Raw genomic sequence first — 288,358 nt, 5'->3', positions numbered from 1 at the left:
CTTCTTAAAGCCTCAAGGGCCTTAATAGTTCTCTGGAATGTTGTCTACTCTAATGACCCTCTTTCGACTTAGGTCTTTTAGTGCTCTGTCAAATTCTTCTTACAGCATCACATCCCTCAACACATCTTCATCTACTTCCTCTTTCCCTTTCAATATTGTCTTCAAACTCACTTCCTTTGCACCGTCCATCTACATTTTCCTTCCCTCTTCCAGTCTTCACTTCTTTGCTTAGTACTGTTTCGCTGTCTGACGTCTTGACATGCATGCAGGTACTTCTTTTTTATATGAAGCTATCTTTCATTTTCCTATATCATCCCACTGAGGTGACGCAAGTCATGGGATACCTCCAAAATCGTATCGTTCCTTCTCGTGCCCAGCATAGTGCAGCAACTCGATGTCACATGACTCAAAAAGTCGTTGGAAGCCCCTGCAGAAACACTGAGCTATGCAGCCTCCATAACCGTCCATAATTGCGAACGTGTTGCCATTGCAGGATTTTCTGCACAAACTGATTTCTCGATTATGTTCCATAAATGATCGATGCGATTCATGTCAGGTGATGTGGGTGGCCAGCTCATTTGCTCGAACTGTCCAGAATGTTCTTCAAACTAATCGCGGATAATTGTGGCCCAGGAACAATTCTATCGTTGTTTTGGAACGTGAAATTCATGAATGGCAGCAAACGGTCTACAAGTAGCCGAACATAAACATTTGCAGTCACTGATCGGTTCAATTTGACCAGAGGACCCAGTCCATTCATGTAAACATAGATTACACCATTATGGAGCCACCACCAGCTTGCCCAGTACCTTGTTGACAACTTGGGTCTAAGGCTTTGCGGGGTTTGCACCACACTCGAACCCTACCATCAGCTCTTACCAACTGAAATCGAGACTAATCTGACCTGGCCACGGTTTTCCAGTCGTCTAGGGTCCAACCGATACGGTCACGAGCCCAGGATCGGTGCTTCAGGCATGTCGGATTGTTAGCAAAAGAACTTGCGTCGGTCATTTGCTGCTATTGCCCATTAACGCCAAATTTCGGCGCACTGTCCTAATGGATACGTTCGTCGTACGTCCCACTTTGATTTCTGCGGCTATTTCCCTCCCAGTTTCTTGTCTGTTAGCATTCACAGCTCTTCTCAAACGCGACTGCTCTCGGTTGTTAAGTGAAGGCCGTTGCCCACTGTGTTGTCTGTTGTGAGAGGTAACGACCGAAATATGGAATTCTCGGCACACTCTTGAGACTGTGGATCTCGGAATATTGAATACCATAACGATTTCAGAAATAGAATGTTCCAGGCATCTAGCTCCAACTAAAACTCTGCGTTCAGAGTCTGTTAATTTCCGTTGTGCCGCCATAATCACGTCGGAAACAGTTTCACATCAATCATGTGAGTACAAATGACAGTTCCGCCTATGCACTGTCCTTATACAACTTGTCTACGCGATACTACCGCCATCTGTAGATGCGCATATCGCTATCTCATGACTTTCGTCACTTGAGTATATCTTTTCCCTAGCAATGCATGCTTCTACAGCCTTGTATTTGTCCCCTACCCATACCTGCTCAGCCGTTTGGCACTTTCTTCCAGTCTCAGTTTTTAGGCATTTGTATTCCCCTTTGATTTCTTTATTTCCTTCAGTTTTATGTCTTCTTTTCTCATTGTTTTATTTCAGTTTCTGGTGTGTCATCTAAGATCTTGTCTTTTTGCCTGTTAGATCCTCTGCTGCCTTCACTGTTTCATGTCTCAAAGCTCCCCATTCATTTTCTCTAATATTCCTTTTCCCTGTATCAGTCAATCATTGCCTAATGATTCCTTTGAAAATCTCAAAAAAGTTTGGTTCTTTCATTTTATCTGTAGCCAATTTCCTTATTTTCCTACCTTTCTTAAATTTATTCTGTTTTAAACTGCTATTCATTACAAATATACTGCCTGATAAAAAAAGTGGAGCACCCAAAAGACATGGCAGACGTCATTGTAACTTCATACACATGCATACCATTGACGCATGTGTAAACGATCAGAGGTGCAATATACGGTCTGACAACCAGGAGTAATGGACAGGGGTGCTCTTTCTTTCCATACCAGGACCCCCAGGCGCCCTTATAGCACAGCGGTACGTCAGCGATATTCTACGCCCCGTTTTGTTGCCTTTCATGGCAAACCATCCTGGGATGACATTTCAGCAAGAAAATGCCCGCCCACATATGTCGAGAGTTTCTACTGCTTGTCTTCGTGTTGCCAAACCCTGTCTTGATCAGCAAGGTCGCCGAAACTCTCCCCAAATGAGAACGTTTGGAGCATTATGGGCAAGACTTTCCAAATATCACGGAATTTTGTCGCTCTGACACACCATTTGGACAGAATTTGGCATGATGTCCTCCAGAAGGACATTCAACAACTAAGTCTATCAAAGCGTAGCCGAATAACTACTTGCATAACGACAATAGGTTGACCTCCGCCTTATTGGCTTTGCTGAATTTGTGAAGCTCTTTCCTTTGGATAAATCTTCGAATTTTTCTGAAATTGTAATAATTCTTTTCTCTGTAGATGTAAACCGCATCTACCGATTTCCACCGCAATCAGATAATTCCTTCGTGGTGCGTCTTAGAGTGTATATAAATGCATAAAAAGCGAACAACAGAATTAAAATGCAAATAAAGTCATGGGATTATACTGCGTCAAAATCATAACGAATTTTGTAGTAAGTGTAATCGAATAAAAGTCCATTTATAAAAGTTTTACGCGACAATTTTCATTAATACATGTCAAAAATGATAATGACACAGCGTGAATAAAACCTTAAAAAATGAGAGTGAGAGAGTACCATTTGAGAATAGTAATTTGGTAGATAGGAATAATAAAAAACACATCCCTTTACCATATTACTGAACATTTAGCGCCAAAGCTGCAGCGGGTTCCAAGAAATATAAAATTAACATTTCTTTTCCGTTAACAAACAATCAATGGCTGATTTTGGTCAATCGTGTCGACAAGAAAAATATGTTTATGAGTCAGGAGTGTATAAAATCCAGTGCCACAACTGCGATGCATGTTACGTGCCACAGTCAGCCGTAGAACAGAAATTCACTTTGGCGAACACATAGCTCTCGAGTGGAGGTATACAGTGGAGAAATTTAATTTTGCCATCCGCCCATCTGTCTGTTCGCATGTGGAACTGCTGAATTGAGCTGGAAATGGAGGATTTATTGACCTTTCGGAGGAGGTCGAAATATTTTGCCATCACAGACCTCTGGCGTCCATCTGTTTAATGAGCAGCTGTTAGTGAAAAAATACCCACTTTTGGGAGCTGTTTGAGGACCACCTTATAAAAAAGAAAACGCATCTCGACCCATAATGGATGTGTTCAATAACTTTTTTTCTTTGTTGTTCTTTCATCCCCCCTCGACCCATATTGGCGTGGGGGTAATTGTCAGCCTTTTCAACTCACCCTTCAGCCAACTGACAAGAAATCTAAATGACATAAAAAGCACTTAAGAGAAAGGTGAGATATTTACAACCAAGTTAAAAACGTTTAAATGTGAAAATAGAATGGAAATTTTTAAATATAAGAGACATGTCTTCCTTCGCTTCTAGGTAAAAACAACAGTAAAAAAAGGTAAAAACAGAGCACAGTCAGAGTACTTTTAAAATGATTAAAAGGATGGTACAGGACATTGATGTTAAAAAGAAGCACTTGACTGGCACCATAACTGCAAGGATCTTCCCTGGGATAGGTAGTCTGTTGTTGAAGGGGAAAAGATTGGTTGCTGAAGAGGTTGGAAGGGAGGTGGTATAAGGATGGAGGATTTGTGTGTAGTATCAATAGGGTATGAGTGGCTGTTGGGATAAAAGAGGGGGAAGAATAGAGGCGGTATCGGTGAAGCTCAAATTTATTGGGGAAAAGGGATTAGGGGAAGAAGGTTTGCAGGGGAAAAAGGGGGCAGGAAATTATGGGGAAGGGAGGGAACCTTGATGAGATGGAACAGGTGGGGTGGGTTTAAAGTTGGTACTATGGGTAAATGTTGGCGCGAAGTTCATGATCTGACAGGGCGAGATGGTTCAAATTTATTTGGGAAAGTATGTTCAGGGTGTGCAGGTGTAGGGTCGATGGGATGTGTTGGTAGAGTTCTGGCAATGTGCGAGGGCTAGAAAGTGGAAGGGAAACTGCAGGGTTGTTGGAGTAAAGTTTGCATATTGTTCGAAAATGTTCAGTGTGAGTGAGGTGAGGTTTGAATTTGAGGAGTTGGTGAAGGATCCATGTGGGGTAAGTTAATTGGACGCAGAAGGTGGGATGGAGGATGTGGTGATCAAGGATTTGGAGTGTCTTATAAAAGTTATGGGAGGGCAGATACTCATGGAGCACTTACATAGCAAAGGATGGTTGTGATCAGGTTTTTGTAGAGGACAGTGGTAGGTTGCAATACCAAAGTTCAGCCCAGTAGTAGTTTTAGTCTATTGTGGACTTTCTATTGGGCGATTGATTGGTGAGATTTCCATGTTAGTTGCCAGTTGATGGTTAGTTCAAGATATTTTAGTACGTTAGTTAACCAGATAGAACAGTCATAAATGATGAGGTAGACCTCATGGGGACTTATGGCGCAGGTGGTGCATCCTGTAATTATTACCTGAGTTTTGGAATGATTGATCTTCATGAGGAATTGATTACACCAGGAGGTAAACTGACTGAGGTGGATTTGGAAGGACTCTTGGGATTTCTGGAGTGTAGGATAAAGGTTGAGAAAAGTGGTGTTTTCAGTGTAGTTAAGGAGATGGACTGGTGGAGGTGGTTTTGTTCATATCAGCAGTGTAGTGGGAATGAAGGAGAGAAGAGAGGATGGAGCCTTGGGGCATACCTGCAGGGGAATGGAAGGCACATGCATTAATGTTGTTAATGTTGACAAAGGATTGGCGATTAGAGATGAAAAAGGGAATAAGGTGGACATAGTTAAATGGAAGTGCATGTATCTGGAGTTTGAAGAGGATACTGGAATGTCCTAAATGGTCATAGGCTTTCAGTAGGGCGAGGAAGGCAAATATAGAGGATTCACAGGTGTTGAGCTGATGCAGTAGGAGATGGGTGAGGTGTATAAACTAGTCATCAGAGGAGAAGGTGAGACAGGAGGCACACTGGTTATTGAGAAGACGGTAGAATGTGGTGTTGGTTCAGGTGTTCATGGATGGGGGTGAACAGGTTGGATTCAAAGACCTTGCTAAATTGTGACATGAGGCAGATGGGGCAGGAAAGAGGGATAAAGGGGAGGTGGGGTGGAAGTTGTGCAGTTTGAGGAAAAGTAGGATTTTGGAGGTTTTCTACTGCTCAGGATAGTAATGTGTGGAGAGCATAGTGGTATAAAGGGTTACAAGAGTGAGTAGAAATTAGAGGGGGCAGTCTTTATGATGTTGATTAGTGATGCAATCATGACCAGTGGATGTGTTGCATTTTCTTTAAAGTGCTTGTTTTATGTCATATGCTGCGACTGGGTGTTTGATTCTGTTGGTGATATGTTGTCCAAGTACTGGAAGCTGGGAGCCAGGGGTGGGACAGTGGTTTTTGTGCATTCATAGGTGGTTGTGAAGTGCGAGTAATCAAAGCGAGGATCATTAGGGACTGAGAGATAGAATGTAAAATGGTCAGCTTTGTTCAGGTTGTCAGCTAAGGGATAGTTGTGGAGCATCAGGTAGTGAGGGATGGAATGACTGCCAGTGAGTCGATGAAATGCTTTACAGTACTTGGAAGAGTGAGTGGGGAGCATAGTGTTGAGTCTGGTGCATGTCTGACGCCATTCCTGGCATTTTTTGGGATTGAGTAAACGTTTTTCGTGTCTGTGTATTTATGGGTGGTGTGTGAGTGTTTCCTGGTCATGAGTCCTGAGGAAGGCACAGTTTAAGCGATGGGTTTCTTGGAGAGGAAGTAGGACTTGGAGGGGGGGGGGGGGAGGAGATTGTGATGATGAGGATATATGGTCTTGGTAGGGATGTGAGCAGATATAGCATCCAACAAGGTCTGCTACAGGAAAGATGTGGCCTAGTGGATATCATCAGGTTGCTGGAAGTTTAGGGGATGGCTTCCAATATGGGTATAAGTGGATTCCCAGTAGGCATTCCAGTTAGCACAGGAGTAGTTATGGGTAACTTTTGGATGGAAATTGGGATGGTGTGTATGGGTATGAGGTAGCATCCGGGACATGATGAGTATAACAGGTAGGTGGTCCCTTCCAATTGGATCTAGGACTTCTGCAGTGAGATGTCCAAGGAGTTAGGGAGATGCTAGGATGAAATCTGTGATGGTCTTGCTTTCAGGGTGTGTGTGCTGTTGGATGGGGACAGTGTCACCATGGAGTGACTTTGTACACTGACACCACCAGCAGAAGTTTTGCAGTGGGTCTACTATGGATGTTGAGGTCAGCAGCAATAATATAGATGGAGCGATACAGTCGATATGGGTGAGGAAATCGTAGAGGAGGAGAGAGATGGGCTGGGCACTTTCTGGTGCTGATAATTTTTTTCAAAATGGCGGCTGGTTTCCACCTCCTCCATTCCCTATGATATCACACCCACCCTCCATCCCCCAGAAATGGCGGGAAATTTTGGCAAGAAATAGGGAAATGGGACTACCCCCCCACTAACCTAACGCCCCAGCCCTCCCACCCACTCCGATGACATCACCCATCCCCCACTCCTTCTATAATGTCACTCACAGAAGTGATGGGATACAGGCAGTCTCTGTCCAGCTGCTGGAGAGCAGTGTGGTTAATTGTTACTATTTTTGGCGACAAACTGACTGCTTGACTGCCCTCCACAATTCACCCCCAACCCCCACCCAACATATTCCTCTCCCCCTGCCCCCACTTCCTGCCACTCCCATGCCACTTTTCTGATCACGTGTGTGTATGTTCACCTCAAAGTTTGAAGACTGACTGTTCTAGTCCACACTACAGACCCCAGTGGGTGCTCCAGACTGTCCAACACTCCACCACCTCCTGCTCCCACTTTCTGCCATCTTCCGCCCCCACTATTTTCCGATCATGTGTATATATGAAACTTGCTGGCAGATTAAAACTGTGTGCCCGACCGAGACTCGGACTCGGGACCTTTGCCTTTCGCGGGCAAGTGCTGTACCAACTGAGCTACCGAAGCACGACTCACGCCCGGTACTCACAGCTTTACTTCTGCCAGTACCTCGTCTCCTACCTTCTAAACTTTACAGAAGCTCTCCCGAGTTCGAGTCTCGGTCGGGCACACAGTTTTAATCTGCCAGCAAGTTTCATATCAGCGCACACTCCGCTGCAGAGTGAAAATCTCATTATGTGTATATATGTTCACTTTAAGTTTGAAGACTGACTGCCCTACTTCACAACACAGCCACCAGAGTGAGTTCAAACCGTTCTACAACCCCCCCCCCCCCCCCCCCCCCCCCTCCCTCTATCTCACCCTCACACCCCCCCGCCAGCCCCCCCCCCCCCCCCTCATTCTATATCGCCCTCACCCTCACTTTTTTACATGTGTGACTTAGGCTTCAATACCACACGAAATTGCTCTACAAGTGCCCCACTGAGGAAAAAAGCCCAGCTGTGGATGAAAGTTTTACTACACGTCCTAATTACGTAATTACAGTGCTATAGATTGGTGGGAAACGCTCTGAGTGTGCTCGCCTGAGATTCATCTCCAAAAAACTCATACATCATTCAAGGCACTTTGTATGAAAGGATGGGACAGCAAACTATCACAGAAGTACACGAAGAGTTGCCTTCTGCCAATCTACATATGTATAGTTGCTGGGGGTAGAACATATTCATAATTTCACACATACAAACACACACATTCATAGTTCAGAAGGAAGGGATAGCAGTTCACTGGCAGCTGGCCTACTGCCACCCTCACTTGGAAGGAAACCCAGACAGATAAAAGTTAGCAGTCATAGTTTGAGCAGCAGAAGCACCAGAAATTTGCCCTGATTTGTCTACATGCAGCTGAGAAAAGAAACCCTAGCAGACCAACTAGAAGAACAGTGATTGAAAGAATCGTCAATGTTAAAAAAAATCATATAATCCAACAACTAAACACTGCTCGAAACCAAACAGCCTTGATGCTTCAAATACACACACACATACACAGGCGCACACACAGTTCATGGTAAATGCTTCACTGCTTTCTGAAAAAAAAAAAATCATATAATCCAAGAACTAACCACCACTCGAAACCAAACAGCGTTGATGCTTCAAATGCATACAGGGTGTTACAAAAAGGTGCGGCCAAACTTTCAGGAAACATTCCTCGCACACAAATAAAGAAAAGATGTTATGTGGACATGTGTCCGGAAACGCTTAATTTCCATGTTAGAGCTCATTTTAGTTTCGTCAGTATGTACTGTACTTCTTCGATTCACCGCCAGTTGGCCCAATTGAAGGAAGGTAATGTTGACTTCGGTGCTTGTGTTGACATGCGACTCATTGCTCATCAGTACGTAGCATTAACAGGTTAGTGTTCATCACGCACGTTGTTTTGCTGTCAGTGCAATGTTTGCAAATGCGGAGTTGGCAGATGCCCATTTGATGTATGGATTAGCACGGGGCAATAGCCGTGGCGCGGTACGTTTCTATCGAGACAGATTTCCAGAACGAAGGTGTCCCGACAGGAAGACGTTCGAAGCAATTGATCGGCGTCTTAGGGAGCACGGAACATTCCAGCCTATGACTCACGACTGGGGAAGACCTAGAACGACGAGGACACCTGCATTGAACGAGGCAATTCTTCGTGCAGTTGACGATAACCCTAATGTCAGCGTCAGAGAAGTTGCTGCTGTACAACGTAACGTTGACCACGTCACTGTATGGAGAGTGCTACGGGAGAACCAGTTGTTTCCGTACCATGTACAGCGTGTGCAGGCACTATCAGCAGCTGATTGGCCTCCACGAGTACACTTCGGCGAATGGTTCATCCAAAAATGTGTCAATCCTCATTTCAGTGCCAATGTTCTCTTTACGGATGAGGCTTCATTCCAACGTGATCAAATTGTAAATTTTCACAATCAGCATGTGTGGGCTGACGAGAATCCGCACGCAATTGTGCAATCACGTCATCAACACAGATCTTCTGTGAACGTTTGGGCAGGCATTGTTGGTAATGTCTTGATTGGGCCCCATGTTCTTCCACCTACGTTCAATGGAGCACGTTATCATGATTTCATACGGGATACTCTACCTGTGCTGCTAGAACATGTGCCTTTACAAGTACGACACAACATGTGGTTCATGCACGATGGAGCTCCTGCACATTTCAGTCGAAGTGGTCGTACGCTTCTCAGTAACAGATTCGGTGACCGATGGATTGGTAGATGTGGACCAATTCCATGGCCTCCACGCTCTCCTGGCCTCAACCCTCTTGACTTTCATTTATGGGGGCATTTGAAAGCTCTTGTCTACGCAACCCCGGTACCAAATGTAGAGAATCTTCGTGCTCTTATTGTGGACGGCTGTGATACAATACGCCATTCTCCAGGGCTGCATCAGCGCATCAGGGATTCCATGCGACGGAGGGTGGATGCATGTATCCTCGCTAACGGAGGACATTTTGAACATTTCCTGTAACAAAGTGTTTGAAGTCACGCTGGTACGTTCTGTTGCTGAGTGTTTCCATTCCATGATTAATGTGATTTGAAGAGAAGTAATAAAATGAGCTCTAACGTGGAAAGTAAGCGTTTCCAGGCACATGTCCACATAACATATTTTCTTTCTATGTGTGTGAGGAATGTTTCCTGAAAGTTTGGCCGTACCTTTTTGTAACACCCTGTATACAGGCACACACATGAAGATCATGGTAAATGCTGCACTGCTCTCGAACAAAAAACATCAAAATTAACATGGCAAACCAACACCCGTCCTCCCCCATTGTAAAAAACGAACCATAATGCAACATGTATTGGTAATTAACGAAAAAGCGTTTCAATAACGTCACACAACAATCGAAAAAAAAATCCTTTGCCACCATAACGATGTGTTCTCCTCGGCGTGTGTTAGCAGACTAAGCACGCCAGAAGCACCCCTACCTTCCCTGTCCTGTCCTATCCCCTCTCCTGCATCCCTCCCAACCCCTAGCCCTCGCAGAGGTAGAAGTGATTTTTCTGGTCTGTTCCCGGATCTGTTGCCGATGGTAAACAAAGACTTTGGATTGCTTTGGTCAGTGAATGTATTTTTCAGTCCCTGGAGCAAGAAAAAAATTCTGTAGAACTCTTCAGAACGCTTTTTATAACGTCTGCTGGTTGGGAAAAGAGACCACAGTCCCCAGCCACTGTAGCTGCGACCACTGCGCTCAGGCACCGTGGCCGTGGTCGGAGACAGTGTCTCTGGCAGAGCACGTGGCATGGGCAACCAGTGCTGTCGATGCAGAGAAAAGCTACAGACACACAACAGGCCGTGGCTCCAGCGGGCTAAAGAATGAAGTGAGATAATTGACGGCTCTCCCTGACGAAGATGACCATGTGTTGTTTGTCTAAAAGTGCAGCGGTGGCTGCACTTCCCTTGCCCCGACTGACTGCATCCATTGGCGCCGACTGTTCTGCGAGAAAAATTTCAGTGCTACAGCTGTGTTTAACATCCACTTACCTCTTATAAGCGACCATCTATTAAGGAACACAATTGCCACGATAATAAAACAGTCATGGTCGCACGATAATAGGTGCAGTCCATTTTTTTAGTTTTATGAGCAAAACCGGTATAGTGTTACAGCGTTCCACGTATTAAAATTATAAATTGTCGTGCATGAGCTCTCTACACTCATCTTAGACGATTGAATTATCAATGTAGAACGGCATCTATACAGTCATTTTCACGTTCGACTGCAGGATACAATTCACTTCTGTCTCTCTCACCCCGGCTCCTGATGTTTTGTGACGTCCAATGATGTGGAGGAAAAAAAAAAAAAAAAAACTACAGCACTGCTGCCGATTACAAATGAGAAAACTGCAGGGGTCGGAGCTCTATAGCGATGCATCTCACAGATGTATTAACTTAGCTCCTATACATGTCCACCCTGCATAAAACCGAAAGAATTTCCGATGTTTTTCTGTGAAAACAACCGATCATTGGATCACTGCAGAATTTCCTCGTTATTTCGAAGCTTTCATCAGAGTAAAGAAAAAATGAGAACTTTATACTCTGAAGACTATCTTTCAGTTTGATGGACAAAATTACATGGGTTGAGAGCATCCCTGGCATTCAAACCAGTCCCTGTAAATAAGCTGTGATGAATGTGGTTATAACAAACATATCAGACACGTGAAATAACATTACAAAATACAGCTTTTCGCGCTATCTGTTCGCGCGTCGGAAAAAATCATTTTACGTTCGGCAACAAGAAACTATAATTCAAGAGGATGTTGTTTGTACACTGTGGCAGGTCCCGTTTTACCAATGAATTGGTACATCGTACTTGCGTTTACGAAACGTAAAAAACACGTCATCAGAGCATGCCTTGTACCAGAATCTTCTGACGTCACCTAGTATATAGCCCTATAATATTTTACCAATACATTGAATACAAATGCTGTGTGTACTGTCATCGGATATAGTTGCTCCATAACTCTCCTCTACAGACTTGGGTGTAAAGTTTTTGTCACCCGTAGTTGAAGAAGAAGACCGTATCCAGCAGACCATCATTCACAATAGCAGCATATTCTTGTGTTACAGTTTCGTAAGCAATTTGGTTATCGCAGAACAGCCTGTTTCACGCAATCTACTCACATGTCTGAAAAAACACTATCATTATTAGGTTCCACAACAAGCTATAATTCAAGAGGACGTTGTTTGTACACTACGTCAGGTCCCATTTTACCAGTACAATGGCATATCGTGCTGGCCTTCGCGAAACGTAAGAACGTGGTTGGAAGAACCGCCAGCTACCGTAGCTGATGCAAGAAGACATCACACCCACCCAGCAGACGGAAGCCCTGATCCCTAGTCAGCAGCACGTGGCAGGCCGGTGGACCACTTTCTTTTTTCACTAGCTGCTTATTTTTTTATGATCCACCGTCTAATTTCTTATGGTGGGTCGTATGTTGCCACTTAGCCGCTGTGACTGGGTCCGGGGTCCGGTGTGACTGAAAGTAACACCACACCGGCACCCGTCCCCACTCACACCGTTGCCCGTGTACCGCCACGTGGAGGCGGGCTCTATTTGTTTACATCCATTTGATATCTTTTTTTTGTGCAGCATTAGAAAAACTTATAACTAATACAAAATCAAGTGAGATATTAATAAACAAAACGAAATTAAATATTTAGAAAGAAGGAAGGAAGAGAATTGAATAGAGAAGAGATGGGTATAATATTGCCAGTCACCTGGTTGTGGGCGGCGGCCCGGGTCGTGGAATGACCCTCAAGACGCTGGCCGTCGCTCACCATGCCTTTAACATCTACCATCCTAAAAACTAACTTAACTAGAAGAGATTATGGTACGTTAAAGCTAGACCTCCATGTCCAGCGTGCTAAACTATTTACGATATACAATAGAGAGGTAACTGATTTTGTGCTTGGCTCAAAGTTGCTAATGAAAGGGTTCTTGTGGCAATAGTAATAAAGGTAATGACGCTAACGGTTTGTGTTGAGCCCACAAGGCTCCTAATAGAGTACATCAGGCGCAAGCACCTCCCGGCCCCGCCGACAACACGACCTGAACGGTGGTTTTCCCCGATCTTTCATAGGTATCCGTCGGATTGGGCTCAAAAGAGAGGACCCACAATTAAGATCCATCCAGGTCGTGCGCCGCCTCTTACAAGGAGGCGTAGGTCCCTTGAAGAGGTGCCTAACTTTAAGCTTCAGATCAGAAGTAGTTAGTGTAGTGGAGGTTGAGGTATAGGCTGTGTAGGTTGGTTGTACAAACAATTCATGCTGAGCCAGTGAGACTTATAATGATACGTAGTGTGGCAGTTAGCACCTTCCGGCCCCGCCAGCAACACAGCCTGAACGGTGGTTTTCCCCGATCTACCATAGGTATCCGTCGTGTTGGGCTCAGAAGAGAGGGACCACAATTAAGATCCTTCCATCCAGACTGTGCGCTGCCTCTTAACGGAAGGCGTAGGTCCCTTGAAGAGGTACCTAGCTTTAAGCTCTTATTAGACATGGAGGTGCTGTTAACTATTTACATATAAGGTGCAATCTGTTTTTAGGATTGTGTGTGACTTGTGCACCTCTTGTCGGTTGTTCCAGACTGTTCTTTGAAGTGGACTTGGTTGACACTATGGATCATCCGCGCTGGACGCTTCAATATCTGTGCTGGTGCCCTGGTCTGTATCTGTTTCTTCTTCATCATTCGTAGTGCTAATCATATCTGTGTCCCCCTGGGCATCATGATGTCTGTTTGGACCGACTTGCCTTCGGTAGGGTCTGTTGCGCAGGTATTCTATTTGTTGGATCTTCGAGATTTCGTCAGTTAGCTTGTTGAGTTCAGTCCACCTTTCCGGGTCGCGTATTGTGGCATGTAGTCCGTTCTGTGTGTTCAGGCGATTTATGTGTACTGTGTGTCTTGTGTTCGTGCGTTGTCCGCAGATGAAGACAGTATTTTCAGGGGAACCGGTGGACCACAGAACAAAGCGAGACAACTGATCACTCTACAGAATAAAGAAGAGACACACGGGTTGTTTTTCCTAAAATGTGCACCGGCGGGAGCTGCGTACCCTGCCGACCAAAGACGCCATCACTTTCGTTCGCTGTTCGCCGATAGAAAATTAATTGGTCCAGTTGTATTTAACGTCAACTTACCTCTTATAAGTGACTCTATCAGAAATTGCAATCGCGTCCCTTACAACTGGATATAGTCCCACCCACATCATTCTCCTTGCACACGTCAGGTTGCTAACCACAGTAACTTTACGTTCCAGCAGCATTATATTCCCGATTATCATTTAGAGGTGTATAGCGTCCGAAAAATTATGGTATGACCATACTCATAATGGCTGAGTATCGATTCACACTGCCCAGTAGCAAAACCCTTCCGCCACATCGTCGTTATAGCTTATTTGTCGTGGAATAAAGTTTGTAACTGCAATTAAAACCCCTAGCGTTTTTTATTTATGTTACGTACATTCTTGCATGATAGTCGGCGTATGACAGAGCAGGAAGAACTGACACGCGCGTTGTAGAAAGAGTAGCTTCGGAGGATCTAGCTAACTTCTACGAAAACATCATCTTACTCCTAGATGTAACAGCCCCACGAGGTTTCTCGACTTCACCACTTCCACGAAATGATTTAACAGGCAGGTTTTCCAGCCTATCAGAATCGAGGACAGACTGCTATCTAACAAAACTGCCACACTGAACGATTAGGAGGGGCCATCCTTTTTTCGTACTTCGTACTTCCATAGTGTTTTTTAAGCCCGGCCAGCACAGTGACGTCTTATTGTCCGATGGCCAAGTTGGAGCACGTCAGTTGGGTTTGTGTTAGTACATTCGAGCTCTATGCTACACGTTTCTGATGTATGTTTACACGCGTAACTATCATAGACTTAACACCCAAATCATACGAATTTCTCGACAAAGACATCATTGCTGTATACTAGAGTATTATTCGTGGTAGATACATGAGTGTGCAGCACGTCCATTGGGATTAATTCTCGGACATATACACCAAAGCATACCAGACAGCCTCCTACATCTGTGCAGTTAAGCTTTCTACATATTCCAGCACATCGATTATAGTATGGAATTTCTGTGATCGCAAGCAGTGTGCCAGCCTGTTTTCACAAGGCCTATCCTGCATTCTGACATGTCAAATACTTTATTATGAATTGTTGTTAAATACTTGGCCGATAAAACTAAGCTCTCCATCAATTTTTTTGACGATGGACACACAATATCCTAATTTCTCCCTCTCAATTCGGACATGACATGGATGCAGTAAACTCCAGTCATCGCTCCTAAAACCTTTCGTAAGACATTCATCATGCTGGAAGAACTAAAAAAAAAAAAGGTTAATCAGAGCCTACACAACCGCCTACAGGAGGTGGACACTTAACACACAGTTGTGATAGGAACAGGAATGGGTCTGTCTATAAACTACCTTCCATTATACATGATCACTGGCGGTCACGAAAGGGATATATCGTAGAAAAGCTGTAACCAACATTTTCTTCCTCTGACGTGGCGCTTCTTATGCAATCGGTGGAGCACCCATTACTCATCAGAAAATTCTCTAGGTGTTGCATATCACATATCCATCTCTAGTGTATTGATCATCCCTCTTTTTGATGATTTGAAGGCTTATGCTTTTATAGCTATATGTGTGTGTGTTGGTCGCTGTATGTACTAGGTTCCTCCCCATTTCATGTACCCAGCACGTGTAGAAAGGGTATCTCCATCGTGAGTTTTATGTTGGTGTGGAGATTATTCTGGCGTCCAAGGAAGTGACCGAACTGTTCCTCATTATCAAGGTATCGTCTATGTACATCCTCTGCTCGAACCGCTTATAAACCAACTAGAACGGAGTCGGGGAGCTGAGATTCTGTCTATTAGGAAATTAACGAATTTTATAAGTATTTTAAATCGGATATGTACGTACCCTCAATCACATTTTTTGAGTCAGCCGTGTTTATTAGTAGTAGTAGTAGTAGTAGTAGCGATTTTGACGGATGAGGCCATGCCTCACTAGGAAACAGAGCGAGGAAAAACGACATGAATATTTTCGTTAGTTGATGCACTGAGTCACTACCTATGTCTTGCTGCATGAAAATGCATATGAAAGAATAGCGACATCTTACAAGGAAGTAAACACCCCGATCAGTAGCCAAAAGAGATTAACAGTCTTATTGCGGTTTACAGTAGCATCACCACTGCCTGGTAGCCTTCCTCACACGGTCCAGTGTTAGTTAGTTTTGCTTATGTGCAGGATAATATAGCAATTTCGCCCTGACACAACGTCTCTAGAGTGCCCCCTCCTCACACTATTAAGACAAATATATGTAGCATCAGTCCACTCTCTTACAGAACACTGTAGGGAATGGCTTAAGTCTGATAGACGCATTGATTCTTCTCCTTAATTCTTAAGGAATAACATTATTTGTGAGAATCAATTGTAATAGGGTAATATCTATATTCGACTGTATGTGTGAGAACACAATTATGGACTGGGATACATATGTTTCGCCTGCTTTAATATAGCGCCTCTGTGTAATACTTCAATCGCCTCTGTTGAAGTATGTGTTACGAAAACCCACGTAGTTTACAAGGGGAGGGTTAAAACTGAATGCAGCTGAGCATAAGTTTTAAGCTTTTATCGGTCTTGAGTGTCTGCGTACCCCCAATCCACCTCAATTCCTTGCATTTCATAGTACTTTTTCTCTAATTTTATGTATTCTCAATCAATTTACGTAAATTTGCAAGTCTTTTTCACGATTTTACATATTTCGTCGTATTTCCCTCAATTTTACGTATTTACCATCAATTTGTCGTAATTACACCAGGTTTTCCTCGACTTTTAGGATTATATGTCATTTTTCATATTTTTGTTTGATTTTATACGAGAATATTTGTATGTTTTATACACCAGCCTACTAAAAAAATCTTAAGAATTCCTCTCTTCCTGATGATCTACATGCATGCATTTTGGATAGGCTGACCTTGAAAAGTATAATAACCTAGATGAGGCTCAACAAGTGGTGCAGATGATGAATATATTGGAAACGTGATGTCTGGAAACAATGCTGCGAACTGCTCCAACCCGTCAGAGAGCTTGTCTGCAGACTTGATGGAAACTCAAAGTCTGGAAACACTTCTACATGGTCATTTGACTTCCACTCCATCATGAAGGGATCTGCAACAGGGAGTTGACATGTGTACAGAGTTTATTTCTATTGCTGCTCAGATACTTTTTCCATAGGTATATGCTCTTATTGCTTACCAGATGTGCCTCGTTATTTCTGTTTATACCTCCCAACTCTGGTACGTACCCGCAACCCTGCCAGGACATCTACAGACTGTCGATTTCGGGTATTTTTTTGTATTACCCCAGTAGTAAGTTATTCGTTAGTTGCCAGTGCGTCAACCGCAGGTAGCATCCTGGGCCATAAGATTTTCCCTTCTCCCCACCTACAGAGTGCGTCTCCTCGGCAGCGTCATTTATAGATGAAGAGTTAACAAGTTATGGGTTAGAACTGTAACCGTCTACCGCTGACAGTTCTACACACACATGTAGAGACCCAGTGTGCATATTACCAATCGTGAAGTTTCGATTTCAACCACTTATATGTTATTTTGGACAGTGCTACAGCCCTGAAAATAGCGAAATACTCTTTGCAAAACAGTTCTGTTGTGGGTGTAAGCACATTTAAATTCCTCCTCCTAAGAGCATAACATCTTCGATATTACCAATATTCGTAACAAGATTGTCTAGATTCGCCAGTAATAATAACAAACCAAGGCGCCCCGCTGCGCCTATCTTAAAGATCCATGATGACGGCACATGATCATCCGAGTTCCACTATTTTGTGTGCTAAATATTCGGTGGAAGGAGGGAGACAGTTCTTCGTGAGTATTATTCTTATGTACAAGATAGAACAGCACATTAGTCAGACAGTATAATATAGCACTGTAGTCAAATGCATCCAGTAACTTCGTACCACGTATCCGCAGTTGCGGTGCATTTACTCTATTTTCTGTATGCCTGTGTCTATGTGTGTGTCGTAGATGGCTTCCATAAACCTGACCCAGTCCTCTCGCTGGTGGGTTCACCTCCAGTCCAGCACTCAGTTTCCAGTCAAAAGTAATAATAAATAAAGTACACTAACCTAACCTTCCACTCCAGCAGCTGAACAGAGACTGACAGTTCCCCGCCATTTGCAGGAGAGATGGTGGTGGTGGGGGTAGGTGAGTCATAAGGGTGAAGGGAGGTGTGGGGGAGGCCAACAGCGCCATCTGGTGGATGTAGTGTGAACTAGCTCAGTTGGTCCCTGCACATCGAGGCAAACACACACATCTCCAACTTAGGTTACAGGATGTGTCCCGACTGAGCTATAAATAAGTAAATAAATTAAATACCCCTCTTTTCTCTGCAGCTCAGAATTACCGTTTCCCACCAAAAATAACCGAATTACGCTAACCTAAGTCTCCTGTCCAGCAGCTGGACAGAGTCTGACCATTTCCCACGATTTATGTAGGTGATGCCATAGGAGGGTTAGGGGTGTGTGATGTCATGGGAGTGGGGGGCAAGGTGGGGGAGTTAGGTTAGTGGAGGTAGCCCAGTTTCCCTATTTCCCTACAAAGTTTCCTCCCATTCCCAGGGGCAGATGAAGGAGTGACATCACAGGGAATGGGGAAGGGAGGAAACAGAGCCGCCATTTTGAATAAATTATCTGCACCAGAAATTGCCTAGCCCCACTAATGAGCGAATGATTAGGTTGGATATAGATAGTAATCCAGGTGGCAGTTAGGGTTTTGAATAAAGGGTTTGGTGGTGCTATTGAATAAGAGCTGTGGCTGAATGGTGATGTTTTTTGGTGGCTAATTGCAGCTCCATCTCTGGCCAGGAGAAGGAGATTGTCTGTGTGATGGAGGATATAGGGAGGGGTTTGGATTGTGTGATAGGGTTGGAGGAACATTTAATTATGGATGAAGGTATCGACTTTGTATTGGGACAGGGTATGCATTAAAAGGGGCTTGTTCGTGGGTAGGGAGTGAATGTTAAGGTATAGGATGCTGTATTGCTGTCATGTGATGATGATAGCCTGAGGAGTGGGCTTTGTGGGTGAGGGGGTGGAAAGGTGTAAACGAGGGGTGTCGAGGTGGGTGAAGATGAAGTGCACCTGGTTTCAGGAGTAGGTAGCTTGAGTACTGAGATGGAAGGGAGCAGGCAGCAAGGGAAATTAGTTGTAGGTTCAAATGGTTCAAATGGCTCTGAGCACTATGGGACTCAACTGCTGTGGTCATCAGTCCCCTAGAACTTAGAACTACTTAAACCTACCTAACCTAAGGACATCACACACATCCATGCCCGAGGCAGGATTTGAACCTGCGACCGTAGCAGCAGCACAGCTCCGGACTGGAGCGCTTAGAACCGCATGGTCACCGCGGCCGGCAGTTAGTTGTAGGGTATGCAGGCATTGGAAGGGCTGGATTTTTGGAGGACTATGGTGAGGAATCTGTCGATGTCTTTGGGAGTGTGAGTTGAGTGGAGTGAGTTATTGGGATGGGCAGATGGGCACAGTTAATTCTGAACTGACGGGTGAGGGTATGGCCTTGCACCTGGACGAGTAGATAGGGTGCACATCATTATGGGTATTGCAGATGGAAGGGGAGGTGAAGTTTTGGCAGTGTTTGAGGAAATGGGCGTCTTTACAGTGAGGACAGGTGGGAAAATTTTTAGAACCAGGTGAGGAGCACTTTTGGTAATGGTAGGGCTGGGGGAGGAATTTGGAGGATTCAATTTTATGCTGGCAGTTGTATATCAGGGGTCCAACAACAGTGTTGGCCTTCTCTTACATTACAGGCTCTCAATTTACTGTATGAGTGCAGCATTTGCATTTTTTTCAGTTTTGGTTATTTGTGAGGTGCTTTTAATAACGGTAGGACTGGGGGAGGAATCTGGTGGATTCAACTTTATGCTGACGGTTGTATATCACAGGTCCAACAACAGTATTGACCTTCTCTTATATTACAGACAGTCAATTTACTATATGAGTGCGTCATTTACATTTATCTCAGTTTTGGTTATGTCTTCCAAATAATAGTTCCCTTGTATTCATCACTGGTTTTAACGTGATTTGGCATGATAAATAATGTAATCCCTTTTTTATGTTTCACTTAATGGTTCCAATTTGGAAATTTGTGGTAAGTTCCTATTGGACCAATCTTCTGAGGTCATTGGTCCCTAGGCTTACACACTACTTAATCTAACTTAAAGTAACATACTCTAAGGACAACTCACACACACCCATGCCCGAGGAAGGACTCGAACCTCGGACAGGGGTAGCCACATGTACTGTGGCAAGGCACCTTAGACTGCATGGCTACCCCATGCGGCAATTCCAATTTAACATCTTAGTAGATGACTTAATATTATATGATCAGTGAGGTGCACCACTATCGAATATGAAAAAAAAATCCATAGTTGTTATTGTGATTGGTTTGTGCATTATCTTGTCACGACTAGTTCTTAAAAAAATTAAATTTTTTAAAGTTTCTAGTCGTTCTTTTTGTAAATTTCTCGTATGTGACATGTAAACTTAATTCTTAAAAAAAATTAACTGCAGGTTTGTGGATTTCTTACATTATGAGAAAATGTTTTGATATAAATGGTGACCCAAAAGTCTGTTAACATTTGAAATGGCACTAATTCATGGTATAATGTAGGTAGAGAGGTAAAAATCAACACACGTGACTGAAATAACATGGGGTCTTATTGAAACCAAAAACGAGTGCAAAAACTGGCCAATAGATGACGCTGGACAGCAACATGCTAATGACACTACATGAGAATTGTGCATAAAATGAGCTGTAGTGAGAGTAGGAGCCATCCCCCAATGAACATCCCCATGTCAGTATACATTTTAACTCCCATTGTCTCCACTTACTATATTTTTATGTATCCCTTTATTCCATCTTTTTTATGTGTAGTTTCATATTCTTATTTCATTGTAATGCCACTCAGCTCAAGAGCGGTGTGCTGTTGCCAGCCCTCCCCGGCCCATATGGGGCAGGGGGATGAAGTCACAATAAAGAAAAAAAAAAAAAAAAAAGAGAAGGAGCCGGATGTGCCAGCAATCGCAGCATGTTGGCTTTGCCAGAAAAGGCACTGTTTGTGAAGCTTTAGTATCAGAATGGAGAATCTGGTACTGCAGCTTTATGATTCTATCATCATAAGAAGGGTATTGGATTGGTAAAGATCCTGTGACAAGTGTCACTGTGAAGAAAACGATCACAAAGTTCGAAGCCAGAGTTTGTTTAGACTGTTCGCCCCATAGCGTGCGACCAGACAGAAGTGCTGTTGTTGCTTGGACAGTTCAGGAAGAAATGGAGACTTCAGAAGGTTCATCTCCACAAATATTGGGGCAAAGGCGGTTCTGGCCCAAAGTACCATTATCTAAGACGGCGAAGATGACGTCATCCAAGATGGCGGCCGTGACATCATCCAAAATTGCAGATTTTGGAAGGAAGTTTGAATTTTGGCGGAAAGATAGGTCAATTGGACTACCTCCACTAAACTAACTCCTCCTCCCCTCCCATCCCCTCCCCCAGAAAAATGGCGGGAAGTTCAAATTCCAAAAGGATAATGCATCACACCACGGTTATCTATACTAACCTAAGAAAATGGCTGGAAAGAAAGGGCAGTTGGGCCACCTTCTCTAATCTAAGTTACCCGACCACCACCTCCTCCTATGAACTGGCGTCAAGTTTGAATTTTGGCGGGAAAATAGATTAATTGGGCTAACTCTACTAAACTAAGGAAATGACGGGAAAGAAAGGGCACTGGGGTTACCTACACTAAGTAAGTCACCCAACCACCACCTCTTCCTAGGGATAGGTGAGGAGAGAACTTGATCTATGCTTGACATAAATCTTTATTTTGCATGCACTATTTTATTTAAACAATTACAGGCACTACCACCATCTAGTGTGGTCGCCAAGGGGTCCAGACTTCATCTGATCTAGTACACAGTACCACCACCAGAGGCTGCTGTCATCTCTCCTGTGACGTAATCCAAGATGGTGGTATGTAGGGGGAAAATGATGCAAAAATGACTTAGCCTGCGCTGGGCTGCTGGAGAGAGTAAGGAAGGAGTGTACTTTTTTTTGGAACGAGTTACTTATGGATGGAGTATATTTATCACACTGATGCAAAACACACACTCTGTCGTGCTTGGGGTCATGCCATACAGCCCACAGACCTGTAAACTACTCCTAAGTAACACACACAAACAACTCCTAAATTACCCAAATAATTTCAGTACAGGCATGCAAACTACTACTAAATAATGCAGATGTGCAGACATGAAATCAACTCATAAACTGTCCAAATAGTGCATAGCACAGCCTACAGACCAGCTCACAAAATAATGCAACAGACACACAGTCAATGTGCACAATTACCGTTTGCTACCCCCTGTCTACTGGACTGCACGGGAGGCTAGCAGCAGCCCCTGCAAAGTGACGTGGTCGTCAACTGTCAAACCATGCACAGGTGCCCGTTCGGGTGCTGCAACCATGAGGTGGCAACATCCCTTTCATTCTTAGTACCTGAAAAATTCCTGTCGAAATACGTGTTCACCTAGGCATCGTTGCTGACACGACTGGACAAAAGCGAAGACCTATTTACTGAGTGCCCCAACGCCGACTTGAGCCACCGCCGGACCCAGGTCAGTGCGACCCAGCGCTCTCACGCTGCTGTAGGTGAAAGTTGGGTTTATTTTCGAGTATAAAGTCAATGTTATACTAACGTCACAGAAATCCAGGGTGTGCTCACACCAGTCTAGTCTCATACGCGAGATGCCTCTGGGCAGTATGTCCATTTACCATTGATGACAGAGTAGCACAGGGTGCACTGTTCCTAGCACGGCATGCGTGATGTGTCCAACCATGTTTAACTGTTCAGCTGACTGACGCAACGCCACAAAGTGCGCGCGTGAGCTACAAACCATCTGAAGTGCATCTAATAAGGTCCTCAATCTTATACTGATGTCACATGGCTATGTGAAATCAGAACCAAGTCAACCTCTAGGAAATTGTATAGTGTCCCAGAAATAGTTAACACTCGCTTTCTTGATGTCTCAGCTTGTATGCACGGAAATTCTTGCCCTAACAGAACCTGTTTACGAAAATAGCGCAGAATAACTTCGAATGCAGTCTTCCTAGCGGTCCTAACATGCTACCCCATCCGTCACATGTTCCCCTTCCAGCTTTCAAGACACACAAACGTTCCCTCCACTATGTAGAGACTCCTATATCCCACCACAAAAGAATGTCTTGTGAATGAATCGAGCATTATGATTGGCTCTTATCGAATTTACCCTCCAAATTACTGAGGCGACTGGTGTGGAAGCACCATCCGCTTTTTCTTTCTTTCTGTAGATGAGACTTTCAGCAGGAAAAAAATATTTTACATGGATAGGCATATTGCATCGACAATTAAACCCTGCAAAGTACCCCTACATATCAGCAATATGGAAAGAATATTACTCTATTACACTGCTCTTCCACTGAGAATAGGAGCTTGAATATTAGAGTGTGAAACCGAACTCCAACCCAGCAATATATCACTGTGTACTGTGTCAATGTACTAAACATACAAAATCGCCTCTTTTACATCATTCGTACATATACCACAAAGACAGACAGTACCATATGTACTCCTCGCAGCACTAGATATCCCCCTGCAGCCGGCCGCAGTGGTCTAGCGGTTCTAGGCGCGTAGTCCGGAACCGCGTGACTGCTACGGTCGCAGGTTCGAATCCTGAGTCGGGCATGGATGTGTGTGATGTCCTTAGGTTAGTTAGGTTTAAGTAGTTCTAAGTTCTAGGGGACTGATGACCACAGTAGTTAAGTCCCATAGTGCTCAGAGCCATTTGAACCATTTGAACCCCCTGCGAGGTCGGCGGTCATCTACTCCCGCTGGGTGACCAGAACACCCTCAGTGGATCGAAGTCCCTCTCAGAACTGTTCTACTAATGCGGGCTCGTTCCCCTCAGCACAAACGCATTATTGTTTCTGGTCCGGACCTGCTTGCTTTTTTCTACACATATCTCCAGAGTCTGGGATTACAAGAACACATGTATTTTTGCATGGTTTGCACACAGCAGTAGCCTACCGATTGCTCACGCAACACAATTCCGAAGATATAGACTGGAAATCATTTCTCTACAAACCCAAAACATAAGCGCTTATCCCATCTACAAAGACCTTTATGTGAGAACTCGAAACAAATAGAGGAAAATGATATTTCCCCTCATGAATACCGATGCCGGTGATGTAACAGGTTCCAATTCATCCCTATAATTTACAAAGTCAACTAAGGTGTTTCTCATGTCTAGAAAACAAGCAAACGTCTCTTTCATCTGCTAGGTGCACACACCACAATCGATGTTCCCTCAACTAAATAAAGGCGCGAAATGTGCAGAAGCAGTCAACCAAACAATTTACGAGGGAGGGAATAACGGTCCAGCGCAAATACACCTCCATATTCAATCTTCTCAAATTTCCACGCGATCACGAAAGCTGCCCAACGCATATTGAGTATTAGTTCACTATTCTGCCCTCTAGGGGATGGCAAGTTAACGCAGCTACATTCCTGTATTCCAACAGGTCTTTGCATTCGGACGACTGCTGCCGTTAATGGGAAACGTGCGTCATTCCCGCATAGGTCGCAGCGCTGCAGGCCAAGTATGCATAGACAGAATGATCGTACAAAATCGTTCACATACATATTTCATCCCTGTACCTACAACTAAATGTTCCCATTGTGGTCTCAGTTGAATGACACTCGACAATGAGCGAAGTATGGCTGTGGCTCTGGAAATAGAAATATCAGTACCCATTCTTATGACTTGACATACTCTTCCCATGCTATCACAGTACTCCACGTCAAATCCATACCTTCCTTACAACTGGACATAGTCATTTCCTTTGCACATGTCAGAACACAAACACATACTTTATAAGCCTGATGCTCAAATGCGAACATACTAAGTATAATACTTCATCAATAACTGATCACTGGCGATATGAAATAATACTGAGAGAAAATCAACTATGGGTGGATATGTCTCATAAGTTTTTCTTGTAAGTGCTACCACCGCGTCCTAGAATGAGAGGTTTAACCGTCTTACAAACCACCAAATGTTAAAAAAACCGAATCCCAACAACTACTGTATGTTACTGTCACAAGCTGTCTTGGTTCAACAGGCGCATGCAAATATCCATGTTAAAAGCTATACCCGCTTTGCAATTCGAGGTACGACGCTACCTCTGTAGGAGATGGTTTCTTGTCCAGACAAAATACCGTGATGACGATCGCATGAGTATATAGTATCAGACCAACAGTGAGCTTTCATGTCGCCGACGGTGCAACCTCGTAATAATATTTCCCAATTTAGAAAGTGATTCGGCTGAGGAACGTGGTATGAAACCGGTATTTGTGAATCCCTTATACCACCGCAGCTAGATATTTCTACAGTATTTTTAGCGCATTCTGTCTCGATCCCATGTCAGAGGTTTGGTGATATATCCACTGGGCTATAGGCGATGGTTGATTGAGAAGGATCACAAACAGTACTAGATAGTGTGCTGATTCAGGTAGTAAGAAAATGTACACTAGCTTTTCAGATCTCTAGTGTTACGCTACCAGCTAGAAATGATGTCTACGATTTGGAATCAGGTCTTTCCATTCAAGCACACACCTGCGTTGGATCCTATTGACAATTCCTTTAATGATTACAACCACTACTCAAACATATTTCTGGCACTCTCGTATCTCGAAACGAGCCACTTTTCTTGAACCTGTCTGCTACAGTAAAATTCCAACCTTATTTTTGTCAGCCCCTACACATATTGCAATTGCTCCCATTTCTACAGCTTTGCGTATGTGATCACTCCAATTGAAGTCAGAACTGAGCAGAAAGACATATCTGAGTTAGTGCAACAGGTCAGTGTTTTGACCATGCGCGCAATGTGGCATGTCTCCAAACTAGATACAGTCACTACAGTCTGAAGCAGATCCGCGTCCATTCGCATCTATCAGTCCAGCATGCTATCATCGTTATTCTGTACCATACAACAGAGAAAAATTACGAACTATAAAAGCTCCACTAACTTCATCCAATATAGAACTCACCTAGCTGCCATTGCAGGTGCGATGACGCACAGCTGCGATGTGGATCCAGCACAGAGAGAGAGTTGTTGCGATGCTCCCCAGAATAGCGTTCCTAATGGGACACCCTGTCCGTCATCGAATTTACTTGTCAAATTGCTGCTGCTGCCAATGTGGGACGATTCTATTAAATATACAGCTTTTGATCCATTGCAGAGGGCAGTTTAAGGTTTCACCACTCATACTGTAGGATGATGACTGCATCCCACAAACTATACTGTAAGTCGCAAGAGTCGCTCCCTGTGATCCTGTGTCACTGTTTGAAACATTGTTTTCTAACATGATTTGTACACTGCTATACATTTTGTTTTTCTGCCACGACTTCGAGGTCTGCATTAGGTCCTAAACTGACATTAAGATGCTCTGATCCACGGCCACTAGCAGAAAACTAGACATCGCACGATGTAAATCATTTTGTTACTGCGGCTACCATAACACGCAACACACGGTGGATGATTTTAAATAAAAGACAGTTACAATAAAAGGAAACTAGAAGAGTTTGGCTGCGTTGTGGGGAGTTTCCAAACTGATGTCTGAAAGTGATTCACGACCTCTACATATAAACTCATCTGTCACAGTGACGGATCATCCGTCACAATGACGGAGTAGATGATGGCTCTGCATTCCCTCTCGACTGATTCCTCATATTGCACTAATGTCTACGATCTCTGTTTCGGTGCTAGCAACCCCCAGAAGGTGTCACCCACCCACAAAACTCATTCCTCAACTCAAACAAGCATTGTCAGTCAATCATTATGTGGTAACCAACAGCTCACCAACGCACGGATAGGATGGAAAAGACACAGCCGATGTACTGTAATAATAAGCATCACAGTTGATAGCGTGAACAATTTTAGCAATTTTACAGTAATTTCAGCACCGGCCAATGAAGTGACAGCATGTTTCCCCAATTTCAGTATCATAGTTAAACCGCCCCTTCTCTACTTTGCGAGTATCATTGCAAATGTAGATAGATGAGTGCACAGTACGTCCATTCAGTGTTAATTCACGAACACGTAAATCATCAAAGTATACCAGACAGCGCTCTACATATTTCTGACACCTCGAGCACAGTGCCTAATTTACGATCTCTCTCTCTCTCTCTCTCTCTCTGCGTATAGGAGTCATAGAGCCCTCTCGCTGTCTTAGGGTAAAATTAGAGAGTGAAAGACCCTCATCACAGTGTCATTGACCAACCCGCCCTGCAGCACTGTTTACCGAATTGATCTGCAACCGATCAGAAGTAGACTGCTACACTCCACGTCTCGTGAATGAATGGAGCTTTCCAAGTCCTCACCCATCCAAGTGCACAAGATTTCTCGAGATGCGCCCATGCCGACTCCTTATCGATGTGTAGTAACAGATTTCAAAGTGTCGTGATGTAAAAACAGACGGTTAAGAAGGACAATAAAGGAATGATTTTTATGCGCGATGGAGCTCCAGACGGATGGAATTCGATGCATTTTTACGTAAATCAACCACGCCATCAACTCTAAAGTATTGCTCTGGAGTCTAGGATCGATACCTGGAAGGTATTGGTAAGAGAGAACATAAACACACGCACTCCTAAGGCTTCAACATTCCGCAGTTAAAACGGGCTATAATGCTAGATCGCTTTCGTTTCCGACCTATTAGTCGTATGGAATGTAGCGCTGTTAATATTCCAATGTAAGAAATATATTTCAAGCGGATAACATACATCCTTCTTCCCAGTTTCTCTGCGCTAAATTATGTTATCGAACCGTAAAACGAAAAAACTCTTTCCTTAAAACATTGGCTCTGTGTAATACGAGTACAATATAGCTTTCCGGAGATGCATAGCGCCCACTGTTCACATCCAATCACAGTTCGAAAATTATACTATGCCTGCATCAGCCCTATATAAAATTATCGTTCGGCGAATACCTCTTACAAGGAAACTGATAAACGCATAGCAGCAACCTCTGACATGTGAAAATTACAAGTCATTCCATCACTAACTCTGTAAGCAGGCAAATGTATACACGAGGATTGCAGCGCCTCACAAGCACCTATCGCTAACTTAGTTATGGAGCTGAAGTCTTGATTTTACACTCAAGATGCGAGAGGGGGATGGAGTACATCATATAAATCATAGTTCGTTTAGAGGAATGTGACATATTTCATGACACATGAGATGGAAGTCCTCCGATGACCGACAGGTTTACCGTTAACGATAGCCAGTAGACAGTGCTATAAATCACATACAGAAGACCCGGCTGTATACAAGTCGAACGCATGCTATATCACGCGAGTGATGCATCCTGACAGAACAGTGGAAAAATTGACCTCTAGTAACTTCACAACTCTAGAATGCATCATCAGTCTACCATTAAATCGTACTTCGTTACAGCTCCATCTCAACCGATCACTCCATTCACTCTCCGTTATCCTTTAACACAGATGCATGTAAGTTTAGAGGCGGATGGTTCTCGGTCTTCCTGAAAATCGTCAAATACATTAGTCAACTCACGTGTATCACTGCTACCTCAATAGACACAACAGTATAATGCTGCCTCGACGGAGAAAAAATCGACTGCATCCCCGATTCCCTTCGCATCCGTGTCGACGTTTTCGCAGATTCATCTTAATGCCGCATACTCGTCCCCACATACAAATTGTTCTGCGCGAACCAGAAGATACGCGAGTACTTCCTGAAGTTCCCCACATTTCGGTGTATATTCGGTCAATTTCGTCTCCATGAACGACAATTCGCGCCCCCATCGTGCTGTGACTGACTTGCTTCAGGATAACGACATCGCTCGACTAGAGTGACCAGCATGTTCTCCAGACATGAACTCTATCGAACATACCTGGGATAGATTGAAAAGGGCTGTTTATGGACGACGTGACCCACAAACCACTCTGAGGGATCTACCCCGAATCGCCGTTGAGAAATGCAACAATCTGGACCAACAGTGCCTTGATGAACTTGTGGATAGTATGTCCCGACGAATACAGGCATGCATCAATGCAAGAGGACGTGCTACTGGGTATGAGACGTACCGGGGTGTATAGCAATCTGAGCCACCGCCTCTAAAGGTCTCGCTTTATGGTGGTACAACACGAAATGTGTGGTTTTCATGAGCAATAAAAAGGGCGGAATTGATGTTTATGTTGATTTCTATTCCAATTTTCTGTACCGGTTCCAGAACTCTCGGAACCGAGGTGATGCAAAACTTGTTTTGATGTGTGTATCTTACCTTAATTACTACTTCAGTTTTGTTCTACAGTTTTAAGCATATATGGGGATACATGAAAAAAGAGGGTAGTACATCTTTAAAAGAAAAAAAATTAATAAAATTGCTCAGTCGGATAGAGCATCTTCCATGTAAGCAGGAGATCCCTGGTTCGAGTCCCCGTTGGGTCACACATTTTCAACTCCCCCCACTGATATTTATCAACGCCTGTAAGCAGCCAATGGTCTGGATTTCATTGTAATTTCATATTCTCACTGTCTGCTTTGTTGTAGGCAACAGCTTCAGTTTTGTTTCTGGAATGTAAATGCTAACGTCATCTTTTACATGTTTATGTTCTGGCATGGTTATTATGCTTATATGACTCTTCTAGTAATAGTATGTTATTGCTATATTCCCACTTATATGTATTCGTATGATTGCATTATATGCATATTTTGTACCCGTTCTGTTTTTGTATTTTAGCGCCGCCGCAGACGACACGACGATGTTGATGATGATGATGATGGTGTTGAAGTCGAAATGTACATCTCCAATGCACTGCAGATTCTACTACTGCCTGCTGTCGTTCTTTACATTTGAAAACGGAACAGTGTTTGCACAGTTTACAGGTATGTGGGGCACATGGCCCCTTGCTCATAGGTTACCTTCGTAACTGTGGTGTCAGAGAGGGCATCCGACAATAAAGTTACACAATAAAATAAATCTGTCAAATCCTGCCAAATCCTGAACCACGTGTTAGTCAGGATAAACAATAGCGAAAAGAAACAAGAAGAAGACTGTTATTTTTGTCAAACTGAGCAAATACACATCAAGATGAATCATTGTAAATGGCATTTTGTTAACGGTATTAACTGGGTATATTGTAAATTTTGAATAAATAAATAAAAAACACAGATCATCTAGTTTTGCGCTTTACAACTTTCACCATCTTCGTGACAAATGTTGTGCATCAACCAGAAATAGTAATCATAGCATACTAATGAGAACTTCAAGTAGCATATTTGCTAAAATGGTAGATCAGCAATTTTATCATAGAAGTAATTGCCAATTCTGGGACAAAGAAATCATTCAGTTCATCACATTTTCATAGACTGATTTAATACAGGATAATACATTACTTTGGAGTAATTCTTCACTTGGGAAAAACGTATTCATTACGGACAGGAAAGTAATTACAAATATATTCGAGGATTATATGCTACATGAATCTTCTAGGCACCTGTTTAAGTTATTGGGAATATCGACTCCAGCTTAACAGTGCATTTATTGTCTGATTAAATTTGTTTTCAACATTCCATGTATGTGTGAGAATAATAGAGAAATTCACAAATACTTTAACAGAAGAAAAAATGATATGCACTACACTCTTGTGAATGTAACGTTAGCGCAGGAAGGAATGAGAACACTGATGTATAAAACACTCTTTACACTATCTCTTCACGGAAATCAAATATTTGACAAATTGTATTAGTTTTTCAAATGCAGATTTAAGTTAGTTTTCTTGGCCTAATCCTTCTGCTCTGTGGACAAATTCTTGAACAGGAACAGGTAGTCAGATACAAATTTTAAAGTGCATACTATGTTATCACATAAACCATTTTCTAAGGAAATGGTTGCACCTTTTGTTCATATGGCACGTTCCACATAAAAATGATTATCGTGTTGTCGTGTATGGAGAATGCAAGTAACTGAAGTAAAACAAATAATAAGTTCTATATGAAGTGAACGCCATTCTTGGCAAATTGCTCACAGTGCTTCAAGTGTCTGGGAAGAACAATCGCAATTAGGGTCCACAGGATTAAGGGCATCGAACTTGTCACTCCTTGAGCCCCACTGTTTGCTTTTAAAGATATACGTTTATGACAGCCTTGGGAGAGCCAGTCCTGACAAAACTCTACCATCTGGTGAGCAAAATGTATGAGACAGGCGAAATACCCTCAGACTTCAAGAAGAATATAATGATTCCAATACCAAAGAAAGCAGGTGTTGACAGATGTGAAAATTACCGAACTATCAGTTTAATAAGTCACAGCTGCAAAATACTAACGCGAATTCTTTACAGACGAATGGAAAAACTGGTAGAAGCCGACATCGGGGAAGATCAGTTTGGATTCCGTAGAAATATTGGAACACGTGAGGCAATACTGACCTTACGACTTATCTTAGAAGGAAGATTAAGGAAAGGCAAACATACGTTTCTAGCATTTGTGGACTTAGAGAAAGCTTTTGACAATGTTGACTGGAATACTCTCTTCCAAATTCTAAAGGTGGCAGGGGTAAAATACAGGGAGCGAAAGGCTATTTACAATTTGTACAGAAACCAGATGGCAGTTATAAGAGTCGAGGGGTATGAAAGGGAAGCAGTGGTTGGGAAGGGAGTGAGACAGGGTTGTAGCCTCTCCCCTATGTTATTCAATCTGTATACTGAGCAAGCAGTAAAGGAAACAAAAGAAAAATTCGGAGTAGGTATTAAAATCCATGGAAAAGAAATAAAAACTTTGAGGTTCGCCGATGACATTGTAATTCTGTCAGAGACAGCAAAGGACTTGGAAGAGCAGTTGAACGGAATGGACAGTGTCTTGAAAGGATGATATATGATGAACATCAACAAAAGCAAAACGAGGATAATGGAATGTAGTCGAATTAAGTCGGGTAATGCTGAGGGAATTAGATTAGGAAATGAGACACTTAAAGTAGTAAAGGAGTTTTGCTATTTGGGGAGCAAAATAACTGATGACGGTCGAAGTAGAGAGGATATAAAATGTTGACTGGCAATGGCAAGGAAAGCGTTTCTGATGAAGAGAAATTTGTTAACATCGAGTATAGATTTAAGTGTCAGGAAGTCGTTTCTGAAAGTATTTGTATGGAGTGTAGCCATGTATGGAAGTGAAACATGGACGATAAATAGTTCGGACAGGAGGAGAGTAGAAGTTTTCGAAATTTGGTGCTACAGAAGAATGCTGAAGATTAGATGGGTAGATCACATAACTAATGAGGAGGTATTGAATAGAATTGGAAAGAAGAAGAGTTTGTGGCACAACTTGACTAGAAGAAGGGACCGGTTGGTAGGACATGTTCTGAGGCATCAATGGATCAAAAATTTAGCATTGGAGGGCAGCGTGGAGGGTAAAAATCGTAGAGTGAAACCAAGAGATGAATACACTAAGCAGATTCAGAAGGATGTAGGTTGCAGTAGGTACTGGGAGATGAAGAAAATTGCACAGGATAGGGGTGCATGGAGAGCTGCATCAAACCAGTCTCAGGACTGAAGACCACAACAACAACAACAACAACAACAACAACAACAACGTTTATGAAACGGATCCTCTATGGTCGAGCAGCGTTTTCTTTTGCTGAACCAGCAAAATCCGTGCATAAGCATAGTTGACGTTATCTCTGTAGACAAGCACGGTCACACTTCCACGCGGAGAGACAGAGAAAACTATCTACACTTAGGTACAGATTCTGCATCTGCATCCACATATACATCTACAAACCACAAGTGACTTTAAGGTTTGTCTCTTAGGGTTCTTCTGTACCCCTATCACTTCCCAACGTTCCTATTCCAGTCACAAATGGCACAAGGAAACAACGAATGTCGGCACGCCTTCTATAAGTTTGAAGCTATCACAAGTTCCAATACCCAGCGTCTCCACCAGAACAATATCTCGTCGGAGAAGGTGAAATTAGATGAATGATGAACACTAACTTCACTTAACGAAGGTTTATTCAACATTTGCACATAAAAGAGCGCGGAGCGAACTGCCTCCGGCCAGAACACACACAGCTACAGAACATTCCAGTACAATGATTCCTGACATTTGTGGATACTTCTAGAATGTACTCGAACCGAATTTAGAAATTAAAATTGTACAGTCCAGGTGAGTTTTGAAGTCACGATCCTCTATGCAACAGTGTAGTATCATAACCACTACACCACAGTGCTACTCAGCTTCTGCAGCGACAGTATTAATTTGCCGATGAAGTCGATTGGGAATCTGTCACGAGATGCATGTCTCTTGTGTGACTTGAATAACGTGTCAGAATCATTGAACAATTTACGAGCATCTTGCGAACGCTGTAAATCAATTTTTTACTGTGTAATTTAGATCTGTTTGTATTGATTCCACTGGGGGAAGCGTTCGTTGCAGATCCTGGGTGGTTTCGGAAAGTGTTTGTTTTCCGAATTTCAATAGATCTGTTTCCGCAAAACGATGGCGGTGGAATGCAGCGCCATACAGAATTGCGGTACGGTACTCGGCTTCGAAACTGTGTAGCGCCGTTGGAGACTTCGTTGTGATGAAAAGGTTCTGTGAAAGTTAGCGCAGTGGCGATGATATTTCTGCGGCATTTCAAAAGACAGTCGATTTTGATGAATCTATAGTTTTATTTGACATTTAATTAACATGCCGCAATTCCTAATTTATGTTAGATATAAGTTTCTTCAGATTTAAAGCATGCTGCATCAACACAACTACAAATACACTCCTGGAAATTGAAATAAGAACACCGTGAATTCATTGTCCCAGGAAGGGGAAACTTTATTGACACATTCCTGGGGTCAGATACATCACATGATCACACTGACAGAACCACAGGCACATAGACACAGGCAACAGAGCATGCACAATGTCGGCACTAGTACAGTGTATATCCACCTTTCGCAGCAATGCAGGCTGCTATTCTCCCATGGAGACGATCGTAGAGATGCTGGATGTAGTCCTGTGGAACGGCTTGCCATGCCATTTCCACCTGGCGCCTCAGTTGGACCAGCGTTCGTGCTGGACGTGCAGACCGCGTGAGACGACGCTTCATCCAGTCCCAAACATGCTCAATGGGGGACAGATCCGGAGATCTTGCTGGCCAGGGTAGTTGACTTACACCTTCTAGAGCACGTTGGGTGGCACGGGATACATGCGGACGTACATTGTCCTGTTGGAACAGCAAGTTCCCTTGCCGGTCTAGGAATGGTAGAACGATGGGTTCGATGACGGTTTGGATGTACCGTGCACTATTCAGTGTCCCCTCGACGACCACCAGTGGTGTACGGCCAGTGTAGGAGATCGCTCCCCACACCATGATGCCGGGTGTTGGCCCTGTGTGCCTCGGTCGTATGCAGTCCTGATTGTGGCGCTCACCTGCACGGCGCCAAACACGCATACGACCATCATTGGCACCAAGGCAGAAGCGACTCTCATCGCTGAAGACGACACGTCTCCATTCGTCCCTCCATTCACGCCTGTCGCGACACCACTGGAGGCGGGCTGCACGATGTTGGGGCGTGAGCGGAAGACGGCCTAACGGTGTGCGGGACCGTAGCCCAGCTTCATGGAGACGGTTGCGAATGGTCCTCGCCGATACCCCAGGAGCAACAGTGTCCCTAATTTGCTGGGAAGTGGCGGTGCGGACCCCTACGGCACTGCGTAGGATCCTACGGTCTTGGCGTGCATCCGTGCGTCGCTGCGGTCCGGTCCCAGGTCGACGGGCACGTGCACCTTCCGCCGACCACTGGCGACAACATCGATGTACTGTGGAGACCTCACGCCCCACGTGTTGAGCAATTCGGCGGTACGTCCACCCGGCCTCCCGCATGCCCACTATACGCACTCGCTCAAAGTCCGTCAACTGCACATACGGTTCACGTCCACGCTGTCGCGGCATGCTACCAGTGTTAAAGACTGCGATGGAGCTCCGTATGCCACGGCAAACTGGCTGACACTGACGGCGGCGGTGCACAAATGCTGCGCAGCTAGCGCCATTCGACGGCCAACACCGCGGTTCCTGGTGTGTCCGCTGTGCCGTGCGTGTGATCATTGCTTGTACAGCCCTCTCGCAGTGTCCGGAGCAAGTATGGTGGGTCTGACACACCGGTGTCAATGTGTTCTTTTTTCCATTTCCAGGAGTGTAATTACACTATTGATCTGGCGCTTGCGGTTATCATGTTATTGTATTATGAATTTGTGTCTTGTAAATTCGGGTGCTACTTCATAACATATATGGCATGCCAACAGGTTATGAAGTGGAGGTGTGCGAGTTAACGAACATTGCGCTCTCATATAAATATATGGCCGAAAGAGTCAGCCTACAGGAATTGTGAAACGAACCCTGTCGTCCAGGACCGCGTGCCACAAAGGGCGCAGATATACCACGAGATGGAGAAACTCACATGTGTCTATTGTCTATTGAGGCCTAAGCGCTGTTGTGTGCGAGTGAGACAGACGAGAACCTACGTCATAGGGAAGCCCGGTAGAAGCCGTTTGTGGCCGAGGAGAGGTAACAGTGTTAAATATGGCGGACCTAAGATCGGCCATAAAGGGAAATATTTATGAAAACTATTTAATTCTCTAGTAATGCAGGGAATCAAATCACAGTAATTTTGATCTGATATCCTCCATAAATTTTTTAATAGTGATCCGAATAAAACTTGAATATTGATCATATTTACAATAGTTTAGGATTTACTCTTAAAGTGAAATTAACAAGTTTTGTAACAAAGACCTGAATGCTAAAATCTGAACGCTTTGGTCGATCTTAACGATCGACATTTCATATAGAAGCGCATAATTAAAATGACAAACGCTGTAAATATCAACTTTATAACTTTATTTGTTTAAAACATATAGTAAATATTAATTATTAGTATTTAGAAATGGTTCAAATGGCTCTGAGCACTATGCGACTTAACTTCTGAGGTCATCAGTCGCCTAGAACTTACAACTAATTAAACCTAACTAACCTAAGGATATCACACACATCCATGCCCGAGGCAGGATTCGAACCTGCGACCGTAGCGGTCGCTCGGCTCCAGACTGTAGCGCCTAGAACCGCACGGCCACTCTGGCCGGCTAGTATTTACAGTTAAGCATAAGATCATAATCTCCTCCACACAAAACACACTGAACGATGACAGCACGACACCTTATTGAATCATTAGGTAATAGAATATTTGTTCTAAAGTTTAGTGCATAATAGTTACATTTGCTCTTTATTTATTTATCAGAAAGCACATTGGTGCAAGGCCATTGGCCGTGGCATTGAAAGCTAAGTAGGAAATTGTATCGATTTTATGTAAAAGAATTTAACGTTTATTATGTAATGGATATTATTGCTACTTTATTTAGAACGTGAAAGTGGTCAAGCTTTAATTATTTAAATATGTTGCGGCTGGTCCAGGCGGAGGTTCGAGTCCACCCTCGGGCGTGGGTGTGTGTGTTTGTCCTTAGGATAATTTAGGTTAAGTAGTGTGTAAGCTTAGGGACTGATGACCTTAGCAGTTAAGCCCCGTAAGATTTCACACACATTTGAACATTTTTTAAAACGTGGCCAGGGATGGGCAGAGGACAGTGCTGGTGCAGACGCGAAAGTGGACAGTTCGGCTGGAGACACCAAAGGGACAGTTCGGATTGAATGGCGAAAGCGGACAGTCGGTCTTTAGGAAGCTAGGAAGTGAACTTAGAAAAGTTCACGTTGTGTGGTATCGCGGGACATGCAAGGGGTGACCACGACGTTTGGAACGCGGATTTACTGCAAACTTCGTACACTCTTAGTACTCCATTAGGACAACAAAATGTGTAAGCAGTAGCGCGTACTTCTCAAGCGTTATTGAGAAAATCGCAAGATAATTTCGGTCGCCAGATATATAATACCTGTGCGTGGCCAATTTTACCATGAAGCGCCGGCAGCCGAGTGGTGAGGGTAATCGCTGGGTCGCTGGATGGAGTCCCGCTAGTCAGTGTTTTTTTTATTTCTAACACAGTCATTTTCTTTACTATTTATATTACAGTTGATGTAATGGGAAAAATATGTGTAATCGGATGGACTTTTATTAAATTTACAATGTTGTTTGGCAGTCTACAAATTTTTATTGCCACAAATGCTATAATATTCATAACTACCGACTAATAAATGACCAAACGCATAAAGTAATACCGAAAATGTATGCCTGTAGGTGATTTGAGAAATCCCTTATGCCTGGAAGGAGCCCGAAACGACTTGTTACCTCCAAGTTTTGACCGGCACAGACGGCTTTCGAAAGATGTACAATTAATCGTCGCTTTCGACATTACGAGTACAAGTTGCGGGATGGTATTTTCCATAAAAATATGAAAAACAAAGTTAAACGGCACCAACTGCATTGAATAAACGCTGTTTCCGCACACGCAAGGTCTTTTGTGGTTTTCCATGGAAAAACAAACCACGTTAACATTTTCAAAAACCTCTCTTTCAGCCGGTAATTTGGAAGCAAACCATGCATAACGCAGCATTTCCTTAAAAATCGGCGCTGATCATTGGTTATGCAGTATCGAGTGTATTTTAATAGCGTCTTCACGAGAAACTTTTTTTTTTGATCGTTGTGTTTGGTCGTTGCGGACGTAACATGACATCCATTGAAGTTCCTTGATGATCCTTTCTCTCAGTTTTTATTACAGAGGCCAAGCAGCTCTCTGACCGAACGCGCTGAGCTACTGTGCCGGCTTGCATTTTTTGACTCTGTTCCAATATACACAGACAACAGTGGTTTGAATGCAGCATGGATATAATCAATTGGGTCTAGACAGGTGATGCGTCGCATACTCCACTATTATGTGCGAAACAAACAGCGCCTCTAATCCGTCCCGTTCATCAGCTAAAGAAAAAAGTACTGAAGAAACACTTCATTCGCAGCAAGGACGCCTTTGCCACTACTGAAAAGCAAGGATAACGTACTCTTATACAAACTGAGGCACTAAACGCTATGATAGCCGTGTATTACGTTTAAAATTTTGAAATGAAAGCGACTAGCAGCGAACAGAACAGAGTCGTTCGATTTATGCAAGGAGACTAGTACTAAAAATCACAGGTTTGTTTGATCATGGGAAAGCAACGATGAGACGGTGACAAATCTAAACTGCCACTGCTGGAAGAGAGATACGAAATGTCCCGTTAAAGCCTACTTACAAAGTGTCAAGAAACTGTATTCAGTGAGGAATCAGGAATATATTATAGCGTCCTACGAGCCACCTCAGTACGGATCGTGAACACAAGATTAGACAAATTACAGTGTGAACAGAGCATTTAAGTAATCTAATGATTCTCCCCACGCTCCCTAAACCGTAATACACCGAACTGTGGGTAGTACCCTCCACCATCCACTTCAATGGTTTGCAGAGTATAGAGGTTAACAGGCGAAAAATATTCACCGACGGTAACTTGAGTGACACAGAAGTTCGATAATTTCTGTTTGTAATGAATATGCTACACGAAGATAATACATAACTGGCCATTAAAATTGCTACACGAAGAAGAAATGCAGATGATAAACGTGTATTCATTGAACAAATATATTATACTAGAACTGACATGTGATTACATTTTCACGCAATTTGGGTGCATAGATCCTGAGAAATCAGTACCCAGAACAACCACCTCTGACCGTAATAACGGCCTTGATACGCCTGGGCATTGAGTCAAACAGAGCTTGGATGACGTGTACAGGTACAGCTGCCCATGCAGCTTCAACACGATACCACAGTTCATCAAGAGTAGTGACTGGCGTATTGTGGCGGGCCAGTTGCTCGACCACCATTGACCAGACGTTTCCAGTTGGTGAGAGATCTGGAGATTGTGCTGGCCAGGGCAGCAGTCGAACATTTTGTGTATCCAGAAATGTCCTTACAGGACCTGCAACATGCGGTCGTGCATTATCCAACTGAAATGTAGGGTTTCGCAGGGGTCGAATGAAGGGTAGAGCCACGGGTGGTAACACATCTGAAATGTAACATCCACTGTTCAAAGTGCCGTCAATGCGAACAAGAGGTGACCGAGACGAGTAACCAATGGCACCCCATACCATCACGCCGGGTGTTAGACCAGTATGGCGATGACGAATACACGCTTCCAATGTGCGTTCTCCGCGATGTCACCAAACACGGATGCGACCATCATGATGCTGTAAACAGAACCTGGATTCATCCGAAAAAATGACGTTTCGCCATTCGTGCACCCAGGTTCGTCGTTGAGTACACCATCGCAGGCGCTCCTGTCTGTGATGCAGCGTCAAGGGTAACCGCAGCCATGGTCTCCGAGCTGATACTCCATGCTGCTGCAAACTACTTCGAACTGTTCGTGCAGATGGTTGTTGTCTTGCAAACGCCCCCATCTGTTGACTCAGGGATCGAGACGTGGCTGCACGATCCGTTAGAGCCATGCGGATAAGATGCCTGTCATCTCGACTGCTAGTGATACGAGGCCGTTGGGATCCAGCACGGCGTTCCGTTTTACCCTCCTGAACCCACCGATTCAAAAAAATGGTTCGAATGGCTCTGAGCACTATGGGACTTAACATCTATGGTCATCAGTCCCCTAGAACTTAGAACTACTTAAACCTAACTAACCTAAGGACATCACACAACACCCAACCATCACGAGGCAGAGAAAATCCCTGACCCCGCCGGGAATCGAACCCGGGAACCCGGGCATGGGAAGCGAGAACGCTACCGCACGACCACGAGATGCGGGCGAACCCACCGTTTCCATATTTTGCTAACAGTCATGTGATCTCGACCAACGCGAGCAGCAATGTCGCGATAGGCTACAATCTGACCTTTATCAAAGGCGGAAACGTGATGGTACGCATTTCTCCTCGTTACACGAGGCATCACAACAACGTTTCTCCAGGCAACGCCGGTCAACTGCTGTTTGAGCATGAGAAATCGGTTGGAAACTTTCCTCATGCCAGCACGTTGTAGGTGTCGCCACCGGCGCCAACCTTGTTTGAATGCTCTGAAAAGCTAATCATTTGCATAACACAGCATCTTCTTCCTGTCGGTTAAATTTCGCGTCTGTAACACGTCATCTTCGTGGTGTTGCAATTTTAATGGCCAGTAGTGTAGCTCTAGAACATAAGTAAATAACCAAGCGTACGAGGAAACCTTAGGTACCAGCTCGTCAGAGACACACTCTCCGAAACTAAATTACGGGGCAGCATGTACCGGAAGTGTCGTCCCGCGAGTTTCCGTTGTCTGCGGTGGGTGGCTGTGGGGAAACACCTTCAGTCTGGCGGGTGCGTTTTGTGGCCGGCAGGCCGACCCTCGCTTGAAGGGTCCCTCAAGGAATTTGCGGGCCCCACTGGCCCTTCCGGCCTACTGGACGCAGGGGCGCAACTTTCTCCCACCACTCGGCTGCCGGCGCTTCATGGTAAAAATGGCCACGCACAGGTGACCGAAATTGTCTTTCGATTTTCTCAATAACGCTTGAGAAGTACGCGCTACTGCTTACACATTTTGTTGTCCTAATGGAGTACTACGAGTGTACGAAGTTTTCAGTAAACTCCGCGTTCCAAACGTCGTGGCCTCCCCTTGTTAGTCTCTGAACGGTGAGCAGCCGAGCGCCTGTTGTGAACTCTTAACTTTTCGCGTAGATAACTTGTATTTCACGATGAGATTGTGAAATGATCGAACTGTGACAAATGGATATGCGCTCGAGTGTAACAGTAGCTCTAAATACGACCACTTTCGCTATTAGTTTGCTTTCTGAATAAACATTATTCTAACCAAATCGCAACTTTGTGGCCTACATCATTTATGGGTCGTTAATTTAGTTCCCGATATTGTTATTACTGTTATTATACGTTATGTTAACTTTGTATTTCGCAGACTTGCCATCAGCCAGACAATTTAACCTAAGGGTCACAAGTGTCTGATTTAGGGCGTGTAATGCGACACATGCAGTTCAACCCCTAGACGAGTTTGAGCCAAGACATTTCTACTAAGAGGAACCGCAAGTGAGCCCGAACATCTTTAGGATGTGTTGTGTACATAGTTCCGTGTAGTCAACGCGCACACAACTTTCCCACTAGAGCGCGCCCTGCTAAGCACAACAGCGCAGGCGCAGCACTCGTACGTCTCCGTACTACGAGATGGCGCTGTCATAGAGACGGACCAAATTCTGCTTCCGCCGATCCGCGTATTAATATGTAACGCAGCCAATGAGATTGCTGCTAACATAGAACCTTTTCTCCTCGCAGATCACACTCGCACAGTGATACATGAACGCGCGAGTTATTATAACGAGTGTACAGACCTCCGATCAGTTAGTCTGCATTAGTCTGCACCAGTCTGAAAGAGTTCTACATTTGCCTGTACCAGTCTATAGTCAGGTTTCAGTCTGCGCCCAATAAGATTACCATATTCCTGTACATAGCCATGAAGATAAATGTATAGACACTTTTGTCAAGTATCAGAGATGTATGTGAGAATAAGATTAACGTACCAATACCATAGGAACTTCAGATTGTCAGTTGTAAATAGCATCCAGAACCAAGTTAAGTAATTTTTATGCTTGTGATTATTTTAATAAATGTGTGTGAAAATTAATCAAGTTCTGTTTAAAGTTGGTCACCGTCAATCTGCTACTCTAAGCGTGCAATTGCCATTTCTATCGTCTGACCTAACGGCAGAAGATAAACACGCCACGATAAGACCACGAGACATATTGCTGACACTCGCCTACTTCGTTAGAGCGACAAGTCAAATAATCTGATGGTGTGTGTACTGAAGGTCTTACAGTATGCACACCACAGGATGTTAGCTCGCATCGTGCATAGTTGTTTGTATCTTTGGGCTGGTTCAGTGACATCTCTGAACAGTCAAAGGGACTGTGTCTGTGATACAGTATCAACAATCAACGTCTATCTTCAGGAGTTCTGGGGACCATGGTGATGCCAAACTTTTTTGATGTGTGTATATGCCGCGTGCAGCAATGGTCTCTTACGATTACTGCCAGGAGCCCGCCGCCGCCGTGGCCTGGCCTGGCGTGAGTGGCACATCCATGACTGTGCATGTGACAGTCAACGTGTTGACATTTCTTCTTGGGGCTCGCCTGAAACTACTTCTATATCTGAAGGTATCTCTCCATTAAGAATGAAATGCTGCGCCTTTTTTATTTTTTCTAAGCACCTGCCGGAAGTCAAGGAATACAGCATCAACGCCGACGCCGGTATCTACTGCTTTCTGTGTCTCGTGGACGAAACAGAGGGAACTTTCACAAGTTTGCCTTTAGCTGAATCTGTATCGGTTCTTACAGAGGATATTGTTGGTCTCCGGAAAGCTCAGAATACGGGAGCAGAAAATGTGTTCAAAAAATTTAAAACATTTTAGTGCCAGCGACATAGGTCTGTAATAAAATGACCTGCGCATTTTTCCGAATACTTGCACCTTCGTTGCTTCAGCGCCCTACTTTATACGGCTGCTAGAACGCAAACAAGTTCTTTCGTATCTCTTACGTGGAAAATAACTATTCAAAGACTTTGCTTTCACCATATTTGATGGCTGATAACGGTTCCGGCTTCTCCTCAGAATTTTGGAACACGTATTATGTTCGAATATAATGACTTTTCTGGAGGCTAGAAATCTACTCTGTAGGAATCAGCATGGGTTTCGAAAAAGACGATCGTGTGAAATCCAGCTCGCGCTATTCAACCACGAGACTCAGAGGGCCATAGACACTGGTTCACCGGTAGATGCCGTGTTTCTTCACATCCGCAAGGCGTTCGATACAGTTCCCCACAGTCGTTTAATGAACAAAGTAAGAGCATATGGACTATCAGACCATTTGTGTGATTGGATTGAAGAGTTCCTAGATAACAGAACGCAGCATGTCATTCTCAATGGAGAGAAGTCTTCCGAAGTAAGAGTGATTTTAGGTGTGCCACATGGGAGTGTCGTAGGACCGTTGCTATTCACAATATACATAAATGACCTTGTGGATAACATCGGAAGTTCACTGAGGCTTTTTGCGGATGATGCTGTAGTACATCGAGAGGTTGTAACAACGGAAAATTGTACTGAAATGCAGGAGGATCTGCAACGAATTGACGCATGGTGCAGGGAATGACAACTGAATCTCAATGTAGACAAGTGTAATGTGCTGCGAATACATAGAAAGAAAGATCCCTTATCATTTAGCTACAATATAGCAGATCAGCAACTGGAAGCAGTTAAATCCATAAATTATCTGGGAGTAGGCATTAGGAGTGATTTAAAATGGAATGATCATATAAAGTTGATCGTCAGTAAAGCAGATGCTAGACTGAGATTCATTGGAAGAATCCTGAGGAAATGCAATCCGAAAACAAAGGAAGTAGGTTACAGTACACTTGTTGGCCCACTACTTGAATATTGCTCAGCAGTGTAGGATCCGTACCAGATAGGACTGATAGAAGAGATAGAGAAGATCCAACGGAGAGCAGCGCGCTTCGTTACAGGATCATGTAGTAATCGCGAAAGCGTTACGGAGATGATAGATAAACTCCAGTGGAAGACTCTGCAGGAAAGACGCTCAGTAGCTCGGTACGGGCTTTTGTTGAAGTTTCGAGAACATACCTTCACCGAGGAGTCAAGCAGTATATTGCTCCCTCCCACGTATATCTCGCGAAGAGACCATGAGGATAAAATCAGAGAGATTAGAGCCCACCCAGAGGCATACCGACAATTTTTCTTTCCACGAACAATACGAGACTGGAATAGAAGGGAGAACCGATAGAGGTACTCAAGGTACGCTCCGCCACACACCGTCAGGTAGCTTGCGGAGTATGGATGTAGATGTAGATGTAGATGTAGATCAGAACACATCTACTATCATGTTGTAAGATAAATTTATACTGTCACAAACAAAGTGCTCCTCCATTGATTGGCAGAGCCGTGTCCACTGCAAACGCTCCTTCTGGTTTCAAATGAAGAACTTGGCTAGTCGTTCTGCATACATACCTTCTTCGTGAGGGCTTCCGTGCTCTGTAGCTGGCGGTATCAATCTTTTGGTGGCTGCGGGAAGTTGCGATGGTGCGGCGGTCCTGTTCCTGTGGCTGCGTAAGAACGTAACTCGGTCATCGACGCACTTTGTAGGACTTAACAGTCGTTGCAGAACCTATGGTTCAATGTCGTTTCCACACTCTATGGGTAAGAGTTGTGCGAAAAGTGCCTCAGTTTGATATGCATTTAGTCTGCCAACAATCTTACGTTGTAGTTTGTCTGGCAAATGAGGCACCGATGCGATTCGATGAAGCTGTTTGTTCCTTCTACCTTCTATCACAAAAAAAGGATCAATGTAAAGAAGACGTCAGGGACTTACAGCACTGCTGGTTGACATTTGTCCGCGTTCTACAACTCTTATACGATACCGTAGAACTGTGCAACTTTGTCACTGAATGCTCCAGCTTTATATTTTTAAGTGCTGCTACTCGGCCCAACATTCAACATATAGCTCTGTGCAGTGTGTTCTTTCATAATGCTGCCATTAGGGATGGAAGCGACAAGTATGTGCGATACACTTGAGCTGGTCACGAGGCCATTTTGTTTGCAGCTGGAAAAACGTGTTTATAGATTTCTTGGAAACTGTCTGCTACTCCTGGTAACTTTGAAGAGCTGAATATCTGACGGTAATTTGATATAAATAAGTTATATGGGCAGATCATTCTGAATGAGAGTTAGATTTTACAAAAATGTTCTTCAACTATTGGAATGCGAAAAATGTTATTTCTGTAGATAGTAGGGGTAACTTTGTAGACAGCATATATACCTGCAGAAAATGGTACACGACACTAGAAGCAAAGCTGTCTTAGTAAACATGGGCGCTAAAACGCATACCTCAAGAGCCAGGAGCATTTCTTTACTATCCTTGCTGTGAAATACATCTCTTCTACTGAACAAGTGCTCATAGATCTTAAGCTATGCACTTTAGAGCCTATGTTTACTGCATATTTTTTCTTGTTTTCGCCCATACTAACTAATCCCAAAATATGGAAGGCAGAGACCCTCCAATATGAGACATTTGTTTCACAGCATTGAAGATGATGAAGTACTCATAGCTCTTAAAGTATGCTTTTAGCGCCCATGTCTACTGAGACATTTTTTACTTCTATTATCGTTGTACTTTCAACTGTATGCGTTCATGCCTATGATTGTGTTTGGAAACCACATATCCCAATATACAGGTTGGTCCATCGATCGTGACCGGGCTAAACATCTCACGAAATAAGCGTCAAACGAAAAAACTACAAAGAACGAAACTTGTCTAGCTTGAAGGGAGAAACCAGATGGCGCTATGGTTGGCCCGCTAGATGGCGCTGCCATAAGTCAAACGGATATCAACTGCGTTTTTTTAAATAGGAACCCCCATTTTTTATTACATATTCGTGTAGTACGTAAAGAAATATGAATGTTTTAGTTGGACCACTTTTTTCGCTTTGTGATAGATGGCGTTGTAATAGTCACAAGCATATGGCTCACAATTTTAGACGAACAGTTGGTAACAGGTAGGTTTTTTTAAATTAAAATACAGAACTTAGGTACATTTGAACATTTTATTTCTTTTGTGCCAATGTGATACATGTACCTTTGTGAACTTATCATTTCTGAGAACGCATGCTGTTACAGCGTATTACCTGCAAATACTATATTAAAGCAATAAAAGCTCATAATTATATCCGCCAACCTCAATGCATTTGGCAATACGTGTAATGACATTCCTCTCAACAGCGAGTAGTCCGCCTTCCGTAATATTCAGATATGTATTGACAATGCGCTGACGCATGTTGTCAGGCGTTGTCGGTGGATCACGATAGCAAATATCCTTCAACTTTCCCCTACAGAAAAAAATCCGGGGACGTCAGATCCGGTGAACGTGCGGGCCATGGTATGGTGCTTCGACGACCAATCCACCTGTCATGAAATATGCTATTCAATACCGCTTCAACCGCACGCGAGCTATGTGCCGGACATTCATCATGTTGGAAGTACATCGCCATTCTGTCATGCAGTGAAACATCTTGTAGTAACATCGGTAGAACATTACGTAGGAAATCAGCATACATTGCACCATTTAGATTGCCATCGATAAAATGGGGGCCAGTTATCCTTCCTCCCATAATGCCGCACCATACATTAACCCGTCAAGGTCGCTGATGTTCCACTTGTCGCAGCCACTGTGGATTTTCCGTTGCGCAATAGTGCATATTATGCCGGTTTAAGTCACCGCTGTTAGTGAATGACGCTTCGTCGCTAAATAGAACGCGTGCAAAAAATCTGTCATCGTCCCGTAATTTCTCTTGTGCCCAGTGGCGCACGTTCAAAGTCGTCACCATGCAATTCCTGGTGCATAGAAATATGGTACGGGTGCAATCGATGTTGATGTAGCATTCTCAATACCGACGTTTTTGAAATTCCCGATTCTCGTGCAATTTGTCTGCTACTGATGTGCGGATTAGCCGCGACAGCAGCTAAAACATCTACTTGGGCATCATCATTTGTTGCAGGTCGTGGTGGACGTTTCACAAATGGCTGAACACTAACTGTTTCCTTAAATAACGTAACTATCCGGCGATCGGTCCGGACACTTGGATGACGTCGTCCAAGATACTGAGCAGCATACACAGCACACGCCCGTTGGGCATTTTGGATTAGATTAGATTAGATTTACTTTTATTCCAATTGATCCGTAGTGAGGAGGTCCTCCAGGATGTGGAACATGTCAGAAAAACAACAATACATGACAAATATTTACAACTAAAACAAATAAGCTAATGTACCATTCCACAGGTCCCAAGTGGAATGATCGTCATTTTTTAATGAACACTAAGAGTCATTTTACAAATACTAATGCACTGAATTTAAAATTAAAAAGTTTTTTATTTATTTATAAGGTAATAAACATGTAATACAACTACTGTAATACTTATTTACAATGAACACATTACTGCACTGAAATGGTGCAGAAGTTAGATTATACTTACACACACACACACACACACACACACACACAGACACACAAATTTTCAATGAACACATTACTGCACTGAAATTGTGCAGAAGTTATGTCGCACTTATATACAAATCAGTTGGTTTTACTAAGAAATTCATCAATGGAGTAGAAGGAGTTGGCCACCAATAAATCCTTTAGGCTTCTCTTAAACTGAATTTCATTGGTTGTTAAGCTTTTTATGGCTGCTGGCAAGTTATTGAAAATGTGTGTTCCTGAATAATGCACACCTTTTTGTACAAGACTAAGTGTCTTTAAATCCTTGTGAAGATTATTCTTATTTCTAGTATTGATTCCATGAATTGAGCTGTTGGTTTGAGAAAGTGATATATTTTTAATGACAAATTTCATTAAGGAATAAATATATTGGGAAGCAGTAGTTAGTATCCCTAGTTCCCTAAACAGGCTTCTGCAGGATGTTCTTGAGTTCACACCATATATAATTCTTACTGCACGTTTTTGTGCCCGGAAAACTTTAGCTTGGCTTGATGAATTACCCCAAAAAATAATCCCATATGACATTATGGAATGAAAGTAAGCGTAGTATGCCAGCTTTTTCATTTTTATATCCCCTATGTCTGACAAAATTCGCATTGCAAACAGAGATTTGTTAAGACGCTTCAGCAGTTCTGTGGTGTGCTCCTCCCAGTTGAATTTATTATCAAGCTGTAATCCCAAGAATTTAACACTGTCCACTTCTTCTATCTTCTTGTCACCGTATGTTAGACATATACTCTTGGGACACCCCTTACAAGTTCTGAACTGCATGTAGTGTGTTTTTTCAAAGTTTAGTGACAAAGAATTGGCTAGGAACCAGTGATTAATCTCCACAAATATTTTATTGGCTGATCTTTCTAAGACTACACTTGATTTGCTATTTATTGCAATGTTTGTATCATCGGCAAACAAAACAAACTTGGCATCTGGTAATGTTACTGATGAAAGGTCATTGATATACACAAGAAAAAGTAAGGGCCCCAAAATGGAACCTTGTGGGACCCCACATGTAATTAGTTCCCAGTTGGATGATGCCTGATAGCTTGATACATGTCTTTTTCCTAATAACACCCTTTGTTTCCTGCCAGAGATATAAGATTTGAACCATTTTGCAGCATTTCCTGTTACACTATAATATTCTAGTTTACTTAAAAGGATATTGTTATTTACACAGTCAAATGCCTTTGACAGATCACAAAATATACCAGTTGCCTGCAATTTTTTGTCTAATGAATTAAGCACATTTTCACTGTAAGTGTAGATAGCCTTCTCAATATCAGAACCTTTTAGAAATCCAAACTGTGACTTTGACAGTATGTTATTTGAGATAAGATGGTTATAAAGACGACTGTACATTACTTTTTCGAAAATTTTTGAGAATGCTGGCAACAGTGAAATTGGACGGAAATTTGATGCTATTTCTTTATCTCCCTTCTTAAACAGTGGCTTAACTTCAGCACATTTCAGCCATTCAGGAAATATTCCACTGATAAACGACTGGTTACACAGATAGCTTAATATGTTACTTAGCTCAGAATCACATTCTTTAATTAACTTTGCTGATATTTCATCATACCCACTAGATGTATTTGATTTTAAAGATTTTATGATGGACATTATTTCTGTTGGAGTAGTGAGGGACAAATTCATATTATGGAAGTTACTTGAAATGTCTGGTCTAAGGTAATTCATAGCAGCATCTACCGGACCTGACAACCCCATCTTTTCAGTAACAGTTATAAAATGTTTGTTAAAAAGTTCTGCAACACTATACACATCTGTCACCAATGTATCATTCACTCTTAATGCTATTTGTTCCTCTTCATGTCTGGTTCTACCGGTCTCCTCCTTCACTATATCCCATATTGTCTTTATTTTTTTATCTGATATGACTATCTTTTCCTTGTAATATATTTGCTTTGACATCCATATTACAGTCTTTAATATTTTGCAGTATTTCTTATAATGTGCTATAGCATGAACATTGGAAATGTTTCGGATTGACAGATACAGTTTTCTTTTTGTTTTACAAGATACCCCTATTCCTCTAGTAATCCATGGCTTCTTTGTAGACTTTTCTCTAACCTTGGTAAGTGTTGATCACAACAGCCATACATCAACACGATATCGACCTTTTCCGCAAGTGGTAAACGGTCCATTTTGACACGGGTAATGTATCACGAAACAAATACCGTCGGCACTGGCGGAATGTTACGTGATACCACGTACTTTTACTTTTGTGACTATTACAGCGCCATCTATCACAAAGCGAAAAAAGTGGTCCAATTAAAACATTCATATTTCTTTACGCAAAATGCAGTTGATATCCGTTTGACCTATGGCAACGCCATCTAGCGGACCAACGATAGCGCCATCTGGTTTCCCCCTTCAAGCTAGTGAGTTTCGTTCTTTGCAGTTTTTTCGTTTGATGCTTATTTCGTGAGATATTTGGCCCGGTCACTATCAATGGACCACCCTGTATATTTGTATACGGTTATGTTACGAAAAGTGCTAAAAGTGTCACAAAGTTGCCCAGTTTTACGGTAACAACAGTTGAACTTTTGTGTAAATTACTTTGTGCAATCACAAGTTTTTGGTGTTTTATGATTTTTCACTAATATGGAAATCATTGTATACATTGAATAGATGCGTTTAAACACTGCTTTAATTTTTTAATTGCTTCTTATCTTAATATGTTTCCCGAAAGTCTGGCTATTATCAGCTATTTTTCATCATCGAAAAGGTCAAATGATAACGTGCTGAGTGGGTACGTTAGTATTTGCAAGCATTTATTAACTACGTTTACGATGTTTTATACCCTTAAATGTTAGTGGATTTCATGATTTCAAATATTACTTTTGGTAATGACATTCTTCTGTCATCTGTAACAAATACCAAGAAACATTCTTTTGCCTATATAAAATTCTTACCTTTGCAATAAAACACACAGCCAGTTAAACCAGGCTCTCACCATTGCTTTCTGTACAGTCTCATTCAGATTAATGAGTTAAGAGAGATATCGAACTAGAATATCTGCTACTCTAGAAGAAACCCGGCGATATGCAAATCGCGGGCCGTTGTGGCTGAGCGGTTCTAGGCGCTTCAGTACGCAACCGCGCTGCTGCTACGGTCGCAGGTTCGAATCCTGCCTCGGGCATGGATGTGTGTGATGTCCTTAGGTTAGTTAGGTTTAAGTACTTCTAAGTCTAGGTTACTGATGACCTCAAATGTTAAGTCCCATAGTGCTTAGAGCCATTTGAATAATTTGACATGCAAATCTCTCATCTTCAGGGCGTATTTTTGCATAACTTGTTAAGGAATACATTTAATATTAGTTCAGCTGTTTCTAATGTGCATTAGAATTATAACCGTGAATATTCCTCATTCGTGTGTGTCAATGATCCGACAAAAAGAGCCGTCACACTATTCGGGTTAACAGCTGGCTTCAGGAATAAAACACGAGACTTCATGTAACTTTTTATTATGGTAAAAAGCATCGCAAGTACCCTATTAGAATCCAATAGTGAAATTTACAGAAAAATTGTGAGACATTAAGTTGATCTATGCGAAACTTCGAAGTCAGTACTGATACTTACACTCCTGGAAATTGAAATAAGAACACCGTGAATTCATTGTCCCAGGAAGGGGAAACTTTATTGACACATTCCTGGGGTCAGATACATCACATGATCACACTGACAGAACCACAGGCACATAGACACAGGCAACAGAGCATGCACAATGTCGGCACTAGTACAGTCTATATCCACCTTTCGCAGCAATGCAGGCTGCTATTCTCCCATGGAGACGATCGTAGAGATGCTGGATGTAGTCCTGTGGAACGGCTTGCCATGCCATTTCCACCTGGCGCCTCAGTTGGACCAGCGTTCGTGCTGGACGTGCAGACCGCGTGAGACGCCGCTTCATCCAGTCCCAAACATACTCAATGGGGGACGGATCCGGAGATCTTGCTGGCCAGGGTAGTTGACTTACACCTTCTAGAGCACGTTGGGTGGCACGGGATACATGCGGACGTGCATTGTCCTGTTGGAACAGCAAGTTCCCTTGCCGGTCTAGGAATGGTAGAACGATGGGTTCGATGACGGTTTGGATGTACCGTGCACTATTCAGTGTCCCCTCGACGATCACCAGTGGTGTACGGCCAGTGCAGGAGATCGCTCCCCACACCATGATGCCGGGTGTTGGCCCTGTGTGCCTCGGTCGTATGCAGTCCTGATTGTGGCGCTCACCTGCACGGCGCCAAACACGCATACGACCATCATTGGCACCAAGGCAGAAGCGACTCTCATCGCTGAAGACGACACGTCTCCATTCGTCCCTCCATTCACGCCTGTCGCGACACCACTGGAGGCGGGCTGCACGATGTTGGGGCGTGAGCGGAAGACGGCCTAACGGTGTGCGGGACCGTAGCCCAGCTTCATGGAGACGGTTGCGAATGGTCCTCGCCGATACCCCAGGAGCAACAGTGTCCCTAATTTGCTGGGAAGTGACGGTGCGGTCCCCTACGGCACTGCGTAGGATCCTACGGCCTTTGCGTGCATCCGTGCGTCGCTGCGGTCCGGTCCCAGGTCGACGGGCACGTGCACCTTCCGCCGACCACTGGCGACAACATCGATGTACTGTGGAGACCCCACGCCCCACGTGTTGAGCAATTCGGCGGTACGTCCACCCGGCCTCCCGCAAGCCCACTATACGCCCTCGTTCATCAAAGTCCGTCAACTGCACATACGGTTCACGTCCACGCTGTCGCGGCATGCTACCAGTGTTAAAGACTGCGATGGAGCTCCGTATGCCACGGCAAACTGGCTGACACTGACGGCGGCGGTGCACAAATGCTGCGCAGCTAGTGCCATTCGACGGCCAACACCGCGGTTCCTGGTGTGTCCGCTGTGCCGTGCGTGTGATCATTGCTTGTACAGCCCTCTCGCAGTGTCCGGAGCAAGTATGGTGGGTCTGACACACCGGTGTCAATGTGTTCTTTTTTCCATTTCCAGGAGTGTATATCAATTTAACTTGACATCAAGGAATTACATACGGCAGATGGCGAAAAAAATACGTGTGGAATAATATAATTTTGCAGTATTCCGACTTCTGGACAAAAGAATATTTCCAAAAACGTTTTGATAACTGAAACTTCCTGGCAGATTAAAACTGTGTGCCGGACCGAGACTCAAACTCGGGACCTTTGCCTTTCGTGGGCACGTGCTCTACCAACTGAGCTACCCAAGCATGACTCACGCCCCGTCTTCACAGCTTTACTTCTGCCAGTACCTCGTCTCCTACCTTCCAAACTTTACAGAAGCTCTCGGTACGGCACACAGTTTTAATCTGCCAGGAAGTTTCATATCAGCGCACACTCCGCTGTAGAGTTAAAATTTCATTCTAGAAACATCCCCCAGGCTGTGGCTAAGCCATGTCTCCGCAATATATTTTCTTTCACGAGTGTTAGTGCTGCTAGTTTCGCAGAAGAGTTTCTGTAAAGTTTGGAAGGTAGGAGACGAGGTACTGGCAGAAGTGGAGCTGTGAGGACGGGGCGTGAGTCGTGCTTGAGTAGCTCGGTTGATAGAGCACTTTCCCGCGAAAGGCAAAGGCCCCGAATTCGAGGCTCCGTCTGGCACACAGTTTTAATCTGCCAGGAAGTTTCATATCAGCGCACACTCCGCTGTAGAGTGAAAATTTCATTCTAGTTTTGATAACTATTTCACCGGTAGAGATTTTCTGTGGGGTAGTTCTTTCCTGCGCCAAAGAAATTATTTTCGTATTTAGAACGACCTCAGCAAGTCAACCTCATGCTCACCGTGGGCTAAAGCAGATGACGAGTCAGCTACAGGGCGACGAGATAGGAGAACTCACTGTCCATCTGCTGCCAGCGTGAAATACAGCCAGTTGCCAGTATTTGGCGAGGGCAGTCATCCTCTACAATTAATCGTAGAAATCATTACTAGTACCATGTCCCAATGTCAATAAATGACTTTATTGCCGTCAGTTATTCCAAATCATAATCAGATAGTCCGTCACGCATGGGAAACAACTAAGTAAAGTTCATAGGTAAGGCCAATGTCCAATAGGTACGCCTGCCCTATTCACTGACGGCAGGCTGTCAGACGCCCTAGTTGAGCTGGGTATGGGAAACATGTTATCCCTACTTTTGACTTTTCTTATTTACTGCAAGTCCGCCAGACGACAACATCGACCATTGAGACCCATCTCGCACATTTCTCACAGGACATACTGAAAGCTTTGTATCAAGGCAACCCAGTAGATGCAGCATTTCTTGAATTCTGAAAAGCGTTTGACTCTGTATCGCACCTACGCTTATTGTCAAAAGTACGATCATATGCGGTATCATGTGAAATTTGTGGCTGGATTGAATACTTTTTGGTAGGGAGGACACATCATGTTATCTTGGATGGACAGTCATCGTCAGATGCAGAGGTAATTTCGAGTGTGCCCCAGGGAAGTGTGTTGGGACCCTTGTTGTTCATTCTATATATTAATGACCTTGCAGACAATATTAATAGTAACATCTGGCTTTTTGCAGATGATGCAGTTATCTATAATGAAGTACCATCTGAAAGAAGCTGCATAAATATTCAGTCAGATCTTGATAAGATCTCAACATGGTGCAGAGATCGGCAACTTGCTCTAAATGTCCATAACTGTAAAATTTTGCACCTTACAAAACGAAAAAACGTAGTATCTTATGCCTATAATGTCAATGAGTCGCTGTTGGAATCGGCCAACTCATACAAATGTCTGGGTTTAACACTTTGTAGGGATGTGAAATGGAATAATCACATAGGTTCAGACGTGGGTGAAGCAGGTGATAGACTTCGGTTTAGCGGCAGAATACTGGGTAAGCGCAAATCACTCGTGCGACCAGTTCTAGAATATTGCTCAAGTGTGTGGGACCCGTACCAAATAGGACTAGCAGGGGATATTGAACGTATACAGAGAAGGGAAGCACGAATGGTCCCAGGTTTGTTTAATCCATGGGAGAGTGTCATAGAGATACGGAAGAAACTGAACTGGAAATCTCTTGGAGATAAACGTAAAGTATGTCGAGAAAGTCTATTAACAAAGTTTCAAGAACCGGCTTTAAATGATTACTCTAGGAATATACTACGACCCCCTACGTATTGCTCACATAGGGATTGTGAGGATAAGATAAGAATAATTACTGCAGAGATATTCGAACAATCATTCTTCCCGCGCTTCATACGTGAATGGAACAGAAAGAAACTCTAATAACTGATACAATGGGATATACCCTCTGCCATGCACCTCATGGTGGTTTTCAGAGTATAGATGTAGATGTAGAATCATGTATACTTCATGTTACTCCTGGGCTATACAGGGTAGAGAAAATAAGCTGTCAATAAGGTCAGAGTAGTCTAGGGGACTTCGAATCGAGCTGGCCGGAGTGGCCGTGCGGTTCTAGGCGCTACAGTCTGGAACCGCGTGACCGCTACGGTCGCAGGTTCGAATCCTGCCTCGGGCGTGGATGTGTGTGATGTCCTTAGGTTAGTTAGGTTTAAGTAGTTCTAAGTTCTAGGGGACTGATGACCACAGCAGTTAAGTCCCATAGTGCTCAGAGCCATTTCACTTCGAATCGAGCAAAATTTTTCAAATAGCCATAGGTCGGAAACGCACGTTTGCAGAGCTACGGCCGTAAAACGATAGCCAATCAGCGACGAACGTACGGTATTTTGTACGGTGATTGGGTGTAGCTGGTTGCGCGGTTTTTTCCGACAAAGCTTGTACTGTGTTATTCTGTGGTTGTTGTACTGCACAGCCAATCCTTGCTTCGAGGATGTCAGGTGTTGGAATCAGGACTTTACAGCATTTGCTGTAAAAATATAGTGTCAGGAAAAAGACTGTTTAAAATATACTTTCTATTTTCTTTTTCAAAAATGGTTCAAATGGCTCTGAGCACTATGGGACTTAACTTCTGAGGTCATCAGTCCCCTAGAACGTAGAACTACTTAAACCTAACTAACCTAAGGACATCACACACATCCATGCCCGAGGCAGGATTCGAACCTGCGACCGTAGAGGTCGCGCGGTTCCAGACTGTAGCGCCTAGAACCGCTCGTCCATCCCGGCCGGCTTTCTTTTTCACTATTATCTTAGACCACACTTACTGATCCGCTGTACTTGTTCGAATAAAAGTTCATTCATGCTCTCCGTACGTTAGGTAACATTACAATGCGTGGGCTTTAGATTTAATCATTAATAACATTGCACTCAACAGTACCGCATGTCGAATATCTTACTGCGGTGCTGTAGGGGCTTCACTACGTTTTGATTAAACGAAGGTGAAATTTTATTTTTATTTTTAATGAATATGGTAAATTGGGGTTGCCGCATTTTGGGCGAATGGATCTGACACGCAATCGTCACTCTTGTTCATTCCAAAGATGTTCGGTGGTGTTTAGAGTCGGACCTGTGAAGAGTCCAAAACAGCAAACGCACCTAATTTTCTCCGAACCTTCTTGCAGTGGTCCTTACTTTGTAGACAAGAAGGCTATCGTATTCAAACAGAAAATGCTCGATTCCAAACTGTTACCAGAGTGTGGGAATATCAGTTCATTAAGAATTGCATTCCTTTTGCCGTGGATCAAAAGTAATATTCTTGAGCCCAAACCAGGGCACACCACATCCACAGAATTTCATTTTCATCTGAACATACTTAGGGAAATATCTTTCGCCTACCATTCGCCAGACCAACATAACGCTTCGAACTCGCCATTCTTCCTCATCCTCTTCTATTCTTCATGTCTCCATCGCTTCTTGGATACCCCTAAAATTATCCTTTACGCGGTCTTCCTCTTCTTCTCCTTCCAGGGGATTACCACGAAATTAGTCTTTTGGACCATCTGTCTTCTTCCATTCTTTTGATGTGCCCTAATCATCCTAGCTGTCTTTCTTCTATTTTATTGGTGACTATAATGAATCAACGTCCTTTCTCTTGCTTCCTTACTTCTTACGTGGTCAAGTCGGGAGATTCTACATGCTGTTCTCCAGTGATCTGTTCTAAAGCTCTGACTCTCTTTTTATTTCTTTTTGTGAGTTCCCAGCACCCACTCCCATAGCATGTTATTGGTTCCACTATGGACTTGTATAAACGCATTTTAACATTTAAAATCATTTTTGAGGCCCAAAGTACAGGATTTAATTTTTGGGTAGCTGCCCATGCCTGCCTGGTCCGTTGTTACATATCTCCGTCGCATCACCCATAGCACGATAGGATACTAACCAGGTACTTGAACGCTTTACACACTTTAATATGAAGTCCATCTATGTCCAAGTTACTTTCCCTCACTCCGCAGCATAGATATTCCATCTTCCAAAAATTTATTTTCAGACCAAATGTTTTATACTCTTCCAACAAATTCTTAAGTATGTAACATACATCCCTTCTTAAACCTTTGCTGTGAAGATATGATCATCAACACAGAATAGTGTGTATATATACGCTGGTTCCCTACTTCAGTCCCCATTTTTTACACTATAAATCCAGTGACTTCTGCATATACGTCATGAAGAGTGTGGGAGGCAGCAGCATCCTTGTTTCAGTCTTTTAGTTATTCTTAAGACCTCTCTAGAAATTTCTTTCCCCACTTTAATGGCACATTCTGCCGACTTATAGAGATTTATGATACTTCTTATATTAATTTTTGGCTTTTCCCCTGACCACACCACTTCCACCAGAAGCTTTAGTGGCGCTTTGTTATATGCTTTTTCAAGATCTATGAAGACCAAATGACTGCTTAGATTCGTTTCCAATCTCTTCTCCAAGATTTGCCCTAGAGTCAATACATTATATGCATCTACAACCATACTCCGCAAGCCACCTGACGTGTAGCGGAGGGTACCTTGAGTACCTCTATCGGTTCTCCCTTCTATTCCAGTCTCGTATTGTTCGTGGAAAGAAAGATTGTCGGTATGCCTATGTGTGGGCTCTAATTTCTCTGATTTTATCCTCGTGGTCTCTTCGCGAGATATACGTAGGAGGGAGCAATATACTGCTTGACTCCTCGGTGAAGGTATGTTCTCGAAACTTCAACAAAGGCCGTACCGAGTTACTGAGCGTCTCTCTTGCAGAGCCTTCCACTGGAGTTTATCTATCATCTCCGTAACGCTTTCGCGATTACTAAATGATCCTGTAACGAAGCGCGCTGCTCCCCGTCGGATCTTCTCTGTCTCTTTTATCAACCCTATCTGATACGGATCCCACACCGGTGAGCAGTATTCAAGCTGTGGGCGAACAAGTGTACTGTAACCTACATCCATAGTTTTCGGACTGCATTTCCTTAGGATTCTTCCAATGAATCTCAGTCTGGCATCTGATTTACCGACGATCAACTTTATATGATCATTCCATTTTAAATCACTCCCAATGCGTACTCCCAGATAATTTATGGAATGAAATGCTTCCAGTTGCTGACCTGCTATTTTGTAGCTAAATGATAAGGGATCTTTCTTTCTATGTATTTGCAGCACATTACACTTGTCTACATTGAGATTCAATTGCCATTCCCTGGACCATGCGTCAATTCGTTGCAGATCCTCCTGCATTTCATTACAACTTTCCATTGTTATAGCCTCTCTATATACTACAGCATCATCCGCAAAAAGCCTCAGTGAACTTCCGATGTTATCCACAAGGTCATTTATTGTGAATAGCAACGGTCCTACGACACTCCCCTGCGGCACACCTGAAATCACTCTTACTTCGGAAGACTTCTCTCCATTGAGAATGACATGCTGCATTCTGTTATCTAGGAACTCTTCAATCCAATCACACAAATGGTCTGATAGTCCATATGCTCTTACTTTGTTCATTAAACGACTGTGGGAAACTGTACCAAACGCCTTGCAGAAGTCAAGAAACACGGCATCTACCTGGGAACCCGTATCTATGACCCTCTGAGTCTCGTGGACGAATAGCGCGAGCTGGGTTTCACACGATCGTATTTTTCGAAACCCATGCTGATTCCTACAGAGTAGATTTCTAGTCTCCAGAAAAGTCATTATATTCGAACATAATACGTGTTCCAGAATTCTACAACTGATCGACGTTGGAGATATAGGTCTATAGTTCTGCACATCTGTTCGACGTCCCTTCTTGAAAACGGGGATAACCTGTGCCCTTTTCCAATCTTCTGTAACGCCACGCTCTTCTAGAGACCTACGGTACACCGTTGTAAGAAGGGGGTGCGGGGTGGGGGGCAAGTTCCTTCTCGTGCTCTGTGTAAAATCGAACTGGTATCCCATCAGGTCCAGTGCTCTTTTCTCTTTTGAGCGATTTTAATTGTTTTTCTATCCCTCTGTCATCTATTTCGAAATCTACCGTTTTGTTATCTGTGCGACAATCTAGAGGAGGGACTACAGCTTTGGAAAAAGACATTTAGTATTTCGGCCTATAGTCTGTCATCCTCTGCTTCAGTACCATTTTGATCACAGAGTGTCTGGAAATTTTGTTTTGATCCACCTACCGCTTTGACATAAGAACAAAATTTCTTAGGATTTTCTGCCAAGTCAGTACACAGTACTTTACTTTCGAATTCGTTGAACACATCTCGCATAGTCCTCCTCACACTACATTTCGCTTCGTGTAATTTTTTCGTGTAACGTTTGAGTCTCCCAGTCTATATCTCGTAAATTAAAATCTCCACCCAAAACTATAACATGGTCGGGAAATCTACTCGAAATATTTTCCAAATTTTCCTTCAGGTGTTCTGCCACAACAGCTGCTGAGCCATGGGGCCTATAGAGATATCCAATTACCATGTCTGAGCCTGATTTAACCGTGACATCACCCAAATTACTTCACATTTGGGATCTCCGTCAATTTCCTTCGATACTATTGCACTTTTTATCGCAATAAACACGCCAACCCCCTTCACTGTCCAGCCTGTCTCTGCGGTATACATTCTAATCTGAGTTTCATTACTGTTTGCATCTGGTTTCAGCCAACTTTCCGTCCCTAGTACTATGTGGGCATTGAGACCGTTTATTAATGAGAGCAGTTCTGGGACCTTTCTATAGACGCTCCAGCAGTTTATTATTACCACATTAATATTGTCATTCCCTGTTGCGTTTTGCCTACTGCTGCCTTGTCGCGTCTCAAGAGGTGTCTTGTCGGGCCTAGGGAGGGAATTCTCTAACCAAAAAAACCCACATATGCACTCCACACGTACACCGCTACCCTTGTAGCCGCTTCCTGCGTGTAGTGCACGCCTGACCTGTTCAGGGGGCCCTACATTTCTCCACTTGATAACAGATCTCGAGAAATTTGCACCCCAGATCTCCGCAGAATCGTCTGAGCCTCTGGTTTAAGCCTTCCACTCGGTTCCAGACCAGAGGACCGCGATCGGTTCTGGGAACGACACTACAAATAGTTAGCTCAGATTCCATCCCGCGAGCGAGGCTTTCCGCCTTCACCAACTCCGCCAACCGCCTATATGAACTGAGGATGACCTCTGAACCCAGATGGTAGGAGTCACTGGTGTCGACATGAGCAACAATTTGCAGTCGGGTGCACCCAGTGCTGTCTATCACCACCGGCAGGGCCTCCTTCACGTCTCGGATGAGACCCACCGGCAAACAGACAGAGTGAATACTGGCCATCTTCCCCGACCTTTCCACTATTTCCCTAAGGGGCTCCATCATCCGCCAACATTGGAGCTCCCAATCACTAATAAACCCCTCCCCCCCCCCCCTCACCCCGTGTGCCTGCTCGGACCTTACTGAAGGAGCAGCCACATGTCCACTCACAGGCAGAGCGGGCGATGCCATACGGCCAGCCTCCACATTGACCCTCCGCCTCGTGCGACGCGAACGCCGCTGAACCAGCCACTCCCCTTGGGGAGAGGGTGGCCCAACCGCGCCCGGTACCCGCGAAGATGTCTCGACAGCAGGGACCGTAGGTGAAGCATGTAACACCTGGGGTGTAAAATGCGTCGCACCAGACTCCCCACTGCCGCTACACTCCGAGGCAGCAGCCTGAAGACAGCTGACCGTGGCCATCAGTAGGTTCAGCTGTTGGCGAACAGTGGCCAGCTCCTACTGTGTCCGTACACAGCAGTGACATATCCTATTCATCCTAAGAAATCAACAATTTACTGTAGAGAGTTAAGTAATCAACTTTTAACTAGACGCTAATTCACTAAAGGCCGCTGATATCTGACTAAATTGTGGTTACTAGACAATTCTTGTTGGAAACAATGAAAATAAACACTAACCGTCTCTGGACAGCTGACTAAAGGGACTCTCTGTGACTGTATTCAAAACAAACACGAAATCTATGGAACACTATTAGTAGTATTCGAAAATTAAAGCTTCCTAAAAGCAAAAACACAGGAGATGTGAAGCACACGGCAGTTATACAGATGACCTGCCTCTTCCAAAGCCACTTTTTTCTCCCACTTCATTTGCAGTCTTTTCCATTCTTGATTTCTCGATCCTCCTGTGCAGCCTGCTAATTTAACTTGTGACGCTTATGCACGATGATTGCTAAACACTTTTTATTTCCTTTTTTATGTATGGGGCTTAGATACGCTAATTTCCACTCTTCTGGAATTTTCTCCCCATACCACAAACATTTATTACATAACTTGCTTAGATATTTGTACAGAATGCTTGGGCCATAGCTCACTAATTCTGTCGGTACGTTTCCAGGCCCTGGTGATTTCCCATCTCTTTCGCAGTTTATTTTATGTACCTCTTCACCGTCCTGCTTCTCCCGTATTTCCAACTTTATTTCCTTGTACTCTGTCCTTTCTTGTGTTAGCAGGCCTTTAAAATGTTTGTCCCAATCTACCAGACCGCAATAGCGGGTTCGTTCGTTCCTTTACTTCTTTCCTCAGCCCTGCAGCCATTTTCTACGCTGCCGCCACTGTTGTGCATCCATCGACTTCACAGCATTTATCCTCCTAGACTTCATTTTTCCTTTTTTACTTCTCTTTTCATTCTGACATACAAGTCTCTATAGGGTTTGTCCCCTGTTCCCAGCCAGTTATTATAGAACATCTTCTTCATGCTTACTCTTTCTTCAATGGTTTGAGACCATCGTTGTGGAGTGCGCGTTCTTTCTTCTTCTTACTACTCCAGTGCTTCAAATGTTGCTTTACGTATGCATTTTTTAATTCCTTGGTACATATGCTCCGCCTTTCTTGTAAGTGCCTCTGTTTGTTTGACAACCGCAATTTATAAAGAAATTGTATGGACTCTTGCTTCAAGCTATCTAAATTGTGTTTCATAGTATTCATTGTCATCGTGGGAATATTTGCTTCTTTAATTTATCTTTGGCCGTTAGATGTTACCGTTATCTTTACGCGTAACAGGAAGTGGTCTGAGCCGCATTATGCACCCCTGTAGACTCTAATATCAATTGTTCTTATGTTGGAATTTTTATGTTGAATAACATGGTCTATTATTGACCTGATGTTTCTGGAAGGACTCTCCCGTGTATGCTTATGGATCTGCTTGTGAGGAAAGAAACTATTTAAAATCCTTAAATCAATGTCTCACACATATCAACTAACATGTTGAATAACATGGTCTATTATTGGCCTGCTGTTTGTTGAAGGACTCTCCCTTGTATGCTTATGGATCTGCTTGTGAGGAAAGAAACTATTTAAAATCCTTGAAGACAATGTCTCACATATATCAACTAACTTTCCTCCATTGTCATTTACAGCGTCATCTCCATATTTTTCCACTACTCCACCGTCTGTGGCCACTCCTACTTTTCCATTAAACTCTCCCATTAATTTTTTTCTTTGCAAGTGCGTATACTTTACAGCACACTTGTTAATTATTTGTAAAAATCATCTTTGACTTTGCTGTCAGCTTCATTTGTAGATGCATAAGCCCCGACAACGATAATTTGGTGGCCATATTTTGGGATTTATACAGTCATTTTCCTCTCACCAATTTCCTACCAGCATTTTATATCTCTCCTGTGTTTCTTATGAACGCCTAATCAAATTCCTCTCTTGGTCTTTTCTTCCTTTTTAACACCACAGTAAAATGAATGTAATCTACTATATTTTCATTTCCTTCCCCTTAACTTTTGTTTCGCTGAGGATACACACATCTACCTTTAACATCCCCAGTTCCTGTAATACTTCTCTTTTCTCTGTATCCAAACCTGCACATTCCTCGTTGTTATAAACATAGTCCTTTTCCATAGCCATTTTCGTCTCCATGATGATCCAGTTCCGTTATTTTTCCGAGGCTTTTGCTTGAGGTCTCGATCCGAGAAAATATATTTTTTACAAATGCGGGGGAACCAGAAGAAGAGTGTCTCACAACGTCCCGTCTTTCCTACATCCAGTCCTAATGTTTCTTTCCTTGTTTTATCGGGTGGGCAGAGTTCGAAGCCCTAAGAAGGCAGTCTGCCTAGGGAATGGCAACCCGAAATATGTCCCGGTCCTCCAGGGTGGGGTTGAACCGATGGGCCAGTTCCCTGGCATTTGTAAAAAGCCTCGGAAAAATAACGGCATTGAATCATCACCACGACTGATACTACTTTTACTGCTTGACAGACACACTATGGCTTTCTCTGCATAACTCTACGTGACAGCGCACGTTTCTACTTGTGATATTACTTCTTGTGATCAGTGTTTGCTACGCAGGAGTTCGGCCACGAAATATGAATCCCATTTTTTCTCGAAGGATTATCCTATTATTTAACTCTTTGTGTCAACTGCGACGATACACTTCTACTGTTTGTTTAGCACAGCAGACGTAAGAAAGAAGCAAGAAAGTCTGTGTTTAAACGTCCAGTCGATTACAACGTCATTAGAGACGGAAAACACGCAAGTACAGGAAGAGGCTGGCAAAGGAAATTGGCTATGTCCTCTTCAAAAGAGACATTCCACATTCACCTTGAGTGATTATGAAATTACGAACGGGAATCTGAATCCTCACCATCCGAATGCGAGTGTAGTGGCTTCATTCTAAGCCATCTGATTCCGTTATGCATGTTTTGGAATTAACAGACCTGCAGGTTTCTTCTGACGCCTGTCATAGCAGTGGTTGTCTTCGGATGCTGTCACGTCAAAATAACATCGCAAAGACTCGGCCTGAGCACATGTAACTGCTGCGAAATTTCTGATGCAATGTACGAAACTGTGGGCTGCTACAGTCATGTTCCGTCTGAATTCTGTTCTATCCTTTGACTCATTCTGACCGGAGACATGTTCATACTCTATGTTGATACATTATGACGACACTGATATGTCTTGCGATGTTCAGTATGACGTCAGACAGAGCGTGTACAGTATAGTATCATCAGACAAATAATCACATAGTGAGTGTCACTTACGATGTGTGAAGGATCCGGTCCCACAACTTTTCAGTGGCTATGTCTGTGAATGTAGGCGGACGACATTCACTTTGAGTTCATACCGACCGACAGGAGTTTTTCATACCAATTTCTCTAAACAAAAAAGCAGGTGTATGCCACTTTAAGAAACCACGTTGTTTCTGTTACCATCATTCAGCATTCCAGTGTTTTCTGGGTCATGTGATGACTCACGACCTAGAGGTAAAAGGCGCGAATCCTGGCTGCAGAAAAGTTTACGTTGCCATAATAGGGAAGATTAAATTCAAAGCTCTCCCCAATGTTTCATGGAGTAAGAGCATGTGGCACTGACGATGGGAATCCATCTAGCGACTAGGGATTTTAAGGTTGTCTTTTCGCTTTGTGTTGTGGAGAGGAATAGGCTGTCGTTGTTCCACCTTCTTTCTTCCCTTAGTTTCATACTCATTAATAATAACGCAAACACTACAAAGCACGACTTCTCATCAAAGGCTCACGATAAACATACACACACTGCACCGAGTAAAAGAGAGGGACAATACCTCAGTATTTCACTATATTACCTCTGAAATTGGTGGACTGTCACAAGATAACTGATTTTTCCGCTGAACTATTGGCCTGGATACACAGACTGCTGATTAGATTGGCAATGGTTTTAAGACATTCCTCTAGCTCGGTCTGCCAGCTTGTCTCTTTTTCACAAGCATTCACAACACAGTATCACACTTGTGCACACCTTTCATCAGTTCTTGGCGAGATTGCTTTTTATTTCTAACTAAGATTACACGGATTGTGAGAAACACGCAGACAGCTGCAGAAATTTGTGGTGAAAGGCTTTCATAACAAATACACTCCTGGAAATTGAAATAAGAACACCGTGAATTCATTGTCCCAGGAAGGGGAAACTTTATTGATACATTCCTGGGGTCAGATACTTCACATGATCACACTGACAGAACCACAGGCACATAGACACAGGCAACAGAGCATGCACAATGTCGGCACTAGTACAGTGTATATCCACCTTTCGCAGCAATGCAGGCTGCTATTCTCCCATGGAGACGATCGTAGAGATGCTGGATGTAGTCCTGTGGAACGGCTTGCCACGCCATTTCCACCTGGCGCCTCAGTTGGACCAGCGTTCGTGCTGGACGTGCAGACCGCGTGAGACGACGCTTCATCCAGTCCCAAACATGCTCAATGGGGGACAGATCCGGAGATCTTGCTGGCCAGGGTAGTTGACTTACACCTTCTAGAGCACGTTGGGTGGCACGGGATACATGCGGACGTGCATTGTCCTGTTGGAACAGCAAGTTCCCTTGCCGGTCTAGGAATGGTAGAACGATGGGTTCGATGACGGTTTGGATGTACCGTGCACTATTCAGTGTCCCCTCGACGATCACCAGTGGTGTACGGCCAGTGTAGGAGATCGCTCCCCACACCATGATGCCGGGTGTTGGCCCTGTGTGCCTCGGTCGTATGCAGTCCTGATTGTGGCGCTCACCTGCACGGCGCCAAACACGCATACGACCATCATTGGCACCAAGGCAGAAGCGACTCTCATCGCTGAAGACGACACGTCTCCATTCGTCCCTCCATTCACGCCTGTCGCGACACCACTGGAGGCGGGCTGCACGATGTTGGGGCGTGAGCGGAAGACGGCCTAACGGTGTGCGGGACCGTAGCCCAGCTTCATGGAGACGGTTGCGAATGGTCCTCGCCGATACCCCAGGAGCAACAGTGTCCCTAATTTGCTGGGAAATGGCGGTGCGGTCCCCTACGGCACTGCGTAGGATCCTACGGCCTTTGCGTGCATCCGTGCGTCGCTGCGGTCCGGTCCCAGGTCGACGGGCACGTGCACCTTCCGCCGACCACTGGCGACAACATCGATGTACTGTGGAGACCTCACGCCCCACGTGTTGAGCAATTCGGCGGTACGTCCACCCGGCCTCCCGCAAGCCCACTATACGCCCTCGCTCATCAAACGGTTCACGTCCACGCTGTCGCGGCATGCTACCAGTGTTAAAGACTGCGATGGAGCTCCGTATGCCACGGCAAACTGGCTGACACTGACGGCGGCGGTGCACAAATGCTGCGCAGCTAGCGCCATTCGACGGCCAACACCGCGGTTCCTGGTGTGTCCGCTGTGCCGTGCGTGTGATCATTGCTTGTACAGCCCTCTCGCAGTGTCCGGAGCAAGTATGGTGGGTCTGACACACCGGTGTCAATGTGTTCTTTTTTCCATTTCCAGGAGTGTATTAACAGTCCACTATGCCTTGCAGTTGAATGGCAGTTATAATTCTCACACAGAATGTTGCTATGTTTCGTTGTCGATGAAGGAAAATATTGTAACGCTGGAGAAAGCCTTCACTAGGACGTCGATGAGCAGACAGTAACAACTCCCTCATACGAGGACCAAATACGGGAAGTTCAATATTAGCACAGCACCTATAGCTACGCTGAAGATTTTCGGTAGGAGCTCCTTGTAAAAGTTAGTGAATACTGTTTAGTGATCATTAACAACTTTTTAACATGGACGACTGGAAATGTATTACATCGCCAGCCGGCCAGAGTGGCCGAGCGGTTCTAGGCGCTTCAGTGCGGTCGCAGGTTGGACTCCTGCCCCGGGCATGGATGTGTGTGATGTCCTTAGGTTAGTTAGGTTTAAGTAGTTCTAAGTTCTAGGGGACTGATGACCTCAGAAGTTAAGTCCCATAGTGCTCAGAGCCATTTGAACGATTTTATTAGATCGCCAGACGAATCATATCTTTACTTGTATGAGAAGCGGTATGTTCGCTGTGGGTCCCAGGAAGCCTACCAAGAAGTACTCCGTGTAACGGATGGTGCAAGCTAGAGGATGATGTATTATATTTCACGAATGTTTTATCTACGTGGAAACAGTGTCTTCCGCTTAATGTGATATGTATCTTGAATCAGAATGGCTAAATTGATGTGCTGAACAACCAGGTTTTGCCATTTATCCATTGTCTTGACGAAGACTGTTACATTACCAGTTCTGTTTACGAAAGTTAAAATGTTTCTGTCCACAGAACTAAAATTGTCACTGCATACACTATGTGATCAAAAGTATCCTGACACCTGGCTGAAAATGATTTACAAGTTCGTGGCGCCCTCCATCGGAAATGCTGGAATTCAGTATGTTGTTGGCCTACCCTTAGCTTTGATGACAGCTTCCACTCTAACAGGCATACGTTCAATCAGGTGCTGGAAGGTTTCTTGGGGAATTGGTTGGTTGGTTGGTTTGGGGAAGGAGACCAGACAGCGTGGGCATCGGTCTCATCGGATTAGGGAAGGATGGGGAAGGAAGTCGGCCGTGCCCTTTCAGAGGAACCATCCCGGCATTTGCCTGGAGTGATTTAGGGAAATCACGGAAAACCTAAATCAGGATGGCCGGACGCGGGATTGAACCGTCGTCCTCCCGAATGCGAGTCCAGTGTCTAACCACTGCGCCACCTCGCTCGGTTTCTTGGGGAATGGCAGCCCATTCTTCACGGAGTGCTGCTCTGAGGAGAGGTATCGATGTCGCTCGGTGAGGCTTGGCACGAAGTCGGCGTTCCAAAACATCCCAAAGGTGTTCTATAGGCTTCATGTCAGAACTTTGTGCAGGCCAGTCCATTACAGGGATTTTACTGTCGTGTAACCACTCCGCCAGAGGCTTGCATTATGAACAGGTGTTCGATCGTGTTGGAAGATGCAATCGCCATCCCCGAATTGCTCTTCAACAGTGAGAAGCAAGAAGGTGCTTAAAACATCAAAGTAGGCCTTGTGCTGTGATAGTGCCACGCAAAACAACAAGGGGTGCAAGCCCCCTCCATGAAAAACACAACCACACCATAACACCTCCGCCTCCGAATTTTACTGTTGGCACTACACACGCTAGCAGATGACGTTCACCGGGCATACCCACACCGTACCATCGGATCGCCAATTGTGCACCGTGATCCGTCACTCAACACAACGTTTTTCCATTGTTCAATCGTCCAATGTTTACGCTCCTTACACCTAGCGAGGCGTCGTTTGGCATTTACTGGCGTGATGTATGGCTTATGAGCAGCCGGTCGACCATGAAATCCAAGTTCTCTCACCTCCAACCTAATTGTCATAGTACTTGCAGTGGATTCTGATGCAGTCTGGAATTCCTGTGTGATGGTCTGGATAGATGTCTGCATATTACACATTACGACCCTCTTCAAATGTCGGCGGTCTCTGTCAGTCAACAGACGAGGTCGGCCCGTACGATTTTGTGCTGTACGTGTCCCTTCACGTTCCCACTTCACTATCACATCGGAAACAGTGGACCTAGGGGTGTTTAGGAGTGTGTAGATCTCACGTACAGACGAATGACACAAGTGACACCCAATCACTTGACCACGTTAGAAGTCCGCGAGTTCCGCGGAGACCCCATTGTGCTCTCTCACGATGTCTAATGACTACTGAGGTTGCTGATATGGAGTACCTGGCAGTAGGTGACAGCACAATACACCTAATCTGAATAACGTATGTTTTTGGGGGTGTCCGGATACTATTGATCACATAGTCTACGTAAGGAACATACTGCCGCAATCACTCATCTTGACTGGCCTGTGAAGTCTTCTGTTTTGAAGTGCATGGAAAATCTTTGGTACCACCTGCAATAATGTGTTAAACGTCGGGGATGTTTTCCGTGGAACCTGACCAGTCGGCGCGAGCTGTTACGGCGGGGGTAGTTGGATACTTACACTTCTTACATCCAGAACATTGAGCACGACACTCCAAAGCGATTCGTGGATGGGTTACATTTTATTAAGATAAACGCATCAAATTTTATTTAACAAATAAAAAGAAAGTGTCGTGAGACTCCTTGTCTAACAGAGCCTTTCAATCTTCGATGCTACTTTTTGTGTGAAGTAGTTCCTCATTAGGCCGGAACAAGCCTGTGTCCTCCGCTCCAATAGCGCGAACCACTCAACCAAGAAGGCAGTCCGTTCAATAAATAAAATTTTATAAATCCTTCCATTGTTTCATATTTAGTCCTTTCCTACCCTACTTTTTGGCATTTGCTAATCATAAACCAAGACTTGTAACAAGCTCTCAGAATAATAAGAGAAAGGCTCTTTTACTACCTGAGTACCTGTCAGAATATTAACACAGAAGAGCTGCCAGAATAAGATTTTCACTCTGCAGCGGAGTGTGCGCTGATATGAAACTTCCTGGCAGATCAAAACTGTGTGCCGGACCGAGACTCGAACTCGGGAGAGCTTCTGTAAAGTTTAGAAGGTAGGAGACGAGGTACTGGCAGAAGTAAAGCTGTGAGGACGGGGCGTGAGTCGTGCTTGGGTAGCTCAGGTGGTAGAGCACTTGCCCGCGAAAGGCAAAGGTCCCGAGTTCGAGTCTCGGTCCGGCACACAGTTTTAATCTGCCAGGAAGTTTCATATCAGCGCACACTCCGCTGCAGAGTGAAAATATCATTCTGGAAACATCCCCCAGGCTGTCTTCGCAATATCCTTTCTTTCAGGAGTGCTAGTTCTGCAAGGTTCGCAGGAGAGCTTCTGTAAAGTTTGGAAGGTAGGAGACGAGGTACTGGCAGAAGTAAAGCTGTGAGGACGGGGCGTGAGTCGTGCTTGGATAGCTCAGTTGGCAGAGCACACGCCCGCGAAAGGCAAAGGTCCCGAGTTCGAGTCTCGGTCCGGCACACAGTTTTAATCTGCCAGGAAGTTTCACAGAAGAGCTGTTTCAGAGAACTAGATAGTTGTTAAACAATAGAATATACCGATTACGATAAAAATTAACCTACAGTCTATGATAAAAATCAATCAAAACAATCTCGACCGACTTTCAAGAGTTTCTTATTTATTAGCAACAGGTTTCGGCCCTTTCCTCAGACCACGCTCAGGCTTGTCACCGCCAGTACGGCTGCTGGTGGCGGTAGGCGGAGCGAGATCCATAGAAGTACGGTTGTGTCGCTCCGCCTGCCGCCATCAGCGGCTATAAAGACGGTTATAAGCCTGAGGATCGTCTGAGGAAGGGGCCGAAACCGGTTGCTAACAAACAAGAAAATCTGTAAACGCAATGGAGACTGTTTTTAATTGACTTTCAGCATTTCATACAGATCGCTGAGCTCCAATCAAGAATGCTTTCTAAAATTTTACATTCTATGAACTGAACGGATCGAGTGAAATGTGTAGTCATCACTCTGCCACGTAGGTCTTGTGCTGTATGTCTGTTGCAGACAAGATGAAGCACAAATAAGGTAGCTTTTCCTGAGATCAAATACACTGACACATGTATCGGCCTCAGAAAGAGAAGGTCTCTGTGTTAGAATACAAAAATTTTATTTGAGTGAACATATAAAGTAATTTGTTTAGGCTAGTTGTTGCACATAATTTAAATATTACAGTAGTAATACAAGTATTTTAGCGCAAAATAGTAGACAAATTTGAAATGTATTTTGTACACATTCCCCAGTCTTTATTTTAGAAATCGATAAAAAAGTACAAAGTGTTTCACATTATTAGGAATTTAATTTAGAATCCAAATATTAAGAAACAATTTTGTTTAAGATCGTCTGATTTCAACAATTTATGACGTTAATAGAGGTGCGTTACTTCATAATTAATAAATCTAAGATAAAAAGTCCTTGTCACACCTGCAGCCCATATTCCTTCACCATTTAGGAAAAATAGCTTAGTTTACTTTAAGTTAAAAAATGTAGTGATATTCTTAATTGTTAACGCACTTGAAGTTCTATAAATATCGTATCTTCAAGCTATCTCAAAAATGTAATAAGAAAAGCAGCTAATTCTCCAGTTCCACTCATTTTGTTGTACATAATGTTAACTTCTGATTTAAAATGAGTGGAAAATGAAAAGCTAGCGTAGAAGTTTAAATATTACATTGTATCATCATGAACCATTCCAACATTTCTGTGGATCGTCAGTACTTTATGAAAGTCATTCAGGTCCTCGAACACAAACATAATCAACAGGGATTTTCATAGTATTCTAGTTTAATTGCAAAAACGTACCAGCTCTTCATTAGCGCTGTTTCTTCCCAGTTAAAATAATAATAATTCCTTACTTTTATATGAAAATGAGTTAAATTGACAGATTGTTCTGAAATAAACTGAAGCCACTCTCAGAGTTCTAGTAGGTTGAAATGTCAATTAAAGTCATTTTATTTTAAATGCTGTATATGATTTCATATTTGACATTCGCAATGAAAGAGCAGTGTTTCACTTACATGCTGCAGTTATTCTATTGTTGGAACTGCAGCAAAACGTCTTTAACAAAAGAACAAGTAATTCACTAAGGCTCACGTTTTGGCAAGTGAAGGAACAGCGCTGTTTGAAAAACGTTTCTTACAACAAAAATGTCAGTTATAATACGGTTTGCAATGTTTTTTTGGTAGGACAATCAGATCCACTGAAATAGGAACTTCCAAGCAAGGTTTGCTCGAATTATTCAGAATCCTTTCATCCATTTGGCACATTCTTTTGTCTGTCATCATCGCGCGAGATCGCTTTACACGAGATTTCAACCTTTCATTACTGCAGGTTCCATCTGCTAATTCTAATTTATAGTATGCGGCCGATGTGAGAGGCGAATCCTATATTATAATATTTAGGAAAATTAATTGCATTTGCAAGCTATTTTTAACTAGCGAAGGTTAAACTGCTCAAACATTTTTAGTACATTCACCACAAACGTAAAGTTGACTAAACTACACTGAAATGCGAATATGAGAGAAGTATATTTTTGGAATGGAATGTTGCACAACAATTCCATGTAAACTACGGAATGTCTGAGAATATCTATCGGCTTTTCGTTGTAGTGGTTCATAGTAGCACCCAGCGCACTGTAAGATTGGATAAAAGGAAGTTGTGTTGTGCTGTTTCTTGTGAATGCCGCAGACCACTTTGCTAAGTCCACACGAAGTTTCGATGCCGCCTACAATGTTTGTTGCGTGTGTTGATGACAACACAGTAGTTCACTGTGTACTCGCAGTCACGAGATGCAGGCGGATATAGATAAATATTTCCAGCTATCAACGCGGTAACCAATGATTATAGCATGTAGCACTTCAGACGGTTGTTTCAAAATGGTGAATTATTGATTAGTTTTGTCTCAAATCTTACTGCGTACTGTGAAGCCTTCTTTTATCGATGTGTGTCGTTACTCGGTTAGATTAGTGTCATGTTTCATTTGAAGCTCGCTTCGCTGTCAGCATCTCCGTACCACTCTTTCGTGTAAGTTTCTCTGACGGTGGTTCGTGAGAAGAGCATCTCCCTGGCAGTGATGGGTTCGCGCAGGGTGGCGCTACGCGAGGAGCGCGGCGAGTGCTCGGGACTGCTGACGTCACCAGACCAGCCCCTTCGGCCCACGGGCGCCACCCACTGTTCGGTGAACTCGGACGCGGACCGGGCGAGGGACGGCTGGCTTGTAGAGCGAACCAGACTGCCGTGCGGCCCGTAATCTTCGTCGTCGGACACTCCTGCAGTGCCCGAGTGCCGCGACCCGGGCCTGTAATAGGAGCTGGCGTCGCTCAGCGTATCCGCTATGTCCGGCCTCGCGAAGTCCACCATCACTTCGGTCATGGAGCGGACGTCCATGTCAGATCTGACGCTGGACCTGGAAGGCCTCCTGAAGCGCGCCGGCCCTGCCGGGTGCCCAGTCGTGTCGGCGACGAGCGTTCGCACCGAAGACCCACCGTCAGAGTCGTATTCGTACAGCGTCGGGAGCGAGCTACGCCGGCTGCGCGTATCCCAGTCAGTTTTGCGCTTGTAGCGCTGGTTCGAGGAGCTGGAGGTGCGTTGGTCGTAAGAGGGCTTCTCTGGTGGAGTCAGAACTCTTATAATCACGTCCCACTTCTTAGGCTCGAATAGCTTCTCGTACCGTTGGTCTTTTCTGATACGCTCGTAATCCTCACGGACAGTGGCTTCTGTGAGAAGTGTACGTAGTGTCGACTCCGTAGTAATTATCTGCCTCCACTTCTCTCTGTCTTCGATAGTGAGTACAGCTTCGCTCGTTTCGACTGGGCCTTCCGAGACGAGTGGCTGTGTAGTTTCGGTCACGGGAGGCGGGTTGAGCACGCGAATGAGCACGTCCCAGTTGGGCACTGTCGGATCCTTCGGAGGCACCTCCAACGTGGTCGTGTACTGGCGTTCGATATGCATCTGTGCCTGATGCCGTTCGGCTACAGGCGTGAGTGGAGCACCGGATACGGACGAAGCCTCCGAGAAACTTTCCCATTCCGGAGCGGACTCGTCTCCGGGAGTGCCCGTGTGCGTACCGGGTGCCGGGTAGTTGCGGATGACGACGTCCCATTTGGGATTCACCGGTGGTTGCGGTTTGGTGTGGTATTCTGTCACTTGGCGACGATGGCGCTCCACGTCTTCGATAGTACGCTTCTCGGTGATAGTACGCAAGAAGACGTCGTCGACGACGTGCGAAGTGATCTGTGGCCGCGGCTCTGCTACCACTGGAGGTTCTATCAGTTCCAGTGTGGTAGCAGGCGTGATGTCCAACTCGCTCGTATAGTGTCTCGACGGGACGATCGGAGGAGGTGGTGGGGGAGGAGGAGCGACGTTGGTCTCGCTGGTGAAGCGTTTGTGAGAATTATCGACAATTTCGGACATCGATCTCGTGTCAGTCATCTCAGTATTGAGGGTGTTGAGGCTCGCCAGCGACCTACCAGAGGAGACGGACATGCGGCGCTGCGGGGAATCGACAAAATCTTCTCCCTGAGACCAGTTGTCATTATCGGGAATCGACCTCTGGGATAGGGTCTCGTTGGTCATTTCGCGAGTCTGGTGCATATCTTGTTGGCGACGGAGGATTCGGGAATAGACCGGTGGGGTTTGGGCGTACTTGGCAGGTGGTGGCGGAGGGTGGAGCTCGGGAACGTAGGAGAAGGTAGTCGCGCTGGAGACAGGAGGAGGGATGTCGGTGAAGGAGCCCTCGCGCTGTTCTAGGATAGTGGTGAGGTTGCGGGCCTGGATGCTCATGGTGCTCTCGACGTCGGAAGGAGGCGGCGTGGGCGCGGGCGGAGACGGGGCGGCCCGCTTCACTCGCACCGACACGTCGAATTTGGGCTCTGGGAGAGGCGGGGGCGGCACCACGTTCACCTGCGCCTCCGAGTAGAAGCTGGAGCCGCCCTCGGCGTGCTGCACGAACGCCTTGTTCTCGTAGCCGGAGCCGGCGGAGCTGACGGTGCTGGGGCGGCGCAGCGAGCGCGTGTCCACGTCCTCCGCCTCCGAGTGCGCCGAGCTGGGCGACTCGGACGGGTAGTCGCTGGGCAGCGTGTCCGAGTGCTCCAGGATGAGCGCCGCGTCGGACCCGGAGGTGCTGCCTGCCGTGGCGTGCGCGCGCGGGATCTTCAGCCCCTCGAACATGGAGATGTTGCCCAGGCTGGAGCCGGACAGCTTGGTGATCTCGGAGCCGGTGCCCGACGCGCTGAGCGGGTGCCTGCGCACCACGGCCAGGTTGCGCCGCTTCAGGCAGACGTAGGAGCAGCCCAGGCCGAGCAGCAACAGCGACAGGAAGAGGATGGCGCAGATGATGAGCAATATCTGGAAGCCGCTAAGCGGCGGCTCCACCGCCGCCGGCGTCGTCGGTGACAAGCTGTGCGATCGTAAAAGGTAAATACTAAAATACCTTCCACAATGAGGTAAAATGGTAAAGCATTTGGTCCAAAAACAGAGTAAAAGCAGTACACTGAAATCTCTACGCTACAAATACAGGGTGATTCAAAAAGAATACCACAGCTTTAGGAATTTAAAACTCTGCAACGACAAAAGGCAGAGCTAAGCACTATCTGTCGGTGAATTAAGGGAGCTATAAAGTTTCATTTAGTTGTACATTTGTTCGCTTGAGGCGCTGTTGACTAGGCGTCAGCGTCAGTTGATGCTAAGATGGCGACCGCTCAACAGAAAGCTTTTTGTGTTATTGAGTACGGCAGAAGTGAATCGACGACAGTTGTTCAGCGTGCATTTCGAACGAAGTATGGTGTTAAACCTCCTGATAGGTGGTGTATTAAACGTTGGTATAAACAGTTTACAGAGAATGGGTGTTTGTGCAAAAGGAAAAGTTCTGGACGGCCGATCTTACGGCTGATCTTACCCCCTGCGATTTTTTCTTATGGGGGTATGTTAAGGATATGGTGTTTCGGCCACCTCTCCCAGCCACCATTGATGATTTGAAACGAGAAATAACAGCAGCTATCCAAACTGTTACGCCTGATATGCTATAGAGAGTGTGGAACGAGTTGGAGTATCGGGTTGATATTGCTCGTGTGTCTGGAGGGGGCCATATTGAACATCTCTGAACTTGTTTTTGAGTGAAAAAAACCTTTTTAAATACTCTTTGTAATGATGTATAACAGAAGGTTATATTATGTTTCTTTCATTAAATACACATTTTTAAAGTTGTGGTATTCTTTTTGAATCACCCTGTATAAAGAAATCGAAAAATGGCGTTAGTTACAAAAATAAATTTTTGATTTCGACAATGTAGGTGGAAAGGTTAGGGTAATGTCAATGCAGAACTTGTGGGAATTGCCTTCAGAACTTCGGAAGATCAACCTCTGAATTTCGTGGTGGTTCACCTTCCAACAAGATCTTAAAATGAATCTTACTATTTCTAATACATATTTAAAAGGACACTGAAGAGTAATGTAGCTCTGACAATGTCAAACAGGTGCTATAGCGGATGATCACGAGATACAGATTACAATGTTTATAATTATTTAAATGTGTGGTGGAGAAGAAGATCGGCATTAGCAAGTTGAGGCAGGGACGCTTCTTAAGCGAGGGCCGTCAAATGACGGCAACTGTAAGTCGTTAGAGACTCTTACATAGGAAGTAGATAGCCGATTAGTTCTCGTTTTTGAGAGTAATATAGGGAGGATCGTACAGGTCGGTAGTTGTTCAATTAAAAGCATCGACCGAGCGAGGTGGCGCAGTGGTTCGACACTGGACTCGCATTCGGGAGGACGACGGTTCAATCCCGCGTCCGGCCATCCTGATTTAGGTTTTCCGTGATTTCCCTAAATCACTCCAGGCAAATGCCGGGATGGTTCCTCTGAAAGGGCACGGCCGACTTCCTTCCCCATCCTTCCCTAATCCGATGAGACCGATGACCACGCTGTCTGGTCTCCTTCCCCAAAAACCAACCAACCAAAAGCATCGAAAGAAGTAAGTCGGCGAAATTTGACATCATCTTAAGTCATGTGATTATGCAGTTGATGGGGCTGTTTTGGAGTTGAAATTTAGAAAACGGAAGAAAGGAAGTAGATAAGAAGCAGTAGCTGGTCTGACAAACTACGGGTACACGATGTACGGGTGAGTAATCTTTTAGGGATTCCACGGTGTTAGTAAGCAACTATGGACGGAATAGTAATGAGATTCTACAGTACAAAAAAACTACTCCTCGCGACTTAAATGCGGCCAACAAGAGTGAGTACTCACACAATGTTTGCTGTTATGACTTGTATCAATGGTGAAGTATACCCCGAATCACTATGCAGTGAGTTTATACTTTTTATGCGATGCGCTCAGGACAATTTGAGCTGCTGCATACTGTCAGTGGACTGCCCCGTGGTATGATCTATTAGAATACTGCACAGTACTAAGTAGTTCTGTAAAAGAAATCGCCGTCAGGAGGATTGACTTAGAATTAAATGGAACGCTTTTGGTTTCGATCAGAATGCTGACTTCATTCAGCATATTTAAAGAACTGGCTTGGATGCTGTTTCTCACGAAAAAAGGCTACTGTTCATTCAAATAGACTTCAGTACCTTGAACTGCCATAAAAGCCAACGGTGGATCTAACCCTCATTAATACGATTAATACACTGAGTGTAATCGAAATGTTTCGAATAGTGTGTAGGTATATTGCGAAGAGGGCTATGTCGTATTGAGTAGATGTTGTGTAAGAACAGAGAGCCAATAATGCACGGTACAAAAAAGGCAACGACAGGAAACCGAAATGGTATGCCACCATAAACGCTGGGGATGTAAAACTCTTCCCCTCCATGAATGACTTTAAATTGTCACTAAATGAAAAATTTTGATAGAATTGAAGGAAAAACTAGAGCGCAAGTATGATGCAGAGACTTACATGGGAGCCGGCAAAGCGGCAGGCGGTGGTGCCACGGGCGGCGGGTAGCGGCACACGATTGTGATGATCTCGTCGCCATCCATCTCCAGCCCCGGGTGGAAGCGCACCACGATGTTGTTCGTGAACACTCGCTGCGGTTCCTGTTCAACACATGTCATCGCTATAGTTATTCAGCTGCGTAAGAAACTTCACTCGAAATACAAACATGCAAAGGAAAAAATGACCACCAAAGGGTGTTGCCACCATCCTTCGCCTTAAGGGGGGTAGGACGTCAAACGGGCCGACTTGGAGCAGGAGAGGCACTACAGGACATTTTATTTTCTACTGTCTATACTTTTACAAATAAATTTATAAAACTTTGTCAGCATGACCAGGAAGGATTCACGATTCACACTCATAGCAGTGGAAGTGCAAAAACATAGCAAAATAATTTTTATTTAGATATGAAATTTCATCATTTTTTCACTTACTGTTGGCTGCATTTGTTGCTATAGGTACATTTTTCTTCACAAGTAAAAGAGATTATTTGATGAATTTTGCACAGCATACAAACCATACTTACAGGTGTATGAAGCTGTAGAATTTTCCAAATCTATTAAAAACTGTGGTAAAAATTGAGATAATTAACTACAAAATTTGATTTTTTTCTAAACATAAAGTTTAAAACGTAACAGCACATTCATTTTCTTATCAATTAAATAGATTCTAGAGTTTCGGACACCTGTAAGTGTGGTTTTTATGCTGTGCAAAATTCATCGAACAGTCTCTCTTACTTATGAAGAAAAGTGTACCTATAGCAACAAATGCAGCCAATAGTAAGCGAAAAAATGATGAAATTTCTCATGTACAAAAATTATTTTGTTATGTTTTTGAACTTCCGCTGCTACGAGTGTAAATCCTGAGTCCTTCCTGGTCATGCTGACAAAGTTTTATGAATTTACTTGTAAAAGTATAGACAGTAGAAAATAAAATGTCCTGTGGTGCCTCTCCTGCTCCAAGTCGGCCCGTTTGACGTCCTTCCCCCCTTAAGGGCGGGTTGAACTCTGCTGGGGACACTTTCAATGAGGTGTCTGAATTACTGTGCAGGAGTGGCAGCCTATACCTCCTCAAGAGCTGAAACCAAAGAAGACAGTTATGTTGGAAGCTGGGGGTCTGGAGCGAAGCCGCATTTCTAACTTATCCCAGAAGTGTTCCACCTGCTCACGTCGGTAGTCTGATCGGGGCAGCCCATTTAAGGAATGTTACTGTACACAAACCATTGCCTAGCAGATGCTGCTTTATGATGGGGTGTATTGTCATACTGATTCAATCATCGCTTCCGAACTGTTCCTCTACTGTACGCAGTGCACAATACCGTAAAATGTGTACATATCCTTCCACATTGTACGCTTTCTTAAGTGCAATAAGGGGACGACACCGAAATCTCGAAAAACATCTCCATATCGTAACACCATCTCATCCGTACTTCACTGTAGGTACTATACATAATGACCAGTAACGTAGTAACGTTCTACCGGCATTCGCCAATCCCAAACCCTTGCATCGGATTGCCACAGGGCATAGCGTGATTCATCACTCCAAGTCACTCTTTTCCAGTCACCCACTGTAAAGTCGCATCGCTCTTTAGACCACTTAAAGTGTCGCTTAACACTGACTACGGAAATGCGTGGCTTATAAGGTGGTACTCGACTGTGGTACCATTCGAATTGGACAGCTTTAGAAGGATTTAAATGTTCCTGGTGGTTTCGTTACTCAGGTAACAGCCAATGACTAATCTACGTTCGAAGTCACTGAGCTCTGCTGACCGACCCCATTCTGCTCTTTTACTTTCCTGCTAAGAGTGCAATACTCGCCGCCTCCTTTCACACTGGCGGTTCCGCCTCTCATGACATCTAGTGGTCAGTCCTGCATTAAATAGGGCTGTCCGAAAATTTTTGGTCTGATATTGTATATCTCGGAAAAAGTGAACGTTTATTTACACACAAGTTTGTAGATGGTAGGTGTAAGACAACCTATATCTCCGTTGAGGTGCTACAGGATGTGTGTCAAGCCTGTGCAAACTCCGGATGTGCCCTCTTGTAACCACAAAGCGATCTTGCACTCGCGCATAGAAAAATTAGTTCAACTGCTGGATAACAACCTCTGGAATGGAGATCACGCTCACCTACCTCAGCCCCACCATTGACCGTCACCTCACCTGGATCCCTCATCTCTGCTCCATCCAATCCAAAGCCCACAACCGCCTCCGGCTCCTCAAACTCCTCTCTGGCTGGACATGGGGGTTGCACCCCTCTACCATCCTCCACACCTACAAATCCTTAATCCGTCCCATCCTCTGTTATGCCAGTCCTGCCTGGATATCTACCCCCCCCCCCCCCAAATTCTATAAGTCCCTCCAGATCCTTGAGCATCATGCACTCCGCCTCGCCTTCCGTATACGCCTCCTGTCCCCCACGCGGATCCTCTATGACCTCATTCCTTTCCCCCATCTGCTCCTATTCCTCGAACATATCTGCATACTCTACACCTCCCGCCGCCTTGATCCCCCTCACCCCCTGGTTGCTCCTCTCCTCTCCCATCCCCGCCCCCTGCCACGTCTTCACTGTTGTGTCCCTCCTACCCTCCATCTCTACACCCTTCATCTCCTTTCGCAAGGTGGCTTCCACCCACTCCCCCTCCCGGATGATGCCCTCTCTCCCTCCATTTATCCCTCCTATCAACTCTGATCCTCACTCCCCCTCCTTTCCTCTGTCCTTTTTCCGGGCTCCCTCTCCCCCCTTCCATCCTCTTTTTTCCCCACCTCCCCTCTCTCTGCCCCTTTCTCTTCCCCGAGTCCTTTTGCATTTCCCTCCTCTGCCTTTTCCCATTTCCTCTCGCGTCTACTCTGCCCCTCTCCCCCCTTATGAGTCCTCTCCCTCCTTTGGTCCCCCCCCCATTTTTCGTTTTTTCCTCTCCTCCCTCCTTGTTTTCCCCCTCCTCCAGGTTCCCCCCCCCCCCTGCCCTTGGCTAGGGAGTGTCATCTCTGTGCCGACATTTTCGTGCGGTGTTTTACAGTGAGTGTTTTACAGTGAGATTTCCGTGTTGTGTGTCTTGGGAAGTATTGCGAACGGCCATCATACTGTCGCTGGGTGTGATTTTCTTTTATCTCTTGCGAACAGAAACCAGACTGTCGGCATGTTTTTTTTTTAATTGTGTGTCTACTATGTTACTTGTCTGATCCCTGTGTATTTTATTAACATTGCCAACCCCTTTGCTTTCTGTTTTAACTTTCCACAATTTTCTGCAATTTTACACTTTAAGTCACCGTTTTATCGCCTGTTTTTCTTGTTTCTTTTCTTCTTCCGTTTTTAAAAACGTCTGTAGGCTGTAGAGCAGCCTACTAAGCTGCTGCCAGCCCGCCCCCTTCGGAGTGCATTGAAATTCAATAAAGTAAAAAAAAAAAAAAAAACGGAGATCACAATCCACGGCGCCTTGGAAGTTCAAGCTTTGCAATGGAGGCCCAACCAGGCTCTGTTCACTTGTGTCTCATACTTTCTCAATGTGGGACAATTCTGGCCACCGACTTGCCGCAGCTTCGACACACTCCTTAGAGAATACGTTTGGTAATACCAGTTTACAGAGTGCATCCCCACGTCGCAACCGAAACGGCAGTACAACAAGTTGGAGGGTGTTTTGGACGTACGCTGCGGTGATTAGTGTACTCAGAATGAACTCTTATTGCCGCACTACATCCAGATAGAGCAAACTACACTCCTGGAAATGGAAAAAAGAACACATTGACACCGGTGTGTCAGACCCACCATACTTGCTCCGGACACTGCGAGAGGGCTGTACAAGCAATGATCACACGCACGGCACAGCGGACACACCAGGAACCGCGGTGTTGGCAGTCGAATGGCGCTAGCTGCGCAGCATTTGTGCACCGCCGCCGTCAGTGTCAGCCTGTTTGCCGTGGCATACGGAGCTCCATCGCAGTCTTTAACACTGGTAGCATGCCGCAACAGCGTGGACGTGAACCGTATGTGCAGTTGACGGACTTTGAGCGAGGGCGTATAGTGGGCATGCGGGAGGCCGGGTGGACGTACCGCCGAATTGCTCAACACGTGGGGCGTGAGGTCTCCACAGTACATCGATGTTGTCGCCAGTGGTCGGCGGAAGGTGCACGTGCCCGTCGACCTGGGACCGGACCGCAGCGACGCACGGATGCACGCCAAGACCGTAGGATCCTACGCAGTGCCGTAGGGGACCGCACCGCCACTTCCCAGCAAATTAGGGACACTGTTGCTCCTGGGGTATCGGCGAGGACCGTTCGCAACCGTCTCCATGAAGCTGGGCTACGGTCCCGCACACCGTTAGGCCGTCTTCCGCTCACGCCCCAACATCGTGCAGCCCGCCTCCAGTGGTGTCGCGACAGGCGTGAATGGAGGGACGAATGGAGACGTGTCGTCTTCAGCGATGAGAGTCGCTTCTGCCTTGGTGCCAATGATGGTCGTATGCGTGTTTGGCGCCGTGCAGGTGAGCGCCACAATCAGGACTGCATACGACCGAGGCACACATGGCCAACACCCGGCATCATGGTGTGGGGAGCGATCTCCTACACTGGCCGTACACCACTGGTGGTCGTCGAGGGGACACTGAATAGTGCACGGTACATCCAAACCGTCATCGAACCCATCGTTCTACCATTCCTAGACCGGCAAGGGAACTTGCTGTTCCAACAGGACAATGCACGTCCGCATGTATCCCATGCCACCCAACGTGCTCTAGAAGGTGTAAGTCAACTACCCTGGCCAGCAAGATCTCCGGATCTGTCCCCCATTGAGCATGTTTGGGACTGGATGAAGCGTCGTCTCACGCGGTCTGCACGTCCAGCACGAACGCTGGTCCAACTGAGGCGCCAGGTGGAAATGGCATGGCAAACCGTTCCACAGGACTACATCCAGCATCTCTACGATCGTCTCCATGGGAGAATAGCAGCCTGCATTGCTGCGAAAGGTGGATATACACTGTACTAGTGCCGACATTGTGCATGCTCTGTTGCCTGTGTCTATGTGCCTGTGGTTCTGTCAGTGTGATCATGTGATGTATCTGACCCCAGGAATGTGTCAATAAAGTTTCCCCTTCCTGGGACAATGAATTCACGGTGTTCTTATTTCAATTTCCAGGAGTGTATTTTTTATTCCGGGAAATTACAGCTATTGAAAGGCACGATGTTAGGAAGAACTGCGCCAAAAGCTCGTAAAATTGTTGTTTATTAAAACACAACCGGTTTCGCTGCTTAAATCCGCATCATCAAGTGCAACCTACACGGTAAAAAGCAAAGTACAGTGTCACCACATTTTATGGATATTAAAATTAATAGAGGAATGTCTGAAATGTACTCACAACGTTAAAATGGTTCAAATGGCTCTGAGCACTATGCGACTTAACTACTGAGGACATCAGTCGCCTAGAACTTAGAACTAATTAAACCTAACTAACCTAAGGACATCACACACATCCATGCCCGAGGCAGGATTCGAAATTGCGACACAACGATAAAAGATCATAGGCACACACATCGCTCCTAGTACTGACGATATTCTCTAAATTGTAAATTTTGACTAGGAGCGACGGATATGCCTACGATCTCTGAATTTGTGAGTATATTTCAGACATTCCTCTATCAGTTTTAATATCTATAAAATGTGGTGACGCTGTACTTTGCTTTTTACCGTGTAGGCTGAACATGATGATACGGCTTTAAGCCGCGAAACCGGTTGTGCTTTAATAAACAACAATTTTACCAGTTGTCAGCAGAGTCCTTTCTAACAACTTGGCGGATAGAGCAGTAATGAGTATTCAGGCAAAACCTTCTCTTGTCAGAAATCTACATCATTCTTCCCCCCAACTGCCTTCAAGGCACCGTTGCAGGAAGACTACACGGTGGTATTACATCGAAAGAAGTTCAGCTAGTGCGACGGGTAGTCATAGCCAGTTCGCCAGCAACAGTTTGCTGCCGGACCTCGGGGGCACTCCGTGCTCTGCACGATGCCTGGGAGTGTGATGTGACGGTCCAGACGGGAACGCTCTCTTTTTCTCCATTCCTGCAGCATTTGGGCTGCTTTCATGGTGTACAGATTTATCTTCACGGCTCGAAACCGAGACATGAGTGACTGAATCATTTGAATTTCATTTCTGTTGCGCGTCCAGTGGAAAGAACGTAATGTTGACTGTAACCATTCTTGATGGAGTTTCCAGTGATTTATTCGCCTCCCATAAAGAAAACGGAGAATATGGCGGTATTCTATGAACACTGATTGTCGAAAGACTCTGTACAAGGTCCAGTACGTTCGTCAAGTTCGATAAACCTGATGCGACCGTGTAACGGTCTATTTGTAACTACATTTAAAAAAATTCCATTTATCGAATATTTGGTTTCACTGCGTGTCTTTCGCTATTTGAGACGTCCCCTGTAGCCTTCTATATTACTAAACTGCTAACTCGGTGCGCAGTGCACATCCCAGTAACGGGTTGCCTATCTAACGGCTTCCAGGGGCAGCAAAAATTTCGTTTTCAATATTTCATGTAATTATTAACTGAACTCAATGCTGTCTCATAATCTATTCATTAAACTTACGTTTAAGGTTTAATACAAAAATCAAGTATGAAAGTTAGAAACTGCATATATAGCTTGAGGCAGCATAACTCACGGCGCGCCAATTATCCAGACTATATTCATCTAGTATTTGAGAATGAGAGCACTTTGCGCCTTCTAACAAACTTCAGACATAATTTCGAACGATTTTCGTACTTTTTACTGCTGATACTTCACACGAAATAATGAAAGTTTATGGCTTACTATATTTTCGCAGTTCATTAACACTTCATCACTAGGCACGATGTTTTAATTTATTAGTCCTTTACTGCTAACTCTGTTCACAACATATTTTGCCGACAGTATCCACATCTACCACTGAATGTACCTCCAAGGTTATATCATTGTAACACAGATAGTTCAGGAGATGTAGCGCCAAAAACATTGAGATGAGTGAAAAACTACCTTTTTTTTGCGTGAATTACTAAGCCCGTGTTTATTAATGTGAGCATTTAGCGACTCCCAACAAACGTTACAAATAATTTCAGAAATTTTCTAAACTCTTCCATTAGTTTATAAGTCAATAATTCGAAACTAATGAAATCAACATAAACCGACGGAAAAAATTGCAACACAAAAAATAATTAATGTGGAGTAATGAAATTTTGGGAATATATTTGTCTAGGTAACACATTTAAGAGCCCGCATCTCGTGGTCGTGCGGTAGCGTTCTCGCTTCCCACGCACGGGTTCCCGGGTTCGATTCCCGGCGGAGTCAGGGATTTTCTCTGCCTCGTGATGGCTGGGTGTTGTGTGCTGTCCTTAGGTTAGTTAGGTTTAAGTAGTTCTAAGTTCTAGGGGACTGATGACCATAGATGTTAAGTCCCATAGAGAAAAAAAATAAAAAAAAACACATTTAAGAGATTAACACTGCAAGATCACTGGTTAATGTAAGCGCGAGATAAGCCGGTGAAAATGTGAAACGCTGATACATTACTGACCGGTGTAACGGCCAGAATGTAGAAAGCAAGCATGCAAACGTGCATGCATCGTGTTGTACAGGTGCCGGATGTCAGTTTGTCGGATGGAATTCCACGCTTGTGGCACTTGGTCGGTCAGTACAGGGCCGGTTAATGCTGTTTCTGGATGACGATTGAGTTGTCGTCCGATGATGTCCCATATCTAATCAGACGTTTGAAGCTGTGCTACACACGGGAGTTCGATTCTTTAGAGAATCGGTGTTGGGGTTACTCATTATGATCAGACAAAGTGACGTACATTTGTTCATTCATTAACACATATATCGTATTTTGTAAATTCAGTGATGAAGAAGAGACGTAAAGGACGTGTAGCGAGTGACGTTATACATTATCTGGACGAAGCAGCCACGCCACCAGAGGCTACTTCTGTAAGGTATAGTAACAACAAATGTTAGAACTGGTGCTAATCTACTCAAATTGCCAGTGATGGGAATCACTTTTAGATCACTTTTTTATATTATGAGAAAAGCATCTACTTTGAAAAACGTCGCTGCTCTTCCTCTACATCTACATCTACATACATACTCCGCAATCCACCATACGGTGCGTGGCGGAGGGTACCTCGTACCACAACTAGCATCTTCTCTCCCTGTTCCACTCCCAAACAGAACGAGGGAAAAATAACTGCTTATATGCCTCTGTACGAGCCCTAATCTCTCTTATCTTATCTTTGTGGTCTTTCTGCGAAATATAAGTTGGCGGCAGTAAAATTGTACTGCAGTCAACCTCAAATGCTGGTTTTCTAAATTTCTTCAGTAGCGATTCACGAAAAGAACGCCTCCTTTCCTCCAGAGACTCCCACCCGAGTTCCTGAAGCATTTCCGTAACACTCGCGTGATGGTCAAACCTACCAGTAACAAATCTAGCAGCCCGCCTCTGAATTGCTTCTATGTCCTCCCTCAATCCAACCTGACAGGGATCCCAAACACTCGAGCAGTACTCAAGAATAGGTCGTATTAGTGTTTTATGAGCGGTCTCCTTTACAGATGAACCACATCTTCCCAAAATTCTACCAATGAACCGAAGACGACTATTCGCCTTCCCCACAACTGCCATTACATGCTTGTCCCACTTCATGTCGCTCTGCAATGCTACGCCCAAATATTTAATCGACGTGACTGTGTCAAGCGCTACACTACTAATGGAGTTATCAAACATTACGGGATTCTTTTTCCTATTCATCTGCATTAATTTACATTTATCTATATTTAGAGTTAGCTGCTATTCTTTACACCAATCACATATACTGTCCAAGTCATCTTGTATCCTCCTACAGTCACTCAACGACTCTTACACCACTCAGCTATTGTTTTTATCTGCTACTTCACACTAAGCATTCATGTAACTTTACTGGTTTAGGATAACGATATCAGCTGTCTATATACTGGAAAATCTAACATCTGTTTAATATGAGCATCAATGTTAATCGGAATTTACATTAATGACACCAGATATCCTGTTCTATTATAAAAGGAATGACTAATTTGGCATTACATTACTTTATTTTTCGTTATCGAACGTGTTCCAGTTTCCTATATGATGTCTGTCGGCAGCCTGTTAAAGAATTCTGAATCAAGATATATGAGGGGACTTCAAAAGTTAAGTTACACGTTTTGTACGACACCAGAAACATTGAGTAACAAGAGTGGCGCTTTGTCGGAAGAGAGTACATGGTCTCGGTTTCCTGCAGACGCAGTTCTGCCGTACTACGGATAACAAGCCAACTGTAGTGCGCGAGTGAAATGGTGCGGTAACTGGAAACATACTCCAAAGTTGAAGTACGCGAGACAGTACGATTCTTGTGGGAAAATGTCTAAATTGCACATAGATTCACCGTGAAGCTCTTGCGTTTTCTGGATTAAATGTAATGTCGCGTCCAGCCGTAGGAAAATGGTGCCAACAATTTGAACAAGGTCGCACAGGCATGGGATGCTTCTGATCGAGAAGGAAGGCCATGGAAACCGACCACAAACGACGATGTCCAGGTAGTCGAGGAACTGATTCGCAGCAATTACAAATTTTCCAATGACGAGGACGTTCACACAACTGTTCTCGAATTGCTCCTTGACCAATGAGGGCACGTCTATTGTCGAGCAATTGAACGACTGGTAGAACGCTCCGGCCGTTGTTTACAGAAACTTGGAGACTATATTGTAAAATGGATTCATGCATCTGTGTCACTTTAAAGTGTAGTGCAAGACTAAATAAAACTTACTTGGCCTGCCGTAATAACGTGTAGCTTACGTTTTGAAGCCACTCGCAGATCCCCATTTTGGAGCCCAGACAGCAACGAAAAGAATACACAGCATGTTTCGAAGTCTTGGTGACAAACGTCTAGGGGTGATAGATCACGTCACGAGGAACTACTTTTGTCAGAGGCAAAAAGGTTCACTGATGATTCGAAGCGACGCTAGGCGTCCTTTAGTGTTCGCTGGCTCTGGGACGACGAGTTTTCACCGAACTAGCAGGGTGCAGCATACTACCCACCCCAGGAAACTGATACAGTGATTTTCAACACGAAAAGCGTAAGAATGACTGTATTTAAGCGTAGGAAGAAGTTTTAGAGGCGAGTCAGGAACCTCGGTTATGTCCAGCTTACCGCCTATCACGCGGAGAGGTGTGACTGGATGTTAGGCAACACGCACTGCATACGAAACTTGCAGAGTACCTACGCCGTGCCGCGCCCTGTCGCGTTGTCATCGATAAAAATTCCATCGTTATTTGGGAACATTAAATCCATGAATGGTTGCAAATGGTCTCCAAGTAGCCGAACATAACCATTGGCAGTCCGTTATCGGTTCAGTTGAACCAGAGGATCCATTCAATTTCATGTAAACATAGCCCCGTGGTCGTGCGGTAGCGTTCTCGCTTCCCCCGCCCGGGTTCCCGGGTTCGATTCCCGGTGGGGTCAGAGCCACTGTCAACTGTCAAACACAGCACACACGTTAATGGAGCTACAACCAGGTTGCAAAAAAATGGTTCAAATGGCTCTGAGCACCATGGGACTTAACTTCTGAGGTCATCAGTGCCCTAGAACTTAGAATTACTTAAACCTAACTAACCTAAGGACATCACACACATCCATGCCCGAGGCAGGATTCGAACCTGCGACCGTAGCGGTCGCGCGGTTCCAGACTGTAGCGCCTAGAACCGCTCGGCCACTCCGGCCGGCAACCAGGTTGCACATTGTCTCAATGAAAACTTGGTTCCATGGCTTCGTGGGTCTATGCCACTCTCTAACCCTACCATCAGCGCTTACCAACTGAAATCGGTACTCATCTGACTAGGCCACGGTTTTCCGGTCGTCTAGGGTCCAACTAATATGGTCACGAGCGCAGGAGAGGCGCTGCAGGGGATGTCACGCTGTTAGGAAACGCACATGCGTCGGTCGTCTGCTGCCATTGCCCATTAACGCCAAATTTCAGCGCACTGTTCTAACAGATACGTTCGTCGTCTGTCCCACATTGATTTCTGTGGTTATTTCACGCAGGGTTGCTTTATGTCAGTACTGACAACTCTGCGCAAACGCCGCTGCTCTCGGTCGTTAAGTGAAGGCTGTCGGCCACTGTGTTGTCAGTTGTGAGAGATAATGTCTGCTGAAATTTGATATTCTCGGCACACTCTGGACACTGTGGATCTCAGAAAATTAATTCCCAAACAATTTACGAAGTGAAATGTTCGATCTGTCTAGCTCCAACTTCACTACTGGCCATTAAAATTGCTACACCACGAAGATGACGTTCTACAGACGCGAAATTTAACCGACAGGAAGAAGATGCTGTGATATGCAAATGATTAGCTTTTCAGAGCATTCACACAAGATTGGCGCCGGTGGAGACACCTACAAAGTGCTGACATGAGGTAAGTTTCCAACCGATTTCTCATACACAAACAGCTTTTGACCGGCGTTGCCTGGTGGAACGTTGTTCTGATGCCTCGTGTAACGAGGAGAAATGCGTACCATCACGTTTCCGACTTTGACAAAGGTCAGATTGTAGCCTATCACGATTGCGCTTTATCGTATCGCGACATTGCTTCTCGCGTTGGTCGAGATCCAATGACTGTTAGCAAAATATGGAATCGGTGGGTTCAGGAGGGTAATACGGAACTCCGTGATGCATCCCAACGGCCTCGTATCACTAGCAGTCGAGATGACAGGCATCTTATCCGCATGGCTGTAACGGATCGTGCAGCCACGTCTCGATCCCTGAGTCAACAGATGGGGACGTTTGCAAGACAACAACCATCTGCACGAACAGTTCGACGACGTTTTCAGCAGCAAGGACTATCGGCTCTGAGACCATGGCTGCGGTTACCCTTGACGCTGCATCACAGAGAGGAGCGCCTGCGATGGTGTACTCAACAACGAACCTGGGTGCACGAATGGCAAAACGTCAGTTTTTCAGATGAATCCAGGTTCTGTTTACAGCATCATGATGGTCGCATCCGTGTTTGGCGACATCGCGGTGAACGCACATTGGAAGCGTGTATTCGTCATCGCTATACTGGCGTATCATCCGACGTGATGGTATGGGGTGCCATTGGTTACACGTCTCCGTCACCTCTTGTTCGCATTGACGGCACTTTGAACAGTGGACGTTACATTTCAGTTGCGTTACGACCCGTGTCTCTACCCTTCATTCGATCCCTGCGAAACCCTACATTTCAGCAGGATAATGCACGACCGCATGTTGCAGGTCCTGTACGGGCCTTTCTGGATACAGAAAATGTTCGATTGCTGCCCTGACCAGCACATTCTCCAGATCTCTCACCAATTGTAAACGTCTGGTCAATGGTGGCCGAGCAGCTGGCTCGTCACAATACGCCAGTCACTACTGTTGATGAACTGTGGTATTGTGTTGAAAATGCATGGGCAGCTGTACCTGTACACGCCATCCAAGCTCTGTTTGACTCAATACCCAGGCTTATCAAGGCCATTATTACGGCCAGAGGTGGTTGTTTTGGGTACTGATTTCTCAGGATCTATGCACCCAAATTGCGTGAAAATGTAATCACATGTCAGTTCTAGTATAATATATTTGTCCAATGAATACCCGTTTATCATCTCCATTTCTTCTTGGTGTAGCAATTTTAATGGCCAGTAGTGTATTATTCCGCGTTCCAAGTCTGTTAATTCCCGTCGTGCGGCCGTAATCACATGGGAAACTTTTTCACATGGTTCACCTGAGTACAAATGACAGTTCCGCCAATGTACTGCCCTTTTATATCTTGTGCGCGCGATACTACTGCCATCTGTATATGTGCATATTGCTATCCCAAGACTTCTCTCATTAGTGTATTTTGATAGTGGCACTAATAGCACGGCTGCTGATCACTCACTGTGAAAAGAGGGAGTAAATGTCTACTTCAAAGAGTCAAAGAACAAAGATACTTCAAGCTGTACACTGGCCGGTGAACGTTTGAGAGCACACGTACCTGTATAGTTCCGCAGCCCTTGAGCGGCAGCTCGAGACGGTACGTGGTGGCGCCCTTGCCGGCCACTTGACATGCGCTATTCCTGTCGAAGTCAGCGTACGCAATGCCGAAGAAGGGCTCCTTGAACTTGAGGGTGATATCCATGGAGCCCGACCCGCAGTACAGCGTACCCTTAGTCCGATTCAGCGTTATCTCTGGAGAAAGATCGTCCAGCTTCGTCACCTGAAAATTAAGAAATGCCTTTAATCGGTCAGGTCATATGAACACATTGTGAAGACTGACTCAAACTCTCAATGACACCGCTGTCAACTTGCTAATGCTTCTGAACATTACAACTGAATTACATTAAATACATTAATACATGCATGACCAAAAGGAACTATGCATCGTAATCAGAATACACAGGCATTGTGATATCTTGCTACAACTGAAAATCTGTATCGCTCAAGCAGACGTACTATGGTGGTCACAATGGTCGAGGCGACTGGTTGGATAAGCAGAAAATCCAGGTTCAAACCCCCGTCTTGAATGAAATCTAAATTTTCAGTATTGATAAATAATACTGTATTTGGTTAGCTGTGTGAGTGAAAAGACGGGATACATTTATTTGATTTCATCTTGCCATTTATTTTATTTTATCAAGTATTTCCCATTACAGCCTACAAAAGGTTTCATAAAAAAACTCCAAGACTCTTCTGCCAGCTAGCCACATATATTAACCCACGTCTGCTTGATAATCATTAAAAAAAAAATACATATAAAATTCAGATCTGTCTATCAAGTCTTTACTTATATTAACAGCGGAAAATAACTTGAGCAAGGTAATCAATAAATGTGAAAGCTACTGCTACGATAGTTACATTTTGGCTTCCGAATTTGAACAAACTATTTTAAGCATATATGACATCAGACAAGAGACAACACATACTCCACACGTATCAGCACGCCCCTTACGAGGAAGGGACCGGCCAATATTCTCTACATGACAGCCAAGGATTTTTCGACTGGGTCTAGCGCACCCTCGTCTTCAAACCCGTACATCATGGTTTTCCACTGGGTTAGAATATTTAGGTAATAAAGTCACGATTCCAGAATGAAATTTTCACACTGAAGCGGAGTGTGCGCTGATATGAAACTTCCTTGCAGATTTAAACTACGTGGTGGACCGAGACTCGAACTCGGGACTTTTACTTTTCGCGGGCAAGTTCTCTACCGACTGAGCTACCAAGCACGACTGACGACCCCTCCTCACGGCTTTACTTCCGCCAGTACCTCGTCTCCCACCTTCCAAACTTCCAAGTTTCGCAGGAGAGCTTCTGTCAAGCTAGGAAGGTAGGGGTTGGGTTGTTTGGGGAAGGAGACCAGACAGCGAGGTCATCGGTCTCATCGGATTGGGGAAGGAAGTCGGCCGTGCCCTTTCAAAGGAACCATCCCGGCATTTGCCTGGAGCGATTTAGGGAAATCACGGAAAACCTAAATCAGAATGGCGGGACGCGGGATTGAACCGTCGTCCTCCCGAATGCGAGTCCAGTGTCTAACCACTGCGCCACCTCGCTCGGTAGGAAGGTAGGAGACGAGGTACTGGCGGATGTAAAGCTGTGAGGGGGGGGTACTCAGTCGGTACAGCATTTGCCCGCGAAGGGCGAAGATCGCGAGTTCGAGTCTCGGTCCGGCACACTGTTTTAATTTGCAAGGAAGTTTCAAAGTCACGACTGTTCACTGGAAACAACACTATCCACTACTTTCAAATTTTTTTGAATATTCTTGTTTTATCGTGAGACATGTCATACCGTTTCTTCCTCCGCCAAAAGATACTGTGTACATAAAGAGCAATGGTTCCTTACTTTAATACTACACAGCATTAGCAGACAGAGCTAATAACTGGTGTGATGGTGTTATACACCAGTGCTCTCTACTAGTTTCCTTTCTGCAGTAAAATTCTTAGTTAGTGATGAAGATTAGTGACTTGAGAAGAAGACTTCATCGAGAACCGGGCTTCCACTCTGAAATTGTCAGAATCATCTGAACATTCTAGAGCAATTAGGACAGACTTCTGTAAACAACAGAGGCACTGACTAATCCATTGTCAGCCCTCGACGAACACTATACATTAAAACAGTTCGCCACTTTTCTCTGTCGAAAATGCCTCTAAGCACTATGGGACTCAACTGCTGTGGTCATAAGTCCCTAGAACTTAGAACTACTTAAACCTAACTAACCTAAGGACATCACACACATCCATGCCCGAGGCAGGATTCGAACCTGCGACCGTAGCGGTCGTGCGGTTCCAGACTGTAGCGCCTTTAACCGCTCGGCCACTCCGGCCGGCATCTCTGTCGAACTCGAGCTCTAGGCTACGGTGCGTTTGTGGATAAGTCTAAACACGCACAGAAACATGTGGCACCTCGGTCACACAGAGCTCCATAATACCACATTTTTGCAAGCCTCTCTGAATTGCCAGTCTCTAAGAATCTCACATTTTATCGTTACCTTAACGTTGATGGGAAGCCAGTCAAAGGGAAAGGGCGAATAAAGAAATAGAACCAGCAGTAAGACAAGGAGATGGCTTGTCGCCTCTACTATTTAACGGTGCATTGTAGAAAGTGGTAAGAGGACGGAGGAAGGCCATAAGTACTAAGGATATACAACTAGGTAGGAAGCCAAACAAGATGACTGTAGATTTTCTAGCATTTGCACATGACAAGACACTTACTAATACTCACATGAAAGTGCACAAGAGCAAACACAGAAATGGAACGTCAATCAGCAGAAGAAGGATTACAAATTTTATTTGAAAAAAAAACCAGTTGATAAGAACAATTTATATAGAGTTGACTTTTTTAAATATCTAAAAGAATGGACATCAAACAGCATCAAGAGAAAGAGAGCAATAGGGACTAGAAAATATAATATGGAGAGGGCCTTTCAAAAACCAAGAAACATCTGTACTACAAAATCTTTATCCTGGAACAAAAAACTGAAACATTATGAAACAGTGGTCATATCTTAAATGCTCCATGCAGCTCGAAAAATTAAAAAAAAATGAAAGAAGACTCCTAAGAAAAATGCTGTGACCAAAAAGCAGCATTGAATCAGAACACAGATTAAGATCTAATACAGAACAATATCTTGAAGTTGAAAAGGTAACGGATGTAACGAAGAAAAGGAGATTACATTCTATGAACTCATATGAAGGATGAATAACGACAAAATAACCAAGCGAATCTTTGACTTAGTAAAAAATTACAAACTCAGAATCAATCGCTGAAAGAAGTAGGAACAGACATCGAAAATGCAAGTGTCGAGTAGGACACAATAAGAAACAGAACATAATTTAAAGAAGCTACAGAAAAGGCAGGCTTTCAGGACGAAAAAATGAATAACTGGAAGGAAGTGGACGCAAGAAGAGAAGGAACAACACGCCAAAGAATGAACGTAGTGTGAGCCCAAAGGAAACTGTAATTAAAAGGCGCTTCAGTCTGGAACCGCGTGACCGCTACGGTCGCAGGTTCGAATCCTGCCTCGGGCATGGATGTGTGTGATGTCCTTAGGTTAGTTCGGTTTAATTAGTTCTAAGTTCTAGGCGACTGATGACCTCAGAAGTTGAGTCGCATAGTGCTCAGAGCCATTTTGTAATTAAAATCAAAGAAGCAGAAACAGTGTTGATTTATCGTACCCTCCAAAAGAACTATACAGAATAAAAAACATTAGGATGGTTGAAGCTAACATGTCTATAGACTTTTATGGAATGTTGCACCGATATCTCTACAAACGGTATGATAAACCGAAAGTGGTTTGGAATCACGAATTAGAGTGATAAACAGGTGGTCTAGAAAAAAGTTCGGGAAATGGAGTCGTCATTATAACTGAGGAGCAGAATATCTGAAATCTTTGGGCTCGTAGCTTAAATGTTTGCTTAATTACAAGGCAAGTTCTTGGTGTAAATAACCTATGTGGGAGTGAAGTCCAGTATCGTCTCCAAATAAATTACGTTCGTTGAAAGATAACTAATCGCGGATTGAAGATTCCGACGAAGAATACGCGAATAACCTCGTTCCCTACGACGCGGGAGCCACATAATAATTCGGAATGACGTGCATCACACATGCTTCCGGTTTCTGGGATAGGCAAAACAGGAAAATAATCTGCAATCTATGTCCACAGCAAGAACCCTATTTGGAGGGACTACGAGGAGGATGACAGTAATGCAGAAATGGCGCTGGCCGCTGCCAGAAGGAACGGCTTTCTGACCGTCTGGTTCGCCGACCGTGAAGGAGCAGCGAGCAGGACCGATGGAGGGGGCGGTGCTGTATAAGGACACGGCGGGTCCGTCTTCCAGAAGCAGCCACGGCGGCAGCATCGCTGCACCATTACTTCCTCACTTCAGGTAGCTATCACGCAGTCTGCACTTTTTGTCAGTGGTAAGATTGCTCCGTTAAATTTTATAAATAAAACAACGAAGGACGACTTCGGTGTAAGAGTCGTGACAAAATGTCATTCATCTCAAAATATGACGAAAGTAACTTCCGCATGATGTGTCATGGACAAGTAACACAACTCTACGAAATTTTAGTCATGCATTGAAAAAGCTGCTATAGTACAACGAAGGTAACTGACAGAGATAAGCCGGCCGCTGTGGCCGAACGGTTCTAGGCACTTCAGTCCGGAACTGCGCTGCTGCTACGGTCGCAGGTTCGAATCCTGTCTCGGGCGTGGATGTGTGTGATGTCCTTAGGTTAGTTAGGTTTAAGTAGTTCTAAGTCTAGAGGACTGATGACCTCAGATGTTAAGTCCCATAGTGCTTAGAGCCATTTGAATTTGACAGAAATAAGCAATGAGACAAACAGAAGTGACACTTTTATTCAAAGACAAGAATTACACTGATGTAACTGAGATACCAGTTCGATTTTGCACAGAGTACGCGAAGGAACTTGCCCCCCCCCCCCCCCCCGCTCCTTGCAGCGGTGTACAATAGGTCTCTAGAAGAGCGTAGCGTTCCAAAAGATTGGAAAAGTGCACAGGTCATTCCCGTTTTCAAGAAGGGACGTCGAACAGATGTGCAGAACTATAGACCTATATCTCTAACGTCGATCAGTTGTAGAATTCTGGAACACGTATTATGTCCGAGTGTAATGACTTTTCTGGAGACTAGAAATCTACTCTGTGGGAATCAACATGGGTTTCGAAAAAGACGGTCGTGTGAAACCCAGTTCGCGCTATTCGTCCACGAGACTCAAGGGGCCATAGACACGGGTTCCCAGGTAGATGCCGTCTTTCTTGACTTCCGTTGAGCCGGCCGCGGTGGCCGTGCGGTTCTAGACGCTGCAGTCCGGAACCGCAGGACTGCTACGGTAGCAGGTTCGAATCCTGCCTCGGGCATGGATGTGTGTGATGTCCTTAGGTTAGTTAGGTTTAAGTAGTTCTAGGGGACTGATGACCTCAGAAGTTAAGTCCCATAGTGCTCAGAGCCATTTGAACCATTTTTTTGACTTCCGCAAGGCGTTTGATATAGTTCCCCACAGTCGTTTAATGAACAAAGTAAGAGCATATAGACTATCAGACCAATTGTGTGATTGGATTGAAGAGTTCCTAGATAACAGAACGCAGCATGTCATTCTCAATGGAGAGAAGTCTTCCGAAGTAAGAGTGATTTCAGGTGTGCCGCAGGGGAGTGTCGTAGGACTGTTGCTATTCACAATAAATGACCTTGTGGATAACATCGGAAGTTCACTGAGGCTTTTTGCGGATGGTGCTGTAGTATATCGAGCGGTTGTAACAATGGAAAATTGTACTGAAATTGTACTGAATTTTCAAGCACGAAAGTTTCTCCCTGTGGAGGATCTATGTGCAAACATGTGCATGTGTTCACAGCGTCTGAGAAATAGGCGGGGTCCAAGCTGACAGCCTGTATGCCTTTTTTCCCCCTAGATATCTAAAAATAAATAATCAGATATCAACTGGATGTTTCATCATCGCAGGCAAAGTAGGAATCACAGCTGGATATCTGGAACTTCTCTGCATCATATCAAGCTCGTTGGTCTCCTGGTTAAGACTCTAGACTAGAATTTGGAAGTAGTGGGATTCGAATCCCGGTCCATACATTCTTAATTGATTGAGCTTACCCATTACGGATATTTTAGAACCTGTGACTGTTAACTGAATGTAAACACATGAAACTGCGACCAGTTACTTTTTTGAATAGTTATTTATTATTCCATAAACCGGTTTTCGAATCTTTTCAGGTTCATCTTCATCTCAAGAGTAAGATGAACCTGAAAAGGTTTGAAAACCGGTTCATGGGATAATAAATAGTTATTCAATAAAGTGGCTGTTTGCAGTTTTATGTATTTACATTCTTAACTGAGTATTAGCGAACGCAAGAAAGAAGTTATAAAGCAGAATGAGATTTTCACTCTGCAGCGAAGTGTGCGCTGATATGAAACTTCCTAGCAGATTATAACTGTGTGCCGGGCCGAGGCTCGAACTCGGGACCTTTGTCTTTCGCGGGCAAGTCCTCTACCAACCGAGCTACCCAAGCACGACTCACGACCCCTCCTCACAGCTTCAATTCTACCAGTACCTCGTCTCCTACCTTTCAAACTTCACAAATCTCTTCTGCGAGCCTTGCAGAACTAGCACCCCTGAACGAAAGGACATTGCATGATTGCATGCCTTAGCATGAATTTGTTCGTTTGAGAACTTATTAACAGCTTCTTCATCATGAAGAAGAGCCAGGTAGAAAATATGAGGGAGCAAAAAAGTAAACCAAAGACGTGCTTTGGGTGCAAAGTACTTTAGCACTTCTCAGGGGGCATACTGGGAACGGGGAAATAAGTACAATCCTTGTGCATGGTGTTCGGAAATTACCGTTACAAACTTCTAGGACTTGCAGAGGAGAGTGAGCACATAACATTTTGAATAGGAACCTATGTCCGGAAACGTTCTACGACGATTTCAGTTCAGATGCTTAACTCACCCACTTCTGCTTGACGGAAATGCATTAAGCGTGACGTAGTATAATTATTAGGTACACTAACAATTCGAAAAGAAAATAACGAAACATCCATTTATGGCTTGGGCACATTTGTTTCTATTAACACTTAAACATTATGTGTTCACATTATTCCAGAGCAAAAAAGAACCCAACATACTGTACGTACAGAACAGTACTGATGTATTACAACAACGGCGACCACCAACGTTGTTTACAGAACAGACATCGTATCTACAAGCATGTTCTGGTACATACTCTCCATCCCACCTGATGTCTCTTCAGTTTCTAGTGCAGTGTCCAGAACTCGTGTCAGCAGATCTTCCCCTATCTCTATAGGAGTCTCGTAAATTAAACTTTGCTTACGACGCCACAAGAAGTAGTCCATAGGAGTTAAATCCGGCGATCTCCGCGGCCACGCCGTTGGATCACCTCGGCCTATCCATCTTTCACGATATCGTCTGTTGAGATGTCTCCGGGCCGAACGTGAGAAGTGAGGGGATGCACAATCATGCTGGAACCACATTTCATTACGGATATTCAGTGGCACAGCTTCAAAGAACGGGTCCAGCACGTTTTGTAGGAAGATCAACTATGCACGACTAGTTAGCTTGAGTAGATGAAACAAAACCGTCGTAGAACGGAAACGGTGCGTTACCGGACATGGATTCCTATTCAAAATATTACGTACTCCTCCCCTCTACAAGTCCTAAAGGTTTGTAACGCGATTTTTCGACCATCCTGTATTTTCCTCAAGAATCCGCCGCGAGTGGGACAAACTTACATTTCAAGTACAGAACGCATGCTGGAGGCGATGAAAAGTCGCTCTGAACCTTGATGTAAGATAAAAACGGTCAAGCATATTGTGAAATGATTTGTTCAAAAGTAAGAAACAAAATAGAACAGAGAAACACTTGACGCGCCTTTGACGTTCCAGGGAATCGTGTACAGCTGCTGAGATGCTCGCAGATTAGTGACGTAAGGAGATCACTCAGTGAAACTCCACCACGTAAATGTCCTCTAGTACTATTTAAAATTCTAAGACTGTAAGTCAAACATTGAACTTTAAATTCTCAAATGGTTCAAATGGCTCTGAGCACTATGGGACTCAACTGCTGAGGTCACTAGTCCCCTAGAACTTAGAACTAGTTAAACCTAACTAACCTAAGGACATCACAAACATCCATGCCCGAGGCAGGATTCGAACCTGCGACCGTAGCGGTCTTGCGGTTCCAGACTGCAGCGCCTTTAACCGCACGGCCACTTCGGCCGGCTTAAATTTTCAATCGGCACCTCAATTGCCGTACATGATCGAAAGGCGCGCCAAATATTTCTCTAACTTGTTTTCTTTCTTACCTTTAAACAAATCATTTCACATTATATTTGATCACTTTTTTTCAATTTTCCTCTTTTTTTCAATAACATATTTAAATTTGGGTCGGTATTCTACTATTATTAAGAGAATACTGATCAATAAAAAGTTAAACAGTTTCAGTTTATGCTGCGAATTGACATCTTTTGACGCTGCTACTGTTCATTAAATATTTCAATTTTCCCTCAGATCACGAAGTTTTCCCTAACTACACTGATTATTTTGAAGCAATTAAATACTTTTTTCAAAACTATACTTCACACTGGTCAGTTTGATACCCCTTTGCCGGCCTGAGTGGCCGAGCGGTTCTAGGCGCTTCAGTCTGGAACCGCGCGACTGCTACGATCGCAGGTTCGAATCCTGCCTCAGGCATGGATGTGTGTGATGTCCTTAGGTTAGTTAGGTTTAAGTAGTTCTCAGTTCTAGGGGACTGATGGCCTCAGAAGTTAAGTCCCATAGTGCTCAGAGCCATTTTGATACTCCGTTTGTCCATTCCGCACTCTTCGTTTCGCTATGAAAATTTGGCCAAATACCTTTGTGTAATATCTAGGAAGTCATGTTTTGGTTCCGCTCAAACATTTCACCAATATACAGGGTGAAAAGCATTTAAACCGACAAACTCTGGGAGGTTGTACGGGACATCAAAACAAATAGTTTTCCCTAATGTCACTTTTTCCTGTGAGGATTATTTAAACCGGTAGAGGCCGTATTACGCTCTTCAGTTGTTAGAGGCCGTATTACGAACTTCAGTTGTTAGAGGGCGTATTACGCTCCTCAGTTGTAGGCAACTGCTGTCCACCAGAGTAGTAGTGGATTGTCTGTGTTTACTAATGGAGCGATACACCTGGAGTGTGTACACTGATATGGTTGGTGCGTACTACGTAGCGCACCGCAACAGACGAGCTGCACAGCGGTTTATCAACAACAATATCCTAATCGCCGTATCCCGCATCATACGACCTTTGCTGCTGTCTACCAACGTCTGCGTGAGACCGGGTTATTTTGCAGATTACCTGGACAGGGACGCCGTCGCACGGTAAGAACGCTGCAGTTTGAGGAAGCTGTCTTGCAGCATGTGGAGCGGTATCCTTCAATCAGCACTCGTGCAACTGCACGTAACATGGGGACGAATCAGACGAATGTAAGAACAGTCCTTCGAGAGCAATTGTTACGTCCATTTCACATACAGCGTGTCCACAACCTGGAACCAATTGATTATCCACCCAGTGCACAGTTTTCCCAGTGGTACCTGGAACAGTGTGAAATGCATCCTACATTTCCATCCTCTGTGTTGTTTACCGATGAAGCAACGTTCGGGCGTGATGGAGTCTTCAACATGCACAATTCGCATGTTTGGAGTGAGGATAACCCACATGCCACAGTTACTAGCGCTCATCAAGTGCGGTTCTTCGTTAATGTGTGGGTCGGTGTTGTTGGAGACTGTTTAATTGGGCCGTATCTGCTACCTAGGCCATTAAATGGCAGGCACTATTACAATTTTCTCGCCAGAGTATTGCCAGAATTGCTGGAAGACGTCCCGCTCCCTACAAGACAACGCATGTGGTTCCAACATGACCGGGCGCCGACACATTTCAGTCGTCGTGTGCGTCCATTCCTTGGCCGATGTTTCCCAGAAACGTGGATTGGCAGAGGTGGTCCTGTACCATGGCCTGCTCGATCCCCAGACATGTCCCCTCTGGACTTTTTGTGTGGGGAGAGATGTGCAACCTTGTTTACGCAACTCCTGTTGCATCAGAAGAGGATCTGGTTGCCTGGATAGTAGCAGCAGTAGCAGCAGGAACAATTCAGGGTACTCCTGTGGTTTTTGCCCGTGTCAGACAGAGCATGATCCGACGGTGTAACCTTTGTTTACGTGTCAATGGAGCCATTTTTGAAAATCTACTGTAATTGAAATTGGCTTGTGTTAAGGACTTGGAAGAGCAGTTTAACGGAATTGATAGTGTCTTGAAAGATGTTCATCTTATATCCTTATAAGATGAACATCAACAAAAGCAAAACGAGTATAATGGAATGTAGTCGAATTAAGTCGGGTGATGCTGACGGAATTAGATTAGGAAATGAGACACTTAAAATAGTAAAGGAGTTTTGCTATTTGGGGAGCAAAATAACTGATGATGGTAGAAGTAGAGAGGATATAAGATTTAGACTGGCAATGGCAAGGAAAGCGTTTCTGAAGAAGAAAAATTTGTTAACATCGAGTATAGATTTAAATGTCAGGAAGTCGTTTCTGAAAGTATTTGTATGGAGTGAAGCCACGTATGGAAGTGAAAGGTGGACGATAAATAGTTTAGACAATAAGATAATAGAAGCTTTCGAAACGTGGTGCTACAGAAGAATGCTGAAAATTAGATGGGTAGATCACATAACTAATGAGGAGGTATTGAATAGAATTGGGGAGAAGAGAAGTTTGTGGCACAACTTGACTAGAAGAAGGGATCGGTTGGTAGGACATGTTCTGAGGCATCAAGGGATCACCAACTTAGTATTGGAGGGCAGCGTGGAGGGCAAAAATCGTAGAGGGAGACCAAGAGATGAATACACTAAGCAGATTCAAAAGGATGTAGGTTACATTAGGTACTGGGAGATGAAGAAGCTTGCACAGGATAGAGTAGCATGGAGAGATGCATCAAACCAGTCTCAGGACTGAAGACCACAACAACAACAACAACAATGTGTTGTCTCTTGGTCATAAAAAATGGAAAAGTGTTTGTTGGTTTAATTAATTTGCCGCCAAAGAAATCTTCCTCTACCAGTTTAAATACTCCTCATAGGGAAAATGACATTAGGGAAAAATATTTGTTTTGATGTCCCCTAAAACATCCCGGAGTTTGTCAGTTTAAATACTTTTCACCCTGTAGTGCCTGCAAGGCGTCGGAAGGAGCAGTGGAATATAAAAGCCTCCATTCAGATTCCACAGTACGGGAAACGACATGTAGGCAAGCGATAGGCCACAGCAAGGGCAGTTAGTTTACTTATTCACGTTATGTTTGATTACAGCTCCTTGATTCTAACCCTGAGAGAATCATCACGCTTCTCGTGTTGAAGACGTCGGATCTCCTTTTGGACGAATGTTAAGGTAGTTCCAATCTCTGTCAGCGGGATGGCGTCCCCTCGTTGCGTTGTGTTTCTGGGATACTGACCTTTCCGTCTAGCGTGGCGGAGGGCGGCAGCCCGTTGCCGATGTACTCCACATTGTTGGCCTGGCTGTCGTAGTTGGACTGCGCGTCAGCCAGCTGCACCGCCAGCACCAGCGCCACAGCACACACCACTCGAGACATCTGCAACACACGCACAAGCACACCTGTAGTAACAGCCTTTAGTCCTATCGCAGACACTGCAATATCGAGAAACGGTACTAAAAAACTAGATTAGAATGAGGACTATGACACAAAAAGAGATTTCACAGTATTGTGAAAACAGTGACATCCACGAACTGAGTAATTAAGCATCCATCACACTCCAGTGTGTGAATGTACTCTCTGTAATTCACTGGAAATTTGGCAACTTTCTGCTTAGTATTACGCCTCAAAACTTCAATTCTCACACCTACACGCCTTTAATAACTTAAATGATTCCACTGTTACTTAAATCACTATTATGTGAATATTTAACGTCTGCCATCGGAATTCTAAGACTAATGATTATTTAACAGATGTCTTACATTCTACGAAGTTCACTGTATACTAGATACCTCGCTGATTTACGAGGGGCGTTCAATAAATAATGCTACACTTTTTTTTCTGCAAGCAGGTTGTTTTTAATCCGGATTCCAGTACACCACACTATTCCCCACTCTTTCGGCTCCAAAATCCTATTTTTCAATATAATCTTCGTTCAGTGTGACTCCCTTACGCCATTTTGTATTGTATTGTATTGTATGTTAACCGGGGACCTAGAAACGACGGAGAGGCTCCGTCTCCGCCGCAGCCGCAGTGGTCCACTTCACCCCTCTGCCGCCCCACGCCGAACCACTCTTTCAGGGTTATTGTGCGGTTAGGCCCCCAGTTGATCCCCCCCCCCCTTCCCCCCCAAGGGAACGTCTCACACAAGACGAGTGTAACCCCTATGTTGGCGTGGTAGAGCAATGGTGGTGTACGCGTACGTGGAGAACTTGTTGGCGCAGCAATCGCCGACATAGTGTAGCTGAGGCGGGATAAGGGGAACCAGCCCGCATTCGTCGAGGCAAATGGAAAACCGCCTAAAAACCATCCATAAACTGGCCGGCTCACCGGACCTCGACAGAAGTCCGCCGGGCGGATACATGCCGGGAACCAGGCGCTCTTTCCCAATCCGGAAAGCCGTGAGTTAGACCGCACGGCTAACCGGGCAGGCTACGCCACCTTACTGGGATGGCATGTACGGTTGCGTGGTACTACTCTACTGGTTGACGTCGGAGCCAACCTTCGACCGTAGATACTGGTAGACTGGCCTTGCTGTGCAGAAGCTATAGGGCTGGTGTGGCTCCAACATAAACCACGTGACTGTTGGCAAAACGTGGCGGAATTTCAAATCAGCGGTCTGCCATCCTATGTTTGTATCGTATTGGCTGCCAAACGCTTCCAACAAAAATTACGTTTTTATTTTCGAAAAATTATGTCATAACTACATTTGACCTGGATTTGTTCACAGTACCATTTATAAAATCTAACAAATACATCGAACGCCCCTCTGGTGGGCAGCGGGACGAAATTACTATAAACTACCAATTAAAGTAAAATGTCGTTAAAATTCTTTTAAACAGTAAGAGTGGGCTCGTGTCAAAACTTTAAACATTGGATTCGCCGCGTTTTGAGCTCTAGTCACTTATAAAAGAAAATGGGATATGGGAATTATGTCAACTATAGGTACCAAAATTGTCGACTTTAGGAGCAGGTCCATTTTTGAGTATCATTTTTAGGTGCACTTCAAACGTTCAGTTCCTACTATTTTTACAAAAGTTTAAACTATCAGTTTAAAAAAAAATATTTTAGATGAAAGGTGAGACTTTGAAGTTTCAGAAAATGATTTTGGAGCCTACATTTATTTAATAGTACAGGGTGTCCGAAAAGTCTTTCCATGATTACATAAATTGATAACTCAGGCTAGAAGTAAGATACAAATATGAAACTGGTGTCTAATTGTTTACAAACTCTCATAGTTTTTTTCACACATCAGTAAACTTGCACTTCCATTCTTGCCCAATGACGGTACACGTCGATATGACTTTGCAGTCGAAATGCTATCACGTATTGAGGACGATGATGGTTATCTCAGACGAATTGCCTTTTGCGACGAAGCGACCTTTTTTGTCAGTGGAATAGTGAATCGCCATAATGTACGCATTTGGGGTTCACAACCCCCTGGCGAGGTCGTGGAGTGCACCAGAGGCAGTCCAAAGGTGAATATTTGGTGCGCGCTATTGCACGATCGAATTATCGGGCCATTCTTCTTCGCTGAGGCTACCATCACATCTACAATTAGACATCAATTTCATATTTGTATCTTACTTCTAGCCTGAGTTATCAATTTATGTAATCAGCGAAAGACTTTTCGGACACCCTGTATTAGAAGATAGAAAAAAATTCTCTCCATGTATCGACTATAGGTGCTCTTACCTTATTATAATTTCATTTGTATATACAAAAAGGCGCGTATGTGCAGATGGCTTAAAGTTTTTCCGTTTCGGGGCCTGTATCCAAAGCTGCCCTCGATTTTCATCCTTAGGGAACCTACGAGTAGGAACGAGAAACAGCTATACTTACTTCTGTAACCGAATTATCACAGATACTTTCCAAAATGTAATATGAGTCTGACTTTACAGGCATCACTTTAATTTACGCGATACTCTATTTCAAGTGTAAAAAACATATAAAAGTCACGTCAGCATATTTCAATAAACGTATCTGCACTATCATAGAAACACTTACACGTGAAATGTAATGCCATTTCCCCCGACAAAACGCTGAGTACAGCCATAAGCGCAACACGAAACAACCATGTTTTGCCAACATTCACGTGACTTTAGCCCAGAGATGTTGGAGCGACGAAAATGACGTCAGGGCCAGTCTATTATATTTATGGTCGAAGGAGCCAACGTCTCGCTGCATCAATAACCTCACGATCAGTCTCGTAACGCACAGGCGATTCCGTATAGATGATCCTTCGTTGCTCTTTACGGTCTTCTGTTAGGCGGCGAGGAACCCAGCGGGCACACACCGTTGAGTACCCCAACTGGTAGACTCGTGTGTCAGCACTACCAACAGAGACGGCCAGCTGAGCAGCGAGGTGATTGATTGCGATCCATTGATCACCTCGACTGTGTGTGTCCGCACGTTCCAGCATTGCAGGAGTCACAATTGTGTGCGTCCGACCGGCACGCAGGAGATCGGACAGGTTTGTGCGTCCTTGTTGCGATGACGACAGACGCGTCGCCCAACGACTCGCAGTGCTCTTGTTCACTGCCAGGCCGCCGTTGACATTCTGCAAGCGCCTACGAATATCTGCGATGCTTTGATTTTTCGCCAAAAGAAATTCAATGACAGCTCTGTGCTTTGGACGCACCTCCGTTACAGATGCCATTTTGAGGACTATGTGCAGTCATACAATGAAGGCTTTCACGACCGGATGGTACAGTTGTTGATAATTCTTCCGGGTTATATGGCCGTGGTCCATGGAATTCTTCTATTTCTAACGTTTCGTCCAATACTACATTGGACATCCTCAGAGGTATGGCTGGTCCTTCTGAGTCCTGCCGACTGACGAGTCGGGCGTCGGAGAGCGGCCTAAATACCGAGGAAAGTGGGCGTGGTCTAGCTTGCACATAGTAGCAGAGAGAAAACTAGTCAAAGATAAAATGTAACTATCGATAATAGTCCGTCATAGATAAAAATCACTTATCGATTCTGTAACGCCACTGTCCATATCTCGCTTAATTTCAAGGCCTCTTCTTTTCTATTAAAATTATCTTCATGTTTATAAATTCCAATAGCCTCCCTGTACAGTCGTGGATAATAGTTCGTGGTAGCACTTAAAACTGTAGTTTCAGAAAACTTAACTACATGGTCACCTGAGTGAAGTGCATGTTCCGCAACGGCCGATTTATCTATTTTTCCCCAGTCGGCAAAGACTTTTATGCTCCTTTACCCTCGTATTCACACTTCATTTCGTAGTACCAATATAGACCTTGCCACAAGTACATGGAATTTTATACACACCGCTAGATGATAATGGCGGCCTTCTATCTTTAACAGAACGAAGTACTTGTCCTATTTTTCTGGTAGGTTTGAATACCGGTTTCACTTTGTGCTTCAGTAAAATTTTGCCGATTCGATCTGTAACCTTACTAATGAAAGGTAAAGACACCGTGTTCTTCCATTGCTGTGTACCATCTTTGTCCTTTGGCCTGCTGTAATTAGGTCTTAAAACTCTATTAATTTCTTTGTTTGAGTACCCATTCTTTTCGAAGGCCTGTTTCAGATGATTCAGTTCCGTATCCAGATGTTCCGGCGTACAAATCCGTTTTGCCCTGTCCACTAAACTTTTGATTACACCTCTTTTTTGTTGTGGGTGATGATTGGAGTTCTTATGTAAGTGTCTATCAGTATGTGTGCTCTTCCGAAACACTTTATGTTTTAGACTGCCATCGGTCTGCCTCATGACTAACACATCGAGAAACGAAATAACCTGGTCTTTTTCCACTTCAATGGCAAACTTTGACTAGTTTTCTCTCTGCTACTATGTGCAAGCTAGACCACGCCCACTTTCCTCGGTATTTAGGCCGCTCTCCGACGCCCGACTCGTCAGTCGGCAGGACTCAGAAGGACCAGCCATACCTCTGAGGATGTCCAACGTAGTATTGGACGAAACGTTAGGAATAGAAGAATTCCATGGACCACGGCCATATAACCCGGAAGAATTATCAACAGTTATGTGTAGTGCCGCCACCCATCGGAACTTCATGAACCTATAGGGGCTGAAGTGGGAATATTCCACGGTGTCCACAACAAATTCTGCATTTTTCCGACCGGAATTGGCCGAGGAAAAAAAGTGTTGCCTTACTTATTGAACGCCCCACATATATCGTACATCAACTAATAAAACTCAACGATCTCCCTAAATTTTGGTCCGTCTTCCGATCTGTGCTGTGTCTTGAAAAATCTTCCAGAATATCCTTGCTTCTTGCTCCATTCTGCTGTTACAGCTGCACCACTACCGTTAGTTAGGATTTATTTATTTATTTATTTTTATTTATTTAGTTATTGTTCCGTGGGACCAAATTAAGGAGAAGTCTCCATGGTCATGGAACGAGTCAATACATGAAATTATAACACGATAGTAGAAACACATAAAATGAAATATAAGAAACATATTCAGGCGACAAGTCGTCAGTTTAAATAAAGAAAATCAACAACGTAACATTGGAATTTGCTTAATTTTTCAGCTCTTCCAGGAGCACCTCGGCAGAATAGAAGGAGTGAGCCATCACAAGCCACAAACTTATTTCATGAACTACATTATTTCATACTGTTTCAATATTACACACAAGATCCTTCACTACCAAGCTGGTGTCATCTGCAAACAGAAGTATTTTTGAATCACCTGTAATAATAGGAGGCATATCATTTATATAAATAAGGATGCTAAACTCGTTCTGAGAGGAACGGGATCAAAATCCGCTCCAGGCCAATCATTGTTGACTTTTTTTCTAAAGCACTCCAGCCAATAATAGCGATGATATCTTCACAGAGAAATAGCTGATTCCTTCCTACACCATTATCCAACTGAACTAGTGTTCTTCCCGTGTCTACTTCCTAGTTAAACTTCATCTGTCCTTTGACTGCAATAGCATCTTCCTTTACTAAGCATTTTGATATATACGCACACTTTACATTCTACCAGAATGACGGTATCTGTGTCTTCTGTTGATATGTTAGAAATCAATCAGCATAAAAAAAATATTTTCAGTCCACCGCTATGTCTTTTCGCATCTCTTTCCTTGCGTTGCCTGCCATCACGAATCTGCGTTGTTGTTATCCGGTCCGTTCGCCCCGATTACTGTAATCCGGATTCCTGGAGATTATATGTTCCAGCTAGCATTCCTACGTCATCGATTCAATCGCTAAACCTTAACTGAATTGAAAGGTGTTCCAAAACATGCCCAGCGTACCTTGCAATTTACTGCGAGTGATAATAATACGCTTTTTTCGGTGTTTATAATTTTATTATATGAGTCCTGGAAAGTTTTCTGTATAAGGCCACACTAAGGTGTCGAAGGCTCTGTATTTAATGAATTTACTGTCCTCGAATGTTAATTGCTAGAACTGTTTATTACAACGCTATAATGGACATGAGTGATTGTACTGCTTTGTGATCCTGGCTAGAACGCCTGATGCTGCAGGAAGTTTCAAAATATCTACGACAAACTTCAGGAATGATAAGTCCTATAGACGAAAGGTTCCTGTAAACACACGTCAAAGGAAGCGTTGTTACTAAATTGCACGTTAAATGGTTAGAGGGTATATAGTAGCCACATGACATGGAATGCTCGAAGTACCCCCATAAGCAGCAATGTAGCGTCAAAGCCGTCTGATGTTACCTGACTTTGTCGAACAGCTGAACGAGCGTTTTGGGTACACTGTTCCACGCCGTTTGTGTCATTAAAAAGAGTATCATAAGTCAAATGTTTGATGTGCCCGTGCAACTGAAAGTGCAATGTATTAAGGTCAGGAAACCAGACACGCCAGAGTACTGGACATCGACGCCGAGCTTCTGTCTTGAGTAAATGTCCAAAAAGCAATGTCTATAGAAAGTAAAGTGCTCTGAGGCATGTAACATATGGTGGGTCGAACTACGAGGGTCATATTTCGCACTACTGCTCATAGTTTCTCCACCAAGAATGTCAGATATGCCAGTTCTTTCTGTCGTCCTAGAAGCATGCATTGGTTGATCAGGTGAGTGTGGATAATAGTTTGACGTTTCGTGACAACCACACCATGGGGATTAACACCTTCCCTTGTGTGAATGACATGTAAGATTATAAAGCAGTTTCATTCAGATACGGCATAGTCGGTGAATAAAACGGGCTACAAAAACGGTAGAAACGAAGTGGCCATGTGAAAGAACCCGTGCATGGAAAGCAGCCATGCTTCCTGTGCTCTTTGATATATATGAGTGTAGGACATGGTTTTATATTGTTCACCCCAGACATACGTGATCTACGAGCATTTCAATCTCTAATATATCCGGTTTTATTTCGTTTCTCTCGGTTGTTTTTTTTCTTCTTCCTTTTTTCTCTTTTTCTGAACTGTGTGATGACTAATCTCAATTTCTCTTAAGCAGATGGCGTTACGACACTGTCATTTTATTGCAGATGCTTCGTATAGTTTCTTAATGTTATACGTTTCAATGCCATTGCAGTAATCAGGGGGAATATTTTCATTAGCGACCCCTATCTGCCCAGTGTCATGGAGCCGTCGCCTTTTCTCGAAGTTGTAACGACCTTGGCGACTTAAGTTTCTCCGTCAGTATTTAGCGTGGTGTACCCTAAATGTAAGATCCCAAGTTGTTCTTTGCAAAATATTTTACAGTGGCTTCATTTTCCAGACGCCTAACTTGTGCATCCTCTCTCAACGCGCTCTGATAGAATTTTCTGACTTGCCGTATTCTTCTTTGCAAGGCATGTAATGAGCTACTTCAAGGTGTTTTCGTTCTCACAATTTTTTTTGCAGGTATTGCTTTTTTTGAGCATGCTATATTACTCTCGCTAGTTCAACAGCTTTAAGTGCACATCAAATCCTGTTCCTTGCACGGCTGGTAACCCCTGCTCGTAATACTTCCCAGTTAGGTTTCTTATACATGCGTTTTCCCTTGGATTCGCGTTCTCATACAGCGATTGTATCTCATACTTCCGGGACTATAAGGTTATGACCGCTCCTTGTGATGCAATCTGTTACTACCCATAATTTGATTTTTCCATCCTCGTATCTCTTCGGCAGCCTTAGATTTGTATCGCTCTCCAACTCAGTCATGTTTTGAGAGTTGGCTACGTTCCTCGCCTTGTTTATTTTTTGCAGATCAAATACATCTTCTGCAGTCAAGTGTCTTGCACGAAAAGGATGTCGCTTTGTTCTCGACTTGACTAACTCAGCACCATTCACACGCTACCAGCTACCTGTCTTGTTGAACGTACCCTACTCTTGCCCTCTCAGAGCTGTGTCATTGCCGCTGCACTTCGCATGTGGTGAACGTGAATAGACGACAGATGCCATCTGTGTATTACACATAGAGACATATTTGCTCTGTGTGATGTGTACAGTGGTACAATAGCCTTCACACCCAATGCATCATCGTAGTATCTTACGGAATAGATACAAGGTGGCACTTTTTGTGCAGCGCCTATGCTTCACTACCAACTTATTATGTTGAACATACGTTCGTAAGAATAATGGTTCTTCTGTTGATACTTGGAAACAACCACACCGCGACGATTATTGCAAAATGCTAAGAAACACCCTGTGTATTACTGAAATCAAAGAGCAATCAAAACTCTATCAAACCACAACTGCAATTCCTTGAGAGCGCATTAGAATTGTTTTAGAACGGTGAATTATAATAAATATTATGTTCGTAGATAAACATAATCGACCGTAAAGTTTGATACATTGATTGATGGTTTACATTAATCTGTAGCTTCCTTGGAATCTGTTGTGCCGGCCGGTGTGGCCGTGCGGTTCTAGGCGCTTCAGTCTGGAACCGTGTGACCGCTACGGTCGCAGGTTCGAATCCTGCCTCGGGCATGGATGTGTGTGATGTCCTTAGGTTAGTTAGGTTTAATTAGTTCTAAGTTCTAGGCGACTGATGACCTCAGAAGTTAAGTCGCATAGTGCTCAGAGCCATTTGAACCATTTGAATCTGTTGTGACACGGACAAAGGCTTAGAAAAAAACCTTGGTGCTGGAGCACGCCCCCGCGGCAGTTGTCATCTTCAGTAAAGCTTTTCCTGATTTGTGACCACGCCGTCATGTTGTTTTATAGAGCAACGTTACGATCACTGTTAAAAACGGCTTCCATCAGAATGGTACATATTTCTTCTGGTCTATTTTAACTAGTGGTATTCATCCTGTTAACACTATATATTTCCTGAACATGGCACTATTCCATCGGTAAACAAGACGCCCTGACTAACGCCACTTACAACAGGAGGCGAAATGTGAATCAGTAAAACATCACGATGACGCAATCACATCCCAATATACCTAGAAACGTTTTATTAATGATGAAAAAGCTAGTTTAAAACAGACGTTTCCAACAAACTATTTTTATTGCACTGGGAATGTTCAAATGTGTGTGAATTACTAAGGGACCATTCGTGGGCATGAATGCTTATGCTACTGACCTGTGAAAATTAAAATCATTGAATTGCAAAAAATAATCAAACATGATTGGAGGCAGGAAACAAGCTCAGATATGACAAACCGAGCGAAGTTGGACTCGCAGATCGAGTCAGATATGCAAAGAACTTGGCAGTATGAACCCACTTATCAGAATGACGTTGCATCTTCTCCGGCCTTGGTGCACGCACTGATTCGATTGGGAACGGTGTCATAAGGCCGCTGTTTCCTTTCCTGAGGCGCACGACTGTTATAAATAGTTCAAATGTTCAAATGTGTATGAAATCTTATGGGACTTAGCTGCTAAGGTCATCAGTCCCTAAGCTTACACACTACTTAACCTAAATTATCCTAAGGACAAACACACACACCCATGCCCAAGGGAGGACTCGAACCTCCTCCGGGATCAGATGCACAGTCCATGGATGCAGCGCCTTATGACTAGTCCTTGATACTTTGGATACAGCCTCTGGCATTAAATTCACGTCGAGCTGGTCCCGCACATGTTATATGTAGGACAGATCTGCGGATCTTGCCACGGGAGTACCTCAACATCATGTAGATAGCTCATAGAGACACGAGCCATGCGTGAAGGAGCATTATACCTTTGAAAAATTGCACCATGATACTATGGCATTGGAGGTTACACATGAGGATGCACGATGTCCGTGACGTACCGTTGTGCCGTCAGTCACTACTAGACGTGACCTGAAGCCATACCAAATGGGCCCCACACCATAACGCCAGGAGTAACACCGCTGTGCCTTTCTAAAACATTGGGAGAATGGAACCTGCCCCCAGATCGCTGTCATACTCGCCGACAATGGTCATCTGGGGTAGTGCAGAACTGCGATTCATCACTGGACACAATGCGATGTCACTGATCGGCAGTCCATGCTTCCCAGTCACGGCACCACACCAAACACAGGCAGCCTACGCATGGGACGGTAATTCCCCAATCCGCCTGTTACTAGTCTCCGAACAATGGTACAGGATAACACAGAATGATGTAGGAAGCTCATTACTTGTCCTCGGATGGCAGGCGCAGATGTGAAGGAGTTACGATGTGCTTGGTGCACTATACGGCGATCCTCCCATGTGGTGGTGGACTGGAACCTTGACGACGAGTATGGTTCAAATGGCTCTGAGCACTAGAACTTAGAACTAATTAAACCTAACTAACCTAAGGACATCACACACATCCATGCCCGAGGCAGGATTCGAACCTGCGACCGTAGCGGTCGCTCGGTTCCAGACTGTAGCGCCTAGAACCGCATGGCCGACGACGAGTATGCCAGCCCCCACATTCCCGGACAGTTCAACCCCGGACCACTGTCTTATTCGAATGTCGCACAAACATGAATATTGCACGATTCGACCAGCTGGCCAAATGGTGACCAACAAGGAAACCCCTCTCAAACTCACAAAAATGGTTCAAATGGCTCTGATCACTATGGGACGTAACTCAAACTCTGTCAGGTGCTGATAACGCTGTCTCACACATATGCACCATCTCAGTGACCTTCACAGCGATCACACATCTGTCGCTGTTCACGCCCCTTATTTACCGTACCAGAATTGGTAACAACACTAAACACGACCAACACTAATGCACTCTGGTGAGCGTTCTACCTGTCACAGAGAATTGCAACTGTAATAATGTACATCCCACCCGATGATGTATACGTTGTAAGTAGGCTGTTTAGGTTTTTATGTTGGTAACGCCACGTAGCGCTCTGTATGAAAATCACTGACTGTGCTGTGTGCAGTCTGTGGCTGGTTGGACTCATTGTTGGAGTATTCGCTTGTGCAGTGTTGGGCAGTTGGATGGGAACAGCACGTAGCGTTGCGCAGTTGGAGGTGAGCCGCCAGCTGTGGTGGATGTGGAGAGGATCTGGACGTGTGTCCGCCAGAAAAAGGAAATCTGTAAAGACGGTTGTCATTAACTGATAGATATATATGATGAATTTTGAACATTATTAAGGAAAATAAATTGTTTGTTCTCTATCAAAATCTTTCATTTGCTAACTATGCCTATCCGTAGTTAGTGCCTTCAGTAGTTAGAATCTTTTATTTAGCTGGCAGTATTGGCGTTCGCTGTATTGCAGTAGTTGGAGTAACGAAGATTTTTGTGCGGTAAGTGATTCATGAAAGGTATAGGTTATTGTTAGTCAGGGCCATTCTTTTGTAGGGATTATTGAAAGTCAGACTGCGTTGCGCTAAAAATATTGTGTGTCAGTTTAGTGATGATCAGAATAACTGAAGAGAGAAGTGTTTGAATACGTTCAGTTTTACTCAGCTGTCTTTGTATCAAATAACATAGAAGCTTACTAGCACAGTCATTCATAATTTTTCTAAGGGGACGTTTCAACGTGCACGAAGTTACATTGACTTCCTACCATGTCTTGCGGATGCTTCACTTTTTTATTATGCAGCGTACACTGTCACAAGCTGAAACACAAACTGGAAGAAGCACGTCATGGCATTTCGCAGACACTGTCTGTGCTGCACTTAGCGCCCCGCTCCGCATCGAAGTTGCAGAATTTAGTCGCAGGGGTAGTTTTCTCTTCATGTATTACGCCTACCGTTTCAGCACGTTGCGTGTTATGTAGTACCGGAGCCAGAGCTATTCACAGAAAACAGCGTTATGAGGCTGGAAAAGGAGAGACGGAAATCTAGGCCGCTTGAATACTGGCCGAAGGACGCGGTCGGCACGTTGGGAGTAACAGCTGAGCAGCTGTGCTACTGACTAGCGGTTCGTGACTCCCTTACCTCAGCGGCAGCACTTGCCAAGCCTGAGGAGCTACATACAGAACTACCAACGTGACACAACACTCCTACAGCTTGCCTTCGAAACTCGAGGTTAAGCGGTCGTGATTGGCGGCAGCCTCGGTTCTAATTACGTATCTAAAGAAGCGTGAACTACAGCAAGGTGCCGTACTCTCGCCAGAACCCTCACAGTACAGTACGGAGCACCTAATGCACTCGGTGAGAATGGCATAGACCATAGAAACGTGCAACAAGCCAGAAATACTGAAGTATTTCGTTAAACGCTGACGTGTCAGATTACTGAACCGGTCGTCAGAAAACTGGATACGTAACGGTAGCAACCAGATTCAAATACCGATACGCGAATTAGGATTTTGAATTTCGTGTTTTCCATAGATTTTTCCAGGCAGATGTCGGAATGGAATGGATCTTTCAGCTTCTCACTTTTCATTCTTTCTTCCGAGCAGGCAGTCAATAAAGTTAGGATTATATCTCACATTGCTGTGAGGAACACTGCACTGTGAACAAACAAGCTATCTGTGTTCATATTCGTTATGCTCACTTAAAGAAGTCTGCCAAAGAATATTTTTATGTTCTTGCTTTCTCGAGAGAAGAAAAGAAAGAAAATTATTTATTATTACACTTTATCGTAACCGTGAATAGCTATGATTATTCCCAGTGTGTGTCAAATAAAGTAAATACGGAATTCGAGAAGTTCCAACTGAGGACCGTTTAATCAGGTAGAGTATTAAAAGTATTAAAGATTTGTTTAATGAATTATTACGGCATTGGCGTCAGCGATGTAGAAAAATAACCGAAACCCAATGTGAGGATGTCTGGAAGACGTACATAAACACTCTATTTTTGGTCCCCTAAGGTGGCGTAGTGGTGAAGGAAGGAATATTAAGGTTCAATGACGAGGCCATTAGAGACGGAACGCAGGTTCGGATAGGAGGAGAATGGAGAAAGAAATCGGTCGAGTCCTTTTCAAAGTATATACGTGTTAATTCATTTCGGAAAACCTAAATCCAGCTGGCCTATGGAGGATTGTAACGGCCATCCATCCGAACGTGAATCCATTGTGTTACCCATTGCGCCACGTCGCTGGACAGTTGTGAAGATTCGCATTCTGGAAGCGTGGATTCCTGTCCCCAACCGGCCAATCTGTTTTGGATTTTCCACGGTTTCCTTATATCTCTTCATACGGCTTTCGGTATTGCTCTTTTAAAAAGCTCGCGGCCGAGTTAGGTTGCTTCTATGATTCTCTCGTGACCTCGACATCGACGGGGCGTTAAGCACTTATCTCAGTTCTTTCCTTTGATATTGTCCGTCAGAAATGAATGGTTGCAGTTTCATGCCTCGTCGACATAGCTATCATTAGATAGGGATTAATAGCGCAAGCTGTCAAGGATAAGTCAGTAAATCGACTGCGGTGTTGAAGGAAGGAAGAATCCATACAGACATTAATTTGAAGCGATTTAGGGAAACCACGAAAAGCATTAAGCTGAAAAACCGAACTGGTTCTGCTCCTCTTGAGTACGAGTGCAGTATCTTAGCCGCTGGGTCATCACGGTCAGAAGAATTCAATTCTTCTTCACTGGAAAATATCTTCTGCTGTTAAAACGAATCAGAAAGTAGAAACCCGAAAGTGTTCGATGTTGTACAAAAATCAGTTGTACCATCCACAAGACTATTGCAATCTAAGATGGAGGTTTTGAAGACTAACAAGTTACCTTCGCGAAAATGTTCTCTGCCATCGGATACCGCGTGACGCAAATTTTGGCTGTAATAGAGTCCTGCAGCTGCTTCGTGATATATGTTTTTAACTGTAGCTTGAATCTACGCAACCTCGTTAGCTGTCTTAAGGGAGGCTTATTGGTGTGAAAGCGCCTTGTCTTATGCAGCATTTCACAGCCGACTGATGCATTGTTGGAAACTATGTTTGTAATGTAATTGCAATCAAAAAGAACTCAGAAATGAACGACTCTCACAGAAAGGTCTTAAATAAGGCATTTGACAGTGTACGGGTCCAGTTCACCTAATTCAAACACTGCAAACGACAAACGCCCGTATCGGATTCACCCGTCCCGAGCTGCCTGAACCTCCGATAACAGTGCGAAATGGATACTTTACAAGACAGTGGTGGACTTCGTTTTTCGTCCTTGTCAAGCTGAGTTTGAATTTTGTATGTAATAATCTCGATGTATACGGGACGTTAATCTCGGAGCTTCATTCTAAGAGCAGTTCTAAGATCACAGGAGGCTTTATACTGAAAAACAAAGAGCACGACGAAAACGATTAAGTTGAGAAACGCTGTGAATAATGTTGACGTGGAAGGTACATTTAGCGTGGAAGAAAATGAAGTCATTAACGCTCATTACTCGCAGTACGATGCGATGTTTCAACGCTGAGGGGATAACTATTAATTTCACATTTAAGAAAATTGGCCATGACATCCGGAAATCTGTTTTCTAATCCACATCACGCAAACCTCCAATTTAGTGATTACCATAACCCGTAAGGGTAGTTTATGCCCCTGTCATAAAACAAACGATGTTTTGATATGAAACTCTTCAGTTACAAAGTGGTTCAAATGGCTCTGAGCACTATGGGACTTAACATCTGTGGCCATCAGCCCCCTATGACTTAGAACTACTTAAACCTAACTAATCTAAGGACGTCACACACATCCATGCCCGAGGCAAGATTCGAACCTGCGACCGTAGCAGTCGCGCGGTTCCGGACTGAGCGCCTAGAACCGCGAGACCACCGCGGCCGGCTCTTCAGTTAAAGTCATTACCTGAGTTTCCTACTGGAAATCCTGTATGGCGAGGAAAGTTGTAAGATTCGGTGGTATATGACTTCGTGTTGTACTAACATATTTAAATAAAAGACTCTCATAAAGGTATGTAAAGAACATGAACGCCGTACAAATCAATATTCAAAATTGTGCAATGTCACGACGGGAAAGAATGATAACCAAGTAAGGAGAATTACTGTAAGTCACGCGGAGAGAAAACTAGGACAGAATTAAACAAATTTACAGCGTTTGAAGATTTAAAAAAGGTTTCTAACAAACAATGGTCAACAACTTGTTGCACCAAGCGCTGATTATCTGCAAGTCTGACTATCTTCCACCTGCCTTGTCCTTTCCCAAACCGGAAACAACAAATAAAACTGATAGTTGGTAAGTTTCGATTTGTATATTTTAGTGCCGAGCTGTTTGTAAATTTGGGATCTGTTGTGTGAGTTCATGACGATCTCGTTCAATATTAGCTGTACACAGTTGGTCACACTGCCTGAAGTTACGGGGCCCACTTCGCGTCGTGACGAAGCACTGCAAGCTGAGGGCAAGCGAATATTAGCTTAGTCCTGCTGAGCGTTTCCGAGTCGTTGGCCGCCGTTTCTGAACAAACGTGTGGCACGAGTTCACTGCATTGCTCAGACATCATACACGCTACCCAGAGGGAAAAGCGCCGGTATGCCGTGCAGCTGTTCCCGTGTGTGACATTAACGTAGTGCCATGTAACTGAAAATGTCGCGACGGAGATCTAATGGACTACAAACACTTCAGCTATTTTTTGAAGAGTGGACATAAAAAGTAGAAAGTAAGTTTCATGATTCGCACCTCTTCTTGTGATATATTCTCATTGTCGGCTATCGATTATTAAAGCAATGTCGATCACGACCAGTAGCAAGACACTCTTTGACACTAGCAGAATTGATATTACATAATTCCAATTTTTATATACGTAAAACATGTTTATAACATCACTAGATTGCTGATTCCATCGGTACCATACAATCATTCCGAAATTATGTTTTAAGTTTCGTGTAAGAAGTTTATATTTCGAATGTTGAAACCAGTTAAATTCATCACCCCACATTTTGCTACCATGAGCTGAGGATCTTTAAAAACTAAATATCATAATAGGATAATAGGTTTCATGGGGTACCTATTCATCTGGCTAATTCCGCAGATGTGTGGAGTATCAACAAGATAATTTATGATGCAGTATTGAAATTGCATTAAATGGCTGGTTTCAAAAGTAACTTTCATTCAACTGATGCTAGACAACAAAAGAGCATGGCCGGCCGAAGTGGCCGAGCGGTTCTAGGCGCTACAGTCTGGAACCGCGCGACCGCTACGGCCGCAGGTTCGAATTCTGCCTCGGGCATGGATGTGTGTGATGTCCTTAGGTTAGTTAGGTTTAAGTAGTTCTAAGTTCTAGGGGACTGGTGACCTCAGAAGTTAAGTCCCCTAGTGCTCAGAGCCATTTGAACCATTTTTTTGAACAAAAGAGCATGTTTCACACATACAACTGTAGCTCAAATGCACCAGGTGAATTAATATTAGGCCTATGAGAACGAAGTCTTTCGCGACGACACTGTTGTATAAAAAATTCTCGGACTTCTTGCCAAGAAATCCGAGAATATCTTATACAATATTAGGCCTAATAAAAAATTAATGATGGTGTTAAATTCTCCATAACTTCGTAAATGTTACAGACTGGCTAAATTTAAGACCGGTTCTGGAATCAGCAAAAAAAATTTTTTAAGATGAGACATTTTATGTATCATTTAACCGCAGTAAAAATTATTTTCCGTTTTTTTGCTAAAATGGCAGAAAGAAGGGTGGAACGAATAGTTGACTCATATGTTGTGCTACCACATTAATATACATAACGATTAACTTAATACACAGAGGTCAGATTCTTTTATTTAAAAAAATAAATAAATTAAAGTAGTGATAGCCATCAAGCAACTTATTTTTGCAACGAGGAACACATTTAAACTTCATTTTTGTGACCTCACATCCATTAAACTGATGGGGAGAGGTATGATTATGTGCATATTTTAAAGAGACGCCACAAGAACAGCAGTGTGGGTTAATGTTGAGGTAGATCATTGCGAACGACAATACCCATATTTTTGTGATATCCTTCCAAAGCTAGGTTGGCACCGCTGGGAAAACGTGTCGAAGCCTGTTGATATTGTAAACTGTGTATATAAACAGTGTTTACATAATAAAGGCAATTATATGGAGACGTGTTTTGACATAGTGCTTAGTACGTGGAGCACAGTCCTAGCACAAGTGAACCCTGGGAGAAGCTTTTGGTATGGACTGCAGCCGGATAAATTAATTCATCAGTACATCGTATAGATTTGTGGCGTAATAGAAGGGGCATCAGAATTTAATTCTTTATTGATGTCGAGTGTAGAAGATTCCACAGTCAATATCGAGGTCATTACAGACGGCAAATAAGCTCAATGTGGCAAAGATGCCGAAATAAATTGTCCGTGAATTACCTGAAAAAACCACATCGGCAGTCACCTAAGGTGGTGCCCGTATTGGGATCCGTATCCTACTTCTTCCGAACTCGAGCAGCTCACTGGGTTCCAGATACCGTGCCGGCGTGTCAATGATTCATCTCGCTTACTGTGTCAAGCGAGGAACTCCAGCTGTAATACTATGGCCTAGAAGCGCCTAAAACAAGTCTCAGTCTCGTTATCTTTCTGCAGATTTTCAGCTGTTTACACAGACTATTCCAACTGAAATGAGGAATGATCCCTTACGCAAGAGTGAGGCCGGTTTGTGTGTCGTCCTTGAGAAACTGAACATTTTTCCTGTCTTTAATGATGTAGTTTTTGATTTAGTGACAAATTCAGAACTGAAATATGAATGATTTACAGAGGACGGTTGCGGATAGGATGAAGGGTATACTATGACACACGTTGCTATTTACTGACGTCGCTGGAGATATAGACTCATATCACACTAAGTACCTGAAAAATTCATGCTGGCTGTTCATCGTGTTGCACATGTTTATGAAAGCTTGAGTCTGTATTCATCTCCTACTCTGGTTTAGAGAAGCGTGGGAGCTGATGTTCTTCCAACCACACTTAGTGTGATTTTGTCGTGGGCAGTGTGTGACGCAGACATTGATGAGTGCACAGTTGCACATCGATGGTCGAATCCCTGCCACACCACAAAGGTAGAGAGAGTGAAATGGCTTATAGTTTGAAACTGAATTCGTATTTTGAACGTCTTGGAATTACAGGCCGGCCATCCTATATAGGTTTTCCATGATTTTCCCAGATCACTTTAGGCAAATGCTGGGGTGGTTCCTTAAGGGAGTCATTGTCTTTTTCTTCCCCGTGATTGTGCAACTGAACCCGTGCTCGCTCTCTACTTACCTCGGCGTCAGTAGGACGTGAAATCTTAACCTTTCTTCCTTTCCTTGCAAGGTGATCGAAGGGTAAATTTGCGTGAGTGAACGAAATCAATATGTTCTAAAGCTGCCATGAGCGGAAATAAAAAGTTTAAGCGAACTCAAGGGCTGTTTTGAGGTGTTTCTGGGATACTGCTTCGATTCAAGGGCCAGGGATATTGAGGAACCAGTTGACAAGTGACCAGAAACTACGTTTCCATGGCGACAATCTTCCGAACGAGTATGCCAAGGAAAGGGTTATATTGCTGCGCTACGAACAAGTCTTGAACGTTTTAAGCATCACGTAGTCGGCGTTATCTTCTTGGGATGTAGTATCATAAGACTGTTGGATGAATGGTAAGAGTGTTGGTCGCTGTAGAGAGGTAAGCAATCGGCATGGATCGCGATCGCCGAAGATAACCTATGGCACCCCTAATTAACCTATGGCACTACTCACATCAAGTTCATTGTCCGTCGCGCAGACCTATAACGTTCCAAAGGCAATGGTGAAAGATAACACTGAATCTTAGACGTGTCAGGGTACCATAAGCACACGAGTACAACCAATATAATGCACGTTGGCGTTGGTCGCGTTGACTGACAAGATCCGCTTACAATGTTGCAGTGACGGTCATATGCACGTATTTCCCTCATACTCTTTGGATAGCCATACAAGACAGATGGATGGTGTGATGGTGTGGTGTGTCCTGATCATTACCAATGTTAGCTAATACGAACTGTTGACATTCCGAACAACAAATACTAGGAGGGTCAGTCAGAAAGTAATGTCTCCTACTTTTTATTTTACCATCTAAATCCATAGTTTTTTTCCGCCTTGAAATAAGAGGCTGTATGCCCGCGCGGTAAAAATTATGGTTCTGCTTCCTCAGCCAAAGGTGCACAGAATTTTTCTAGGACTCAGCATCTTTAAAGTGATGCCCCGATGAACTTCTCTGAGCGGACTGAACAGTTGGAAGTTTGACGACACAAGGTCAGTGCTGTATGTTGGAAGAGGCAAGCCTCTCTACCCAATGTTTACAATTTGGCCAGAATTGAAGCGACTGGCGTGTGGTTTTGCACTATCGTGCAAAAGAACAACATCCGCTGTAACGTTAGATGGGAGAACTCGCTGAAGGCGTGCTTCCAACTTCTTGAGAGTTTTGACGTGCACCCTATCGCATTGCATTCGCTGTCCGATCGCTCCATGTTGCACCACCTAACTTTCAGCTTCTCCACAGAGTGGAACCCTTTGTGTCACGGTGCTAATGCCCACCGTAGCATCTCCATACACCTTCTTCAGCCTTCCACGAATGCAGTAATTCAATTACAGAACACTGTCTTATATATCTTTTTCAGTTTTTCACGAATGCAATTGGGCTTTTCACTTTCTGCAGTACGTAATTCAGTTACAGAACACTGCCTTATGGATATGTCAATGACAGCTAGTTTTTAAACTTATACAGTTCTGCCGTCTTTTGATGTAGGATGCAGGTAATGGTGACCTATATAATGTTTGCGGAAGTGCGCCAAATTCATGATTCTTAAATTACTAACTCAATGAAGGAGAAGACGACAGGAGGCACTGCTTTCTGACTAACCATTGTAAATTTGTGAAGTTGTAGAGACCGGGATCATTCACTTCTCGAAGTACGCTGACATTTTAAAATTCATCTCATTCATATTTTCGAAGCCTGCATGACAAATATTATTTCTTCATTTCTTCCCTAACTTTCCTGGCACAGTAAGCTCTAACATATTAGAAATCGGTTGTCTGAAGTCATTTAGCAGCTAATATGCAAATGTCTTGTTGATTTCAGTAGCAGAGAACTGCTGATTAGTATTTTTAAGTAATGAAATACGAACGACTGCAGCAGCCTCGGTGCAAAGAAGGCTTCTTTGCAGATCGGAGTGACATCATAAAATACAGCATTTTTTGTAGGAATGTAGTTGTTCTTAACCTGAAACCCCAATAGCTTCCGTCATTACCATTAGTAGCGCATGTTATATCTTTTGTTTTTGTCAAACGAATTTTTCAAAGTTTTAAAAATATTTTGTCCATTAGTGGATCAATGGAAAAGTACCGAGCGAGATGACTCAATGGTAAGGCACGGAACTTGCATTCGGAGGAATGGCGGTTCAATCCCACTTTAAGCCACCCAGATTTGGGTTTTCTGTGGCTTCCCTATATAGCTTAAGGCAAATGCCAGGACAGTTTCTTTGAAAATCACACAGCCGATTTACTTCGCCATCTTCCTGAATACGAGCGTGTCGACAGGGCGTTAGACCCTAATCTTCCTTCCGTCTTCCGTTTTCAAAAATGGCTCTGAGCACTATGGGACTTAACATCTATGGTCATCAGTCCCCTAGAACTTAGAACTACTTAAACCTAACTAACCTAAGGACATCACACAACATCCAGTCCTCACGAGGCAGAGAAAATCCCTGACCCCGCCGGGAATCGAACCCGGGAACCCGGGCGCGGGAAACGAGAACGCTACCGCACGACCACGAGCTGCGGGCCTTCCGTTTTCAAAAGAAAAATATCATCTTTTAACTACATCACTGTCAGATTCTCTACTGAATAATATTACAGCCATTTATATGGGACGAAAGAAAGTTGCGATAAATAAATACGGAACACCATTTCTTAATGGAACGGAAAACAGAGGCGAAATGTTGTATTCCTCACATGAGCTCAGATTATATACACGATCCAAGTATGGTTTTATTTATTCATTTACTTTTAAAGGCGGTCCTCGGCAAGAGTGATTGTTGTTATTGATGAGTGCTATGTTTCAAAAACATTCGAAATGATATAGGAAACAGGGCGTGACATGGAAACGTTCAAAGGGGCACCCACTCGGAACGCTTAGGAGGCTTAGGGTTTTTATCCGTGAACAGAGTGACATTTTTACTATAGTAACCACTCAATCGTGCTATCCGAGTTTTTTCGTTCTTATAATAAATTATGACTCCATAAAATAGTAACCTCAAAGAAATTAAATTCGTACACAAAATTTCAAGTTTCATCGACAAGTCCACAAACGCTATGACAGTGAAGCTTTTGTTTGAAATTTCAATTTTTACTGAATGATTCTTTGTACCTAAGATTGTAGGAACACCATATTAGTTAACTGAGTTGCTTACCAGACAAGGATAGTTGCCTGCGTACTTGCACGTCATTTTCTGCATAAATACAGTATATACATGGTTAACTAGGAGAAAAGTAAAGTTCGTTATTTAATCACGCTGTGACCAATGACTGTAGTGTGCTGCAGATTTAGGAACCATCAATTGGTTATCCTAACGATTGAAAGACATCATTTTTAAAATTCTGCCCTCCGCTTTTCCATTTTTGTATAAAACAAGAATTATCTGGCAATTATAAACCAAAGTGTCAAATGAAACCGATATAGACTAACTCGTGTTCCGAAAAAAAAGACACAAATATTTAATTAAAATTTTCCAAAGATCAACAGAATTTCTATTTGATTCACATATGGAAACTACTGTTTTTCAACAGATGTGAAAGTTATTTTATCTCCGTGTAATAATCTCCTGGAGAATTATCGCCAAAACTTCAATTTGCAAAATTTCAAAACATAGGTATTAATTTTCGTTCCTGCGACACTAAATAAGTCCTGCAAATATCATTAAAATCCGAGAAAAACATCAGAATCATGGAAAAATTAACAACGATTCATTAAGTTCTCCGTCAAAGTTGTACTTCTTCCTTTTCATCGCTTGTACTTCACCGTTAACCAATGCATATAAACGCTGAGAGTACACTGTTTAGTACTTAATGTACCAAATATAATTTACCTATCTATATTTTATCGTCAAAAAAATGAAGTTGCTGAAGTCTTCACAAGTGCAACAAAAGTTCAAAATAACAAAATACAGAGACGATTCAAAGAAGAGCCTTTTCATCCGTGAGTTGTTTGTATAATTAGCGTCATAGAAAGGCTCAGTAATACACGGGTGAAGATGTCAAAGGAATGACTAGTGCGTTATATAAAGGTTTTCTCTTTAGTTACTGGAATGTGCATTTCAAGACGCATAGAGATATATATTACTTCCTCCCGTACACATCTCGCGTAATGGCTGTGACAGTATACTGGAAAAATTCGACTCTATACAAGTAAGCGACAAAAGCTGTTTTTCCCATGCGTCAACTTCGAATGGAACAGGAATTCGTTAAAATGAAGCGGGCAGATAATTCACCCTCTGCTACGCGTTGTATGATGACGTAAGATGGAAATATAAATTCACAATTAAGTGGAACATCTGATTTGTGGAGGATACGCTCAGGGAAAAATTATAACTGAGGCTTAATACCAGACTCAAAGACACATTTATGCATGGTAGCGCTACTTGCTATCAGTAAAATGAATAGGAAGAATGCTTTTCAAAAACGGATAAGTATAACTCAAAGAAATGTGTACATATATTATATAAAAATGTAAAATTGTACTTTGTAAGATACGTCTCACGCACATTCTGCTATTTTAAATCGAATGAAGCTAGTAACACCGGAAAATATTACAAAATGCAAACGTGGAGGACGTCAAAGCACAACGAAACGTATGCTCCAGCACACGCTGCACCAAACTTCCAGTACACAAGATAAACTCCTTTATGCAACGGAAACGCAGTTACGTAGCAAAATGTTGGCGTAAATATATGGCATTTTAATTACTATATACTTTTTATTTGTGTATTTTTGATGGTACTGAGACGAGGATATGAATAACAAAAAGCAAAAAATTGACAGTTTTACTTTTACTTCGTAACATTTATCATAAAAAAGTTATCTATAGTCTGAGAGCCCTCGGTTAATTTATTTTCTTTGTGATGACGCACAGTGAGTATTGATTTAAGGCACCAGCCGCATCGTATTATTAACAAAGTTGCTAGAACATTCCCCAGTTCGGAATCCACAGTAAGCTGTGTGTTATCCTATAACTGACCGGTCGATCAGTTCAAAGGTGGGAGAAAGACAAAGGGATACCACGTCCAATAGTACCATGCCTAGTAAAACACCACGGTATTCAACTAACTTTCGATCTGACGACAGCTTTACCTTGTACAGGACAACCAAATTCCTCCGTATTTCTAGTTTTTCGTTAGACAGTTACAGAGGCATCCAACGCCAAATGGTAGATGCAATGAATGGAAAATATGGGGATAAGTGAGAGAGGGATTTGGGCACCGAGGGTTCTACACAAACTTAATTATGTATATAGATAGTTCATCCGTCCTGGAAATCGAGAATTTCTATGATTATCACCACTTAACAAATGACGATGGCTAAAATGACAGTGCCCAATACGAAACCTCAGGACGAGCAGGCCGAGACGAGGGCGGCCAAGCCATTGGGAGAGGGGTAATTACTTGGATCTTGTTCCCGTGAAGAGGAGAGCAGTGATGATGCCAAAGTGACGCCATCTGCCGACGGACGGCAACGCGGAGATTATCCGAAGGAACGGAAGAGCTATCAGGCCGGGGCAGGTGAAATGCAGCCTTGGCAACAGGGTCAGCAGCCTCATTTCCTGTCAGCCCGACGAGTAACAACGCTAAAAGATGTTTACGGCATGTTATATTCATGGGAAATAACAGAGGAATGTGTCTTCATTTGTTTGTTGGATTCTGTGGGTGATTCGGAATAGCAAAGAGCTTGCGGTAGAAGAGATGTGTTTCACAGTAGCGAAGATGACAAAGTGCACGAATATCTTAAGGCGGGAATTTGAGGAGATGGAACCTGGATAAACTGAAAGAACGAGAGGTTGTAGAGAGTTTCAGGGACAGCATAAGGGAACAATTGACAGGAATGGGGGAAAGAAATACAGTAGAAGAATGGGTAGCTTTGAGGGATGAAATAGTGAAGGCAGCAGAGGATCAATAGGTAAAAAGACGAGGGCTAGTAGAAAACCTTGGGTAACAGAAGAAATATTGAATTTAATTGATGAAAGGAGAAAATATAAAAATGCAGTAAATGAAGCAGGCAAAAAGGAATACAAACGTCTCAAAAATGATATCGACAGGCAGTGCAAAATGGCTAAGCAGGGATGAGTAGAGGACAAATGTAAGGATGTAGAGGCTTATCTCACGAGGGGTAAGATAGATACTGCCTACAGGAAAATTAAAGAGACCTTTGGAGAAAGGAAAACCACTTGCATGAATATCAAGAGCTTTGATGGAAACCCAGTTCTAAGCAAAGAAGGGAAAGCAGAAAGGTGGGAGTATACAGAGGGTTTATACAAGGGCGATGTACTAGAAGACAGTATTATGGAAATGGAAGAGGATGTAGATGAAGATGAAATGGGAGATAGGATACTGCGTGAAGAGTTTGACAGAGCACTGAAAGACCTGAGTCGAAACAAGGCCCCCGGAGTAGACAACATTCCAAATGGTTCAAATGGCTCTGAGCACTATGGGACTTAACATCTGTGGTCATCAGTCCCCTAGAACTGAGAACTACTTAAACCTAACTAACCTAACGACATCACACACATCCATGCCCGAGGCAGGATTCGAACCTGCGACCGTAGCAGTCGCGCGGTTCCGGACTGCGCGCCTAGACAACATTCCATTAGAACTACTGACAGCCTTGGGAGAGCCAGTCCTGACAAAACTCTACCATCTGGTGAGCAAGATGTATGAGACAGGCGAAATACCCTCAGACTTCAAGAAGAATATAATAATTCCAATCCCAAAGAAAGCAAGTGTTGACAGATGTGAAAATTACCGAACTATCAGTTTAATAAGTCACAGCTGCAAAATACTAACGCGAATTCTTTACAGACGAATGGAAAAACTGAGAGAAGCCGACATCGGGGAAGATCAGTTTGGATTCCGTAGAAATATTGGAACACGTGAGGCAATACTGACCCTACGACTTATCTTAGAAGAAAGATTAAGGAAAGGCAAACCTACTTTTCTCGCATTTGTAGACTTAGAGAAAGCTTTTGACAATGTTAATTCGAATGCTCTCTTTCAAACTCTGAAGGTGGCAGGGGTAAATACAGGGAGCGAAAGGCTATTTACAATTTGTACAGAAACCAAATGGCAGTTATAAGAGTCGAAAGGCATGAAAGGGAAGCAGTGACTGGGAAGGGAGGGAGACGGGGTTGTAGCCTGTCCCCGATTTTATTCAATCTGTATATTGAGCAAGCAATTAAGGAAACAAAAGAAAAGTTCGGAGTAGGCATTAAAATCCATCGAGAAGAAATAAAAACTTTGAGGTTCGCCGATGACATTGTAATTCTGTCAGACAGAGCAAAGGACTTGGAAGAGTAGTTGAACGGAATGGACAGTGTCTTGAAAGGAGGGTATAAGATGAACATCAACAAAAGCAAAACGAGCACAATGGAATGTAGTCGAATTAAGTCGGGTGACGCTGAGGGAATTAGATTAGGAAATGAGACACTTAAAGTAGTAAAGGAGTTTTGCTATTTGAGGAGCAAAATAACTGATGGTGGTCGAAGTAGAGAGGATATAAAATGTAGACTGGCAATGGCTAGGAAAGTGTTTCTGAAGAAGAAAAATTTGTTAACATCGAGTATAGATTTAAATGTCAGGAAGTCGTTCCTGAAAGTAGCCATGTATGGAAGTGAAACATGGACGATAAATAGTTTAGACAAGAACAGAATAGAAGCTTTCGAAATGTGGTGCTATAGAAGAATGCTGAAGATTAGATGGGTAGATCACATAACTAATGAGGAGGTATTGAGTAGAACTGGGGAGAAGAGGAGCTTGTGGCACAACTTGACTATAAGAAGGGATCAGTTGGTAGGACATGTTCTGAGACATCGAGGGACCACCAATTTCGTATTGGAGGGTAGCGTGGAGGGTAAAAATCGTAGAGGGGGACCAAGAGATGAATACACTAAGCAGATTCAGAAGGATGTAGGCTGCAGTAGGTACTGGGATATGAAGAAGCTTGCACAGGATAGAGTAGCATGGAGAGCTGCATCAAACCAGTCTTAGGACTGAAAACCACAACAACAACAACATGAATTTTAGAGGCCATGTTTTCTGGAATGGCCAGTAAGGAAACCTTATACAAAGGTTAATAATATTATGGGGCTGATTGTTAATTTATTCAAAGCATAGATGCTAAATCATCGGTTACTGAAAAAGGCAGTTTCCTCGTCTGTTAACGAGACTTAACGGCTACGATGGCAATAGACTGTTAGTTGAGAAGCGAGTAAGGGACTGCGCGTTACCACACTGGAGCCTGTAGCGCTGAATGCCAGTAGGTTACACTCTCGCTGGTGGATGGCAGCCGGCGCCAGTCGGCGACGTCAGGCGCCGCACATCTGCAGCGCCTCGGCACGTGCGAGCCGACCTGGCACGTTGCACTGGCCACACTGCTTGCTTGGTTGCACGTCGCACGCTTTCGATTGCCGGCCTTCGGCCTTGGGAGCGGCACTCTGCAGCGAGGTCGCCGGCGACTTGCCAGCCAGCTCTGCTCGCAGCCCTGGTTTTTTATTCACAGCTGCGCCGACTAATGCATCATGCATCACCTGCATTAACTTCCTACCTAACGACACGCAGTTCCAGTCGTCTTACTTTTTGGAATCGTTACCTGTATGTAATTGGTTGTGTTATTCACAATTCTTCGAAGGTGATGATTCGTTGTCACATCACATAGCAACGGCTGCTCCAAAAACTGACACCGGGTTGTTTCACTAGACTTCCTTTTTACTGGAGGTAGTTATGGAGGTGGTGAACAGTGAAAATCGATATAGATCACTGATAAAATGCGGTATCGTGCCTTAGTCTCTTTGGTATTCGTTTTGATAATCAAAACAGTCTAATATGGTGTAAGACGAACGACAAAGTTAAACGTTCTGTGGACGTAGAGTTTATTAGATACGGAACAATAGCTTCTTTGGACAAAAGTGGGAAGGAATATAGAACGGGGTTCAAAGAATCATCATAGTACTTCTCTCATGTGATTTGTGGTAACTACGAAAAATATACAGGGTGATCAAAAAGTCAGTATAAATTTGAAAACTTAATAAACCACGGAATAACGTAGATACAGAGGTAAAAATTGACACACATGCTTGGAATGACATGTGGTTTTATTAGAACAAAAAAAAAGTTCACAAAATGTCCGACAGATGGCACTGGACAGGTGAGAGGTACGCCAATGTGTTACGGAATCGCATCATTCCCAGCCTGGCTGATAAACACCTGCTGGAACGTACGATGTTTATGCAGGATGGCGCTCCACCCCATATTGCTAGACGCGTGAAAGATCTCTTGCGCGCGTCGTTTGCTGATGATCGTATGCTCAGCCGCCACTTTCGTCATGCTTGGCCTCCCAGGTCCCCAGACCTCAGTCCGTGCGATTTTTGGGTTTGGGGTTACCTGAAGTTGCAAGTGTATCGTGATCGACCGGCATCTCTAGGGATGCTGAAAGACAACACCGACGCCAATGCCTCACCATAACTCCGGACATGCTTTACAGTGCTGTTCACAACATTATTCCTCGACTACAGCTATTGTTGAGGAATGATGGTGCACATATTGAGCATTTCCTGTAAAGAACATCGTCTTTGCTTTGTCTTTCTTTGTTATGCTAATTATTGCTATTCTGATCAGATGAAGCGCCATCTGTCGGACATTTTTTGAACGTTTGTATTTTTTCGATTCTAATAAAACCTCATGTCATTCCAAGCATATGTGTCAATTTGTACCTCTCTATCTACATTATTCCGTGATTTATTCAGTTTTCAAATTTATACTGACTTTTTGATCACCCGGTACATTGCTATGGCCGGAGGTGGATTTCAACCCTGATCCTCCAGACTACGAGTCCAGTGTTTTTAATTACTGCGGCACCTGTATCTGTGTAGTCTGTTGTAACAAGCGTTCAACGCGCCGAAGATATAAAATAAACAAATAAAACTAGAAAATAAAGCGAAAGTTTATGTAAAATTGACTGGCAGTGGGCAAATAAACATTTCCGTAACTCTCTTAAATAGCGTCATATACAGCGTGATTACATTCAAAACGCTGTAGAAATAACACCACTGGTCAGAATGACGTCAAATTGCAACGGAATATTGTCGCAGAAGGGTGGAAACGTATGGCAGAAGAAAAAAAATAGTGTGAAAATTGATCAATAGATGGCGCTGTATGTGTCAGAATACGTAAATGAAAACATGACCTATTGAAGTTGGTATAAACCCGCCGGGTACACGTCTGCGACGTTCACCATGACTGTGTCAATGCAGGATCGCGCTCTGCTTGTAAAGCTGTGCACACGTTGCTCTGCAGAAGTTCCGCGAAATGATTCAACGTCAGTGGAAGCAGTGGCCACAACAATGCAGGAGGAGACGAGTGGTGGTGTGCAAACGTGTAGTGCACGGAGAATTGGACATACCCGTGAGCACGGTGCCTAAAATCCTACGAAACACCCTTCTTTGCTGTCCATTCAAAATTACCCATGTGCACGAGTTGCTTCGTGTTGACCTGCCAGCAACAGAGACTTTGCTTTAGAATTTCTTGCTCGCGTGGAAGTGGACAATGATTGGCCGTGGAAGATTTTGTGGACAGACGAAGCCCACTTAAATCAGACAGGATATGTCAATACACAGAATTGTCGAATATGGGCAAAGGAAAATCCACACGCAAATCAACCAGTAGCACTTCATCCTGAAAAGGTCACTGTGTGGTGTGGATTTACGGCACCATTTATCATAGAGCCATAGTTTTTCGAAGAGACAGGTGCTTCCAGTCCTGTTACCTGTACCATCACTGGTAAGTGCTGTGAGTGTCTTTTGCGCAACCACGTCATTCCAGCTCTCCAACAGCGTGGATGGTATCATTTTTATGCAAGATGGCGCACCTCCGCACATTGCAAATCCAGTTAAGCAGCTGCTGCAGCACCATTCCGGAAATGCTGGAATTATCACCCGCCATTTCCCTACAGCCTGGCCGTCCCAATCACCTGATCTTAATCCGCGAGACTTCTGGTTGTGGGGCTATCTGAAAGATGTTGAGTTCAGTGTTCCGATTGCAAACTTAACTGTATTGACGGCACGCATTGCGCAACACATTCTGAACGTGACCCCGGAAACAGTTCGATCAGTTGTGGAACATGCTGTTTCTCGATTTCAACTTTTTGCAGAAAACTGTGGACAGCATATTGAACATGTTTTGCGCCAGTCACACGGAAATTAATAATCCGATTTGATTTTGACTGATGCTTTTTATGCGGTTTTTGGCCTCAGGATGATTAAAAACCGATGTGATTGATGCTTTGTATGCGTTTTTTGGCCTCAGGACAATTAAAAACCGACTTTTTCCCATCCGATGTGATATGACCTTGCCGTAGAGGATGGGCTTACGTAACTAACAGTATCACACCTGTACAACCATGCACACGAAGTAGTACAGTTTGTTTAACGTCAAACGTACACCTTAGGCATTATTGTATGATTCATTTGTCATTTGTAGTCGACAACTATTAAATTATGATGCTTGCAGCACCATCTATTGCTACATTTTGTAATTATTTATTTTTCTTCTGCCACACGTTTTCCCCCTTCTCTGAAATCATTGCGTTGCAATTTGACGTCTTCTGACGAGTGGTGTTATTTCTACAGCGGTTTGAAAGTTTAACTTTAATTATAATCACCCCGTATTTCTCTTTAAGACTGGTGCGATAGAATCGTTCTTGTCAAATGTTCTACGTGCGATCGATCTAGCAGTTTGAACAATTGAAACGATTGGTGTATTAAAGTGAAGATATATAACTGCTGTATTACAAATATTGTATTGATATTAGTTGGAGCTTTTGGCTAGTGCTATATCGACAGAAACCACGCCCAGAGCACCTGCGTGTGAGGTGTTAAAATTCTGGGAAGAATACCTCGATATGACCAGTCTACACCGCCTATGGTTCCTTAGAAGTGAAGAGTGAAGATTCATATCGAGGTTATCGGAGATGATTGAAGATTTCTCTAAAAAGAGCGTAGCATCTTGCAGTCCCTCGATCAAACCGATTTGATTTTGTTGTGATCGTCTTACAGACACTAAAGGAAATTTAATTACGAACGAAAATATTCACTTCTCAATATAAACTAATTCAGGCTTCAGGGGCCAGAGCCAGTTGACATAATAGTTTTTTGGGTATGGTACCGCGTCATACCGTAAAAAAAAAACAAAAAAAACCTGTTACTGGAGTTCAGGCTACTGTTACATTCTGGGTCTACTGGTGACAGTTTTTTACAATATTACGCAATACAATGCCCTTACTTGTGTCATCGTGATGATGAGAGCTCTAATTCTGTTTTAATACGTCAATGTGTGTGTGTGTGTGTGTGTGTGTGTGTGTATGTGTGTGTGTGCAAGTCATTACCGTCGCTGTGGCAGGAAGGCGCAAAGCAGTTGATTGGGTTGCTTATCTGCAGGCGCGTCGTTCGATGCTACAACATGGAGCGGATAATTTATCTCCATGTTCTGACACGCTTGCCCCTAGTGGTGTGATCTGCAACAGTACCACTGCGCATATCACGAATCGAAACTTGGAGATATGTTCTATCCACTAATGTGTGTCTTTTTCGGTATGTCTTGTCGTTTTCGTGCAGTTGCCTTCTGAAATCCCCACGGTACTTATGGATAAACCTGTACTTCTCCCAACAGCCACATTCTTACGAAATCCGAAAAAGATACCCAGCTTCAGTAATCCCACTGTCAGAGGAACGTTAAGCCACACAAAGAGACTATAAAGACTATTTTAATACGTATTTCCTGGATAGCTAATTGCTAGTGTTGTTTCATCAAAGCAAGAGAGGTGGTGCAGCGTTAAGAAACTGGGCTCATGTCCGGAAAGGTGGTGGTTCAAAGCCCCTTTCGCCTCCCAGACTCAAAATCGTTTAAAGCAAATGCCGGAAGGGTTCCTTTGAAATGAACATGGCCAGTTCCCTTTCCCATCCCTTCGCTATTCGATTTTAAGCTCCGTCCTTAATGACGTCGTCGACAGGACGTTAAATCCTGGTCTTCTTTCCTTTCTTTATTTTGTTGTCTCGAGTTATAGTGTGGTAACTGAATTGTGTTTCCTCACTCTTTTCGGTAAACTTGAATTTGTGTAGGTTTTTCTCAGTGCCGTCAGTTTTCAAGGAAGTTGCTGCTTAGTTTTTCTTTGTTTGCCTGTCATACGGATCTGCATATACTTTATCAGTGCTTATTTCGTGTGCGTTTACTGACAAATAGTTTGAAGGAAGGTTGGAATTTAATGTAGCCTTAATATGAAAGGAGACTGACAAGGTGTGATTTATTTAGGTGAGGGTGAATTGTAGGTGGAGGAAAACATCGGCTCTGACCTGCTGGAGGAACCGTTCTATCATCCCTGAAATGATTTATGTAAATGAAATGCAACTTAAATCAGTTTGGTTAGATCAATACGAGCACAGTGCCATAACTTTTTCTGCGCCTCTGCCTTCTTTAAAATGCGAGGATGGCACTTCCGCTAGTGCCTCTGCTGCCCGGAAGATTTCCGAAGACCAAATGTTACTAGACCGCGTAGCCACCCGCGGCCATTGTCAATCGGATTTCGTTGGCAAGTAGGTATTTCTAGAAATACTTCCTTAAAATTTACTGCTTGCATTTCCTTTCTGTGCAACTGCGAGTAGTCAGTAATCATTGGTGTTGCATAGTTGAATAATTTATCCAGTCGTTGCTGGGAAAGTTTCATACCGAAAGGGTTGCAGCGAACCGTTAAACGGTAATAGCGTTCCCACAGCTTTTGATTATGTGAAAATTCTACTTTGCATACAGTATTAGAATACGTGTTTTTCATTTCATCGTTCTACACATATTACGTTGTGGGTGGAGAGAGCGGACGTTGTGGCTAGTGCCGGAAGTTGAACTGAAGACGACATTTGAGAGGTTTGCAAGATCAAGGGACTATTCACTTTGCAGGTGTCCTGGGCAGTTCCACATGACTTACTTTGTCGGATGTGCTGTCAAGCCTTAATATTGTAGGAGGGAGGCGGCAGGAACTGGACTGGAAATCCGGCCGCACATGTAGTGATGCGCGCCCTCATCTTTATTTTATGCTTATTCTTCCCTCCATTCTACTGCTACTTCTCCTGAATTTACATTCAGTCTTATCTAATTGCGACGGATAGTAGATCTACGAAAGTAAATAACAAGTTTCGAGCAGTCCTCTGATAAATAATAATAATAATAATAAATACCTATGCTATACCAATATTGACCTACTCATTTGGAGTAGTGAAATGGAGTAACACAGACCTAGAAGCACTCAATACACTTACACGATCACAATGCCACAAATATAGACTACATCACATACGTTCAGCAACAGAAAGATTCACATTAAGCAGAAAAGGAAGGGGATTTATCTACATAAAAAACCTACATTATGGACAGGTAGACAATTTAAGAAAATTCTTTCTAGAACGAGCAGGAACTACCAAAATACACAAAGAAGTCACTCATATAAATACATCGGCTACACCATTGCAATTTCATAACCACTTTTGCAACCCTTTAGATCACATAACATCAACAGATCCGAAGAAAGTAAATTGGAAAAAGAAAACACTACATGGCAAGCACCCGTATCGTCTAACACAGCCACACATCGATCAAGACGCATCCAACACATGGCTAAGAAAAGGCAATATATACAGTGAGACAGAAGGATTCATTATTTGCAATACAGGATCAAACAATAAACACCAGATATTACAGCAAGCATATTATTAAAGATCCCAATACCACAACAGATAAATGCAGACTTTGCAAACAACAAATAGAAACAGTAGATCACATCACAAGCGGATGTACAATACTAGCAAATACAGAATACCCCAGAAGACATGACAATGTAGCAAAAATAATATATCAACAAATTTCCATACAACATAAACTAATAAAATAACACGTTCCCACATACAAGTATGCACCACAAAATGTACTGGAGAATGATGAATACAAATTATACTGGAACAGAACCATTATAACAGATAAAACACCACCACATAACAATCCTGACATCATACTCACCAATAAAAAGAAGAAATTAACACAACTAATCGAAATATCCATACCCAATACAACAAATATACAGAAGAAAACAGGAGAAAAAATTGAAAAATACATCCAACTGGCTGAGGAAGTCAAGGACATGTGGCATCAGGATAAAGTTGACATTATACCAATTATACTATCAACTACAGGAGTCATACCACACAATATCCACCAGTACATCAACACAATACAGCTACATCCAAACGAATATATACAACTACAGAAATCTGTAATTATTGATACATGTTCAATTATCCGAAAGTTCCTAAATGCAATGTAACATATACCGTACAGTTAAAAGGAAGTCACGCTTGATCAAGGTCCCCGTCACTTTCCATTTTTAAGCAGACATAGCGTTCGAGAAAGGAAAGAAATAATAATAATAATATTTGCTCAAACGGTGACTTTTATGTAACGCACCTTGTCATTTCCACATAGCCTACATTCTGTTACAGAACCTTTACGGTTCTCAACAAGTTTGCTGCTCGTTTCTCGTACAGCCAATAACATGAGGTTCAAATTTTCGTTTATGAAATATTAGTAATCGTCGTTTATTTACACTATTTTTAATGCAATGATGAAGCATTACCAGGTATGCATAAATAACATGTCTACCGGTAAAATCCCCTAAGTTCTTCATGCGTACCTACTATTTCCCTTCAACTGAAAAGCAACCGGCAGAAACTTTCCTGGTTTTCTTTCCTTACTGTATGTGAGTTAATGCATCATTTGAAAGTTATACGCCAATATCCAGGAAACTTCATTATATGACATTGTCCAATGATACTGCGAGAGACGATTTCGTTAAATACTTCCCAAAGGGACATTGTAGTTTTGCTTCTTTTTAAAATAAACAGAGATCTATTCAGACTTTCAGTGTGAAATAATTAACGTTTCCATGACGGACGTGTTACTAGACTAGATTCAGACGCAAGATAGTGTGAAGTCCCACATCCAGTAGCCCCTGACAACAGAAACTGCAAGTTATTACATCTCGTAATAACCTGATGTTAACTGTTTTGTAGAAGACGATTAATGGTCTTGTGGGGTGACGCAATCAGAACTCTGGAAGCGTTTACGAGTATAATCATAAACAAGAGAAGGTACAGTTAGGTGTTTTTTAATGTCTAACTGAAACGATGCTTATCGAGGACGACATTTTTTAGTATACATTGAAAACTTTTTTTGTCGTAGAATTATTCATATCTTTGTTAATGAAACGATTCAGAGTCGTTCGAAATTGATTAAAAATGCCAAGGACCTGGAATCTCATGCTCTTGCTTCAGAAGCGACTAGTCGATCTATACAAACAGAAATAAATAATCCTGGCATATTAGATTTTGCTAAAACTGAAATATGCTGCAAATTGACTTGCATAAGCATGAAGAGATTCTCCGAATGTTGCAGTTATAGTTGGAGAAATTAGATCCATCGTCAGCCTGTACTTGTATAGAAAAATAGGCTTGGAAAAGTAGATATAATGGAATTCTAGAAGTAATACATGTTGATTCTTGCAGAGAAGGTATCAATCAGCAACTTTTTATAATACTGTTTATTCACATAAATAGCGCCGTCACTGGTTTCGAACCATCATGTTCATCATCGTATGGCTTGTTCACAATAAGATATATTTTTGTTGTAGTTTACATTGATTTTCACTTTTTATTCCCCCATACAGTGAAAATTCCTTGGGGTAGTCACCACTACCTACTACCAAAACACATGTGAGAAACTGTCCATTTAACCGTAATTATGCCTCAGAACGATTTTAAACAATGTAAACAATTACTCTACAAGTAAACTGCAAGGACCATGATTACTGACGTGAACCTTATGTTACTGTTAAAACTCTACAGTCTAATACGACAGTGCTATAAACTCTACATAAGAACAGAATCAACTTGACGTATATATTTCCTCACACATATAAGAGTGAGAGTATACTTCGAACAAAGGTGTTACAAGTTTTAGAAGAGAAAGGAGAAGAAAAGACTTTAAGGACTTTTGCGTATGATTAGTTGCTAAGGATAAGGCCACAGTCGTTTCACAGCTTATCGGACAGACAAGCGACTTCAGAGTTTTGGGAAATACGGTGCTCTACTGTTCTCTGCAATATTTTGTCTCAATGGAAGGAAGCGACCTGAAAAATCTCACTTGAAGATAGTCTAGTTACAGAGTTTTGAGAAATAGAAGGATGTATTCACCAAAAAGCATGGAAAAAAATTTTTGCATTTTATAAATTAATCAAAGTCAAACGATGACAACGATATACAAAAAGCTTTTTTTGGGGGGTGGCGGTAGGGGGGGGGGTGGCGGTGGGGGGGGGGGGAGGGGTTACTAACGTCATCTGACCATCATTATTTCTGAACTGAAATTTTGCAGTTATAACAGAAACTCTTAATTTATCGAATAGTTTCTGGTATCAAATTTTGCAGCTAATGATAATCAGAACAATTTACATTAGTCACACAGTATTTTCCAGTTTTCAAATTTTATTTTTAGGCAGCAACAAAGGAGAGCACAGGAACAAAACCTCCGTCAATATTAATGAAATGAATAAGGTTATATTAATACGCGTAGACAGTATTCTCCAGAAATATTTTTGCTAAGACAGATATGTAATTGGCCTGCCTCTGGTAGGTGGGATGGTTACTAACGGAATGTTAGTAGACTGTCTTAAAAGGAAACGAAATCGATCTCGCACGAATACGTACTGCACTAGGAAATCTCTGCGTTTAACTGTCAAACAGGATACGCATGAACAATGTAACAATACCACATCAGGTACATGTAAATTATGATTGCAGTGCTCCTGATAAACAAAAAGAACTTAAGACAAGACATTAATCTATACGGAACTAGTACCGAGAAGCATACTGTAGAGGCACTTGCACATTAGTTCCCATAAATTGGAAAGAAACCAGAAAATTGATGGAAATTAACACGAACATTGAGTATATTGTTATCACGGTAATGCTGACACATGCAGAACAGCAACACTGTAATGTGCTAACGTCACGTGCATGTAACAGACATCTGCATGATTGAAAATGCGAAGGGAGATGGAGCTGTGCTAGGGAAAGGGGAGAGGCAGGAGGAAAATATACCTGGAAAAGCCAGCTTGTGTGAATGGCGCCGAGGCATAGTCGCCGTTAATATATAGACAGGTGTTTCAAGCTCTTTGCGAGAAACGTCTAGGGTTGATACATCACGTCGGGGGGGAACAGCTTCTGTTAGATGCTTAAGTCCGCTGATGCTTCCCAGCGACGCTAGGTGTCAAGATTGGTTATGCCCTTGAACGGTGGCAGCTCGTGGCGTTCATATGCAGTATGTGTTGTCTATCATCCAATCATTTTCTCCGTGTGAAAGGTGATAGACTGAGAAAAATTGAAGTTCCTTATTCGCTTCTAAAATATCTTTCTATGCTTAGAGGTACTCATTCTTATGATTTTCTTGTTGAAAATCACTCTATCAGTTTACTGGGGTAGGTAGTATGCTGCATACCTGGTTAGTAGACCCTGCTACTTCGGTGAAATCTCGTTACCCCAGGACCGGGGAATACTAACGGATACCTTTGGTCCATCGGAAGCATCAGTGAAGATTTTGTCTCTAACAAAAGTTGTTCCCCATGGCGAGATCTATCACTCTTAGATGTTTCTTGCAAAGACTTTGAAACATCCTGTAAAATCATTTGACCCCATTTTTATGTGATAGGAGTGTAACTGTTGCTCTATCAGCACTCTCCGTATTGTAACAAGCAGTTTGTTTGGTGTGAAACATATGTAAGAAGTTTACAAACATGGACCAAACGTGCACTACTCTTTCAAGACCTCGAACTAACCGAAATATGGGTTTTTGATCACGGATTCCCCATCTAAAAATACTCAGCTTAGGATTCCCTACAATTTATAGTTTTGACAGCCATGGATTGGAAAATAGGGCGATGGTTAGATGTGTACCAAAATGTCGCCTGCACAAATAAAAGATAATATGCAGATAATAATAATTTCGTGTGGCTCAAGTGTGGTGTCGTCCTGAGATCGCGGTGCCATACCAAAGTCGGCAACGCGAATCGATAGCAAAGTCATTAGTGAGGGCACGCTGCAATCCCCAACGACGTTTGGAAGGTGCTCTTGAAGACCACGCTTCCCTCTCGGCACACAATACCCTCGCATCAGAGGTCAATATAGTATTGAGCACGCAAGAGCTCAGCCTAGTTCGAGACCTTGGCAACAGCAGTCAACATCATAGTGTATGTCAGTGACAGTTAAAGTTTCTCATGAAATGTACTTTCGTAAATTTTGCATTTGGTACTGCGAGAAAATAGTTTGTTAATCTGTACAGCAAGTTGTGCTTTCATAGTCAGTGACAGCTGTAGATTACCCACTACTCCTGTGGCAAAGTTACGAAAATCTTCTACTCATTTATGTAAGAAAGTGAGCTAATATTTTATGTGGTCTAGCTTGGTGAGCCTTCTCCCAGAACGATCAAAGAACCCACAGTTATGGCCGGACGAAAGTGGTTTCGTCTGGTCGCAACACAAGTCTTTCAATTGGACGCTAGTTCGGTGACTTGCGTCTGTAACATGTCCCAGTAACCCTGCCGGGAAAAGGGACCTACAGTTTAATGTGGAATCCGAAACAGGTGTCGTTCCTGACAAATCTTCACATCGTTCAGAGGTGAAGGCAGAAAGAAAATTCTAAAGAGTCTATCCCACGACCTTTCGTTTCCCACTCGCCTGCTTTACCATTACACCACCAACGAAAATTTCTGTTCCACTTTTTGTCTAGTCAAGGGCGTAATCAATAAGTAACGTCTAAGTGTTTTGTTTGTAGTAACGATTTTGGAAAATGCCTGTTGACAGAACAAGTAGCCGAGCGCAGATGTCAGAACGTGCAGTTGCGTGGGTGACTTCCCGGTTTGCGTGCGGCGGATAATTGCAAGGAAAATCATGCCACAACTGCTTGACGACATTCGCAAGGAGCGCTGCCAGCAAAGCACGGAGCAAGTACAGTGTTTCCAAAGTTACAACCCTCTTCCGACTGGTTCACTAATGCAACTTTTCGAGTAAGTATTTTAGGACCAACGTGTTCTTTTAGACAAAGCAACCCCATGCAATTTTTATAATTTGATCATTTTACTTTTAAATGGGAATTCTTGCGTCAGCCAATTTGTAGCAAACAGAAGAGTCGCGGTAGCTTCGTAAATACCACTTTGCGTGAATAAATGGACGTAACATTTCTATCCTGTTCAGAGTTATCGCCCACGTAGAAGTCGCAAAATATAAAATTGTAGGGAAATGCAGGAAGACTTGCAGAGGAGCGACGCTTGGAGCAGGGATTATCAATTGAGCCTCGAGCTAAACACATGTAACGCATTACGTGTAAAAAGGCAGGAAGACCCATTGTTGTACTATTAACGACTACAGAACAATCGATGGAAGCCGTCACACCCATTAAATATCTAGTAGTATGCTTGGAGCAACCGCATAAAACTAATTGCAAATAAGGCTGAGATTTATTGGAAGGACACACGGGTAGTGTAGCCCACCCACAAAGGAGGTAGCTTATAAGACTCTCTTTCCACCAATAAGTGAATATTCCTCGTCAGTCTGGGGTCCGTACCAGATAGGACTGGTAGAGAAATTAGAGTATATCCTAAGAGGAGCAGTGCACTTCGTCACATGTGCGTTTAGTAAGCGCGAAAGCGTCACGGAGATGCTCAGCCAACTGCAGTGGCAGACACTGCAAAACAGGCGTTCTGCATCACGCTGCGGTTTACTGTTTAAATTCCGAGAGCGTACATTCCTAGAAGAGTCCACCAATACATTGTTTCCTCGTACGTATCTCACGCGAACAGACGAAGGAAATATTAGAAGGATTCGAACTTACACGGAGGCTAACCGGCACTCATTCTTACCGTTAACCATTCGCGACTGGAACAGGATGCTAACACCGATGAAACATTCTCCAAGACGACAGCGCTATACTGCGACTAACTCATCTCGTGGCCGATCATATTCAACAGGAAGCAACTCAGCGTAAGGAAGAACCAACTCCATCTTCTCACTTTAATCCCATAGTTCCTTGTTTGGAACGCTCCTTGGAGGTGTGTCGCTACTCAAAATTTGTAAGATACGTAACTTAATTCCATAATAGTAACATTGCTGAGGGGAGTACATGAATGTGTATCAACAATGTAAGAAGGACCTTCTGCTGTGTCAACAGTGAAGGAATATACGGATGGTAACTGACGTAGATTTAAGTGTCAGTAAGTCGTTTCTGAAAGTATTTTTATGGAGTGTAGCAATGTATGGAAGTGAAACTTGGACGATAAATAGTTTGGACAAGAAGAGAATAGAAGCTTTCGAAATGTGGTGCTACAGAATAATGCTGAAGATTAGATGGGTAGATCACATAACTAATAATGGAGTATTGAATAGAATTGGGGAGGAGTTTGTGGTACAACTTGACTGGAAGAAGGGATCGGCTGGTAGGACATGTTCTGAGGCATCAAGGTATCACCAGTTTGGTATTGGAGGGCAGCGTGGAGGGAAAAAATCGTAGAGGGAGACCAAGAGATGAATACACTAAGCAGATTCAGAAGGATGTAGGTTGTAGTAGGTACTGGGAGATGAAGCAGCTTGCACAGGATAGAGTAGCATGGAGAGCTGCATCAAACCAGTCTGAGGACTGAAGACCACAACAACAACAACAACAATTGACGCTGCGCGCCAGTGACACTTCTATTCTAGTTGGCTTGTGTGAACCTTCGCTGACAGTTGCCTTGGCCTGGCACGCTTTTCCTAATGTCAGAACAACTCTTTGTAGCGTTCTCCTAGTAAATATTCGTAGAAAAGTTGTTTTGCTCTTAAGCAGTTGTTAAGTGGCACATAATATGGAATTACGTGACGAAAAAGTATTATAAATATAAGTGTAGTTGTATCGCAGCACTTTTGTTGTTAATAACGGATAATTCTTCAAATTTCACGTGACTGGCACAAAAAATCATCTTGCTGTGACACACTCTGAACTTGGTCTACATATTGGAGGGGAGGAGGGGTGTTAAAAGTTCTCTTCTCTGGATTACGTACGTTGAGAGTAGCAATAGAAGAAGAATTTCCTATTGATACCGTCATTAACGTCATTGTACACCGCTGCTCGGTATAATGACAATACATACTGAAGTTACTGCTATTTATCTAACTGACTTATTGATTCTGAGATTTCAGTAAATAGAAGGAAGTTGAGCCCCGTTAGAAGTCACTGTAACTGTATTAATATATTCACAACGGATGCATAAAAAAAACACGTTGAGCAAACTAAACGCTACAAGAAACTGAAATTTAGGGAATAGTCTTAGAAACGGTTTGGGCGTGTTAACACATAATTCTGATTTCAGTAAAGAGAAATTTGTAATTCTTGTATATGGACTTACAATTGATCGGTGGGATCTGTAACACACTAAACTTAACTGTTACAAATTCTAAAATAATGATTTATGATGAGTGCAGTTACAGCATCTGTTCTGTATCAGCACAACATTCTATAGTGTGTTTCCCAGATTCACCGACGAACTGAACAGAAGAGAGCCGTAGCGGTGTGATATGTGATTTGAACGATTCAACTAAATAGGTTAAATATAAACCGTAAAATTAGCAGACGAAATGTCGGTCACTTCATTGTCATTGTGGTCTGTTTGCTTGAAAAAGGTGCTCAACTGTGATAAGCAAACAAGGTACCATGTATTTCGCTCTTGGATGTGCCGCAGTATGCTATCCGAGAATTCACGCTGAGTGCATCTTTCAACAAAGCTGCCTTGAGGGCCTCCCAGGCCGTGAGTTTGCGTAAAAAAGGGGTTTCAAATCACCCGGTACATACAGTCTAGCACAGTTCAATCAAGACCGCATTCACAAATCATAGAACGAGCGCACTCCGAAACTACTGGGGACTAAATTATACATGGCATTCAAGCACTGACGATCCATTTAGTGGGACGTTTTCTGAGATGACGAAAATTTTGTATTTCAAGAATGTTTTGCGCCTCGAACGGTTGAATCGTGCATGTGTAGTTCGAACTCAAATCTGTGCCAAGAATAGTTAAGCAACAAAGTGACCAGTAATTTGGAGCACCCGCTTACAACATACTGTCTATCATCCAATTGGGAAACGAACTGTAGTAAGAAAAAAAAGGATCCTGGTTGTCATTTGATGTAACTTCCTGGGTTTGGGCAATCGTCGAAAAAAAAGATTGACATATGTTTTTGACGAACTATCTATAATCGTAAGAATAACTTATCATTACAACAGTAGTTATGAAGTGGCTCTGAATTAAGCTCAACCTGGTCCAGAAATTACGCGAGTAAAAACATTCCCTCTTGGAAGGGAAAAATTATACTTCGTCGCCACTTTCTTCAAGGAGATGATTAGTCTAATACTGAAGCAATTCAGGGAGAACAGGAGAAGACCATTCAGCGGAATGCCTGAATTTGATATCAACGTAGCAACATTCATTATCTCCTTCAGTAATTTCCTCGTGTTTGCTATACCGATTGCTTGAATAGAGGGCTGAACGAAAACAGGCAGCCAAGTAATTACGAGAGTACCGTGTATCCGGAAGGAGCGGGCATGAAATCTTTGTTCGCATAGTTTCTTTCACGTTTCCTGTAATTTCTCTAAATCCCCTAAGGCCAATGCCGGGATTATTTTTTTTAAAAAAAGGCACTGCGGATTCCTTCCCACATACTCGTTTAGTTTATACAGGGCTCCGTTTCTAATAAATACGAATTCGACGAGACTCTAAACACTGACGTTCATTTCTTCTTAAAAACAGTCAGTCTTCAGAGAATTTTTCTTTAAATTTAGGCGCCATTCCGCCATATTCTTAAAGTAAGAATATTGTTGATCTGTGTTATCCCCTCGTGCCTGCTAGAATGTTCGTTACACCCGCAGTCTTCCCACGCGTCCTTGGCGCCTGACTCACAGGAAGTACTGTCCTCTTTGTCCACTGCCCCGTTCTGGACCTGCCTGTTTCCTTTCTCTTGGTTGTACACAGGGGGCTTCTGAAGAACAACAGTCACTTGTGAAAACATAGTTGTCGTTCCACGCCCAAGACAGCTGAACAGATGAAAAGTCATTATCCATTCACACAGCCTCTTCCTCAGCATCGCTGGTTAGACAAAGCCATAGTGAGCAACAGTCGTCTCGCTTCCCAGACTTGTCTTTTGGCGTGGCCCGCTTCTTAGTCTGTTTAGAATGCAACGCCACTTCATGGATTAAGTAACAGTTATTTTTGCTTAGAATTTCACGAATAATTCCTGCCGCTGGCACTGACCCGGTATTGAAGGTTTATAATCAGAATTTCTGAATACCGTATTGTACAGGTGATTTTAGTTCCGAAAAGCTGAAGAGTTCGTATGTCATCAGACTACGCGGCACAATAAAACTAAATTAGTGCTTGGATTGTATTTGGAATATCTCTTGTTGTAAAGCACAGCCTAGTAAACAAGGGCCGTAATAAAACAGGTAATTTTGTACCGAGTCAGATTTCTGATCAAGCTACTCCGATAAAGTTTGCACCATAGATCCTGACATACTGTTCCGAGAACAAGTACCTGCGTACCTGATCTGGGATCGCGGCACAGCAAATCTATATTAGCAAACGACTATCCCGGGACCGGGCCACACTTACAGGTTGCCCACCTAACGGCTTCCAGGAGCAATAAAATTTTGATTTTCGATATTTCACACAAATAGTGACCGAATTTAAAAATTTAAAATGCTCACATAATCTACTCATTAGAGGAAAATTGGAGTGTGGACGCTCATGACAATGACGATGTCGTGAATCACAAGTTGCACATCTGTGGTAAACCAGCAGCTACAGTTTCCTGATATGCAGGACCTTTTCAAAATGTGTACGAGTACGTCACGTATCAGCATGTAAATCGTCGTGATCTTCTTAGTGTCAGACGGCCTTTGGTTTATAAAAGTAAGTACAGTCCCGTTTTGTTCTTGTCTATATGTGCTGGATTAGATATAAGTTTTTCTTAAGATATCCGTCACGAACATTTCGCTCCAATCCGCACTTAATAATATCTTTCATAAACAAAGAGTGTAAGTGACTGTAATGAGCGATTGTATAAAGTGATGTTTGTGTTGTGTGTTGATGAGAGGAGAGGAAGGTGAAACCTGGTGCCGGCACATAGCCTACTGCCATCGAATTGCAGCAAGGGGACCGGCGAAGTGGTCCCCCCGCCCTCTCATCCTCACACACTCGGGCAAATCACCATCAAGTGTCACATGACCTCACTTTATGAGCCTCAGCGGAGAGATTTGGAATTTAATCTAGGCCATTGGCACAAAGACAGGTGGTCAGGAAGTTCGCATCACTAACTTTCCTGCCCTCAACGGTCAAATACTGTCGGTGAAAATGTATTCCTTCACAAGTATTCGAATTGGCTATCTCGAAGTCGAGCGCCACCACATGGGCGTTCGTTAGCTACCTCGAGCACAGGAGAGTGTCTTTTCCTCAGAAAAGAGTGAAGATCGTGCCTGTCAAATGTATTTATACCATTCGGTAGGAAACGAAGTACAGGGTGTCGATAAAGTCCAACCATCATTTAAAAAAACTCAGCTTGGAAAGTATTAGTGAGAGGGAATCGTGGTTTGTTGTAACAAGTTTAGCAAGCATCCATTTTTTTCTTTGTACTTTATTGTAGATTTTGTTTGGAGTGCATAAAAGTGGCGACACCCCAGGAGAAGGCGCAATGTGTGTTTTGGTATGCAGAATCCAAATCTGTGACACTTGTACTGCGGAATTATTGACGCTTTAGGGGGGTGAGGGGTGGGGGTAGGGGTGGGGATGGGGGGACCACCTGCAAAAAGAAGCATAATGATGTGTTTCAAAAACTTTACTTTAAAGAGACAGGCAGTGTCAAAGGCCTTCCTCGAAATGGATGCCCCCCTGTGTCTCAAGCCGTCCATCGTCTTTCAACATGATGGTGCATTCCGACTTTGGAGTTTGGACAAGGAGCAGGATGTGCTGAATGGCAGATTTCCTCAGAGGTGGATGGGTCGTAATAAGCCGGCCGAAGTGGCCGTGCGGTTAAAGGCGCTGCAGTCTGGAACCGCAAGACCGCTACGGTCGCAGGTTCGAATCCTGCCTCGGGCATGGATGTTTGTGATGTCCTTAGGTTAGTTAGGTTTAACTAGTTCTAAGCTCTAGGGGACTAATGACCTCAGCAGTTGAGTCCCATTGTGCTCAGAGCCATTTGATGGGTCGTAATGGTCCTAACGCGTAGCCCCATCGCTATCTTTGTGTCACACCATTAGACCTTTCTGAGAGGATTACGTCAAGGATCGCGTGTACACAGCGTCAGTGAATGACATTGCTATCCTTCGTCCGCGAATGAATGAAGCAATCGGAACTGTTGATGCTGCAACGCTGTTCCGTACATGGGCAGAGCTCGAACATCGCCTTGATGTTCTACGAGCGATTAATGAGGCACACACTGAAATTCTGCCATTACAGAAAAAAATCTAGGATGCCCCATCTGTAATACACTCCTGGAAATTGAAATAAGAACACCGTGAATTCATTGTCCCAGGAAGGGGAAACTTTATTGACACATTACTGGGGTCAGATACATCACATGATCACACTGACAGAACCACAGGCACATAGACACAGGCAACAGAGCATGCACAATGTCGGCACTAGTACAGTGTATATCCACCTTTCGCAGCAATGCAGGCTGCTATTCTCCCATGGAGACGATCGTAGAGATGCTGGATGTAGTCCTGTGGAACGGCTTGCCATGCCATTTCCACCTGGCGCCTCAGTTGGACCAGCGTTCGTGCTGGACGTGCAGACCGCGTGAGACGACGCTTCATCCAGTCCCAAACATGCTCAATGGGGGACGGATCCGGAGATCTTGCTGGCCAGGGTAGTTGACTTACACCTTCTAGAGCACGTTGGGTGGCACGGGATACATGCGGACGTGCATTGTCCTGTTGGAACAGCAAGTTCCCTTGCCGGTCTAGGAATGGTAGAACGATGGGTTCGATGACGGTTTGGATGTACCGTGCACTATTCAGTGTCCCCTCGACGATCACCAGTGGTGTACGGCCAGTGTAGGAGATCGCTCCCCACACCATGATGCCGGGTGTTGGCCCTGTGTGCCTCGGTCGTATGCAGTCCTGATTGTGGCGCTCACCTGCACGGCGCCAAACACGCATACGACCATCATTGGCACCAAGGCAGAAGCGACTCTCATCGCTGAAGACGACACGTCTCCATTCGTCCCTCCATTCACGCCTGTCGCGACACCACTGGAGGCGGGCTGCACGATGTTGGGGCGTGAGCGGAAGACGGCCTAACGGTGTGCGGGACCGTAGCCCAGCTTCATGGAGACGGTTGCGAATGGTCCTCGCCGATACCCCAGGAGCAACAGTGTCCCTAATTTGCTGGGAAGTGGCGGTGCGGTCCCCTACGGCACTGCGTAGGATCCTACGGTCTTGGCGTGCATCCGTGCGTCGCTGCGGTCCGGTCCCAGGTCGACGGGCACGTGCACCTTCCGCCGACCACTGGCGACAACATCGATGTACTGTGGAGACCTCACGCCCCACGTGTTGAGCAATTCGGCGGTACGTCCACCCGGCCTCCCGCAAGCCCACTATACGCCCTCGCTCAAAGTCCGTCAACTGCACATACGGTTCACGTCCACGCTGTCGCGGCATGCTACCAGTGTTAAAGACTGCGATGGAGCTCCGTATGCCACGGCAAACTGGCTGACACTGACGGCGGCGGTGCACAAATGCTGCGCAGCTAGCGCCATTCGACGGCCAACACCGCGGTTCCTGGTGTGTCGGCTGTGCCGTGCGTGTGATCATTGCTTGTACAGCCCTCTCGCAGTGTCCGGAGCAAGTATGGTGGGTCTGACACACCGGTGTCAATGTGTTCTTTTTTCCATTTCCAGGAGTGTAGTTTCCAACTTACAATTTTTTGAAATGGTAGACGGACTTTATGGGCACCCTGTATATATTTTACCCACCATAAACAAAGTGTTGAATAGGAGTGACGACGAAATGGGGCTGCTTGGACCTGCGGAGGAGACTGGTGATCTCTCTAAAGGACTAAATCATAGAAATCAATATCTTGGTCTCATATTAGCTCATTAAAATTCATGACCGGTTTCGGCTGTGCAGCCATCATAAGGTCCAACGAGATTAATCTGATGATGGCTGCAAAGCTGATCATGGATTTTGATAAATTAATATGTTATAAAGGTACTAATTTCTGTAACTTTAAGAAATGACGACATTTGTATGCAATAAAGGAAAATAAAAAGGATACTAATTTCTGTAACTTAATAAATGACGACATTTGTATGCAACATGGGAAAAAATAAAAAGAAATTGAAGTATTTACAGCATTGGCACAACCTTGGACTTTGTGTAAGCGCTGCATCGCGAGTAAGTTAAGAAAACGGAAACTGATTTATTCCGTACTCGCTTGGTTTTATACACGTTTGTCGGTTACAGCTATACACTACTACTGTCTGTAAAAATTCCAACACCATGACGGATACATGTGAGAGACCTAAAATTTATATCAGACATTAGGTACATAACAAAACACAAATGATTGCGATTACAGAATTTTACATGATCTGGAACTCTTCTTTGTTCAGTATGGAGTACGGTGTTATGGCCTTATAAACAGTGCCATGGAATCAAAGACGGCCTGAATACGTTCCTGGGAACCCTCCCGCCACGCTGTTTATATGCAAGTCCACAAAGGCTCAATAATGTTTGTTGGAATATTATATCAAACAAGTTGCCAAATGCCAGTATTCCAGACATGTTCGATGGATGACACGTCAGACATTATCCATTAGCAACACGTTCACAGGATGCACGCAGTCACGTTGCGTGGAATGCTACATTTTCTTCACTGTGTGCGACCATCTTCAATCTACACGTTTCGCACACGCTCACCTTTGTTTCAATTCTGCTATGATCCTTGTCAACTCTATACTTAAAACACCGCCACAGGTGAAAGATCAATACGGTGCTCACTATATTCATATTCTACGTAGACGACTTGAAACTATGCATCTTCAAGGCAACTCTTAAATGAACTCCAATATAACGTCAAATATTTTTCAGATAACAGCTGAAAGGGGCTAGGCTATAGTAAATATAAAATCCTTTGTATAACACGGAAAAAGCAAGTGAGACGACTAAAATCTGATGTAAAGTCAAATCAAAATATAATTAAGAAGCAGACTACAGTTATGGACCTGGCCACTCGTATCGAAGTTCATGAGATCGAACCAATTGTAACTATGTAGCGATGGATTTAAAAACCGTCGCAAGAAAATTTGTAACAAGCTGTGCAAAGAATTGTCAGATGTCTGAATATCGAAATGTAACTTACATGCAGAAATTCAGCAATTGAATGCGACATACTCCCGACAAGAAATTAAAGTTGTGTGCAAAATCGATCCCTCTAAAGCGACAATAGCTGGGGATGCAATGGCGTATCGGAAATGACTGCCTACATCGCTACTGACTGTATCTCAACATAGACAATCAAATAGTCAACATATTACATCAAACAAGGAAACACTGACGGGCTGTACTACAAAAACAAACCAACCACTAGAACACACACACAGTCAGCACACACACACATTATATATATATATATATATATATATATATATATATATATATATATATATATATATATATATCTGTGTGTCCTGACCGTACAAAAATACAGGTTAAGCTAACAAAATGGACCAAATATCATTGTTCCGAAAAAAAATGGAGCTGTCGTCCTTATTGAAGGAGCTACAGAAACAAGCAAAGCACATATTGTGAACAATCAGGTAAAAATATAGTGGACATTGTGGTACAGTGTCAAACGGCTTTTGAAAATCTAGAATGACGGAAACTTCCTGTTGAGTTACATCTACTGTTTTACTTGTGTAGATAAAGCGACCTGTGTTTATCAGTAGCGTTCCTTCCTGAATCCGAGATGCTTGTTTAATAAACACTACTTTTCCTCCAGGAATAGCACAACGTTCGATATTAGAACATGTTCTACGATCTTGTCCGTAAAAGTTGCAAATAACCTTTCATCCCTGTATTTTATCAGCGCTGCCTTCAGAAATGAGCTACGAAAGGTAATGATTCTGCAGTATATTAAGTGTAAGATCTAAAGGGAATGTTCGCTAGTAGTAGACTAAATTTTGATTACTGCGAACATTTATTTCAATATCAGTCATTTGTGAGTGCATGTGGCAGTCGAACATTGGTACGATAGAAAGATACTCGCGTGTGAATGCACTTAAAATGGTGAATTTAATATTTTGACTTTCCTTTTGTCGATTGCAGTTTCAACCTCATATAATTGTTATGAGTCAGCCCAACCCGGACTGATTTAGAAAAGAAAAGAAGAATGCAAATCACTATGTTGCAGAAGTAATGGAAGTCAGTGCCTGCAGACATAAACGAAAAGTCTTCCCAGCCGGTGAAGGGCGGAGTTAAGCGGTACTGGTACAGTAAAACATCCAGCTCAGAAATTTTCTCCTCATACCCAGTGGTGAGAAGTAATCGACTGCGCCTAGGTCCGCTCTGTTTCTTGCAGACTGCTGGATGTTGGAGGGCCTTGAGGCTCGGCTGGCTGGAGTCCAGCAGGGCGGCTCCAGCCGGATCCCACACGCGGCCTCCAGCAGGACCAACCGCTAAGGAAACCTGCCGCCATCTGCATACGTCCACGCAGCGCCGACGCGCCGCTCCTTTGTCTTGTACTACCACCATAGCTTATAGCAGGTGTTTCTGTTTTGAAAGACAACAGCAGCCTACAAACTGACGGTTTAGATTCACAGGTTGATTATGTAAATGGAGAACTTTATCTTGTCTCTGTTTTCATCTTGCTGATACACTACAACTTACACAGAACTACTTCAGTTCAGAGAAGAAAATCCGCTTGGCCCAGTTGCACTTCGCCGTGGCATGTTCAGCGCCAAACACAGGGTGTTAATGAGATATTTCTAGAGGCTATGATATTTTGTACCGTAGTCACTGACGAGGACGGAACAATAATACAGTGGGAAGGTAAAGGTAAAGTTCCGTGTTCTGGGCCCAGTGTCCTCCTCTGCCAATGGCGTTATTGGATGCGGTATGGAGGGGCATTTGGTCAGCACACCGCTCTCCCGGTCGTTGTCGGTTTTCAGGACATTAGAACAGCTACTAATCGATGAAGTAGCCCCTCAGTTGTCCTCACGAGGCTGAGTGCACCCCATACCATTCCCAACAAAGAAGAAGTCCCTGGCAGTACTGGAAATCGAACCCGGGTCCTCCGCGTGGTAGTCTGCCTCGCTGACCACTTAGCTACGGAGGCGGACGCAGTGGGAAGAAGCCAAGCAAGCACAATTTCGATTTGCCTAAAAACGCTTCAAGCTAATGTGAATATGTTTTACCCTCATTCAAGCCATTGTCGCTTCCTCTGGCACGTCCTGCTTCAAGTGTACTAGCGATCCATTGTACTGATCTCGTTATTGAGAGTAAGTAACCCCCCTCCCCAATCACCCGAAATTTCCACCTGGCAATTGTTTATAGTCCTTTAACCTAAGGTTTTTTATTCTTAGGACATTTTGTGGCTGTTTACGTGAGTTACACCTGTAACAATGCCGTGTGTATAGAAATGAAGTTGGAACTGTGGTTTGGATACCCTGTTAAACTGTGTGTATTATGATAACTGCTGTGTGAGCTTAGCAAAACACTGTAGTTATATTGGAACAAATAAGCCCTCGGTCACAAATATTAAGTCAAAATTGAGCCCTTAGCGGCTCGCCATCTCACAACTGTTCATGACGTCGCCTTTCCGGCTCAGATCTTTTTTAATAAGTGACTTGTAAGTACTGCATCTTTTCCAGTCAGTACAAACTTTAATTTTATTAATGAACTATATACCTAATATGTTTTAGAACATTTAGTCTAATTCTGAAGACGACGCTCATAGTAGAGTAGAAACCAGGTCAATTTTGACTTAATATTTGTGACCGAGGGCTTATTTGTTCCAATATAATTCTGACACGGTCACTGAACCTTAGCAGCTATGTTCAAAGTTTTACACTGTAGTTACTTTCTCCACACTAAACCATTGCAATGTTCAAACCAGCCTTCGACTCGACCGATTCTGCAATTTTAATCCTGGCAAAGAGATGCAACGGAAGGAAGTTGGACCCGTCATTGGCAATGCTGTGATTGAAATACCAGCCCTGTATATCCACATTTTTCGTCAAAAAGACACAGAGAAGGAAAGGGTTTATCGTCTCGTGGATGTCGATGTCATGAAAGTCGAGACTCTAGTTATATTGGAAAAAAAAGGGGAATGAAAGAGGCCAAGAGTCTGTTAGCAGACCCATCCCAGAATCTGCCTGACATGATGTAAACCACAAACTGCCCGTGAAATATCCTAGACAAGTGCCCGAATGTGTGCATTCCTAAGGGATCAAACTGCTGATGTCATCAGTCCCTAGAATTACACACTCCTTAAACTAACTTAAAGTAAGAAATACTAAGACCAACACACAGGCCCATGCCCGAGGGACGACTCGGACCTCCGGCGGGACAAGAACTCGAATAGTGCCATGTAAACACTAGAGTCGTTTCCTTTTCTCATTTTCATCAGGCGTCAACTGGAGACTCCCTGGCAAACTTGCCCTCGATGGGATACTAATCAAACAAAAGTAATAAAAATGACGATTTGAGCTCAGCCTATTTCTTAGGATATGCACTATTCGCGAAGTGTCATCGACACTAAGCAGCTTTCAGCGTTGTCTGCAGCAGTTCTCTCGTCCTTACGACCAGAACCGTAATCCTTCGGCTCTCCTCTTTCGGCAACGCCGAGGGGGCGACATACCGCAGCGTGAGCGATTATATGCAGAAGAGCTCGAATGCGTGGTCGGGTGATCAGCAGAAGGGAAGGCGATATGTGGGAGTTTTATTGGCTGCGCTGCACGGCTCAGTGTACGGCGTTCACGTATCACCGTTATTCGTGCGAGTCTTTGTCCGGAGAAAGGGAGAAACCGGTTTGCTGGCGAGGCGCGGCGAGGCCTTGGCTGGCGCTGCGCGGCGGGTCGGTTGCCGCAATCGCCGCTGCGGAGAGCCACCGCGCAATTTACGATGCCCTCAACGGCCGAGATTGCATTCGGAGCAAAAGAACAATCTCTTTCCTCCAACGTTGACGTATGTAGCGGAAATCTGCGATACCGGAAAGCGTAAAATAAAATCTTCTTTCATATATGGCTGTCTTCGCAAAAGGTTTGAGGATGTTTTTCATAGTACCATACTATTAAGAATTTTTTCCACTTCGGCATGCTAGCATGAGTTTCTTAGAAGTAGATACCTTAGGGGTTGCGAAGAAACTCAAATCGCTTGATACGGGCAAGTCTTCGGGTCCAGATTGTATACCGATTAGGTTGCTTTCAGATTACGCTGATACAATAGCTCCCTACTTAGCAATCATATACAACCGCTCGCTCACCGATAGATCTGTACCTACAGACTGGAAAATTGCGCATGTCGCACCAGTGTTTAAGAGGGGTAGTAGGAGTAATCCATCGAACTACAGACGTATATCATTGACGTCGGTTTGCAGTAGGGTTTTGGAGCATATACTGTATTCAAACATTATGAATCACCTCGAAGGGAACGATCTATTGATACGTAATCAGCATGGTTTCAGAAAACATCCTTCTTGTGCAACGCAGCTAGCTCTTTATTCGCACGAAGTAATGGCCGCTATCGACAGGGGATCTCAAGTTGATTCCGTATTCCTGGATTTCCGGAAAGCTTTTTCCTCACAAGCGACTTCTAATCAAGCTGCAGGCCTATGGGGTATCGTCTCAGTTGTGCGACTGGATTCGTGATTTCCTGTAAGGAAGGTCGCAGTTCGTAGTAATAGACGGCAAATCATCGAGTAAAACTGAAGTGATATCAGGTGTTCCCCAGGGAAGCGTCCTGGGACCTCTGCTGTTCCTGATCTATATAAATGATCTAGGTGACAATCTGAGCAGTTCTCTTAGGTTTTTCGCAGGTGATGCTGTAATTTACCGTCTAGTAAGGTCATCCGAAGACCAGTATCAGTTGCAAAGCAATTTAGAAAAGATTGCTGTTTGGTGTGGCAGGTGGCAGTTGACGCTAAATAACGAAAAGTGTGAGGTGATCCACATGAGTTCCAAAAGAAATCCGTTGAAATTCGATTACTCGATAAATAGTACAATTCTCAAGGCTGTCAATTCAACTAAATACCTGGGTGTTAAAATTACGAACAACTTCAGTTGGAAAGACCACATAGAAAATATTGTGGGAAAGGCGAGCCAAAGGTTGCGTTTCATTGGCAGGACACTTAAAAGATGCAACAAGTCCACTAAAGAGACAGCTTACACTACACTCGCTCGTCCTCTGTTAGAATATTGCTGCGCGGTGTGGGATCCTTACCAGGTGGGATTGACGGAGGACACCGAAAGGGTGCAAAAAAGGGCAGCTCGTTTTGTATTATCACGTAATAGGGGCGAGAGTGTGGCAGATACGATACGCGAGTTGGGATGGAAGTCATAAAAGCAAAGACGTTTTTCGTCGCAGCGAGATCTATTTACGAAATTTCAGTCACCAGCTTTCTCTTCCGAATGCGAAAATATTTTGTTGAGCACAACCTACATAGGTAGGAATGATCATCAAAATAAAATAAGAGAAGTCAGAGCTCGAACAGAAAGGTTTAGGTGTTGGTTTTTCCCGCGCGCTGTTCGGGAGTGGAAGAGTGGAATGGTAGAGAGATAGTATGATTGTGGTTCGATGAACCCTCTGCCAAGCACTTAAATGTGAATTGCAGAGTAATCATGTAGAGGTAGAGGTTGGCAGAATGTGTGAAGAATGGCTGCTGATATGACTAAGTATCAGACGTGGATCTAGGATTCGGTTCTGAGAAGGTCAGATTTCCTATCTGTCCGCCCCCGACGTTACTGCCCCCCCCCCCCCCAACCCCCCTCACCAAAACCTCTGCCCGAATACATTGTTCAACGGAATTAGGGGAGCACTTGAATGAACGTCCGGTATGTTAAATCAATTTTCATACAGGCGGTACCCGTGGTCTTACGGCATGGTTTGAGATCTCAGCCATCAGTATATGCAACAATTAAAATCATTCGTCATCTATTCGCTGTGTCACGCATTGTAGTTCAAAATGGTTCTGTGCACTATGGGACTTAACTTCTGAGGTCATCAGTCCCCTAGAACATAGAACTACTTAAACCTAACTAACCTAAGGACATCACACACATCCATGCACGAGGCAGGATTCGAACCTGCGACCGTAGCAGTCGCGCGGTTCCGGACTGCAGCGCCTAGAACCGCGAGGCCACCGCGACCGTCTTACATTGTAGTGTCCGGTGACCCCTCAGAAGGAAGTGAGAAAGAGAAAGCAAAGCTAGCGAAATATGTTATTCACAGACGAGTGGAAAGAAGGATTGTCGGTATGCCTCTGTGTGGCTTCTAATCTCTCTGATTTTATCCTCATGGTCTCTTCGCGAGATATACGTAGGAGGGAGCAATATACTGCTTGACTCCTCGGTGAAGGTATGTTCTCGAAACTTCAACAAAAGCCCGTACCGAGCTACTGAGCGTCCTGCAGAGTCTTCCACTGGAGTTTATCTATCATCTCCGTAACGCTTTCGCGATTACTAAATGATCCTCTAACGAAGCGCGCTGCTCTCCTTTGGATCTTCTCTATCTCTTCTATCAACCCTATCTGGTACGGATCCCACACTGCTGAGCAGTATTCAAGCAGTGGGCGAACAAGCGTACTGTAACCTACTTCCTTTGTTTTCGGATTGCATTTCCTTAGGATTCTTCCAATGAATCTCAGTCTGGCATCTGCTTTACCGACGATCAACTTTATATGATCATTCCATTTTAAATCACTCCTAATGCGTACTCCCAGATAATTTATGGAATTAACTGCTTCCAGTTGCTGACCTGGTGTATTGTAGCTAAATGATAAGGGATCTTTCTTTCTATGTACTCGCAGCACATTACACTTGTCTACATTGAGATTCAATTGCCATTCCCTGCACCATGCGTCAATTCGCTGCAGATCCTCCTGCATTTCAGTACAATTTTCCATTGTTACAACCTCTCGATATACCACTGCATCATCCGCAAAAAGCCTCAGTGAACTTCCGATGTCATCCACAAGGTCATTTATGTATATTGTGACCATGTATTGGGTGCTGGATACGTTAGTGACGCTGGATTTCTTTAACGCTAGGGCCCATGTGGCGAGCGTCAGCGGGGCTGTCTTTGGAAGACTGAACACTGAAGTAATGGAATAGCCGGCGATGAATCCAGACCTAAATCCCATCGTGCAAATGTGGGACATGTTTCACAGACGTGCTCGTGGTCGTATTGTTCCATCACAGACTCCCCGAGAATTCTCCTGGGGCCTCATTGAAGAATGGGAACGGATACCACAGGGTGACCACCGTAGACATTTGCGGAGTATGCCACGTTGGTGCCACGCAGTAATAAACGCTGACGGAGGGCATACATGTTACTGAAGCTCTCAAAGTCCAGTGAAAAGCACCCATGATGGCGGGTTGAATGATTGTTTCCACTTTGTTTCCGACACCTATCGAACGTTTCAGTTCTTTTTATGTAAAAGATAGAGGATGTGATGATGTTTTGTAGTGTACTTAATTTTTGAAAAATAAAGGTATAATTTGGTAACATTCCCAGTCCTCAATTATTGCTCACTGAAGTCTGGCAAATGCCCAGATTCATGTTCCCCTAATTCTTTTGAGCAGTGCATAACTGGCAGTCACTCTTTCTTTTGACGTGACACATATGTCCATTACTTTGATAACAATAACTATTAAACACACTGTCTGACAATAAAAGTGATGCACCCAGAAGGAATGGTCGGATGTCAGTGCGGCGTCGTACACATACACACCATCGGCGAGTGTGTAAGTGATTGACAACAACCAAGCGAAAAATTAAAAAGTAACTGCTGGCACGCTTCGTAGCGGTAGAGAAGAGAAATGTAGCGTAAACGAGCTGCGCTCAAAGAGCAACAGCCTATATTTTTGCGGAGCTATACAGTTATATATTTTGCTGCTATTTAACGGTCGGCTACCAATACCCGCACCAGACAGGTTCTGGTTATGCATCATATTTTCCTCCTAAAAAGAGATTTACGCTGTTGTGTATATATTTCCGGTTCAGTACAGATGCCAAAATGAGTGGTAAGAAATTGAACGAAATGTAATTACTCAGTAACGAGCCACCGGAGACCACGGGTCCCTCATTCAAAAATACTTAGAACGTTTCCCAGAAGAACCTCGGAAATTTCGTTGGTTGAATTCGGGTTCACTCTCTGTTTCATCGCAGATGCAATTAATTTGGTATATACATAATTGTTGATCTCGATCTTTCTTTTTTACGAGTATTTCGGCAATTTTTATGGATTTCTACATGGAATTAATTGTTTAGCTGTGTTTATTGAAGTATGCCCTAATATACCATTTGATTGTGGTGAAATGCTTGCTTTGTTTCTTTCATCTTCCATGTCTGTGCTTCTTGTTTGTCTGAATGTCTACCTCAGTGTTGTTGGATTTAGTTGGTTTTCTTTTGATTCTTGTGACCCTGTTTTCTTTTCTCTTAAGTTTCTCCCAAAGTATTTGTTTTTAGTCATTTTTCCGCTATCTGTATCTTGATGTCTACCTCTTTTTGGTTATAAAAGATGTTAAAGAGGAGTATTTAATAAAAGCAAAGAAATGTGGTGAAGAAAGGAAGCACTTTAGCAGTTGCACAGACATTCCTGCAGTAAATAAAGTGAATTATGTACCCTGTTCATAAACATGGCAGGATGCAGAAATTCTGACATGGCTGACAGGAGAGCAATAATAGCGTACTAGATTTACGATAAACGATTTCTTCATAGGAGATTCCTTACTTTCATCGTATCTGAAGACGACCATCGCTTCAGAGAACTAAGAAGCTTTCTAAGGCATTACATCAGCCCACATTGATTACGTTCCACGGGTATTCTCAGTCTCGATGTACGAATAACGTGTAATGGACACAATGAATACTGTATCGTGCGCCGAATGACAATTGTGATAGCGTGTCCAGTCCAATCTGAGCATAGGTTTCTTGAGAATGTGTGATTTACTGACGAGGAAGGATTCAGCTGTGAGGAGATGGTTATCTTTAAAACAACCATGCATGGTCGGATACAATAGTGTTCATGCACATTTGCTGTTTATGAGTAGACCTGGGGACCAATTAAGGGGGCCACACATCATGTAACAGGTAAACAGGGTGAGTGTGTCCAAAGTTCTTGTGTGTTACAATGCCATAGTAGCTAGAAGATGTGATTCAGTGCATGAAGAGGCAGGAGACCACTTTCTTCGTAATGCATCCTTAGACTGTAGCAGACAAAGCACTGTGGTGACGTACGAAATGTTTGGTTTGTGCTTCTGCAATTAACAGCGCGTATGAGCACATAAAAGAGAGCTAATTGTGTTCTTGACAAAATATGCAATGCGCTAGTAATAGTACGTCAGGTATTGTGACGTCATAGCAAAGCTTGTTTTGAAATGGATGCAATGCATTTCGAAATGACATCTCGAATTGGTGAACATGAAAGATGTATGGAAATAGCATGTTTGAAACATATCAAGGACTGTTATACCAAAACAGAAAGACTTTAGGTCGCATGTTTACATATGCTTTTCTGCTCGAAGTTTGTGTGCACCATTATATGGGGCCTTCAGGGCACAAGGGAATCAAGTCTCTTTTTGGTCATTTGGGATTGGTGCCACTTTTAAGTACTATTTATGAAGCTGCTTTCAGAGCATAAAAGTCTCATGACCAGATATTATAAATAACTGCTATAGAATTGGCAACACTGTTGAACGTGGAGGGAAACAGTCTTTTTTGGTCTAATTAAAGCGGTCTGGCGATTATGAATGATTCGTCTGCCGATATGGAAGATAACGTATCGAAATATCAACATTCCAGCTCAGGCAAGCTACTAATTACTTTGTAAATTTGATAAGTGAGAATTAACTAACGGATTAATAACTAGACTGGGCCGTTGAGCTTAAATGTATGATAATATTTCATTGTACTGCCACAGTCATTGTATGTTATAGTGTCACATTTTTCTTTTGATGCAGGAGCAGACACAGCTTCTGAGGACGAAGGTGCTTCTGCACCAGCTCACAATGTTCACAATCACGATAGAACACAGAGCAGAGGAAGAAGACGTTCTCGATGTCCTGAGAAATGGAAGAGGAATGTTAAGCATCGGCAGCGGAACTATGTGCAGGAGTGTGTTACAAGAAAGGCCTTAAGAGTTCCAGCTAAACGCTCTCCTGCTAACACCTCCTGTTGCAAGCTGCAATGCCACAACCAGCTTAAAGACGAAGAGAGAAAACACATTTCATTCCTTTTGGAAACTTAGAACTAAAGTCGCCAAAATGTGTACCTTCGGGGACTTGTTCAGTCAGGTACAATTACGATGTCTCGGAAAAAGAGTTCTTTCCGGAAATTCTGAAGGCGTTAGCTACAGATATTTCTTAAGTACTAGGGTGACATCTATGGCGTGTGTAACACCTACACATAATAAAGTAATCTTACTTTCATTCTTTTGTACTGTCCCAAACAGGAACATTAAGATGTCATTGTCTCTCTTGAATTTATCTCAGTACACGAGCGTGAAGTCTCAGGCATTGACCACAAATTCTCGGTATCTGGACATTCTTACTTACCTAATGATAGTAGAGAAAGCCAGCAGGAAAATCTCGCACATTTGTGCACCAAATGATTCTATCGGTATGGTTAGACAAGCAAATAAAACATCCTTCGGATTTGAGGATTGAAATTCTCATACTACTTATCCTCCGCAAACTTGGAGACTTCAGTAGCTACCAGAGAAAAGTGGTTGATGATTATGGTAACAACTGGCTGACTATGAGGTGATTACATTATGAAACAGAATCTTCTTTTACCCTGTCTTCAAGCAGACTCTGAACGCTAATGTGTAATTTGACAAAATTGACTTAAGAAAGAAGCCTAACTACCCTGTGACATGCTTTTGTAATATCCAGGGCCCTCTTTATACAAAAAGTCGACCAGTAACAGTGAATATATTTTCCTTTAAATCTATACTGCATAGCTTTCTCTTTGGAAATACTGTTACAAGCGAACACAGGAAATTAAATTATAACTACATATTCAAAAAATGTGTTTTCTTTACTGTTTTCCTTAACAAAACATAAGACTGAAATACAAGTACAACACATTCAGTGCAAAAAAAAATCAAGTCCAAAAGCTTACTTTTCTATACATATTAGCATGTAATAGCACTTAAATTTAGCTTTCTTCAATATAAGAATACATTATACAAAGTATCTTCTTTCATTCAAACGTTTTAAAATGGTGTAAACTTTTTCCTGTAATTACTTATTCAGCAAAATCTGTATGTCTATTTTTCTCAGAACTTTCTTACTGCGACTTGATTCCCTTGAGTACTGAACGTCCCATATATCTGACACCCTGTATAAAGGATATGCCATCCCTGTACTAAATACTACTGTCTCAGAGGATCACATTATTGAATTTCGACTCGATCAACCACAGTTGTTCACCACAGGCTGCTACCGATCAGGGACACAGAGCGAAGAATCATGCTAACACTGGGTGATGTAAGGGAGAGATGTCTAATTTCAGTGGTTAACGGGTGGACCATGAATCACTTCAGAGGTGCGGATGTCACAGTCGTCTCTCCCTGCTCTTCGATGCATATCGTATTTAGACGTGTACCTCACAAGTATGCTAGTACACAACGAGTCGCCGTGCGAACCTAGCAAATGTTCGGATGCAAAAGACAAACGAAAACGCGGACAAATGCACACAAAGCTGACATCCGCAGTGCCTAGACAATTCAACAACCAACAAGCTGACTCCCAGCTCGCACGCTTTCTCCAGCCAGCATCAGACCAGCACAAAAGCTGTATGCCTCCGTAGCAGAAACCGTAGCCAAATTCTTTCGTTGCGGATTGAACCGAGAAGTTAATGGTATGCTGATTACCTTCCTATTGACCAAATGCTAAATGCTGAGAGCTTCAGGTCCTGTTTTTTGTTTGTATCACAACACAAGTGGTGCAGACAATAAACTAGATTATTCAGTCGTTGGGAATTTTCCAGACAGCCAATGTCCTTTATGAATAGTATCTCCAAACGGAAGACCCCAACTTGTATATTATGAAAGGCAGAAAGATGGATAGCAGTTCTGTTGTAACATTGAAAGACAGTGGACCGTCTATACAAACGGAAAAAAATTACTGAGATTGAAATTTGATTTTACGAGTTGTCTGGATAATGTAACGCGTTGCGTGTCACTTTTAGAGAGTGGGGATGTACGCTGAGTATCCGGACACACCTACGTACTCGTAATGCGGAACCGATCACTACGTCTACATCTGCATCTACATTTATACTCCGCAAGCCACCCAACAGTGTGTGGCGGAGGGCACTTTACGTGCCACTGTCATTACCTCCCTTTCCTGTTCCAGTCGCGTATGGTTCGCAGGAAGAACGACTGCGTGCTCGAATCTCTCTAATTTTACATTCGTGATCTCCTCGGGAGGTATAAGTAGGGGGAAGCAATATATTTGATACCTCATCCAGAAACGCACCTTCTCGAAGCCTGGACTGCAAGCTACACCGCGATGCTGAGCGCCTCTCTTGCAGAGTCTGCCACTTGAGTTTGCCAAACATCTCCGTAACGCTATCACGCTTACCAAATAACCCTGTGACGAAACGCGCCGCTCTTCTTTGGATCTTCTCTATCTCCTCTGTCAACCCCACCTGGTACGGATCCCACACTGATGAGCAATACTCAAGTATATGTCGAACGAGTGTTTTGTAAGCCACCACCTTTGTTGATGGACTACATTTTCTAAGGACTCTCCCAATAAATCTCAACCTGGCACCCGCCTTACCAGCAATTAATTTTATATGATCATTCCACTTCAAATCGTTCGGCACGCATACTCCCAGATATTTTACAGAAGTAACTGCTACGAGTGTTTCTTCCGCTATCATATAATCATACAATAAAGGATCCTTCTTTCTATGTATTCGCAATACATTACATTTGTCTTTGTTAAGGGTCAGATGCCACTCCCTGCACCAAGTGCCTATCGGCTGCAGATCTTCCTGCATTTCGCTGCAATTTTCTAATGCTGCAACTTCTCTGTATACTACAGCATCATCCGCGAAAAGCCACATGGAACTTCCGACACTATCTACTAGGTCATTTATATATATTGTGAAAAGCAATGGGCCCATAACACTCCCCTGTGGCACGCCAGAGGTTACTTTAACGTCTGTAGACATCTCTTCATTGAGAACAACATGCTGTGTTCTGTTTGCTAAAAAACTCTTCAATCCAGCCACACAGCTGGTCTGATATTCCATAGGCTCTTACTTTGTTTACGTGTTACGTGTTACGAGAGGCGGGCCCGCCAATATATAAATAGGCGGGGAGTACTGTGTTGTAAGTGGAGAAGCAGTAGACGCAGAATGAGTCGGTCTACAGAGCTCAATGACGTCTAACGTGTACTACTCATTACATGTCACCTGAGTAACAGATCCATCAGGGACAATTCAACCCTTCTAAAGCTGGTCAATTCGACTGTTGGTGATGTGATTGTCAAAAGGGAACGCGCAGGAACAACCACAGCTAAACCAAGACGTGGTAGACCTCATGTACTGACGGACAGGGATTACCAGCATTGCGGAACTTGGTTGTAAAAATCACATGAAACGAGTGGAAGGAATCACTCGTGAGTTTCAGAGTTCTACCAGCATGCCAGCTAGCACAGTTATGTGCGTAAGGAGTTAAAAAGGGTGAGATACAATGGCCGAGCAACTCCTCATAAGCACACTTCTGTAGTCAGACGTAAACGATGCTTGAGGTGGTGTGAAGAGCAACGCCACTGGACAGTGGATGACTGGAAACGAGTGATTTGGAAGAGTTTGGGTTTGGGAATGCCTGGAGAACGCTACCTGCCATCAGCGTTGAAGTACGTAGGAGATGGCGTTACAGTATGTGGGTGTTTTTCGTGGTTGTGGCGTCATTCCATTATTGCGCTGAAGAAAACGCTAAATTTAAAAGGATATGAAAACATTTTGCAGCTTTCTGTACTGCCTAGAGTAGAGGATCAGTTCGGAGACGATTACTATTTGTATCAGCACGACAGTGCATCTTGTGATACAGCAGCATTTCTGAGGCAATGTTCAAATGTGTGTGAATTCCTAAGGGACCAAACTGCTGAGGTCATCGGTCTCTACACTTACACACTAGTTAAAGTGACTTATGCTAAAAACAACAAACATACCCATGCCCGAGGGAGGAGTCAAACCTATGGCGGGAGGGTCTGAGGCAATGGTTTGTGAACACTAGCGTTCCTGATATGGACTGGCCTACCCTGAGTCTCGAACTGAACCCAATGGAACTCTTTTGGGATGAATAAGAACCTCGACTTCGCTGCGGACCCCCAGTGCCCAACATTCACTGCCTTCTCTGATTTTGATTCTTGAGGAAGAACGGGCTGCCATTCCTCGACAAACATTCAGACACCTCACTGAAAGTGTTCCTAGCAGAGATGAAGCTATCATAAAAGCGAAGGGCGGACACACTTCATATTAACGTCAACTAATTGGTATCAAGGTACTTGTGATTGTGTAATATACGTCGCATAAGAATTAAACTCGTTTGTGAATCCTCCTACTGTGGCATAAATTTCCTCAAACCATCTTTTGTTGTGTAGCGTAGGGTGATTCGTGTACCAGCATATTTTTTTCCTGAAAATCCAATTACATTCTTGAATTGTACGTGGGCAGAACGACTGTCAGCAAACCCTCGTATAAACTCTAATTTCTCTCAGTTTACTGTCACGGTCACTTCGCAAGACGTATGAGGAGGAAGTAATATGTTGTTTCACTCATCTTACAACGCCCTTCGGAATTTTGACAATGAACCTTTCTGCGTTGCAAATCACCCAACTTGTAGCACTGGAGCCACTGCATTTGGATGTGCGTGTCCGTGACGTTCATGAACGTATTAAACGAACCTGTCGACGACACGTATTACAATTTTTTTAGCTACTCTGTCTCTTCTATCACTTCTGTCTAGTAAGGATTAGAAAATGATGAGCTTTACTCAAAACGAGCTCGAGCTAGGGTAAGCAGCCTAGCTGTGACTGAATTTTTAAGGGCAATCAGATGAAAACGAGGCAGATGGAAAAAAGTAAGTAAACTGTTTATTGTTTCAAAAGTAATCACCATAACGATTTACACATTTCTCCCACTGTGAGACAAGACGGTGAACGCCTGCATGGAAAAAAGATTTCAGTTGCCTACGGAACCATGTTTTTACACAGGCGTGCAACTCCTCGCCCGAAACAAATAGACGGCCACGAAATCTTTCATCGGGAACCAAAAAATATGGAAATGGCAAGGGGGAGAGATCGGGACTGTATGGGGTATGTGTAATTGTTTCCCAGCGAAACCTCGGCAGCATAGATGAAACAACCTTGGCAATTTTTGGGTGGGCATATTGTTGGTATGTTGTTTCGACTAGGCTGCTTAAAAATGTTATTAGGAAGGTAAAGAGTATGTGGTAGGCAAATACAATAGCTATTTCACAGGATAAAATTAAAACCATATGGTCAGTTGTGAAGGAAGTGTCAGGTCAGCAGCACAAGGTCGACGATATAAAGTCAGTTCGTAGTAAAAATATTTCTGTTGCTGATAAATCAGATATATGTACAGTATTTAACAATCATTTTCTGAGCATTTCTGGCGAATCAAATAAAAATTTAGTTTCTACAGGGAATCATATAACTCTCTTGGGAGGTTCCTCTCCGAGATTGATGTCTGAAATACTCCTCTGTGATACAGACAAGGAGGAGATTGAGTCAATATTTAAATCACTGAAGAATCTCATGATGGAGTGCCTAGCAGAATATTAAAGCTCTCACAGTTCTCTCCCTAATAGTTTCAGGTATAGTATGAATGTCTTTATAAACAATGTCTTTTACGAATCTCCACAAGAAAAAATCCTGATGCGTCAAGTCTGGCGAACGAGCCGGCCACGACACATCTCCTAAAAAGAAAAAAAAAAAGAAAAGAAAAAAAAGAAGTTCAAATGTTTGTGAAATCTTATGGGACTTAACTGCTAAGGTCATCAGTCCCTAAGCTTACACACTACTTAACCTAAATTATCCTAAGAACAAACACACACACCCATACCCGTGGGAGGACTCGAACCTCCGCCGGAACCGGCCGCACAGTGCAGGACTGCAGCGCCCCCAAGACCGCTCGGCTAATCCCGCGCGGCACATCTCCTCCGCGTCCAATCCAACGATTTGGGGACTGTCTCTGCAACTCATTTCTGGCCATCAGGGAAAAATCTGCCGGATACCCATCGCGTAGATACCACATTCTGTTCCTTGTTCCTAAAGGTATTTGTTCCAATGACAGGCCTAATGTTTCTTACAGGAATGTGGTGTACTTCCTAGATTTCCTTCAATGAAATAGGGGCCTATAGTTCTGTCCTACAGAATCCCACACCATACATTCACCGACCACGGTTTTTGGTGTGCAACTTGCCACAGCCAACATGGAGTTTCAGTTGCCCAATAATGCACGTTATGCAAATTAATATTTCCATGGTTCGTGAATGTAGCCTAGTCAGTAAATAAAATCAAATTAATAAATGTGTCATCCGTCTGAATCTGAAGTTGAGCCCACCGGCAGAATTCAATGCGACGCATGCAATCCGTACCAGTAAATTCTTGGTGGAGATTGACATGGTAAGGATGATATTTATGGCGATACAAAATGCGAACAATACTACTCTGGCTCATGCCAGATTCCCTTGCAATTTGACGCGAACTAACGCAAGGATTTCGAACCACAATGGCAAGAGTACCAATTTCCGTTTTCTCGTTAGTAACTGTCCTTTGCCGGATATGTTTCTGATGCGTTAAAGATCCAGTTGTTCTCAATTTATAATACACGTATTTAAATGTACGACGTGTAGGGTGAGTACGTTGAGGATATCTTTCAGCGTATAAGTCTATAGCTCTCACTGAATTTCGTTGGCAACTTGTTCTTCGAAGGAATATACGATTCGCATTCGCTTGATTCGACGATACTAGTCTTACCGTTCCTATTAGTGCTGTATTGCGAAACCGTCGAATGGTGTTTACATGTCAATGGCACGTTAGATGGATACGCCGTATTCGACGAGTATTTACTATTTGCACGATATACGAGAGAGAAATGCCAAAGCATGTGCTTCGATAAGTGACCGATGTGATAAGGAATACCACTCAATCCATGATAATAAGATTGCAGCACTGCATTGATACCAATGGTCGTCACTTCGAACATCTTCTGTAAATGGACGTTCATGCCACCTATGACGCCTGCCTGTGTGGCCGTGCGGTTCTAGCCGCTTCAGTCTGGAACCGCGTGACCGCTACGGTCGCAGGTTCGAATCCTGCCTCCGGCATTGATGTGTGTGATGTCCTTAGGTTAGTTAGGTTTAAGTAGTTCAAAGTTCTAGGGGACTGATGACCACAGATGTTAAGTCCCATAGTGCTCAGAGCCATTTGAACCATTTTTTGAACCACCTTTGACCTTCATTGACCTTCAGAGACCTTACTGTTACACCTCATTGGCTTCGTCTCGATAGCCGCTATCAGGAAATGAGTACTAAACTATAGCATCCCATTTACAAAAAAAAGGAAAAACTTGACTTTCATATCTCTGACGCGACCTCCCCTAGCAACAAAAATCCAACGTCATATTATGGCCCCCGTTGTCCCATACAACTTTTGTCCCACAAACTTTTCAGCTCCTATCATACTTTCGGAATTATTCTAGGTGGCAATAGATAGTGACGCACACTCTATATATATATATATATATATATATATATATATATATATCCTTACTGTCATTTCTTGTTAACAATATTAGCTTATTCCCAAGAATAAGCCGCTTTCACTCAGTTAATCAAACCTGCATTTTGATCGGACTTGCTGTATCCATTTTCAATAAATTACCACAAGAATTCAAACATCTTAGCAGTAATCCACGTCCTTTCAAATCTAAACTGAAGACCTTCCTCATGGGTCACTCCTTCTATTCTGTCGAGGATTTCCTTGAAAAATTAAGCTGATTCTTGTTGTATTGTTGATTGCGTTTACTTAAACTTATGGGTTGACTTTTTTCGGCTTCATAAACATTTTATTTTTATCTGTGGTTACCTTTATGTTGTAATTTCATGTACTGACACGTTCCATGACCTTGGAGATTTGCTCCTCAATTTGGCCCTAAGGAACTAGACGTGTAAATAAATAAATAAAGGTTCGCTGGGAAGCTCTTACACATCCTCTATTCAGTCCTGATTTCTCCACATTTGACTTCCATACTTTTGGAGCCCCAAAGAATGACATTAGTGGCCGTCGGTTTGCTTCGGACGGACGAAGAGATGCACTACTGGATACAATCATGGTTCCGCAGGCAACACTAAATATTTTTCCATGAAGGCACTGACCGCCTTGACTCACAGTCGGATAAATGTATTAACAGTTATGGCGATAACTTTTGAAATAATAAACAGTTTACTTATTTTTTCGATCTGTCTCGTTTCCATATGACTGGCGCTCATATTTCAATAGTGACAGATTGTGAAATTTCGGGTGAAAAGAGTCTCTCGTAGTTGTCCACAGTGCGCTCAGCTGTTTGGCGTATTTTCGATAGCATCCAGCATTGCATGGAAGGTAGTTGCGCATGGTACAGTTAGACAGCTGGGCGGTTGCACGCCGTCTGAGTCACACCACCACCGCTTGCGTAACTATCGCAGCACTCAATACTGGTTCCCCCAATCTTTCATAAAGGCCACGACCGCCCACTTCTACAAACCCTGGTATTACTTCGAACGTTGCAGCGCTAAGATCTTTGACGCTGGTGGATGCTGAACACGAATCCCAGCAATTATCCGACAGCACAACTTCCTTACTATGTGCAGTTGTGTTATCCTATATGTGAACTAGGACAAAATATTTTTTTCCTTCTCTTGTTATTTCTTATGCTGGAATGACCGCAAATTGGGCTTATGATAAACTGCAACTGTACCATTAACATCATTACGTTATTTAATACAGAGAAGAATGTGGTTAAAATAGATAACGTGAAAATGATTGGAGCAACAGAGCGTAGTTTGTCATCTAAGCAAATGGCTGCCCTCTTATCGAACTACAACCAGCTTACAGTTAAAATGTGGCCGTGGGAACTAGAACGCCACAAGCACCACGGATTGGTATCTTCTCTTGCGGGGGCCATGTGCCAGAAGACAAAGCTCCTTTCACAATAGCGTTACTGCAGCTTCTCTCCTAGGTTACTACAGACTAAGGCGGTGTAGTGGTAAGACACTAGTCTCGCATCCAGGGGGAAGCTGGTTTTAATCACTGTCTGGCCATCGAGATTTAAGTTTTCCTTGGTTTCCCCAAATATTTTAAGGCGGTCACTAGACTATCAACAACAAAGCGTAAAAATATTGTACAATATTGTATACTTCCAATGATTCTATAATGGACGAGCGTTCCGTTGATCTCGAAGCCACTTTCACAATTCGGTTTACACAACACAATAAATCGTGCAAAATATACAGTTTGGCGTACGGGGCCGGCCGCGGTGGCCGAGCGGTTCTAGGCGCTTCAGTCGGGTACCGCGCGACTTCTACGGTCACAGGTTCGAATCCTGCCTCGGGCATGAATGTGTGTGATGTCCTTAGGTTAGTTAGGTTTAAGTAGTTCTAGGGGCCATTTGAACCATTTGGTGTACGGGAATAAGCTGCCAAAGATGTACAATATTAGGCAGAGGCTATAGCCTAATCTAAAATCTAATTTCAGTAGATTAAATCTCGTTCATAGAGCGTCAGTAATATTGCACAATACGAGTTACTGCACTATATCATTGACAATATAGGGACTGCTAGAAGGATGCCTGGTCCCTTTGAAGAGTAAACAGCCGCTTTGCTTCCCAATACGAACTTCTGCTACGTCTCTAATTACCTCATCGTCGACTGGACATTAAAGCCTAATCTTCCTTCCTTCCAAGATTAAACGCGATATATCATCGACAGCTAATCCAGTAAAGTTACCTTAGCGGAAAATTCGTGTAACTTATTAAACCTTGCCTTATGCAAGCACAGCAGCATGAGGATTGATGTGAAATCTTGGTTAAAATACACAACACTTAATTTGTGTTTACACACATCTCGAGAGCAGAGATTGGACATTCTATGAGCATTTGCTTATATGATTGAAGAAGAGATTGAAAAACCACAAAGAATGTATACGGGTTGGACAAAATGACGGAAACACCGCGTGAATGCTTGAACATAAACGCAGATGCTAGACAAGCCTGCAGGTTTCGCTGTTGTGTTTGACCTCGAACGGCACCTCCGCAATGTCCTCAATACGTTGCAAGTGTCAGTCGCGGTCAGAACAATGTTCTGTGTAATTCCGAGTGCATTATGTCGGAGCTCAATGAATTTCAACGTGGGCAAATTGTTGGTGCTTACATGCTGGGGGCTTCTGTAACCAAGGCAGTCGAGGTGTTTGGTGTTTCAAGAGGCACCGCATCGAGGATTTATATCGCATCAAGGGAAAGAGGTAAAACATCATCCGCTAAGTCACAACACGGGCCAAGTGATCGTGATGAACGGTCATTGAAGAGAACATAAGATGACGTCAGCTGCAAAAGTAACTGCAGAGGTAAATGTCGCACTCACGAACCGTGTCAGCACCAAAACAACACGAAGGGAATTCCATAAGCAGGGAATAGCTGGGTGAGCAGGAATTCTGAAACCACTCATCAGTGATGCAATGACCGAAACAGGAAAACGTGATGCCGACGAAGTCATGAAACCTGGACTATGGAGCAATGGAAGAAAGTCATTTGGTTGGATGAGTGTCGTTACGCACGTTTCCAACTTCTAGCAGGCCCAAGGGTGAAACATGGCGAGAATTCATTGACGATTTGGGCAGCCATATCGTGATATTCCATGGGCCCCATGGTTACTCTGCAAGATCGCATTACTGCCAAGGATTGGGTGAGCATTTTGGCTGATCGGGTCCATACCATGGTACAATGTCAGTTCACCAATGGGGATGCTGTGTTCCCAGGCGACAGGGCCCCCGTTCACACAGCTCGCATTGTCCGGGACTGGATTTGTGAGCACAAGGGGGACTTATTGCATTCCCCTGACCCCTACTGTCAGCAGATGTCTACATTATTGAGCCTTTATGGTATACTTTGGAGAGAGAGAGGTGCGTAATCGCTATGAACCTCCGTCATCTTTACCTGAACTTGCCACTATTTTGCACGAAGAATGCTGAATGTTACCTTGAAAATCATTCAGGACCTGTACTTATCCATTCCGAGACGACTGAAAGCTGTTTGGAATGACAACGGTTTTTGCTATACCGTATTAAGCATGGCGATGTGTTGTGTTTCTGGTCTTTCCACATTTTTGTCCAGCCCTGGACGTCCATAAAGCGCAGGTATGTCAAAAAATCTTTTTCTCTTGGCACAGGAAACGACGATTAAAGTGGGGAGCACAATACCGAATTTTGTGGCCTGGTCAGCGACATTGTTTCCTCCCATGCCTTTCTAAACGAGAGTATGAATGGACAAACCACTGCCACTTTTTTTTTTTTTTTTTTTTTTTTTTTTTTTTTTTTTTTTTTTTGGGAATGAAGTGCTGCAGAGAAGTATTTTCTGGATAAGCTTCAAACATGTCAACAAAGCCGCTAGATACGTGCAACAATCACAACGCTTTACGTCACTTGGCATGCTGACATTTGTCTGGTATATGAGGCTGGCGGTCATACCATCCCTGCACTACAGCCGTCTGCAGACTGCGTGTCAATGTGCAAACTTCACACGGAATTGTTGTTGGGTGATGCAGAAATTCGTCGCTCGAGAGCGAAACTGGAGAGACGAGGGTGACGATAGCAGTCACTACCATATATGGCTAAAGGCCATAACACCGTAATAAATCAGGATTTAAAGAACGGAAAATTTTGATGTTCCCAGCTGGTGACAAGAAGTATGGACTTGGTGAAATGCTATTGAAGATTTACATAATAATTATGTAAATTGAAGGTGGAGAGTAGAGAAAAGGAAGGAACTAATGATATCAACTGCAACGAGACTTTATGCAGAGTTAGCAGCGACTATTGAAATTTTGTGCTAGACCAGGACCATCTATCCGCAGTCCCTGTCCATAACCTCCATGCTTCTAATTTTAGATTCCCACTGGAGGTCGGACGGAAATGTGCATCAGCACTGGAGGTTGTGGATTCATTGCCCATCGCGGCAAATCAGTTGTATGAACTCGTGTTGTCTGATCTTTCGGACAGAACAGACACCACACATTGATGTGATTAATTCGCATCGATGGGCAATGAATCCACAACCTTTAGTGCGGATGCACATACGGTCGACTTCCAGCGGGAACCTAAAGTTAGCAAGCATGGACGGTGACTGCAGACAGGTGGCGCTAGATGCCTGGGAAATGTGAGTCGGCCAGGGATCGTGCCGAGACAGTCCGTGATGAACACTGTGTCCGGATGGCGCAGTAGTTAATGCAACTGCCTCGTAAGCAGGAGACCCCGGCTTCGAGTCTCGGTCCAGCACACATTTTCACTCATCGCCGTAGATTTCGCATAAAGTCTCCATGCTGCTTACGTATTTAGTTTCTTCCCTTTCCTTCCCTTTTTCCTCCGTCCATCTTCAATTTACATAATATGTACCACAGCTGCAGTTTTCGCATGGACGCTATGCATTCATATAACAAATAATAATGACGGTAAAGCAACACTTGCACCGAGCGAGGTGGCGCAGTGGCTAGCACACTGGACTCGCATTCGGTAGGTCGACTGTTCAATCCCGCGTCCGGCCATCCTGATTTAGGTTTTCCGCGATTTTCCCAAATCGCTCCAGGCAAATTCCGGGATGGTTCCTTTGAAAGGGCACGGCCGACTTCCTTCCCCATCCTTATCTAATCCAATGAGACCGATGACCTCGCTGTTTGGTCTCTTCCCCAAACAACCTAACCCAACCCCAACATTTACAGGTTAAAGACTACAGTCAAGGACGCCTAGTACACTATATGATCAAAAGTATCCTGATACCCATATGTAATGCGTGGTTAGCGCACTGGACTCACATTCGGAAGGACGAGGGTTCAATCCCGCGTCCGGCCATCCTGATTTAGGTTTTCCATGATTTAGGGAAATCGCTCCAGGCAAATTCCGGGATGGTTCCTTTGAAAGGGCACGGCTGACTTCCTTCCCCATCCTTCCCTAATCCTATGACACCGATAACCTCGCTGTTTGGTCTCTTTCCCCCAAACAACCAACCAACCATATGTAATGCGGAATTGACCACTAGATGTCACGCGTGGCGGGGCCGCTAATATAAAAGCAGGCTTGGAGTATTGTGTTGTCGGTGAGATGCAGTAGCAGGACAATGGGTCGGGCTGCAGAGGTCACTGTCGTCGAACGTGGACAAGTTATTGGATGTCACTTGAGTAATAAATCCATTATGGATCTTTCTACCCTTCTAAATCTGCCCAAGTCGACTGTTGGTGAGATGATTGTGAAATGGAAACACGAAGGGAAAGCCACAGCTAAACTGAAACCAGGCAGACCTCATGTACTGACGGACAGGGACTGTCGAACATTGCGGAGGGTGGTCATAAAAATTCGCATGAAATTAGCGGAAGGAATCATTCGTGAGTTCCGAAATGCTACCAGCAGTCCAGGTAGCTCAGTCACTGTGTATAGGGAACTGAAAGGAATGGGACATAATGGTTGAGCAGGCCCTCATAAGCTACACATTTTTGTAGTCAAAGCTACATCTTTAAGATGAGTTAGAACGACTTCGCTCCAGACCCCAGCGTCAAACATCGCTACTTCCTCTGGTTTCGGCTCTTGTGGAAGAATGGGCTGCCATTCCTCTACAGATATTGAGACGCTTCGTTGAAAATGTCCCCAACAGAGTTCAAGCCGTTATAAAGGCGAAGGGTGGGTACATGCCATATTAATGTCCACTAATGGGTGTCCAGATACTTTCGATTATATAGTACACATCATTAGTGATGAGGATATAACTCAGACTGGGAAAGGCTCAGGGAAGAAAGCAGCCAGGCCTTTTCTATGGAGCCATTGTTGCATTCACCGTCATTGATTTAAGGCAGTCAAGGAAAAGTTAAATGAAGGATGTTTCCAGAGGTGGGAGGGGGCGGGGGTGAATTTGATCCATGTTTCGAAACAGAAGCTAAATTTTTACGCTAATACTCTCATTAAGTTACATCTCCAGTGCCGTTCATTTTTCTTGGTCGCATTAACAGTGATGCTACAAATTTACGGTAACTACCTAAAAGCTTAGGACAGTCTTCTTCTTCTTCCACTTACGCCATAGTCCCGCAGCGATCGCAGAGTCGGCCCAGACACAACGGATTTGGCAATGTTAGTGTTTTAGGGACGGCCGGATGCCCTTCCTGCCGCCACCCCCCACCCCCCAGGACGGAATCAGTGTACCCCAACGGCCTGCGTCTAGTGTAAATCGTGAAATAGTTCGGACGGGTTGCAAATGTCTGCGACGCATGTAACTGAGGCGGAACGTGGGGACCAGCCCGGTATTCACCTAGCGGGATGTGGAAAACCACCTAAAAACCACATCCAGGCTGGCCTGCACACCGGCCCTCGTCGTTAATCCGCCGGGCGGATTCGATCCGGGGCCGGCGCCCCTACCCGAGTCCAGGAAGCAACGCGTTAGCGCTCTCGACTACCCTGGCGGGTCTAAAAGTTTAGGACAGTAACGTCCTTAAATAATAAAGAGCATTATAACAAATATCCTGATTAACAGTAACTTCCTTTACAGATGGCATAGTAAATGAAACTTTGGTTTTAGTTTGTAGCCATTACCTGCTGAATGACTCAGTGTGATCATCGTAGATGGAGGGCCTCTAATGGGATCACCACGTGGACATAAAAATTAGCCTGACAGGATGCCAAACTGTATGCAGTCTCTTTGAATGGCACTCCAAGCAGATTTTGCATGGGTCCACCAGTTTAGATAGTCGTGTACTCCTCTGGAGGACGGACCTGGTATGGTCATTTACCCCATATTTACGAAAACATGGGGATACATCTGGAAGAATGTCAGTGAGCTACCTTCTTGTACCATAGTATTCATATTCGAATCAGTCCAAGTTTGTGATCTTTTATGATCAAACAATGCCATGATACTCGTTATAGCATAACATTTTCACAAACAAACGGGCCACGAACAGTTTACTAAGTACCCATCCAGTATCGTTTCAGTACCATATACGCTTTTATATTCTCTGCTATCCTACTCTCTCTCCGCCGCTAAATTGAAATTTGAGCTCAGAGGCAGACCTGTTAACATTATTTTCTCGTCTCCCATTTACTCTGTGTGTCACAAAATGCATTAATTATTTAAGAAAGTAGTGATTAGCCGTTTCGCAGATCACAAATGAATGAAATTCAATGCACTTATGATCTATAGTAACACAAGGAAACGATCAAGCCTACAAAATAATGAAATTGTGTGATAGCAAAAAGTACGACCTGTGATATGAACTAGTGTTAACTGTTACCTCAAGTTAGACGAGCTTTTAATTACAGATGAATCGTGATTGTGGGAAAGGAAGCAGAGGATGGAATACGGAACTTCGCGAAACTCATTCTCTGGTTGAACGGTGGCCGAGTGGGTCTAGGCGCTACAGTCCGGAACCGCGCGACCGCTACGGTCGCAGGTTCGAATCCTGCCTCGGCCATGGATGTGTGTGATGTCCTTAGGTTAGTTAGGTTTAATTAGTTCTAAGTTCTAGGGGACTGATGACCTTAGAAGTTAAGTCCCATAGTGCTCAGAGCCATTTTTTTGGTTGAACGGCGCATCGAGACCTAGTTTTCTATCCAAATATTGCAAATTAACCGTTGGTTTTCACAAAAGATTTGCCATACGAAGGCGGATCAACTTTCTAATAGGCCTCAATAGGTACTTGAATGTGGGATGTTAAATTTATTTCTGGAGTGAAGTAGTTCCATATAGTATGATGAAAGACTGTTCTGGTTTTTGCGAATTGTTAGACGATAGCGTACTACTTACTGACCTGTAATTAGTGTCCTGCCGAGGTAGCTTGATAGTTAAGGCAGTGGATTCAACCCCACCTCACCCCTCCCCCTCCGGCCATTATGATTCATGGTCTCTATCGTTACCCTAAATCCCTTGGGACGAGGGCTGATGTGGTTTCTTAACAAGATTACGGTTAGTTTCCTTTCCCAGCCTATTCCGAGCTTGTGCTGCATCCGTAACGACCTCGTGGTTGGCTGTATGATTACAGCTTTCCGCCTTCTGAATCCGCTGAAATGACTCAAAGCGATCGCACGCTATGGATTGGCGCGATGGATCTTCCACTGCTGCCTGATGTGCAAGAGTTTTGCATGGTACATGATCAGCGCCATGGAACTGTATCAGAATTGCAAGCATGCTGTTCAGTCCAGTGTAAGACACCGGCGATTTGACACGGAACCTTGTGCACAGAGCGCAACGGAAACAAGGCTAGGGATGTCAGATGAGAAACTAAGCATAGCGCGTAAAAACAGGCGTAGCAAAAAGAAGTCTGCGTCGCTAGACCACGAAGGTCCTCAGAAGGAAAGTCGTTGTTGGCAGCCGAACAACGTCGACCGAGTGCATGAACACTACCAGCGTTACTGGGCAGTTAAATAATGTGCCACTAACGGATCATTTTTTTTTTTTTCTTGGAGATATACACTTTCCACTTCTCTCATGGGAGAGTACTTTCTCTCAGTAAGTACTCAAGGACAAATAGAATAAAGGACAACTAGCGACAGCGTGACGGCGACGCGCCGTGGCATACATCGAACTCGTTGGGGAACCATCCTGCCGCACGACTGCTCAACCGCTGCCACACAGATACTGGGACCAAGATGCGCACATTCACTCGGTAGTTTCCCAATTTGCTTAACAGGACTGTGTCAAAGTGACAGGGGAAGGTGCGAAAATAAGAAGCCTCATGCTTGATCATATTGACACAATAACCAGCTTTATTACAGATACTCATGAACGTAGGTTGATTGTTCTGGCCTTGTCTGATGGACGGAGACAGTCTAAATGTAACAGTGCACGACTAATAGTAAAATTAGAAACCATGATTTCGATCCTCGCGTTGCTGTTCTGGCTTTAAAGTAAGTGGTTTACCAAACACTTTTTAAAACTGTAAATGATGTGTGTAATGTGTAATGTTTGGAGAAAAGAGAGCCACTTGTATGAATATCAAGAGCTCAGATGGAAACCCAGTTCTAAGCAAAGAAGGGAAAGCAGAAAGGTGGAAGGAGTATATAGAAGGTCTATACAAGGGCGATGTACTTGAGGACAATATTATGGAAATGGAAGAGGATGTAGATGAAGATGAAATGGGAGATACGATACTGCGTGAAGAGTTTGACAGAGCACTGAAAGACCTGTGTCGAAACAAGGCCCCGGGAGTAGACAACATTCCATTAGAACTACTAACGGCCTTGGGAGAGCCAATCCTGACAAAACTCTGCCATCTGCTGAGCAAGATGTATGAGACAGGCGAAATACCCTTAGACTTCAAGAAGAATATAATAATTCCAATCCCAAAGAAAGCAGGTGTTGACAGATGTAAAAATTACCGAACTATCAGTTTAATAAGTCACAGCTGCAAAATACTAAAGCGAATTCTTTACAGACGAATGGGAAAACTGGTAGAAGCCGATCTCGGCGAAGATGAGTTTGGATTCCGCAGAAGTGTGGGAACACGTGAGGTAATACTGACCCTACGACTTATCTTAGAAGCTAGATTAAAGAAAGGCAAACCTACATTTCTGGCATTTGTAGACTTAGAGAAAGCTTCTGAAATGTTGACTGGAATACTCTCTTTCAAATTCTAAAGGTGGCAGGTGCAAAATACAGGGAGCGAAAAGCTATTTACAATTTGTACAGAAACCACATGGCAGTTATAAGAGTAGAGTGGCATGAAAGGGAAGCAGCGGTTGGGAAGGGAGTGAGACAGGGTTGTAGCCTGTCCCCGATTTTATTCAATCTGTATATTGAGCAAGCAGTAAAGGAAACAAAAGAAAAATTCGGAGTCGGTATTAAAGTCCATGGAGAAGAAATAAAAACGTTGAGGTTCACCGATGACATTGTAATTCTGTCAGAGACAGGAAAGGACTTGGAAGAGCTGTTGAACGGAATGGACAGTGTCTTGAAAGGAGGGTATAAGATGAACATCAACAAAAGCAAAACGAGCACAATGGAACGTAGTCGAATTAAGTTGGGTGATACTGAGGGAATTAGATTAGGAAATGAGACACTTAAAGTAGTAAAGGAGTTTTGCCATTTGGGGAGCAAAATAACTGATGATGGTCGAAGTAGAGAGGATATAAAATGTAGACTGGCAATGGCAAGGAAGTGAAACATGGACGATAAATAGTTTGGACAAGAAGAGAATAGAAGTATTCGAAATGTGGTGCTACAGAAGAATGCTGAAAATTAGATGGGTAGATCACATAACTAATGAGGAGGTATTGAACAGAATTCGGGAGAAGAGGAGTTTGTGGCACAACTTGACAAGAAGAAGGGACCGGTTGGTAGGACATGTTCTGAGGCATCAAGGGATCACAAATTTAGCATTGGAGGGCAGCGTGGAGGGTAAAAATCGTAGAGGGAGACCAAGAGATGAATACACTAAGCAGATTCAGAAGGATGTACGTTGCAGTAAGTACTGGGAGATGAAGAAGCTTGCACAGGATGGAGTAGCATGGAGAGCAGCATCAAACCAGTCTCAGGACTGAAGACAACAACAACAACAACAATGTGTAACTGAACTGTGACGATTATGGAATGAAGAAAAGGAAGACTGTGAATCCTGGCAAAGCGCATAGCTTGTTCCTGTTCAGTAGCACCAAATGGGATAAATGAGTAAGTTTCACTATCAAGTGCGTCTAGGGCTTCACTCAAGGAATGGCCAGGGACAGCGATTAATTCAAAGCCCCGTCCGGCTTGCTGTCTTGATTTAGATGTGGTATAATTGACATAAAGTACTTCCAGCGAATACCAAGAGATTCATCTGATAAAGCAACGGCCAAGTCCTTCCCTAATCCTGTTCCACCTTAGCTACTGCTTTATCTTTAATAGTCTTGAACAACAACAGAGTTTAATCTTCCCTCCATTCTCCTTGAACCGTAACTCCGGTATAAACCGCCAAGGGATTTGGAATCTTACTCGGCACTCTTTTACATTATCTGTCAATCAAGAATTGTCACTGACACTTCCCCAACCGTTGTCGTGAAAATTATATTGATTAAAATATTTTTCATTGCCGGCAACGGAACCACTATCTCGCTGACCAGTGCCACCGTGATATCTTAATTCTACATCCACCCAAATTCTCCGCACGGCCATTGTGCTGTCTGAATCAAAATCATCTGCGAGGAAGGACTACCTCCACGAGCATTTTTACTTCTCTAGTCTTCATGGCTTTCCGCGGAATACGCTGTTAATGCAATAGAATCTTCTTATAATCTTGATTTACTAATATTGATTCTCTAGATCAGCCGTCCTGAAAGAGAGAGGGGGGAGGGCAGCGAGGGAGGGGGGGGGGGCGGAGAGTAATAGAAAGGGTGCCAGCTTTCACTGAAATACTTATATTTCATATTACGTAAGAAAAAAATTTCCGGTGAGGAAATATTGCTAGCGTCAGATTTTCATTTCCATGAACCAAGTTAGGAAGCTCCCACATCGTTAATTTGCTGTCTTATTTCACAAGAACTGACTAATACATACTTTCAGCAGGTATACTAAGAAAAGTAGCGAGTAATGTTCCATCATAAAGCCCCTGTCACGGATAACCCGCAGGAATAGCCACTTATCAAACTTAACAACCTCTAATGACAATAAGCCGCTTGACGATGTGGCCGCTACTTCCTTGTGACACTGACTACGAGAATACATCGTTAATCACAGTCATTCTGACTGTCCACTCAATTCCAGCAAGACTTCAGGAGTCAGTTAAAAGATAGTGAGTTAGCTAGAAGTTGAATCCTAATGCCTATTCTGTTAAAATAGTTAACCGGATTTAAAATAAAGTCATACAAGTTCCGCCAGCCGGCCGGGGTGGCCGAGCGGTTCTAGGCGCTTCAGTCTGCAACCACGCGACCGCTATGGTCGCAGGTTCGAATCCTGCCTCGGTCATGGATGTGTGTGAAGTCCTTAGGTTAGTTAGGTTTAAGTAGTTCTAAGTTCTAGGGGGCTGATGACCTCAGATGTTAAGTCCCATAGTGCTCAGGGCCATTTGAACCATTTAAGTTCTTCCATTCTCATGGATAAATGGCTGATTCGCAGTGGTAACAGGAGATTCCATGGAAGTGATTCAGCGAGTGTCTCTTATCGTTCGAAAGTATGCAGTTCTGATAAGGAAAAAGATTCGAATTTAATCAAAGTACATTCTTCTTTTACACCTTCCTCTATTCCTATCACCAATCTTAGTTTTAAATGCAAAACCAATGTGCGTAAATATGAAGTTGGTTATCTGACGTTAGTCTTTAGCAGCATTCTTTTGAATAATGGGGAACGACCAAAACGTGTTCTTTGTTTGGAGATTTTGACCAATGGTAGCTTGAAGCCTATAAAACTAGAGAGACACCTGCACACAAAACGTCCAAACCTTGTAAGTAAACCCGTCGAATTTTTTAAATGACATGAGAAAAAACTAAAAGGAAATGTGAGAGTCCTCAAAAACAGATACCAGTTCATAAGTAAACAGTAAGATCATCCCTATCGGCTTCTGTTTAATAGCAAAATCCAAATCATCACAAATTAGTGGTAAGAAATCACTTCTTCCCGCAGCCGTCAAAATGTTCGAGGTCATGCGTGAAGAAAGGTTTGGCGAGACTGAAGTCGATACCACTCTCAGATGACACCGCTGCTCGTCGTATTGATGCAACAGCCGCTGACATGCAAAAGCATTGCTGCCGCTTCCTTATTACAGCCCAAAATTCGGCCTGTAACTTGACGACACTACTGACATCAGAAAATCTTCTCCAGCTTCTTGTATTTGTACTCTACATCTGTACGCTACTGCTATGAAAATGAAATGTAGAAGTACTTTCTACTTTCTAGAAATAGTAAATAGCTTCTATACAGTCGAGGATAATTTATTTCTTATGAAAAGAAAATTGAGGATGTGTTAAATGACGGTCAGTTTGGCTTTAGGAAAGGTAAAGGCACCAGAGAGGCAATCCTGACGGTGAGCTTGATAACGGACGCCAGATAAAAACAAATCAACACCCATTTATAGGATTTGTCGAACTGCAAAAAGCGTTCGACAATGTAAAATGGTGAAAGATGTTCGAAATTCTGAGAAAAATAGGCGTAAGCAATAGGGAGAGGCGGGAAATATACAACGTGAAGAAGAACCAGGGGGAATAACAAGAGTGGACGACCAAGAACGAAGTGCTAGGATTAAAAAGGGTGCAAGACAGGGATGTAGTCTTTAGCCCTACTGTTCAGTGTGTACACGGAGAAGCAATGATGGAAATAAAAGAAATGTGCAAGAGTGGAATTAAAATTCAAGGTGTAAGGATATCAATGATACAATTCGCTGATGACATTGCTATCCTGCTTGAAAGTGAATAAGGATTATATGATCTGCTGACTGGAATGAACAGTCTAATGAGTACAGAATATGGATTGAGAATAAATCGAAGAAAGGCGAAAGTAACGAGAAGTAGCAGAAACGTGAACAGCGAGAAATTTAACACCAAGATTGATGGTCATGAAGTAGATGAAGGTAAGGAATTCTAGTACCTAGGCAGAAAAATAACCGATGAAGGGCGGCGCAAGGAGGACATCAAAAGCAGACTAGCAGTGGCAAAAAGGGCATTCCTGGCCAAGAGAAGTCTACTTGTCCCAAACACAAGCCTTAATTTGTGGAAGAAATTTCTGAGAATGGACGTTTGGAGCACAGCATTGTATGCCAGTGAAACATGGACTGTGGGAAAACCGAAGCAGAAGAGAATCTAAGCATTTGAGATGTGGTGCAACAGACGAATGTTGAAAATTAGGTGGACTGATAAAGTAGGGAATGAGGAGGTTCTGCACAGAATCTGAGAGGAGAGGAATATGTGGAAAACGCTGACAAGGAGAAGGACATCACGATAGGACATCTGTTAAGACATCAGGGTATGACTTCCATGGTACTAGAGGGAGCTGTAGAGGACAAAAACTGTATATAAAGATGGAGATTGGAATAAGTCCACCAAATAACTGAAGACGTAGGTTGCAAGTGCTACTCTGAGATGAAGAGATTGGCACAGGAGAGGAATTCATGGCGGGCCGCGTCAAACCAGTCAGAAGACTGATGCCTCAAACAACAACATGAAGTTCATTTTGTTGACAACAATCTGTAATGGACAAATTATGTTGGTATATGTACCGCTGGAGCGGCAACCTCTAATGGAACTACAAAGGGGTTCATGGCAAGAATGTCTACTGCTTATCCTTTCGTAAAATTCACACATTGTGTAATACACATGGGGCCACTGCCTTCTCAAGTAGTACAACCGTTAAGTCAGTAATGTGCTGAACGATGCAGCCAGTGCTGTAAATGTCATGAAAAGGCGAGTTAGAAACAGTAGGTTATTTCCCATTCTCTGCGAGGAGGTGGGTTCTACTCATGATTCGCCTCTATAGTACACGAATGTACGTTGGTTGTCTCGTGGTCAAGTTCTTCGTCATGTTGTGAAACTGAAGAATGAACTTCGTCATTTCCTATTGAAGAGCAGACCTACATTCGCGGTTCTGTTTCCGGGTGAAAAATGGCTTCTAATATTGTGCTACTTGACCGCTGCTTTTGAGAAACTGAATAAGCTTAACGTAGTACTTCAAGGCCGAAATGGTAGTACCATCGTCCTAATCGAGAAAGTGGTTGCGTTTAAGAGAAAAATTGGACTTTGGAAAACCCAGATGGAGAAGGGAAACTGCGTGATGTTTTCTAATCTGAGTAGCTCCGTGTGGGAAAACGAGCTGGATGTAAATAAAATTAGTAGAATTGGCGTAGCACATCTCAAAAATCTTCGTCAACAATACGAGGATAAAATTCCAGAACCTTCATCTGAGTACGACTGGATTCACAGTCCGTTCGATGCAATCACAAAAGACCACTCGACAACAGTAGAACAGGAGGGTCTAATAGAACTGAAGTGATAGAACACGAAATAAATTTAAATTGTAGTCCCTTGAAAATTTTTGGGTGCATACTGGGAATGAATATTCCAATTTAGCAAGAAGGGAACTGGACGGGTTACAACCGTTCGTATTAATTAACATTTTCCGCAATGGCATTAATCAAGACGAAACATCGGTCTGAACTGCAGCTGGAATGCGTCTGTGAGTTGCTGTTTCAAAGGTCCAACCAAGACTGTATCTGCTTTCTTGGTATATTCAATCACACAAATCACATTAAATGTGAAAATCTCAGAAAATTTCCTAATTTTGAACCGTGTGCTTTTTTTCTCCTGTTAATGATTTCTTTGAATGATGAGTTTGAATCTAACAGCTTTTAAAATGGCATTTAAATGTTGACTATTGTTCTATCATCATTTGAACGTCGTGATCATTCAAATATTAAAACTTTCTGAATGATTTAAAAGGAATATAGATGGGATAGCCTGTGAACTAATTTATTAAAAAAGTATGCAGTGAAATAAACATATTTGCTCAGTTCCAATAACTGTACACTTAGCTATTGTTATTTACTCTATAAACTAGTTGTAGTTGTTAAGTTTGACCACCTTTGAATAATACAGACGAATGATAATTTAAAAAAAATTAACTCGGATGTGTTGGAGGGACCCTCTCTAAATATTATTACTGTGGTTGTTGTTCTTCTAACTAGTAGTTGTAATAATTTAACAGAAATAAATAGATATCGTGGGCCATTTTCACGCCAAGAAGGATAAGTACTGAGGATGGGAAGAAAAATAGGATGGTGGCAAAATAATTCATGATTCAGAAGGGGGAGGGGAGGGGGGCGACAGAAAAAGCCTGAGAATCCCAGTTCTAGATCACGTCGACAGCTAAGCGTTCAGCTCTATCCCTGGACTGCCCAGGAGTTTTCATTAGTATGAGGACAGCCGGCCGGAGTGACCGAGTGGTTCTAGGCGCTACAGTCTGGAACCGCGCGACCGTTACGGTCGCAGGTTCGAATCCTGCTTCGGGCATGGATGTGTGTGATGTCTTTAGGTTAGTTAGGTTTAAGTAGTTCTAAGTTCTAGGGGACTGATGACCACAGCAGTTAAGTCCCACAGTGCTCAGAGCCATTTTTTAGTATGAGGACAGGAACGTTGTCCAGCCACCCTCGCGAGCATAACTGAGGAGCTACACGAAGTAAGTATAGCAGTTCCGATTTCGTTAACCAACATTAAAGGCCGACACAGCGCTGTGTCAGTTACATGCCGTTTCAGTGCTGCTGTCTTACAGACACGCTAAGCAGAAGATGAAGCATCGGTTGTTCGGCACCATCGCCTAGGCCCCTGGGTTTGAAAGTAATGGAACGCAACGATTTTCGGTTGTTAAATTCAACTAACAATCTTTCTTGATGAAACGTCGTGTCTCTACTAAGTTTTTCCATTACTGGCCTCGGCCATGAAGGCGATAGATAAATGCATAGAATGGAATTACAGTATTTAGAAGAAACAAAATGTCAACGCCTTAACCTTAATGCCAACGCAGCATCTCTTTGGAGGTGTGAGAAACGACAAAAAAACGGTTCAAATGGCTCTGAGCACTATAGGACTTAACATCTGATGTCATCAGCCCCCTATAGCTTAGAACTACTTAAACCTAACTAACCTAAGGACATCACACACATCCATACCCGATGCAGGATTCGAACCTGCGACCGTAGCGGTCGCGCGGTTCCAGACTGAAGCGCCTAGAACCGCTCGGCCACACCGGCCGGCTGAGAAACGACACAAAAGCTACGTCGAGTCTACAAATCGTTTCTCGTAGGCTGAAATTAACGAAGAAGCGACACGATTAGAGTCGTATCTCTTCAGCGATTTTAACAATTGGATTGTCTTTTAAAATCTTATTCTGTTTCAACCAAATTAATATTAATTGGCACGCTTGCACGGTAGCGTCTACCCAGAGGTAACTGGTTCCAATGGAGGAGGAAGTTTTCAGCAGCTTTATTTGACCGCCAAATAGAGAAGAAGTGTTCACCACATCAGGCGCCTATGTCAAGGTTAAACAGTAATCTAGTCGTCGAATGGGACTCCAAGCTCCATGTCCCTAGTGGTGTTGCCTCGGAGAGGTCAGCAGCGGGTTTTATCCTCCCCATTCTCTCTAACTTTGTCATCAACAACATAAACACTCTACATGCATCCATCACAGTCATCTACACGAAACAGTTACGCTCAAAACAATATAAACAACGCTGGCTGACAAAAAAGTGAATTATCCAGAACAAAATCTCGTACACGTACACACCGTATGCGGGTATGTAAATGACTTACAGTTGTAAATGTCTGTAGCCCGTAGAACAGCCACCGGAGTGCATTAGTATAGTTTATGTTTAGTAATGTTACCAAGCCTGGTATATAAAGGGCACGAACAGCGTCAGATTTTGAGTGGTCGCTGTGATGGACATGGTAACGCCACATGTACTTGTGAGACATTATTACCAGCACATGACAGAGTTTAAAAGGAGCGTCATTCTAAGTCTCCATTAAGCCTGCTGGTCGAATCGTGCAAAATCCAGATTCGTGGGACATTCGGATGTGACAGTGGCCTGATGTTGGAATGCACGGAAAAGTGAGGCAGACATACTTGGCATCAAATTTCCAGTCAACCACGTCTGACTACCACAAGGCAGGATCGCCGTATTGTGAACCAAGAAACACAGTAATTCCTTCACATCTGTGCCTCCCCGCCGGGAACAAGTAATGAGCTCCCTGTTCTCTGTATTCTCTGTGGGCTCTGTGCTATCCCACGCCATCGATTGGAAATTAGCAACAGCCGGACTAGGGAACTACCATCCCATACGTAGTCTGCTGTTAACACAACACAAACGGGTACGTTTGGAGTGATGCCATAACCGGGATGCTGATGAATGACGTAGCATTATGTTCAGCGATGAAACACGGTTCTCCACTACCCTTGATAACCATTGTCGGCGAGTTTGGGGAAGTCTTGGGGAGAGATACCTTTTTCCCAATGTTTTGGAGGGGCACTGCGGCGTTACTCCTGACGTCATGGTGGGCGAACAATCTAGTATGACTTCAGGTCACGGCCGGTAGTGACTGAGAGGATCCTGATGGCACAATGGTTTATCACAGACATCCTGCATTCTCATGTGTTACTCCTCATGCGACAGTATAGTGGTTCAGTTTTTCAACAGGACAATGCTCGTCACACATGGCACGTATCACTATGAACAGTGTGCGTGTTGTTGATGTACTCCCATGGCTAGTAAGACCCCCCATATCTGTCCGCGATAGAACATGTACAGGACCATATCGGACGCCAACTCCGTCCCAGTAATACACTACTGGCCATTAAAATTGCTACACCAAGAAGAAATGCAGATGATAAACGGGTATTCATTGGAAAACTATATTATACTGGAACTGACATGTCATTACATTTTCACGCAATTTGGGTGCATAGATCCTGAGAAATCAGTACCCAGAACAACCACCTCTGGCCGTAATAACGGCCTTGATACGCCTGGGAATTGAGTCAAACAGAGCTTGGATGGCGTGTACATGTACAGCTGCCAATCCAGCTTCAACACGATACCACACTTCATCAAGAGTAGTGACTGAAGTATTGTGACGAGCCAGTTGCTCGGCCACCATTGACCAGACGTTTTCAATTGGTGAGAGATCTGGAGAATGTGCTGGCCAGGGCAGCAGTCGAACATTTTCTGTATCCAGAAAGGCCCGTACAGGACCTGCAACATGTGGTCGTGCATTATCGTGCTGAAATGTATGGTTTCGCAGGGATCGAATGAAGGGTAGAGCCACGGGTCGTAACACATCTGAAATGTAATGTCCACTGTTCAAAGTGCCGTCAATGCGCACAAGAGGTGACCGAGACGTGTAACCAATGAACCCCACACCATCACGGCGGGTGATACGCCAGTATGGCGATGACGAATACACGCTTCCAGTGTGCGTTCTCCGCGATGTAGCCAAACACGGATGCGACCATCATTATGTTGTAAACAGAATCTGGATTCATTCGCAAAAATGACGTTTTGCTATTCGTGCACCCAGGTTCGTCGTTGAGTACACCATTGCAGGAGCTCCTGTATGTGATGCAGCGTCAAGGGTAACCGCAGCCATGGTCTCCGAGCTGATAGTCCATGCTGCTGCAAATGTCGTCGAACTGTTCGTGCAGATGGTTGTTGTCTTGCAAACGTCCCCATCTGTTGACTCAGGGATCGAGACGTGGCTGCACGATCCGTTACAGCCATGCGGATAAGATGCCTGTCATCTCGACTGCTAGTGATACGAGGCCGTTGGGATCCAGCACGGCGTTCCGTATTACCCTCCTGAACCCACCGATTCCATATTCTGCTAACAGTCATAGGATTTCGACCAACGCGAGCAGCAATATCACGATACGATAAGCCGCAATCGCGGTGGGGTACAATCCGACCTTTATCAAAGTCGGAAACTTGATGGTACGCATTTCTCCTCGTTACACGAGGCATCACAACAACATTTCACCAGGCAACGCTGGTCAACTGCTGTTTGTGTATGAGAAGTCGGTTGGAAACTTTCCTCATGTCAGCACATTGTAGGTGTCGCCACCGGCGCCAACTTTGTGTGAATGCTCTGAAAAGCTAATCATTTGCATTTCACAGCATCTTCTTCCTGTCGGTTAAATTTCGCGTCTGTAGCACGTCATCTTCGTGGTGTAGCAATTTTAATGGCCAGTAGTGTAGTATCGAGGATATCAAGGACCAGTTACAACAGTTGTGGGCCAACTTGCGTCAGTAGAGGTTACAATGGCTTTATGACAGTCTTCCCAATCGAATCTGTACATGAATCCAGGCCAGAGCGAGTGCAACATCACACTAACTGGGTTCATAGTACCAAGTTTTTTGTAAAGTTGATTCGATATTGTAATAAATGAAATATCACATACCCTCTCAGCTAGTGAAGTTTCATTTCGTTTTCTCCTCCCCTCCTTCGTGCTTCAATATTTTTGTCAGGCAGCTGTTTTATGTAGCTCAACACCTAGTGGCTTTCCAAATTAACAATGTCCAACAACATTTTCATTTTGTTGTCAGCGTCTTCGGTATGGGTGCTGGAGCTTAAAGAAAAATATATGCGTCGTCAGCCCGAAAGTTGGTTTGAACACCACAGTGTTTTATTCGGTAAGGTCGTATAGGAGATAGCTTTGATTTCCTCTGATACCTGAACTAACTTACCCAACCGGTTGTAGGAGAACCTGCAGCTTAACGACTCACGGCGCGACTTTGCATTTTCCATTTTAACAAATTATAGCAGAGATGAAAGAAGCGACAGATATCCACGGATCGACTGGGGATTGAACTCCAGAGGTTTTTTTTCCATTTGCTACAGTGACTAAGAGGTACGAAACGCATTGCGGATTCTCGAAATCGAGTAATTAAGAGGGGAATGCGTTGGTTATCTGGACAACAGAATTTTTCTATTGGAGTGAGATAGCCGGGAGCCACGGCGCCGTGACGTGGGCCGTGCCTGTGGGAGCGTTGCGCCCGGACCGTAGAAAGCCACGGAGGGCGAGGCGTGTCCGCTGGGAAAGGCGCAGGCGCACTCGCCGATTTCTCCGCTGATACCGCGCCGCATAATTCAGACCACCAGCTGCTCCATCCCAAACAATAAAATAAGAAGCTGCACCAGCTGCTCAACACAGATGGCAGGCTTTACGCATGCAACGAACCCTAGCGCAAAGTTTCATCATTTTGCGTCTACATCTCTACATAACGTCTCTTCTTTTTCTTCCTTGCCTTTTCCCATTTCTCCGCGGGACGGCATTGGGACACGAATTATAAGCGCAATACTGCAATGGAACGAAGTAAGAATATCAGACAATCTCTCCCTATCGGAGCCGATACTCCAATCAAACGGAGTACTACAGGGAGACCCACTGAGTCCTCTGTTATTTATCCTTGCAGCAGAAGAAGTAAGAAGACCCCAAAGGGAGGGTGTAGTCTCATATGCATATGCAGACGATATTGTAATAGGTGGCAATGCAAGCAATAATGGCAATACATGAAATACAATACATCAGATCCCTTAGCCTAGAGACAGCAATGGCACTATTCAGAGCCAAAATCTTCCCAATACTGACGTACGGCATAGAAATTATTGGACCACATCTGACAGTGAACAACCTAACAACACTAGAAAGAGTGAAGGCGACCTATATAAAGAAAGCAATAGGAGTGTCCAAAACAACACGATCGAGACTTGTATACCTGCTGGCGAGGGAACCCTACCTCTTTGAAGACCTTCGGACAATCCTGATGCTACCCAATAGCAGCGCCTTGAAAAGTCTACTTAAAACATTGAAGAAAAAGAGGGAAAATATACCTCCAGAGTTTTACAGCACAGGTGCCATGATTGACCGAACATGGGCAAAGGAAAACTTGGAAATGAGACACGTGATCACCACATTGGCGGTCCATGGTTTCCACTACCTCATTTGCAACAACACATCATATCATGAACCAAACGAAATGTGTGAGTGTAAACTGTGTCACCAAATTTGCAAACGTTACCATGTAGAGCTCTGTACCAAAAGGACACGAACAATAAGTGACTATGCAAATCACAATATGTGAAATTTCTAATTTATCTTATTATTATCACTGTACATTGAATTTGTGTGGCTATTTGGCTGCAATAAACTTATTATTATTATTATATGGGTTTTGGCAGTGTTACTGACAATTGGTGGCAGGATGCCCTTCCTGACGCCACCATCCCCTCATGCGGGAATGACTGTCAGTGTATCTGACTTCAAGCCTGAATTTATCTAATTCCATTATCTCAATAATTACGTGACATGTATGTGGGAATGATCAGCCTCCTTAGTTGAGCGATCAGGATTTCTGACTGCCATGCGGAGGACTCGGATTCAGTGCTTGGCACTGCCAATGGTTTTCCTTGGCGGGAGCTCTAACTACATGACTCTTTACTATACTGTACCCAAATTACGCCACTGGCAGAGGATGATACAGCGGGCAGTTACATAGTGCTGTCTTCAGGGCCGGATCGCAGCGTTTATTTTAGTTTAGTATGTGGACGGAGAGACATGTTTCTTGATTCGTCTTGGGTTTTTTAAGAGTAAGGCTGCAGTCACAGTGGCACCGACATCTGGATATTCCGCCGACGATAGCCATCGGCTGAGAACGCCCCATCTTTTCAGTTCAGTACGCCAGAAAATGCACGCTCTCATTGCAACGATCCCAACGCCCGACCGTAGACTTCGGACGACGGTCGGCGGAATTCAGATCAGTTTGCTTTCTTGGTTCGAATCTGGCGACGTTCCCACATGCAAAACATGAATTACGAGAATGTTGTAAGTGGAGTACAAGAAAGGAGTTTCTGGTGTCTTGAGGATGACAGGTATAATAACTTGGATATCCGTGATATGTCTCCGTATGTATGGTCTGAAATCGCTACTTTACAGGAAATAACAAATTTAGAACAACTTAAAAATTTAATCATATTTCATTGCGTGTTACCTAATGTTACGTTATGCGTGGTCTGTGGGTGTCTATCCATTCGAGCCTCATCTCTATACTTAAAATGCAGCACGTCGTGCAGCCAAAATCTGTGTCGGAAGTTTTAGGCCTAGATTAGAGCCTCAGTAAATTATGTATTCAAGTGAGAAAGATGTCGTATGTCAATGTTTATGCTTAATATTACTGTAGTTGATCATTTTTGGGTTGTGGTACGTGGGCATTAGCTATCTACGAATTATTATTAGTGCTTACTGGTCCTTTCATGCCAGTAAGGTGGTAATTTTGTTAAATGAGATGGCTTGTAAATGTGACGTATGTGTTTTCACTTTTCAGTAGTTTAATTGTTAAGAGTATCTTATTTGTCTTTTACGCATATGCTGAACGACAGTCGTTGAATGTTACTTGACGTATGTGTATTTTGATGAATTTATCTGAAGCTGTGCAGAATGTTTGCTTTTCAATGTCACCACGAATCACTTCGAATATGAACTACAACGTTCCTCTCTTCACCATACATATTCGTAAACTTCTGTGGTTATTCCAGTAACTGAGAAAAGAGTGTGCAGTACTCGCTACATTAGAATCTCCTTGACAGAATACATTATAATCTCCTCGATAACAACAAAAATTGACTAAGAAGATCGAGCTCACTGTGACCAAACTGTCGGCCGACGTTATCGGGCGACCTCTGGCGACGGCGTCTGGCGACCGTTGTCGGTTCTACTGTGAACGCAGCCTTTGAATTTACGGTGTAGCTTCTGGTTTTTATAAATCCGCCTACTCTAAAATACAAAAATATTATTCTTCCTTTTCTATTAATCCAGTCTGCAACGATACCAGATTGGTGAATAATACTCGAGAGTCGGCTAAACGATGGCTTTAGTTGCGACCTTCTTTGAAATGCATTATATATTCTTAGTCTTGCTCCTAAACGTGAAATCACTCTCCTTTTCTCAGGACTTTTCAGCTAACAAGGAGAGACCATACTCTGTGGCCCACCGATTTCGACATGCTCTGGCATGTCGCTGGACAGTAGCTCCTGTGAATGGATTTAGGTCACTACTTTCCGGTTCGAGAAACCGATGTCACAACTCATGACGCAGGATCTGTTTGACAGCAGCTGGAATCGCTAAAACACTCGAAAACACGGAAATTTTACTTTCAGATATCAGGCTTTCATTCTAAAAGGTTCGGGGAAATCGAGGAGTTAGTGTTTTCGATGTATAACAGCTGTATTTGAGCAAGAAAGATCTTGATGACTGAAGCGATGGCAAAGTGATGTAAGGTCTGCCATTTAGGTCATAATCAACTTTCAGGCGCATGAACTGGTGCTCGTAGTTCTGAAGGTATGTGTTTTAGAGCTCATGTTTGTTAAACTTTTTTGTCTTGTTTTGGTCTATAATACCACTTTTTTAAATACTCTGTATATTGTTATATTAAAAAATAAGGGAACATTTATTCTGAACAAGGAATAAAAGTGCCAAGATTACACGTCTGCCAATTTTAATGAAACGTGTGTGATCCTCTATCAAAACTGTGTTTTTTTTTCCTCACAAAATGTATTTACCGTTTTTGGAGAACGTGTCGCGTAGGGCCCCCGCGAGCACACAGAATTGCCGCAACACGACGTTACAGGGACTCGCCTAATGTCTGCAGTCGTACTGGAGGGAAATGATACCATGAATCCTGTAGTGCTGTCCATAAATGCGTAAGAGTACGGGGGAGTGGAGATCTCTTCTGAACAGCATGTTGCAAGGCATCCCAGATATGCTCAATAATGTTCATGTTGCTGGCCAGCGGAAGTGTTTAAACTCAGAAGAGTGTTCCTGGAACTGCTCTGTAGCAATTCTGGACGTGTGGGGCGTCGCATTGTCCTGGTGGAATTGCCGAAGTCCGTCGGTATGCACAACGTACATCAATGGAAGCAGGTGATCCGACAGGATGCTTACGTACGTGTCACTCGTCAGAGTCGTATCTAGACATATCAGGGGGCCCGTATCACTCCAACTGCACTCGTCCCACACCATTACAGAGACTACACCGGCTTGAACAGTCCCCTGTTGAAATGCAGAGTCCATGGATTCATGATGTTGTCTCCATACCCGTACACGTCCATCCATTCGATACAATTTGAAACGAGACTCGTCCGACCGGGCAACATGTCTCCAGTCATCAACAGTCCAATGTCGGTGTTGACAGGCCCAGGCGAGGCGTAAAGCTTTGTGTCGTGCAGTCATCAAGGGTACACGAGCGGACCTTCGGCTCCGAAAGCCCATATCGATGATGTTCCGTTGAATGGTTCGCACGCTGATACTTGTTGATGGCTCAGCATAGATATCTGCAGCAATTTTCGGAAGAGTTGCACTTCCGCCACGTTGAACGATTTTCTTCAGTCATCGTTGGTCCCGTTCTTGCAGGATCTTTTTCCGGCTGCAGCAATGTCGGAGATTTGATGTTTTACCGGATTATTCATGTTCGCGGTACACTCGTGAAATGGTCGTACGGGAAAATCATCGCTTCATCGCTACGTCGGTGATGCTGTGTTACATCGCTCGTGCGTCGACTATAACGCCACGTTCAAACTCACTTAAATCTTGATAACCTGCCATTGTAGCAGTAGTAACTGATCTAACAACTGCGCCAGACACTTGTTGTCTTATATAGGCGTTTCCGACCGCAGCGGCGTATTCTGCCTGTTTACATGTCTCTGTATTTGAATACGCACGTCTATACGTCTCTTTGGCGCTTCTGTAATTACATGAAATTTTTTTTCGGAAAAATGTAAGATGAAAAATATGAGATGACATCGCAGGACAGTTGCACACTTGATATTTGCCGGTGTTCAGTTAACTACCCCTAGCAGGACCCATAGCAGGTACCGAATTTTGAGTATTAACACAAATTTATTAAAGTAAGCTTCTGTACGCATGCAGAAATGAAAGGATTGTCTTGCGAAAATTCTATCAGCTCGCGCCGACTTCTACGATGAATCTAATCTAAGACACTGTGAAGGATTACCTCGGATCGAAGAAAATAAATGAGTCTTTGCGAAAAAGAAAGATAGAGAGAGAGATACCAGCGATATTGGCGTCAGAGTTTTGTTGGCTCTTACATCTTCGCTTTTCCTAAAAACGGATAGTACAGTATATTTTGTCAGGGAAAAAAGAAAAAAAATACAAAAATATATTGTCTGCACCCAATATCAAACACGTGTCGTCAAAGTTCACATGCACCTTCCTTGATCACAATAAACAATATTTGTTGAAAATGACGATGAATAAATTTCGCAACAACTTTGATATTCTTCTCAGACAGTTTTAAAAAACTGCAATAAGTGTAATTCGTACTCACACTCCATGTAAATGGTCACCGCCCCAAATAGCAAGGGAATTCCTGATCAAGTATATCTCTTACGCGTCGAAGTCATTAATTCTTCGATTTCTCGGAAAGTATTAGGTTGGGAGCCTGATACGTATAAGTAAATTTCCATAGTTCCGAATGTTCTGCCGGTTGCAGCTGGTTCGAAATGGATCCGACGTCATGACATTTCACCTCGATTATTTCGTAAACGGAAGCGTTCAGACTAAGCCCTTTTACACGAGCTACGTTTGAGTGAGTCATCCGAAGCACACAGATGTTCGCTGAAAAGGATGCGCTGCAGGCACGGATGTCTCCCTGTATCCTATGTGGCGTGGAACCCAAAACAAAGTCCAGTACTGAGAGCAAAGCATCGCAATATCATGATTACAGTCTTAATATGTTGGCAGGAATCAGCATCTGGGTACGTTTATAGGTGCATCTCGTGGCAAACAGTTCTTCGATTTTTTATCTGCTCTTTGCCTTTGTCATTACTTTTCCTTTATCTTTTAAGGGCGGCAGTTCTTGGTCTGACGGTTCACAGTATGTTCCTGCAAATAATAACGTATCGGGATCTATAAATTACTGTCTGTGATATGAGAACACAATTAAACAATGCATGTTGATGGATATAGGCACGGGTTATAGTCATCGGATTCTCAATCTGTGTCGTAAATATTAGTCACATAGCCTATATGGTGAGAAGTATCAGGACGCTACTCCGACGGAATTGTTGAAACGTCAGCTAAATCGTAGAACACATGGTTACCATCCGAATTTATAGTGAGTTTGATTCTTTTCTCTATAATAGTAACTTTAAAAAGTACGCAGTTTCCCTCACGGTGAAATATACAACTTAATACTATAGTAACAATCATGTTGTATGTGTATCTGAGGAATTTTGAGTCGATTAGTGTCCAGCTGCTTTAACTCATTTATCAGATGATATCTCCCTGCCGCGCGGAGTGGCCGCGCGGTTTGAGGCGCCATGTCACGGACTGCGCGGCCCCTCCCGTCGGAGGTTCGAGTCCTCCCTCGGGCATGTGTGTGTGTGTTGTTCTTAGCGTAGGTTAGTTTAAGTAGTGTGTAAGTCTAGGCACCGATAACCACAGCAGTTTGGTCCCTTAGGAATTCACACACATTTGAACATTTGGTCTCTCCCTAGGCACTGAAGATTGATGCAAGACTGATTTAAACAAACATTACGAGCACTTCATCTAATTTCAGTCAAAAAAGTTTCGAAGCCCTCCTAGATAGGTTCGCAACAGGGAAGAGATAGAACCCTGTCAAAAATAAGTAGAACAGAAGATAATAAATGATCTTAAGACCATTAAACCTCAGTGGCTTGCTGCTGAATGCCAGACACGGAAGTTAGCTACCGGTGGATAACAGGCGTCTAACGGGCACTTTCTCTTGTGTGGCAGTCCGTGGGAGGAGAAGAAAGAAAGTCCTCGATCGGAACCTTAAATGGCCGCCGGACGGGTCCCCGAGAGCCGCAATGCGTTACCTAATACTGTTGCAGGCGCAAGCAGGTTTCTTCTGGCCTGCTCCTTATGGCCTTCTCGTGTGGGCGGCCACGTAGGTTGTTACGGACATCTGGGAACGCGGTCGACAGCCAGTACCTGAGAACCCTACACCTACGCTTTGAGGAAATGTAGCTCGTGTACGGCTATAAACAAAATCGCCACTTTACAGATTGTCAGTAGATAAATGGACTGGATGTTTCATAACTTAACGTACATTTTTCAGTCTCTTCATACTTACTTAAATAAAGCAGCGAAGGTACTGTGGTTTCTGGTACCAAGGATTCTATAACGGCGATCAAAATGTTTTCTTTCGAAGGACGTACAGCCTAGAATAGATATTGCAATGTAGCAAAACCACCGTGAGCGTTGAGGTAATCATTCCACCGACTAACCAGGTTGAACATACCCGTTTCGTAAAACACCTCGTCCTGTTACGTGAAGAAGTCCCTAACTGCCTGCTGCACATCCTCGTCCGACACGAAAAATGCAGAGGGGTGGTGAACAGAATACTAACGTTGTAATGGATTTTAAAAAGTGGATAATACTGTGAGTCAGGGATTTTTGCAATTGTACTGCACAGCATGGTTATAAATACCTCGTTTTGCAACATCAACACTGGTTGGAAAAGCAAGTATAAACCATTCACATCTATGTGTTTTATTTATTTGTTGGCATTGGCATTAGAAACAAGCAACTGTATCATGATGATTACCTTTTAATGGAATTTTTCCATACTAACACTATTTTTATACACTATGGCATTATGTATTACTTAGTATTCCAAGAAAGTTTTTTGAGAATTAAATCAGTTTTAATGTCAGTGTCCATCAGTGGATTATTTTTAAAGTATTGATCCTATTAACTGTTACTTACTAACTTGAATTCTTCAGATATGAATTCAAATGAACATAATGTAATAAAATATTGCACAGTAGCTTAAACTGTGTGTGAGACAACTGGATGCTTGAAGTGCAAATTAGTTTACATTAAAATGTATAAAAGTACACATTAAAATATCCACAGATATTCTATAGAATGTCATTCATGCTCATGAAAAGTTGATGTGCAAAGCACTGAGATGCTGTAGGCAATTCATAAAGCCTACCACAGCACAGAGTTTTTTTTAGAAGGAAGTGGGTGTTCATTTTAACTGAAGACATTGAAATACCGTATCTTGAGAACTACACATCGGATCAAAAAAGTCATAATTCCAATTTGTTTGTCTCAAAAGCGGACATCCAATGACACTGCATTTGACCCCCCTCCCCCAATTTTAAGGGATCGAGGGTGTGATTGTCCCATGGCGAGAGACCAGGACTATAGGGCGGGTGCTCGACTTTCTGCCACTTGCCCGAAATGGATGATGCTGGCCTCCCACACCGATTAGCGTCTTGTGTCGAGTAGCGGCCAGCATTGCACAACGGTGTTTCTCGATAGACGTTCTGCCTCGTATACATTATTCATTCGCCGATGCATGTCTACGTTTGTCCTTTGGCGGCCAAGAAAAGAATAACATCTCGTTGCTCCTGTTTCGACGCATTTGGTAATAACTTCGCAATAGTTCACGTTTCCCCATTTACTACACGCACCTGGGAAAGATACGAATGCCACATAATCCCTTGCCTACATGTCAGTGTTTATATACTCATATCGGAGTCGCGCTACGTTGCATATACCTCAAACAGAAACTTTTTGATCGGCCAGTGCAACTCATGGGTTGTAGTACATTTCTTTTCCGACAAAAATGTAATTGTCTTAATCAGAAACGTTGTTTACCTGCATCTGATTAACTGTATGTTGCATATGTTTTATGTTTCTCCGATGTTTAATTCATAGAGCTGCATATTTTTATTTTTGCCCATCGGTATAACGTGTACAGATCCGCGACGACGAGGTAGCGATCACGAAACCGCTTCACAACCGGAATTTGAAAATAAAAAGTAATGCACTGGGCTCTGTTGTTGTAACAAAACAACGAAATCATCCATATTAACGTATAAGACTGCTGACTCACTGATTTTCTGAATGGAGCAGGCACGAGCCAAATTCAAATGTCTCTGTGTAGATCGCAAGGCTCATTGATTCTTACAGATCTGGAAGCACATCCACGCATTAATGATTGTACGTAGCACAAGTATAAGAACATAGTAGAGAAATGAACTTTTCCTATTTTACTGCCTATCATATACATTCAATTTTGTCAGAAACAAAAGGAAACAAAAATCATCCATCATAGAAGAGGGACAGCAATTGCAAGGCATGATGATTGCAGAAAATCACCATTTATTATTGGTGGCGTTTCAATTTTAGATTCTATTAGGTCGGTGAACCTTCACGTCTCATAATTAGTCGTATAATTGATAGTACTCTACATGGTAAGTTGACGTCATATTTTCGTAATCAGTTTGGAGAAAATTGTAGCTACGAACTGTAATTGTAAACGGAATAAATGTAAGAATGATGAGAGCGAGAACGTTACAGTCAAGTTGTGACACATCTGCAGTTGAAGGCGACATGAAAGGCTTCTTTCCCTTAATGAAATGGTTTTGAAATAGATAAGAATCGTATATTATTTGAAACCGATAGAAACTCTAGTACGATTGTTGTGCCGTCATGTTCATGGCCCTCCGCAGAAAAAATCCTGGAGCGCCTTTGAGATTTGGCTTGGGGAATTTGACGCCATAGTTAACTATAGTAACTTGCTATAACAGTTGAGAAACGGGCAACACAACACTAGCACAGCTCTGGGCTCGTTTAAAGCTGCAAATAATTACTGCAAGCGGACGTACCTAAGATGACCCAACGCTGAATACCGGTTGAGGTAACACAAAGCCTGAAATAGCCCACTGAATGTACTTTCCAGTGATGATGTTTCCATGTTAGTACAAGAATAGTGAAGTAAAGTAATGTTGAAGTTTCATTAATATCGCTATTTGTTTGAGTTTAAACCTTAAAATAATACTGGGATTTACAAGAACACAAACTACTGTTCATCTGGAGAGACAGTTGCAACTGGATTTCCAGGGTTTGTTCCAATGGCAAGGAACGGAGAAGAAGGGACTTAGCTGACTCTATGAACCAAGCGATAGGGATGGGGCCCTCCGTTTGTAATGGGAAAGCACCATGTTTAAATATTAGGCATATAGCAGGGACACCGAATGACTTTATGAGCTTGGTCGAGTTCAGGCCAGATGACACGGGAACTGCTTGCTTAATTATATATACAGAGTGTTTACAACGTACCACAGTGGTGTAGGAGAAGTCGAGACGAACTATTTTATTTCTGACACTTGCTGTCTATCAAGCCGGGAAACAACCCCACACTGTGTATATGTATACGAGTAGCGTCTGTTCTGCCGGACATGTCCGATAGGACAGACGCTACTCGTATACATATATGCATTTCTGTGATAGCGTGCCGGCTCCATGAAATTTGCTTCAGTGCGGATGCACCAATACCGCCGAACTCCTACGGGAATCAGTAACTTGCGAGTAGGGAGATGATGGACGAGGCACGCTGCATTACAGCGCGCAATAAGTTTAAAATTTGGGTCGGTCGGGAACCGTGTCCGGAGGGCCGAAGCGATTAAGGCAACCCCTCATGAGAAACAGTAAATCCGGGTTCGAGTCCCGGTCTAGCACAAATTTTCAACTACCGCCACTGCATTTCCACAATGCACTGTGCGGATGGAAGTCAGTAGTTTACTACGCACTCTTTCCCTTTTCTTCCTATTCCTCTGTTTCACATACAACTTCTGATTGACCTACAAAAGACACCAAGCTAAAGCTCACGCGCGCAGCGCGATATTTTCAATATCCTCTCGCTCTCTTACGCCAACGCCTTTGTCGGCTATTCCATTAACATTTTTAATTTAAACTTTCCCTTCAGACTTTTGTAAACGTTATGAAAAATTTAATTACGTTTACAATTCCATCTAAACTTAGCTCTCACAAGCACGGTAGCTTCGAAGTAAGATTGTCAGACAAACAAAATGAATTAATTGTTCATTTTTGCTGTTAAAAATTACAGTATTTTAAGGTAAAATTTACATAAATGTCAATTTTAAATTTTGTACGTGGACGAACAAAGGGTTTTTAGTATTCACAAACGATTTTAGCCAAAATCTCAAGTGGCACGTGTGCCTGAAACTTAGATGGCTTTTGAAGCCCATTTTGTGGCTGTTTCCCGGTTTAATAGTCCACAAGTGTCCTATATCTATTTTTTTGTCTCGATTTCACCTACACCCCGGCGGTTCGCTGTAAACAGTTATTCTTACATCCTGTATAAATGAACTGACTACTGGGATGCAAATTCATCAAAAATCCTTTCCACCATGGGACATTACAAGCAACTAGTAGAAGCGCAATACTTGCTTTGTGTTTTTCACGTGTTAATAAGCTGGAAGAGAATTTTAACTGATTCTTCAGGCCCGTAAGAATGCCTTCCGCTCCAAATAACACTGGGTGAGAGGCACAAGACGTTCCGTTAAGCAGGAAAGGAAGCACAGCGCGCGACGCGGCTTTCGTGAAACAAGCGCTGATGCGAACCAAAGTAGCTCTGAAACATCTCTACCTTACAGATACCACAAAAACGCCAACCCTCGTGACGAGCTTTCTCAGAGAGCAACATGCAGCTGGCTTTGTTATCGCTAGGGGCTGATTTGAAATACTTGTCCAACAATCTCAGCTTATCTTACACTCGTTTTGCGTGTGTAGGTCGTAGCGAGCGTTGAGGTGTTCTCTGTGACAACTCGCTCATTCCTTACATCATGCATGTCAGATCTGATATCATTCTCAGTCGCTGTTGCTCTTATTTTCGACAGAGCGTTTACTCCAACGAGAAAATTAACAAAAGAAGGCGTTGACCAGACAATACCGTAGAAATTTCGCTGACATTGATTTCGGAATGAGATACCATGACCAAGGAGCTCAGGGAACATGTTACAGAAATTCCAGATCTTACGCACAGTAAGCAGAGACATTTTGGTGGATATTTCTGTCCATAAAAGACTCTATAAACTAAAATTTATGTCCTGATTGTTAACATCATCAACAAAGGCGTATTCTGTGTTAACAAACACGTGACAGCTCTGAGTGCTTTTTTTCTGTAATATTCCTATTGGGAAAACGGGCCGTACACAGGCAGACCGTGCTCCTGACAGTTGCATTCAGAAATCCATAAATTAAATACGTGCCTCTGCTTTACAATGGTACTTGTTTTCGAACACTTAAAATACAAGTCACAAGTGAAAACCAAACAAAATGTGAACCACGTTCATATATACTTCTTTGCATTTTATTACTTATCTCATCTGCTGCGAATGCGAGTTCCATCTTACCAAAAAAATTAAATACTTCAGCGAAAACTGTTTTCAGATTTTTACTCGACTTGTACGACATTTATGACATTTTCTATTCAACTTCTGTCGATGTATGCGCGCTGTAATATTTTGTGAGAGTCCCTGCCAGTTTGTCTCTTGTACGACTGGATGCCGATGCGTCATTTTACAGATAACTTTTTCTAAAAACGGGTTACGTTGCAGTGGTTTAACTAGCGGTTTCTACTACAATATGTTAGGTGTAATGCGTTCTGTGGCTGAGCTTGTGATGGATGCACACAACGCGTGTTAAATAAAAGTATTTTAGAAAGAATATAAGCCACTTGCAGAGAAAGAAAAACGGAAAAAAATTAAGAAGTTGGAGACAAAAAGATATGATTGATAAGATAATTTTGAGATTGTTTATTTATTTTTTATATTTTTTCATTTGTAATCCATTTTGTCGGCTGCTCTCGAAGATGAGGATGCTACTTGGCTGCCGCGTGAGTAGATGTTTATTAAGTAATGGCAGTTTTTTCTTCCACTTGTAACAATGTGGGCAGCGTAAAATTTGAATGATTTTGACGATGTTAAAACAAATGTATAAGAAGGAGAGCATAAGATAATATGAAAGATCAAAATGGAAGTTATGAATATTACATTTCAAACAGGGAATGATTTCCGAAGACATGAGGTTACCAGTTTTGGATAAAAGGCGCGTTATCTAGATAGAGCTGCTGATTCTGAGCAGCAGTTCCATTGTAAAAGTACACATTTTCTTCTTTCGTTATGATAAGTAATGAAGGTGAAACTTTTAAAATTTTAGTTTACTGTATTTTAGTGTTTTGTTGTTACCGAAAGAGATGAGCTGAAAAGGACTAAGGCATCTAGCGTGTCAAGAAGACATGCACAGGTGTCATTTGAGGCCAATCATTGCAAAGTGCGTCGGAACTAAATGTAAACAGCAGGAAGAAAATAGAAATTATTGGTGAAAAATTAATTGATGTGATCCAGGCATATCCGATCACAGAAACATACATTTAAAAACTGATTTCCTTCCAAAAAATTTCAGTATTGGGCATCAAAAAAGGCTCCAGCTCATTTCACTAAACAAGGGCATGGAATTACCGAGCGCTGCTCGATAATCGCGGTGTTTCCGGCAGCGTGCGGTGTGTTACAAAATCAGTGCTCTGCTAAGGCTCTGATTCTTAAAGTGGCTTTCCACGGCGACCTCGACTTCGAATGAAGCTAAGTGAAATGACCCTATACCGATGTTATAGCAAACAGAGTGTGTGTCGGGAAAACGTCCGTCAGCAAAATCTGTACAAGATTCGTGTTCGTGCTGAATATACAAAATCTACTACATGAATCTAAAAGTGAACTGAAAGTTTATGAATTATCCATTAAATACCTCCAGCAACGTGTGGACAGTGTTTCTTGAGGAATAATATCGATATTCATTTAACTCTAGTCACACTAGACAAATAAAGTTCCAGATGCATCATGCAAAAATGTATTTTTTTCAAATATCGATTTCAAAAATAAGCAACCAAATCATTCGTCCTCGCAATTTATTCGAAAGCGCGAGGGGACGACACATGTTGAAACTCCACCTGACACATTCTTACTTCGACTGCAGCTGGAATACATTTACATATTTGATCGGAATGTGGAAATCAAAGAGCCGTGGTTTTGTTTAGTGAACGAACATTATAGTCATCCGGAGTGATTCCAAGAAACTATTGAAAACATGAATTATAATCCCAAGACGAACATATGACTTGGGTTCCGTTAGATTACGGATCCTATTTTGCATTTGCGCAACAGCTGTAGGTCGATTGACAGAAATTACGCAAAATGTCTATAAATAGTACGTTCTTTTCGAGGATAATACTTCCTCAAATGTCAATAGTATTAGTAATGTATGGAGTAGTTTTAATCTTTGCTGTTCTGTATTCTTTCAATGTTGACATGTCGACATGTTGACTGATCGCCGGCCGCGGTGGCCGAGCGGTTCTAGGCGCTTCATTCTGTAACTGCGCGACCGCTACGGTCGCAGGTTCGAATCCTGCCTCGGGCATGGATGTGTGTTATGTCCTTAGGTTAGTTAGGTTTAAGTAGTTCTAAGTTCTAGGGGACTGATGACCTCAGCAGTTAAGTCCCATAGTGCTCAGAGCCATTTGAACCATTTTTTTTGTTGACTGATCCACAACAGCGTCATTTCCCATCAGGCAGTACACCACTCCAGATAATGCACTCACGTTTGTGAAAAATGTAACACCAGAAAGAACAGGCCGCACGAACGCGAAAGAGGACGTGTGGACACAGTAAGTGATTAAGACTGCGGAAGATTGGTGTACACTTGACGGTCGCATTCGTGTTAGCAGCTGCTGTGCTGACGGTATTACGGTAGGTCGGCAGCATAATGCACACAGTCAGGTGTAATAGACTGTGGTATCACTGGACTCAAATTACGATCTCGATTCCTACGTATTGACGGCAATGTGCATACCATCCATCAGGAAGCCTTCGGAGGCACAGGTACGACTGCTGTTTTGAGAAACTTCACATGCCTTACATCAGCAACAAGCTGACTGGTCACATGTCGTGAGGGGTATGAAGGATGTTTACCATGGCTTCCCCGAACTGCAGCTTCACCAGACAGAAACCGCTGTTCATGCAGTGTGGACTTGAATAGAAACAGTTTGGCGAGAGACTCCACAGGAACATACCCAGATTCCTTTCTACTCTATTCTTTGACATTCCGTTTCTATTATTGCTGCATTTGGGTATTGCAGCTAGCTGCATATTCAAAGCCAGTGATCACATACGGTTCTACAACATTGATCATTTGTGTATTGTCATTGATATTTTAGAGTTCGCAAACAATAGCGCATAATAAAGTCTCCAGTTAGCCCAGTTGCCAGAGTACGAGCTGATCACAGAGAGCACACAGCCCGCCATTCATTTCAGTTCTGATAGCCGAAGGGACTTCAAAACTTAACCTTTCTTCCTTCCATCATTTCAGTGCAGAGGTTACACATAGATGTAATTCCACAGAGAAGTTTCGTCTTATCTCTTGCACACTGCAGTATTCTACTCTTCTTTCTCTTTGATAAGAGACAGCCGAATCTTCGTTGAAGATAGATTCCGGATTTTTACAGCGCAGAACTGTATGGCTTCAAGAAAATCTGTGACCTGTCTCTCGAGAGGATTCAAACATGATCTGTGGAAGCAAGGCGGGGGATCTACGTAGTCTTTTCATTCAATGAATCGTTTACTACAGGCTGTATTCGTCCAAAAGTCTAATTCTGTAAGGACGAGGACTAGCGTACGTCTACATTAACAACAACAACTCAACAGACCTGCCTAGTCCCAGCCCTTTGGTCCCACGGATGCCTCATAATGATAACAGCATTCGACTATTCATCAGATCAAATCGTGTCAGCAATCACTCAGGCCTTAACTGGAACTCAGAACAGTTTTCCATTGAGCGGTTCAGCATTCCTATACACACGGCCACAGCAAATACACCTGCCTATAACGAGAGTTTGCTGGTTGCTGGTCGCCTTGCATGCATTCTAAACTGTTTGAGACTGAAGTTAGGGAAACATCTGGCATTCACGTAGACGAATTTGAGAAACTAGGGAAACAGAAATTTAAATTAGCTGGTTTATCGGTATAGGCGAGTGAGAGAACAATTGCTGTTTTCGTATGCTTCACGGTCTTTCTTTTGCGTCCTACTTATATCAGCTGAGCCCACCGTACTCCGCGTGAAGGCGTAAGGCTGAATTGCACGCCAGCGACCTGGTGTACGGGACTGGAAGCGTGCCTACGTACTTCAGTCGTAACGGTGCAGAATTACTCTGCGCCTGCAGATAATTGCGGGCTATTAAGTCGGCCAGCAGCGAAGGCCGTAAAAAGCGCAGGAAGTCGCTTCATTTTGATAGAGACTCTACAGGACTCAGCATTACGCAAAACGTGCTACTTACGCACTCACAAGGCCTTTTGTCTTCAGAAATTTGTGTGTCTCTGTGACTCGGAACCGATGTTATACGACAATATTGCAATACACTTACGTAACCTCAAGAACTGAATACCCAGGCGTGACATTTTCAATATTTTATATCAGTTCCACAGTGTTCAAGAATTGTAGAAGCCTCACACTACTTCCCACATCAAGGTATCCAGCTCCAACAATGTACCACAGTCACCAGACACCGCATCTCCAGCCTCACTCCACTTTTCAATTTCTGCACAAGTGCCTCATAACTTTCCCTCTCACCTGATTCAGCAATTTTTCTCAATTTTCGTTAATTAGGCACTTTTTACGCAATTTTCGCCAATTCGGTCCTGTTTCATATATAATACATTACATCACTTTAATTACTGCAATAATAAAAATCATGGAAAAATACTTACATAGAACATATGTATTTTTCCAACACTCATTTTATCTGTTTTTTTTTTTTCAGCACTGATTTCGCTGACCGATATGGCTTCGCAGTTGTTAGTTTGTTGTTGTCGCGTGCCAAGTGCATACCACACTGCATTCACACCTTGAGTATTCGAGCTACTATGAAAACAGTTTTCCACTTTCTTTGTTAATTTCGTACACCCTATTTTACGAGTTTGTGTAGAGAATATCTGTAATGAAGGTTTAATGTATTTTTTTGTAGCTACGTTACTATGTGTGTTCGTATTATAGAGGTTTCTCTCGATTTTGAATTCGCATTGCTGGAATTTCACTTGCAGGGGAAGAAATCTGGTTATGTATGCTCGCATTAACAGATTGTGCACCGGTGTCTTCAATTATAATGCAAACCTCTCCTCGATGTCTGGTGGAGTGAGAGCACAGAACACTTTTTGTGGTGGTCTGTCCGACAGATGGTAACGTTAAACCTGGAGATCCTGGTTATAGGTAGAATACATGCCTTCCAAACTCAACCTGTCTGTGTTCAGCCGTGAAAATAAAAATATGGCTTTACATGTAACAGGCACTTTGTTCTTCTGAGGACACACGTACACTTTTGAATCATTATACTGTGTCGTGATTCGGTTCTGTGAAGTTTTAAGGATTTTTTCGCACTTGCGTTTGCGATTGCTGCCATAGGATCCAAGTTTATTCTCACTTACTGTTTCCATCACAATAAGACATGTTTTTCAACTGCATTTACAGTTTATAGGAAAAAATGTGTGGAAGTTACTTTCTTATCTTGAACAAAGTTACAAGAAGTTACATGTAATATTTCGTGTTTATGTTTTGATTTCATGCTCCCGACAAGGCGTGAGCGCTCTCTCTCTCTCTCTCTCTCTCTCTCTCTCTACCTCCCCCCCCCCCCCGTTATACTTACTCACTCCGTGTGTGTGTGTGTGTGTGTGTGTGTGTGTGTGTGTGTGTGTGTATTTGTGTGGGTGTGTGTAAGCGTTAAATATAGACTGCTCGTAGCAGTAAAGAATTCATCACGCTGAAATTTTGGCCAGTGAATGGAATAATTGTATTTGATTTCTTCTTTCAGTTCCCCGTAACGTCACTAATTTCTTCGGCTCGCTGCAAAGGATTCTACTCATGCTCGCGACATACGTATTATAGAGATTGGAGACAAGCTTACCATCGTACTCTTCTCTGCGCAGAAAATTCAGGTGGCAGCAGAGAAGCTTGAGCGCTTTACATCCTCTTTCTTGTGGCCTGAAAATAAACAAATTAAGATATAAGGATGAATTGTAAATAAAAGTAGCCGGTTAGTGTACTGTCATTAGTTCTGAGTATTTGAATTTTTTTCCAATTTGTAAACTGTATGACAGAAAATACTATTGCAGACGTTGAGAAACTAAAGCGACAGGAAATTTATTACACACATGGAGTAGCACTAGAAACTAAAACAGTGTTTTATTTGCAGCACTGAGTGAAGAGCAAAAGCGTTTGGGGTGTGCAGCAAAATGGAAGTGAAAGTTCTACATGCAGATTCTTCTTGAAATACAAATTGCATCCATTACAGAACAGATCATAAGGCCGCGACAGTGCTGAACTGTATCATGAGAGCGCTGACCACCAATCCTTCCCACAATCGCTGGTTTCAGTAAACCTGCGACAACCTCTGGGGAAGAATTTGTCTGCACACATCAGTCTATCGAAGGACTCAAAACGGAATTATCGTTTGTACGGTATATGTGACAGAAAACTTCCCTGCATTCGATGCTTCGTCAAATGTTCTATTTTCTCAGTCGCACGCAGCTGATACTAACGCCTCTAGCTTCAAGCGAATTTGTATTAACTAAACGAAACACTTTTTTTAGCCTTGTTTCACAAACTTTATTACTACCGTTTGACCTAGATTTCGGGTCAGTAGCCTATTTGCTAGTATATTTAATTCAACGTATTGATTTGGTGCATAAAATCATAGCATTTTTCCATAAGTTTTAAAAAACACAACAAATACACATAACAGAGACTCTAGACTTCAATAACAGTCTCCTTCACTATTTACAAGTCTGCCAACGAGAGGGTAACTTTTCGATTCCGCGACTGTAGAAATCATTTGGTTTTGAGGCGAAGAACTCGTCGAGTCACGTTCCGAGCGCATTTTCATCCGGAAAGGAAGTTCCCTGAAGGTTGTTCGATAAAGAGCAGAAAAGGTGAAGATCTGAGAGCAAAAGATCAGGTGAATAAGGTGTGTACGGTATGACTCCCCAACCCAACTCCTGTATGGTGTTTTTTGTTAGTCTAGCAGAATACTGTCGGGCATTATCGTGGAGTAGCACACTTCACGCAGTCTTCCTGGTCGTTGTTCTTGGACTGCGTATGTAAGACGTCTCAGTTGTTGACAATAAATGTCATTAGTGATGGTTACAGCTCGGGGGAGGAATTCGCAGTGCACCACACCTTCGTTGTTTCACCAGATACATAACATTATCTTTTGTGGATGAGCGCATGTCTTCGAATGGAGAGTTGTGCTTTGTTTTGGCTCAAACACTCCTTCCTTTTACTAATTTTAGCATAAAGACATCAATTTTTTTATTTTTTTATTTTGCGTATGGCAATACAGCGACAATATTTTATATAAGTACAACAATATGTAAACGAAATGTATGAAACAAAACAATGTGTAAGTAGTACATGTGTAAAAAAAAACAAGCAATAGCACAAAAGGATAAAGTACAAACACTCAAGACAAAACGGGCAACGGACTGCGATAGCAGGACGGCAGAAAGTCTACACAAATGGCGGTCGAACTAGATCATTGATCTCTCAGGGCCACACACAGCGACAAAACAAGAAAAAAAATAGTCATCAGTAACGATACAGGATAGGAATATTCGGTGTTGTTCACGAGCCAACTGATTACGAGCAAGCAGAGGTGCACATATCGCCTCCCGCTGATTTTTGTGATTTTGGCTTAGAGCATACACCAGACTTTTGAACCTTCGCCATTTTATGCAAATGTCGCACTATGGTGGAATGAGCACAGTTCATCATATTTGCCAGTTCTCGAATGCACTGACGAGTATCATTATGGACTAACGCGTTTAAACCCCGAAGGTCTTCCTGATGTCAAAACGATCCTCCTTGCAACGAGAAAACCATTTTCTTCCTGTGTTCTGTCCAATGGCATTATCCTCAGACACGGTTCCCCGCTGCTGTCACCCCGCTACCGAAGTCAAACACAAGAATATGTTGTAAATGTTACGACTTATCCATTTGGTACTCATTTTCTAGCGTTCACAGCTCCATTCAGTATCTCCAAATGACAAAATGACAATATGTAAGCTCAAACAGCAACAGTGAACTACAAATAAAAAATGTCGATCGATAAATAAACCCATAACGACCTGAATACCAACATGCAAAACAAAAATGCTACGAAGTTATGCCCCAACCTAATGCAATGTTTCACCAAGAACCCACAGCTGAATCAGTTAAAATGATAAAGCAAATTTGTTTCGAAGTGCGAAACTATTAAGTGTTCCCGTGGATATAAAATGTAATGAAGACGATAATGATGGTCTGTTCCATCGAGGAGTCCGCAGATGACACAAAAACATTTGGATACATATACCTTAATTCAGTGGTAATTTATTAATTCAGAAATCACCTTTGGTTTGATTTGTTTTACTCTTCGTGTGATAAGAGGAAGCACTCTGCACGCATTTATAAAATTTAGCTCACTTAACTATCATTACCTGTGGGACAGTTGTAACACTCTTCAGCAACATTTATTCCAAACAAAAATTTTTTATACAAATTGCATTTGGGTGTAGTGGCCTATTTTCTATTACAATAAAACTTCAACTAAAGACGTTAATAGAGCATTTTGTGCTTAATTTCAAAGATTTAACAACGAAATGAGAGTGTATTTAAAATTCGCATATCTATATTGCAGACGTTATAATTAATCTCTGATTTCGTTACTGAAATTTTACTTGCACACATGCCAGAGTGTTGTAGTAATACCTTAGGGTTGTATGTAGTAACAGTCTAGTAACTCGAAAGCTAGATCATATGACGGTAAAATGTTCGTGCAGTTTAGGCTAAAGAAACATGGGTGTCAGTTCATCTTATTATTTTAAATATAGTATGAAAAGCGTATAGACAATGGCTTTGCCCCAGCGCTAACACAGAAGTTAAGCGTTGTGGGCTTGGCTAGGACTTGGATGGGTGACCTTCCGGGGCTGCCGAGAGCCGTTGGCATGCGGGGTGCACTCAGCCTGTGTGAGGCCAAGTGAGGAGCTGCCTGATTGAGAAGTAGTGGCTCCGGTCAGAAAACTAACAATGGTCAGAAGAAGAGAGTGCTGGCCACAAGCCCCTCCATATCCGCATCCAATGACGCCTATTGGCTGAGGATGACACGGCGGTCGGACCGTCGGTCCCTCAGAGACCTGTTCGAATGGAAAGAGGGAGGTGGTCTGTAAGCTAACGAGTGTGTTAACATGGAGAATCGTTTGAAAATGACTGTTTCAATACAATATCTTTGTGAAATTGACTTTTTGTATACAACTTCATTGTCATAGTCGGAAAGAAAAGCATAAGTTAGATATTTTTTCGAGTATGCGGCTTTCACGTAGGAGTGGGGTGCTGAACAAAATGAACCTTGGATCTTGAGGTGTACTAGCCATCTGGTAGTAGGGAGATACAGGTATGGAAACCCGTTTCACAAACGGCTTTAATCAGTCAAAAAGGCACATGCACATATTTTAAGTGTTATACAGGGTGAATACATGTGTGAAAATCAATCCAAGCTTGGTAACCAAATTTCACCATGAAAATGAAATATCTTACGAAGAGCTACATATCAAAAACCTTACAAAATATTTCAAATGGTTCAAATGGCTCTGAGCACTATGGGACTGAGCTCATCAGTCCCCTAGACTTAGAAATACTTAAACGTAACTAACGTAAGGACATCATACATTATATACATATCAAAAACCTTACAAAATATTTCAAATGGTTCAAATGGCTCGGAGCACTATGGGACTGAGCTCATCAGTCCCCTAGACTTAGGACATCACACATCCATGCCCGAGGCAGGATTCGAACCTGCGACCGTAACAACAGCGCGGTTCCGGACTGAAGCGCCTAGAACCGCTCGGCCACAACGGCCGGCACAAAACATTTCAACATTAATAATCGGCTACGAATAATCACAGTTCCATTTATAATTGTTGCATCAAGAGTAACATTAACTTGAATTTGGTACAGATTTCGAAGTTTTTAAAGTTACATTTTTGTTTCTTAGTGACTTTTCCACCGTTTTTCGTTGGATGTTCGATTAATCCATTGGTTTCGTCTACAGCACACGTCTGACAGATCCATGGGACACGCATCTATTACAAGTAAATTATACCGTGGGACACTGGGATCAATGGCGTTAGATTGCAGATTAACTTTTACATTTCAATCAAAGAAAAAATAGACATCAAGAAGCCGGAACGAGATTTCACTAACGTTAAATGGCTGATGTGCAAGGAAGAGTGGTAGAGGGAGGAATCAAATAAGCAGTTAATACTACATTAACGTCTCAACAGACAGCATTAGTTGTCAGATAAAATTGATGCAGCTGCCTGCAAAACAATTTCACACCGTTCCCAAAATTATTCACCATTCTACTTTTACTACTCTGTCGTTGGTAGGATGCTGCCTGTGTTATGTTCTGTATTCTGTTTCGTGGTCTTTATAAGTAATCAAACTTATGATTTACTTGTATGCATTTACTTTCTCTTTCGTTACTGTTTTGTTTTCTGTCCACAGCTGCCGGCCGCGGTGGTCTAGCGGTTCTAGGCGCGCAGTCCGGAACCGCGCGACTGCTACGGTCGCAGGTTCGAATCCTGCCTCGGGCATGGATTGTGTGATGTCCTTAGGTTAGTTAGGTTTAAGTAGTTCTAAGTTCTAGGGGACTGATGACCGCAGATGTTAAGTCCCATAGTGCTCAGAGCCATTTGAACAATTTTTTTTTGTCCACAGCTAGTTAGAGTTAAATCTTTAACTTATCTGCACAAGGTAGGATGAGTGAATCAGCAGTGACCATCGCGCGAAGTAATTTAGGGAAACCAGAGAAAATTTGGGCCACGGTCGACATACGCGAGTCCAGCTTCACTCTTTCACTTCATGCCCACTGTTACAACACTGAGCTACGTTATCCATTTCTCAAATTATTTGTGTCGCTAATGTAAGAGCAGTAGAAAATGAAAGTTGTTTTTTGCCGCGGGTGAAGAGAATTTTGTTTCCAGTCCCGGCTCCCATTGGCGTTTCAAAAATGGTTCAAATCGCTCTGAGCACTATGGGACTTAACCGCTGAGGTCATCAGTCCCCTAGAACTTAGAACTACTTAAACCTAACTAACCTAAGGACATCACACACATCCATGACCGAGGCAGGATTCGAACCTGCGACCGTAGCGGTCGCGCGGTTCCAGCCTGTAGCGCCTAGAACCGCTCGGCCACCACGGCCGGCCACTGGCGTTTCATCAACATTGCTCTCTAATAGCCTAATACTCTTAACAGATAATATATTGCTGTTTTTCACTATTGTTGATGTATAGGGCCTGTCTGCAAACAGGATACGAGTAGTGATCCTAAATGTCTGCATCTATAACGCCTTTATAGTTATATGGCGAGGCTTGATTGTGATACACGAAGGGAAGAGCAGCCTGGGATGTAAGTTGTAATTGTTTCTTTTGGAAAAGAAGGCATGAAAGTGAAATAGTTAGTGGTACATCTTAGGATAGTATCAAAGCATTACCAAGTGAATGGCCCAAAGTATAACATCGAATATAATCGAAAATTGACGCAATCGGCCGCGAAACTCCATAACTGGACGAACTCCAATACCAATCCAAGGTCTTCCCTTGGAAAGTAGCTCCAGCAGTAAGTGTGGTTTTGTCAGCAGCACTGCTCGTTAGTGTAACGGTTGCTAACTGGCCGTCTGTAAAGAGAAAGGTAAGGAATAACGCTATGCAACATTCGCAGATGCACTTTTTTTAAAAAAATTAAGTGTCGTGGCGACAGCGTATTTCTCAAAGCCGTAGCACTAGCTCGCTGTGATAAATTACGCCTGGAATACAAGCGAGAGCTTGTTCAAGGAAGTGTTTCAACATCTGCACGCAACAATTTACTCAAACCACGTGAAACCTCGATCAGGATAGCTGGTTGGAATCTTGAAACCGGCTCGTTTTGAAAACGAGTCCAGTGTTTTACCAGTCCGTTCTTATGCTCCGTGGAACTGCCAATCAAGCAAAGGAGGGTAACAATATGGGCAACGATCTACAGATTCGTGCCTTAGGAGGAAACCCCAATGATCGCCGAAAATGCTTATTAGGTCGTACGGAAGGTGATTCTCCATAGAGCTACACCACATATCAAGGTATGGATAGGATGCGAGAGGGGCCTCACTTCCTTTCCAGATTACAATAATCGGTTAAAGAGCTTAAGAACGGCCATGTCCTAAGACTAAAAGCTCGAATTTCTAAGCAGAATTGTGAAGGATATAAACAAAAGTATTTATGAAAATATTTAGACCGCAACGATGGGAGACACTGAATATATTTACTTCATCTCAAAAATGGTTCAAATGGCTCTGAGCACCATGGGACTCAACTGCTGTGGTCATTAGTCCCCTAGAACTTAGAACTACTTAAACCTAACTAACCTAAGGACATCACACACACCCATGCCCGAGGCAGGATTCGAACCTGCGACAGTAGCAGTAGCGCGGCTCCGGGCTGGAGCGCCTAGAACCGCACGGCCACCACGGCCGGCTACTTCATCTCACTAAAAAGTAAGGAAGTGTATTTAGTTAATTACTTAGGTGTTTGTATAGGATTACACCTTTCATTAGTCTCTATCAAAAACTGTTTTTTGAATTATCTAATGTTTATATCTGACATTCGATTGCAGAACCATGTCCTCTCTTAAGAAGATTGTGCCCAGTACATAAGAATTTCCCGGGTGAAGGCGCATGCGGTTTAAAACCTAGCCTAATAGTGATAATTTCATGTGGCTCTCAGCCCTACATACGCCTTTCGACTTGGCACCTCTTTGGACGTTTGCACGTCAGTGTCGTGACTCTTTCATTCATGCATCTTCTCTATTAGTCTCATGAGATTGGGTTTGCTGTATTCGATATCGCCTCAGGTATCGTGATCTACGACACTATTAATCACAAATTTTTTCATATTTGAGCATCTTCATTACGTCCAGAACATAGGCTTCCCACATTGTCTGTGAAGTCTTGAAAAACCTTGTACACTGTATGAATTAACCGCTACTGAATTCAAGCTACAGTTTTGCCGCAACTCAAAAAAAGTCTTCGCCCTTCTTCCTTTTAATATGAAAATGGAAATGAGCGTTTGGCGTCATTGGCCGGGAGGCCCCTTACGGGGTAGGTCCGGCCGCCTTGGTGCAGGTCTTATTACATTCGACGCCACATTGGGCGACCTACGCGCCGGATATGGGGAAGAAATGATAATGAAAACTACACAATACCAGTCCCTGAGCGGAGAAAATCCCCGACCCAGCCAGGAATCGAACCCGGGCCTCTTAGGACGGCAGTCCGTCACGCTGACCATTTATATTTATAGTTTGTTGCATTTGGTCTGGGCAGACGCCACATGACATCCATTCACGTTGATCGTTGTTTCCTTTACGCAGTTTTTTTATTACAGAGGGTGGGTGTCAACAAAATATTTTTGCATTCGGAAGAGAAAGTTGGTGATTGAAATTTCGTAAATAGATCTGGCCGCAAAGAAAACCGCCTTTGTTTCAGGGACTACCACCCCAACTCGCGTATCGTATCAGTGACACCCTCACCCCTATTGCGCGATAACACGAAGCGAGGTGTCCTTCTTTGAACTTTTTCTATGTCCTCCGTCAATCCTACCTGGTAAGGATCCCATACCGCGCAGCAACATTCCCAGCAGAGGACGGACAAATGTAATGTAGGCTGTCTCTTTTGTGGGTTTGTCGCATCATCTAAGCGTTCTGCCAACAAAGCGCAATCTTTGTTTCGCCTTCCCCACAATATTACCTATGTGGTCTTTCCAATTTAAGTTGCTCTGCTGCCATACCTGCCAATCTGCAAAGTGAAGCTGCTTAAGAACAACAATGTTTACTCGCTTGGTGAAAAGCATGGCGTGTCTGGTAGTACAGCGGTAAGATTTCTGTTTGACATCGCAGATTCCATCAAGATTGCGCCGTTGATTTAAGTAACACTTAACAACAATCTCTTTTGCTTGTTTAAATGATTAAATTGTCTGATAGAACAATGACACTTGGTGATAATGCAAATAACAGTATAAACGTGATAGTTTATTATTTTTTTAGTGTCTTTATGGTCTCACACTATGCTTGGCAGCCAATTTAAGAAAAATTAAACACTTTAGATACTTTGAAGACTGACTTGTGGACCAGCAACAGTATAATCGTTGTTCAAGGCGTTACCATCTAGGCGCAGATAATCATAGGTATTACATTACTCGTAAATTATTATCACTAAGTGTCATTGTTCTATCAGACAATTTAATCATTTACACAAGCAAAAGAAATTGTTGTTAAGTGTTACTTAAATCAACGGCGCAATCTTGATGGAATCTGCGATGTCAAACAGACACCTCGTCCAGAAAATACTGCTATGCCGATGACCTGGCTCTAGCCGTCGAACGCCAGGAAATGAAGACAACAGAAGAGATTTTAGCCAATGACCTGTCTGCATTAGACAATTACTTCAAAATCTGGAGACTCCATCCCAGTGTGAGTAAAACAGAAGTGTGTTGCTTCCATCTAAATAACCAGTTGGCGAACGTAAAACTGGAGGTAAGTTTCAGAGGCAAAATTCTTCGTCACAACTGGAACCCAAAATATCTTGGTGTCATCCTGGATCGTACACTATGCTTCAAACAACACCTTCTTAACTTAGCTCAAAAGCTAAGGACTCGAAACAACATCCTCCATAAGCTATGCGGAACTACCTGGGGATCGTCAGCAACCACCCTGCGAACTTCAGCTCTGGGCTTGGTATACTCAAGTGCTGAGTATTGTGTACCTGTTTGGATGAATAGTCATCATACAAGGCTTGTTGATACCCAGCTGAATACGACAATGCGCATAATATCTGGCACAATCAGATCTACTCCAGCTTATTGGCTTCCACTGTTAACCGGTATAATGCCTCCCGATCTACGCAGATGTACTGCCCTTATGAGAGGATTCCACAAGATCTCCAGGAATTCTAATCTACCCGTGCCTTGCGACCTGCCACTTTTAAATCGCAAGAGACTGAAATCACGTCATCCAACTCTGTGCGATGCTGCTGACATGGTTGCTAAGAATTTCAAACCTCTTGAAGAATGGAAAGGTCGGTGGGAAGCAGTGACAGATGTGCACTTGCATAACATCTTCTCAGGTGCTAAACTTCCAAGTGGATTCGACTTACCACGCAAGACGTGGTCTACTCTCAACAGAATCCGTACCAGCCATGGGCGATGCAGGGATGCTCTCTTTAAGTGGAAGAAGCTGCCTGATCCAGCTTGTGACTGCGGGGCTCCATACCAGACTGTTCACCACATTGTCAGTGAATGCAGGATTCGAGCCTATCACGGCGCCAAAGAGGACTTCCTGCTAGCAACTCCAGATGCAGTGCGCTGGATTGAAGGACTGGATATTCAGTTGTAAAGACAAACTTAAGTTTCTTGTGTGTCAATATGTACATATGTATATGTAATTTCATGATATGTCTGTATTAGCCATACGCTAAATAAATAAATAAAACTCGTAAATTACATTGTGTTTATCATCTAGCTAATTGTAGAGGTACGAGGGGCGTTCAATAAGTAATGCTACACATTTTTTTCTGAAAACAGGTTGGTTTATTCAGGATTCCAGAACATCATATTATTCTCCACTCTTTTGGCTAAAAAATCCTATTTTTTAACATAATCTCCGTTCAATGGGACGACCTTTCGCCACCGCACTGAAAGGGCCTGTATGCCCGTATGTACCACTCTACTGGGCGAAGTCGAAACCAGCGTCTTGCTGCACTAACCTCCCCATCATTCACGTACTGCTTCCCACGGAGTACATTCTTGATTGCACAGATGGTACTTAGTTGCTCTTTATCGTCTTCTATTAGGCACTGAGGAACCCAGCGGTACAGTCTGGAACCGCGCGACCGCTACGGTTGCAGGTTCGAATCCTGCTTCAGGCATGGATGTGTGTGATGTCCTTAGGTTAGTTAGGTTTAAGTAGTTCTAGGGGACTGATGACCTTAGAAGTTAAGTCCCATAGTTCAAAAAATCAGCGGGCACACATCTTTGTGTACACCTACTGGTGGACGGTTGTGTCAGCACTACCAACAGAAACATCTGGTTTTGCAGCGAGGTGTTTGACTGTGATCCATCGATCACCTCGAATGAGAGTGTCTGTACGTTCCAACACTGCAGGACTCACAGTTGTGTTCGGCCCACCGACACGTGGGAGATCGGACAGGTTTGCACGACCTTATTGTGATGATGAGAGACGCCTCGCCCAATGACTCACCGTGCTTTTGTTCCCTGCCATGTCTCCGTAGACATTTTGCAAGCGCCTATGAATATCTTCAATGCTCTGGTTTTCCGCCAAGAGAAAGTCAATGACATCTCTCTGATGCAAACTCACCTCCGTTACGGACGCCATTTTGAAGGCTACGTATAATGCCGCCAACGATAGGAAATTCATAAAACTGTATGGGTTGAAGCGAAAATATTCCACGGTGTCCCACAACAAATTCCGATTTTCCAGTCTAAGTTGGCCGAGAAAAAAAAATGCGTTGCATTACTTATTTAACTCCTCTCGTACTTTGGATAGTTACCCGCAAATTAGCTTTCGCTCAAAATGCAAAAGTAAAATTGTTGTAGTGCAAACCTGTGAACATACGTTTTGGTGCACGTGTAAGAAACCAAATCTCCCAGTAAGCCTTTCAATTTGCATAAAACTTGGCGTCGGAAGCGTTTTGGCTTCGGCGTCTGACTACAGCGAGGTCGCCCGGCATTTAACCGGCGGCTACCGCTTTGCGAGTGCTGGCAACTCCAAGGCCTACCAGATCCCGCTGTAAATGGCAGCTGCAGCTGTGGCTTGCAAAGAAATACTGCATCAGCGGAGGTGGTCCGCTGGATGACGATTACCGTTAGCCAGTTTCTCTTTCGCGGCGAATACTTACATTCTAAATAGTGCTCCATTCAGCAATACGAAACTGCAAAACCAGCATTAAAATGCTGTAATTGTGATTAAGAAGTATCAGTGTCTTTCGGTGTATGCATCTCATGGGCACGCGCTCATCGAAGGTTTGGAATTTACTAGTCTCTGTGGCCCCATACAATTCTTGTCGTCCCATAACACTGGAGAGGTGTCACAACATATCTGTCCGTGAAAAATTTAAATTTTGTTTTGAATATTTTCCTGTTTTAACTTCGTGTGTATGTGTGTTTTTCCCTCAGGAAGCAAGACGTAACAGGACGAGTGTGGAAATAGCTTAAAAGCTACGGCCTGGTGCTGCGCCGGGTCAGCGATTATTAATGTAGTGTGCCGATACGTCCTAGTGTGGCTCACCTTCGTATCTGAGAATCTACAGCTACATCTACACTCTTCAAACTACTGTGAAGTGCATGGCAGAGGGTACCTCCTATTGTACCGCATGTTAGGGTTTCGCGCGAAAGGAGCGCGGGATAAATGATCGCTTAAAGGCCAGTGTGTGTGCTGTAAATAGCCTAATGTAGTCTTCGGGCCCGTGTAATAATTACACTTCACATAAATGTTGTTACGCCTAAGTATTTGTATGAGTTGAATGATTCCAATTGTGGCTCACACGTATAGTAGTCATAGTATACTTCGCTTTCTTTTTTTTTGTGAAGTGCACAATTTCACATGTCTGAGCTTTTAAAGCAAGTTGGTAACGAGTATGAAATCTTATCAAGATCTGACTAAACATTCGTGCAGCTTTTTTCGGAAAGTACATTAATACAGATACATCATCATCAAAATGCCTGAGGTTATTATTAATACTGTCCGTCAGGTCATTAATACACAGCATGAACAGTGTAGCTACCAACACACTCCCCTGAGACACGCCTGGCAAAGGTCCCGAGTTCGAGTCTAGGTCCGCCACACAGTTTTGATCTGCCAGGAAATTTCAGACTGGATCTGAAATATCCATCCGGTTACTCCTATTAACATTTTCTGCGGGTTCAATAAACCGTTTCACACGAGTGACAGTGTAGTTTCTTTAAGGAAGCCGCGGCCGGTCCCTTCCTGTTTCTTATCCAACTGAGACTTCGTAGACTCTCCATCCAAGATAATATGCCACGTCCTCGTTCGATCGTACTTTCCTAAATAAGTGTTGGTTTAGTAGCGATAGTACCAAGCCAACAACTTTTCGGATGTCAAGGAATACTACACTACATCTCTCTATCTCCTTTGATCCATGGCTGTAAGGTGTTATGATAGTTGCTGATAGCACGAGTTGCGAATGACCAGATACATGTTTTCGAATCCAGGCCGATTAGCGCGGAGGAGGGTATTATGTTCGACAAAACTCGCTATGTTTGAGCTCAAAATGTGTTGTAACATTCTACAACAGATTGATGTCAAAGATATTGGACGGTAGTTTTGTGGACCACTTCTGCTACTCTTCCTGTAGATATGTGCGACCTGTAGTTTCTTCCAAATACTTCGCAATTCTTTTTTATTTATTATTATTTTTTTTTACACAGGCATCTACAGCACGTAACGGTTAAAAAGGGGCTAACTCTGACACAAATTTCTTAGAGAATCTGATAGGGATCCTATTGGGCTCTGGACATTTTTGAATTTTTAGCAGTTTGAGCTGTCCCTCAACACTACTGAAACTAATGTCTGTATTACGGTGGTGTGAGAAATAAACTGGGGAAGGACTCCTAGCACGCTAATTGTTCAGCTTTGCTAGCCGCTCGTACTCACAAGTTCTTGCTTTCCATTTCATTTCGTGGCCTTGCGACATGTCATTGTGGCTGACACACTGAACTCTTATCCGAGGAGACTGGATCTGGAATGAAATTTTCTCTCTACAGCGGAGTGTGCGCAGATATGAAACTTCCTGGCAGATCAAATCTGTGTGCCGGACCGAGACTCGAATTCTGGGCCTTTGCCTTTCGCGGGCAAGTGCTCTACCATCTGAGCTACCTAAGCACGACTCACGGTCCGTCCTCACAGCTTTAATTCCGCCAGTACCTCGTCTCCTACCTTCCAAACTTCACAGAAGCTCTCCTGCGAACCTTGCAGAACTAGCACTCCTGGAAGAAAGCATATTGTGGAGACATGGCTTAGCCACAGTCTGGGGGATGTTTCTAGAATGACATTTTCAGTCTACAGCGGAGTGTACGCTGATATGAAAGGATCTCAGGAGAGCTTCTGTGAAGTTTGGAAGGTAGGAGACGAGGTACTGGCGGAATTAAAGCTGTCAAGAGGGGGCATGAGTCGTGCTTGGGTGGCTCAGTTGGTAGAGCACTAGCCCGCGAAAGGCAAAGGTCCCGAGTTCGAGTCTAGGTCCGGCACACAGTTTTGATCTGCCAGGAAGTTTCAGACTGGATCTGAAATATCCATCCGGTTACTCCTATTAACATTTTCTGCGGCTTCACTAAACCGTTTCACACGAGTGACAGTCGTGCTTAGGTAGCTCAGATGGTAGAGCACTTGCCGGCGAAAGGCAAAGGTCCCGAGTTCGAGTCTAGGTCCGCCACACAGTTTTGATCTGCCAGGAAGTTTCAGACTGGATCTGAAATATCCATCCGGTTACTCCTATTAACATTGTCTGCGGCTTCAATAAACCGTTTCACACGAGTGACAGTGTAGTTTCTTTAAGGAAGCCGCGGCCGGTCCCTTCCTGTTTCTTATCCAACTGAGCTAGAGTTCTATTTATTACTTGCCATCGATGAGACGCTGAACCGTGACCTTCATTTTTCATTTGCGTGGAAGGGAGCGGATTACACCAAGCAGGATTCAGTTCCTTGTCGTATCGGAGATTTTTTAGGGTTTCGTACCTCAATTAGTATAAACGGAATCTATGCACGAACACTCTGTTTTCCGTCTGTCTGTCTGACTGCCCGTCTCTTCGACTGTTAAGAGTCCTATTTCTCAGGAACGGGTAGAGGTATCAAGTTGAAATTTATGTCACATAGTAAGATCTACGGTTCCTTGGCGGTGCAAAACATTTAAGCTTCTAAGTCAATCCAATAAAAAAAGTAAGATTTCACAGAACAACTAAAGGAAAAAATTCGAAAGTTGTTAATTTGTTATTATATCACATAAAAATATTTTTTGCCGTCTGTTACCCGTATGTTTGTCTGTCGGCCTCGTTGTTTTTCTTTTTTTCGTGTTACGGGATCTTTACTAGATGGGATTGACTGACAGAGGACGTCGAAGCGCGTATCACCAAACCGTGGGGTCGCGGAATCGAATCGCTGTCGGCCCCTGGATTTTTCAGTCTTTGTTTTAACCTAGCTTAACCTCTCAACGATGTGAGGAGTCGCCAGAAATAACACATGATTCGGATTCCACTTTAAACTCTAGGTCCCCTTTCTCCTGTTAGACAACTGGGGTAGGTTAAGGACACGCAAGTACCCGAAGTGGCGTCCAACAGAAAGACTTGCACCAGGCGAAAATATTATTATCTATATACATATATAATTAAGTTTGTACGGAACCCTCAGAGGTCGAGTCCTACTCGCACCTGTCCGGCGTTTTTTTTAGAGTTACGACGCCTCGTTGCTCGACAGAAGTACTGCCAGAATTTTTATGGAACAACGTGACAGTGCTTCGCTTCCTTATGGACTGCCAACACACGACGAAGCAAAAATAATGCAGTTCAGTCACATACGTGTCGTTAGCTGCAAGGACAGGTAACGTGGGCCGCTCAGAAGCCAGCTGCGCCCACACTGGCAGTAAAGCCGCGCCCAGTAACTGGTCGCTGGGCGGGGAGTTGCGTCAACTCTAGCGTGGGCCTGGCTTTTCTCACTGTTAGCTGACAGAGTATTGGATCCACATCATGGTTCTCTTCACAGATATCATCATTCACCCAACTTTCACGTGCACGTTATCCAAAGAAGGTGCACAAATGAGAGAGAGGGAGGGGGGAGGGGGGGCTGGACATTGTAACATTAAAGCTGCTGAAAGGGTCGTAATGGTGTTGCCTGCGGAAGAAACTGCGCTCCCTATTAGAGCGGAGAGGTCCCAAACTTGTGACTATGGGGGCAAGGGCGCAGACCCTCGTGACGACAGAAAGAGCACACTCACGCGTCGACCGTCCACTGCACTCAGTCGTGCTGAAAGCAGTGAAGTGGAGGCTTCAGAAGAAGAGCAAACAGGTGTGGTGAGTTTCATGATAGCCGAAGGAGTGCGAGGAACAGAAAATCAATGACACAAATGTATGGAAAATGTATACAAAATATTGTGGGAATGCTACCAAAGACTGCGTTTCATTGGCAGAACACTTAGAAGATGCAACAAATCTACTCAAGAAACTGCCTATACAACGCTTGTCCGCCCTACTCTGGAGTGTTTATGCGGAATATGGGATCTTTAACAGATAAGATTGACGGAGAACTTTGAATAAGTTCATGGAATGGCAGCTCGTTTTGTACACTCGCAAAATAGGGGTGAGACTATCATGGACATGATAAGCGAGTTGAAGTGGCAATTACTAAAACAAAGGTGTTTTTCGTTGCCGCCACATCTTCTTACGAAATTTCAATCACCAACTTTCTCCTCCGAAAGCGAAAATATTTTGTTGACGTCTACCTCTTTGGGGAAGAATGATCATCGTAATCAGAGCTCGCACGTAAAGATATAAGTGTTCATTTTTCCTACGCGCAGTTCGGGAGTGGAACGGAAGAGAAATAGGCTGAAGTTGGTTCGATGAACTCTCTGCCAGACATTTAAGTGTGAATTTCAGAGTAGTCATGTAGATTTAGATGTAGGGATAGCACTACATTCCACTGCAAAGCTGAAGGCGTGGCAGAAGCGTTTTAGGCAACGACGGATGTCGTTGGCCGATGATGCACGGGGTGGAACGCCAAATAGCACTATCAGTGCCACTGTCCAGCATGTGGAGGCTCTCATTATTCAGGACCAGCGAGTTACGGTAGCAACCATTGCCGCACAGGTTGGATTGAGAGTCGGAAGTGTTCATGCCATGTTTTAAGAGGAGACTGAAATTTCACGAATTGTGTATGCAGTGTGTGCCCCACAGTCTTCACGCAGCACAGGAAGAATGTGGAATGGGACTCTCTCTCTTCGACACCTGCAACATTATGCTAAGGAAGAGAATGAGCTTCTGTCATAACTGGCCGATGGGGACGAGACATGGAGTCATAACTCCTACCCCGAGTCGAAATAACCAAGCTTCCATAGGAAGCATGCAGGGTCGCCGACGCCCAAAAAATCCATGGCCGTCCACACAACTGCGGGAAAGGATATTTTCGCCGTTGGCCAAAAGGGGCCACCTTCTTATCGGCTTCCTGCAGCATGGAAGAACGGCGAATGCTTAGCGATACTCAAAAACCTTGACTACTCTTCGTAAAGCGAGCACATCAAACAATCAGGTAAGGCCTCCGCAGGGTAACTCTGCTCCACGTCGATGTAAGGCCCCGTACAGCAAACGCAGCCAAGTAGCACTTGAAAACATTCAAATTGGAGGTCCTCAGTACCCTCTATACAGTCCACACCTATCTCCCTCCGATTATGTCATTTTTGGTAAGCTAAAGAAGGTTCTGAGAGGCTAATGATTCGCTTCGAACGAGGACCGCAAGCATCACTTTTCGAACAAGGTCCCAACGCAGCAAGAAGAATATTACGAGACGGTCATTCACCGCCAGTGGGACAAGTGCCTCAACAGTGTCGGGCCAAACTTTTGAAATAAAAGTAAAAGTTTTTGTTTGTAAATCTGCTGCTATTTCTAATGCCCGTCTTAGGTAAGGCACCGTGCCACTGGATGTATATGGACAACCAGTTGTGAAAATTGCAACACCAATGAAGAATGATCGTAGATGGAGTGTAGAACAGAGCACGAAGGACTGCAGAGAGCTGTGGCGTACGCGTGCGGCTTTAAACATGCTGTCTTGTGTGATTCCAAGTTCAGCTGGAGGAGATCCAACAAACAAGGTGGGAATGTGAAATCAATTACGTAGTGGGCTCCACAACCATAAATTTATAGAATAGAGTCGACATTTACGTTTCTCCCAGAAGCTGCCACAGTCGTATTACATATAAAAGTGACAAAGAAAAACAAAAATAGTTAACAACTACCAAATTACAAGAAGTGGTAGTTACTCCTTGTAATTCTTTTTTTATTTGTCGTCTATTTGCTTTCTTTCTATGCCCTGTTGTTTGCAATTACGATCACTTCTTTGCAGTCACCGTTTGAAAATGGCATAACAGCCGCAACTGACCAAGGGCGGAAAATAAATAATAATTGCAGTCATGTTGCCATTTCACAAGACATTTTTTTCACTTAGGCTGAAATCTTCTTAGTCACGTGTTATACCCAACTAGTTTCAGCATATATAGCCAATATAGCCAGTTTCAAAATTGCAAATACATTTCCGCTTTCTTATGGAAACGTAAAATGTTTAAGTCTTAACGGACACTGTAGTTGAATTTACACATTCTATTGTCAATATGGGTATCAAACTTCATGAGAAGGCATAATGGTTATGCCCCGCTGCTGCAGAGCGTATTATCAATGTCAGCGTAAGTGCATAAAAAACACGTGACATTACGGCCAAGAAACGGAACACAGTCGTACGAATGTAAAATAATGGCAATGCAGGCTGCATGATAATTAACAGCGAAAACTGACAATGGTGAAGGTACGAAATGATATAAGCAAAACCGTTCTATAAGGGGCATTCAAATGAAAACGAAACATACGGAGAAAAGTAACTAAATAGTTTATTGTTTCAATAGTAATCACCATAACTGTTCATTCATTTTTCCCACTGTTAGACAAGACGGTCAGGGCCTTCATGGAAAAACGTTTGCGGTTGCCTACGGAACCGTGATTGTAACCAGGAGTGCGCCACTTTGTCCGAAGAAAATTGGCGGCCACGAATGTCTTTCTTCAGGGTTCCAAAAATATGGAAATTAACAATATTCACTCAGATGAATTTTGATCCCACTCTTGAACTTTTCTTTTATATGTCATTAGTTCTACAATGTCTAGATCGAACAGTAGGGACGAAAGACTATATTCATGTCTTACACCCTTTTTAATCCGAGTATTTCGTTCTTGGTCCTCCATTCTCATTGTTCCCTCTTGGCTCATTTCGAGCACGTTGCACCATCTTGCAGCGTTGAACACATTTTCCAGGTCAACAAATCCTATGAACGTGACTTGCTTTTCTTAAATCTTACGTCCATTATCAATCGCAACGACAGAACTGCAACTCTGGTACCCTTACCTTTCCGAAAGCCAAATTGATAGTAATTTAACAGGTCCTCAGTTTTTTTTCCATTCCTCTGTATAATATTCTTGTCAACAACTTGGGTGCATGAGCCATTAGGCTGACTGTGCAATAGTTCTTGCAGTTATCTGCCATTGCCTACATTCGGGTTTCGAAAGTCCGATGTTGGTCTCCAGACTAATAGATTCTGCACACCAACTTGAATAGTGGTTTGGTTTCCACTTCTCCCCAATGATTTTAGAAATTCTGAAATAATGGTATCTATTCCTTCTGCCTTCTTTGATAGCAAGTCTTCCAAAATAAACTCTGACTCTAATACCGGATCCTCTATGTCTTCCAAATCAACTCCCATTTCTACCTCAATCACGTCATCAGACGTTGAACTATATTACCAGAAATACAATTACTCCTTTTTACCTTCAGTTAGCAATTACCTTTCACTAAGGGGGAAAATCATTTACTGATTCATAGACAGCTTATGATACCCTAGCTGTGATTATTTTTCATCCTCAAATCAATGTGGTTTTCACAAACCTAGCGCGATCCATTAACAGCTGTTGGACTGCTCTTCCACTTTTGGTAACATATATCTACATTACTATACTACTAAAGATGGAATTCCGTGAGCATACAGTGACTGGACGCACATTTAAAAACCGGGTTGCGCCATTTTGTACATTCAGTGATTCATTTCCACTTTAGACAACAGAGCAGTTGATCTGCTGCAAAGACGTTTTCGCAATAATCATTAGAATAAACACTTTGATAGGGCGCCCAGTTTTACGAGAAAATTAACATAAATAAGCCCCTACCCATTCCTATGACATTCTACATCTACATCTACATGATTACTCTGCAATTCACATTTAAGTGCTTGGCAGAGGGTTCATCGAACCACAATCATACTATCTCTCTACCATTCCACTCCCGAACAGCGCGCGGGAAAAACGAACACCTAAACCTTTCTGTTCGAGCTCTGATTTCTCTTATTTTATTTTGATGATCATTCCTACCTATGTAGGTTGAGCTCAACAAAATATTTTCGCATTCGGAAGAGAAAGTTGGTGACTGAAATTTCGTAAATAGATCTCGCCGCGACGAAAAACGTCTTTGCTTTAATGACTTCCATCCCAACTCGCGTATCATATCTGCCACACTCTCTCCCCTATTACGTGATAATTCAAAACGAGCTGCCCTTTTTTGCACCCTTTCGATGTCCTCCGTCAATCCCACCTGGTAAGGATCCTACACCGCGCAGCAATATTCTAACAGAGGACGAACGAGTGTAGTGTAAGCTGTCTCTTTAGTGGACTTGTTGCATCTTCTAAGTGTCCTGCCAATGAAACGCAACCTTTGGCTCGCCTTCCCCACAATGTTATCTATGTGGTCCTTCCAACTGAAGCTGTTCGTAATTTTAACACCCAGGTACTTAGTTGAATTGACAGCCTTGAGAATTGTACTATTTATCGAGTAATCGAATTCCAACGGATTTCTTTTGGAACTCATGTGGATCACTTCACACTTTTCGTTATTTAGCGTCAACTGCCACCTGCCACACCAAACAGCAATCTTTTCTAAATCGCTTTGCAATTGATACTGGTCTTCGGATGACCTTACTAGACGGTAAATTACAGCATCATCTACGAAAAACCTAAGAGAACTGCTCAGATTATCACCCAGGTCATTTATATAGATCAGGAACAGCAGAGGTCCCAGGTCGCTTCCGTAGGGAACACCTGATATCACTTCAGTTTTACTCGATGATTTGCCTTCTATTACTACGAACTGCGTCCTTCCTTACAGGAAATCACGAATTCAGTCGCACAACTGAGACGATACCCCATAGGCCCGCAGCTTGATTAGAAGTCGCTTGTGAGGAAAAAGCTTTCCGGAAATCCAGGAATACGGAATCAACTTGAGATCCCCTGTCGATAGCGGCCATTACTTCGTGCGAATAAAGAGCTAGCTGCGTTGCACAAGATGGATGTTTTCTGAAACCATGCTAATTACGTATCAATAGATCGTTCCCTTCGAGGTGATTCATAATGTTTGAATACAGTATATGCTCCAAAACCCTACTGCAAACCGACGTCAATGATATAGGTCTGTAGTTCGATGGATTACTCCTACTACCCTTCTTAAACACTGGTGCGATCTGCGCAGTTTTCCAGTCTGCAGGTACAGATCTATCGGTGAGCGAGCGGTTATATATGACTGCTAAGTAGGGAGCTATTGTATCAGCGTTTGAGATTTCCGTCATATTATTGACATTTTCCTGCTTCGGCGCCTCTTTCATAGTCATCTGACATTGTCGTCCTTTCCAGTGAACCAGCAGCCTCGCTGGTAACTGGAAGGTAAACTAAAAATCGGAAAATTGACTAGTCGCGAAGTTTTGTTCGTTCCTGTTTCTGAAAACTCTACATGTAAGTTCGTATTTTAAGCTATGTAACAATTTAATGCTTGTTTTCGATCGAATGTATCCCATCCGAAAAAAGAGGTGTGCTTGTGGTGTCTCTTGATTTTTTCCCCTTCCCGTTCCGTCATACCGACCTGTAGTTCCGTAAAATGCAGCACATGAACCACAGACTGCCACGGGGTATCCGTACAAAGAAAGGACTACGGCCTTCCGACATGGTGGATGCCACAGTGCGAGGACACGTACTCGTCTGCTTAGCAGTCAGGGAGCGCCACATTTCACTGTCACCAGACCGGCAGCACAGGTTTGAGCCCGCGTCATGGTACGGACATGTGAATATTGCTTTCTACACCGCCGCATATTCCTCCTACCAGCTCCCACGTACGTTTTGTAACTGCCGCTCTCTCTGCAACGCGGCAGTACGTCAAGCTACAAGTTAGCTGACTTTCTCCAACAAGCTCTTTTATCTCCTGCTGTACCTAATCTCCTTTGTCATATCTCCATTATTTTGTTTCTGACTTCAGAAGGTGGTATGTGTATTGTGAAAATGAGCTGTACTGGCACAGTTTTTGAGGTTATCGTTCGAGGTAATGCTGTGATAATAACTTCGTGTGGGTCAATGGGGGAGTACAAGTTTTTCAGACTTCGGCGACTAACGTGTCCATAATCTTACCTAGTTATCTTACTTGGGAAAGTTGATTAATGCACGGACTTTTACTCTGAGGAGAGGAGTTGTTATCACCTTCTCACCATAGTGATTTAGATCTTACCGGTTTCTAAATCACTTACACCAAGTGACGGGATGATTTCCTAAAAGATGGGATGAGGCAAAGTCGATTTTCTACCGCGTGCTTGTTCATTCGAGTTAGTGCCCCGTTACTAATAACGACGTCGAAGGGATGATAGTCCACAAAAATTTGTGCTTCTTTAGTCGGCCGATGTGGCCGAGCGGTTCTAGGCGCTACAGTCTGGAACCGCGCGACCGCTACGGTCGCAGGTTCGAATCCTGCCTTGGGCATGGATGTGTGTGATGTCCTTAGGTTAGTTAGGTTTAAGTAGTTCTAAGTTCTAGGGGACTGATGATCTCAGATGTCAAGTCCCATAGTGCTCAGAGCCATTTGATTTGTGCTTCTTTCTTTCAGAGGTTGTTCGGCTACGTTTGTTATAAGGCTAGGCAAAAGGAATGTTTTGTAACATGGAGGTCATTACCAAATAACTGCATTTTCCGACAAAGTAACTGGAAACGCCCACAAAAGTCTTTGAATTTAACCTCACAAGTATGCTGGAAAATTTTCTCTCATAATTCGTTGGCTTATGCTGTTTCACCATGACAAAACGCGGTCACGCCTCACATAAGATGTTAGGGATTAACTTGCTGTACGATATGGGCAACAATGGATTTATTTTGGTGATAGCATTGGTCACCAGTTACGAAAAACGAAAAGGAAGGCAGATTCAGACATAAATTTCCCGTCGAAGACGAGGTCCTACGAGGCGGAACCCAAGTTCGGATTGGGGAAGGAAATCAGATGTGTCGTTTTCAAAGGAATCATTCCCGTATTTGTCTCAAACGGTTATAGAAGCCACAGAAGTCTAGAGGGCCGGATAGGGGTTTGAACCGCTGTCATTCCGAATGCGAGTCCATTGTTTTACCACCGCACCAAGTATGACATCAACCGACTTCCTGTACTGTATAGAACATAGTTACGAGACGCCAGTCACGTAGATCTGATCCCAAGAGCTATGCCTCTGAAGTAAAATCTCTATCTCCGGAGATGTTCTGTCTTTCCGTCTGTTCCCAGCGTAAAGTCTAGATGGCTACGGTATCATTAGAGGGAAACACTACGATAATGTAATGAAACACGAAGGAAATAATTTGCCCCTGTGCTGATTCGAGCTCATATTCAGCGTTTCAATACACTGAGATGACAAAAGTTTTCGGATAGCGATATGTACGTATTCAGACGGTGGCAGTATCGTGTACAGAAGGTATAAAACGGCAGTGCATTTGAGGAGCTGTCATCTGTACCCGGGTGATTCATGTGAAAAGATTTCCGAGCAGATTAGAGCCCCGTGACGAGAATTCACGGACTTTGAACACGGAATGGTAGTTGACGCTAGACACATGGGACATTCAGTTTCGGAAATCGTTAGGGAATTCAGTATTCCGAGGTCCACGGCGTCCAGAGTGTGCCAACACCAAATTTTAGGCATTACCTCTCATCACGGACAACATAGGGGTCGATTGTCTTCACTTACCGTTCGAGAGCAACGGCGTTTGCGTAGAGTGGTCAGTGCTAAGAGACAAGCAACACTGCGTAAAATAACCGCAGAATCAATATGAGACGTACGACGAACGTATCCGTTAGGACAGTGCGGCGAAATTTGGTGTTAATGGCCTATGGCAGTAGAGGACCGGCACGAGTGCCTTTGCTAACAGCACGACATTTCCTGGGCTCGTGACCATATCGGTAGGACGCTAGACGAATGGAAAACCGTAGCCTGGTCAGATGAGTCCCAATTTCAGTTGGTAAGAGCTGATGGTAGGGTTCGAGTGTGGCCCAGGCCGCACGAAACCATGGGCACAGGTTGTCAACAAGGCACAGTGCAAGCTGGTGGTGGCTCCATAATGGTGTTGGCTATGTTTACACGGGCCATTGACTGAAAATGGTTATGTCCGGCTACTTGGAGGCCATTTGTATAATGGGCATAATTATCCCAAACAACGATGGAATTTTTATGGGTAACAGTGCGCCATGGCCGCGCGGGATTAGCCGAGCGGTCTAGGGCGCTGCAGTCGTGGACTGTGCGGCTGGTCCCGGCGGAGGTTCGAGTCTTCCCTCGGGCATGGGTGCGTGTGTTTGTCCTTAGGATAATTTAGGTTAAGTAGTGTGTAAGCTTAGGGACTGATGATCTTAGCGGTTAAGTCCTATAAGATTTCACACACATTTGAACATTTTGAACAATGCGCCATGTCACTGGGCCCCAACTGTTCGCGATTGGTTGGAAGAACATTCTGGACAGTTCGAGCGAATGATTTGGCCACCCAGGTCGCCCGACATGAATTCCATCGAAAATTTATGGTACATAACGGAGAGGTCAGTTCGTGCACAAAATCCTTCACCGGCAACACTTTCGCAGTTACGGAAGGCTACAGAAGCGGCATCGCTCAATATTCGTAACTACCGTCTGCTTCACGTCTGCTGTGCAGCGAGCTACCTTAATTTAAGTATTAACTGTATTTTTCTTACTTGTCACTTCTTCTTCCGTGTGCTTTTGCTCTTAGGAAGCTTTAATTTTTCGAGTGCTAGTAATAGTGTTCCATAGATTTCGTGTTTGTTTTGAATACAGTCAGAGAGAGTCCCTTTAGTCAACCATAGTGCCAGTAGTGCTAGTGTTTGTTTTCAATACAGTCCAGAGACAGGTAGTCCTGTTTTCATTGTTTTCTACAAGAAGTGGCTAGCAACCACAGTTTAGTCAACAATTAGCAGTCTAGTTAAAAGTTGATTAACTCTCTACAGTAAATTGATTCCTTAGGATGGATAGGATGTGTGACTGCTGTGTGCGGATGCAGGAGGAGCTGGCCACTGTTCGCGAACAGCTGAGTGTGTTGATGGCCACGGTCAGCCGTCTTCAGGCTGCTGCCTCGGAGTGTAGCGGCAGTGGGGAGTCTGGTGCGTCGCATGGTACACCCCAGGTGTTACATGCTTCACCCACGGTCCCTGCTGTCGAGACATCTTCGCGGGTACCGGGCGCGGTTGGGCCACCCTCTCCCCAAGGGGAGTGGCGGGTTCAGCGGCGTTCGCGGCGTACGAGGCGGAGGGTCAATGTGGAAGCTGGCCGTGTGGCATCGCCCGCTCTGCCTGTGAGTGGACATGTGGCTGCTCCTTCAGCAAGGTCCGAGCAGGCAGACGGGGGGAGGGGTTTATTAGTTATTGGGAGCTCCAACGTTAGGCGGGTGATGGAGCCCCTTAGGGAAATAGCGGAAAGGTCGGGGAAGAAGGCCAGTGTTCACTCTGTCTGCTTGCCGGGGGGTCTCATCCGAGATGTGGAGGAGGCCCTGCCGGCGGCGATAGAGAGCACTGGGTGCACCCGACTGCAAATTGTTGCTCATGTCGGCACCAATGACTCCTGCCGTCTGGGTTCAGAGGTCATCCTCAGTTCGTACAGGCGGTTGGCGGAATTGGTGAAGGCGGAAAGCCTCGCTCGCGGGGTGGAATCAGAGCTAACTATTTACAGTATCGTTCCCAGAACCGATCGCGGTCCTCTGGTTTGGAGCCGAGTGGAATGCTTAAACCAGAGGCTCAGACGATTCTGCGGAGATCAGGGGTGCACATTTCTCGACCTCCGCTATCGGGTGGAGAAATGTACGGTCCCCCTGAATAGGTCAGCCGTGCACTACACGCCGGAAGCGGCTACAAGGGTAGCGGAGTACGTGTGGAGTGCACATGGGGGTTTTTTAGGTTAGAGAATTCTCTCCCTAGGCCCGACAAGACGCCTCCTGAGACGCGGCAAGGTAGGAGTAGGCAAAATGCAACAGGGAATAACAATATTAATGTGCTAATAGTAAACTGCAGGAGCGTCTATAGAAAGGTCCCAGAACTGCTCTCATTAATAAACGGTCTCAATGCCCACATAGTACTAGGGACGGAAAGTTGGCTGAAACCAGATGCAAACAGTAATGAAATTCAAAACTCAGATTAGAATGTATACCGCAGAGACAGGCTGGACAGTGAAGGGGGTTGGCGTGTTTATTGCGATAAAAAGTGCAATAGTATCGAAGGAAATTGACGGAGATCCGAAATGTGAAATAATTTGGGTGAAGGTCACGGTTAAAGCAGGCTCAGACATGGTAATTGGATGTCTCTATAGGCCCCCTGGCTCAGCAGCTGTTGTGGCTGAGCACCTGAAGGATAATTTGGAAAATATTTCGAGTAGATTTCCCCACCATGTTATAGTTCTGGGTGGAGATTTTAATTTGCCGGATATAGACTGGGAGACTCAAACGTTCGTAACGGGTGGTAGGGACAAAAAATCCAGTGACATTTTTTTAAAGTGCTTTATCTGAAAACTACCTTGAGCAGTTAAACAGAGAACCGACTCGTGGCGATAACATATTAGACCTTCTGGTGACAAACAGACCCGAACTATTTGAAACAGTTAGCGCAGAACAGGGAATCAGCGATCATAAAGCGGTTACGGCATCGATGATTTCAGACGTAAATAGAAATATTAAAAAAGGTAGGAAGATTTTTCTGTTTAGCAAAAGTGACAAAAAGCAGATTACAGAGTACCTGAAGGCTCAACACAAAAGTTTTGTCTCAAGTACAGATAGTGTTGAGGATCAGTGGACAAAGTTCAAAACCACCGTACAATATGCGTTTGATGAGTATGTGCCAAGCAAGATCGTAAGAGATGGAAAAGAGTCACCGTGGTACAACAACCGAGTTAGAAAACTGCTGTGGAAGCAAAGAGAACTTCACAGCAACCATAAACATAGTCAAAGCCTTGCAGACAAACAAAAATTACGCGAAGCGAAATGTAGTGCGAGGAGGGCTATGCGAGAGGCGTTCAATGAATTCGAAAGTAAAGTTCTATGTACTGACTTGGCAGAGAATCATAAGAAATTTTGGTCTTATGTCAAAGCGGTAGGTGGATCAAAACAAAATGTCCAGACACTCTGTGACCAAAATGGTACTGAAACAGAGGATGACAGACTAAAGGCCGAAATACTAAATATCTTTTTCCAAAGCTGTTTCACAGAGGAAGACTGCACTGTAGTTCCTTCTCTAGATTGTCGTACAGATAACAAAATGGTAGATATCGAAATAGACGACAGAGGGATAGAGACACAATTAAAATCGCTCAAAAGAGGAAAGGCCGCTGGACCTGATGGGATACCAGTTCGATTTTACACAGAGTACGCGGAGGAACTTGCCCCCCTTCTTGCAGCGGTGTACCGTAGGCCTCTAGAAGAGCGTAGCGTTCCAAAGGATTGGAAAAGGGCACAGGTCATCCCCGTTTCCAAGAAGGGACGTCAAAATGATGTGCAGAACTATAGACCTATATCTCTAACGTTGATCAGTTGTAGAATTTTGGAACACGTATTATGTTCGAGTATAATGACTTTTCTGGAGACTAGAAATCTACTCTGTAGGAATCAGCATGGGTTTCGAAAAAGACGGTCGTGTGAAACCCAGCTCGCGCTATTCGTCCACGAGACTCAGAGGGCCATAGACACGGGTTCACAGGTAGATGCCGTGTTTCTTGACTTCCGCAAAGCGTTCGATACAGTTCCCCACAGTCGTTTAATGAACAAAGTAAGAGCATATGTACTATCAGACCAATTGTGTGATTGGATTTACGAGTTCCTAGATAACAGAACGCAGCATGTCATTCTCAATGGAGAGAAGTCTTCCGAAGTAAGAGTGATTTCAGGTGTGCCGCAGGGGAGTGTCGTAGGACCGTTGCTATTCACAATATACATAAATGAGCTTGTGGATAACATCGGAAGTTCACTGAGGCTTTTTGCGGATGATGCTGTAGTATATAGAGAGGTTATAACAATGGAAAGTTGTAATGAAATGCAGGAGGATCTGCAACGAATTGACGCATGGTCCAGGGAATGGCAATTGAATCTCAATGTAGACAAGTGTAATGTGCTGCAAATACATAGAAAGAAAGATCTCTTATCATTTAGCTACAAAATAGCAGGTCAGCAACTGGAAGCAGTTAATTCCATAAATTATCTGGGAGTACGCATTGGGAGGTATTTAAAATGGAATGATCATATAAAGTTGATCGTCGGTAAAGCAGATGCCAGACTGAGATTCATTGGAAGAATCCTAAGGAAATGCAATCCGAAAACAAAGGAAGTAGGTTACAGTACGCTTGTTCGCCCACTGCTTGAATACTGCTCAGCAGTGTGGGATCCGTACCAGATAGGGTTGATAAAAGAGATAGAGAAGATCCAACGGAGAGCAGCGCGCTTCGTTACAGGATCATTTAGTAATCGCGAAAGCGTTACGGAGATGATAGATAAACTCCAGTGGAAGACTCTGCAGGAGAGACGCTCAGTAGCTCGGTACGGGCTTTTGTTAACGTTTCGTGAACATGCCTTCACCGAAGAGTCAAGCAGTATATTGCTCCCTCCTACGTATATCTCGCGAAGAGACCATGAGGATAAAATCAGAGAGATTAGAGCCCACACAGAAGCATACCGACAAGCCTTCTTTCCAGGAACAATACGAGACTGGAATAGAAGGGAGAACCGATAGAGGTACTCAAGGTACCCTCCGCCACTCACCGTCAGGTGGCTTGCGGAGTATGGATGTAGATGTAGATCTAGATTTCTGCAGGAGACTTCCAACGACTTGTTGAGTCCATGCCGCATCGAACTGCTGCACGACGCCGGGCAAAAGGAGGTCCGACACGATACCGGGAGGCATCCCATGATTTTAGGAAAACTACTAAAAGACTAAACCTTCACGGTAGGGATTATTCAGTGTGTAAATTTACATTAAATAATCCAAGTCCAGGAAATTTTGCAATGCAGTATGTCTACGGGTAAAATTGTTTTCAGGATAAGCCATAATCCCTGACGTCACGTTATTCCTTGCACAGAGCAGGGGCAGCCTTTCTCCGGCTAGCTACGGCCGCTCTTGGCGGCGGGCGACTCTCGTGCAGCTGCTCGCCGAGCAACCGGTGGCGCAATGGCTGCGCTCGGTTGCGTGAGTGGTATTTTCAGCTGAGCGGAGCCGCGACTACTCTTACCTGTCACCGGTCTGCAGCACGGCGTGTCCAGTTTGCCAGCCACGCTCCGTAACAGCTTTTCGTGCACTAGGGAGCTTGCAATCAGACGAAATGGCACTTCGATTCGTAACTCGCATTTGACAGAAATCCCGCAGACACGGGAGTCCAAAATGCCGAATGTTTCAGAAACATTCGTCCTCAGAAAATGTAGCCCATCAACAAAGGAGGTGGCTTACAAAACACTCGTTCGACCTATACTTGAGTATTGCTCATCAGTGTGGGATCCGTACCGGGTCGGGTTGACAGAGGAGATAGAGAAGATCCAAAGAAGAGCGGCGCGTTTCGTCACAGGGTTATTTGGTAAGCGCGATAGCGTTACGGAGATGTTTAGCAAATTCAAGTGGCAGACTCTGCAAGAGAGGCGCTCTGCATCGCGGTGTAGCTTGCTGTCCAGGTTTCGAGAGGGTGCGTTTCTGGATGAGGTATCGAATATATTGCTTCCCCCTACTTATACCTCCCGAGGAGACCACGAATGTAAAATTAGAGAGATTCGGGCGCGCACGGAGGCTTTCCGGCAGTCTTTCTTTCCGCGAACCATACGCGACTGCAACAGGAAAGGGAGGTAATGACAGTGGCACATACCGTTGAGTGACTTGCGGAGTATAAATGCAGATGTAGATGTAGATCAAACGAAATGGCACTTCAGTTCATAACTTCAGTGCGCAACATGAGCTATGAATTTCTCTTGATTTTGGCATACGTTTACAAGATAGAGGATCGAGTGAGATGGCGCAGTGGTTAGCACACTGGACTCGCATTCGGGAGAACGACAGTTCGGTCATTCTGATTTAAGGTTTTCTGGGAGTTCCCTAAATCGCTTCAGGAAAATGGCAAGATGGTTCTTTTGCAAGGGCACGACCGACTTCCTTCCGACATCCTTCCCAAATCCGATGAGACCGATGAACACGCAGTTTGTTCCCCTCCCCCAAATAAACCAACCAAGATAAAGGACGATTAAAAAACATTCACCCGCTTTCCCAACATTATTTTCTACACACGAATGAAGGCAGAAACTTGGAATAAGTACTAACTTTCGTATCGACACTAAAAGTTTCCTTGGTGACAGTAAGTCGCCGGTAGGGGCCTACCTGGTACAGCTAACTCGCTCGCTCGTTCCTTACCCGAAACTTACATACACTGCTCTCAAGGAATTAGGAGTATCCATACAATCAGCCACGTCAAAATGTAGATCCTGCAAGCACAGCAGGAAGTATGAGGAGGAGGCCGGCAACAAGAGTTTCCTCTCAAGGAATTAGGAGTATCCATACAATCAGCCACGGCAAAATGTAGATCCTGCAAGCACAGCTGGAAGGACGAGGAGGAGGCCGGCAACACGAGACTGCTCTCAAGGAATTAGGAGTATCCAGACAATCAGCCACGTCAAACTGTAGATCCTGCAAGCACACCAGGAAGGACGCGGAGGAGGCCGGCAACACGAGACTGATCTCAAGGAATTAGGAGTATCCAGACAATCAGCCACGTCAAAATGTAGATCCTGCAAGCACATCAGGAAGGACAAGGAGGAGGCCGGCAACAAGAGACTGCTCTCAAGGAATTAAGAGTATCCATACAATCAGCCACGTCAAAATGTAGATCCTGCAAGTACAGCAGGAAGGACGAGGAGGAGGCCGGCAACAAGAGACTGCTCTCAAGGAATTAGGAGTATCCATACAATCAGCCACGTCAAAATGTAGATCCTGCAAGCACAGCAGGAAGGACGAGGAGGAGGCCGGCAACACGAGACTGCTCTCAAGGAATTAGGAGTATCCATACAATCAGCCACGTCAAAATGTAGATCCTGCAAGCACAGCAGGAAGGACAAGGAGGAGGCCAGCAACACGAGACTGCTCTCAAGGAATTAGGAGTATCCATACAATCAGCCACGTCAAAATGTAGATCCTGCAAGCACAGCTGGAAGGACGAGGAGGAGGCTGGCAACACGAGACTGCTCTCAAGGAATTAGGAGTATCCATACAATCAGCCACGTCAAAATGTAGATCCTGCAAGCACAGAAGGAAGAACGCGGAGTAGGCCGGCTACACGAGACTGCTCTCAAGGAATTAGGAGTATCCATAATATCAGCCACGTCAAAATGTAGATCCTGCAAGCACAGCAGGAAGGACGAGGAGGAAACTGGCAACACGAGACTGCACGGGCACGCAAGGACGCCACTCCGAGGGGGCAGTGTAGAAACGAAGAATTGCATTGCCTGGAGACGGATCCTGTTTACCCAGTACATCACAAGATAAAACGCACACGCGAAGTGAAATGTATTTGCGCAGATATTTTTAGTTAAGAATAATACACATCTTTTGCAACTGTCCATAACTAAAATTTTGTACATGTATAAACGTAGTGTATACAAACAAATTTTATGAAATATTTATCTCTTTCGCTATAAATGGATTGAAGTTTATACATAGATAATAGTGAAAACTGACTGTTGTTACTGATTTGTAGGAGGGCGGGCTGAAAAGCAATGCCTCCGAATTTTTAATGTGAAAACTCTTCAAGCTTTTTAATAAAACAAACTTTATTAAGATTCTACTCTTTATTGTTCGTGTCTACATATTTATTTCTCAACATAGTCACCTTGGTGACGAACACATTTTTCCCAACGAAAGACCAGCATAAGATCCGATGATGACAGCATAATTCTGTCGAAACGAGTCATCCAATAAAATGCCTTTTTAGTGTTCATGGCTTCAGAAGTTATCCTCAGTTACTATACGCTGCAGATCACCTGCAGACTGACCATGTCAGGGATATACAACACTGGTCGGTAACATGTTGCAAAAATTCAAAAGCATAAGATCCGATGATGACAACATAGCTCCGTCGAAACCGGTCATTCAATAAAATGCTTTTTTAGCGATCTTAGCTTGTGAAGTTTTCTTCAGTTACCATAGAGATCAGTTTGTTGATACTGCCACTGTAGAATGTTTGACATTGTTGGCGGAGCCATAACCTCACCTCTGCTTGCACCGCTTCATCACTATCAAACTGAAGACCTCGAAGGTGGATGGGGCCATTTCGGAACAGTTTGGAGGATGATCAGAGAGACTGAATCCAAGGCGTCGGACTTTTGTAGATATCGCAGCGCTCGTGTGTGGTCTGGCATTGTCATCACCACCCACAGCTTTCACTCTTCTATGGTTTTCAGATGGAGCCACGTTTTCTGCCGTTGGAAACTCGATTACAGCACGCTTTTTCTCTCGCAGTGACATAATTACGTTACGGACCGCCATATTACACGCTACAATTTGGAGTTCTCGAGCAGCAGAGGGCTGCAACTTGCGTCAGCGAGGCTGGAAAGACGACAGAGTAATACGCGTGACACGTAATACCTCAACCGATATTGAAAACAGAGTAAAAATTCGGAGGAATTACTTTTCAGTACGCCGTCGTATAAACTGTGGTTGGTTATGAAACCAAAAGCCAATAAATAAATAAATAAAAATAAGGTGCGAGGAGTCGATGTAGCGATGTTGTTTTTGTCTTCTGTTCGAAGACTGGTTTGATGCAACTCTCCATGCTACTCCACCCAGTGCAAGCCTCTTCAACTCCGAGTAACTACTGCAACCTACATCCTTCTGAACCTGCTTAATGTATTCATTTCATGGTCTTCCTCTACGATTTTTTTCCTCCTTGCTTCCCTCCAGTAGTATATTGGTGATCTCTTGATGCCTCAGAATGTGTCCTACCAACCGATCCCTTCTTCTAGTCAGGTTGTGCCACAAATTTCTCTTCTTCCCAATTCTATTAAGTACCTCCCCATCAGTTACGTGATCTGCCCATTTAATCTTCAGCATTCTTCTGTAGCACCACATTTCAAAAGCTTCTATTCTCTTCTCGTCTTAACTGTTTATATTCCATGTTTCATTTTCATACATGGGTACACTCCATACAGATAATTTCTGAAACGACTTCTTGATACTTAAACCCACACTCGCTGTTAAAAAAATTCTCTTCTTCAGAAACGCTTTTCTTGCCATTGTTAATTTATATTTTATATCCTCTCTAGTTCGACCATCATCAGTTATTTTGCTTCCCAAATAGCAAAACTCATCTACTGTTTTAAATGATTCATTTCTTAACTTAATTCCCTCAGCATCACCCGATTAGTTCGACTACATTCCATTATCCGTGTTTTGCTTTTGTTGATGTTCACCTTATAACCTCCCACAAGACACTGTCCATTCCGTTCAGCTGTTCTTCAAAGTCCTTTGCTGTCTCTGACAGAATTACAATGCCATATGTAAATCTCAGAGTTTTTGTTTCTTCTCCGTAGACTTTAATTCCCACTCCAAATTTTACTTTTGTTTGCTTTACTGCTTGCTCAATATACAGACTGAATAACATCGGGGATTGGCTACAACCTTGTCTCACTCCCTTCCCTACCACTGCTTTCCCTTTCGTGTCCCTCGACTCTTATTACTGACATCTGGTGACTGTGCAAATTGTAAATAGCCTTTCTTCGCTCTCTGTATTTTACCCCTGCCACCTTTAGAGTTTGAAGGAGAGTATTCCAGTCAACATTGTCAAAAGCTTTCCCTGAGTCTGCAAATGCCATAAACGTAGGTTTGCCTTTCCTTAACCTATCTTCTATGAGGAGTCGTAGTGTCAGTACTGCCTCGCGATTTCTTCGGAATCCAAACTGATCTTCCCTGAGCTCGGCTTCTACCGGTTTTTTCATTCTTCTGTAAAGAATTCGTGTTAGTATTTTGCAGCCGTGACTTATTAAACTGATAGTTCGGTTATTTTCACACCCGTCAGCACCTTATTTCATTGGAATTGATATTATTGAACTGTTGTTGAAGTCCGAGGGTATTTCGCCTGTCTCATACATCTTGCTCACCAGATGGTACAATTTTGTCATGGCTGGCTGTCCCAAGACTATCAGCAGCTCTAACGGAATGTTCTCTACTCCCGGGGCCTTGTTTCGACTTAAGCCTTTCAGAGCTTTGTCAGATTCATCATGCAGTATCATATCTCCCTTTTGATCTTCATCTAAGTCCTCTTCCATTTTCATAATGTTGCCGTCAAGTACATCACCCTTGTATAGACCCTCTATATACACCTTCCAACTTTCGGCTCTCCCTTCTTTGATTAAGACTGGTATTTCATCTGAGCTCTTGATGTTGATACAGGTTGTTCCCTTTTCTCCAAAGGTCTCTTTACTTTTCCTGTAGGCAGAATCTATCTTACCCCTAGTGATATATGCTTCTACATCCTTACATTTGTCCTATAGCCATTCCTGCTTAGCCATTTTGCACTTCCTATCGCTCTCATATTTTAGATGTTTGTATTCCCTTTCGCCTGCTTCATTTATTGCCCTTTTATTTATTTTTTTCCTTTCATCAATTAAATTCAATATCTCTTGTGTTACCCAAGGATTTCTACTAGCCCTCGTCTTTTTACCTACTTGATCCTCTGCTGTCTTCACTATTTCATTTCTCAAAGCTACCCATTCTTCTTCTACTGTGTTCCTTTCCCCTGTTCTTGTCAATCGTTGGCTAATGCTTCCTCCGAATCTCTTCACAACCTCTGGTTTTTTTTCAGTTTATCCAGGTCCGATCTCCTTAGATTCCTGTCTTTTTGCAGTTTCTTCAGCTTAAATCTGCAGTTCATAATCAATAAGTTGTGGTCAGAGTCCATACCTGACCTTGGAAATGTCTTACAATTTAAAACCTGATTCTGAAATCTCTGTCTTACCATTATAAATCAATCTGAAACCTTCCAGTGTCTCCAGGTCTCTTCCAAGAATACAAACTTATTTTATGTTTCTTACACCAAGTGTTAGCTATGATTAAATTATGCTCTGTGCAAAATTCTACCAAGCGGCTTCCTCTTTCATTTCTGTCCCCTAGTTCATATTCACCTACCACTTCTCCTTTTCTTCCTTTTCCTACTATCGAATTCCAGTCCCCCATGACTATTCAATTTTCGTCTCCCTTAACTATCTGAATAATTTCTTTTCTTTCATCAATATTTCCTCAATCTCCTCCTAATCTGCGGAGCTCGTTAGCATATAAACTTGTACTATTGTAGTAGCGATAAGACAACAGATAAAGGCGTTTCGCGATCACCCTTTGAACAGATGCTCTTCATTTACTATTATCCGGCGTGATTGTAGTCGAAAGTGCGGCGCTGCATATCCTACACTTCGAAGCATTCGACGATGGCAGTAACACCGCAACGTAAGAATATGGGGAACACGGCAGCAACAAACCTTTGTCGAGCACGAGCAAGACACTCTAAATCTCTATGTGTTTTGTGCTGTTTCTCGACGGGGAGAAAGTACGGCCTGTTTCTTTTTGCGGAAAAGGCTTTTGCAGGAATGACGTACCTGGGTACGTTCGAAATTTGGTTTTATCCACAATTACTAGACCATGATGAAAATTTCATTTCTCAATAGGAAGGACCACCACCGCAACTGTCTCCTGAATGTCAGAGCATTTCGTAACAATGAGCTCTCTAAAAGACGGGTCGGCCGTAGGTGCATACAGATCTCGCATTGCTTAATTGACCTCCAAGTTCACCTGATCTCTCTGTGTGTGAACCTTTTTACGGGCTTTGTGAAAGACTCCGCCTATGTGGGTCCCATTGTAACAACTGCGACGTCACATAGCAACAGCAGCGAATGCAGTTACTCCGAGCATGCTCGCGAAAGTGGGAGATGTGTTTGACTATCCCAAGCGGATACTGATTTGTAATGGTAAGACAGAGATTTCAGAAGCAGGTTTTAAATTGTAAGGCATTTCCAAGGGCAAGTATGGACTCTGACCACAACTTATTGACTATGAACTGCAGATTTAAACTCAAGAAACTGCAAAAACACAGGAATCTAAGGAGATGGGATCTGGATAAACTGAAAGAACCAGAGGAACATTGAGCACCTGTGAAAGGTACTGGCCGGAGTGGCCGAGCGGTTCTAGGCGCTAGAGCCTGGAACCGCGCGACCGCTACGGTCGCAGGTTCGAGTCCTGCCTCGGGCATGGATGTGTGTGATGTCCTTAGGTTAGTTAGGTTTAATTAGTTCTAAGTCCTAGGGGACTAATGACATCAGAAGTTGAGTCCCATAGTGCTCAGAGCCATTTGAACCATTTTTTGTGAAAGGTAAATGAAAATTTTGATCCTAAACTAACTGCAAAAGGTACCCCATAGTTGTATGTGCTTACGTCTAAAAGATGTATCCTTATCAGATCGGATGATTCTTTTGAAAATAAAAAGTTTGTAGTAATTCGCATAAATTAAAATTCAACTCAAATTTCTGCCTTCATTTATGGAAAAGATGATTTTGAAACATCCTTTAGTCAGCAGAATTTAAAGTTATTGAATTTTGCAGAAGGTTCAAATGGTTCAAATGGCTCTGAGCACTATGGGACTTAACTCCTGAGGTCATCAATCCTCTAGAACTTAGAACTACTTAAACCTAACCAACCTAAGGACATCACACACATCCATGCCCGAGGCAGGATTCGAACCTGCGACCGTAGCGGTCGCGCGGTTACAGACTGTAGCGCCTAGAACCACTCGGCCACCCCGGCTGGCTTTTGCAGAAGGAGAGAAGAAAGTAAGGCTATTGTTTAACGTTGCTTCAGCATGGAAGCCAATGAAAACGAAGGACTAGCTTGGACAGGGAAGTATGGGGAAGGGATTTGTCCGTGGCTTGTTGTAGTAACCATCCGATGATTTGGGGAAACGGTGGGAAACCTAAATCAAAATTGTCTGTTAGGGATCTGGACCCAGGTCTCTGTGAATACGGTTGTATCGCAGTAAGTACAGCAGTATCTTCTTCGGTTTCTTGAGAAGGGGATTATTAATTGTCTTCGTGCGTGCAAATGCTGTGGCAAGACAATTATGAGCCAGTTTATCAAACAACTGCAGTTTTTAATGCGAAAATCGATTCAAATATGAAATCATGTGACCAGTGTGCGGTGTCAAAATTGGAGCCTCTACATGTTAGCCGCTGTCAACTGTCTTTGTCGACTCCAGAACAATGTCGGCGCAGTGAACTGTCATTACTTTCTCCTCGCTTCTTGCACAACGCACGGGCTGTGCCTTCCCGGAAATACACAGCGCCAGTATTCCCCGATTCCAGTGACGTGTTCTGCAAGGAAAACTCGGATACCGTCATTACTTTCGTTCCACACGTTCCATTACTTAATTAAATGAATGGAGAGAAAGAAAAGCCCGAAAACGTGGAGCCTACAGGAGACTGATTAACACAAATCCAATCTAATACAGCCACGCATAAGCCCGTCTGGATGTTCTGGCCAGTCTAAGTATAGGTTTTGCACTGTTTTCTGCTGTCGTCTGCGAGAAAAGTATGTTTCATTTTATCCGTTCCATTCACAGAAATGTAAAATTACTAACGGTTAAGAAGAGATTACATTCGCTAGTAGCAACAACATAGATAAGTTCCTTCCTCGCGATAATTTCGAGTAACTTATCAGTAGAAAAGTTTAATTCATATGTAATGACTCTCATGTCGATGTTCGCTATACATTTCATACACACGTGTCTGCTTCTTTCATCTTACATCATTTTCTTAGCTTCTGGGTTTCGTTCTTGGGTCGGAAACATCGAGGGAATAAATCAATTTTCGGAAATGATCCCTCTTGAAATATAGATTATTTTTTAAACCTCCTATTGAATTCTCTAACCTTAGTTTTAACTTTGAAAACCAGGTAAAGCTTTTGTCCGTCAGCTTATTGCTATTAAGTATGTGACCATGTCCCCTCAATTTTCATCTCCTTCTTATTACAATTTTTTCTTGGGTTTTTTTCTGTGTTTCTTCATAAATATTTCTTCTTTCTCTTCATCGAATTATTATATTTGTTCTTTTGAAATGCGTAAAATCACATGATAAGAATTCTGGGGGTTCAGCTTGCAGACCAACGGCCACATTCTTTCCTCACTTTTCCAGTTCTAATGACCTCAGTGCCGACGGGACGTTGGACGCTAACATTCCTTTCATTGGCCTTTTGGAAGCCAAGTAGAACCTAAAACTGTAATAAAGTATTTTCTCCCAAACAACATTTGTAGATGACTATAGCACAGCCAATTTCATTCTCCATTCTTGTCCAACTCTAATGATATCGACGATGCGCTAAGCACTAAGCTATGTTATTCTTTTGTTAATAATAGATTTCAGCTATCAGTCGCCCTTTGGAATATTTATTGGCAGATATAGATTTCGGCTAGCAACTAGCCATTCTCAATGTACTATCCTTTTTTGGTCAATGCATGTAATGTCTGTTGGTCTGGCTTTGTACACAGTTCATGAAATCAAAGAGGGCCTGATGGCTTGGGTATATGCTTGTGTGTATATTGGGGGGGGGGGGGGGGCGAATCCCCTCCATGTGGCTTGTACGGACGTCCACAAAATATCAACATTGGTTGTTGGAGAACCGTGACGAAAAAATTGACGACAGACCTTGTTCCAGGAATGTTCGATATTTCGATGTGCCACGTGTCAGGCGAACGTGCGAATCAGAGTAGGAAACATTGCTCAAATGAAAAATAGCCTTCAGAAAAAATACTGACAAAATCGCAAGGCCCTCTAGTTGTGCAAATGGGAGCTAAAAGTCTGTAATTTTATAACAGTATAAAAGAAGGATCTGCATTTTTATCTTGACAAATTTTGTATTTCGCGTAAGTTGAAGCTTACAGATCAACCTGCTCTTGCCCAGTTGTGCCGGTGGTTTCTAATGAGTTGCGCGTATCGGTAAATTAACTAGGTTGCAGTGGTCCTTGTTTGAGGAATGTATTATAATCAATTTTAGTTGCTATTAATCCTTCGTTACGTGCTCCTACATCTTAGGAGAGTTACCTTCACATCTGCAGGGTGCTTGTTCGATATTATTTTTCGCTCGTTTTAAGCATCAATTTCGACTTACAATTGACTGAGATGTTTACTTAATAACGTTCCTTGTATTATTTTGTTACTTACGTGAGTCTCCCCCATTCCTGGCCGACCCGTTACAGTAACACCCTTAGAAAGAGACAGACAGTAAATTAAAATAGGTTCAACCGGGATTCGAAGTGTCGGTCTGACTCAGTGCAGTGCAGTGCACAAAAAGGAGCAAATGTATGGGCTGACAAGCGTAAGTGAGGGCCAACAACGAATCCTGTACTGGGGCAGAGAACCTTTGTGGTCTTCGCTGGAGCTTACTCCAGCGGACAAAGGTGACTGCGTCACAAGCCTGTCAACCAAGGGAAATCGGGTTTCCAGTGGGAATCTCAAGAAATCTGCTAGTGTACTGGCGAGACATGTTAGTCTTGCTGCCGGCACCGCAAATATTGCGGGCGTGGATTCGTCTTTCACTGTACCCTACACTTTGATCTTCCACTGGAAACATCGATTCCACGAGAATCAGGGATGGAGTGGACGACTCATAATATTTGATTTCACGCTGGAACAGTATAAAGGCAGCAACTGCGCTATTTTGTTGTTATTTGGTGGCTTCGGTAAAGAACTAAAGTCAGAGATTAACGAGAGTTTATGGACGACAGCTGAGCTGAAAGTGGAAGGAGGCAGTATTCAGCTGTGGCATTGTTCAAAGAACCACCCCTGCATTCCCCTGAAGAGATCTGGGAAGAAATACGACAAACCGTAAATCAGAATGACTAGACGAGGATTCAAACCCCACTCTTGCTGGAACAGAGTCCAGTCTCTAATAACCAAGAGAGGGCGGTTGTTTCATAAGTTTAGGTTCTAGTTCCTCCAATGTCACACTCCTTACAACATTCTTGTTATTTAGAGGCTGTTAAATATGACGCAGAATGTCATACTTGCTTTCTGCTAGCTCACGCCTCAATGAATTGAGAATATTGTCATGAAATGGGCAGATTGTATGGGAAGCGTGGCGAGCTAAAGTCAATTGAGACAGTGATTAAGGGACTGGATTCTTATTTACGAGGAAAGGTGTTCAAATCTCTGTCAAATCATCCACATTTAAATTTATCCTTTTTTTTCTTTTTTTACGCAAATGTCGGAATGTTTCCTTAAACAAGCCCACAGTTGCTCTCTTACCTATTCTTGTCCTGTCGGAACTCATGTTCCGTCTTAATGCCCTCGATGTCAACAGAACATTTCACAAGCAAAACTGAAGATTAGGAGGTGATTACAGCGACTGCTTGTGCTGTGTGATGTTGTGTTTGAGTTGTCTCAATGAGTGTGGATTGAAAGGAGCAGGGAGGGTTAAACTAATGATGAACATTGCTACCTCTATCGAAACGAACTAACGAATTCGCCAAGTCCACATCTGACGGAATATTTCATCGCCATCATTGTCATATGTTCGTAGTCTGCAAGGAAATGCAGAGACGTTTTGATATATAACCCATGGCACTATAACAGAAACCGACAACCGCGAACCTCATACTCGCGCTCCTCCTGCTCTTGCGGACCAAACAGCACATGAGTCAACTTCTTCTAGTGTCACGGCTCGAAGTGGGAACATCCGGGTCGAGGCACACCGCACCGCCGTGACTGGGCGAACCCAACCACGACGGCGGGTTTCGGTCTGTGTACGCTTCAGAAATATGAACTGTCGTCAATATTCATATTTTACGTCCAACTGATCGTCCCGTTCACAGCAGAATAACTGCAGCTACTGAATTCATAACAAGAAATCGCTTCCTTGGAAGTAACAAGTGTCAGCTGCGATCGAGGCTGCTCCCCGACTTGAGGCACTTTCAAGTCGTGCAACGTCTCATTTACAATCTATCTGTAAAATACCGGAAGCTTGGAGGAAGGGCGTTCCTTAACCATATCTATTAGCCTAATTTATGCATTGTATGATCTCTAAAGCACTAGGCTTTCCGATCATGTAGCTGATCGAAACGTTTGTGTTTGATATCGTGTTGTCTAACTGATTAGATATCTTAAGGCAAGAAAAAATTTCATCACCTTTCTAGACGATTGTTCGAGTGGCAGTTGGTTGCCGGGAGATGTTACTGAAGTAGGAAGAATCGGAATAACGCACTGTTGTTCTAGACGACGGGCCGGTTACAGAAATCGTTTTCTCGTCTGCGGTTGCTTCCGAGCGCATCTGCTACAGCTATTAAGTGACAATGTGACTCTGCAACTCTGACTTTTCTGAATATAAGAGAAGCGGCGTCAAGCACAGGAAGCAATCGGTGACACCGTTCTGAGAGAAACGAGACATCGCATTACCACATGTAGAGCGACGAGCACAGGCGGTCATTAATAGCATAAATTAGCAATGCCTTTATACATTGTTACGTAGTGAGTAAGCTGTATCCTTATTTTTGTACGACTGTATGTATCCACCAAATTCTATGCCACATTAAATCTCTCATTATCAGTGCAAGATGACACTCTAACTGCTCATCGCCTTGCTTGCTGCTGCTAAAAATTAAATGTAACTGATAAAACACGTTGTGAATGTCGCAGAAAACTTTTTCATTTATAAAATGAAACAGAAAGCTCAGTGATGTCTCACAGTTTAAGATCATATTCGATTTCGCATTAGGTTTATAGATACAAAAAAAGAAAAATGCTTCAAATGGCTCTGAGCACTATGGGACTTCAACATCTGAGGTCATCAGTCCCCTAGAACTTAGAACTTCTTACACCTAACTAACCTAAGGACATCACTCACATCCATGCCCGAGGCAGGATTTGAACCTGCGACCGTAGCGGTCGCGGAGTTCCAGACTGAAGCGCCTAAAACCGCTAGGCCACGGCGGCCGCCCCAAAAAAAAAAAAAAAAAAAAAAAAGTTTCCGAAAAATCGGTTAAGTATTTTGTGAAATGATTTTTCCAGAAGTAAGAAATAAAATCGATTAGAGAAATATCTGTTGCACCACATTTGCTGATAATGATGTCGAACATCATTCAAAGGCGCATCAAATGTTTCTCTAATTTATTTCACAAAACATTTCACCGATTATTTTCAATATTTTTTTTAATTTTGTTCAGAAAGCGTGATATCATTGGCACTTTATTTGCTTTCCGTCCGTCTTCTGCTCTTGAAATGTCCTAAATTTAATACCTGATTTGAAGGAAGCAATTTTTTCACTTAAATATCGCACAAAATGCAACTTTTTATATGCACAATGGCTAGTTCGTGAAGAATGAACTTTTTGACGCCTCATTTACATAGTTAGCGGGTGAACTTTTTGACACTTCAAATACAAAGCAGCAGCTGTCCGTGAAATATTTCAGTTTCCCCTGAAATACACAGTTAAGTTTTTCTTAATTACTATGATTACTTTTAAGCAATTAAATATTTTTTTTGCAAAAGTAGACCTCACGCTGGTTAATTTGATACCACATTTATCTACTTTCTACTCTTCGTTTAGCTATGAAAATTCCGACAAAAAATTTGCCCTCAAATCATTAATTACATTTTTGTTAATTCTCCTAATTATCTTCATCAATTAAACACTTTTATGTTACATTAGACTTCACGTTGGCCAATTTGATAACTCATGCAGGCAGTTCTCACTCTTTGGCTACGAAAGTACGGACAAACGTACGTTGTGTACTTTATAGGGAGTCTTCGTTTTCGCTCAACTCAAACATTTGAGCAAAAAGCTGTAACGTTGTAGGTACGTACTGGCAAAGATAATCGTTGCTGCCTAGATTATCCACTCTCTCCTGGTGTCTGTTAATTATTCCGAGTCAGAGAAGAGTCCGTAGTTCCTGCACGAACTTTCTCGAACCTCTTGAGCGAGTGTGGCGCGGTTGGCGAGGGCCTTGCCATCACGTAGGCAGAGGCGCGGTCCTCACTGCACACACGGCCGCAGTTCAACGGCCAGCTTGTAAACACTTGTCAGGTGCTCGCTGCTCGTTCAGCACTCGCAATGGGGCAGGGTGGGGGCTGCCATAGCGGTTCATATGTCGACGTGCCGAGCTGGCTGGTTTCCTGTATATGTTGTACCCAGTTTCAGTGATAATGAAAAAGATGGTTTAAGGATCGAAATCACGCGTAAGAGAACAAAAAGTGCGTACATAGAACAAAATGATCAAGAGTAGCGACATTTGGCATATAATTTCGCTATACACGGTTAGCGCGCAATCTACCAGCATAGCCTCAGAACTTCAGCTAGGATATTAATTGAGGTAATAGATGCAAGAAACCGATGTCCTCGAGTGAGTCATTACCGATAATTTGCGTTTCTCGGAAGATTGACCGGAGACATCTTCAAAACATTGCTTGTAGTAGCTCATCCAAACATCTGGAAAGGTATGACTCGAATAATTCATATACTCCTATGACAGAAATATGACGTAACGGGGACTAGTTTGTATGTAGTATGAGGCAGTCTGGAGACAAAATGTCATCCACAAAAGGACCGGCCGCGGTGGCCGTGCGGTTCTAGGCGTTACAGTCCGGAACCGTGGGACTGCTACGGTCGCAGGTTCGAATCCTGCCTCGGGCATGGATGTGTGTGTGTCCTTAAGCTAGTTAGGTTTAAGTAGTTCTAAGTTCTAGGGGACTGATGACCTAAGGTGTTAAGTGCCATAGTGCTCAGAGCCATTTGAACCATTCATCCACAAAATCCATAAGATATTATGGAAAGATAAGTGCGCACAGTCAGCTTTACGTCTGATGGCTTTATTTCGCTGTAATAGTTTACACAGTTCTGTTCGTTTTCTGGAAAACTATATTGGTGTCAACTGCCATCAGGAATCTTGCTGTATGGAACAGTAGCTTCACGGGTTTTGAGGCTGAGCTTCTAAACTACATTGTTCAAGGTTAGTCGGAAAATGTCTGAAAAAGAACCTATGGGATCTGCAGGAAGATGGAGCCTACTTTTCACTCGCAGAAAGAAGCAGGTTTTCCTTTCGGGCGTAAAAAAATGAAGTACTTGGTGATCAACTTTCTAAAAAACTGAGAGTACACTATTCTCTGTGTCCCAGTGAATGAATAAACGCCTAACTTTTCGTCTGCGAGACACATAGAAAGTAAAGATAACTAGAAAGAAGAGGTAATGTAGAGTGAAGGTAACAGCCTACTAAGATTTTCTGCCACAGACCTAACCAGCAGTGACGAATGGTCATAAAAAGAAGAGCAAGCTATGCATCTATCGTCTTGATGCATTTCTGCTTGAATCTACAGCTGATTCTTGAGTGCAGTATGTACCATTCATGTAGTTCTATATCAATTAAGTGATCTTTAAGATCCACGAAGCAAGGCACGAGGCATTGGGAAGATAAGCAAATTGAAAGCTGTCCAGGCAACATTATGATACGTGGTCCAGTGATGCGCATATTAGGTACTCGAGAAAATCCGCCATAACCCGTGCGTGGCACTTACCGTGGGTGGTGTCGATACGGCGTGTGATGTTCTCGCATAATAACATAAAATTCTCACCAGCTCCATATACTGTAGATCAACTACTCCAGCATGGCTCAGCGACTGTATCTTCTATTGTTGGACAAGCGCACTCTGTAGGACTGCAATGCGGATGTTAGGGCTAAAGTTCCTCAGCTCGTACCGTGCGTGTTCAGTCGGATTTAAATCCGCTTTGCGAGCTGGACTCTCCACAATATGATGTCCTCATGTTGCAAGTACTCATCTATCACGTCAGTGGGGGGGAGGGGGGGCGAGGGAGGCACAATAACGCCCTCCTTCAGCTGGAACTCATATACACATGCAGTACAAATGGTTCAAATGGCTCTGAGCACTATGGGATTTAAACATCTGAGGTCATCACTCCCCTAGAACTTAGAACTACTTAAACCTAACTAACCTAAGGACATCACACACATCCATGCCCGAGGCGGGATTCGAACCTGTGGTCCGCAGCTCGTGGTCGTGCGGTAGCGTTCTCGCTTCCCACGACCGGGTTCTCGGGTTCGATTCCCGGCGGGGTCAGGGATTTTCTCTGCCTCGTGATGACTGGGTGTTGTGTGATGTCCTCAGGTTAGTTAGGTTTAAGTAGCTCTAAGTTCTAGGGGACTGATGACCATAGATGTTAAGTCCCATAGTGCTCAGAGTCATTTGAACCATTTTTTTTTTCGAACCTGCGACCGTAGCGGTCGCGCGGTACCAGACTGTAGCGCCTAGAACCGCTCGGCCACCCCGGCCGGCCATGCAGTACAGTAAAGCTCCAAATCGCCTGCATATGTCATCCCTATACACGGCAACCGTAGAGTAACACAGCAACGCACGTAGTGGCGTAAACGCTCATAACATGATGTCGCGCCGGCCGCTGTGACCGAGCGATTCTAGGCCCTTCAGTCCGGAACCACGCTGCTGCTATGGTCACAGGTTCGAATCCTGCCTCGGGCATGAATGTTTGTAATGTCCTTAGGTTAGTTAGGTTTATGTAGTTCTAAGTCTAGCGGACTCAGATGTTAAGTCCCACAGTGTTTACAGCCATCTGAACCATGATGTCGCGCTAGACGAGAACACTGGCAACTCTACATATGTAATCCGCGAGCCACCCTATGGTGTGTAACTTATGTTACCATTATTAATTCCTACTCCCTCTTCCCTATTCCATTCGCTATCGGTGCATGCCCAGAGTGATTGCTGATAAGTCCTCGTATCAGTTCTAATTCCTTGGTTTTTCCCGTCGTGGTCATTTCGTGAGACACATGTGGGGGCGGGGGGAAGGGGGGGGGGAAGTAATACATTAATTTCAAGGAACGTACGCTCTCCAAATTTTAATATTCCAGGCAGTCAAAAAGTTTCTGTTTGAGGTGTTGCTGCGAGATACACACAAAGTAGCAGTAATCCGATGCCGGTGTATAAGCACCGACATGTAGCAAAGGATTAGTGTGGCATTCGTGTGTTTGTGACTTGCGTATGGTAAATGCGGAAGCGTGAACTATGGAACGTTATTACCAAACGCTTCCAAACAGGACCAACGTACTGTTATTCTTTTCTTGGCTGCCGAATAACGAACACCAGTACACATCCGTCGGAGGGTGAAGAATGTGTATGGGGCAGCATGTCTGTCGAAAACCCCCGTTGTGGAGTGATGTGCCAAGTATCGTGCAAGGGGTGCTGGTGCTTCATCATAAAGCACGTCCCCATATCGCAAATGTCGGAACACAGAAGTTACGCCGACTCAAGTGGGAAACATTCGAGCACCCGCACAATAGTCCTGATCTCTCCCTATGCAGTTATCACGCCTTCGGTCCCTTAAAAAAGGCCTCGAATTGTCGACGATTCCTATCGGACGAGGATGTGCAGCTGACAGTTAAAACACGGTGTTTTAACCAAAGGGGTATCTCCAACCTCGTGCGTCGGTGGGATGACTGCCTCAGTGCTTAACGCAATTTTGTCAAATTGGCGTACCGATTCTAGACTTTACGACCTTTATAGTAAACCTCTACTTGATATACAACACCTCTCTCGTAATGTCTACTACTGGAGTTCGTTGAACATATCCACAACGCGCCCGCGTTTACTAAACGATCCGGTGACGAAACGCGCTGCTCTTCGTTGGATCTTCCCATTCACTTATGTCAATCTGACCTGGTGAGAGACAGCCAAGGAATCCTCAAGAATTTGCAGTACAAGAGTTTTATACACTACTGGCCATTAAAATTGCTCACCACGAAGATGACATCCTACAGACGCGAAATTTAATCGACAGGAAGAATATGCTGTGATATGCAAATGATTAGCTTTTCAGAGCATTCACACAGGGTTGGCGCCGGTGGCGACATCTACAACGTGCTGACATGAGAAAAGCTTCCAACCGATTTCTCATACACAAACAGCAGTTGACCGGCGTTGCCTGGTGAAACGTTGCTGTGATGCCTCGTGTAAGGAGGAGAAATGCGTACCATCACGTTCCCGACTTTGATAAAGGTCGGATTGTATCCTATGGCGATTGCGGTTTATCGTATCGCGACATTGCTGCTCGCGTTGGTCGAGATCCAATAACTGTTAGCAGAATATGGAATCAGTAGGTTCAGGAGGGTAATACGGAACGCCATGCTGAATCCCAACGGCCTCGTATCACTAGCAGTCGTGATGAAAGGCATCTTATCCGCATGGCTGTAACGGATCGTGCAGCCAGGTCTCGATCCCTGAGTCAGCAGATGGGGACATTTGCAAGACAACAACCATCTGCACGAACAGTTCGACGACGTTTGCAGCAGCATGGACTATCAGCTCGGAGATCGTGGCTGCGATTACCCTTGACGCTGCATCACAGACAGGAGCGCCTGGGATGGTGTACTCAACGACGAACCTGGGTGCACGAATGGCAAAACGTCATTTTTTCGGATGAGTCCAGGTTCTGTTTACAGCATCATGATGGTCGCATCCGTGTTAGGCGACACTGCGGTGAACGCACATTGGAAGCGTGTATTCGTCATCGCCATACTGGCTTATCACCCGGCGTTATGGTATGTGGTGCCACTGGTTACACGTCTCGGTCACCTCTTGTTCGCTTTGGCGGCACTTTGAACAATGGGCGTTACATTTCAGATGTGTTACTCCCCGTGGCTCTACCCTTCATTCGATCCCTGGGAAACCCTACATTTCAGCAGGATAATGCAGTACTCCTGATGAACTGTGGTATCGCGTTGAAGCTGCATGGCCAGCTGAACCTATACACACCATCCAAGCTCTGTTTGACTCAATGCCCAGGCGTATCAAGGTCGTTATTACGGCCAGAGGTGGTTGTTCGGCGTACTGATGTCTCAGGATCTATGCACCCAAACTGCGTGAAAATGTAATCACATGTCATATTTGTCCAATCAATACCTTTTTAACATCTGCATTTCTTCTTGGTGTAGCTATTTTAATGGCCAGTAGTGTAAGTCATTTCTCTTGTGGATGAGTTACATTTGCTTAATATTCTTCCAATGAAATGCAGTTTCGCATCAGTTTTTCACGGAATTAATTTTATACGCTCATTCCATATTAAATAGCTACGGGCTGTTACTCCGTGGTATTTTACAGTTGTTACCGTTTCTAGAGATTTATGGCTAAGAGAGTAGCACAACCTTATTTGTGTGCAAAACATAACATTTCTTTATATTCAGGATCAACTGCCAGTCCCAGCACTCATTGTCGCTCCTCTTCAGATCTTCTTGCATTTCGGTACAGTCTTCTGACATTGCAACATTCCTATAGCCAAAAATGTGGTCGACCAGCAGCCTTATACAGCTTTTGACAATATTATAGCGTTTTAACCTCACGAGCTAAGTTCTACATCTAATGATGAGCGCATTGTCTCTCGAAACGCGTTGTTGAGTTACGTGTGGGGCAAAAATTACCGCTGAATGTTATTAATTATTACTGTAAAAACATTATAATCGTTAGCTCACATCCGTAATGGATAATGCTAATACTGACATGATTTTAACGTGTCCCAGAGGTGCCCCAGATGAACGAGAATCACTCTCCAGACTAAACTGCGACTCATCCGTGAACAGAACATTATCTCAAACGTTGCTGGATCCACTCATAACATTCATCTAACTGCATGGTGCCTTTCTGTGAAGAGAAAGCATCTTGCTGGTCCCAGAGCAATTCCTCGAAAAGACCTTTCGCAGTAAAAAAAATGGTTCAAATGGCCTTGAGCACTGTGGGACTTAATATCTGAGATCATCAGTCCCCTAGACTTAGAACTACTTAAACCTAACTAACCTAAGGACATCACAAACATCCATGCCCGAGGCAGGATTCGAACCTGCGACCGTAGTAGCAGCGCGGTTCCGGACTGAAGCGCCTAGAACCGCTCGGCCACAGGGCCGGCGTATCGCAGTCTTGCAATAAATGTGTGGCCCAGCTGTCTCTAGACAGTGTTGCCGCCATGATGGATCAACGTTTTCAGTTAAACTAAGATAATGATCGCAGTAATGGTTTTTTTATAACTCTGACGACCTTGTCCGTACTGCCGTTGAATGTTTTCCCTTTCCTGGAATACTATCCAAAGCCGTGAAATGACATTATAAGCGAAATTCAAATTCTGGCCGACTGTTTACTGAGTGTGGTCAGCCTCTAATTTGGCAATGATCCGGCCACACGTAATGCCACCTAAACGTGTTAGCTGTGATCTCCTGCTTCCCTATGATTCGTCGTTCCAAAGTCACGAAACATGCAATCAGCATCACTCTGTCGAAGACCTCAGCCTGTTTGCCCACTCAGGCTGTTGCAAACACATTAACCTGTCTTTTACTGGCATGCTACAAATATACTGTGATTCCCCGCTACAGTTTAGTCTACGTTATTACTATGACGCAATATTTTCTCATGAAGATCCCTCAATCTATTGAGTTGCGCGTAATTAAGAGAAAGCTCCGTAAGCTGGGAAATTGAAGATGAGGGCGCAATTATAGAACTACTTGTATCGCATACACGTAAGCAAACTAGTTAGGTTCGGTACCTAATTTCAACGAAGAGCTGTTTGGACTACCCTCAGCTGCCCGGAACTCTCCGCGGCGAGGATCGTCAAGTATGAGAGCTTGCGGCTGGGAGAAAATATTCAACTTCACTATTTATGTATTCTCCGTGAACGGGAATTCCTTTCCATTATTGACTTTCGATATCTTCAATAAGGTGACAAAAACAACGTGCTGCAATAACAGTGACCAACTACGAGGCACGCTGTAAATACGCGTTTGTCCTATTAATTAACAGCTGAAGCATGGAAAATATTTTTGCAATTCATCTGATCTATTTAGCTTTGTTTTTCAACATAAGTTTTTCATAACTGACCTCTACAGATCCACCTACTACCTTCGCTACAATGTCCTGACGGCGATAACTATAAGTCAGAACACCGGCCACATAAAAGCAAAAACAACATGAACGGAGCAAGGGAGACATCCTACAACAAACTCACATGCTACAGTAAACTCACTCATAACGCCAACATCCACGGGAGACAAGTTTAAAAACAGCATTAAAAACTAATGATACAGAGGAGATCCACTAAACATTGTAACAGAAAAAAAAATACAGGCACTCGAGCTCTGGAATAATACCAGATACAGTGGAATACACAGAAATCAGCATAGAAATGAGTTGCAAGGAGAAGCTTTAACATAAAAAACAAATAGCCATTGAAACCCCTTGGAAGCGAATCTGGTTACATGATCCACGCAGAATATTTCAGTACAGAAAACTGTCAACAATAACATGAGCATACTTGTAAATAACAAAAATAAACGCACACTGAGATTAGGAACAAACTATTACATACAAAAGGAATAGAAAAAGTGGAGGGAAAAGAAAGGACATATCTCTCTCTCTCTCTCTCTCTCTCTCTCTCTCTCTCTCTCTCTCTTCCTACCTTCCTCTGTCTCTCTCACACATGAAAACACTTCTACTCCCGAAAACGAAGTAGAGACATTCCTCTGGATCAGGAGCAATAGTTTTCATACTCCCCTGCTGCGCCACTAAAATCTGCATTCTTTGAGCCCCGACCGCCAGACAGTCCCCTATACAATAATTAATGGGAATGCCGGATACAGCGATCGTTTTGAAATGGACTGTGTAATATCCAGGAGGCAGTAGAGAACGACGTACAGGTTTATTTCGTGTCCTATGACTTTTGGAAGGCGTTATACACTGAAGAGCCAAAGAAACTGGTACACCTGTCTGATATCGTGTAGCGCACCCGCGAACACGCAGAAGTGTCGCAGCACGACGTGGCATGGATTCGACTAATGTCTGAAGTAGTGATGGAGAGAATTGACACCATGAATTCCGCAGGGATGTCCATAAATCCATAAGAGTACGAGGGGGTGGAGATCTCTTCTGAACAGCACGTTGCAAGGAATCCCAGATCATCTGTGGGGAGTTTGGTGGGCAGTGGGTGTGTGTAAACTCAGAAGAGTGTTCCTGGAGCCACTCTGTAGCAATTCTGGACGTGTGGGGTTCCGCATTGGCCTGCTGGAATTACCCAAGTCCATCGGAATGCACAATGGACGTGAATGGATGCAGGTGTTCGGACGACTGCTTACGAACATGTCACCTGTCAGCGTCGTATTTAGACGTATCAGGGCTCCCATATTACTTCAACTATACACGCTCCACACCATTACAGAGACTCCACCAGCTTGAACAGTCCCCTCCTGACATGCAGGGTCCGTGGATTCATGAAGTTATCTCCATATCTGAACACGTCCGACCGCTCGATCGATACAATTTGAAACGAGACTCGTCCGAACAAGCAACATGTTTCCCGTCATCAACAGTCCAATGTCAGTGTTGACAGGCCCAGGCGAGGCGTAAAGCTTTTTGTCGTTCAGTCATCAAGGGTACACGAGCGGACCTTCGGCTCCGAAAGCCCATATCTATGATATTCCGTTGAATGGTTCGCACACTGACACTTGTTGATAGCCCAGCACTGGAATCTGCAGCAATTTGCTGAAGGGTTGCACTTCTGTCACCTTGAACGATTCTCTTCAGTCGACGTTGGTCCCGTTCTTGTAGGATCTTTTTCCGGCTGCAGCGATGTCGGAGATTTGATGTTTTACTGGATTCTTGATATTTACGGTACACTCATGAAATCGTCGTACGGGAAAATCCCCACTTCATCGCTACCTCAGAGATGCTGTGTTCCATCGCTCGTGCGTCGGCTATAACACCACGTTCAAACTCACTTAAATCTTGATGACCCACCATTGTAGCAGCAGTAACCGACCTAACAACTGTGCCAGACACTTGTTGTCTTAAATAGGCGTTGCGGACCGCAGAGCCATATTCTGCCTGTTTATATATCTCTGTATTTGAATACGCATACCTATACTAGTTTCTTTGGCGGTTCAGTGTATATCGGTCAACGTAGCAGAACTTTTCCTGCGCGTACACTGTAACCACTTAGCAGTGCGTTGATCTTGTTATATGAATCTTTAATTTATCTGAGATTTTCAAATGATTTAGGTTGACCCGCTATCATCGACAACGAGCGCAGTTAACTTAATTGCGTGTAATTTAATGTAAACAACAACATTTTACTAGTAACGTACTCTTGCAGTGTTAGCAGTAGCAGAGTAGCAGTAGCGCGGCCAGTGCGTGTGAAGCTGTTGTTAGGCGGTGGCTAAGCGGCGCGAGAACAAGGCAGCGGCCACACAAAAAGCTGAAAGTGAAAGCGACAGACCGGCCTCGGCCTCTGCAATGCGCCCAACATTGTTGCCTTTTCACGCCGTCATGTCAAAAAGCTCCTTCTTCTCGCCCAAGTCAGCTGACAAGACACACCTATTCTACAAACAACACCGCTAAGCAATTCGTTTCTAGTTTCTTAAAGTGACATAGTTTTAGATAGCTATAGGCTTCGTGACAAGATGCAGGCTGGAAATCATACCAAGTAAGACACGAAGAAGTGTTCAGGACGAGGTGCTCTACATGTTCACTTATTTAACAACTTTCCATTGTGTCTTAGTGCAAAACGTGTCCTTTTGTATACTGACTTTATGTACTCTCGTGGATAATCAGGCAGTTTTAGATATGTGCTTTAATTCGTGGCTCCTATCTCTTCCGAATGTCACATGAAACAGAACAATAAGTTTCTGCACTTCAGCTAGCAGTGGCAATGCTTCGTACCCAAATTAAAGGCAGGCCGGAGTGGCCGTGCGGTTCTAGGCGCTACAGTCTGGAGCCGAGCGACCGCTACGGTTGCAGGTTCGAATCCTGCCTCGGGGATGGATGTGTGTGATGTCCTTAGGTTAGTTAGGTTTCATTAGTTCTAAGTTCTAGGCGACTGATGACCTCAGAAGTTAAGTCGCATAGTGCTCAGAGCCATTTGAATTAAGATTACGCTCTCAGTTAAGACCTCAATGTTAACGATAATTAGATCTTCCTTAAAAGGAGGAAGATGGAAGTATAAATCCTTAAATTTAGAAGTATGACTAGGAGAGGTACACAGTGAAGCTTTCAAGTGTCGTTTCTTTTACTCATATGGAAATTTACGAGTTTGTCAACAATACATGTTGAGATGTATGTCCACAAATTGTAGAAGTCACGACTTATACTGGCCTCACATTGGTACGGACAGTGGGTCCTGCTCAGGCTTCCTCGGACGTGCACAGAAATTTTAGTTACGTCTCCAAGTTAGGCTCTGAGCAACCGTGAGACAGTGTCATCTGTTCTGGTATCATCAACTGCCCACCAATGGAGACTGGAAAATTGTGTAAACTCTGACCACTGTCTTCATGACTGAGTTTTTAGTCGCGTCAGTTACGTTATTTCGCAACATGCGCACGTTGACGTAATTTCTAAGGAATCACGCCGTATTATAAATGACGCAGGATAATTTGTGGCCTGTAGATGTTGCAATCAGTTCACTTTATTAATACTTCAAAGAAAATAATGAGAACCAAATATCGAATAATTTTTAAAGCACTTTTTCGTTGTCTTCTCTTGTGGAGGAATATTAAACTGGAGTTTTTTTTTTTTTTTTTTTTTTTGTGGCGTTGGCAAGCCCAGAAACCGTCAAGACAGTGTTGTTACGTGTGCTGTCTACCTAGTTACACGTTTTATACGATGAAACCTTGGAACACACATACTCTTTTCATAACCATTGTAGTGACAACATAAGATAAACACGAGGTAGGATAAACACCCATATGTCTTTGTTTCAAGACAAAATATAATATTAGTTCTACTTGGGGTATAGCGCAATCGTAAACTAAGTTTTAATTGCCTATCCATTTTAGATGTGAAGGTTACACAGCCACCTGCTCCTAGCTATTGAGAAAACATGTTTCGTATTTGTCGACATGCTGAATCTGATGTCCTCGTACCAGGTGTCTGTGATAATCTCTTCTACATATTCTTTCAGATGAATACACTCCTCTCTGCCCTTATAAGTTCCGAGATGTTCTAATTGCCATGAGCTTAAATGTTTGCTTAACAGGCGACGACGTCGTTCTGCCTGATTTCTAGCCGGCCGAAGTGGCCGAACGGTTCTAGGCGCTACAGTCTGGAATCGCGCGACCGCTACGGTCGCAGGTTCGAATACTGCCTCGGGCGTGGATGTGTGTGATGTCCTTAGGTTAGTTAGGTTTAAGTAGTTCTAAGTTCTAGGGGACTGATGACCTCAGAAGTTAAGTCCCATAGTGCTCAGAGCCATTTGAACCTGTTTTCTAAGTTCATAATTAAATTCTTTGTGGCTCTTTGTGTTCAGACAATTTCGAAGCGTTCCGAAAAGTTTAGGAAAGCAAAGGGATGCTTATATCGTGTGTAAGCGCGTCGCTGTAGTAGTAGAATATATGAAAAAAAACACAATTTGCATTTTATGAAAAAAAGACCGCACTGGGAAAAGTGAGAGCTGCCTTATCCTCATGGGACTTACCTCAAAGGTATTCGGGTATTCAAAAGAGGAAAGGAAAATTACAGTTTGTCTCATCGCCGACGAAATCATTATAGGCAGACCATTTGCTCAGATCAGTTACAGAAGTATGGAAGGAAGAAAGTAACACTTACCTGCTGGAGAACAATGCCGATATTCGCTTTCAGTGTTTTATGGAAATTGTAGAAAACGTACGTACGGTAAGAATTGGAAAATCATTTGAACCCCGCTTCTGGATATGAGTCCAGGCTCTTGAGACGGAAAGGCTTCAGAAAATTAGATGTAGTTTGTCCTTCCTCTCGAACGTATTTTAGGTTTACATATTGTTATCGGTGCCTTCTGAAGACATTCTCGCCAACTAATTGGCAATAAAGTAATAGCAATTTTAGTTAAGTGTCCGGTAGCAGACTGGTCGTTAAACTCAATCTTTCTGTTTTCCCGCACCAAGTATGCAGTGTTAGATGCGGTTACGAGCGTTGTTAGAATGTGACGGGACAGTACGAAAACGTAACAGTTAATTTGTCTCCTGCACACCTTATGCGGGTTCGTCCATTACACGAGTCCAACATGCTAAACGGCCTCGGGAGCAAAACCCAGATTGATCGCCTACGTATTGCAAAGCAGGTTCACCACCCCATCGACAGGAGAGAAAAAGAAGGTAATATTTATTATGTGATGGTGACATCTGGATACTTCATTCTATCTTTTTCGCATTATACAGAGGTAGAAAGTGTTCTAACAACAATAATTTCTTCCAGGTTTTGCACAACCTTAGTAGCGGTCGCAGTAATAACTATGTTTTTCAAGTTCAATTATTATCCATTACTGATATGGAACACTACGACGCAGAAGAAAATTTTTTTTCCAAATACTACTATGTTTTCCATCACAGTTAACAGTAGGAATGCTTCGATTTATTTTTAATACTTGTGCTCTCTAAACTGAAATAAATTAAGATAGTCAGTGAAATATTATTTGCTCTAATTTTAGTGTGCGTAGTTAATGCCGCAGTTTTGTAAAGTGAAGTTTTTGTTGCAGTATTCCACTATTACTCTTGACCGATTAGTTATGATTTGAAAGCTAATGTCTTAAAAAACGAAGTTCCTTGCAGTACTTGCAGTAAACTACAAGTAAGAGGATATATCTAAATTCATCACTCCCAGTATGTTCACTGTCTACAACATTTGTAAAAAAATAGTGTTAAGTCATTTGTTGGTGGAGGCTAAGAGAAACAGTAATCGACGTTAGGGTTCGCACATTTGTGATGTATAGTTATGCTACTGTCATGGTTATAATACAAACTGATTTGTTTGCTCGAACCAATTTTGGCATAGCATGTACAAAAATCGCGCAAAAACACAGAAATTCCGTAATTTTCCGATGCGGTCGTGGATGAACAGATAATCCATGCCATGATCTTATTTTTCTTCTTCCTAAATACCTCAGTTTGCTACTGCCACTTACAGAAATGGTCCAGTTACTCATTTGCCTGAAATAGGATACAAGCAGTTGGCCATTGATTCGCTTTTTCTTCGACGAAAACGTTCCTTGTAGAGAAAACGCTTCCACTGAAGCAGAAAAGACTTGTGAGCGGTCAACGGCCACTTCGTCCTTTCACTGTAGCCATTGCTTATCCGGTCCACAGGATTTGCTTCCTGCTACCTGGATCACCAGCAGTAGAGTATCCGCCGTGTTACAGCCTCTGTGAGTAGTTACAGACGCAGACCTGCATACACGTTCATTGAAGCGTAATAAATAGTGCAGGCAACAGCATAGAGTCACATTCAAAGTCCCACAAAGAATGTTCTCCTTATATTTATTACCAATTTATTAACATTAAGAACAAATACGACTGTCTTAACTTTTTCGAAAGAGTCTTGAATTTTAGGCGTGAAACAGCAGACTGCCTAAAATTCTTAAGTTCTGATATAATGAGATAATTAGTGAGTATAATGAGACAATTAGATAGTATCACATTACAAGATCAGAAGAAAATTTGTAGAATCTGTCACATCTGTTACAAATCTAGGTGCAAAATTACGAACGGACATGAGTTGGAAATTGCTACTGTCACCTATGGATATGGTGTAGTTACTCATTGCTTTGCGATAGGGTGCGAGCAGTTGGCGACCTATTCGCTCTGCCTTCGACGACAACGGACACTGTAGATAAAACGCTTTCATTGCATCCGCTTTAATATAAAACATGTGGCAAATGATTTGGTTTGTAAACTGGCGATTAAGGACGTATTCAGCAATCAAGATATGACTGCAAGAGCTTGATGTCAATTTCTTCGTTAAAGACGTTACCTAGGTATCTCAAAGCAAGATATATTTCAACATGCATAGTGATTCTGTGGAAAAATAATGCTTGATTCGTTCATAAGGGGTCTCTATATCTTACCATTTGCATCACCACCTTACGTGCTTAATGGTCGTTAAGCATCCAGAAGAATATATGTAGGGTCATGTATTGTCCAACAACTATAGTCAAACATTATCCTCTGCTGTTGGTGCTTAATTGGTGATGGTGGAAATTTACCGTGGGCTCTACGTTATTCAACTTAAGGAACACTAAAAGAAGTGCTATTCGTTCTACCGAAGGCTTTTTAAAGGAAGGAAGTCACCATATTCTTACTAGAGGCATCGTTCAACTCAGGGCACTTTGTTGAGTTACGATGTGACATGCCGTTCTCTTTTCTGTCGTCAAAGAACTTACGTAGTTCTTAGAAGTAATATATAACTACTAAATTAAAAATGTGTCCCTTTCGTACTTAGCGTGTTTGCTTTTTGTAACAGTTCACGACAGAAGAAAAAAAAACAACCGCTTTGTATTTGTCCGAGGACAAACTAAAATCTGGATCATGCAGAGACTGGTTGTTGAGAGCTCAACTTCGAAATTACTAAACATTTTAACCAAGAAAACATAAGAGTTAATTACTAAGTACCAAGAGTACGGAAAATAACGTCATTATACAAACTTTACACACTTTTGGAGTCTTTTAGGACCCTTCCTACACTACCTGTTTGTGTCCTTTGTAAAAAAAAACAATCTATAAAAATACTCGTGAGAATATTACAACTTTCCAGTACAGATTCCCAATCAAAATTCAACAGTTTTCAGGTTTCTACAACAAAAATTCAGAATATCATTGCACAGCAGAAAATGATATGCCAAATTTGTCATTCCTTCTTCTTAGATAAATATAAAGCTTGACCGAAAGGCTAGTTCGAGCACCATTATGCTGTACTAGGCACAGTGCAGTGGGAGATGGGAAACCGTTGCCTTCGTCCGACCTTTGAACTTGCTTCACTCACTCAGTTTCCTTCCCCCATCCTTGGTCATTTGCTACAGAAGCTGTTTTCAATGATCTTTACATCGACGAGACGTTTATCATCAAATTATGATCTCAGCCGTCGGGAGCTATTACGCTTTGCTATTATGCTGACTGTTATCTGAGCAAAGTGTAGCTAATACTGGTGCGCTATTGTACGAAAGCTATTCCTGCTCTGTATATTTAGTAAGACGCTTCACTTAGTGTATTTTGTTACCAATTTAACATCAGTCTTGTAAGTCACGAGCTCTACGGTTTCCAGAAAAAACAATTTCAATTGATTTTTTTCAGAAATAATAAAATATAAACATAAGTGGAAACTGTTGCGGTGTCTGGAATGAAAATTGCACAGATTCCACTGTGTGTTTAACCCCTTCAGACCCTCTGGTTACAATTGTGTACTTAATATTTAGTGTGCATTAGCTGACACAGAAATATTTTTCCTCAATGGAAATCTCATGAACACATTTGTGAATGTTCAATTTTTTTATCACGTACAACTGCTCCCACCTGTTGGGCATCACAATAAAAATATCAACAAGTGAAAGTACCAGTGCGCAGCAGCTTGTGACCGCCAGAATTCAAGGAAGTTTTTAGTTAGCTATACTCCATTGTCCAGTTGAACATTATTTTTGTTATTCTGCATAGTAATTATTGAATTATCAGTTTATTTATTACAACAATGAATATTTCAATATTATTTACTTTCGTCCATAAAAAGAAGTAAAATGTTGAAAATATGTATTGAAAATGGGTACATATATTTGTATAAATCATGCATCTAAAATCATTAAAAAATCACCTACGAGCATTACAGCATAAAGAAAAATTTTCCTTCCTCCAGAAGAAATTTAGATATGAAAGGGTTAATTTACTCTGTTCACTAAAACATGTCGTTCTCTGCTTGTGTTGGGTCCCTTCAAAAACAACCTTATAAAATGACAGATAAAATATAGGCTTGAGCTTTCTCCAGAAAACTTCGAAGTTTCTGATCGAATGAAATACCATTTCAATGGATGTTTTAAGTTAATTCATTTGCATCAATTTAAAAGTAACAATTATACAGTCACAAACACGTCGAGAGTCTGTAGTAATCTACACAATTTTATCATTACAGTTTACAATTCAGTTTTATGTCGCAAGCATCCGAAAATTTCGCTCTTTTGGTATGAACTAGTATTCGGTGCCAGTGAAAGACTCTTTCATATAGGGGAGTACCTAATACGTTCTCCTGCTAGAATGTCAGAGATGGAAGTGTGACAAAAGAAGGAAAACTTGTTGCGAATCATGAAAGAGTAATTAACAGCGAGTCATCATTTCAAAGTGAGAGACAGGTAAGATACCTATATGAATATCAACACATGGCGATAGGCAAACATTGTTTAGAAATCTCTTCAACAATATCCTTTCACTTCTGTTATCCCATCTGCCCTCCTCGAGGATAACATCGTATATAGCGAATAGTACAAACCTACTTAACTATTCATGTAAACCCAACAAAAATTAAGTCAATGGAATTCAATACAGGGGCCATTCCAGAGTATTTCTAGTTATTTTGATTTCTATGAGTAGTAATGAATTTGATAATTACTTATTCTACGGCTCCTTTACTGTCAGCGAAGACTCTTTCTTCAGAATGTAGGCTATGTCTATGGATTTTCTTACGTTTATATGCACTTACTGGATCTCGTTAATGAACGCTGTTAATAGTGATTTTCGTTGGGAAACGACTGTTTGCACTAAGCATCCTAGAGGAGGTTCCGTGACTGACGAATTTCTGTTGTTCTTACCGTCTCGATTTCCCATTTTTAAATTGGATTATTAAAGTAAGTTTCTTCTTAAAGGTTTCGGCTGAAATATAAAATAATATTGTTTATTGTGGCCGAAGATGGTTAACAAAGTGACTGTACGTCTCAAGAGTTTTATTTGTGATGCAGCCAAGGGAATTTTTATCAGATAGTAGTTTACTTCAGCACAAAAAATATAACTGCAGAGATATGCGTGATGAAATGGTTGCAGAATAGTGTTGTTTCTTGGAAACCCTCGTGATGTCTACCCGTTTCCGAAATATAAACACCCTGTCAACACAGTAAAAATATTTCATTTCGATACCGAAACCTGTAAATTTCCATATAATGTGAGAAACAGAATGCACATAAAAACAGTAGCTTGTCTGGCTTTTTTCTATTCAGCTCAGTCAAAAACAAGGCAATGCATCGTATGGTGGAGGTATGAGTTTACATCTGTGGGTTTTCTGTAAAATATCTGTTGTAAAAAGTATTATTTGTAAAGAGGCGTTACTTATACCTTCCTGTCGGTTAGTGGTATCTGTAAGCCTGTCCGGAAACACTGCATTTTCAAACAGACTTCGGTTGGTGGGAGGAGTGGACCAACGCCTACTTTCTCGGTATTGACGGTGCTAAGAAGATGACGTCAGGTAAGGAAATACCTGTGTTGCTCATGCTGCCTACAGTCAGCGCAACAACACAGTGCAGCAAACTCTTCAGAATGTTTTGTAGGAAAATAATGTCTTCTATATGTTTTAGGGATTAAAAAATGCCATGTTAATGTATACCGTACATCACTGCTTGGAATGTTGTGTAATGAATTTATCTACAATGGCGTGTTTCAACCGTTCTGGTAGAAAATCTTTTCGCTTTTGCCTTAATATCTCAGAAGCCCTCCAACACGAAAGCACTGTCAGGCGTCTGCTAAAGCAGTGTACACTGTCTTGTCTTTTACACAAATGTCAGCGATCGCTTTTACAGTATTCTCTTATTATTATCCTGGATGATAGAATGACTTTCTACGTTCATGCTTTTCTACGGCATATTGGAGATCATCTAAAATAAAATAAGTCCTCCGTCGTCATTATGTTTGCACAGTTGTTACTTTTATATCTCTCAAAAAGATTTAATATTTAAGCATCCTTTGGAGCACTATTTGATTCTATCAGAAATATCGTTAAGTATCACCATTCGGATAGTTTTGAATTACCTGAAGATTTCGTAAAAATTTTTCCTCCATCGGTTGCGTGTTCCGGGTCTGTAGAATGACCACTCCAGTAAAATTAGAACCTCGTTGTCCAGTAGATCTTGTTTTGACGCAATGGGTAATCTATAATCGTTTCTTTTAAGTAGTACGTTCTTCTTTTGCTCGGTGTTTATTATCTTAGCTCCACTGGTTGCGTGTTTCTTGGATCTCACAGAGGTTCAGAGCTCAGCGTCGCCTGGTAGCTTGGAAAGCGTGGGCTGTTACGCTGTCTGACGTCGCACCGTACCTTCACCAGCGGCAGGAAGGAGAAATCTCACAAAAGCACTTCTAGCACCAGGCATAGCTGTCATGTTATTGAGAGCGTACGGCAGGTTATTTTGTTAGCTTGCCACTAGAGGGTTGGGAATTGCGACTGACCTGAAGAAGGAAGCAGCGGCTGTCTCGGTGCTGGCTGGCCGACTGACGGCGGCGGCAGGGGAGCAGCAGCCGCGGACAGCTCCTTGTGACGTCACGCAGGTATGGCCGGTTGCGGCCTATCGCAGCGCAGCATCTCCCTCCAGGGCCGCCGGCCTTCAGCCGGCTTCGGCTCTGCTTACCTGCAGACATTCTTCTGGCTCCTAGACTTTTTGTCCCGCTCTGCCCACTGCACGCAAAGAGATCTTCACTGTCTGTACTTATACCTACAATCGAAGGTACGCTCTGGCTGTGAAACGCTGATACGGTAGCATTAATTCATCTATAAATGTAGGGTAACTGCAGTGAAAGTCAGAAAAACTGGGAGGAGCACACCACAAAACTGCTGAAGCGTCTTAACAAATCTCTGCAATGCGAATTTTGTCAGATGTAGGGGATATAAAAATGAAAAAGCTGGCATGATTTGCTTACTTTCATTCCATAATGTCATATGGGATTATTTTTTGCGGTAATTCATCAAGCCAAGCTAAAGTTTTCCGGGCACAAAAACGTGCAGTAAGAGTTATATGTGGTGTGAACTCAAGAACATCCTGCAGGGGCCTGTTTAGGGAACTAGGGATACTAACTACTGCTTCCCAATATATTTATTCCTTAATGAAATTTGTCATTAAAAATATATCACTTTTTCAAACCGACAGCTCAATTCATGGAATCAATACTAGAAATAAGAATAACCTTCGCAAGGATTTAAAGTCACTTAGTCTTGTACAAAAAGGTGTGCATTATTCAGGAACACACATTTTCAATAACTTGCCAGCAGCCATAAAAAGCTTAACAACCAATGAAATTCAGTTTAAGAGAAGCCTAAAGGATTTATTGGTGGCCAACTCCTTCTACTCCATTGATGAATTCCTCAGTAAAACCAACTATATATATACATATGTATATATAACTTCTGCACAATTTCAGTGCAGTAATGTGTTCATTGTATATATACAGGGTGTCCCAGCTATCTTGTCCACCCAAAATATCTCTGGAACAATAACAGCTATTGGAAAACGACTTTCACCGGTATCAATGTAGGGCTGGGGCCCATGAATGTACATATTTGGAAACATTCTAAAACGAAAGCATATGTATTTTTTAACACAAACTTATGTTTTTTTTAAATGGACCTCCTATATTTTTTCTTCAGCAATCCATAGCATGACAAAGCACATACACAATGGCGTTGATTGCATCGCAATATTCCCATTACATCCCGAGATATTGAGACGCGAAGTTGCTTGAAACACCCGACATGCGCTGCTAGCGCACGTCCTGAGGCTCAGGCGTGAACCCCATGCTGCCCGTAATCGCGATGTGATTGACACGTGTAATCACACCTCCATACTTATCAAGAGGTCCGAAACAACGGCAAAACTTTTAGTCCACTTGCTCGTTTCACTAAAGCCATCAACATGAATTTTACTATTACGAGTGAATGATTAACTGTCACTTGCGCTAGATCTACAGTAAAGTAAAGTTTTAACGTTGAACGGCATTACCTTTTTAGTAACGGATTAACGATAAGCGAAGTTAACTTTGTGACTAACGTTGCGGTACACAGATATGTTACAGAACCGCATCACCCCTAGCCTATGGGATAAATGCCTGCTGGAATGTACAACGTTAATGCAGGATGGCAGCAGACCGTATTATTCGTTTCGGACCTCTTGATATGTATGGAAGTGTCAATCACATCGCGATTACGGGCAGCATGGGGTTCACGCCTGAGCCTCAGGACGTGCGCTAGCAGCGCATGTCGGGTGTTTCAAGCGTCAACTTCGCGTCTCAATATCTCGAGATGTAATGGGAATATTGCAATGCAATCAACGCCATTGTGTATGTGCTTTGTCATGCTATGGATTGCTGAAGAAAAAATATAGGAGGTCCATTAAAAAAAAACATAAGTTTGTGTTAAAAAACACGTATGCTTTCGTTTTAGAAAGTTTCCAAATATGTACATTCATGGGCCCCAGCCCTACATTGATACCGGTGAAAGTCGTTTTCCAATAGCTGTTATTGTTCCAGAGATATTTTGGGTGGACAAGATAGCTGGGACACCCTGTATATATATATATATATATATGTGTGTGTGTGTGTAAGTACACTCTAACTTCTGGACCATTTCAGTGCAGTAATGTGTTCATTGTAAATAAGTATTATAGTAGTTGTATTACATGTTTATTACCTTATAAATAAATAAATAAATAAACTTTTTAATTTTAAATTCAGTGCATTAATATTTGTAAAATAACTCTTTCATATAGTGTTCATTAAAAAATGACGATCATTCCACTTGGGACCTGTGGAATGGTACATTAGCTTATTTGTTTTAGTTGCAAATATTTCTCATGTATTTTTGTTTTTATGACATGTTCCACATCCTGGAGGACCTCCTCACTACGGATCAATTGGAATGAAAGTAAATCTAATCTAATTTAAACTTGTTATGAATGGCAGCTTGCTTTAAAGGTAGATAACGTGCAGCATATTGGGCTCATTGGGATAAAAATAATCCGGTAGCTTTTGAGAGTAACATTAAAAAAGTGCCATTAGAGTCGATGGCGTTAATTAAATATTTAGGCAGAACGTTGTGAAACGAAATGAAGTTGTAGTTAGAATAAAGGGACGATTTTTGTGTATTAGGGGGCTTCTGGGAAGCTGTAATACAGCTGCAAAGGGATAGAGTACGATGAACCATGGACCTTGCCGTTGGTGGGGAGGCTTGTGTGTCTCAGCGATACAGATGGCCGTACCGTAGGTGCAACCACAACGGAGGGGTATCTGTTGAGAGGCCAGACAAACATGTGGTTCCTGAAGAGGGGCAGCAGCCTTTTCAGTAGTTGCAGGGGCAACAGTCTGGATGATTGACTGAGCTGGCCTTGTAACACTAACCAAAACGGCCTTGCTGTGCTGGTACTGCGAACGGCTGAAAGCAAGGGGAAACTACAGCCGTAATTTTTCCCGAGGGCATGCAGCTTTACTGTATGGTTAAATGATGATGGCGTCCTCTTGGGTAAAATATTCCGGAGGTAAAATAGTCCCCCATTCGGATCTCCGGGCGGAGACTACTCAAGAGGACGTCGTTATCGGGAGAAAGAAAACTGGCGTTCTACGGATCGGAGCGTGGATTGTCAGATCCCTTAATCGGGCAGGTAGGTTAGAAAATTTAAAAAGGGAAACGTATAGGTTAAAGTTAGATATAGTGGGAATTAGTGAATTTCGGTGGCAGGAGGAACAAGACTTCTGGTCAGGTGAATACAGGGTTATAAATACAAAATCATATAGGGGTAATGCAGGAGTAGGTTTAATAATGAATAAAAAATAGGAGTGCGGGTAAGCTACTACAAACAGCATAGTGAACGCATTATTGTGGCCAAGATAGACACGAAGCCCACGCCTACTACAGTAGTACAAGTTTATATGCCAACTGGCTCTGCAGATGATGAAGAAATTGATGAAATGTATGATGAGATAAAAGAAATTATTCAGGTAGTGAAGAGAGACGAAAATTTAATAGTCATGGGTGACTGGAATTCGAGAGTAGGAAAAGGTAGAGAAGGAAACATAGTAAGTGAATATAGATTGGGGGTAAGAAATGAAAGAGGAAGCCGTCTGGTAGAATTTTGCACAGAGCATAACCTAATCATAGCTAACACTTGGTTCAAGAATCGTAAAAGAAGGTTGTATAAATGGAAGAATCCTGGAGATACTAGAAGGTATCAGATAGATTATATAATGGTAAGACAGAGATTTAGGGACCAAGTATTAAATTGTAAGACATTTCCAGGGGCAGATGTGGACTCTGACCACAATCTATTGGTTATGAACTGTAGATTAAAACTGAATAAACAGCAAAAAGGTGGGAATTTAAGGAGATGGGACCTGGATAAACTGACTAAACCAGAGTTTGTACAGAGTTTCAGGGAGAGCATAAAGGAACAATTGACACGAATGGGGGAAAGAAATACTGTAGAAGAAGAATGGGTAGCTCTGAGGGATGAAGTAGTGAAGGCAGCAGACGATCAAGTTGGTAAAACGATGAGGGCTAGTAGTAATCCTTGGGTAACAGAAGAAATATTGAATTTAATTGATGAAAGGAGAAAATATAAAAATGCAGTGAATGAAGCAGGCAAAAAGGAATACAAACGTCTCAAAAATGAGATCGACAGGAAATGCAAAATGGCTAAGCAGGGATGGCTAGTGGACAAATGTAAGGAAGTAGAAGCTTATCTCACTAGGAGTAAGATAGATACTGCCTACAGGAAAATTAAAGAGACATTTGGAGAAAAGAGAACCACTTGTATGAATATCAAGAGCTCAGATGGAAACCCAGTTCTAAACAAAGAAGGGAAAGCAGAAAGGTGGAAGGAGTATATAGAGGGTCTATACAAGGGCGATGTACTTGAGGACAATATTATGGAAATGGAAGAGGATTTAGATGAAGATGAAATGGGAAATATGATACTGCGTGAAGAGTCTGACAAAGCACTGAAAGACCTGAGTCAAAACAAGGCCCTGGGAGTAAACAACATTCCATTAGAACTACTGACAGCCTTGGGAGAGCCAGTCCTGAAAAATCTCTACCATCTGGTGAGCAAGATGTATGAGACAGGCGAAATACCGTCAGGCTTCAAGAAGAATATAATAATTCCAATCGCAAAGAAAGCAGGTGTTGACAGATGTGAAAATTACCGAACTATCAGTTTAATAAGTCACAGCTGCAAAATACTAACACAAATTCTTTACAGATGAATGGAAAGACTGGTAGAAGCCGACCTCGGGGAAGATCAGTTTGGATTCCGCAGAAATATTGGAATATGTGAGGCAATACTGACCCTACGACTTATCTTAGAAGATAGATTAAGGAAAGGCAAACCTACGTTTCAAGCATTTGTAGACTTAGAGAAAGCTTTTGACAATGTTGACTGGAACACTCTCTTTCAAATTCTGAAGGTATCAGGAGTAAAATACAAAGAGCAAGAGGCTATTTACAATTTGTACAGAAACCAGATGGCAGTTATAAGAGTCGAGGGACACGAAACGGAAGCAGTGGTTGGGAAGGGAGTGAGACGGGGTTGCAGCCTCTCCCCGATGTTATTCAATCTGTATATTGAGCAAGCAGTAAAGGAAACAAAAGAAAAATTTGGAGTAGGTATTAAGAAATAAAAACTTTGAGGTTCGCTGATGACATTGTAATTCTGTCAGAGACAGCAAAGAACTTGGAAGAGCAGTTGAATGGAATGGACAGTGTCTTGAAAGGAGGATATAAGATGAACATCAGCAAAAGCAAAACGAGGATAATGGAATGTAGTCAAATTAAGTCAGGTGATGCTGAGGGAATTAGATTAGGAAATGAGACACTTAAAGTAGTAAAGGAGTTTTGCTATTTGGAGAGCAAAATAACTGATGTTGGTCGAAGTAGAGAGGATATTAAATGTAGACTGGCAATGGCAAGGAAAGCGTTTCTGAAGAACAGAAATTTGTTAATATCGTGTGTAGATTTAAGTGTCAGGAAGTCGTTTCTGAAAGTGTTTGTGTGGAGTGTAGCCATGTATGGAAGTGAAACATGGCCCATAAATAGTTTGGACAAGAAGAGAATAGAAGCTTTCGAAATGTGGTGCTACAGAAGAATGCTGAAGATTAGATAGGTAGATCACATAACTAATGAGGAGGTATTGAATAGAATTGGGGAGAAGAGGAGTTTGTTGCACAACTTGACAAGAAGAAGGGACCGGTTCGTAGGGAATGTTCTGGGGCATCAAATGATCACAAATTTAGCATTGGAGGGCAGCGTGGAGGGTAAAAATCGTAGAGGGAGACCAAGAGATGAATACGCTAAGCAGATTCAGAAGGATGTAGGTTGCAGTAAGTACTGGGAGATGAAGAAGCTTGCACAGGATAGAGTAGCAAGGAGAGCTGTATCAAACGAGTCTCAGGACTGAAGACCACAACAACAACACGACTGACATGTAATACCTACTTTTGAGTATTGTTCGATTGTTTGGGTTCCACATCAAATCTATAAATCAAAACATCTATCTGTGTTACCCACATTTAATTTCTTTCAAGACGCTTTTCGAGGGTTTACACCCCCACTTGAAGGTGAATCAGTAGATTACATTTCACTTTATTTTTCTGGATCGAACCAGTTGCCTGTCTTAACAGTATTTCGAAGATGTCGCAATAAAAATAACACCGAAGGTCGTTGATATTTTTGTTTCGGATTTTGTGCTATTATGTGATGCAGTATGACGAAACTTAGTGTTCTTTTTTGTTGAGACACTTCCGAAATGAAGGTTAAGGCAGACAACTAGCCTACAGCCATTAAAAGAAATTCTAATGTAATGCACTGATCCAACAGGAGAAGAGAGTGTAAGGCCACATAGCGCGTCGTGGACGAAAATAGAAGTTACTGACACATATGATTTTTTTTTTAAATTTATCTCATAAGTTGGCTCAGTTTCAAGATTATAGTCCATCATGGATGACATACGCTCATCACGTCTGATTAGAGGACGAATTGAAGAGGCGTGTTGTCAGGATTGTGACAGGCCAGTTGATTCAATACGAGCGCATTATGCATCTTAATGCAAAGATCCGGAAGAAAGAAGTCGTCCTCTTGGCTAAAGGCTGTTGGGCAAGATTACAGAATTATCATCTTAATGCAAAGCCCTGGAAGAAAGAAGCCTTAACGAAATGCTATTGGACAAGGTTAAAGAACTACTGAGTGAAGCTCATAATGTCTAAATGCATCGACAGCTGCTAGGTGAATTTTAGAACGATATTCGGTATTTCACACCACCTTCAGAAACGAAAACATCACCACGGTGTACAGACTTCTTCTACATTATAATTTTCAAACTAGTTTGAATAGTCAATCTGTGTCAAATGTTTAGTTTAAACAATGACTTGACACCGGATATCATTAACGAATGACGTGAATTGCTCATACCTTTGTAATTGTCCCAAACAATGTATAATGTCGAAAAGCCGTATCATCTAGCCTGTTGTTATGGGCGAATTATATTCTGAAACTTCTCTTGAATGTTCTAAGTCCTACCAGAACGAAAATTATCACGAATCATAAGAATAAAATAAGAGTTTTGGACACGTGCGAAGACATACAATCATTCTTCCGCGATCCATTCGCGAGACGGACAGGAAATAGAGGGTCAAGTGTACTCTCCGCCGTGCACTCTACAGTTATTTGCAACTCTGCAAATGACTACATGTAAATTTGTTACTCTAAAAACGACTGGACATGTAAATTTAGACTATTTTATTCCATGCAGATAATCAGAATTTTGTTTTAAGAATAGGGCTGTATCCCACTGAAACCATCCGAATACCAACTACACCTGCTGGTGAAGTGAAATGGAGCTTCCGTAACCTCTTAATAGAGTACTGAGAAGAACTAAAATAGAAAGAGGGTAGGGGATAAGTATTTAACGTCCCGCCGACAACAAGGTCATTATAGACGGAGCACAAGCTCGGATTATGGAATGATGGGGGAGCAAATTCGGCCGTGCCTTTCAAAGGAATCGTCGCGGCATTTGCCTGAAGCGATTTTAGGGAAATCACGGAAAACTGAAATGAGCTTGAACCGTCGTCCTTCCGAATGCGACTCCACTGTGTTAACCCCTGCACCACCTCGCTCGATAAGAAATACAAGGTGTGAGTAATTGTCTAGAGTACGCACTTCTGCATTAGATATTAAAGGCCTGTATAGGAAGAATGATTAATAACGGGCTCTGAATGAAGACTTCAGTGGAGAAGAGCTACGCTTTTAAAACACAAAGAAGTCCCGTATAATTTTACATGTTAAAAAAGCGTCCATAACTACAACAATTAATCATTGACTGAAATAAGTGCAGAACAATTAACAAGGGATTTACTGCAGATAGTATGGCAGAAACCGTATAAAAGTGATTTTAAAATACAGAGGTGTGTTTGTTCAACAACTCCTCGAGGTCATACAAAGAGTGTTAATATCAAACGTTGTAAGTGCCATTTTTTTCACAAATGCGTTTTCAGTGCTATTGTGTTCTCGGTATCCTGTTGCACGTTTGTAGACTCTTTGTAAGTGTTAAAGCACGAGGAAAATGTTTAAAACATTTATTATTAGATGGTGCATTGTCTTCGTAACAAGCAGAGCTTCCCTGTAGAGTGCCAAGTGCCATGCGTAAAGATCTCCTTCATTTAGTTGATGCACAATGCATGTAAGCTTTCGTGTATATCAGTAAAACATCTTTGTAATGGGAGGAGATAATTTCGGTTTCGAAAACAGTAAAAAAAGTTGGAGAAGTGAATAGACGAAACAACGTGTATTTGGAAAATTTTGTGAAAGGCCATTTCTTCCTCATCAGCACTGGGAGTTCTATAGTAAACTTTTCAGCATCTGATCCCAAGAACAGAGTTATGTAAGAAACACAAGTCAATACTTCAAAATGGTTCAAATGGCTATAAGCACTATGGTACTTAACATCTGAGGTCATCAGTCCCCTAGACTTAGAACTACTTAAACCTAACTAACCTAAGGACATCACATACATCCATGCCCGAGGCAGGATTCGAACCTGTGACCGTAGCAGCCGTGCGGTTCCGGACTGAAGCGCCTAGAACTGCTCGGCCACAGCGGCCAGCTAAGTCAATACTGAAAGATATTTTTTGTTGACTGAAGTTCTACAAGTTAAAACATTACTACTGTATTTCTGTACTCGTATTATAGCAAATAAAACGTAGTGTCTCAGTTTTAATGTAACTTGAATCAAAAGCTTTCTTAATGGTGGTTAGAACCAGTCATTTCCTGGGATGGTACCTAGAACGTTGTTAATAAATTGTTTATTTTCTAATTTGTCTCATTACGTTTAGCAGTGATGAGGTGAGCAGTATAATTCTGTGGTACAAGAATATTTTCTAAATCTTTTGGAAACAAATAAGTTATGTAGACAAAGAGCTACAATGTTTTTGATTCTCCTGACAAATGTGAGATCTGACGCTGAGACCGTTGTTTGAAGGTTAAAGAATATAAAGACAACAGAAGCACAAGTCAGCGCATAAACAAAGTCGCTTTATTCCATAAGTCAGTTCTTGAATAAACGTAAGGGATATACATTACCCGGAATATTGCCAGGAATAGAAAGACCATCTTCGTAGACGTCTGTCAGACCTTAATCTTGCGGTGCGCAGGCGGGAGTGGCCGAGCGGTTCTAGACGCTACAGTCTGGAACCGCGGGACCGCTACGTCGCATGCTCGAATCCTGCCTCGGGCATGGATGTGTGTGATGTTCTTAGGTTAGTTAGGTTTAAGTAGTTCTAAGTTCTAGGGGACTGATGACCTCAGAAGTTAAGGCCCATAGCGCTCAGAGCCATTTGAACCATTTTAATCTTGCGGTGCAAAATACTGACACTCAAGTAGCAAACAGTGATTAGCAAGTTGAAGTATCAGATAAACTTACAGCATATCGAGTTAATTTGCAGCATTAATTGTGTCTTGCACAAAGAAGAAAGATTCAATAGCGCAATCATTCATGAGGCAACACCACACATTAATTTTTGCGCTATCGTGCACAATTTTTCTCATGATTTGAGAGCTAGTGAATGTTATGTTTCTGACTATTCAACAAGCATGGGAAGTTGACTCACTAGAAAATATCATTTTTAAAAAAATGCCTCTGAGCATTATGCGACTTAACTTCTCAGGTCATCAGTCGCCTAGAACTTAGAAGTAATTAAACCTAACTAACCTAAAGACATCACACACATCCATGCCCGAGGTAGGATTCGAACCTGCGACCGTAGCGGTCGCTTGGTTCCAGACTGTAGCACCTAGAACCGCACGGCGTATCATCTTCTTTAGGAAATATTTATCCTCCTCGAAAGAGGGAAGTATCTTCGTAGCAAATTGCACGAATCTCGGTCTATCGTCTGTTTAACTGCCTGCAGCAATTACGGTCGATACGAGCATTTTAGGAGTAACCTGTGTACTGCTATTCTAGCAGATCATTCCAACAGTCTTCTGTGGTGAACGCAGGAAAGCCACACTCGTGTGCGCTCAGTACCCAGGCTAATCAGTATGATGGTTCACATCCGCACTACCTACCTTCGTGAAATTGTTCGTATTGACACCGTGAAGCGTTCTGAATGTCATCTGCGCTTGTATATTGCACTTTACCTTCAATTAATCAATTCACACATTGCATTTTTTTCTGGTAACGACAGTATTATACTCATCTCCAAATAATTGCAACAAACATGACAGAGTTTTTAGACTATTCATCAGAGTATTTTCTGGGACACCCTGTGCATTCAGCGATTCTAAAATTGCTGTCTCTCATGTACAATACTATATAATACAGAACAAAATACCGTTCATATTCTGTTGCCTTGGTGCGAGTTTTCGACAGATTTCTCCAACGTAATTTGTTCTCCATGAACAAGATTTATCGTTAGCCTCCTATATTAGGTAGCTCTTCCTATTTCCGATAATTTGAAACATAAAAAGAACATTAAATACCCCTCACCGGGAATATCTGGGAATCTCTTCAATTATTTTGCATCAGCTACACTTGTGGAAAAGTAAATCAAAAATGTTTCTTCACAAATATTGGATCTTTTTCTTTGGAAGTGAGTCAGCTGATATGGATTCAGCGACAGTTGAGAGGAATAATCCGGTGTGCTGATGGCAGAGACCGCCACCTCATTTCCTTTCGTGTAAGTAATCACTCATAATAAAAACGCCGAGACAGCACTCCACTCGTACTTATCACAGTCGTCCACACGGCAATGATACAGACTTTACTCTGAATGTTGATGACTAGTGAGAACACTACCTCAAAAAAATGGTTCAAACGTCTCTGAGCACTATGGGACATGACATCTGAGGTCGTCAATCCCCTAGACTTAGAACTACTTAAACCTAAGTAACCTAAGGACATCACACACATCCATGCCCGAGGCAGGATTCGAACCTGCGACCGTAGCGGTTGCGTGGTTCCAGACTGAAGCGCCTAGAACCGCTCTGCCACACGGGCCGGCGAACACTATCTCAAATTACCACAAATTCCTATGAATTTTTCTCAAACGTTCTGGTTCCAAGACATGACAAAGCAAACATATACCTGTTCAAACAACTTACGGGAATGCAACCAGGTGACGTCTTCGACAACTGCTGATATTTCGACAGTTGAATACCCCGTCATTTTCAAGGTACAAATGCAGCGAGAGAGCGCTGTGCCAGATACAGATATATAGACGATACCTTTGTTAATTGTCCTCTTGGCAGAGAAAATTTAAACAGCTCTTTAGAATTCAATCCACCCGAATATTCGCATCAGTGTGAAGGTGCAAAAGGGCGGCTGCCTTCTCTTCTTTGATATATTGGTTAGGAGGAACGTTGATTGTACGCTGGAAGTCAGCTCACACTGAGTTCTATCTTCAGGATGATAGTTGTCGCCATCTGGCTCAGCGTGAACGGCTAAAAAATGGTTCAAATGACTCTGAGCACTATGGGACTTAACATCTGAGGTCATCAGTCCCCTAGAATCAGCACTACTTAAACCTAACTAACCTAAGGACATCACACATATCCGTGCCCGAGGCAGGATTCGAACCTGCGACCGTGGCAGCGTGAATGGCTACCTCGTACTTCTGTTCATAGGGCCCACGACATCTTAGACCCCGAAACCTTTTCAGTTGAGTTAGCGCACCACGAAATCACTTTTCGCTGAAATGTTTATAGTGAAAGACACATCAAACGTACGTTGTGCTATCAACCAACCGTGAATCGAGTGAGTTATGAAAATAGCGTGGCGGCGCCTAAGTCTACGGCCTTTTTGCCTTACGCAGGTGACGTTTTCAATAGGATTGGTCGTATTCTGCGGAAAGAAGTGTGTTTTAGACCACCATCTAAGATTAGGGCCCTTTTAAGGTCTGTGAAGGACGATAGTGGTTTGCGTACGGCTGGTGTCTATGTGTCCCTTGCATTAGTCAGACCACCAGGACTGTCGTCGAGAAATGCTGTATAGAGCGTATGCGTCACACTTACAACAGTACAGCAAATCTGCTGTTGCAGAACATTTTCTTCGTGCCGGCCATCCTTTGGAATATAACAACACAGAGATTCTGGCTTGCACTTCTAGGCATTCGGATAGTGGTAGTAAAGAAGCAGTTGAGATTAAATTAGCAAGTGACATTATAGAAACGGACATTTTTGCTTAAATTCTGCTTGGAATCCTACAGGGGAACAAAGCTAATAAGAAAGTATTTTTAAGAATCGTAAGTCTGGGAATAGGACCTCCTCTCATAATCCAGCTCTCAGTACTGAGACGACTGACGACGCCTCCTCTCTGGTACGACGGGACATACTTCCCACAACTAGAGTAAAACAGTATATATAAATGCGTTTACGCCAATTTCGATCACAGATGAAGGAAATAGCATGGAAATAAACGAAATAATTTGATGAACGGCTCACAGGGGCGATAAACACAGGTTAGCTGGTGCATCAGTATTAAAACACGCCTTTTCGTTTCCACAATATGTACAGAGGAGTATTTCCTTTCTTTGCTAAACTTTTGCACTTCACACATTCTGCTTGTCCTTTCGCATATTATCCATCTACAGTTTTGGTATAAGCTAGTTACTTGCTCACTCTCACAAAGGGGATAAATCATTCACAATCAGTGAAGACAAGAGCTTAGGGCTCATCACACAAAATGCAACTTCTACCATACGGGAATACCTTTTCAGTTACGTGATATTGCCAGTAGTGGTCAGCTTGGAAGCCTGGGAGAGGATGGCGATGTTGCTCGATGCAGTGTGGGGACAGGAACAAGTGTGACGTGGCGACAGGCTTTAGCGATGCGACAGGAGACGCGAGTACGCCCTACGGCATGCATACACGGGTCGCAACCGATGACACACCGGGGACTTCCACCGCGCTTGGTGTCTCACTCAACTCGGCCAATGCGCTGCATTCGTTTTGAGACTGTATTCTTCTCCTGAGTATACGTCCTCAGGTTCTCAGTAGTTACGTCAAATAATTACTGCAAGAGAATGGACCTTCAGTACAATAACAAAACCCATCCGACAACCTTTCACGTCTATTTGGAAAGAACGACATTTTAGTCGAGCTGCAGACTAAAGTGATGGATAGTTATGAAAAAAATTTGTTGTCCGACACAATCACTCTAAGCAGAATCTAAATGACCAATTTCGGTGGGCATCGGCTATCTTCATATCATAAAATACAAGGTATGCCCGATTGAAAAGGAGACCATCGTTGTAGCGGCGTTTATGTAATCCCAGTGAGTGAAGTGTTTACCGGTAGATGGTGTGGTGTTATTCCCAGTTGTACAAGCGGAATTAACGGCTTCGCACGATTCCCTCACTTCTGGAGAGTTGTTTCCGCAGTTCGTTGCTTGATGGATTCCTCCACGTGAGTACAAAAAGCGGTTATCCAATTTCTTCGCGCAGAAGTTTACCACTAGCTGAAAGAGCTGTACGGAGAGCAGTGTCCCGCACGTTGCTCAATATTCTGGCGGTGTAAGCGTCACGACGTGGGGTGTGTGGACAATAAGACCTTTGAGTTCCCTCAAAAATTTCGATGGGGGGTCCTGGAACATCCTCCTTCAGTCCTGCACCTGCTACAAGGAAGTGCAGGACACCGTGAAAAACTGGATCCGTCAACAACCCTGGAGTTTTTACACTTAAATCATCCACTGCCTCCCTATGTCCTGGGATCAGTGTATTAATGGTTATGACAGTTACGTATAGTTGTACCGTTCCACATTAACTAGAATTACAATATTGTTATAAAATTTGTTTACACATAACTGTGGTCTGCTTTTCATCTGGGCACACCTTACACACACTGTAGCTCAATCCTAAAACTGTAAAAACCACGCAGTCAGTCACTGACTACATGGTTTTCGCGGTTGTGGTTCAAATGGCTCTGAGCACTATGGTACTTAACTTCTGAGGTCATCCGTCCCCTAGAACTTAGAATTACTTAAACCTAGATAACCTAAGGACATCACACACATCCATGCCCGAGGCAGGATTCGAACCTGCGACCGTAGCGGTCGCGGGGTTCCAGACTGTAGCGCCTAGAACCGCTCGGCCACTCTGGCCGGCTCGCGGTTGTGGGATTGATCGACAATATGTCATTATGATTTGAGGATAGCCGGTGCAGGCTCAAGTTGATCATTTCGCTTGAAATTAATGTGATTGTATCGGACGATAAATTATTTACGATCTCTCAAGCCTGTCTGTAATATCTTAGAGGTATGCTGTCTTCGAAGTTTTCACAGTGCATCACTAGCTAACTTATTTGTTCACTAAATTCTGTCAGGGACATCGCATTCTATTATCTCTTTAAATGCTCGGTCCACAAATACCCACGTACATAGATGTGAAATACATGAGCAAACAAACGATTGCAATTATAGAGATACTGGATGATTTATTCAAGGGAAAGACATTCACAAATCTAACAAGTTAGTAACGCGTTGGTCTACCTTTGGTCCTTATGCGAGCAGGTATTCGGCAGATATTGATTGAGAGAATTGCTGGATGTCCTCCTGAGGGATATCGTTCCAAATTCTGTCCAAGTGGCGTGTTCGATCACAAAAATCACGAGATGGTTAGAGGGCCCTACCACAATGCACCGCCGGCCGGTGTGGCCGAGCGGTTCTAGGCGCTTCAGCCTGGAACCGCACGACCGCTACGGTCGCAGGTTCGAATCCTGCCTCGGGCATGGATGTGTGTGATGTCCTTAGGTTAGTTAGGTTTAAGTAGTTCTAAGTTCTAGGGGACTGATGACCTCAGATGTTAAGTCCCATAGTGCTCAGAGCCATTTGAACCATTTGAACCACAATGCACCAGACGTTCTCAGTTGAGGAGGGATCCGGTGACCTTGCTTGCCAAGGTAGGGTTTGGAAAACACGAAGATAGGCAACGGAAACTCTCACAGTGGGCAGGCTGCCATTATCTTGCTGAAATGTAAGCCCAGGATGGTCTTCCATGAAGGGCAATAGGATGGGACGCAGAATATCTTCGACAAACCGTCGTGCTGTAAGGGCGCCGAGGTAACAAGTAAAGGGGTCCTGCTATGAAAAAAAATAGCGTTCCAGACCATCACACCAGGTGAAATGATAATTAAATCAATACCCTAAGCTGTCGAGAGGCGTTGATATACATCAACGGGGACAGTTGAAAATGTGTGCCCCGACCAGGAATCGAACCCGAGATCGCCTGCTTACATAGCAGACGTTCTATCCATCTGAGCCACCAAGCGCACAGAGGATGGTGCAACTGCGAGGATTTATCCGTTACACGCTCCCCGTGAGACCCACATTCCCAACTTAATGTCCACACGCTACATTCGTAATGCCCCATCCCACTACGCTCATTACTCGCAGCAGACAATCTTACCGAGTCCCGTAAGAGTTCGGGCAATATGCGTGCATCCGCACAGAAGAAGAAGGTCAATGGCCTGTTAGCCTTAACTACACTGCTGGCCATTAAAATTGCTGCACCACGAAGAAGACGTGCTACTGACGCGAAATTTAACCGACAGGAAGAAGATGCTGTGATATGCAAATGATTAGCTTTTCAGAGCATTCACACAATGTTGGCGCCGGTGGCGACACCTACAACGTGCTGACATGAGGAAAGTTTCCAACCGACTTCTCATAACAGACTGCAGTTGACCGGCGTTGCCTCGTGAAATGTTGTTGTGATTCCTCGTGTAAGGAGGAGAAATGCGTACCTTCACGTTTCCGACTTTCATAAAGGCGGATTGTAGCCTATCGCGTTTGCGGTTTATCGTATCGCGACATTGCTGCTCGCGTTCGTCGAGAACCAATGACTGTTAGTAGAATATGGAATCGGTGGGTTCAGGAGGGTAATACGGAACGCCGCGCTGGATCCCAACTGCCTCGTATCACTAGCAGTCGAGATGACAGGCATCTTATTCGCATGGCTGTAACGGATCGTGCAGCCACGTCTCGATACCTGAGTCAACAGATGGGGACGTTTGCAAGACAACAACCATCTGCACGAACAGTTCGACGACGTTTGCAGCAACATGGACTATCAGCTCAGAGACCATGCCTGTGGTTACCCTTGACGCTGCATCAAAGGCAGGATCGCCTGCGATGGTGTACTCGACGACGAACCTGGGTGCACGAATGGCAAAACGTCATCTTTTCGGATGAATCCAGGTTCTGTTTACAGCATCATGATGGTCGCATCCGTGCTTGGCGACATCGCGGTGAACGCACATTGGAAGTGTGTATTTGTCATCGCCATATTGGAGTATCACCCGGCGTGATGGTATGGGGTGCCATTGGTTACACGTCTCGGTCACCTATTGTTCGCATTGACGGCACTTTGAACAGTGGACGTTACATTTCAGATGTGTTAGGACCCGTGGCTCTACGCTTCATTCGGTCCCTGCGAAACCCTACATTTCAGCAGGATAATGCACGACCTCATGTTGCAGGTCCTGTACGGGCCTTTCTGGATACAGAAATGTTCGACTGCTGCCCTGGCCAGCACCTTCTCCAGATCTCTCACCAATTGAAAACGTGCGGTCAATGGCGGCCGAGTAACTGGCTCGTCACAATACGCCAGTCACTACTCTTGATGAACTATGGTATCGTGTTGAAGCTGCATGGGCAGCTGTACCTGTACACGCCATCCAAGCTCTGTTTGACTCAATGCCCAGGCGTATCAAGGCCGTTAGTAACCGCCGGAGGTGGTTGTTCTGGGTACTGATTTCTCAGGATCTGTGCACCCAAATTGCGTGAAAATGTAATCACATGGCAGTTCTAGTATGATATATTTGTCCCATGAAGACCCGTTTATCATCTGCATTTCTTCTTGGTGTAGCAATTTTAATGGCCAGTAGTTTATATGAAGATGGTATCTCTTCTTTCGGACATGTCCGAATGAACAGATACTATCTCCATATACCATCTCCATCTCACACCAGGTTATCAGGCCGTTTGGCGGGCGACAGCCAGGCTGGTGCTCCACAACTGTCTGGGGGTTTCCAGACACGTCTTCGCTGATCGTCAGTCTGGAAATGCCCTGAGCAGCAGTGGGATACCAACCTGACTGTCGCCCACCATACAGCCCGACAAACAGAAGTCCTGGTCTGGGGTGCCGTTTCTTTTCATAGCAGGACTCCTTTGGTTCTCATCCGCTGCACCCTCACAGCACAGCGGTACGTCGACGATATCCTACGTCCCGTTTTGTTTTGGAGAGCCATCAAGAGATTACTTTCCAGTGCGATAATGCCCGCTTGCACATGGCGAGAATTTATATTGCTTGTATTCGTGGTTGTCAAACGCTACTTTGGTCAAAAAGGTCGCCAGGTCTCTCCCCAAATGAGAACGTTTATGGACAGGGCATTCCAACAAACTCTGGATTTTGACGATTTAACGCGCCAATTGGACATAATTAGCCACGATAGCATCCAACAACTCTGTCAATGATTACCAAACCAAATAACTGATGCATAATGGCCAGAGAAGGACCAACGCGTTATTTACTTTCTTTCTTTGTGAAGCTCTTTCTCTTTAATAAATCGCCCAATTGTAACTATTTGTTTGTTTGTACATATACATCACATCTACCAATTTCCGTCCCAATCGGATAATTCTTTCGTAGGGCATCGTCATTTTTTTTGTCTTGGAGTTTATCAGCATGTTGTCAATCTTAGTGTTAGTGGCGACCAAAGACTGACGCCTGGTATTATAAATAATCAAAGGTATGTTTACAATATTCGATCATGAATCATTTCACCAATTTCATTAACAAACTGTGGGTAACAATCGCTTGTTGTGCATTCTGTAACGCGTCTTGAAATGAGCAAAAGAACTATATTACCGACCTCACTTTCCTCTGCTTGATTGAAAAAATCGTATTATTGAATTAAACGAGCCTTGTATATTGAAACTGTTAGCGGCTTTTTGAGTTACATTTAGTTAACAGCTGACACAGTAAATCCATGCAGAATATACAAACAAAAACTAAAAACGTGGGGCATATACACTGAAATGACAAAAGTCATGAGATGGCGATACGCACATACAGGATGGTCCATTGATCGTGACCGGGCCAAATATCTCACGAAATAAGCGTCAAGCCAAAAAACTACGAAGTACGAAACTTGTCTAGCTTGAAGGGGGAAACCAGATAGCGCTATTGTTGGCCCGCTAGATGGAGCTGCCGTAAGTCAAACGGATATCAACTGCGTTTTTTTTTAAATAGGAACCTCCATTTTATTACATATTCGTGTAATACGTAAAGAAATATGAATGTTTTAGTTGGGCCACTTTTTTCGCTTTGTGATAAATGGCGCTGTAATACTCACAAACATACGGCTCACAATTTTAGACGAACAGTTGTTAAAAGGTAGGTTTTTTAAATTAAAATACAGAACGTAGGTACGTCTGAACATTTTACTTCGGTTGTTCCAATGTGATACATGTACCTTTGAGAACTTATCATTTCTGAGAACGCATGCTGTTACAGCGTGATTGCCTGTAAATACCACATTAATGCAATAAATGCTCAAAATGACGTCCGTCAACTTCAATGCATTTGGCAATACGTGTGTAAGTAGGCTGTTTAGGTTTTCTTATTGGTAACGCCACGTAGCGCTCTGTGTGAAAATCACTGGCTGTGCTGTGTGCAGTCTGTGGCTGCTTTGCATTGTTGTAATACTCGCCATTGTAGTGTTAGGCAGCTGGCTGTGAACAGCGCGTAGCGTTGCGCAGTTGGAGGTGAGCCGCCAGCAGTGATGGATGTGGAGAGAGAAATGGCGGAGTTTTGATATTTGTAAGAATGGATGTTATGAACTCCTATATATATTATGACTTTTGATGATATTAAGGTAAATACATTGTTTGTTCTCTATTAATATCTTTCATTTGCTAACTATCCCTATCAGTAGTTAGTGCCTTCCGTAGTTTGAATCTTTTATTTAGCTGGCAATAGTGGCACTCGCTGTATTGCAGTAGTTCGAGTAACCAAGATTTTTGTGAGGTAAGCGATTTGTGAAAGGTACAGGTTAATGTTAGTAAGGGCCATTCTTTTGTAGGGATTTCTGAAAGTCAGATTGCGTTGCGCTAAAAAAAAAATAATATTGTGTGTCAGGATAAGCACAGTCTTGTACAATTTTTCTAAGGGGACGTTTCACGTGTAACGACATTCCTCTCGACAGCGAGTAGTTCGCCTTCCGTAATGTTCGCACATGCATTGACAATGCGCTGACGCATGTTGTCAGGCGTTGTCGGTGGATCACGAAAGCAAATATTCATCAACTTTCCCCACAGAAAGAAATCCGGGGACGTCAGAACCGGTGAACGTGTGGGCCATGGTATGTTGCCTCGACGACCAATCCACCTGTCATGAAATATGCTATTCAATACCGCTTCAACCGCACGCGAGCTATGTGCCGCATGTTGTAAGTACATCGCCATTCTGTCATGCAGTGAAACATCTTGTAGTAACATCGGTAGAACATTACGTAGGAAATCAAAATACATTGCACCATTTATATTGCCATCGATAAAATGGGGACCAATTATCCTTCCTCCCATAATGCCGCACCATACATTAACCCGCCAAGGTCGCTGCTGTTCCACTTGTCGCACCCTTCGTGGATTTTCCGCTGCCTAATAGTGCATATTATGCCGGTTTACGTTACCGCTGTTGGTAAATGACGCTTCGTCGCTAAATAGAACGCGTGCAAAAAATCTGTCATCGTCCCGTAATTTCTCTTGTGTCCAGTAGCAGAACTGTACACGACGTTCAAAGTCGTCGCCATGCAATTCCTGGTGCATAGAAATATGGTACGGGTGTAATCGATGTTGATGTAGCATTCTCAATACCGACGTTTTTGAAATTCCCGATTCTCGTGCAATTTGTCTGCTACTGATGTGCGGATTATCCGCGACAGCAGCTAAAACACCTACTTGGGCATCATCATTTGCTGCAGGTCGTGGTTGACGTTTCACATGTGGGTGAACACTTCCTGTTTCCTTAAATAGCGTAACTATACGGCGTACGGTGCGGACACTTGGATGACGTAGTCCAGGATACCGAGCAGCATACATAGCACACGCCCGTTGGGCATTTTGATCACAATAGCCATACATCAACACGATATCGACCTCTTCCGCGATTGGTAAACGGTCCATTTTAACACGAGTAATGTATCACGAAGCAAATACCGTCCGCACTGGCGGAATGTTACGTGATACCACGTACTTCTACGTTTGTGACTATCACAAAGCGAAAAAAGTGGTCCAACTTAAACATTCATATTTCTTTACGTGCTACTCGAATATGTATCAAAAAATGGGGGTTCCTATTTAAAAAAACGCAGTTGATATCCGTTTGACCTATGGCAACGCCATCTAGCGGGCCAACCATAGCGCCATCTGGTTTCCCCCTTGAAGCTAGACGAGTTTCGTTCTTTGTAGTTTGATGCTTATTTCGTGAGATAGTTGGTCCGGTCACTATCAATGGATCTCCCTGTGTACAAATGGCAGTAGTACACAAGGTATAAGATGGCAGTGCATTGGCGGAGCTGTCATTTGCACTCAGATGATTCGTGTGAAAAGGTTTCCGACGTGAATATGCCCGCAAGACTGGAATAAATAGACTTTGAATGCGGAATGGCTGTTTGTCACCCTCGACCGTCGCCTCTCCTGGACTCCCCATCTCCAGACGATCGAAGCCAAGGCACGTTCCCGCCTCCGTCTCCTCAAGCTCCTTTCCGGCCGCACGTGGGGTCTGGACCCCTCCACAATCCTCCACACCTATAAATCCCTCATCCGCCCTATCCTTTGTTACGCCCATCCAGCCTGGATCTCCGCCCCCCCTACCTTCTATAAATCCCTCCAAATCCTTGAACGCCATGCTCTCCGCCTTGCCTATCGCATCCGTCTCCCCTCCCCCACGCGGATCCTGTATGATCTCATCCCCTTCCCCCACCTCCTCCTTTTCCTTGAAAGGATACGGATCCTGTACACCTCCCGTAAACTTGATCCTCCTCACCCACTCGTATCCCCGATCCTCTCCCATCCCCGCCCGCTGCCGCGCCTGTATTCCCACGTCCCGCCCGGTCTCCATCTCTCCACCCTCCTTACTCTCTCCCAAGGTGGCTTCCGCCAGCTCCCCCTCCCTGATGATGTCCTCATCCCCTCCATCTACCCCTCCTATCAACTTTGACCCTGCCCCACCACCCACTTCCGGTGTCCTTTCCTTTAGGCACCCTCCCTCCCTCCCTTCTCTACCCTTCCCTCCCCTTCTCTTTCCCTTTCCCCCGTCCCCTCCCTCCACCACTCTTCCCCCCGGGCTTCCCCTCCCCCTTCCTCCCTCCCCCCCTTTCTCCCCTGCCCGTGGCATCTCTGCTCTCCCCTCTCCCTCTCCCACTCCCCTTCCTCCTCCTCCTCTGTTGGCAGGTCCCCGGACTCGCACACGCATAGTGAACATTCGCGCGCCGGAGATCGTCGCCGTCAGTGTCTAGTGTGTGTGCTTCGTTTTGTGTTTCGTGCAGTTACAACTCAACTGTTCACATGTGCCGTCGCAGTTCTCCGTGTTTTGTGCGCTGTGTCAACAAGTGTTAATGTTTTTATCGTCCAACGTGAACGGCTTCTTGTTTTTTGTTTTTTTTTGTACCTACTTTCTTTACCCGCCATTTTTTGTCTTTTCTGTGTCACCTATCTCATATTATTGTACCCCATAAGGCTGAAGAGCGGCGTATTAAGCTGCTGCCAGCCCGCCTTGTATGAGGTGCTGAAAATTACAATAAAGGAAAAAAAAAAAAAAAAGGAATGGCTGTTGGAGCTAGACGCATGGGACATTACATTTTGGAAATAGTTAGGGAATTCAATGTTCGGCGATCCACAGTGTCAAGAATGTGGCAAGAATACCAAATTTCAGGCATTACCTCTGGCCACGGGCCGGCCAGTGTGGCCGAGCGGTTCTAGGCGCTTCAGTCTGGAACCGCGCGACCGCTACGGTCGCAGGTTCGAGTCCTGCCTCGGGCATGGATGTCTGTGATGTCCTTAGGTTCTAATTTCTCAGGATCGATGCACCCAAATTGCGTGAAAATGTAATCACATGTCAGTTCTAGTATAATATATTTGTCCAATGAATACCAGTTTATCATCTGCATTTCTTCTCGGTGTAGCAATTTTAATGGCCAGTAGTGTATAATCGGAGTGCCTGGTGTACATAGCCTAATATGCAGCTGAACGCTAATTTTTCTATCCTTGTCAGAATAATTTTGGATGTAAATTAATGTAATAAGTAGCTCATGTTAATGCGACATGGAATGTCCTTCAATTTAGTCCATCAGCATTATGTTCGAAAAGTTTGTCATTGTGCATCAGCTAGCTTGACTAAGATATCTGCAGCAAAACCTAGCTAAGAACAAAGGTCCACGCGAAATGTTTCCGTCTCACCCAAGCGTTGAAGTCACCGCCTAAGGTAACGCTTCGGAAGGAACACCCAAAAGTAGAATTGCTCGTGAATGCTTTCTTATCAGATTGACATAATGGCAGCAGGTAATTAACTTCAAATCACCATAAAGTGTAGTACACGCTTGAATATACAAATAGTTACGTATCAGCGCAACCGCATAAAATCTATAT

At 43.4% G+C, this 288,358-nt stretch overlaps 1 protein-coding gene across 2 annotated transcripts; it reads right to left on the bottom strand.

Annotated features, from left to right (window-relative positions):
• Nucleotides 1-69,653: 69,653 nt before the first annotated feature.
• LOC124723128 (flocculation protein FLO11) lies at nt 69,654-265,695 on the bottom strand. 2 transcript variants are annotated; one of them, XM_047248315.1, is made up of 6 exons: nt 265,635-265,695; nt 205,064-205,140; nt 100,903-101,040; nt 89,379-89,600; nt 76,327-76,466; nt 69,654-73,830 (listed from the first exon to the last, which is right to left on the bottom strand). In XM_047248315.1, exons 2-6 carry the CDS (start codon nt 205,064-205,066, stop codon nt 71,409-71,411), a joined length of 2,925 nt encoding a protein of 974 aa, XP_047104271.1. In that variant the 5' UTR covers nt 205,067-205,140; nt 265,635-265,695; the 3' UTR covers nt 69,654-71,408. The 2 variants fall into 2 exon arrangements, with proteins under 2 accessions (XP_047104271.1, XP_047104272.1); XM_047248316.1 differs by lacking the exons at nt 205,064-205,140; nt 265,635-265,695 and adding an exon at nt 127,339-127,487.
• Between the last annotated feature and the right edge of the window lie 22,663 nt (nt 265,696-288,358).

The sequence above is a fragment of the Schistocerca piceifrons genome, chromosome X, assembly GCF_021461385.2.
Source record: "Schistocerca piceifrons isolate TAMUIC-IGC-003096 chromosome X, iqSchPice1.1, whole genome shotgun sequence".
NCBI lineage: Eukaryota > Metazoa > Arthropoda > Insecta > Orthoptera > Acrididae > Schistocerca > Schistocerca piceifrons.
The sequence above is the reverse complement of the archived record's forward strand: the minus strand, read 5'-3'. Positions and strand labels throughout refer to the sequence as shown.

What these genes read in the sequence shown, in the direction of transcription:
- LOC124723128 (XM_047248315.1), bottom strand. An exon ending in CCGCCACGCTAGACGGAAAG is followed by an intron (nt 89,601 to 100,902) that starts GTCAGTATCCCA and finishes CTTAATTTTCAG; the next exon opens with GTGACGAAGCTGGACGATCT. An exon ending in GCCGCTTTGCCGGCTCCCAT is followed by an intron (nt 73,831 to 76,326) that starts GTAAGTCTCTGC and finishes ACGATCGCACAG; the next exon opens with CTTGTCACCGACGACGCCGG.